The sequence below is a fragment of the Gossypium hirsutum genome, chromosome D05 (genome assembly GCF_007990345.1).
Source record: "Gossypium hirsutum isolate 1008001.06 chromosome D05, Gossypium_hirsutum_v2.1, whole genome shotgun sequence".
In the NCBI taxonomy this organism is placed as follows: domain Eukaryota; kingdom Viridiplantae; phylum Streptophyta; class Magnoliopsida; order Malvales; family Malvaceae; genus Gossypium; species Gossypium hirsutum.
This window is the reverse complement of record NC_053441.1, coordinates 680,333-964,655: the sequence shown is the minus strand read 5'-3', so window position 1 is coordinate 964,655 and position 284,323 is coordinate 680,333. Positions and strand designations below refer to the sequence as shown.

At 32.7% G+C, this 284,323-nt stretch overlaps 29 protein-coding genes and 1 long non-coding RNA gene across 42 annotated transcripts; 20 read left to right on the top strand and 10 right to left on the bottom strand.

The window, feature by feature from the left end:
• The first annotated feature begins 11,518 nt into the window (after positions 1–11,518).
• On the top strand, positions 11,519–36,132 carry LOC107944982 (receptor-like protein 15). Its single transcript, XM_041094805.1, has 5 exons — positions 11,519–11,558; positions 12,203–12,349; positions 12,516–13,629; positions 19,126–19,950; positions 35,997–36,132. Exons 1-5 carry the CDS (start codon positions 11,519–11,521, stop codon positions 36,130–36,132), a joined length of 2,262 nt encoding a protein of 753 aa, XP_040950739.1.
• An 18,883-nt stretch (positions 36,133–55,015) lies between these two features.
• LOC107942875 (zinc finger Ran-binding domain-containing protein 2) lies at positions 55,016–56,371 on the top strand. Of its 3 annotated transcripts, none has more exons than XM_016876604.2 (4): positions 55,016–55,330; positions 55,464–55,853; positions 55,979–56,091; positions 56,168–56,371. In XM_016876604.2, exons 2-3 carry the CDS (start codon positions 55,477–55,479, stop codon positions 56,067–56,069), a joined length of 468 nt encoding a protein of 155 aa, XP_016732093.1. In that variant the 5' UTR covers positions 55,016–55,330; positions 55,464–55,476; the 3' UTR covers positions 56,070–56,091; positions 56,168–56,371. The 3 variants fall into 3 exon arrangements, with proteins under 3 accessions (XP_016732093.1, XP_016732094.1, XP_040948929.1); XM_016876605.2 differs by having other exon boundaries at positions 55,056–55,330; positions 55,467–55,853; XM_041092995.1 differs by having other exon boundaries at positions 55,098–55,330; positions 55,979–56,371.
• An 8,245-nt stretch (positions 56,372–64,616) lies between these two features.
• Positions 64,617–71,209, top strand: LOC107942877 (cellulose synthase A catalytic subunit 1 [UDP-forming]). The gene is given in 16 exon segments (XM_041092994.1): positions 64,617–64,875; positions 65,356–65,551; positions 65,654–65,835; positions 66,319–66,433; positions 66,535–66,721; positions 67,025–67,291; positions 67,428–67,773; positions 68,147–68,284; positions 68,386–68,511; positions 68,798–69,010; positions 69,103–69,367; positions 69,608–69,804; positions 69,896–70,246; positions 70,336–70,705; positions 70,708–70,782; positions 70,785–71,209. Coding segments are annotated over 16 exon segments (3,246 nt in total). The 5' UTR covers positions 64,617–64,794; the 3' UTR covers positions 70,922–71,209.
• Positions 71,210–71,993: 784 nt separating this feature from the next.
• On the top strand, positions 71,994–73,824 carry LOC107942880 (uncharacterized protein At2g34160). Its single transcript, XM_041092993.1, has 5 exons — positions 71,994–72,353; positions 72,652–72,700; positions 73,032–73,094; positions 73,197–73,261; positions 73,557–73,824. The coding sequence occupies exons 1-5, from the start codon at positions 72,243–72,245 to the stop codon at positions 73,635–73,637; spliced, it is 369 nt and encodes a 122-aa protein (XP_040948927.1). The 5' UTR covers positions 71,994–72,242; the 3' UTR covers positions 73,638–73,824.
• Positions 73,825–73,909: 85 nt separating this feature from the next.
• On the bottom strand, positions 73,910–78,024 carry LOC107942879 (adenine nucleotide transporter BT1, chloroplastic/mitochondrial). The gene is made up of 3 exons (XM_016876610.2): positions 76,748–78,024; positions 74,820–74,981; positions 73,910–74,738 (listed from the first exon to the last, which is right to left on the bottom strand). Exons 1-3 carry the CDS (start codon positions 77,282–77,284, stop codon positions 74,262–74,264), a joined length of 1,176 nt encoding a protein of 391 aa, XP_016732099.1. The 5' UTR covers positions 77,285–78,024; the 3' UTR covers positions 73,910–74,261.
• Positions 78,025–79,315: 1,291 nt separating this feature from the next.
• On the bottom strand, positions 79,316–82,508 carry LOC107942881 (protein SUPPRESSOR OF GENE SILENCING 3). The gene is made up of 5 exons (XM_016876612.2): positions 81,359–82,508; positions 80,958–81,252; positions 80,572–80,816; positions 79,873–80,033; positions 79,316–79,725 (listed from the first exon to the last, which is right to left on the bottom strand). Exons 1-5 carry the CDS (start codon positions 82,337–82,339, stop codon positions 79,500–79,502), a joined length of 1,908 nt encoding a protein of 635 aa, XP_016732101.1. The 5' UTR covers positions 82,340–82,508; the 3' UTR covers positions 79,316–79,499.
• A 1,502-nt stretch (positions 82,509–84,010) lies between these two features.
• On the bottom strand, positions 84,011–89,478 carry LOC107942878 (eukaryotic translation initiation factor). 2 transcript variants are annotated; one of them, XM_016876607.2, is made up of 9 exons: positions 88,977–89,478; positions 88,203–88,274; positions 87,827–87,922; positions 87,442–87,666; positions 86,801–86,898; positions 86,458–86,545; positions 85,898–86,248; positions 85,567–85,809; positions 84,011–85,463 (listed from the first exon to the last, which is right to left on the bottom strand). In XM_016876607.2, exons 1-9 carry the CDS (start codon positions 89,154–89,156, stop codon positions 84,447–84,449), a joined length of 2,370 nt encoding a protein of 789 aa, XP_016732096.1. In that variant the 5' UTR covers positions 89,157–89,478; the 3' UTR covers positions 84,011–84,446. The 2 variants fall into 2 exon arrangements, with proteins under 2 accessions (XP_016732096.1, XP_016732098.1); XM_016876609.2 differs by having other exon boundaries at positions 87,442–87,654; positions 88,977–89,467.
• Positions 89,479–104,830: 15,352 nt separating this feature from the next.
• LOC107907451 (cellulose synthase A catalytic subunit 7 [UDP-forming]) lies at positions 104,831–109,287 on the top strand. Of its 2 annotated transcripts, none has more exons than NM_001326993.2 (12): positions 104,831–105,089; positions 105,181–105,376; positions 105,479–105,769; positions 105,867–105,987; positions 106,068–106,334; positions 106,407–106,752; positions 106,841–107,104; positions 107,214–107,426; positions 107,519–107,732; positions 107,812–108,008; positions 108,098–108,451; positions 108,533–109,284. In NM_001326993.2, the coding sequence occupies exons 1-12, from the start codon at positions 105,015–105,017 to the stop codon at positions 109,112–109,114; spliced, it is 3,120 nt and encodes a 1,039-aa protein (NP_001313922.2). In that variant the 5' UTR covers positions 104,831–105,014; the 3' UTR covers positions 109,115–109,284. The 2 variants fall into 2 exon arrangements, with proteins under 2 accessions (NP_001313922.2, XP_016690328.1); XM_016834839.2 differs by having other exon boundaries at positions 104,832–105,089; positions 107,815–108,008; positions 108,533–109,287.
• Positions 109,288–110,430: 1,143 nt separating this feature from the next.
• LOC107907452 (pentatricopeptide repeat-containing protein At4g30700) lies at positions 110,431–113,287 on the top strand. The gene has a single exon (XM_016834841.2). The coding sequence runs from the start codon at positions 110,516–110,518 to the stop codon at positions 112,880–112,882; it is 2,367 nt and encodes a 788-aa protein (XP_016690330.1). The 5' UTR covers positions 110,431–110,515; the 3' UTR covers positions 112,883–113,287.
• Positions 113,288–116,835: 3,548 nt separating this feature from the next.
• Positions 116,836–123,225, top strand: LOC107907453 (cellulose synthase A catalytic subunit 1 [UDP-forming]). Its single transcript, NM_001326994.2, has 14 exons — positions 116,836–116,942; positions 117,340–117,535; positions 117,627–117,808; positions 118,233–118,347; positions 118,440–118,626; positions 118,933–119,199; positions 119,334–119,679; positions 120,066–120,203; positions 120,305–120,430; positions 120,738–120,950; positions 121,043–121,307; positions 121,549–121,745; positions 121,844–122,194; positions 122,310–123,225. Exons 1-14 carry the CDS (start codon positions 116,862–116,864, stop codon positions 122,895–122,897), a joined length of 3,252 nt encoding a protein of 1,083 aa, NP_001313923.1. The 5' UTR covers positions 116,836–116,861; the 3' UTR covers positions 122,898–123,225.
• Positions 123,226–129,930: 6,705 nt separating this feature from the next.
• Positions 129,931–138,937, top strand: LOC107907454 (DNA-directed RNA polymerase 3, chloroplastic). Of its 2 annotated transcripts, XM_016834845.2 has the most exons (20): positions 129,953–130,807; positions 131,183–131,383; positions 131,497–131,630; positions 131,936–132,005; positions 132,309–132,367; positions 132,684–132,801; positions 133,354–133,467; positions 133,753–133,884; positions 134,041–134,457; positions 135,683–135,733; positions 135,995–136,065; positions 136,455–136,539; positions 136,670–136,822; positions 137,211–137,285; positions 137,395–137,484; positions 137,579–137,626; positions 137,722–137,836; positions 138,079–138,182; positions 138,283–138,358; positions 138,431–138,937. In XM_016834845.2, exons 1-20 carry the CDS (start codon positions 130,037–130,039, stop codon positions 138,463–138,465), a joined length of 2,919 nt encoding a protein of 972 aa, XP_016690334.1. In that variant the 5' UTR covers positions 129,953–130,036; the 3' UTR covers positions 138,466–138,937. The 2 variants fall into 2 exon arrangements, with proteins under 2 accessions (XP_016690333.1, XP_016690334.1); XM_016834844.2 differs by having other exon boundaries at positions 129,931–130,807; positions 138,283–138,937.
• Positions 138,938–139,643: 706 nt separating this feature from the next.
• LOC107907455 (uncharacterized) lies at positions 139,644–143,939 on the top strand. 4 transcript variants are annotated; one of them, XM_041092991.1, is made up of 9 exons: positions 139,644–139,854; positions 139,961–140,061; positions 140,149–140,369; positions 141,022–141,653; positions 141,755–141,863; positions 142,080–142,135; positions 142,998–143,104; positions 143,192–143,279; positions 143,449–143,939. In XM_041092991.1, exons 1-9 carry the CDS (start codon positions 139,708–139,710, stop codon positions 143,635–143,637), a joined length of 1,650 nt encoding a protein of 549 aa, XP_040948925.1. In that variant the 5' UTR covers positions 139,644–139,707; the 3' UTR covers positions 143,638–143,939. The 4 variants fall into 4 exon arrangements, with proteins under 4 accessions (XP_040948925.1, XP_040948926.1, XP_016690340.2 ...); XM_041092992.1 differs by having other exon boundaries at positions 142,080–142,139; positions 143,011–143,104; XM_016834851.2 differs by having other exon boundaries at positions 141,755–141,878.
• Positions 143,940–149,663: 5,724 nt separating this feature from the next.
• On the top strand, positions 149,664–156,743 carry LOC107907457 (autophagy-related protein 11). Its single transcript, XM_016834852.2, has 5 exons — positions 149,664–151,524; positions 152,508–154,188; positions 155,096–155,316; positions 155,770–155,983; positions 156,112–156,743. The coding sequence occupies exons 1-5, from the start codon at positions 150,581–150,583 to the stop codon at positions 156,508–156,510; spliced, it is 3,459 nt and encodes a 1,152-aa protein (XP_016690341.2). The 5' UTR covers positions 149,664–150,580; the 3' UTR covers positions 156,511–156,743.
• Positions 156,744–157,763: 1,020 nt separating this feature from the next.
• On the top strand, positions 157,764–158,126 carry LOC107902874 (protein PELPK1). Its single transcript, XM_016828985.1, has one exon. The coding sequence runs from the start codon at positions 157,764–157,766 to the stop codon at positions 158,124–158,126; it is 363 nt and encodes a 120-aa protein (XP_016684474.1).
• A 408-nt stretch (positions 158,127–158,534) lies between these two features.
• LOC107907458 (nuclear pore complex protein NUP43) lies at positions 158,535–162,550 on the bottom strand. Of its 2 annotated transcripts, XM_041092989.1 has the most exons (6): positions 160,768–162,409; positions 160,179–160,248; positions 159,198–159,435; positions 159,014–159,087; positions 158,851–158,925; positions 158,535–158,781 (listed from the first exon to the last, which is right to left on the bottom strand). In XM_041092989.1, exons 1-5 carry the CDS (start codon positions 161,415–161,417, stop codon positions 158,872–158,874), a joined length of 1,086 nt encoding a protein of 361 aa, XP_040948923.1. In that variant the 5' UTR covers positions 161,418–162,409; the 3' UTR covers positions 158,535–158,781; positions 158,851–158,871. The 2 variants fall into 2 exon arrangements, with proteins under 2 accessions (XP_040948923.1, XP_016690343.2); XM_016834854.2 differs by having other exon boundaries at positions 158,535–158,925; positions 160,768–162,550.
• A 1,340-nt stretch (positions 162,551–163,890) lies between these two features.
• LOC107907459 (AP2-like ethylene-responsive transcription factor At1g16060) lies at positions 163,891–166,675 on the top strand. Its single transcript, XM_016834856.2, has 8 exons — positions 163,891–164,274; positions 164,350–164,432; positions 164,576–164,584; positions 164,679–164,767; positions 164,862–164,935; positions 165,033–165,083; positions 165,258–165,334; positions 165,963–166,675. The coding sequence occupies exons 1-8, from the start codon at positions 164,108–164,110 to the stop codon at positions 166,529–166,531; spliced, it is 1,119 nt and encodes a 372-aa protein (XP_016690345.1). The 5' UTR covers positions 163,891–164,107; the 3' UTR covers positions 166,532–166,675.
• A 3,365-nt stretch (positions 166,676–170,040) lies between these two features.
• LOC107907460 (uncharacterized) lies at positions 170,041–171,161 on the top strand. The gene is made up of 2 exons (XR_001686909.2): positions 170,041–170,594; positions 170,689–171,161. It is a non-coding gene; the product is annotated as an uncharacterized lncRNA (long non-coding RNA).
• Positions 171,162–174,603: 3,442 nt separating this feature from the next.
• Positions 174,604–176,103, bottom strand: LOC107907461 (GDP-L-fucose synthase 1). Its single transcript, XM_016834857.2, has 2 exons — positions 175,858–176,103; positions 174,604–175,770 (listed from the first exon to the last, which is right to left on the bottom strand). The coding sequence occupies exons 1-2, from the start codon at positions 175,868–175,870 to the stop codon at positions 174,827–174,829; spliced, it is 957 nt and encodes a 318-aa protein (XP_016690346.2). The 5' UTR covers positions 175,871–176,103; the 3' UTR covers positions 174,604–174,826.
• Positions 176,104–176,972: 869 nt separating this feature from the next.
• Positions 176,973–179,293, bottom strand: LOC107907462 (S-adenosylmethionine decarboxylase proenzyme). Its single transcript, XM_016834858.2, has 3 exons — positions 179,068–179,293; positions 178,759–178,917; positions 176,973–178,669 (listed from the first exon to the last, which is right to left on the bottom strand). The coding sequence occupies exon 3, from the start codon at positions 178,440–178,442 to the stop codon at positions 177,267–177,269; it is 1,176 nt and encodes a 391-aa protein (XP_016690347.2). The 5' UTR covers positions 178,443–178,669; positions 178,759–178,917; positions 179,068–179,293; the 3' UTR covers positions 176,973–177,266.
• A 13,863-nt stretch (positions 179,294–193,156) lies between these two features.
• Positions 193,157–196,378, top strand: LOC107907463 (probable LRR receptor-like serine/threonine-protein kinase At2g23950). Of its 2 annotated transcripts, XM_016834860.2 has the most exons (11): positions 193,157–193,420; positions 193,530–193,662; positions 193,753–193,824; positions 193,910–194,053; positions 194,224–194,295; positions 194,386–194,445; positions 194,535–194,635; positions 194,706–194,837; positions 194,926–195,270; positions 195,351–195,730; positions 195,840–196,378. In XM_016834860.2, exons 1-11 carry the CDS (start codon positions 193,255–193,257, stop codon positions 196,239–196,241), a joined length of 2,007 nt encoding a protein of 668 aa, XP_016690349.2. In that variant the 5' UTR covers positions 193,157–193,254; the 3' UTR covers positions 196,242–196,378. The 2 variants fall into 2 exon arrangements, with proteins under 2 accessions (XP_016690349.2, XP_016690348.2); XM_016834859.2 differs by having other exon boundaries at positions 193,530–193,824.
• Positions 196,379–197,486: 1,108 nt separating this feature from the next.
• On the top strand, positions 197,487–203,929 carry LOC107941408 (5'-nucleotidase domain-containing protein DDB_G0275467). 2 transcript variants are annotated; one of them, XM_041092988.1, is made up of 14 exons: positions 197,487–197,743; positions 197,828–197,861; positions 198,067–198,276; positions 198,362–198,498; positions 198,601–198,750; positions 199,116–199,217; positions 199,795–199,959; positions 200,102–200,212; positions 200,917–201,014; positions 201,789–201,912; positions 202,040–202,129; positions 202,225–202,269; positions 202,532–202,852; positions 203,404–203,929. In XM_041092988.1, exons 1-14 carry the CDS (start codon positions 197,699–197,701, stop codon positions 203,449–203,451), a joined length of 1,680 nt encoding a protein of 559 aa, XP_040948922.1. In that variant the 5' UTR covers positions 197,487–197,698; the 3' UTR covers positions 203,452–203,929. The 2 variants fall into 2 exon arrangements, with proteins under 2 accessions (XP_040948922.1, XP_040948921.1); XM_041092987.1 differs by having other exon boundaries at positions 197,825–197,861.
• Positions 203,930–205,039: 1,110 nt separating this feature from the next.
• LOC107907465 (tetratricopeptide repeat protein 1) lies at positions 205,040–207,526 on the top strand. Its single transcript, XM_016834863.2, has 5 exons — positions 205,040–205,411; positions 205,516–205,695; positions 205,797–205,923; positions 206,027–206,140; positions 207,107–207,526. Exons 1-5 carry the CDS (start codon positions 205,145–205,147, stop codon positions 207,220–207,222), a joined length of 804 nt encoding a protein of 267 aa, XP_016690352.1. The 5' UTR covers positions 205,040–205,144; the 3' UTR covers positions 207,223–207,526.
• A 3,793-nt stretch (positions 207,527–211,319) lies between these two features.
• Positions 211,320–212,853, top strand: LOC107907466 (tetraspanin-8). Its single transcript, XM_016834864.2, has 2 exons — positions 211,320–212,143; positions 212,371–212,853. Exons 1-2 carry the CDS (start codon positions 211,634–211,636, stop codon positions 212,674–212,676), a joined length of 816 nt encoding a protein of 271 aa, XP_016690353.1. The 5' UTR covers positions 211,320–211,633; the 3' UTR covers positions 212,677–212,853.
• Positions 212,854–214,216: 1,363 nt separating this feature from the next.
• LOC107903314 (WAT1-related protein At4g30420) lies at positions 214,217–216,172 on the bottom strand. The gene is made up of 7 exons (XM_016829331.2): positions 215,889–216,172; positions 215,741–215,809; positions 215,548–215,664; positions 215,243–215,474; positions 215,018–215,176; positions 214,784–214,935; positions 214,217–214,693 (listed from the first exon to the last, which is right to left on the bottom strand). The coding sequence occupies exons 1-7, from the start codon at positions 216,065–216,067 to the stop codon at positions 214,588–214,590; spliced, it is 1,014 nt and encodes a 337-aa protein (XP_016684820.2). The 5' UTR covers positions 216,068–216,172; the 3' UTR covers positions 214,217–214,587.
• A 2,930-nt stretch (positions 216,173–219,102) lies between these two features.
• Positions 219,103–221,560, bottom strand: LOC107902875 (cation/H(+) antiporter 4). Its single transcript, XM_041094804.1, has 2 exons — positions 220,301–221,560; positions 219,103–220,218 (listed from the first exon to the last, which is right to left on the bottom strand). Exons 1-2 carry the CDS (start codon positions 221,558–221,560, stop codon positions 219,103–219,105), a joined length of 2,376 nt encoding a protein of 791 aa, XP_040950738.1.
• Positions 221,561–224,949: 3,389 nt separating this feature from the next.
• Positions 224,950–225,870, top strand: LOC107902876 (uncharacterized). Its single transcript, XM_016828987.2, has one exon. It carries the CDS (start codon positions 224,950–224,952, stop codon positions 225,868–225,870), a length of 921 nt encoding a protein of 306 aa, XP_016684476.2.
• Positions 225,871–230,691: 4,821 nt separating this feature from the next.
• LOC107907468 (uncharacterized) lies at positions 230,692–233,043 on the top strand. Of its 2 annotated transcripts, XM_016834866.2 has the most exons (5): positions 230,692–230,928; positions 231,711–231,795; positions 232,221–232,334; positions 232,601–232,702; positions 232,787–233,043. In XM_016834866.2, the coding sequence occupies exons 1-5, from the start codon at positions 230,822–230,824 to the stop codon at positions 232,829–232,831; spliced, it is 453 nt and encodes a 150-aa protein (XP_016690355.1). In that variant the 5' UTR covers positions 230,692–230,821; the 3' UTR covers positions 232,832–233,043. The 2 variants fall into 2 exon arrangements, with proteins under 2 accessions (XP_016690355.1, XP_040948920.1); XM_041092986.1 differs by lacking the exon at positions 232,787–233,043 and having other exon boundaries at positions 230,743–230,928; positions 232,221–232,458.
• A 500-nt stretch (positions 233,044–233,543) lies between these two features.
• LOC107907467 (preprotein translocase subunit SCY1, chloroplastic) lies at positions 233,544–237,193 on the bottom strand. The gene is made up of 8 exons (XM_016834865.2): positions 236,745–237,193; positions 236,366–236,523; positions 235,899–236,284; positions 235,398–235,697; positions 235,219–235,308; positions 234,492–234,615; positions 234,123–234,286; positions 233,544–234,033 (listed from the first exon to the last, which is right to left on the bottom strand). Exons 1-8 carry the CDS (start codon positions 236,918–236,920, stop codon positions 233,803–233,805), a joined length of 1,629 nt encoding a protein of 542 aa, XP_016690354.1. The 5' UTR covers positions 236,921–237,193; the 3' UTR covers positions 233,544–233,802.
• An 8,427-nt stretch (positions 237,194–245,620) lies between these two features.
• LOC107907469 (protein SUPPRESSOR OF MAX2 1) lies at positions 245,621–250,544 on the bottom strand. Its single transcript, XM_016834867.2, has 3 exons — positions 248,362–250,544; positions 247,673–247,973; positions 245,621–247,548 (listed from the first exon to the last, which is right to left on the bottom strand). The coding sequence occupies exons 1-3, from the start codon at positions 249,594–249,596 to the stop codon at positions 245,917–245,919; spliced, it is 3,168 nt and encodes a 1,055-aa protein (XP_016690356.2). The 5' UTR covers positions 249,597–250,544; the 3' UTR covers positions 245,621–245,916.
• Positions 250,545–279,340: 28,796 nt separating this feature from the next.
• Positions 279,341–283,608, top strand: LOC107903315 (diacylglycerol kinase 4). Its single transcript, XM_016829332.2, has 12 exons — positions 279,341–279,825; positions 279,901–280,023; positions 280,336–280,473; positions 280,567–280,652; positions 280,787–280,874; positions 281,201–281,276; positions 281,367–281,449; positions 281,980–282,050; positions 282,266–282,343; positions 282,633–282,720; positions 282,979–283,095; positions 283,256–283,608. Exons 1-12 carry the CDS (start codon positions 279,538–279,540, stop codon positions 283,412–283,414), a joined length of 1,395 nt encoding a protein of 464 aa, XP_016684821.2. The 5' UTR covers positions 279,341–279,537; the 3' UTR covers positions 283,415–283,608.
• Positions 283,609–284,323: the final 715 nt, after the last annotated feature.

Below are 284,323 nucleotides of genomic sequence, written 5' to 3'. Positions count from 1 at the left end.
TTGGTGTTCTTTACTATTTAATGTTCATATTTTGTGAGTGTGATTGTAGTGATTTATTGTGCTATTAAATTACGATAGAGGGATATTCTGGCTAGGAAAGACTTGGTACTTAAGTGATCCTCGTGATTCACCTCTCTTTCCTGGGAATTGAACTTAGTGTGATTTTTTAGTACAATAAATTTACTCTTTCACACGCTTCCGCGCAACAATTGGTATCAGAGCAAGGTTCATACTTGGGGAATACGACCGTTTACGGTACTATTCACGTATACGGCACTATTTACGTATACGATACTATTCACGTATACGGAACTATTCACGTATACGGTACTGTTCACGTATACAGTAGTTGGGATTGAGGAGAAAAATGGCAGCAGCATCGTCATCAGCAAGGACTACTGTGACAAATGCAAAATTTGAAGTAGAGAAATTTGACGGTACCAATAATTTTGGTATGTGGCAATGTGAGATCCTGGATGTCTTATGTCAGCAAGAGCTAGATATAGCCCTTGAAGAAAAACCTGACAAGATGGATGACAAGGAGTGGGCCAAGATCAATAGACAGGCGTGTGGTACAATCCGCCTATGTTTGGCCAAAGAGCAGAAGTACTCTGTCATGAGGGAGACATCAGCGAAGAAGTTATGGGATACACTGGAAGAAAAGTTTCTAACGAAAAGTCTTGAAAATAGGCTTTATATGAAAAAGAAACTTTATCGATTCACGTATGCACCCCGTATGTCGATGAATGACCATGTGAACTCATTCAATAAAATTTTAGCAGACTTGCTAAATTTGGATGAGAAATTTGAAGATGAAGACAAGGCATTATTGTTGTTGAATTCCCTTCCTGATGAATATGATCATCTTACCACCACATTGCTTCATGGGAAGGACACGATCACATTTGATGCAGTCTGTAGTGCGTTGTATAGATCTGAGACTCGAAAGAAAGATAAAAGAGATCACAGAGATACAACCGCAGAAGTCTTAACAGTAAGAGGTCGTTCACACAGCAGCAAATCTGGTAGAAGGGGAAAGTCCAAAGGGAGACCCGCCAAAGATGAATGTGCCTTTTGCCATGAAAAAGGGCATTGGAAAAAGAATTGTTCTAAGCTACAAAAGGGCAAGGCTATTTCTAATGCATGTGTAGCGGAGCATGATGAGGAGTCAGACTTTAGCTTGGTTGGCATGGCAATGGCATGTCAAACGGATGAGTGGATTTTGGATTCAGGATGTACTTACCATATGTATCCTAATAAGGACTGGTTTTCTAGTCTTAAAGAGCTAGAAGGTGGAATTGTTCTTATGGGCAATGATAGTGCTTGTAAGACAATGGGAGTGGGTACAGTCCAATTGAAGAATCACGACGGCTCAATCCAAGTCTTGACAGATGTTCGCTACGTACCTAGCCTGAAGAAAAATCTCATCTCATTAGATGCCCTAGAATCTAAAGGGCTCACAATCACTTTGAGAGATGGATTACTAGAAGTAGTAGCTGGGCAACTGACGGTGATAAAAGGCACAAGAAGAAATAACTTGTATTTTTAAATGGAAGTACAGTTATTGGATCAACATCAACAGTTTCTACAAAAGATGTAGATTCAGAGGCTACCAGATTATGGCATATGCGATTGGGACATGCTGGTGAAAAAGCTTTGCAGACATTGGTGAAGCAAGGCTTATTGAAAGGTAAAAATTCTTGCAAAATGGAATTCTGTGAACATTGTGTTCTGGGCAAGCAGAAGAGGGTAAAATTTGGTCCAGCAATTCACAATACGAAAGGAATTCTGGACTACGTTCACAGTGATGTGTGGGGACCTACCAAAGTGGCTTCTTTGGGAGGTATGCACTATTTTGTCACTTTTCTTGATGATTATTCAAGAAAAGTATGGGTGTATCTAATGAAAAGAAAAAATGAAGTTTTGGATGCATTTCTGAAGTGGAAGAAGATGGTGGAGACTCAGACAGGTCGAAAGGTCAAACGACTTCGATCAGATAATGGTACTGAGTACAAAAATTATCCATTTCTACAAGTATGTCAAGATGAGGGCATTGTGCGACACTTCACTGTTCGAGATACACCACAGCAGAATGGGGTGGCAGAACGCATGAATCGGACTATACTGGAGAAAGTTCGACGTATGTTGTCCAATGCTGGATTGGGCAAGGAATTTTGGGCTGAAGCAGTTACATATGCGTGCCATCTAATTAACCGATTGCCATCAGCTGCAATAAATGGAAAAACTCCTATGGAGATGTGGACTGGTAAACCTGCTACTGATTATGATTCTTTACATGTTTTTGGTTCCACTGCATATTATCATGTAAAGAATCTAAGTTAGACCCAAGAGCAAAGAAAGCATTATTCATGGGTATAACTGGTGGTGTAAAAGGATACCGTCTCTGGTGTCCTGATACAAGGAAGATTGTTTTCAGTAGAGATGTAACTTTTGATGAATCAACCATGATGAAGAACGAGGATTCACAAAAGGATGACAAAACCAGTAGTACTTTGCAGCAGGTGGAGTTTGAAAAGGTTAATGATGATCCAGCTAATATTGAAAGAACAAATGATGAAGAAGTTTCGACCCAAGAACTTCTACAGCAACAAGATTCAATTGCATATAGGAGGCCAAGAAGAGAGATTCGTAAGCCTGCTCGCTTTGACGATATGGTGGCCTATGCACTTCCAATTGCAGATGATGATGTTCCTTCCACTTACACAGAAGCAATAAGTAACTCTGATGGTGTAAAGTGGAAGCAAGCTATGAATGAAGAAATGCAGTCTCTTCATAAAAATAGGACTTGGGAGTTGGTGAGACTGCCCAAGGGAAAGAAGGCAATTGGATGCAAATGGGTATATGCAAAGAAGGAAGGATTTCCTGGTAAAAATGAAATTCGATACAAGGCTAGATTGGTAGCAAAGGGTTACGCTCAGAAAGAAGGAATAGACTACAATGAAGTGTTTTCTCCAGTTGTGAAGCATTCGTCTATTCGGATTTTGCTAGCCTTGGTTGCGCAATATGATCTTGAACTAGTTCAGCTTGATGTGAAGACCGCGTTTTTACACGGTGATTTGGAAGAGGAAATCTATATGACTCAGCCAGATGGATTCAAGGTTGCTGGAAAAGAAAATTGGGTTTGCAAATTGACAAAGTCGCTTTATGGATTGAAGCAATCTCCGAGGCAGTGGTACAAGCGATTTGATCAGTTCATGAAAGGGCAAAGGTACACAAGAAGTAAATTTGATCATTGCGTGTATTTTCAGAAGCTACAAGAAGGAACTTTCATATACTTGCTCTTATATGTTGATGATATGCTAATAGCATCTAAGAGCAAAGTTGAGATTGAAAGATTGAAGACTCAACTCAATCTCGAGTTTGAGATGAAAGATCTAGGAGAAGCTAAAAAGATTCTCGGCATGGAAATATGTAGAGATAGAGCTCATGGCAGAGTTAGCTTGTCTCAGAAGCAGTATTTGAAGAAAGTACTACAGCAGTTTGGCATGAACGAGCAGACCAAACCTGTAAGTACCCCGTTGGCTTCTCATTTCAAGCTTTCTGCACAACTATCTCCTTCAACGAATACGGAACGAGAATACATGTTGCAAGTTCCGTATTCTAATGTAGTGGGTAGCTTGATGTATGCAATGGTGTGTACAAGACCCGACATTTCACAAGCAGTTAGTATAGTGAGCAGGTATATGCATAATCCTGGAAAAGGACATTGGCAAGCTGTGAAATGGATTCTACGGTATATTCAGAAGACCGTGGATGTTGGATTACTGTTCAAGCAGGATAATACACTTGGTAAAGGTGTTATTGGGTACGTTGATTCTGACTATGCCGGTGATTTGGACAAGCGAAGATCAACCACCGGTTATGTGTTTACACTTGCTGGAGGACCAATAAGTTGGAAGTCTACACTACAGTCTACAGTTGCGTTGTCAACCACAGAAGCCGAGTACATGGCTGTAACAGAGGCTGTAAAGGAGGCTATTTGGTTACAAGGTATGGCTAAAACCTTGGGGTTGGTTCAGGAGCATATTAACGTGTATTGTGATAGTCAAAGTGCTATTCATTTAGCAAAGAATCAAGTCTATCATGCACGTACAAAACATATCAACGTACGATTCCATTTTGTGCGGGAAATTATTGAAGAGGGGAAAATTTGTCTTCAGAAGATCAAGACTGCAGATAATCCCGCAGATATGATGACCAAGGTGGTAACAGCAACCAAGTTCGAACATTGTTTGAACTTGATCAATATCCTGCAAGTTTAACAGTCGAAGAAGACACTATCAAGTATTGTTGTCAAAGGCAAAAAGAATTGTGTGAAGATAAGATTATCCTAATCAAATCTTCAAGGTGGAGATTATTAGAATATATCCCATACCTTGCCCATACCTTTCCCATACCTACCCATACCTTGGAAAGGTCAAAGTTATGGGCACCAAATATTTATTTAGTGTTGGGCATGGGATAATAGCAATTTTTGGTCCCTAAGTGAATAGGGACTTTGCAAGGTGGCCCTTGAATCTCAACTATAAATAGGCCAACCATTGCTCATTCTCATCATCCCACATTTGCCATTCTCTACTTAAGGCATTGTTCTCTCTCCCTATTTGTAAAGTTTCACTTGTATTTTGGAGTGAAATATATTTGGTAGTGCCCGAGGACGTAGGCAAGATTTGCCGAACCTCGTTAAATTTTGGTGTTCTTTACTATTTAATGTTCATATTTTGTGAGTGTGATTGTAGTGATTTATTGTGCTATTAAATTACGATAGAGGGATATTCTGGCTAGGAAAGACTTGGTACTTAAGTGATCCTCGTGATTCACCTCTCTTTCCTGGGAATTGAACTTAGTGTGATTTTTTAGTACAATAATTTTACTCTTTCACACGCTTCCGCGCAACACTATGACACCAATGCCAAAACAAAATAAAATGACAACATCTAAAAAGTATAGGGTTAATTGCATTCAACATCCTCAACTATGATTATCATTTTAAATTAGTCTCTAAATTTCAAAATGTTATAATTACATACCTAAACTGTCAATTAGGTTCTTCTATTATTGATACCAGTAAATGAACCATTAAACCGTTAAATGACATGTTGAATATTATGTAACATAATTTAAAACAACAATTTAGAAATGGTAAAATCAATAAATTTAGTGATAAAAGGACCTTAAAAATTTAGAAAAGTAATAGGAATGTTAATTAAATAAAATTCTAAAATTAAAAAAATAAGTGTAATAAATATTGTAAACTATTCTTCAATAACATACCAAAAACTTTTAATTCAACCTTAGTTTAATTGACAACTAGGATGGCACATCTAATGGCTGTGCACCAATGTCAAGGTTTCAACACTTTCATTCTATCAATTCAAATGTCTACATTCTCACTTTCCAAAGGAAACTTCATGGGCAAGCTGCACATCACTTCTATCGAATGGATTTAAAATATTAAATATGAATATATTTATTTTTAAAAAAATTATCATTCTAAATTAGTCTTTAAATTCCAAAATGTTATAATTACATACCATTGATTATAAAGGTGGTTGCTATGTGTTGATTCCACCGAGTATCATTGACTATAAGGGTGGTGCTATGTGCTGATCCACCGTGTATCTGTTATTATTCCGAAATATTCATCGGGAAATTGTCCAAGTGAAAATACATGAGATCATGTAACAACTAAGTATAATTGAATGTGACTATGTGATAAATGAGTGTAGGTATAAGTGTGAAAATTTATGAACAATGTGCTCGATATTTTATCAAACCATCGGTAAGATGAAATGGAATAAGTGAAATTGTGAAAGAGTAAATTTAGCAACAAAACAGTTTTAGATAGCAACAGTTGTATGAATTTAAAAAATCACAAAAAATTGTGGAAATTGAATTAAAGGCTGAATAATATATGAAATTAAAGCTAAATGAGTCTATTTTCACATAAAAGAAATAGAGTATGCAAAAGAGTTATATATTTTGAGATATTTAAATTTTAGTGAGACAGGGTTAGGATGATTTTTAAATCCCCTATTTTGACTTCGGAAAATCATTAAAAATTGTAAAAAAATAATTATGAGTTATATTTTATGAGTCTATTTTCAAGAGAAACAAATAAGAACGTCATCCAAACTCTGTATAATGAGATAATTAATTTTTAGTGAAGGGAGGTTAGAACTGCCAAACAGTGAAATAGGAGATACTTTAAAGAATAAACTGTACTTATTGGCTAAGTCAAAATTGGCTAAGTCAAAAATTCTAAAAATTTTATGGTAAGAAGATATATGAGTCTAGTTTATGGGAAAATTAACGAATTAATTTGGAGCTCCGTAGCTTAAGATATAAATAATTTAGTGACTCTAACTTGGATAGACAACTTTGAATTTAAATATAAGTAAAAAAGTGAAAATATAGTTACTTTTGTTTAAGCATGTTATATACATTAAGGATATGGAATCGAGAGGAGGAGGAGGAAAATTGGATAAATATATGAATGAATTGTGTATAATTGGTCATATGTTCGATTATAATCGACAAACGTTGAAATAGAAATGATGCTTATATTTGTGCATTATTGGTCATGGTTTAAGCTCATGTGGGGAAATAAAGTTTCATAGCATATGTGTGTGTGGTATGTTTGGTATATGATTTGGCATGAAGAAATGTCATTAATGGTTATGAATTAACTCATGTTGATAAGTTGATACATAGTTACAGTATTTCTGCAAATTAGCCTGGCAAGTTCGTATGAACTATATTCTGTACAATTTTGATTAAAGTGAATGTTATTTGGTGATGAATAATATATGTATATATGTTAGTATTGAACTGAATTTTGAAAATGTGAATTGAATATGAAAATGTGAATAGAAAGCATGAACTAATTGTTCATGAGATAAATAAAGGCTTAATGTAATAGTATATGATGTTACCAAACGAAAACGAAATAAAAATTGTAAATATTGAGAAATGAATTATTATTGGTATTGATCTGAAATGAATGATATATGCCTATGAAAAAACGGCAAGAGAATGATATGTGTTGAAACCATTTTTTTGAAAACAAAAATTAGTTGTTGACTTTAAAAACAAAAATTGGAGTCGCCACCGATCCTTTATTGAGGTGTGATCGGCTCACATTAAAAACAATTTTGGTTTGCGAAATTTGAGAAAACAGGTTCGGGAGTCAGTTATGCATGAGGAAGGGTTAGCACCCTCGTAACACCCAAAATTGGTAACGAATTGATTGTTTAATGTCTTGGTGTCAAAGGTTTGAAAAGATCTTAAAAAAAACTCAAGCGATGAAATTTAAAATGATATTCAATTGTTTAAGTCAGACGAAGAAATCGAGACCCAATACGTTAGAGTACAATTTCTCAAAATCCTCAAACTTTGAATATTGCTTTTTCATAGGAAAATCTTCATCTTAAGAAAACAATATGTCATGCCCAATACGTTAGGACACAACATGTTGAATTCTCGAAAATTTTAGGTTTAACAAGGAAAATTGGAACCCAATACGTTAGGGCTCAATCCTCTCGAATATCCCAAATACCGAATATTGCATTATCTTAAAAGCCTTTGAAAAAAAAAACGGTTTTAATGCTTTGATGAATCCAAATATATTTTCCTTAAAAATGTGATAAAATGTTAATATAGAACATGAAACAAATACTTTAATATAAATTATATATGTATATGTATATACAAAATATGTATATATAAGTATACATATATATAAAAAATGAATGAAATATATATATTTATAATAATTTTTTTTTAAAAAAAGTACGCATATATATATAATATAGAAGATGCATGTATACTTGTATTGATTATAAAATATAGAAGATGTATATGTATTATAAAATGTAAATGTATATATATATATACATGCATATAAAAGTTATGAAAATAAAATAATATATATATATACAAAATATGTACATGTATTTACAAAAGTTTTAAAAAAATACACATATATATTATAAAAAAATATGCATGTATTTATGTAATAATAATAATAATAATAATAATAATACTATTGAAATTAACTAATTTAATAGAAAAAATGACAAAAATGACTAATTTAAACTTAAAACAGAAATTTGGGGCAATTTCGCAAATAAATAAAACAAAAATGGGACCAAAATGATTTCGGTTATATTTTAGCCTCAAAGCTGGTGTTATTAATGGATTAATAAAGTAATTTCATTTTTTACACTTAAATTTCTAATTTATTTGTAATTTTTTCAAGGGATATATTCACCCTACTAATTTATTTTAAAAAAAAATTCACTCTATTAGTTTAATCCATTCTATGAGCTACATGATAATAAATTATGCAGGCGAATTTAGGTTCACAAATTATTATCTTAAATAATAATAAAATACTCACTAAATAAAATATTATATATAATCTTTTGCCTCTAATCAATTCTAACATACCCTTAATTAGAGTTACTTAAAAGAGGTAGGTCTCGACTCAAAGTCAAAACAATTTAGCAAAAGTAGGGTTATGTTACATAATTGCATTATGGGGAGTAGATGATCAGCACCACTTTTTTTTCTAACACAATTATTGGCGGATGATTGTGTAAGGGATTAAAAAATAATTTTTGGGGTTTTGAACACTAGATAGCCGACATTTATGTATTTTTTTCCAATTCATGTCATACTAGTATACGTTTATACCAATATTTAAAAAAATTAGAGTGTTGGTACTAATGGTCGACACCAATTTATTAGATAAAATTTTTTTTTTGAGGTGTTGGGACATTGATGGTTGGCACTTCTGCACTAGATTTAAAAAAAATTGAGGTGTTGGGACACTGATGGCCGACACCTCCTTTATTTGGTTAAAAAGATTTTTTTGGGGTGTTGAAACACTGATGGTCAACATCCATTTATCTGATTAAAAAAAATTGGTGTTGTGACCCCCTTTATCTGGCCATCAGAATCCTAGCACCCAATTTTTTTTTAATCAGATAAAGGGGGTGCCGACCATCAGTGTTCTAACGTCCAAAAAAATTTTAATCAGGTAAAAAGGGTATCGACCATCAGTGTATCAACACCCAAAATTTTTTTTTAATCAGATGTAGTGGGTGACGGTTATCAATGTGTCAGCACCATAACTATTTTTTAAAATACTGGTATATATTACCAATATGATACGGATTGGGAAAAATACATGGGTATCATCCATCTAGTGTCTGAAACCTTAGAAATTATTATTTTTAATCTCTGACACAATGTTTGTGTTAGAAAAAAAGTTGGTGCCAGTCATTTACTCTCTATAACTCAATTTTACTGTTCATTTCAATTCATTTAAGTAGTTATTTTTTAACCAATATTATTTACATAAATAGTTATTTTTTAGGTTATTTTACTATTCATTTTAAGTAATTTAAGTATAATTAAATGGGAAGTGAAATAATTAAGAGCATGCTACTTGGTAATAATGAGGCAGGTTTAAGGTTGATGAATTTGACAGTGCTTCGTTTGTATGGCAATCTCTTCAACAATACCATATTGTCATCTCTCGGAACACTCTCAAATCTAAAGACTTTGTCTTTAGGAGGCTCCAATTTGGAAGGAACAATAGATATTAAAGGTAAAATTATCATCCTCTTTCTCCTTATTCAATGACGTCTACATATATTAATAAAGTATTTACTTTTCAATTTTTGATTCTCCTCAGAATTAGATGGCTTGAGCAATTTGGAGGACCTCGATATGAGCTGCGATTCAATTGGTACTACTAAAATAAAATTGTGGCTAATTCCAAATTTAATTTAAATGTACTAATTACTTGTTAGTTTGATTAATTTGATATATTCCAAAGAAATAAAGTAAATATAAGTATACTATTTGATATGTCTAGGTTGCAATCTTCAGCTACAATCATTGGATTTATTCTCATCATTGAAGACTCTTTCCTTGAACGGAGTTAATTTAATTGACTCTCATTCCCAAATCAGTAAGTTATTATTATTTTTTTACTTATCTTAATTCTTAAGATTAATTTACATAAATACTGGTTTCTAATGGCACATATGTTGAATGTGATTTTAGACATTTAATTTTTAGTTAGTTTTTTTAATATTATATTTTTAATTATTGTAAAATTATATTTCTTATATAAAACTGCTGAATATCATCCTCTCTCCTTATTCAATGACCTCTGCATATATTAATAAAGTATTTACTTTTCAATTTTTGATTTTCCTCAGAATTAGACGGCTAGACGGCTTGAGCAATTTAGAGGACCTCCATATGAGCTGCTATTCAATTGGTACTACTAAAATAAAATTGTGGCTAATTCCAAATTTAATTTAAATGTACTAATTACTTGTTAGTTTGATTAATTTGATATATTCTAAAGAAATAAACATAAATATACTATTTGATATGTCCAGGTTGCAATCTTCAGCTACAATCAATGGATTTATTCTCATCATTGAAGACTCTTTTCTTGTACAAAGTTAATTTAATTGACTCTCATTCCCAAATCAGTAAGTTACTATTTTTTTTACGTATCTTAATTCATAAGATTAATTTTTTAGTTAGTTTTTTAATATTATATTTTTAAATATTGTAAAATAATATTTCTTATACAAAACTGTTGAATATAATTAAAATATATTAACTTATTTAAATATTAAATATTATAACAACAATTTTGAAATCATAATTAAAGTTTTTTTAATTTAATCAATACACAATATAATTTTACTCCATGTAATTAATACAAAATAACATTATTCAAAATAATAACTAATTAACATATGTTTATTATTTTGATGATAGTGATAATAAAAAAATTCTAATTGATATTAAAATATTTGTAAAAGAATATAAAAAATAATATGACGTAAATTAATCTATTCACCATTCAATTTTTATTTTTTATTCCCATCATTTAAGACTCTTTTTTTAGGAGGACTTAAATTTAATAACTCTCATTACCACAAATATTTATTTTGTTGACATTATTTTAAAATTTTCTACCTTCACAAAACACACGTGTACATATATTTTTAATATTTTTTATTCAAGGAATAAATTGCATAATTTAAAAACTTGAAAGAGTTGAAGTTGCAATCTTACAATTAATCGATTAGAAAATGAGTCTTTCAATTTCTCTCGTATAAGAATAATTTTATTTTATAATTCATGTTTAAAATTAATACCTCCTATTAAATTATGCATGCTTCATCATTCCATTCACCCAAATTATTAGTTCTCTTCTATTTCCATTGAATTTAGCATTACAATGTTAATTTTAGTATATATGGTATTAAATTTTTAATATTTTTAATGCTAAAAGATGAAAATGATTGATTTTAAAATATGAAATAATAGCATTGTGTGAGGATTTTAACTTGTGGTTACAGAATTGCAAAATTTGACAAATTTAGAAGAGTTGGAATTAAGGCATTCATCTCTCCCTTTTAACTTCATTGGAGCACTACCTTCTTTACAAAGATTGGACATGGAAAAGTGTAACGTCAGTGACAGCCTCTTCATGAATGGTAAGTATCTTTCAATTTATCATTTCTTTTTATACAAAGAATGATTTTCCCCATAAATATATTATTCATGACAAGCCTATTTTTGAAATAGTATTTATTAAACCCAAAAAAAGAGCAAAACTGTTTATAATTATTAATAAAAAATTTGTTGATTCATGCTTCTTCTTTTTTTATTTCATTTCCCAGCATTAAAAAACTTATGATAGGATGTGATGACGAAAATTCAATAAATTATTTAACTTTTTAATAAATACTACAAAAAAAAAGAAAGAAAGAAAGTGATTTTTTTTTTGATAATTTTATAAAATTGTTGTGCTTCCTAAAATTTTCAATAAATATAAAAAAGAAAAATGAGGGTAAAAGAATAATATTTCTCAGTTTCTTTCTCTCTCTTTTTTCATAATTTTATAGTAATATTTTATAAAATTGTTTTCTTTTCTAAAATTTTCAATAATTTGCGACTCACTTTGTCTCCCTAATAATCTTTTCCCAAAACTCCAAATACTAAAGCTAAAATAATAAACTCAACTTAAAGGATCTCTCTCTTTCTTTTTATATATATTGAATTGCATACACTTTCTTCTTTTTTTCCATTTGGAACATATCTACATAAATTTCTGTAACTTTGGTTTTGTTTGAAATAGATCCACTTGAGTTGCAGAATTTGGAATTCATGCACATATATCATACTTCCCTTGAAAACAACTTTCTTCACAAAATTGGTGCAATGCCTCGTATCAAGCAACTAAGCTTAAGGGGTTGTGGACTCAATGGCACCTTACATACCCAAGGTGAATAAACACGAAACATTTTAGTACCCTACTTTCCCATACAATAAGATCCCTTTTCTTAAGGCAAGGAACGAATACAACTAGAATATATTATATTTAATTTGTTTTATTGTTTTTGGTTCCCTTGAATGGCACTCTATTTATTTATTTAATATTATGTTTGCAGGTTTTTGTGGCTTGACAAATCTCAGACTCTTGGGTATGAGAAACAATAATTTGAAGGGTACTTTGCCAGAGTGTTTTTACAATTTCACATCTCTTGAGAGTTTAGATCTCTCTTCCAATCAGTTATCTGGAGATGTATCTGCCCTTAAGTCTTTAACATCCCTCGTAGAATTGAGACTTTTAAACAATTATTTCAAAATCCCAAGCTCATTGGAGCCCTTCTTCAACCTTTCAAAACTCAAGCATTTCAATGCGGACAAGAATGCCATATACATTGAAAGTGAGATGCAACCTTTGGCCCCAAGATTCCAATTGAACCTTATCAGTTTATCTAGTTGTGGAGATGTTGGACAATTTCCTCATTTTTTGTTCCATCAACATGACTTAAGGCAAGTTTATCTCTCTAACAACAACTTTAGAGAGGGATTTCCGAATTGGTTGTTGAATAACAACGCAAATTTGGAAAGGTTAGTTCTTGCTAACAACTCTCTCCAAGGTCATTTTGAGTTACCTTTCCTTCCACATACGGACTTATCGTATTTGGATGTCTCAGAAAATTCATTCGATAGCAATCTTCCAATTGATATTGGGGAAAAACTACCATCATTGTTGTTTCTGGACATGTCAAAAAATCTATTTCGCGGTAGCATTCCCTCTTCGATTGGTGATATGAATTTCTTAGAAGCCTTGGACTTGTCCAATAATCAATTGTCTGGTGGGCTACCTGAGCATTTGACCATGGGCTGCTTTTCATTAACTTCCCTTGCACTGTCCAACAACAAATTGCAAGGGCAGATGTTCTCTTCAAATGTTAACCTTACAAAGTTGCGGGAGTTGCACTTAGATGGGAATCATTTCTCTGGGAAGATCCCAGATTCCTTGTCTAGTTGCTCCTTTTTGTCAACATTGGATTTAAGCAATAACGTGCTTTCTGGGGAGATACCAAGGTGGATGGAGAATATGTCAAGTTTGTCAACATTGGATTTAAGCAATAACGAGCTTTCTGGGGACATACCAAAGGAGTTTTGCCATCTTAATAATCTTAAACTTCTAGACCTTTCAGCGAACAATATTTCTGGGAGTCTTCCATCTTGTTTCAGCCCTTTAGGGATAAGGCAAGTTCATTTATCAAGAAACAAGCTAGAAGGGGCACTCACAAATGTTTTTCATAACAGCACTAGCTTGGTGACATTAGATCTAAGCAATAATCACTTAACTGGGAAAATTCCACGTTGGATTTGTTGTTCCAATAGGGTCGGAAGCGTGTAAATTATTGTACTAAAAAATCACACAAAGTTCAATTCCCAGGGAAGAGAGGTGGATCACATGGATCTCTTAAATACCAAGTCTTTCCTTAGACAGAATATCCCTTCTATAGTAATTTAATAGCACAATTAAATACTACTATTATACCCTCAAATATTGAAAGAAAAATAGGACAAGAAAGAACACAAGAGATTTAACGAGGTTCGGTAAATTATACCTACGTCCTCGGGCACTAACACCAGATGATAACTTTACTATCTCCAAAATATTACAAACAAATAGAATTCCTTAAGAATTCTCAAATGGGAGAAGAGAGAAAACTAAGAGAGAAAGATTGGTTGGGATAGTTGAAATGAGAAATGGTTAGGCCTATTTATAGTTGAAGTTCAGGGACTAACTTGCAAATGGCCTAAAAAATTAGGGACCAAAATTGCAATTATCCCTTTCAACTTTAAACAACTTGCCAACTATTTTTTTTCTTTCGGTGCCAATTGCACCTCCCACCATTTTTGACTTTTCAACCCATTTTTTAATTTAACTTATCAACAATCTCCACCTTGAAGATTTGATTAGGATAATCACATCTTCACACACTTCCTTCAACTCCCCAAATTCGATAAAGCTATCTTTTGTAGTGCCTCCAAATGCGCTCTCGAGCGCCATACACCTAAAGGTGCTCAAATTCTCAGGATGTTAATCAAGTTCAAACAATGATTAAACTTGATTGTTGTTACCACCTTGGTCATCATATCTGCGGGATTATCTGTTGTCGGAATCTTCTCAAGTAGAATTTTTCCTTTTTCAAAGACTTCCCGCACAAAGTGATATCTTACGTCGATATGCTTGGTTCTTGAATGATAGACTTGATTTTTCGCTAAATGAATAGCGCTCTGACTGTCACAATATAGACTAATGTGACTTTGAACAACTCCCAAGTCTTTCAATAATCCATTAAGCCAAATAGCCTCCTTAACAGCTTCTGTAACTGCCATATATTCTGCCTCTGTAGTAGACACAGCTACTGTAGACTGTAAGGTAGACTTCCAACTCACTGGGGCTTTCGCAAGAGTAAACAGATACCCCGTAGTTGAACGACGTTTATCTAAATCACCAGCAAAGTCGGAATCAACATATCCAACTACAAACTGACCAAGTGCTTCATCCTATTCAAAAATTAAACCAACATCTACGGTTTTTCAAAGATACCGTAGAATCCATTTCACAGCTTGCCAATGTCCTTTTCCAGTATCATGCATATACCTGCTCACAACTCCAACAGCTTGTGAAATGTCAGGCCTCGTACACACCATCGCATACATCAAACTCCCAACTGCATTAGCATATGGGACTTTTGCCATATATTCTCTTTCTTCTTCAGTTTTCGGAGATAATTGAGCACTAAGTTTCAAATGAGAAGCAAGTGGGGTACTTACATGTTTTGTGTTTTCATTTACACCAAAACATTGTAATACCTTTTTCAGATATTGCTTCTGATTCAAACAAAGCTTGCCTCTCTGTCTATCTCTACTTATCTCCATGCCGAGAATCTTCTTGGCCTCACCTAGATCTTTCATCTCGAACTCTTGATTCAACTGAGCCTTCAGCTTATCTATCTCATTTTGGCTCTTCGAAGCGATTAACATATCATCAACATACAAGAGTAGATAAATGAAAGATCCGTCATGCAGCTTCTGCAAATATACACAATTGTCATATTTGCTTCTTGTGTACTTTTGCCTTCTCATAAAGCTATCAAATCGCTTGTACCACTGCCTCGGGGATTGCTTCAATCCATATAGCGATTTGTTAAGCTTACAAACCCAATTTCTACCACCAGCATCTGTGTATCCTTTTGGCTGAGTCATATAGATCTCCTCTTCTAACTCACCATGCAAGAAAGCCGTCTTAACATCAAGTTGAGCTAGTTCCAAATTCAACTGTGCTACCAAGGCCAACAAAATTCTAATGGAGGAATGCTTCACAACAGGGGAAAATACATCATTGTAGTCAATTCCCTCCTTCTGAGCGTAGCCTTTAGCTACCAATCTTGCCTTGTAGCGAATATCCTTCTTGCTAGGAGATCCATCTTTCTTTGCGAATACCCACTTGCATCCGATTGCCCTTTTATCTTTCGGTAATTGCGCCAACTCCCAAGTATTGTTCTTCCGGAGAGACTGCATTTCTTCATCCAAGGCGCTTTTTCATTTATCACTTTCTAAGCTTTGCATTGCTTCTTGATAAGTGATAGGAATATCATCAACAACGGGAAGGGCGTAGGCCACCATATCAGTAAATCGAGCAGGTTTACGAATTTCTCTCCGTGGCCTTGCAACTGCAATTGGTTCTGGTGTACTTAGTGGTTCTTGGGTCAGAACCTCTTCAACCTCTAATTCCTCCATTGTGGCTGGAGAATTAGACTTATTAACTGGGCAAATCCCCATCTGCTCAAACTCCACCTGTTTTGGAGTACACTCCACCTGCTGTGGAGTATTGCTCGTCTGAATATCTTTATCTGCTACCTTTTTCAATGTGGCAGATTCATCAAAGGTAACATCTCTGCTACAGATCATTTTCTTTGTGCTTAAGCACCAAAGACGAAATCCCTTCACTCCAGAAGTGATTCCCATAAAGAGAGCTTTCTTTGCCCTCGGATCTAACTTTGACTCCTTCACATGGTAATATGCAGTGGTTCCAAACACATGTAAGGAATCATAATCTGTAGCCGGTTTTCCAGACCATACCTCCATAGGAGTTTTTCTTTCTAATGCAGATGATGGCAAACGATTAACAAGATGGCCAGCGTATGTCATAGCCTCAGCCCAAAATTGCTTGCCCAACCCAGCATTGGACAACATACATCGAACTTTCTCCAGCAATGTTCGATTCATACGCTCTGCCACTCCATTCTGCTGTGGTGTATCCCTAACTGTGAAGTGTCGAACAATACCATACTCTTGGCACACATCGAAGAACGGATCACTTTTATATTCCCCTCCATTGTCTGTCCTAAGCCGCTTGATTTTCTTGCCAGTCTGGTTTTCGATCATAGTTTTCCATTTAAGAAAAACTCTAAGCACTTCATCCTTAGTTCTCATGGTATACACCCAAACTCTTCTGGAAAAGTCATCAACAAAAGTAACAAAGTAGTGTTTTCCTCCCAACGAAGGTGTTTTGGAAGGCCCCCACACATCTGAGTGAATATATTCCAAAATACCTTTTGTATTATGGATAGCAGTGCCGAATTTCACTCTCTTTTGCTTTCCCAGAACACAATGCTCACAAAATTTTAATTTGCAAGCCTTTGCACCTTTCAGCAATCCTTGCTTTGCCAGAATTTGCAAGGATTTTTCGCTGGCATGTCCCAACTTCATATGCCACAACTGCATTGAGTCCAAGTCTTTGTTACCGGAAGCTGCAGCGACTGCTCCAATAACTGTACTACCTTGGTAGTAATACAAGTTATTTTTCCTGATGCCCTTCAATATCACAAGTGCGCCAGATGTCACTTTCAAAATCCCATCTCTCATAGTAACAACTGAACCATTGGATTCCAAGGCTCCCAATGAGATGAGATTTTTCTTCAAACTGGGCACGTACCGAACATCAGTCAGAACTCTGGTTGATCCATCTTGATTCTTTAATTGGATTGAACCTATCCCAACAGTTTTACAGGCATTGTCATTGCCCATATAAACAACTCCTCCATTTAGTTCTACTAAATCAGAGAACCACTCCCGGTTAGGGGACATATGATAGGTACAACCCGAATCCAATATCCACTCATCTGAATGGAGCGACGATGATGATGCAACCAGTGATAGTTCAGAGTCACTAGTATCATGCTTAGCAACACAAGCATCTACAACAGCTTTTCCCTTATTCTTCAGCTTTGGACAATTTTTCTTCCAGTGGCCTTTCTCATGACAAAAAGCACATTCATCTTTCCCGAGTCTGGACTTTGACTTTGATCTCCCCTTTTGAGTTTTCTTCCGAGTGTATGAACGACCTCGGACTACTAAAGCTTCTGTATCTCTGATTGAGTTTTTCTGTTTGTCATTCTTTCTCTGTTCATAACTGTATAAGGCCGCACAGACTTCGCTCAGAGATATATCACTCCTGCCATGAAGTAGAGTAGTTTCTAGGAACTCAAACTCCTCAGGAAGTGACCCCAACAGCATCAAAGCCAAATCTTCATCTTTGAATGTCTCATCCATATTCAGCAAATCAGTGACTAACTGATTAAATTTGGTGATGTGATCATTCATTGTGGTACTTGGGACGTATGTGAAGCGAAACAGTCTTTTCTTCAAGTGGAGCTTATTTTGACTGTTTTTCTTCAAAAAATTTTCTTCAAGTGCCACCCACAACTTATTTGCAGAAGTCTCCTTTGAAAAAGCATACCTCTGCTCTCGAGAAAGGCATGATCGAATTGTGCCACATGCCAACCGATTGATCGCCTTCCAATCTTTCTCCTGTACATCATCTGGTTTCTCTTCATCAATGGCAATGTCTAGACCCTGCTGAAAAAGGGCATCTAGAACCTCACTTTGCCACATACCAAAATGGCCCGTGCCATCAAAGATCTCCACGGCCAATCTTGCATTTGCAATTGTCGGTCTTGTCTACATGGACGATGTTGAAGCTCCTACACCGACCGTTTTCTCCATAATCTTTCAATATACCTAAGGAAATCTTTTCTGATGTGGAAGATCAGTTTAAACTGCAACCACAGAGCATACTACGATTAACCTTCGGCTCTTGATACCACTTGTTGTTCCAATAGGGTCGGAAGCGTGTAAATTATTGTACTAAAAAATCACACAAAGTTCAATTCCCAGGAAAGAGAGGTGGATCACATGGATCTCTTAAATACCAAGTCTTTCCTTAGACAGAATATCCCTTCTATAGTAATTTAATAGCACAATTAAATACTACTATTATACCCTCAAATATTGAAAGAAAAATAGGACAAGAAAGAACACAAGAGATTTAACGAGGTTCGGTAAATTATACCTACGTCCTCGGGCACTAACACCAGATGATAACTTTACTATCTCCAAAATATTACAAACAAATAGAATTCCTTAAGAATTCTCAAATGGGAGAAGAGAGAAAACTAAGAGAGAAAGATTGGTTGGGATAGTTGAAATGAGAAATGGTTAGGCCTATTTATAGTTGAAGTTCAGGGACTAACTTGCAAATGGCCTAAAAAATTAGGGACCAAAATTGCAATTATCCCTTTCAACTTTAAACAACTTGCCAACTATTTTTTTTCTTTCGGTGCCAATTGCACCTCCCACCATTTTTGACTTTTCAACCCATTTTTTAATTTAACTTATCAACAGGATTGGCAACCTTTCTCAATTGAGTTTTGTTTTGCTAAATAACAACCATTTTGATGGTGGGGTTCCAATTCAGTTATGCAATTTGGGCCAGTTAAGCCTGATTGATCTTTCCAATAACAATCTTTCAGGTACAATTCCACATTGCCTGAAGATTACAGCACTGAATGAAATATTCCAAGAATATGTTCGTTCTCTCCGTAATTTTATTCTACGACCTCCCAGTGATTATTCCTCCGTTGATGATGAACCGATAGAGTTCACAGTGAAAAGCATGTCTTACTCTTATAAGGGAATTGTTCTCAGATGCTTATCTGGAATTGATCTCTCTTGCAACAAGTTGACAGGCGAGATTCCCAGCGAATTGAAAAACTTGAGAAATATTTATGCTTTGAATTTGTCTCACAACAATTTGATAGGACCAATCCCACTGGCGTTTTCCAATCTGAAGCAAATTGAGAGTCTCGATCTTTCTCACAACAACTTGAGCGGGAAAATCCCTCCACAACTTGTGAGGTTATATAGGTTGTCTTATTTCAGTGTGGCATACAATAATTTATCTGGAAGTACACCTGCATGGACTGCACAATTTGCAACATTTGACGAAAGCAGATATGTGGGAAATCCTCTTTTATGCGGTAAACCATTGAAGGACTGCTCAACATCAGGACCATCAGCATCTTTATTGCCAAAAGCATCGACTGAAAATGGTTTGATTGATATGATTTCCTTTTATGTGACTTTCGTTGTGTCTTATGTTATGGCAATCCTGAGTATTGCATGTGTGCTTTACATTAATCCATACTGGAGACAAGTATTGAAGCAATGGTTAGCATGTAGCAATCACATGTTTTATTATTATTATTATTATTATTATTATTATTATTATTATTATTATTATTATTATTATTATTATTATTTGGATGTAATGATGAAACTTAGTTGTATTCCAACTAAGTTTGTTAGTGGTAGTAGGTGGTGATTTATTTTAAGTGGATGTAATGATGAAACTTAGTTGTATTACAACTAAGTTTGTTAGTGGTAGTAGGTGGTGATTTATTTTAAGTGGATGTAATGATGAAACTTAGTTGTATTCCAACTAAGTTGTCAAGTTGTAAGCTTGTATAAATAGGCTTTATGCCATTTAAAAAAAATGAATGAATTCAATCAAGATTTCATCCATATACTCTCTATTTTAGCTTTGCTTAAAATTTATTTCATTTTTCTTCTTAGTTTCTGCCGCAAGTCTCGATTCTTGCTCGGCAAGATTTTTGTTGAACCTTGCTATTTGTTGCACTTAGCTCCAACAATTGGTATCTAGAGCCTATTTCTTAAGGGATCTGTTATACAAATTCATGGCTTCATCAAGCTTTTCACCAGCTGCACCTCAAGTCTTCAATAGAGAAGGCTACCACATATGGGTGGTCAAAATGAAGACCTACCTACAGGCTTTCGATCTGTGGGAGGTGGTCAACTCAGATGTTGATCCAGAGCCACTTAGAGGCAATCCAACAGTGGCTCAAATCAGGCAGCATGCTGATGAGAGGACCAAGAGGCACAAAGCCATGTCTTGCATCCAGAACTCAGTGTCAGATGTGATTTTCACAAGGATTATGGCCTGTGAATCACCAAAACAAGCCTGGGACAAGTTGCAAGAGGAGTTTCAAGGGACAGAGAGGACAAGGCAGCAACAGTTGCTGAACTTGAGGAGAGATTTCGAGAATTTGAAGATGAAGGAAGAAGAAACTATCAAGCAGTACTCTGACAGGATTATGGCTGTGGTTAACAGCATTAGGCTCCTTGGAGAGCAGCTCAAGGAAGCTAGGATAGTGGAGAAGGTTATTGCAACTCTGCCCGAGAGGTATGAGGCAAAAATCTCATCTCTCGAGGACTCAAGGGACCTGTCCACCATCTCCCTGACAGAGTTGATCAATGCTTTATATGCTCAAGAGCAAAGAAGAGCAAGCAGACTAGAGGAACATCAAGAAGGTGCCTTTCAGGCAAGAACAAACACTGCCTACAAAGGCAAGAAGGCCTGGAGAAACAAGCCAATGACTGATGCTGCAAGAAAAGAGGGTCAGACTTGCAAGTACTGCAGAAGGGCTGGTCATCTAGAAGAAAAATGCTGGTTCAATCCAGAAGCTGTATGTCAGCATTGTAAAAAGAAGGGTCATGTTGAGAGAGTCTGCAAGAGCAAGGCCAAATCAAGGCAGAGTCAGTTTCAACAGATGAAAGCTGAGGCTCGAGTAGCTAAGGAGGACAGTGACCAAGAGGAGCAAGTCTTTGCTGTGTCATGCTCAGCTTCTCAGGAAAGGTTCTCATCTGGTTGGCTCCTAGACAGTGGATGCACCAACCACATGACACCTGATGCTGTAATCTTCAAGTCTTTAGACAGAAGCTGCAGAACTAAAGTCAAGATAGGAAATGGACATTTTATTCAAGCTGAAGGCAAGGGTGATGTGCTGATATGCACCCCCACAGGTGCCAAAGTGATTTCAAATGTGCTTTTGGTGCCTGAAATTGACAGAAACCTGCTCAGCATAGCTTAGTTGCTGGAGAAAGGTTATTCTGTTGTGTTCAAAGACAACCAATGCCAAATCAGTGATCCAAGTGGATCCAAGCTGATGGCAGTTCCTATGGCTAATAAGAGCTTTGTAGTTGACTGGACCAGGGAGTCAGACATTGCCTACACAGTCACATCAGATGAATCCAAGCTTTGGCATCAAAGGCTGGGACATGCCAACTTCAGATCGATGGCTCGAATGGTCAGAGAGGACTTGGCTGAAAACTTCATCAACTCAGTGGATCATGATGATGTGTGTGAAGTGTGTCAGCTAGGAAAGCAGGCCAGACTCCCATTTCCCTCGAATCAAGCCTGGAGAGCCTCTGAAAAACTCCAACTGGTGCACACTGATGTGTGTGGCCCTATGAGGACTGAGTCATTAAGTGGAAACAGGTACTTCATACTGTTCATTGATGATTTTTCAAGATATTGCTGGCTTTACTTCCTAAAACAGAAATTAGAGGTGGCCTCAGTGTTTTGGAAGTTCAAGACTGCTGCTGAGACTGAAACAGGTTGCAAGCTGAAGACCATAAGGTCTGATAATGGGACTGAGTACACCTCAGCTCAGTTCCAAGCCTTCTGTGATAAGGCAGGCATCAAACATCAACTTACCAACATATATACACCTCAGCAAAATGGTGTAAGTGAAAGGAAGAATAGGAGTTTGATGGATATGGCCAGGTGCTTGATGATTCAGAAGAATCTGCCTAAAGCACTATGGGCAGAGGCAGTTAACACTGCAAACTACATTCAAAATAGGCTTCCAACCAAGGCCTTGGATCAGAAGACTCCATTCGAAGCCTGGTTTGGATTCAAGCCATCACTGGCTCATCTGAAGGTCTTTGGATGCATCTGTTATGCTCATGTACCTGCTGTCAAAAGGGACAAATTGTCTGAAAGGGCTCGACCTGGTATTTTGGTGGGCTACAGCACTGTTAAGAAGGGCTATAGGATCTTGGATCCTTCAACAAAGAAAGTGTCAGTAAGTAGGGATGTGGTATTTGATGAAAAGTCATGTTGGAACTGGGAAAAACATGAACCTGAGGAAGTTTCAGAAGGACTTGCAGCAGATCAAGCTGAGCCAGATCAAAATGTTCCTGAAATGGACATTAATGATGAACCAGTTAGAGGAACAAGACCATTGACTGAGATTTATGAAAGAGCTCATGTAGCCATAGCTGAACCAAGCAATTTTGAGGAGGCTGAAGCTCAGCAAGAGTGGAAGCAGGCAATGGCTGAGGAGATTAGCATGATTGAGAAGAACCAAACCTGGGAATTAGTTGAAAGGCCAGTCAAAAGGAAGATAATTGGGGTGAAATGGGTGTACAAAGCCAAGCAGAATGCTGATGGTACCTTGAACAAACTGAAAGCAAGGCTAGTTGTCAAGGGGTTCAGTCAGAGGTATGGCCTGGACTACCTGGAGACCTTTGCACCAGTGGCCAGGCTAGACACCATCAGATTACTGATTGCCTTAGCAGCACAGCTCGAGTGGAAGATCCATCAACTCGATGTGAAATCAGCCTTTCTGAATGGTTTCTTAGATGAAGAGATCTATGTTGAACAACCACAAGGGTTTGAGATAGCTGGCAGAGAGCATATGGTCTACAAACTGAAGAAGGCCCTATATGGCTTAAAACAGGCTCCAAGGGCCTGGTACAGCAGAATCGATGGCTACTTGACTAATTTGGGATTCGATCGAAGCAAGAGTGAGCCAACACTGTATGTCAAGAAGCAAGGGACACAAACACAGCTCATTGTGTCCCTATATGTTGATGACCTGCTGGTGACAGGAGGAGATCGAGCAGTGCTGGTCAATTTCAAGACCAAGATGCAGGAAGTATTTGAAATGTCTGATCTAGGGGAAATGTCTTATTTCCTTGGAATGGAGGTGACTCAAGCACAAAATGGGATATTTCTAAGTCAGAGAAACTTTGCCACAAAGATTCTGACCAAGTTCTCCATGCAAAACAGTAAAGCAACTAAAACACCTGTTGTTGTTGGAGAAAAACTATCGAGCCAAGGTGATTTTGAGAAGGTTTGTGAAACAACCTACAGAAGTCTAGTTGGTTGTCTGTTATATTTAACTGCCACTAGACCAGACATAATGTATGCTGTAGGATTGCTTTCAAGGTTCTTGCATTGTTGCAATAAGAAGTGTAACACCCCTTACCCGATACCGTTGCCGGAATCGAGCACGAGGCATTACCAGATTTTACCGAATTAATTTTTCTCAAAATTATATTTATACTGGCCATGCCAATAGCTAAGTTACAGACATCCATTTCTATGTAATATTGGTGTTTAGTCTATACATGCCATTATTTCAAAATAAGTCATTTTCCAATACCAAAAGATATGAGTTGATAGTGTGATAACGCTCCGACTAAATTCCAACCCTTGAATTCCCGAGCACTACAAACAGGGAAAAAGAGAACGGAGTAAGCACATTGTGCTTAGTAAGTTCATGCAACAGGAATTATACTTACCGATTTTACACCTATTATTTAATAACACAAGCATACATTTTCACACACATATGTTTATCTGTCACAACGTTTACTTAATGTTCAAGCAATATACCATCTAGAATTCTCTTTACAATTTCATAGTTCCATAATCTTTTTTTTTTCTTTTTACTCTATTTTATTATTAATTTATTCTATACTATAATATAGGTATAAAAAAATATTTAAAATTAATAATAATAAAAATTTTATAGTACTTACCTTAACATATTAATGATTCACTTTTGTTCACAACTTATAATTTTAGCCCAAAGTAGATTTCACAGAACACCCCGGATATACGGAACAAACACAGAGAGCACAAATGTGCTAATATCAGAGAGCACCAACGTGCTAATATCAGAGAGCACCAACGTGCTAATATCAGAGAGCACCAACGTGCTAATATCAGAGAGCGCGCTAAAGTTCCTTAATAAGTTCCTTAATGGCATGCCACTAATATCCTGGTAGTTCTAAATTCCATCTACTTGGGCATTAAATCTGAGTCTCATTCACTTAAATACTTTATAAAATTATTTCGAAAAGGATTTATCATTTCTCTGTCATTACAATTTACTGCTTATTTCACAATTCACATAAACATATACCTATCACATACTTTTGCATTAGTTAAGTAAACATCATATAAATTCATTTCAAAGAAAATGATTGATGAGCTCATCCATTCCATATTTTCCATTCCCTTGTTATTTTTCCTTATTTGTCCCGTTGAATTTCTCGGAATTTCGATGGATTTTCAGAGGTACACCTAAGTGTACAAATCCGGGTTTGTCAATTCACATTCATGTGTGCACATTTCCATTTCAGAGATCCATCGAATTTTCCTTCCATTCAACCGGGATTTATTTTCTCTTTTCATCAAGAATATTAATACTTCATCACTTATCATACAATAACATCCAAATCATATTCACATCAATAACAAACATTTCAAGCATTTAAGAATATAATTCAAGTTACACGAACTTACCTCGATACTTGTTCGTAAATAAAGATCTACTAATCCCGAACTTTTTCTTTTCCTCGATCTTGATTCGTATTTGAATTTTCCGGATCTAAATAAATAAATTTAATCATTAATCTAATACCTTTCATATTCACATGTAACATTTTCTATAATTCCATATTTATTATAGTTCATTCAAAACTGTCTCATTGAGTCATAGTCACTAAATTATTTATATCTTGGGCTACGGAACTCCAAATTAAGATCCGCTAATTTTCCCCGAAACTAGACTCGCATATCTTATTACCATAAAATTTTCAGAATTTTTGGTTTAGCCAATAAGTACAGTTTATTCATTAAATTTTCCCCTGTTTCACTATTTGACAGATCCGACCCCTCTTCACTAAAAATTAATTATCTCATTATACAGAATTTTGATGATGTTTCCATTTGTTTATTTTGAAAATATACTAATTAAGAATTCTAACCATATAAATTACAACTCATAATCATTTTTGTACAATTTTTAATGATTTTCTAAAGTCAGAACAGGGGAACCCGAATGCATTCTGACCTTGTCTCACAAAACCTATTATATCTAATGATTTACAATTTCATTGCTTACACCGTTTCTTTTATATGAAGCTAGACTCAATAAGCTTTAATTCTATTTTTTTTTCATCCTCTAATTCGATTTCTACAATTTATGGTGATTTTTCAAAGTTAACCTACTGCTGCTGTCCAAATCTGTTTTAGTGCATACTGTTAATTACCATTTTTCCCTTAAGCTTTCACTAAATGATAATTTCATCCCTGCTCAATTAACCTCTCAATTAAGCTAATTTTTCTCAATTAACACTTTATCCCATCACTTTAGACTACTTTATAACCTTTGTAAATCAGAATTTCAGCACTAGACTTTGATTCCAAACATTTTCACAATTAGGTCCTACAAAACAATTTCTATTGAAACTACCTAATAAAATCATCTCATAAACAAGTTAAAGTTTCAATTTCACCATAAATCCCTAATTTCGGGATTCTTTCAATTTAATCCCTATCAATTCAAAAACTTACACTTTATTTTACAATTAAATCCTTTACTAATTTCTAACTTGAAATTAAATCATTTTAACCTCTAATTCATCAATTAATTCAACATAACTCATGTCTAAAAATATAATATAACTACCCAAATTCCAAAATGAATCCAATAATACTTTGTTCTAGGATACCAAAAACTCAAAAATTATAAGAAAAGGACTTAATTTGACTTACCAATTGAGCTTGGAACCTTAAAACCTTAAATTTCCCTTTTTCTTTTTCTTTCTTTCTTTCTCCCCTGCTTCTTCTCTGTTTCGTTTGCCTATTCTGTTTCTATTCTCTGTTTCTATTTCTTATGCTTTATATAATATAATAAAATAATAAAATAATAATATAATACTTATCTATTAACAAAAAAAATCTCAGATTTTTCTTTCGTTATGCCGCCTCAACTTTAGAAAAAGATATAATTGCCTATTTGGTCCTTTTAATTTTTCTTTAATCTACAATTAAACTTTTACACTTATTTCAATCTAATCCTTTTTCATGATTAACTATCGAAACGTTAAAATTTCTTAACGAAACTTTAATACTACCCTATTGACACTCCGTAAATATTTATAAAAATATTTACAGCTCAGTTTATAATACCGAGGTCTCGATACCTCATTTTCGACCCAATTTACCTAATAATCTCTTTTAAATCACAAAATTCACTAATTCAAAAATATTTCTAAAATCACACTTAACTTATAATTATTAATTAATAAATTTTTCTAACTTTTTCATCGATTTTAGTGATCTCCAATCACTGTTCTGACATTACTGAAAATTGGGCTGTTACAATAAGCATTTACAAGCTGCTAAGAGAGTGCTTAGATATGTCAAAGGCACTTTGAGCTATGGTTTAAGGTACAGCAAGGAAGGAAATCTGAAGCTGGTTGGCTACACTGATAGTGACTGGGCTGGCTCGATAGATGACATGAAAAGCACCTCAGGGTATGCTTTCAACCTTGGTTCAGCCATGTTTTGCTGGAGCTCGAAGAAGCAAAGTCTGGTGGCTCAATCTACTGCTGAAGCAGAATATGTGGCAGCTGCAAGTGCTGTCAACCAAGCCATTTGGCTAAGGAAAATCTTAGCTGATTTGAAAGTGCATCAAAAGGAAGCTCTTGAGATCTTCTGTGACAACCAATCTGCAGTTGCAATTGCTAAAAATCCAGTGTTCCATGGAAGAACAAAGCATTTCAGCATCAAGTTGCATGTTGTTCGAGAAATGAAGCAAGCTCAGGAAGTGAAGCTGATCCATTGTAATTCTGAGGATCAACTTGCAGACATTTTGACTAAAGCCCTTAATGTCACAAGGTTCGAATGTCTAAGAAGGAAGCTAGGTGTTTGCTCCATGCAAACCAAGGAGGAGTATTGAAGCAATGGTTAGCATGTAGCAATCACATGTTTTATTATTATTATTATTATTATTATTATTTGGATGTAATGATGAAACTTAGTTGTATTCCAACTAAGTTTGTTAGTGGTAGTAGGTGGTGATTTATTTTAAGTGGATGTAATGATGAAACTTAGTTGTATTACAACTAAGTTTGTTAGTGGTAGTAGGTGGTGATTTATTTTAAGTGGATGTAATGATGAAACTTAGTTGTATTCCAACTAAGTTGTCAAGTTGTAAGCTTGTATAAATAGGCTTTATGCCATTTTAAAAAAATGAATGAATTCAATCAAGATTTCATCCATATACTCTCTATTTTAGCTTTGCTTAAAATTTATTTCATTTTTCTTCTTTGTTTTTGCCGCAAGTCTCGATTCTTGCTCGGCAAGATTTTTGTTGAACCTTGCTATTTGTTGCACTTAGCTCCAACAACAAGCATGGTTCTATTATGTTTGGGCAATAAGCAATTGCTGCTACTATTTTTTGGAAGACCATATTCTGCCTAAAAGGCTCCACTGTGGAAATATGTAAGGCAATGTTAAGTTCACATTTTCTCTACTCAGATTTGATATTCTTGTAATTTATTATCCTTCGATAAAAAGGCAGTATACTCTTTTTTGCTTTATAATTGCAAATTATCTTCTTATATTCTGAAAAGATGAAAAATATACACAAACTGGCTAGAAATATATGGATATAATCTTTTTGGTAAATAAAGATAGTCCAACAATTAATTAAGGCTAAGTCAAAACATAGTTCTTACCATACGTTATTCCTAATGAATTACAGAGCTGAAAATTAGCAATGCTTGAAGAAGGATGATGGCAAATATGAATAATTCTGCATTAGTAATGGAACAGCTATCCAAATTTCTGCATATGGGTGGAGGATGACTGAAGAAAGTAGCATTTAATAATATTTGATATGACCTCAAAATCTAATGTCATTGAGCGGGGGATAATAAAGGATTAATCCCCTACAATTCAACCGTCAAATTTTGTGCTTCTTTTTTTACTTTTAAACTTTCATTTTCTAAGGGGATATTGAATTTTGGGTTTAACGATTTCGGTTATAAAAAATTGAATTTTGGGATAATAAAAAATTGAGTGTTGGCACTGATAGAGCTGCTCGTGGGTCGAGCAGCCCGGTCCAGCCTGATGGCCCGCCCGAAATATGGGAGGGTTCGGGTAAAAATATAGGCACGAAATATGGGTTTGGGCAAAAAAATGAGGCCCGTTTAGAAAACGGGCCGGGCCTCGGGCAGCACTTTTTTGGCCCAAGCCCGGCCCAGCCCAAATATAATAAATATTTTTTTATTATTTTTTTATTTTTAAAATAATTTTTTTATTTTTAAATTTTTTTGGTGTTTATTTTAAAAATGGGCCGGGCTCGGGCTTGTGAATTTTTTCTCGGGCCGGGCTTGGACAAAATTTCAAGCCCATATTCCGGGCCCGACCCGGCCCATGAGCACCTTTAGGCACTGATGGTCGACACCGATTTATTAGATAAAAAATTATTTTCGGGGGTGTTGGGACATTGATGGTTGGCACTCCTGCACTAGATTTTTAAAAAAAATTTAGGTGTTGGGACACTGATGGCCGACACCTCTTTTATCTGGTTAAAAAGATTTTTTTTGGGTGTTGGGACACTGATTGTAACACCCGTTACCCGAGACCGTTGCCAGAGTCGAGCACGAGGCATTACCTGACTTAACTTACTAGTTCGGAGCATAAAAAATTGCTTTTAAAATTAATTCACTCACGTTCATTCAATATGTCCCTAAAAAGGAATCTCAAGACCCTAAATCATGCAATAAAAACGGTTCGGGTCCAAACCGGAAACATTAAAAAAATTTTGAATTCTTAATCAAATTAAAACAATTTATTTCACTATTCACAATGAAATTGTCCACCTGCGCAACAGTTACTAATTTAATTATAACTTGAGTTAAAAAACTCGAAATTTAGATCCGTAAATTTTCCCTGAAACTAGACTCATATATCTTCTTACCATAAAATTTTCAGAATTTTTGGATTAGCCAATTAGTACAATTTATTCATTAAAATCTCTGCTGTTTCACTGTCTGATAGTTCTGACCTCTGTTCACTAAAAATCAATTATCTCATTGTATAGACTTAATATGATACTTCCAATTGTTTCTATTGAAAATAGACTCACTAAGAAATCTAGAAATATAAATTATAACTCATAATACTTTATGTACAATTTTTAATGATTTTCTAAATTCAGAACAGGGGACTTCAAAAACCATTCTTACCCTATCTCACTAAAATTCAAATATCTAAAAATATACAACTCTTTTTCTTACTCTATTTCTTTCAAGTGAAAATAGACTCATTTATATTTAATTTCATATCTCATTAAGCTTCTAATTCAATTTCCACTATTTTTGGTGATTTTTCAAAATTGAACTACTGCTGCTGTCCAAAACTGTTTTAGTAAAAAAAATGTTAATAACCAAGTTTACATCTTCACTTCCTTTCAATTAAACCCTATACATGCCATGTAAACCTTATGATGCACAATAAAATTTACTGAAGTAATCTGGATAGTGTGCCCTGATGTGTTGATCCGATCCACCGATTTCACATCAATCTACAAAGAACATTAAACACACAGGAGTAAGCTTACAGAAAGCTTAGTAAGTTCATAGGCCCATATATAATAAAATCTTATCAAGATTTCACTAACAATATTAATAAACAAGTATAATTCAACATTTTCTGCAAACCATAACCTCAAACAATGAATTTACTCAATCGAGCTCAATATCAGATATCAACTTATTTCCAACTTTTAGCTTCAATTGCACTTACAAATACTTGTCAAATTGAGGATCGTCTTACGGATTTGAGTACATCGTTTGCCCGGTGCCACAAATTGCTTGAATCTTTCACAATGCTATAACTCAGTATGGTTTCCTTCACTGAAATACCATACCTACTTTTCACGACTCAGTATGGTTTTCTTCATTGAAACACCATACCTACTTTTCACATCTCAGTATGGTTTTCTTCATTGAAACACCATACCTACTTTTCACAAGTCATTATGGTTTTCTTCATTGAAACACCATACCTACTTTTCACAATTTGTCATGGATTCACCATGGACTTATTCGTCAATTCATCACTGATTACCGAACGTATGTACTCAATCATGCGTATCCCTTAATTTGAACTGACAATCTCATTTTTTTCTCATTTTTACCATAATCATAATTAAAAAACAATACACAAATTAATACATTATATCATTCTCACATTAACAGTTAATCATAAAAGTTTAGCCGTATGAACTTACCTGGGCCAATTTGTAGGAGTTGTAAAAGTTCAGAGACTAGTTTGATATTTTCTTTTTTCCGCGTTTATCTTCGAATTCTCGATCTATAATATAAAATTTTCCATTCATTAGCATCAAATTCAATACCAATTCTCTTTGCAATTTATGCCCTTTAATTTTTGAAATTACACTTTTACCCTAAAATTTACAATTTTTACAATTTAGTCCCTACTCAGTTAACACTTCAATTAAACACAGTTTTCCTCAAATAACACTTTATATAATAAATTTAGACTACTATACAGCCTTTGATATTCATAATTTAAGTAAAAAACCCCAATTCCTAACTTATTCACAATTAGGTCCTAAAAATCATTTTCTACTAAAATCACTTAATAAAATCATAATATAATGAAATTAAAACTTCAAATCTATACTAATTCATCATAAACTTCCAGAACTTATTCATGGTAACTTACAAAATCACCCATGGAATCAAAAACTAATGAATTCAATAGTTGGACCTAGTAGTAAAAGTCACAAAACATAAAAATTTCAAAAAAAAGAAAGAATTGAACTCACAGGGTGTAAAAATATGAGAAACCAGCTTCTTTCAGACCTCCTATGGCGTTTTTGCTGATGAATTATGAATAAATCTCTAGATTTTTCACTTTTGTCTTTGTTTTATATATTTAATTTGTTAAGTTTCCAATTTTGCCCTTGTTTCTCCTTGCTTTCTTGCTGATTTTTCTTGCCCAACCGTCCAGCCCATATAATTTGGGCCTAATTTCCTTTTAAATCCCTCCTTATTAGTCACTTAAGCTATTTAATCACAATTTAACAAATGTTACACTATTTTCAATTTAGTCCTTTTTAGTTAATTGACTATCCAATCGTTAAAATTTTCTAACAAAACTTTTATAATAACTCAATTATACTCCACAAATATTTATAAAAATATTTATGACTCGGCTTATGAATTCGAGGTCTCGATACCTTGTTTTAGACCAATTTACCTATTAAATTCTTTTTAAATCAAAAAATTCACTAATTCAAATTTTTTTCTAAATTCACACTTGACCCATAATTATTAATTTATTAAATTTTAAAACTCACTAGTCGGATTTAGTGATCTCGAATCACTATTTTTGACACCACTGAAAATTAGGTTGTTACACTGATGGTCAACATCCTTTTAAGTTTTATCTGATTAAAAAATTTTTGGTGTTGGGACCCCCTTTATTTGGCCATCAGAGTCCTAGCACCCAAAAAAATTTTTAATCAGATAAAAGGGGTGCCGACCATCAGTGTTCCAACGTCCAAAAAAAATTTAATCAGGTAAAGAGGGTATCGACCATCAGTGTATCAACACCCAAAAATTTTTTTTTAATCAAATGTAGTGGGTGACGGTCATCAATGTGTCAGCACCATAACTATTTTTTAAAATACTGGTATATATTACCAGCATGATACGGATTGAGAAAAATACATGGGTATCAGCTATCTAGTGTCTGAAACCCCAGAAATTATTTTTTTAATCTCTGACACAATGTTTGTGTTAGAAAAAAAGCTGGTGCTAGTCATTTACTCTCTATAACTCAATTTTACTGTTCATTTCAGTTCATTTAAGTAGTTATTTTTAACCAATATCATTTACGTAAATAGTTATTTTTTAAGTTATTTTACTATACATTTTAAGTCATTTAAGTGAATGTTCTAAAAAAGAACAAAAAAAACCCAATAAAAATTAATGTAACTTCTTAATATATTTGTACCCTTTAACGTTACGGATCAATCCTTTAGCATACATGAAAATTTTTAAAATATTAGAAATCCCAACACTTTAAAGGATAAGACATTCAAAGAAAAGCAAGAAAAATAAAAGTCGGCAACAGATAAAAGAAATAACCCTTAATATATTTGCTTATTTGATTTTATTTGTAACACCCCTTACCCATATTCAACTCCGGAATAGGGTATGAGGCATTACCAGAACACTTACACATGTAAACCTATTAAACCGAGTTACAAAATTTCATTCAAATTTAAAACTTTCAAAATTATTAACACGCTTTTATAACTCTTCACAATATATATAATGCAACATTTTCTGCCATCCACACTATCAAATAATGGATTTACTCAATCGAGCTCAATATCAGATGTCAACTTATAATCCAACAACAATATACAAATTGATACATTACATCATTCTCACATTAACAATTAATCATAAAAGTTCAGCTATATGAACTTACTTTTCATTATCTTCCCACACTCATTTTCTATGCACATCACACAAGATATAAACATATCAAAGACAATTGTTCTTGACATTCCCATCACATAAACCGAATTAATCAATGCAACTCAATGATATAGTCACCCGTATATCATTATTATCACACATATATATATACACATCATGACTAAATTTCTTAAATATTTGATCACTTGCTTTTCAATACCGCAATAGTTCCTTCAGTACCAATACGTATTTACCATTCGATTTAACATTTACCGATTATAATCGGACATATGACCATTATACACAATTTTTTTATACATTTTATTGTCCTCCTCCTCCTCTCCATTCCACATCCTTTACGTATAAAACATGCTTAAATAGCATTATACATAATTTCACTATTCACTTATATTAAAATTTAAAGCTGTCTATTTGAGTCAAAGTCACTAAATCATTTTTATCCAGAGCTACAGAGCTCCAAATTAAGATCCGTAAATTTTCCCCGAAACTAGATTCACATATCTTCTTACCATAACAATCTCAGAAATTTTGGTTTAGCCAAATAGTACAGTTTATTCTTTAAAGTTTCCCCTGTTTCTCTACTCGACAATTCTGACCTCTCTTCACTAAAATTTAATTATCTCATTGTACAGAATTCGAATGATGTTTTCATTTGTTTCCTTTGAAAATAGGCTCATTAAGGATTCTAACCATATAAATTATAACTCATAATCATTTTTGTACAATTTTTAATTATTTTCCAAAGTCAGAACAGGGGATTCCGAAATCAATCTGACCTTGCCTCACTAAAATTCGAATATCTCAAAATGTATAACTCTTTTGCTTGCTCTGTTTCTTTTATGTAAAAATATACTTCTTAAGCTTTCATTTCATATCTTATTCACTCTCTAATTCAATTTCCACCATTTTTGGTGATTTTTCAAAGTCTCACTGTTGTTACTATCCAAAACAGTTTTGTTGCTATTTCTAGTTTTTTTTTTCATAATTTCACTTTTTCACTTTTAATCACTATTCAATTACACTTAATCGTTACATGATCTCATGTATTTTCACTTGGTTAATTTCCCGTTGAACATTCGGAATATACACGGATACGTAGAGAATTAGCACTTAAGTGCCACACTGATATGTAGCCGAAGCTACCACTGATATGTAGCCGAAGCTACCACTGAAATGTAGCCGAAGCTACCACTGATATGTAGCCGAAGCTACCACTGATCAATAACACTGGAAATGTCCACGGGCCTGCTCACACAAGCTGTCAGGTGTCTGCAACACATGCTAGATCACCCAGCACCCGGGACTCACTGTAACACTGTAACACTGGTCTCTCACTTGTATCCACTTCTATTCCTATGTTCAACCGGGAATTTACACTTAACACTTTATTTTCAATTCAACCACTTTTCCACCTTTCAATCGATAATTAATCCACAAATTCACACATTTTCACAACTCAATGCATTTCCATTCAATTTATCACTTTATCACTTGAATAATTCATGAATAATTTTCCTTCCACATTGAATATTAATTCACATATCAAACATAATTCACAATTTATAAAAATATAACTATTATTTATACATAACTTACTTTGATGCAACAATATAAAAAATTTAGCAATTTAGTCTTTAATCTTTTCTTTCCTCCGGCCAAGGTCGATTCCACTTCTTTCTTGGTCTATAATAACACATTTGACTTATTTAGCACTCACATTTATCAATACAGTCCTTGACTCAAACTTTGGCAAAATTACAATTTTGCCCCTAAACTTTTGCATATTTCCAATTCCGTCCCTAGGCTCGAAGATTAAATTTCACACCTTATTCTTATGTTTTACAACATGCTAAACACTTTTCCCTTCTATGGCAACATCAAATTCTCACTCTATCATACACTTATGAACAATAAATATTTTTACCGATTATGTCAATTTACCCGTTTTTACTTAAAATCACTTAGTAAAAGTTGTTTATCATAAATTCTAGCTTCATATTCTACCATAAAACAGCAAAATAAACACATTTAACCAATGGGTATTTTTCCAAATATGCACCCTACCGTGAATTAATGGTAGAATAAGCTAAACCGAGCTACGAGGATTTCAAAAATGCGAAGAACATTAAAAACGGGGCTAGGATGCACTTACTATGAGCTTGAGAAAGTAAGAAGCCCTGGCCATGGTGTCTTCCAAGTTTCGGCAGCAACTTTGGGAAGATGATACCATTTTCTCATCTTTTTCCCATCTTATTTCTATTTAATTACTAAATTACCAAAATACCCTTAACTTAAAAATATCTTATTTCACCTATTTCACGTCCATTTTTGTCCATAACATAACCAATGGTATAATTACCATTTAAGGACCTCCAATTTAAAATTTCATAACAATTAGACACTCCTAACATATAGAACTCAACTTTTGCACTTTTTACAATTTAGTCTTTTTGACTAAATTGAGTGCCCAAACGTCGAAATTTTCGAACGAAATTTTTACGAAATTTTTCCGTGAAATTGTAGACCATAAAAATATAATAACAATAATATTTTCCCTCGTCGGATTTGTGGTCCTGAAACCACTATTTCGACTAGGCCCAAAATCGGGTTGTTACATTATTTCCTTTTTTTCAGAAGTAAATTTTATTTTTGTTGAGCTTAATTTCACTAGACCCAATGTTAGGCCTGGTGACTGGTATTGCACCATGGGCAACAGCCTTTGTTTATCATTTCCAGAACTTAATTGAAACCATGTCAACTATTGTTCTGGGACACCTTTTCAGGTTCGATGAAGGGTTAAATGCTTTGAAAAAGATGGAGCAAATGGTTAATTCGATGGTGGATGTAGAACCCAATTCTTGCCAGGGCCAAAAATTTGCCCGGAGCCCAAAACCCAAACACCCAAGACTCAAAACCTAATTGTTACCCCTGCCTAAACAACAACCCAAGCCCAATTAATAACCCTAAGCCCAAATCAACAGCGGCCCACCACATAAGCATTTCAGCAAACCCTAGCCCCCAAGCCTTCAGCGCCGCACCTAGGTCTTCTGACCCCTAGCCACCAGGCTCCCTCCTCACACGCCACTGCCGTCGTTCACCTATCACCGGCCGTCCATGCGTCTGCCACCTGCAAGAGAAAGCCACACGCAACAGCAGAAATAAAAACAACAAAACAAATCGCAAAACGAAAAAAATAATCATTAAAGAGTTTGTAATTCGGCTATAAAGGCCCTTATCTGCGACTTGTATTTTTTTACGCACGTTAGAAATCAAAAAAAGCAAAAAGAAAACAAAGGTTGAGGCTTCATTTCTTTTTTCCTTCCGATCTATTCATTTATTTTTTATTTTATTCATTTATTTTCTACAAATTTGTTCTAAAAGAAAACTATCAAAAAAAGAAAAGAAAAAATAGGTTAGAATGAGACCTGTATTGCTCCGTGGCTCCGTCGACAGAGGTCCCTTCGCCGACATCGGAATCGTGTCTAAAAAAGGGGGTGCAAGGCTCTTCGTTCCCTCCAGTCGAAGCCCGACTTGCATACGCCGCGGAATAAGGGTCAATAACCCCTTTTCTTTAGCCGTTGGCCATTGGCCACGATGGCGGCGCGTCGGGAGGCCGGAGAACCCTAATAGACGAAGGAGGGTAAATTTTTTTGAGAGATTCTGTTTTTTTTTGTTTAAAATGAAAAATGAGATTTTTTTGTGTTATCTTTTATATTTATATGGGGTAAATACGGCGCCGTTTTGGGCCTTAGTATCAATGGCCAAAACGACACCATTTGTCGTTCGACCCGCGACCCGACCCAATGGCGCTAAGGATTCGCGTGTTTTGTTGGGAGGGGCTAATTGCATGTTCAGCCCCTCCACTTCTGCGGTATATTGCAATCTGGCCTTTGTTTATTTTACATTTTGGCCCCCAAATTTTTCTGCACGTTTCATTTTGGTCCGCGCTGAAACGATGCGCATTAAGATGGGGAATATTTCCTAGTTGGTCCCTCATGTCTTAAGCACGCTATATTTCAGCCCCGAACCACCCTTTTTTTACTTATTTACGAATTTGGCCCCAAATTTTTAGTCCAATTTCAATTTGATTCTCGGCCGATTGAACCTCAAAAATTTTTATTTATTTGTTTATTTATTTCTATTTTTAAAAAAAATAAGTTTTATTTAATATTTTATTTAATATTACTTACTTATTTATTTTCAATTTTTGGTCAACTTACATTATTTATTATTTTATTTATTATTCATTTTTTATACATTGGTTTGTGTATTTTAGTCTTGCCATTATTATTACTATCTCATTTCATTATTTATTTATTTGCCATTCTCAATACTTTCAAAATTTAGATTCATTATTATGGTTATTGTTGTTTTTATTATTATTGTAATATTGTCATTGGCATCATTATTTTTATTCATGCATGTAAATATTGGGATTTGTTAGCATCAATGCTACATGTATTTTTATGCATATTATTTCATTATTATTTCAAATGTATATTGCAATATCGTTATTAACCACATATGATGCTTTCAAAATTTTTAAACGATTTCTTTTAAAGCATAATCTAATAAACTACACGTATATTATTCTTAGAAATTCCACCGGCTTTCACCCCCTATTCAAAAGAAAGAAGAGTTTTAAAATAAGGCAATATTTTGCGTTTGGAAATTTGAGAAAACGTGCCCTAACGTGCTGGGTTTCGATTTCTCGTTCGCCCAAATAGCCAAATATCCTTTTAAAATTTCAAAGTAAGGCAATATTTTGCGTTTGGAAATTCGAGGAAACGTGCCCTAACGTGCTGGGTTTCGATTTCTCGTTCGACCAAATAGCCAAATATCCTTTTAAAATTTCAAAGTTAGGCAATATTTTGCGTTTGGAAATTTGAGAAAACGTGCCCTAACGTGCTGGGTTTCGATTTCTCGTTCGACCAAATAGCCAAATATCCTTTTAAAATTTCAAAGTAAGGCAATATTTTGCTTTTAGAAATTCGAGGAAACGTGCCCTAACGTGCTGGGTTTTGAGTTCTCGTTCGACCAAATAGCCGAATATCCTCTTAAATCTCAATCCATGTTATTCGAGTTTTTTAAGAATCGTATTTGTTTTTAAAAAAAAAAAGCTTTTCAAAGTTTCCAATCTTCGACACTAAGACACTAATTAATTAACTAGGTGCCAATTTTTGGGTGTTACGAGGGTGCTAATCCTTCCTCGTGCGTAACCGACTCCCGAACCCATTTTTTTCTGAATTTCGTGGACCAAAATCATTGTTTTAATAAAATCAAATTGTTTATTAAAACAACATTTTTTCAAGGTGACCCGATCACACCTTATGAAAAAGGGATTGGTGGCGACTCCCATTTTCGTTTTCATTTTCAAAATCCAAGTCGACCTCGTTTCATAAAAAAATGGTGTCAACAGTGGAGGTGCTAAAATGGAGGTCATGTTGAGCAAGGAAGGCACAACTAAAATTCTTGTTCGACTGCTCAATGAAAGCGAGGGTTGTCTCGCTAATGCTTTGATCCTCCCCGAGTTCTTATCTGAAAATTAATAACCTGACTCGAAATACCATGAGAAAAAACTACCATCAACAAACAATAAATGAAAAATTGAAGAACCATCATGACACACAGAAGTACCATGAAGGTCACCCCTAGCTTCAGTCTTATAGAGGAAATAACTCAACCATTTAGTACGCAAAATAAAGAGGTACGGCAACAAAAGATCCCCCAATGCAAACCTCTATGGAGAGAAATAAGATTCACCACATGATCATTCAAAGAAATCCAATAATTACCCGTAGTGACACACAAGATGATCCACTTCACCCATTGCATAGAAAAACTCATTTTTCACATGATAAACTGAATAAAATTCCAATCAATACGGTCATAAGTTTTGCTAACATCAAGTCAAAGCAATCTCACCCACCTTACCATGACCTTTATTCTTCAAATGGTGGATAGGCTCAAAAGCAATCAGAATGTTATCAGTGATAAGACATCCAGGAACAAAAGTATATTGCAATGAAGAGATGATCGAAGGCAGAATTTTTTTTGAGACGGTTAGCTAGAGCTTTTGTCGTTATTTTATAGAGAACGTTGCAAAGCGCAATGAGCCGCAAATCTTTTAAGCTATCAGGTTTGTCTTTGTTGGATATCAAAACAACCAAAGTTTCGTTAAGTAAATTGGGATAGGCACCATCATCTAACCGTGAACAACATTGATTAAACACATCAGTACCCAAAATAGACTAACAACACTGAAAAAAAACCCGGGTTCATACCATCAAGACCAGGAGCTTTATCAAGGTGCATACTCATAATCGCTTCAGGAAATTCCACAATACAAAAGACGCAACAAGAGACTCATTTTGACAATCAATAATGCAAGCGGGAAAATCAGAGAAAACGATAAAATCAGAAGTTGAAGAGTGAAAGAACGGACTAGTAAAATACGTCTTGACGATATTACACATCTCATTAAAATTTATACACCGCCTCCCATCTTCATGGTGAAGCAAATGAATATGATTGACTCTCTTTCACTTAGACGTATGTGCATGAAAAATCTTGCAATTTGGTACGTCATGTTTTATCCAAAAGATTTTGGATCGTTGTTTCTAATAAACTTATGCCAAAAACATATTTAAATCAAGCAAAGTTCACCAATACAGTCAAATCAGGATGATGGGTTCGAGTAGCCTCAATTTGGGCTTTCAAGTCATTGATACTGGATTTAAAATTATTCTTTAAATTATTGTTCCAAATCAGAAGTCGTTCACCACACAACCGTAATTTGATCAGAACATCATTTGAAGGACACTCCCACCAACTCGAGTTAATAACTTCTCCAAAATCATCTTTAGATAACCAAGAGTTTTCAAAACGAAGTCTACGAGCACGACGAGTAGGCATCAATTCACTAGCAACAACAGAGTTATGATCAGAAGTAGCACTCACTATATTAAACAACTTAATGAAACAGGAAAAGATTAAGTCGGACGAAATTAGCAAAAGCACAACCAAACCATTTCTGTTGGGAAGAAACCGAACAACCGAAACAAAGCGAAAGCACAACCGGTGTTCTTTCTCTCCTTATAACTCCTGTAAAAATTATGGCAAGCACAATAGCACAAGATATGTTCTCTAGCAACCTTAATCAACCACAAATCAACTAATGCAACCACAACAAAAATAAATAGAGACACCGATATTTTTACGTGGAAAACCCCTCTAAATTAAGGGTAAAAACCACGGGACTTTAGAGTCCGATAAAGAGCTCCACTATCATCAAATGTTCAACTACAAGATCACAATATCAAGCCTACAACAAGCATTCAACTCCGACAAGGCTAACAACATGTAATCTTTAGCAAAAGAGAGAAAAATGAGAGAACATCACCAAAAACGTAGCTGCTGAAAAATGGGTATTTCCGACGCTACAAGTCTCGGATGAAAAATCTGACCGTACAAAGTCAAGAACACCTTATCACCTAGCTGCTGTCCAAAAATCAGCTCAATCGAACCACGGATGGACCTTCGATCGAGAAGTTGATCACTGCTGCACCAAGCTTGAAAAACTGATTTTTTTCTTTCTCTCTTTCTCTCTGTTTTTTCTTTAGCTCTCTGCAGAAAAATTTCTGCCCACTCCCGTTAATAAGCCAAAAAATTGGCCTTTGACAAAACCAAAAGAAAAAGGAAGGCAAAACATTTGTGCCAGAAAATATGGGTTTCCCACATAGTGGGACCCATACCCAACAAATCTCCCCCTCCAACTATGTGGGGAATGCCTCCATACCGGAGGTCAAACAACATGCTTCAAATTTTCCTCTTGGTAAGGCCTTCGTCAACATATCAGCACCATTATCATTAGTGTGTATCTTCTCAAGCTCTAACAGCTTAGCTTCAAGAACATCTCGTATCCAATGGTACCTCACATCAATATGCTTAGATCTAGCATGAAAAGTTGAGTTCTTACCAAGATGAATAGCACTCTGGCTATCACAGTACAGGACATACTTCTCCTGAGTAAAACCAAGCTCATGCACAAACTTCTTCATCCAAAGCATCTCCTTACACGCTTCGGTTGCTGCAATGAACTCTGATTCGGTGGTGGACAATGCAACACACTTTTGCAGTCTCGATTGCCATGCCACAGCTCCCCCTGCATAAGTGATTAAGTAACCTGAAGTAGATCTCCTCGAGTCAATGTCTCCGGCCATGTCTGAATCTGTATACCCAACAAGAACAGGTTTCTCATTGCCGAAACAAAGTTTCATGTTGGAAGTGCCACGAAGATATCTCATAATCCACTTCACTGCATTCCAATGCTCTCTGCCTGGATTAGAAAGAAACCGACTAACTGTACCAACGGCATAAGCCAAGTCTGGTCTCGTGCAAACCATTGCGTACATCAAACTACCCACGGCTGAAGAGTAAGGAATTTTCTGCATCTCTTCCTTCTCCTTTTCTGTGGAAGGACTATGCTTAACACTCAATCTAAAGTGCATAGCAAAGGGAGTATTCACCGCTTTAGCTTTGTCCATACTAAACCTTTGAAGTACTTTCTCAATGTACCTCTCTTGTGATAACCATAATTTCTTGGCCTTTCTATCACGTGTCAGTCTTATGCCAAGAATTTGCTTTGCTGGCCCCAAATCCTTCATTGCAAAGGATTTACTCAACTCTTGTTTCAACTTCTCAATTCTAGAAGCATTCTGACCAACAATAAGCATATCATCAACATAGAGCAAAAGAATAATAAAATCATCACCAGAGAATCTCTTAACAAACACACAATGATCAGAAGTAGTCTTCTTGTAGCCTTGCTCCCCCATAACAGACTCAAACTTCTTGTACCATTGCCTTGGATCTTGCTTCAAACCATACAAGCTCTTCTTCAATCTGCACACATAGTCCTCTTTCCCTTGTACAACAAAACCCTCTGGCTGCTCCATGTAAAGCTCTTCTTCCAAGTCACCATGAAGAAAAGCAGTTTTCACATCCATTTGTTCAACCTCTAGGTCATAACAAGCTGCCAAACTCAGTATAGTTCTGATAGAGGACATTTTCACAACCGGAGAAAATATTTCTTCAAAATCAACCCCCTTTTTCTGAGTATAACCCTTGACGACCAATCTAGCTTTGTATCGTGGAGATGAAGACTTCTCTTCTTGCTTCAACCTGTAAACCCACCGATTCTTCAAAGCTCTTTTGCCCTTAGGCAGTTTCACCAATTCAAAAGTATGGTTCTCATGCAAGGATTGAAGTTCGTCTTTCATCGCTTCAACCCACTGATCTTTGCATTCACTCTCCATAGCCTCTTCATAACATTCAGGTTCTCCCCCGTCAGTCAAAAGAACATATTCATCAGGAGAATACCTGACAGAAGATCGTCGATCTCTGGAAGACCTTCGAAGTGGAACTGCTGGTGGAGCTATAGGTGCTTGTTGTTGATCATTCACAACATCATCCATGGGAGTATCAAAGTCACCTATAGTCTGATGGTCACCACTAACATCACCATGCACATCATCCTGGATAGGATCTGGTGAAGAGTCTAGGGGAACCGGATTCACATCGATCAAGTCACCACTACCTTGTGAATCCACTTTCTCCGTCTTATCAATGTCATCAATGGTCTGATCCTCAATGAAGACAACATCTCTGCTTCTCACGAGTTTCTTCTGAATTGGATCATAGAGTCTATAACCAAACTCACCATCTAGACCATAACCAATAAAAATGCATTGTCGAGCCTTGGCATCCAACTTGGATCTTTCATCCTTTGGAACATGAACAAATGCTTTACAACCGAACACACGTAGGTGATCATATGACACGTCTTTACCAAACCAAACTCTATCTGGCACATCACCTTTCAAAGGAACACTAGGAGACAGATTTATCACATGTGTCACTGTATTCAAAGCTTCAGCCCAAAATGATCTTGGTAACTTTGCATCTGACAACAAACATCTGACTCTCTCAATCAATGTTCGGTTCATTCTTTCAGCTAACCCATTTAACTGTGGAGTCTTTGGTGGTGTTCTCTGATGTCTGATTCCCTGTCGCAGACAATACTCATGAAACGACCCTGTGTACTCGCCACCATTATCAGTACGAATGCACTTCAACTTCTTCCCAGTTTCCCTTTCAACTGATGCTTGAAACTGTTTAAACACCTCAAAGACTTGATTTTTAGACTTCAAAGTGTAAACCCATAGCTTTCTTGAACAATCATCAATGAAAGTCACAAAGTAAAGTGCACCACCATGTGATCTTACTTTTATCGGACCACAAACATCTGAATGGACCAACTCTAGCAACTCTGATTTCCTATGAGGAGGATGGCTTCTAAATGAAACTCTTTTCTGCTTTCCTGCTAGACAATGAGCACAATTCTTCAGTGTAGCATTCTTTAAACCCGAAAGTTGATTCTTCTTCGCTAAACAGCTAAGCCCCTTCTCACTCATGTGACTGAGTCGTTTATGCCACAACTCAGTTGAGTTGTCATTCAGTGTCACATTCACCGTCTCTCGAGAAGTCAAAGCTTGCATCAAGTACAAATTTGAGCTCTTCTTTCCTCGAGCCACAACCAAGGAGCCTTTAGTCAGCTTCCACTGCCCTTCACTGAAGGTGTTACAGAATCCCTCATCATCAAGCTTTCCTGCAGAAATCAAATTCAAACGGACATCCGGTGCATGCCTGACATCCTTGAGAGTTAACTTTGTTCCATTGTTACTTACCAAGCTAACATCTCCCATACCAATAACCGAAACCAAACCATCATTACCCATCTTCAATACCCCAAAATCACCAGGAGTATAAGATGTGAAGAATTCCTTCCTCGACGTGACATGAAGTGATGCACCAGTATCAATCACCCAACTAGTCTCGTCGCATGCTAGGTTGACCAAATTCTCATCACAAATAACTAACAAATCTTCACGAGTAACAGTAGCAACACGCTCAGATTTTTCATCGTCATTCCGGTCGTGTTTATCACCACCACCTTTGTTCTCTTTCTTCCACTTGAAGCAATATTTCTTGATATGACCTTTCTTACCACAATGATGACACTCAAGATTCTTGTATCTCGATCTTGACTTGCTTCGGCTTTTATCTCTACCCTTTCCATCTTTGTCTCTGTTTCTCCCCCTGTTCTCGATAACCAACACCTCGGACTGTGATGTAGAACCCTGAGATCTTCTTCTAACCTCTTCATTCAACACACCACTCTTAGCCAAATCCAAAGTAATAATACCCTGTGGGGCAGAATTAATGAGTGAGACTCGAAAGGTCTCCCAAGAGTCTGGTAGAGTAGCAAGCAACCAAAGTCCTAAAATCTCGTCATCAAATTTGACACCCATACCAAGCAACTGATTCATCATACTCTGAAATTCACTAACATGGTCAGCTATAGACATTCCTTCTTTATATTTCAGCGCCATCATTTTCTTCAGCAAAAATAACTTGTTATTGCCCGACCTCGAAGCATACAAGCTTTCAAGCTTCTCCCACAATGTTCGAGCATGTGTCTCTTGATCAATGTGATTGTAAACATTTTCTTCAACAAATTGCCGAATAAAGCCACACACTTGTTGATGCTCAAATTCCCATTCTTCATCACTTTTCGAATCGGGTTTTTGAGTAGTAAAGACCGGAAGATGCAAAGCCTTCACAAACAACAAGTCCTTCATTTTATTCCGCCAAAGTTGATAATTTGTGCCATTCAACATAATCATCTTGCTCGTATTAATTTCCATAATTATCTGACACAATAACCAAGCTCTGGTACCAGTTTGTTGGGAAGAAACCGAACAACCGAAACAAAGCGAAAGCACAACCGGTGTTCTTTCTCTCCTTATAACTCCTGTAAAAATTATGGCAAGCACAATAGCACAAGATATGTTCTCTAGCAACCTTAATCAACCACAAATCAACTAATGCAACCACAACAAAAATAAATAGAGACACCGATATTTTTACGTGGAAAACCCCTCTAAATTAAGGGTAAAAACCACGGGACTTTAGAGTCCGATAAAGAGCTCCACTATCATCAAATGTTCAACTACAAGATCACAATATCAAGCCTACAACAAGCATTCAACTCCGACAAGGCTAACAACATGTAATCTTTAGCAAAAGAGAGAAAAATGAGAGAACATCACCAAAAACGTAGCTGCTGAAAAATGGGTATTTCCGACGCTACAAGTCTCGGATGAAAAATCCGACCGTACAAAGTCAAGAACACCTTATCACCTAGCTGCTGTCCAAAAATCAGCTCAATCGAACCACGGATGGACCTTCGATCGAGAAGTTGATCACTGCTGCACCAAGCTTGAAAAACTGATTTTTTTCTTTCTCTCTTTCTCTCTGTTTTTTCTTTAGCTCTCTGCAGAAAAATTTCTGCCCACTCCCGTTAATAAGCCAAAAAATTGGCCTTTGACAAAACCAAAAGAAAAAGGAAGGCAAAACATTTGTGCCAGAAAATATGGGTTTCCCACATAGTGGGACCCATACCCAACAATTTCATGACTAAAGTATTTGAGTCGCGCCTTCTTTCTCAAATATAAACAAAACCCATTAACAAAATCTCAACCAACCGACGATCATTAATACTTTTATATTCTATTTCGTAATTAATCCTTTTATATTTATTGTTTTTTCTGTATGTATGGTGGAAAGTGCTTGCTGTTATACTCAAGTTTGCTTGAAGTGCATATTTGTATGTGATATGAAAATAGAGGAACAAGAGATATTTTGATGCATATTTATTTACTGAAGATATTGTCTTGGTGCAAATTAAAGAGATTGTACAGGTTCAATAGAACTGATCCTATTAATGCTTCACTTAGTGCTTCTTGAAGTATCATTGGTTAATTACTACATAAAATTTATTATTTCAATATTTCATTTCTATCGAATAATTACTACATTCTTTTATCTTATCCCATTATATTCAACTAATTGTGCCGTTAACTATTAAATTTTCTCCTCAAAAACCGATTCTAATAGTTAGAGGGTGGACTGTGTTAGCTAAAGCCAATACAAATTATAATTGTGCAATTGTTGATGTAACATGCGGATCACCATTGTTGATCAAGAGGAAAAAAAAAGACGTTATGAGATATTATCATGGTTTAGGTGTTTGGGTGTGTCCATGGAATTTAATCCTCTAAAAGATTAAAAGAGATGTTCATTTTATATTTCTCTAGTAGATGTGTGAAAAATGTATTTTTAGTTAAATTAATTACAAATATTTTTTATGCATATCCATGTAAGTAACATTTGAATAAATAAAAAGTTAATTAAATGCTAGTTTGAGTGATACAAATAAATTAAAAATGTTAATTAATCCATTTTTTTCTTAAATTAAATGTCTTAGATGCAACAAAAAATCAAAATAATAAATAAATACGCCTATAGCTATAGACATTAATTGAATGAAGCGTATTTAAGTATCAACTCTACTTGTTATTTTGGTTTTGTTGAAGTGGTAAATGAGTAAAGTGATGTGAAGAAAGGCATTTGGAAAATTTCTAACTTTGAACTCAAAGCATAATAAAAAATATGTTGGAGGACTAAAAAGTAATAAAAGAAAAAATAAAGCTAACTTTTATCATTATAATCTGACGTCATACGTACCCATCTCAAAGACTGCTCACGTGCATGCAACCATATTTCCACATTTCCTAAATCTTACCCAATTTCATACCAATCCTCATTAATTAATTATCATAATATATATTCATTCTGGATGCCCAAAAATAGTGAATGTTTTAAATTTAAATACAGGCAAAAGTACAATACATGTTAAATTCCTAGCATTTCAATTTTTGTCAATATTATTGATGATTCATTCGATTAAGCAAGTAAAATTTTAAATATAAGTACAATACATGTTTTTCTTTTAAAAGTTCATTTTTGGTATAACTTATGCATCACTAGAAGTAAAATATGATTTTTTATGCACACATTACTAGCACGTTATTCTTGCAACTCAAGTCTACCATATCGGCTTAAAGTGAACATCCTTAAACAAATGACTCAATATTGAAGATTCTTTTTTAGAGTTAAATGTAATATCATACAAACTATATTAATCAGATGCATAATATTGTATTTAATAATTATTATCATATTTATTGAAGTCTAAAATATTAAGTTAGATTAATTAGTAGATAAATAAAATTTATGTTTAATATGATTTGGTTTGAGAGCATAAATTGGTTGTACTCATGCATGGAAGCATTTCCCAAAGTCATTCTTTGTGCTTTGAACAGCTTTTCTTTACTCATTCCCCAATAAAATTGTGGGAATTAATTTGACTCTCTCTTCCTGTATTTTTATTTTTATTTTCCATCACAAAAAAAAATGCTTTGGATGAGAGGGTAGGGGGGAAAAAGAAAATAAAAGCGAAAAAGCCATTAGCAGTGAAGAGAAAAGATGGTCAAAATTTTGAACCTCGAAGACTTCTCTTCCCATCATTCAGCTTCCATCTCTCTTTTTTGAAAACCCTACCATTTTTCTCCCTTTCTTTAATGTTAACCTACATGTATATCATCTTTTAAAATATATAATATTTACTAAAAATTAAATTTCGATGCACCGATATGGTATAATTTTGTGCTCAATAAATTGAATGATGAAAAATCATTGGAGTTAGATGATTTTATTATTATTTCTTAAATTGATCGTACGTCATTATATCAAAATATAAATCCTTAATACATATAGAATTTGAATATCGGAAAGCTTTTCCTTGTCCCAAAACTTAAAAAGAAAGGACTTCTTCGATTTTTTCAAACAAGGATCAGAAGATACAAACAAATTAATTGAAAATAAGATATAACGTACCTTGCGGCCATGCAATAACTTTTGCTTTAACCTCACTTACATCTTTTAGACTAGATCTCCATGGAAATGATCGAAACCTGACAAACACGAGTGACATCAATATTTTTTAATTTCACCTATATATATATAACTGTATAATATCTATGCTTCTTTCAGTTCTACGATGAATATTGAGAATACTTGTTTTTCTAAATCTTTACGTTTGCTTTAAGATACTTGGTTGGTTTATCGAAACACGAATATACATATAGAATTCAAAGGCACAGCCCAAGGTTTGGAACCAAATTTTGCAGTGCAGCGGTTTGTATGTCAAAAATGGCAGTTTAATCCCTAGAATTAGTATCCAATATTCTCATAAACCCATTTGACTTGAAAAGAAAGAAGAAAGAAATTCAAAGTACATCAAGAAAGGAATATTCAAAAAAATCGAAAAGTCACCCACATTTTTTTCGCATATAGTGACCGTTATGGAATGGGTATGTTTCAAAGTATAATATATATATATATTATAGAAAGGAGACATGAACCCCTCCTTGGGTCATTTTAAGATAAGAATAAGTCGGCTCTAAGGTTCTTTCACAGATATGTCGGGATATTCATGTTGTCTGGTAAGAAAGTTCCTCCTTATCCGGTTTTCTCTCATTACTCCAAAAATAAAAATCAGTAAGGCCATATCTCACTGCTTGGATATGATAGACTGAGGATCCTAATAATATGGCTGAGTCAAAACCCAATCTTGGTAAAATCAGATGTCTCTTTATATTTGTCTCTTTAAGGTAAATGAACCATATACATGCTATCGTAGGGATGAAGTCAGTAAAAATTTTGTTTAGGGGTTGATGTAAGAATATCATAATATTTGGGGGTCAAAGTTAAAAATTTTATATTAAAAGTGTTTAAATTAAATTATTAAACTTTAAAAGGGTTAAAATTATAATTTTTCTATTTAATTAAAAGTTAAAAAGGACTAAATTGAAATTTTTTAATGATAGGGAGGGGCTAAAAAGAATTTTCCCATTTGCTTGCCCCTTGGGCTACCCCTATGCATTCGCTATTTGGACATAATTGTTGGGAAGAAACCGAACAACCGAAACAAAGCGAAAGCACAACCGGTGTTCTTTCTCTCCTTATAACTCCTGTAAAAATTATGGCAAGCACAATAGCACAAGATATGTTCTCTAGCAACCTTAATCAACCACAAATCAACTAATGCAACCACAACAAAAATAAATAGAGACACCGATATTTTACGTGGAAAACCCCTTTAAATCAAGGGTAAAAAAAAACCACGGGACTTTAGAGTCCGATAAAAAGCTCTACTATCATCAAATGTTCGACTACAAGATCACAATATCAAGCCTACAACAAGCATTCAACTCCGACAAGGCTAACAATATGTAATCTTTAGCAAAAGAGAGAAAAATGAGAGAACATCACCAAAAACGTAGCTGCTGAAAAATGGGTATTTCCGACGCTACAAGACTCGGATGAAAAATCCGACCGTACAAAGTCAAGAACACCTTATCACCTAGCTGCTGTCCAAAAATCAGCTCAATCGAACCACGGATGGACCTTCGATCGAAGAGTTGATCACTGCTGCACCAAGCTTGAAAAACTGAAATTTTCTTCTCTCTTTCTCTCTGTTTTAATTTGAGATATATATTTTTTTTTTTGCTCTCCTGCTAAAATTTTTGCCCAACAACCGTTAAAAAAACCCCAAAGTGGCTTTTGACAAAACCAAAGAAGGGACAAAACATTATAGCATAAAATATGGGTTTCCCACATAGTGGGACCCATACCCAACAAATCTCCCCTCCAACTATGTGGGGAATGCCTCCATACCGGAGGTCAAACAACATGCTTCAAACTTTCCTCTTGGTAAGGCCTTCGTCAACATATTAGCACCATTATCATTAGTGTGTATCTTCTCAAGCTCTAACAGCTTAGCTTCAAGAACATCTCGTATCCAATGGTACCTCACATCAATATGCTTAGATCTAGCATGAAAAGTTGAGTTCTTACCAATATGAATAGCACTCTGGCTATCACAGTACAGGACATACTTCTCCTGAGTAAAACCAAGCTCATGCACAAACTTCTTCATCCAAAGCATCTCCTTACACGCTTCGGTTGCTGCAATGAACTCTGATTCGGTGGTGGACAATGCAACACACTTTTGCAGTCTCGATTGCCATGCCACAGCTCCCCCTGCATAAGTGATTAAGTAACCTGAAGTAGATCTCCTCGAGTCAATGTCTCCGGCCATGTCTGAATCTGTATACCCAACAAGAACAGGTTTCTCATTGCCGAAACAAAGTTTCATGTTGGAAGTGCCACGAAGATATCTCATAATCCACTTCACTGCATTCCAATGCTCTCTGCCTGGATTAGAAAGAAACCGACTAACTGTACCAACGGCATAAGCCAAGTCTGGTCTCGTGCAAACCATTGCGTACATCAAACTACCCACGGCTGAAGAGTAAGGAATTTTCTGCATCTCTTCCTTCTCCTTTTCTGTGGAAGGACTATGCTTAACACTCAATCTAAAGTGCATAGCAAAGGGAGTATTCACCGCTTTAGCTTTGTCCATACTAAACCTTTGAAGTACTTTCTCAATGTACCTCTCTTGTGATAACCATAATTTCTTGGCCTTTCTATCACGTGTCAGTCTTATGCCAAGAATTTGCTTTGCTGGCCCCAAATCCTTCATTGCAAAGGATTTACTCAACTCTTGTTTCAACTTCTCAATTCTAGAAGCATTCTGACCAACAATAAGCATATCATCAACATAGAGCAAAAGAATAATAAAATCATCACCAGAGAATCTCTTAACAAACACACAATGATCAGAAGTAGTCTTCTTGTAGCCTTGCTCCCCCATAACAGACTCAAACTTCTTGTACCATTGCCTTGGATCTTGCTTCAAACCATACAAGCTCTTCTTCAATCTGCACACATAGTCCTCTTTCCCTTGTACAACAAAACCCTCTGGCTGCTCCATGTAAAGCTCTTCTTCCAAGTCACCATGAAGAAAAGCAGTTTTCACATCCATTTGTTCAACCTCTAGGTCATAACAAGCTGCCAAACTCAGTATAGTTCTGATAGAGGACATTTTCACAACCGGAGAAAATATTTCTTCAAAATCAACCCCCTTTTTCTGAGTATAACCCTTGACGACCAATCTAGCTTTGTATCGTGGAGATGAAGACTTCTCTTCTTGCTTCAACCTGTAAACCCACCGATTCTTCAAAGCTCTTTTGCCCTTAGGCAGTTTCACCAATTCAAAAGTATGGTTCTCATGCAAGGATTGAAGTTCGTCTTTCATCGCTTCAACCCACTGATCTTTGCATTCACTCTCCATAGCCTCTTCATAACATTCAGGTTCTCCCCCGTCAGTCAAAAGAACATATTCATCAGGAGAATACCTGACAGAAGATCGTCGATCTCTGGAAGACCTTCGAAGTGGAACTGCTGGTGGAGCTATAGGTGCTTGTTGTTGATCATTCACAACATCATCCATGGGAGTATCAAAGTCACCTATAGTCTGATGGTCACCACTAACATCACCATGCACATCATCCTGGATAGGATCTGGTGAAGAGTCTAGGGGAACCGGATTCACATCGATCAAGTCACCACTACCTTGTGAATCCACTTTCTCCGTCTTATCAATGTCATCAATGGTCTGATCCTCAATGAAGACAACATCTCTGCTTCTCACGAGTTTCTTCTGAACTGGATCATAGAGTCTATAACCAAACTCACCATCTAGACCATAACCAATAAAAATGCATTGTCGAGCCTTGGCATCCAACTTGGATCTTTCATCCTTTGGAACATGAACAAATGCTTTACAACCGAACACACGTAGGTGATCATATGACACGTCTTTACCAAACCAAACTCTATCTGGCACATCACCTTTCAAAGGAACACTAGGAGACAGATTTATCACATGTGTCACTGTATTCAAAGCTTCAGCCCAAAACGATCTTGGTAACTTTGCATCTGACAACAAACATCTGACTCTCTCAATCAATGTTCGGTTCATTCTTTCAGCTAGCCCATTTAACTGTGGAGTCTTTGGTGGTGTTCTCTGATGTCTGATTCCCTGTCGCAGACAATACTCATGAAACGACCCTGTGTACTCGCCACCATTATCAGTACGAATGCACTTCAACTTCTTCCCAGTTTCCCTTTCAACTGATGCTTGAAACTGTTTAAACACCTCAAAGACTTGATTTTTAGACTTTAAAGTGTAAACCCATAGCTTTCTTGAACAATCATCAATGAAAGTCACAAAGTAAAGTGCACCACCATGTGATCTTACTTTTATCGGACCACAAACATCTGAATGGACCAACTCTAGCAACTCTGATTTCCTATGAGGAGGATGGCTTCTAAATGAAACTCTTTTCTGCTTTCCTGCTAGACAATGAGCACAATTCTTCAGTGTAGCATTCTTTAAACCTGAAAGTTGATTCTTCTTCGCTAAACAGTTAAGCCCCTTCTCACTCATGTGACTGAGTCGTTTATGCCACAACTCAGTTGAGTTGTCATTCAGTGTCACATTCACCGTCTCTCGAGAAGTCAAAGCTTGCATCAAGTACAAATTTGAGCTCTTCTTTCCTCGAGCCACAACCAAGGAGCCTTTAGTCAGCTTCCACTGCCCTTCACTGAAGGTGTTACAGAATCCCTCATCATCAAGCTTTCCTGCAGAAATCAAATTCAAACGGACATCCGGTGCATGTCTGACATCCTTGAGAGTTAACTTTGTTCCATTGTTACTTACCAAGCTAACATCTCCCATACCAATAACCGAAACCAAACCATCATTACCCATCTTCAATACCCCAAAATCACCAGGAGTATAAGATGTGAAGAATTCCTTCCTCGACGTGACATGAAGTGATGCACCAGTATCAATCACCCAACTAGTCTCGTCGCATGCTAGGTTGACCAAATTCTGATCACAAATAACTAACAAATCTTCACGAGTAACAGTAGCAACACGCTCGGATTTTTCATCGTCATTCCGGTCGTGTTTATCACCACCACCTTTGTTCTCTTTCTTCCACTTGAAGCAATATTTCTTGATATGGCCTTTCTTACCACAATGATGACACTCAAGATTCTTGTATCTCGATCTTGACTTGCTTCGGCTTTTATCTCTACCCTTTCCATCTTTGTCTCTGTTTCTCCCCCTGTTCTCGATAACCAACACCTCGGACTGTGATGTAGAACCCTGAGATCTTCTTCTAACATCTTCATTCAACACACCACTCTTAGCCAAATCCAAAGTAATAATACCCTGTGGGGCAGAATTAATGAGTGAGACTCGAAAGGTCTCCCAAGAGTCTGGTAGAGTAGCAAGCAACCAAAGTCCTAAAATCTCGTCATCAAATTTGACACCCATACCAAGCAACTGATTCATCATACTCTGAAATTCACTAACATGGTCAGCTATAGACATTCCTTCTTTATATTTCAGCGCCATCATTTTCTTCAGCAAAAATAACTTGTTATTGCCCGACCTCGAAGCATACAAGCTTTCAAGCTTCTCCCACAATGTTCGAGCATGTGTCTCCTGATCAATGTGATTGTAAACATTTTCTTCAACAAATTGCCGAATAAAGCCACACACTTGTTGATGCTCAAATTCCCATTCTTCATCACTTTTCGAATCGGGTTTTTGAGTAGTAAAGACCGGAAGATGCAAAGCCTTCACAAACAACAAGTCCTTCATTTTATTCCGCCAAAGTTGATAATTTGTGCCATTCAACATAATCATCTTGCTCGTATTAATTTCCATAATTATCTGACACAATAACCAAGCTCTGGTACCAGTTTGTTGGGAAGAAACCGAACAACCGAAACAAAGCGAAAGCACAACCGGTGTTCTTTCTCTCCTTATAACTCCTGTAAAAATTATGGCAAGCACAATAGCACAAGATATGTTCTCTAGCAACCTTAATCAACCACAAATCAACTAATGCAACCACAACAAAAATAAATAGAAACACCGATATTTTTACGTGGAAAACCCCTTTAAATCAAGGGTAAAAAAAAACCACGGGACTTTAGAGTCCGATAAAAAGCTCTACTATCATCAAATGTTCGACTACAAGATCACAATATCAAGCCTACAACAAGCATTCAACTCCGACAAGGCTAACAATATGTAATCTTTAGCAAAAGAGAGAAAAATGAGAGAACATCACCAAAAACGTAGCTGCTGAAAAATGGGTATTTCCGACGCTACAAGACTCGGATGAAAAATCCGACCGTACAAAGTCAAGAACACCTTATCACCTAGCTGCTGTCCAAAAATCAGCTCAATCGAACCACGGATGGACCTTCGATCGAAGAGTTGATCACTGCTGCACCAAGCTTGAAAAACTGAAATTTTCTTCTCTCTTTCTCTCTGTTTTAATTTGAGATATATATTTTTTTTTTGCTCTCCTGCTAAAATTTTTGCCCAACAACCGTTAAAAAAACCCCAAAGTGGCTTTTTGACAAAACCAAAGAAGGGACAAAACATTATAGCATAAAATATGGGTTTCCCACATAGTGGGACCCATACCCAACAATAATCCTTTGGATGTTCGTTACTATTATCCCAACATTGTTGTCTTGATATTGAAATTCGAATTCTCGTTTGATTAGTGCATCCATCGTTGGTTTTGGACTGAAATTAAAAATAGAAAAGAAATTCAATATTAATTTATAAAAAGAAAAAAGAGAGAATTTTTTTTTTATGAAGAGAAAAAAAAGGGGTGAGATTTATAATTATATATGTAGGGAGTATAAAGGGAAAAACATGCAGGAAGAAGGGTATATTAGGAAGTGAATAATATAATGAAATCATTTGCATGTGCTCATGCACTTGCCACTCATTTACATGCAACTAGAAGCCCTAAAAAGGAGTTGAAATTGGAGCTTTTTAAATCTTTTTTCTCCTCCCCTTTGGAATCTAATTTCAAATTTCCTTTATCTCTTTTTCCAATTTTAGTTTATTGGGATTCCATTGTTCAAGGAATTAAAGTGACATTGAAGAATATGAAAAAGAAAACCCTAAGCCGTCCACTGCCCAACCTACTTCTTCAATCCCTCCCCATTCTCAAGGTCTAATCTCTTATATAAATACCCAAACCCCCTTATTAAAATAAACCCACAACTTTGCTTACAACACATTCTTTCTTCTTCACTGTTCCTGTCTTTGCTTACTCACCCCTTATATATCTGCTTTCTCAAGGTCTGCAACTCTCTGCACTTTTTTTAAGCTTTGAGTACCATTTCCTATGTTTCATTATGAAGTTGATGCATGCATGACTGTATATATATAATATATACCTCTCTTCTAAGTTTTGTTTAACTGTATTGTGTAGTAGGGGAGAAAATATGAGCAGGCCAGGAGACTGGAATTGCAGGTCATGCCAACACCTCAACTTCCAAAGAAGGGACTCATGCCAGCGCTGTGGAGAACCAAGACCTGGTGGTGGTGACAGAGGCGGCGACTATGGAAGCTTTGGTGGCAGGGGTGGCTCATCTTTCGGGTTTACTGGACCCGATGTTAGGCCTGGTGACTGGTATTGCACTGTGGGCAACTGCGGTGCTCACAACTTCGCCAGCAGGTCGAGCTGCTTCAAATGTGGTGCAGCCAAAGATGAATCATCTGGAGGATTTGAAAGTGACATCCCACGTATGAGGGGTTATGGTTTTAGCACTGGCAGCTCTAGTCGCTCTAACTGGAAATCTGGAGACTGGATTTGCACCAGGTTTTTTTCCATTAATTAACACTATATATATGGAGTGCATGTTATCATTTTATATATATACGTTGCATGCTTAAACATAAAGTTGGACGTGAAATCTTTTCTAATTTCTGGTATTAATTGACAAGGTCGGGTTGCAATGAACACAACTTTGCCAGCAGGATGGAATGTTTCAGATGCAATGCACCCAGGGACTCCACCCACAAATCTTCATACTAATTAATAAAATTTTCATTTTTGGGTATACCACTTGACAACTTTTTGTCCTAATTTGTGAAATTAAGGCATAGTATGTAAACATATGTCTCTGGTTTCAGGTACTGCAGTCCCAAGAGAGAGATCAGACAAGGCAACCCCAGATCTTGCTTTCTTTTTCTTTTGTTTGTTTCTTTATTTTAGATCTTTAGATGAATCATGTTTGAAAGACTTCAGTTGAAGTACTTAAGCTAATATTAAAGTACATAGGGCATGCATGTAATTGATGTATGGTATCAGCAATGTTATATCAGTGTCTTTGTGCCTTTTTCTTTTTTTATCTTTCTTGATGAGACTACTTTAAAAAAAAAATGGTCCAAGGAACATTTGATTATTATGACTTAAAATTCATCAATTGCTCACTTCTGCAAAGGCAAAGCAAAGTTAAAGAGGGTTATTCTTGGACCACAATGGGGATCTTTTGTCTAAACCAATGCAAGAAAAAAGAATATATGTAGTACTACTAGGTAATATATAGGTATATTTGATTCAAATTATAATTATTATATATATGCTTTTGGAAGATTTAACCTTTTGGTAATTAATTAGGAGATTAAGAGACAATCAATCATGTCTCCAAATCAGCATCGTATCCTTGAAATTAGATGAGACATTATCACTTAACCTACTTTTATAATAAGATTGAGAATCATATGCCCTATATAGCTTTAAAGATATGAAATATTTGCAGCATAAAAATTATATGTTGTGTGCCTAAAGCTCTTCACATATGTATATTATGCATATAAGAATTCTTCAAAACATGGCTGGTGTTAGGACTTTTGTGATCTATATATATAAATTTGTTTTAGTATAAAATGGATGCCCTACCAATGAGTTCAATAATGAATTAATCTTTTTCAAAAAAAAATGAATTAATCAATTAAGAGGTGGTAGTAATTAATATTATCTTATCTTAACTACAAAAGGAAGAGATAATTATCTTCTATGTTTGTTGTACTTTGCAACTTCCAATGTAGTAATTCTAAGGAACAATTGAAAAAGCTATAGCTAATATATAGTATAAATTTCCATCAAATTAATTATCCATGTATCATTATTGGGCAGGGTTAACTTTGATTAATCCAACTTGTATGTGTGAGATTCTTTTAATGACTATTTCACATAGGATTCCAAACCTTTTAAAGGCAAAACTTTCATGGGTTCCCTCATTGACCTCTTGGATTTGGGGCATAAATATAGTGATTTTTAATACCAATTAAGAGATACTAGAAAAAGAGCTTTTTAACGTGTATTGTACTTTAATTTTTATTATTATTATTTTGAGTTACTAGAAATTAACTCCATTAAAAAATTATTAAAAACATATTTTTTTATAAAGCAAAAGATATTGTTTTTTTTTGTATAAAATTAAGATAAAATGATAAATTTAATTTTTAATGTTTACCTCTTTTAACAATTTGGCCCTCAACCTTTTTAAAAATTTGAATTTGACTATCAACCTTCAAAAAGAAATGAACTAATATTTTTAATAAAAATAATATTATTGACTAAAACTTTAAACTTTTAAACATTGCATCACATATGGCTCTCCATGTATACTTCATACTTTTTTTTTTGGAATTTTTATGAACTTTCTATATTTTCTTTTTGAATTTTTATTTAAAAAATATTTTTATAATTTTAAATTATTTGTTGATGTATCATATATGATAAATAGCGTCATGTTAGCATAACGTACATATAGATTATCACAAGGGTTGTCCACCAACATCGTTAAAAAATTTGATATTTTTAGTCCGCATTTTAGTTAAAAAACCGATTTGACTCTTTTTGAAAGTTTGTGGTCAAACTTAACTAAAAAGCAATGGTCAATTTAGAAAAAAAAATGTGAACATTGAGGGTTAAATTTATCATTTTGTCTAAAATCGATAAAAACCCATACATTATGTGATTTAAACTTACGATACAATGAATTTTAGACTTTTTACTTTACCATTTCATCCAAAATTTTATTTTATTATCATATAAACTTTTAACAAATATAATTTATATATATTTTTCACTCATGTCATAATCTAATATTACTTTACGAGAATAATCAGTTAAACTTTGATTAAATTAAAAAGTTCCATATAGAAAATGATTTACATATATGTATAACCAATTATTTAACTTAATAAAAATATTGCTTTTTTTTAAACAATCTTTAGTTGATATGTATAACACGTATTAGAAAAATTCAAAAAATAAAATAGAATGGTCAAAAAGTAAGAATGCAATTCATTAGTGTATGTCTGCTACTACAATCCACGATTTAGCTTTTAGCAAGAATCTTTGTTTCACTTTAAGCTTAGCTTTACGTTCCTTCACCCCTCAATCCTCATTTGCTTTTGTTGATGTAAGTGAAGTGAAAGTACTTCCCATTGCACAACCATCTCATTTTTTTTTTTCGATTTGCGTTTACTCATTTATTGAAGCCTATTTAATTATTCCCTTTTTTTTTCTAAAAAGAACTTTTAAATTTAGTGTATTGTTTTTAGATTATTATATTTATCTATTTTACTAAAAAATTTATACAAATAAAAGAACCTAAACATATATCGGAGTAATCATAAAGTAAAATCAAACTAATAGAAACTATAGTAAACAAAAAATTAGACTAAAATTCAATTAAAGACTCACACATTATAATCGTGCATATTAAAACTCGAAGTTGAGTATTTTATATTGTAAAAATTAAAGCTAATTAATATGTTTAATTATGGTTGAATCGAAACAAAAGCAAAATTTAGAAATTAAATCAATTTTCGATTTTTGGATAGCTATGGTTTTTGCATGCTTATCCATGCTTTTTGCCACCATTTCAGTGCACTTACTGCCATCATTGTTGAACAATACTTTCTCCTTATGATGGGAATATGAGAGATGTTTTGTTGGCTCTATTCATTGCTAGAATCCATGATTGGTGTACCAATGCCCCAACATGGGACCATCATTAATAAAAAATAAACCCAACATATCTAAAACATTGATCAACAAAATTATTTGAACAAAAATTGAAGTCATACGTAAATTACTTCAAATAATATTAAAGAAAACTAAGTAATAAGAGTAAGGACTGAATAGGCAAAAAAGCAAGAAAGAAAAGAGAAATGGATAGGGTAAATTGCTAGATGAAAGAAGAGCAGGAGCATCTTTAATCATGATTTTAAAACATCCTTTAGGGCCCCTCCAAGAGCCCTTGAAACTGAAGAAATTTGGTTTACTTTGAGTTCATGAATGAATTGAATATCAACACTGTGATAGTCAATATTGAAAGCAAAGACAAAAGATCAAATCCCCCTTCTTTTTTAATCCAAAGCATGAAAATATAAATAACTTTTTAAAGTAATGTTTTTCTTTTATTTCTTTGAAGTCTTAACTTTTGAAAACCAAGCATGTTGAAACTGGTTAAAGTTTGTGCCTTTTTAATCCTTTAAAAACCATTTTTACAGTTGGCAACTACACCGTTTTGTAAAAGGTTGAGAAGGGTGGAGGGCGTTTCGTATATTTTTCTCATTAATTTTTAAAATTACAATTTAGGTCACATTAAGCTTTTCAATCTAACTCGCATTTATGCAAATTGCTTGAGATGTAATTCTTACAAATTTTATAAAATATTGTGATTTATAAATAAAATGTTAAAAGTTTGTTCAAGTGATGGGGGAGTTCTCATAATTTACTTTGTTGCAAAATCATAAGAACTTCAACCTAAAACTTATCTTGAATAATGTAAATTATTTGTTACTGAATCAAAGCTACAAAGGCAACCTTAATGATCTAAAGTAAAGAATAATGGTGCTTGGGCTTGAAGTAATTGGTAATCATCAATGCTTAAAACATCTTTAGACAATTTAATGGATTTGGTCCAAAGACTGATCCCTTGGGCTCTACACAACACAAGCGGCCTTTTCTTAGTGGCTGGCATCTTTGTACCCGATACTGCTCTGCTATCAACTGACACATCCTTGTTTTGAGCCACACCACCATTCATTTCCTCAAATAGCAAACTCAGTGCCTCTGTCCTCTCGCCTAATTTTGTTTAAAATGTCGCTTTCAAGTCTTTGGAATTAACATTTGACCGTTACCTCTACTACGATTTCTAGTACCCAAATGCTTTGGCTTTAAACTTATAAGTTTTTGCATGAATTTAAAAATTGAATTCAAATTTAAACAAAAAATTATCTCATTTTATTCTAATTTTAAATAATCTAAAATTAAACTTATTCAAATTTAAGATTACACTAAGATTCTAATTTTCTTAATTTAGGAGGATATGATATGAGTAAGGGCGAGAATTCGATTGAGTCAACAACTTTTAAATTAGTTGATTTGACAAATCTTATTTTAGCAATTAAATTCAATTTGAATTTTTTTCAAATCGAGTCAAATTAACGAATTTTATTATTTATACTCAATGTTGTGTTTATATAGATTGATTACTTAACTAGCAGACGAAGTACAAGATTATTTAACTACATAAATAATATAATGGTTTTATCTTTTAACTTGATAGGTAAACATTTATCAAATGATGTAGTTTTGCATTTTTTTATTCAAATTTTTGGATAACTCGAATTGTGTAATTCATATTCGAGTTAAACCAAAAAACTTATTTTTTTATTCGAGTTGATACGAATAACTTGATTAACTCAAATAACTCGAACTATTTAATTCAAAATTTGAATTTTTTATCAAGTTTTTCGAATCGAATCAAATTTTGCTCACCCTTATATTCGAGCGTACTGAAACACATTTTAAGTATTGTGGAAACTTATAAATTCTCAGGCGCTTTCACAATTGAATTAGATGTTCAAAAAAATAATTTGAAATGAATCAAATCTAAATTTAAAAAAAAAACTTAAAGTAAATCTACCTAGAAATTTGTATTTATTAAAATCCTAAACTATCCAAATCAAAATTATCTAAAATTTTTAAATTTGATTTAACTCAACTTAAATTATCTCAATCTGCTTAGATTCAATAGTAGCTTTTGTAAATTGTGTATTCTACATCTCAAAATTCAGTCCATATTAAGATTTTAAGGATTCACTTAAGTTATATAGACATCATAAAATATAAATATAAAATACAAATTATGATTCATTGATGGAAGGTTAATTTTTTTCATAAATATCTCGAAGTTAAATCATAAAAAAAAATTACATATTATGATGTATGTTGGATTTAGTTAAAAGAAAGAAAGAAAGCAATTTTAAATTTTAAATTTTAATTACATTTTACTTAAAAGAAATTTCATCTGAAAGTATCGAAATGAAAAAGGAAAAGATGTAATGGGTTTGGAGCCAAAATTGAGAAGGAAAGAATTTGAACATGTGATGAATGGTTGAGGGGAATATTTAAAGACATTAATCAATTAGATAGCAGCTCATACTGATGTTGGATAAATTGAAAATCCACATGCGAGGCTGTCAGTTTTATTAATCGGTCCATATATTCCTATGTACATTACTAGTTAAAGTTATGAGACTTGTATGATTCTCAAAGTCTCCCAGCTATGTACTGTTTATTTGACTTCTCGATTAAAATTTTATTTTGCTAAAAAAAAAACATTCATAAAAACAAGGTTTAAGAATGGTTAGAGATTTCTTACCGATGATTAAGGCCCGTTCTTTAATGCTTCTCAGATGGGCTTTTGGAATAAAAAGTGTTTTTCCCTTAAAAGCATTAAAGAACCGATATTATTTCAGAAAAATTTTTAACTTAAAAAAGGCACTTTTTGGCAGATGGAGAAGTTAAAAATTTTAATTTTTTCTTCAGCCAAAAGTGCTTTTGGCTTTTATTTACATTTTTAACCTTTGTTTTCTCCCAAAATTTTTAGTATTTATATTTGGTATATAAATATTATCTCTTTTTAAAACTTTAATCCAAATATATGTAATATTTTAATTTGTTAGGTTTATGTTTTCTATGTTATGTTAATATCTAATAATACAAATGTGTTAAAAGCAATAATTAAAAATAAAAAATAATTTTTAAAATAATACAATTGTGTCAATATCAATTATAAATATTTAATTATTATATTTAAATATTTAAATATAGTTTATATATTCTAAAATATCATAATATTAACTAATTTGAACATTATTTAAATACATATTTGTTGCTTTATAATATCATGTCTAAAATGGACATTTTATTTCTCAAAAGTACTTCTTGACAGCTACCAAACACTTAAAATTTTCAAAAATACTTTTTAAAAGCAATGAAGAACTGACCTTAAATGTGGCTATCGAGGCTGAAAAGTCGTAAATTTAACTGTCCAAAAATTGGTCAATGGCTCAGGGTATATAAGATTTATAATTATAAAAAGGGAGTTGTTGTGGAATTTTATTATAGATTTAGGTAGGACGTCCCTGTCGGCAACAACAACGAATCTGTTGCTAAAACTTTCATATTTTGTATTCAATACCTTGTTTCCATTTTTATTAATAGTAATATATTTTATTTTATTAATTTATAAATTTAAAAGGTAGTAGTTGTGGAATTTTATTATGGATTTAGGTAGGGTGTCGCCAACAATCTGTTGCTAAAACTCCTATAATTGTATTCAAAACCTTGTCTTGGTACCATCACTACTTTGTTTGTTACTCATGTATTTCATTTTTAGTTAACAGTAAAATATTTATATTGTAATTTATGTCTCTTCTTATTAAATTCCCATTTATAATCTAAAAGTTTCACAATAAATTTTCACACTTTAGCTTATTCGCTCGGATATTTTGTTGGTTTAGCTTAGTTTAATTTATATTATTGTTATTAGCAAGTAAGAGGATAAGAGTTTGAATGTATTTATATGTATTGTTTCTCGTATTTAAGAGTTAGAATGCATAGACAACAATCAAAGGGTTGACACTCGTAAAAATAAAAATATTCAACCAAATTCCTTTAGAAGTAATAAAAATCTAAATAATTTATAATAAAATTTTACTTTGATCTCTTAATATGAAAAAATGTTATTTAATCCCTTAAAAAAATTATAATTCAATTTTATCCCCTAAAACAGTTTCTCACTTCCCCCATGTGAGAAGAATTATAAATGGCATAGGTTTTGTAATTATTTTCATGGTTTTATATAAAATAATTAAAAAACACTATTTGAAATAATCAAATCCAAGGATGAAACCATTCGTTTTTCTCCAAACGATCATATAATTCATCACTCTACCTATAATTCATTTAATAAATTGGCTCTATAAATATAATTTTTATATAGATATTTAATGAGAATAGAACAAATATATTTTATTCTATTGTTGTTGTGAATATGATAATAATTACAAAAATAAATAGAAAGGAAAACAATATTCTATTGCCTAAACAACTATACCATATGAAGTAATATCAACTTGTAAGATTTAGTATTTGAAAAATAAATATTATAAGCGATATTCCAACGGGAAAATGTAGAATATTTTTAAAGAATATCAACTTGTAAAATTTAGTGTTAAAATAATTATTATTAGCGATATTCATATTTTTTTTAAAGAAAGAATGTATATGATAGTTTAATTTGGTCCGGTTATTTGAAAATAATTGAGATATATAAAATACTTTTTTTTTTGCTTCATATTTGTATCTTCATATAGTTGAATTTTTTTAAATATATTTTCATTTATGTCCGATATCTACTTTTTGTTAAATAATTATATTTATTTATGAAATTTAAGATATAGTATTAATTTATTGATGTTTTCAAACCTATATTAATTTATAATAAAAATAATTAAAACTTAATTGATTCAATTAATCAAAATATTTTCACCAACTAAAACACATTTTTAATAAAATTTAGAGTAAATTACATCACTAGATTATTAGTAAGTTTACGTTTTAATCACTAAAGTTTAAAATGTTTCTAAATGATCACTGAACTATTCGAAAATCTTTATTTAAGTCACATGGCTATTAATTTTTTTGTTTTTTTTTAAATTTGACCCGCGAGCTTGAAGCAACGATTCGGCGATCGATATGGTGGATCAATACCCTTCGACGAGTAGAACAAACCTTAAATGACGGTCAGTGTTGAAGAGCGGAAATAAAAGTTGTTTAGATTTAGATTTAGATTTTAATTTGCAGATTCATTACGCTCAAAACTGTTTCATAAAAAAAATATTAAATTAGCTTAAACAGTGCCAACGAAAAAAATTATATAACTTAAATTAAAAATATTGAATAATTTAATAACCATTTTATAACTTTTTAAAATTAATTCAATAAAATTTCACCAATTAAAGCACATTTTTAATGGAATTAAATAAACATTTCACTAATCATGATGACGCCATAATGTAATGGTATACTTGTAAATTCATAATTAGTTGAAATCCAAAAAAAAAAAAAACTTAGGAGTATTATTTGAGTCCACCGACAGCCATAGGAGCGGCATATGCGGAGTAACGGTGAAAATTGTTAAAAAGACAAATGAAATAATAAATAATTAAATAAAGGAAAGTAAAAATCAAGTGATAAAAAGCACAAGGCATTGAGCCCAAGATCGAGTGAACCATTTCATAAACATAACATTATAGCTGGAATGAGTAAAGGGAAGATGGAGATGGCGTGTTGAAGGGGAGAAATTGCCGACAGCTTTTTCTCACTTCTCTTAATATCTATAATTTTCATTTAATACTCTTCCCTTTTAATCTGTAAAAACAATATCATGGAAGCAAGTGCTGGAATGGTGGCCGGTTCTCACCGGACTAACCAGTTGGTTCGGATTCGTCATGATTCTGATAGCGGGGTTTGTCTATTAACCTCATTTCTAATTTCATTCTTTAGTTTGATTTTTCTGTTAGCATTTCTTATTGCATTCTTTAGTTTAATTTTTGTTGCAGGAATATCCTTTATTTGGATTGTGATAGATCTGAGTTTGTTATAATAGAAAATGACTATAAAAAGTTTAAGTTATTATAATAGTTGTTACGATCTAAATGTAAGTTGAGTGAATGTTAATTCAGAGTTTGGTTGACTGAGGAACTGAATGACTGGATAGTGAACATAATCGGATCTTGAGATTTGGTTCTGATTTAAGGATTTTTATCGCCGACACTCATCTGTAGAGTCTGGTCATTAGAAGTTCTTATTTAATACTTTGTCTTATTCAATGTCGATGATTTGCTGTGGCTATTTGGTTTTATGTTTAAGACGATGGCTCTGTTTGGTTCAACTGCAAATTTTCAGAAGATTTCTAACAGCGTTTAATTGTCCTTTCTAAATGCAGCCTAAACCGCTAAAGAATTTGAATGGACAGACATGTCAAATCTGTGGTGATAATGTTGGAGTTGGTGCTGCCGGTGATGTGTTCGTTGCTTGCAATGAGTGTGCCTTTCCAGTTTGCCGGCCTTGCTATGAGTATGAACGGAAAGATGGGACTCAGTGTTGTCCCCAGTGCAAGACTAGATACAAGAGGCAGAAAGGTTTGTCTGTTTCTTTTTATGTTTCTGTATCATTTCCATTTTATGATTTGGCTTCTAAGATTTTATATCATGTGCAAAGTAAATAATTTCTGAATATTTCAGGGAGCCCTCGAGTGGAGGGAGACGACGATGAGGAAGATGTTGATGACTTGGAGAATGAGTTTGATTATGCTCAAGGACTCAGTAAGGCTAGGCGGCAGTGGCAGGGTGAAGATGTGGATCTTTCTTCATCCTCGAGACATGAATCTCAACAACCAATCCCTCTTCTAACCAATGGCCATACAGTAGGCATTTTATGTGCTTCTGTCCCTATTCATGTTATGAAGTTTGCAACAATGCGATTATTTGTTTCTTTACTATCTACTTGGTGATCAAGCTGTGTGCTGTTCAATTCCTGAGTTTCAGTTCCATGGTTGGAAAACTCAAGCCGTCCATTATGATTTATCCTAATCAGATTTAATTGACAAAATCATTTCATTCTTGCTTGGTTTTGTAGGATTTATTACCCTCTTGCCAAATTTTGTTTTAAACTTTTCATATGTTCACAGCAGTTATATGCATTGCAATCTTGCTATTTTTTTTTGTTCATTAGCCGTTTAACTCTTATGTATGGCCCAGCATGGTTTGGTTAAATCATAAGAAAAACTTTTTGTATTTGGGAAAGTTACTAGCTTTGCTAATATATTCTCTGATGATTATTACTAAGAGATTCATTATTTCTGCTATTTAAATTGTCATTTTTCTAACTGATAGGCCAACATTTTCAGGTTTCTGGAGAAATTGCTACTCCAGACAATCGATCGGTGCGAACAACATCAGGTCCTTTGGGCCCTTCTGAGAAGAATGGCAGTTCTTCTCCTTATGTTGACCCAAGGCAACCAGGTAATTAAGTTATTGGGTTTGTTTACAAGATTTTTTTCTCTTTCTTTTTTCCTTTTTGAAGGGTTTATCATCTCAATTAATATTGTTATCTGTTCTTGTAGTCCCGGTGAGAATTGTGGACCCAACGAAGGACTTGAATTCTTACGGCCTTGGGAATGTTGATTGGAAGGAAAGGGTTGAAAGTTGGAAACTCAAACAGGAGAAAAATGTGATGCATATGAACAATAGATACCCTGAAGGAAAGGGAGATATAGAAGGAACTGGTTCAAATGGGGAGGAATTGCAAATGTGAGCTAATGTTGTCTGGAATAGAACTTAAATTAGTTTACTATGTTCCATTGAGTGCTTTTTTATATCTTAATGACCTTATAAATCGCGTTAAGTTTATATTTTTCATCTTGAATTTTGTTTTTTCATACTTAATTTTTTGGTTAAATTTTATTTTGGACTATTTTCATTTTTATATTTCTATCTATAGATGCAAGTTGTGTCCATTCCTTTTGACTTTGTAGTCCTAATTGGTATGGTTTTTTGCTCAGTTGATGTCATCTATGCATTTCATTTTGAACTTTGACGGTTCTTGTTCCACAGGGCTGATGATGCTCGTCAACCTTTGAGTCGTGTGGTGCCTATTTCTTCGTCTCACCTGACCCCTTATCGTGTTGTCATCATTCTCCGTCTCATCATTTTGGGCTTTTTCTTGCAATATCGTGCCACACATCCCGTGAAAGATGCATATCCATTGTGGCTAACATCTGTTATCTGTGAGATTTGGTTTGCTTTATCTTGGCTTCTAGATCAGTTTCCAAAATGGTATCCCATTAACCGTGAGACCTACCTTGACAGGCTAGCTTTGAGGTCAGTCCATTACTTCGCTGATGGTTTGTTTCATATGTGGCTGAAAACCTCCTTTGTTCCTTTTGTCTGCCTATGTGTATTTTTGGTGCTGTTGTCTGTTATCATAACATTAATATCGGTTGGCTCTGTTTTCTAGATATGACCGGGATGGGGAACCATCACAGCTATCCCCTGTAGATGTTTTTGTCAGTACAGTGGATCCACTCAAAGAGCCTCCACTTGTCACAGCAAACACTGTCTTGTCAATCCTTGCAGTGGATTACCCAGTGGACAAAGTAGCTTGCTATGTTTCTGATGATGGTTCAGCTATGCTGACTTTTGAAGCCCTCTCTGAAACTGCTGAGTTTGCTAGAAAGTGGGTGCCTTTCTGCAAGAAACACAGTATAGAGCCTAGAGCTCCTGAGTTTTATTTTGCTCAAAAGATTGATTATCTAAAGGACAAGATAAAGCCTTCTTTTGTCAAGGAGCGTCGTGCAATGAAGGTCAGTGTAGAGATGCCTAATTATGCTTATGCACGTGTTATGTTTGTTGGGTATAGACCTTATAATGATTTCGTTAATAAATTTCCTTTTTGTTGTTATTTCTTGGTAAGCTTTGCTTGAAAACAGTCACTACATTCATATATATATATTTATATATTTGCAGTTTGACACTGCATAAATAAGTAAATAAAAAACTGAAGAAAGTATTCCGCAGAAGGCTTAAGTGGATTCCAACCGAAGTACAATGAAAATTTTTAGAACACGAGAAAATAAAATCTAAAGAAATGTTTCTTCCACTCACTACTTCCTATTAAAACAGGAAAAAGATGTCACATTTTCTAACTTTAAAAGAGGTGAAATTTTCTTTCGACAGAGAGAATATGAAGAATTCAAGGTGCGGATCAATGCCCTTGTTGCCAAAGCTCAGAAAATGCCTGAAGAAGGTTGGACAATGCAGGATGGAACGCCATGGCCTGGAAACAACCCGAGAGATCATCCAGGAATGATACAGGTATTATCCTTCAACTGAGTTGCATTCCAGTAAAGTTTGTTCTGTGATTACTTACTATCATGGTTCTTTCTATTTTCTAATGTAATTTTGTGGAACAACAGGTGTTTCTAGGACATAGTGGGGGACTCGATACTGATGGAAATGAGCTACCTCGCCTTATCTATGTTTCTCGTGAGAAGCGACCTGGCTTCCAACACCACAAAAAAGCTGGAGCCATGAATGCTTTGGTATGTGATTCTCTGCCCTTTTTCAATTTCACTATGCATCTCTTAAGCAGCCACTGATGTTCTCTGGTCATTTTCGGGGACTACATGTAACCACAGTGTTTTAGAGCATACCTTGGCAATAATCCTGCCTTGGTTCCTTCGATGGATATTCTTTACTGAGGAATGTGTCATGTAGACATATTGGCCAGTTTTTTGTCAGGAAAATCCTTTTAGACCTTCTGCGGTTGCAACTTTGTAGGGCTATTGTCAGTTTCATTTTCTAATCTGGCCATCTTTTGATTCTCAGATTCGAGTTTCAGCTGTTCTTACCAATGGGGCATATTTGTTGAATGTCGATTGTGATCACTACTTCAATAACAGTAAAGCTCTTAAAGAAGCAATGTGTTTCATGATGGATCCTGCCTATGGAAGGAAGACGTGCTATGTGCAGTTCCCTCAACGTTTTGATGGCATTGACTTGCACGATCGATATGCCAATAGGAATATTGTGTTCTTTGATGTATGACCCGTTAATTTGGCTTCAGGATAGAACTTGTTTCAAATTACTAGTTAATGGGGGACGGTAGTTCATTTTGTGCTTGTATTTTGCAGATTAACTTGAAAGGGTTAGATGGCATCCAAGGTCCTGTCTATGTGGGAACTGGTTGCTGTTTCAACAGGCAAGCTCTATATGGGTATGATCCGGTTCTGACAGAAGCAGATTTGGAACCAAATATTATTGTTAAGAGTTGTTGTGGTTCAAGAAAGAAGGGAAAGAGTGGGAATAAAAAATACATTGACAAGAAGAGGGCAGCTAAGAGAACTGAATCGACCATCCCTATTTTCAATATGGAAGACATTGAGGAGGGTGTAGAAGGTGGGCTTTTGGTCGAAACTACTCTATTACTTTCTGATTTTTATCTCTAATATAGTACTAGATCCTATCATTCTATATTGCATATGATACAGTGTGGGTTCTTCCCTTTCAGCGTGGCTGTCTTAAAATTTTTATTATATCATATTTTTCCAGAATCAACATTATTCAAGATCATGCAGTTTGTATAAAAGTATTGCCCATGGTCTGACTGGTCTCAATTTCATTTATTATTTTCTGCAGGATATGAGGAAGAAAGATCTCTTCTCATGTCTCAGAAGAGACTAGAGAAGCGATTTGGTCAATCCCCGGTATTTATCGCTGCTACCTTCATGGAACAAGGAGGCATTCCACCATCAACCAATCCTGCAACGCTTTTAAAAGAAGCAATCCATGTAATTAGTTGTGGATATGAGGACAAGACTGAATGGGGCAAGGAGGTCAGTTGTGAAGTATCATGGCCTTTAGTAGTGCCTTACCTGGTTTCCCTTTATATATGCATTAACCCTTTTATTTCCCTCCTGTCACCAGATTGGATGGATTTATGGTTCTGTTACAGAAGATATTTTGACTGGTTTTAAGATGCATGCCCGCGGGTGGATATCAATTTATTGCATGCCTCCTCGTCCAGCATTCAAGGGATCTGCTCCTATCAATCTTTCTGATCGTTTGAACCAAGTGCTTCGATGGGCCTTGGGTTCTATTGAGATTTTGCTGAGTAGACATTGCCCCATATGGTATGGTTACAAAGGAAGATTGAGGCTTCTGGAGAGACTGGCATACATTAACACCATTGTTTACCCCCTCACCTCTATTCCTTTGCTTGCTTATTGTATGCTTCCTGCCTTTTGCCTTCTGACAGGAAAATTTATCATTCCTGAGGTAAGTGATTACTAGAGCTTCCCTTTTTCCTTTGAAACTGATTTCTACCCCTGCAATCATCTAATGTTGTTGCTCCAATCTTTACGCAGATAAGCAACTTTGCTAGCATGTGGTTCATTCTCCTTTTCGTCTCCATTTTTGCTACTGGAATTCTTGAGCTTAGGTGGAGTGGTGTCAGTATCGAAGACTGGTGGAGAAACGAACAGTTCTGGGTCATTGGTGGGACATCAGCTCATCTCTTTGCTGTTTTCCAGGGTCTTCTGAAAGTGCTTGCTGGAATAGATACCAACTTCACTGTCACTTCAAAGGCGTCTGATGATGATGGCGATTTTGCCGAACTTTATGTTTTCAAATGGACATCACTTCTCATTCCTCCAACCACAGTACTCATTATCAACCTGGTGGGCATTGTGGCCGGCGTGTCGTATGCTATAAACAGTGGTTACCAATCCTGGGGTCCTCTTTTGGCAAGCTTTTCTTTGCCATCTGGGTGATTGCTCATTTGTATCCTTTCTTGAAAGGTTTGGTGGGTCGTCAAATCGTACCCCAACAATTGTCATCGTGTGGTCTATACTTCTGGCTTCCATCTTCTCATTGCTGTGGGTGCGTATCGACCCCTTCACCTCAGAAGCTACAAAAGCTGCTGCTAATGGTCAATGTGGCATCAACTGTTAGTTTCGTTTCCGGATTATTTTATTCCAGTAAACCCTCTCTCCTTCAAGTTGGATATTGTGTATATAACCAAAGGAAAAAGAGACGTTGCAGCGTTACATGTGCATGATATAAGTTTATGGGGACCTAAGACCAGCCACCCTATTATCTTTTTGTTCACTTCTATTCTTCTACATGGTATTGCTGATGAAGTTTGATGTTGGTGTTGTGTAATTTTATAAGTATATTTTTTTCATTATTATGTAGAGATATTTATTCATCCAATGTCATGAAAGGGACTTGTTACTGTTCTTTTTTGAGTCCATATTTTATTTTTGTTTTAGTTGATCATTCATATGAGACTGGAATAAAGACTATCATCATTAAGTTTGGGTTCCAATTTCCAAAGATATTTCTTAATGATGTTGTGAAATCTAGTCTCTGATTCTGCTTTTATGTTTGATCATTGAATGCACATTTTAAAGAAGATAATGTGCCAACCTAATTTGCCTTGGATTGTCTGAAAACCTTTCTGCCGGTGGATTACTAATAAAGATATGCGTATTTATATTGTATGTGATATATTTTAATGTCATAATTGTGTTTGAAGTGATAACACAGTAATAATTCGGTTTTTTCTTTTCTTTTTAAACAAGAATGTAAATGTTTAATCATAACATTTTGTTTGTCAGTCAAGTATTTTTTAAGTTATCAGATAATAATTTATAGCCACACTTTAGTAAAAAGAAATATGAAAATAGATTTATTTTTAACATTGATAACAAAAACAGGCTTTTTTTTTTGCAGGGTTGATTCTTTTAAGAGGTGATTTAATTTATTTATAAAAAATATTATATAAAAATTATAAAAATTGTATAAAAAATAATTTTTTGATTTTTTTATTTTTCTTTTAAGTATTTTACTAATTGAGTTGATATAAAACTCAATCAGGATACAAAACTCAGTTAAAATTATATATATATATTTGGTTCAAATATAAATATAGACAATAATGCAAATTTATATGTAAATATAAATAATATAATACAATATAAAATTCTATTATTTAATGTTACTTGTAAAGTAAAACCAATTTAATTAAAAAAAGATGATAAAATAAAATAAACGTCATATGATACTGATACGTATCATATTGTTTGAAACCAAACCAAATCATCGATTCTATCGAAAACCATGGAAAACCCCGATAAAAGAGGAGGGGTAGTCGTGAGATGGGGTTGAATTCAAGGGTTTTTGAGCCCTGAAAGATCAAATCTCCCCCCTCCCCTTGTGTTTCGTGGTGATCAACAGTTTAGGGTTTTTGTTCTCTTTCTGAACAACAAAAATGGTGGGGACTACTGAGGGAGTGGATTCATCTGCCTCCAACAACAAGAAGAACCGTATCCAAGTCTCCAATACCCAGAAACCCCTTTTCTTCTACGTTAACCTCGCCAAGGTTCCTTCACCTTTTTTTTTTATCTTTTCTCAATTTTTCTCTCAGTGATCATTTTGACGTGCTCCGAAAGTTGTAGCAGTCTTCTGTTTTTAGTCGTTAATGAATAATAGTAGCTTTAATATTATAAGTTAGGGTTTTCATTTGATTTCCTATTCGGACTTTTTGCGGCTTTCTGTTTGATTTGCTGGATGTTTATGATCATGATTTAACCAAATGGGAATTATAAGAACAAAAAAGAAAATGAACAAAACAGATTCTTATTGGTTGCTTAAACGATTATTTTGCTCCTTTTTCGCAGAGGTATATGCAGCAATACAACGAGGTGGAACTCTCTGCTCTTGGAATGGGTATTCTTTTTTTGCTTTTCTTCACACTTCCATTCTATTTCACCTTGTTTTCTGTTTAGATTTTGAGGGATTTGAATATGTCATTTACATTGATAGCTTCCTTACAAGGAACAAAGTGAACGTTTTGTTTTATAAAACATAGGTTGAAATACAACACATTACCTTGACATACATACATACATGCTATGTGTACGTCATTTATGGCATGTAATTTATGCTACTGTTGCAATGCCAGATTAGTACTCTTAGTTTAGAATGTTGGGAAAAACATGTACCGATTCTTTGCTTTTTCCTGTCTTTCTTTACAACTTGGTTTAAATGCTGCTGACAGCTATTGCTACTGTTGTTACCATTGCTGAGATATTGAAGAACAACGGGCTGGCTGTCGAGAAAAGTAAGATTCTTACCTTAACAAGATTACTTTTAGCTTTCATCTCATGTTGAGAACTCAAAACTAGTATCATGATATATTATATATGTTTGCATTATATGGCAGAAATCATGACTTCTACCATTGACATGAGAGAGGAATCAGGGGGACGACCAGTACAAAAAGCAAAAGTATGTTGCAAATACATATGTAATAATTTACTTCTAAGTTAAGTTTATCCCATGGCTCACACTAAATACATAACACTTCTGTAAATTGGTAGGTTAGAAAATGGGATGAAACATCAATTCATTATTTTGTCATTTTTTTCCCCACAGCTATTGAATGGTGTTAATATATAGTAAAAGTCATCTGTATTCCTTTCATCCATTTTTAATCATTTAGATCTCTTATATTAATTCTCATGAAATGGTTGAACTTATCTTAATATAAGAGGCTGAAAGCCAGCAATTTCTTATATTGTAGATTGAAATACTGCTGGGGAAGTCAGAGAAGTTTGATGAGTTGATGGCAGCTGCTGCAGAGGAAGCCTTAGATGATGAGTAAAGCTATAAGTTAAGAATAAGATGTTTCGTCAGTTTTAGCTGTGTTACTTGATTGTGAGTATCTTTTAATAGCTATTTTCTTGCTTGCTTGTGAGTGAAGCTTAGTCATTGTGATGATGAGATTTTAGGAATTTTTGTAAAATACTATGGTTCTTTGTTATTCAAATATTATTCGAATTTGTTGCTAATTCCTTTCTTCTATGCCCTATATGAACTGGGTTAAGCTTTTGGTTTTTCCATTTCTTTCAAGATACTTCTAAATACGGTAAAAAGTTAAAAGAATAACACTTTTTATACACTCGATAACATGTCAAATGACTTGCACAAAAAGAAAAAGGATCACAAAGAGTAAAATCCCACTTAAACAAGTTATCAAAACAAAACATTGCTCAACAAGTCTTCTCCATTCTTCAAAGAAAACAGTATGCCAACTAATTTTACTTTCATCGTCATTTCTTACCTTGCAAATGCCGCTAGCTGAAACTGATCCCTCAACAAAAAAATAAATAATTTAACAGGAGAAAATTGTTTAAAAATAAAAAATAAAAAGATGAACCTAAAATGTATGCCATCTCATTCTTCAATCCCAAAAAGATGAGTTCTTTTTTCCTTTTAACCAGAGACTCTATGCTTCATCTTCTTCTTTGTCAACCAGTATCCTCTTGCATGCTTCATAGCACATGAAAGATATCCCAGCAGCAGGTACTAACTTCATGCAACTAGGACCCAAACCTTTATATAGACCTTGAATCCCTTCTTGTTCAAGAATGCTTGAAAGTGCATGTATCACATTCTTGTAGACCTGTCTTCCATGCAGAGCTCCAACCTGCATGTGCTTACGTGCCACCTCGAGCGGGAACGTTGCACTACTTGAAATAGCACCAGCTAATGATCCGATTAAAAGAGTTTCAATGTTCCCAATTTTTTCCTCTTTAAAAATTTTGCGGTAAACCTTCCGTAGAGTATCATATGCAAAATAATTAGTGGCAGCATACGGAATAACTCCAATGAGACTAGGAGCAAGACCTCTATAAAGTTCAGCAGGGCCCTCCCTTTGCAGTATTTTCAAGAAAGCATCGAGTATACCATCATACATATTCTTCTGCAAGTAGACACAGGTCCCAGATTTAAGTGAAAACAAAAACTTCTAAACTGTGAATTGCAAATTTTAGACTGTGTTTACCTCAATAGTTAGTCGAGTCTTAACTAACTCGAGAGGATAGGTCACCAAAGTTGAGCTGACTCCAGCACAAGCCCCTGCAACCAACGAGGGAGGAATCGGAATCTTTGATACTTCCCCTGGTTTGAGTGACAAAGTCTTATTCACGGTATCGAAAGCAAATAGCTGCAGTACATGGGAAATTAATATATGAATATGTCAGGAATAATTGCAACTCTCATTTGACTAAAAAAGACAACTATGTTTCAAGATGAATACAGCATAGAAGCATAATATGCAGAAAGATGCAGCTAAGCTGTTTTGCTATCATTTTGCTGCAGAAAAAATCATTAGCAATAGCCAAATCATGTTCATTGTCCGAGGCCTTCCGTTAGTTCTGTATGACATCAGTTCATGTGATGCATACAAGGACAAAGCTTGCAAAACTATTATTGCAAAAAGCCAACAAGAAAACACCCCTGTGGCTAGTAATAAGAAGAAAAATGCAACCATAGATTAACTCTTAGAAAAGCTTGCTTAAAACATTCGTGGGTTCTACTATAAACTGAGTCAAGGAATTAAACTGTAAAGCATAACCAACAATGACAAAGTAGCAGAAGTGATCTACAAAAGAGGCATAAAACTCATGATGGCAATGTTCACTAACAAGTGATAAATGAAGAACGATGCCCGTAATTGTATTCTCCACTTCTTTCATATGTTTAAAATTTCGATCATTGAGAAGATAAGAACCAGAAAGAATATTTCAGAAGAAGGGCATATAAAGGCTTGTTTACAACCTAGTTATGAATCATGTTAGGAGTATTGAACCATGGAAGATTGATGCCAACAGCTCAACACTATTAACCTACATGATAAATATTACATCTTCAATGGTTCTGCCAGGGACAAAACCATTTTACTAATATGTAATTTTACCATTATACTAATATGTTAGGAGGGGACAATGTGCAAATTTACCATTATACTAATATGTAATTTCATAAAATTTAAGGGGCCAAATGACAAATCTAATTTTTTTTGTTGGGGGGAGGCAAGGCCACTGCCAGCTCCTCTTTGTCTTCTTCCCTGGGTTCCACACATCTCCTTGTATAGTTTGTTCATGTTTAGGATGATAAGAACCATAAAAGAAGACTATCCTTAGTCAATTACACATTCAGTTGATGATATTTAACAAGATAGAAACAGTTGACACTTGACAGCAAGTAGATGTTTATCAAAACATCTAATATATACTCAATCTTGCGAGGACAAGAATGAGAAGATCAAGAAGATAACATCACTAAGACATGGAAACATCATTCAGTGAGAATTATTTGGCTTTGAATGGAGCAGAAGGGTGCAACAGTATATACATAAAATTTTTATTATGATGAGAGTTCTTATTCTTCTTTTCTGTTATGCTGCCTTAACATCCATATTGATGACATGTCCAAAAAACAGAGCAGTAAGAAAATGAAACATCAAAGTTACTTCCAGAGGTTGCCACAATTTTCCAATGTAAATTAAGCTTTGTTTCATTATCCAACCAATCAGAAAACAGCCACTTTAATCTAGTTAAGGTGACAATCTACCCTTTTGCTTGAACAGATAGCCTAACAGTTAAAATGAAATTATAAACCAATACAACAAATATACATATGAAAGTAGCGACCGCAGCACTCAGTTTACAACCACAGTAGATAAAAACAAGAAATGCAGTTAGACACATTAACAGACATGAGAAAGGCTCGCATTTAGTTAAATCCGAATCATTCACATTCAAGAATACCTATCGAACCAAAATACTTTATACTGCATATACAACATCACAAAGCTCAAAAACCAAGCAAAGTGATTAACCAACATTGCAATATTCAATACCACAAAAACGATAAACAAACTGGATAATATTCATAAAAATACCATTTGTAATTCAAGGGAGTTTTTACCTCTATGGCCTTGCTAGGTGCAACTCGAATCACATTAATAAGGTTACCCCTAAACAACCCTTTCCACCCATCATTCTGCAATATATTATGAAACACCTCAGTTGTGGAATTCCCACTACTCCCAACCATCAAATGGGTCCTTATTGTTTCCAATGGCGCAACACAAGTCCTTGAAATCGCCCCAGCTATGCCACCGCTTATTAACCTCCTTAATGAAGGATTAGGAATCTTGATTTTCAGTTTCAACTCTAGTTTCTTTTTCTTCTTAGTCGACGCCGCTTCACCTTCGGGTAATTCTATAACCCGAAACGGTAAATACTTGACAAACAAATCGGAAAATGGTGGTTTGGTTCCGTCGTTACGCGGATTTGGGGAGTTAGGTGAAACCCCAAATCCCATTCCCATTTGACCAACGCTAGCAAATAAGCCACCTGGATAAGAAGTATTTGGCTCGAGACTCCATTGAGAACCCAAATCACATATAGAGAAAAGCATATCTCTCTTATCATCAAACAACGCCATTCCTTTATTGCTCATTATTGGGATAAAAAAAAGAAAAAAAATTAAGAGAATTATTATTTGAAAAAAATAGTCTTCCTTTCCAGGGTTATTGAATACGTTTTCTCATTGTTCTAAGATAAAATAACTGTGAAGTAAAGGTTCGACTTTTAGCAAACACGCACATAAAAATTCCAACTTTTTTTCAGAAAATCAAATTTTTCGTAGAACCCAAAGAGAAGAAGCGATAGAAACGAGAAACAAATGCAAATAATAATAATAATAATAATAATAGAACCCTTAAAATGGAAAAGAGAGGGGGGAAAAGAGAAGGAGAGAAAACAAGGAGGGTAGGTCAATGAATCTGATTCTCACAAGCACGGGCTTCCTTCTTTTTCTTTTCCCTTAAATTAGAAAATCAAAACACAAAAAAGGAATATAATTAGTAGGGTTTGCTTTTGTTGTACTTAAAAAATTCCTATCATACAAATGGAGTGATTTTGAAGCTGGGCTCTACTCTCTTTCTCTTCTGTAGCTATGGAGATTTCAGTAATTTGCTGTGTTTTGAATATTGATTTTTACGGGAAACTGCGTAATGGGAATTGCGTTATTTTATTATTATAGTTTTTATAACGTTCTTTGGCTCCATCTCCATGACTGGTTTTGCACCTTATATTTTTTTTGCAGTGATATTAGCACCAATCTTTTAGTGCTACTTTTTATTTTGTTATTAAAATGATAGTGCTGCATGCAGTGCCATTCGATTCAGTCTACAAAACAAGGCGAACAACACATCCTTGAATCACGCTTATATCATTTTTGCCATTTATTTTCTTTTCGGTAGGATATTTTTTTACCATGTTTATAATTAACCTAATATACTTACTTCAATTATATACATAATAATTAAATAAAGATAGTAAATGAATTTTGAATTCACCCGCTCTAAAGTGAATTTTTTCTTTTAAAAAAGAATGTGTACAGGGTTTGGTAGATTTTTTTTTTATAATTGATATAAAATAATTATGATAATTATTTATCTTGCTTCACCCTATTCTATTATATGAAACGATTTTTTTATCTTTATATATATTAAAAAGATAAAATTGTAAATAATATGGTACAAAAATATTTATTTGTTTTAAATTTAATTTCTTTTAAAAATTATATTTAAATATTTTACTTTTCATCAAAAAGATTAAAAATATTAAAGAACCAAAAACTAAATTTAAACGAAGTAAGATGGAGATGGATACATCCAACATGCAAAACGTGATAATAATTTTTAAAGTTAAATATTTATAGTGAAATGGTGCATTTGATTGAACAAAGCAACCGATTATGGAGCAGTGGTAGATTTAGCTACATCAACTCATATTTGGAGGTGTTCATGGGTTGGGCTACCCAACCCGGCCCAACGGCCCGCCTAAAAAATAGAAAGATTCGGATAAAAATATAGGGCCAAAATATGAGATTGAGCAAAAAAATTAGGCCCGTTTTGTGTAAGACTTTTTTGGCCCGAGCTCGGCCCGAATTATATATTAAATATATATTTTTATTTTTAATCAAATATACTTTTTATTAAATATATATATTTTAGACTTTTAATTCGAATTATATATTAAATATATATATTTTTAATCAAACATGGGCCGGGCTAAGCTCGAGCTTAACAATTTTCTTTTGGGCCAGGCTTAGACAAAATTTTAAGCCCATATTTTAGGCCAAGCTAAGCCCAGACCTAAAAAACAGGCCTAAATTTTTATCTAGGCCTGGCCCAGCCAACCCATGATCACCTCTACTCATATCACATTCCATTGCCATCTCTACAACCAAAAGTGTTCATAATCAAGTTCGGTTAAATTCAACTCAATTTTATATATGGTATTGGTACACTTCATATATATAAACACTAATCTCTCAACAAATATTAATGTAATGGTAAGACGCATGGTACTGTCAAAGAAAAAACGTAAATTTAGAGGAACAACTACCAATATATATAATAAAAAAGACTAATCTAAAATCATTCGAAGCTCGTCCACATATTTTTTTACAAAAGACTTATACTATTTTTAATTTAATATGTAATTATTTAATATGTTTTTATTAAAATTCTAAATAGACAACGGATATTTTTAATGTTTATATTTTAGTATTGTATTATTATAATATTAAGTTTTATATGCTATTGAATCGAACTCAGAAGTCTCGCCCATATTTTAATCAAATTTAATCTATGTAGAAAACAATTTTAATATATATATTTGTCCATTCCAGGCATAGTAGGAGTATACTTCTCCATGAGACGGCTCAATTCCGTATCAAACTCCTTTTCGAGCTCAACTTCTTCCTGCCAATGCCTCTGTCTCATTGCAGCCATCTTCTCTTTGTGTACGGTAATCAGCTTGTCCCTCTCAGACACAAAAGCTTCCATCTCTTCGTCCTGGAGCTTTATGAATTTTGCAATTTCATCCGCCCTACAAATGAAACAAGAAAGAAAAATGGGTTATCTCATGATTGATGTAGACAAATTAATAAACAAATAAAAGGAAGGTGTAGCAGCATTTTAGCATGTTTCGATCCGATTACACATGGAAATTCACATTAGCATCAAAATTACATACCTACGCCTGTATTCCTCTGTATTTGAAGTATTAGGAGTAGATTGCTTGACAAACTTCTCACGCTGTTGCTGCTGTAGCTTCTCAAACTTCTCCTCCTCCTCATCCCTTGCTTCATGAATAAATTTGATTTGTTCCTTGAAGAATTGTTCTTGGAAATCCATCTGCGAAGAGCAATATACAAAACAGTTAACATCAAACAGAAACTAGAGAATAGCAAATAGAATGTAATTTATCAAGTACATGGAAAAGTTCAAGGGAAGACACTAACATGCTCTGAAAGAGACGGTTTGGACATGGACGTTTTTTCGAGTTAAAGCATCTCAAAGTTCTAAGGCCACACTAAACTGCTTGGTCCTACTAAATAAAAATGAAATGCTACCTGGAATTTTCCTTGGAGATGCAAAATTTTCATATTCATCTCCACCAAATTTTTATATCCAAAAATAAGATCACAGATGTATAAGCATAGCAAACATATAAAGATACTAGCAAAGTTTTCATATTCATCCCTGGCTAGTTAAGATAAATATGGTTGCAAAGATATGATCAACCAGTAACTTACTAAAATGAAGTTATGTTCTATGGTATAAATTAGTAATTAGTACGCCACAACCATTACATCTAGCAACAAATCTGTGAAGAAAGCCACTAGCTTGCATCTGCATTTAGATGTAAATTATCAGAAACTAAAACAATTACCTCTTCCTTGTTCTGTTCGTGCTGCATTTTGGTTCTCTGTCTCACAATCCTGTTCTCCTCCATTGTCTTCCGGAGCTTTTCGCTCACAACACCAAAAGACTCTTCAAGGGCAGTTTTGAGCCTTTGCTGTATAGCAAACTTGTTTTTGTAAAAAATAAGCTCCTGGTTGGCCTCGCTCATTTGCCTGATTTGATTAACAACCATCTCTTGATAAGATCTCATCTCAAATTTGAGCTTAGATTTTCCTAATCAACATAACATTTACACACAAGTGAATTAAATGCATAAGAATCGGCAGAAAATAATAAAGAAACTTTTCGTGCAATAAAGTTATCTCGCAGTTTATCCCTGCATGCAAATAACCATTGTCTTCAGTAGGAGAGAACCTTGAGAATGTTGGTTGAAGATGTCCAGATCTTCCTTGTTTGCCATGTAACCATAGAGTTGGCGCGTCCCACCTGGATAAAATAAGACCTGACGGTGTTCCCAAGCCTCTCTATCCGTTCCTTGCTCAGCAAAATGCTTATGCAGACGCTCAGCTTCTAAATAACCTCTTGCTGTGCTCTCAAAAATCAGAAGGCTCATCCCACGATGCCCCTGTGGGCCATATGAATGGCGAGCCTTCACGGCAGCATATGAGCTGAAATAGTCAAGCAGCTCTTGGTTTCCCATACCAATCCACTGAAGTACACAACGCCATAAATAGCTCCTCGGTAATTACAAAGATTTAATTAAATTCCATTGAATTATAACTGGAAAACAGAAATAGTACAAGTTCTCGGGGTACCTTATCATTATCATCTTGTTGAAGCCTTGTATTCATTATGATTACCATAGGTGGCCAGACTATTTCATGATCTTTTTCGTCATCTTTTAAACCCCTCCATTTCCCAAAAGCTTCACCTGCAGGGATAACTGAAGTACCCCTTCTACGCAATTCCTCATCCAAGAGCTCAGCAAGTTCACGATGGAGTTTCACCCTTTTTGATCCTTTAGTTTTCGCATGTGTCCCTAATGGCTGAAGGCCTCGATACCAGTCAATGGCACCAGGACCGCCTTGGCAAGCCGGGCAATGCCATTGCCTTGCTGGGTCATTGATCTCTTCCACGCGCAACTTATCTAAACTATCAAAAAACTTCCTAAACCATCTATTTTTCTTTCTTGTCTCGTGGCTCTTTTGACTTGAATCTGAATCAAATTCATCGGTTAGAAGCTCATTGTCAGAATCATCAGCAGCAACATCATCCGAATCATCCTCAATATCATCAACATCGTTGTCTTTTTCAGCCTCAGCGTTGACATTGTCTTTCTCATATCCATCTTGAAAACCCTTGGATGGATTGGAACCAGTTCTTGATTGCCAATTCCAACCATGCTCAAGAGGCGGGCGAATGACAGGATTGGAAGGCACTTGGTGGTTGTCCAAGCTCTTGTTGACTATTTGGGGCCTTGAATTCCCTCGGCCACTTGCTATCCTAGAATCAGCACCATGATTAGCCCAAGCATTGCCGCCGGTGCCTCTTCCAGGTCCAGCATTACCCCGCATGCCTCCATTCCAAGGTTTAGGGTTGGAATTTTGAGAACCCCATGGCTTTGCACCACTGCTTCCACCTGTATTCTTGGGTTTTCTTTGAATAACTTCCCACTCACCATCATCTTGTGAAGAATCCATGTTCATTTCCGCTACACCATGGCTTAGCTGGTCAACCTTGGGACGAGAGACTCCAGATACCTCTTTCCCTTTTGATCCTCCTTTTCTCGAACTCATTCTCCAATCTTTAAAGCACTAATGCTGGAAACCCTCGTACCGGTGTCTGAAACGCCGGGAAACGGAACGAAAGAAATCAAACACGAATCGGACACGGCGCTGACACAATCAATACTCGCGTGATTCATGAGAGATGCATGTAGACAAGGGAAACTAGAAATGAGGTTTCTTTTTAATTATATATATTAAAAAGGGTAAACTTGTAATAATATGTTCACAAAATTTATATGTTTTATGTTTAAATTATTTGAAGAATTATGTTTAAATATTTTATTAAAAAATATTGAAAATATTAAAATAACATAAATTAAATTTAAACGGAGCCTTTCCATTAAAAAGAAAGTTAAAGCAGAAGTGGGGTAGAAATGTATATATCAACACTTTGAAAGTAATAATAATTTTTAAGAATATATATTTATAACGGAGCGGTGTAGTCGGTGGATCAAAGCACACCAACTATGGAGTAGTGGTAAATTTAACTACATTCAGTGGCGGATCTAGAAATATGATTTAGGGGCAGGTGAAGTCCAAAAATTTTGGGATGGGCCGGAATTAATTATACATTTTTATAATAGTAAAAATTTAATTTTGTTATTTTAATAGTTTATATCTTTATAATTTTTAGAGGTCTAAATCAAAGTTTTATCTTTTTGGGGGTCAAAATATAATTTTATCATTACTAATTTAAAATTTTATAAATTATAAAATACTCAAATAGAAAATTTTTCATTTTAAGGGGTTAAGGCTCCTCCCAGCCTCCTAGATCTGTCTCTAACTACATCAACTCCTATCTCGCTCCATTGCCACCCCTACATTAAGAAGTGTTCATGATCAAGTTTTGTCATATTCGACTCAAATTTATATATGATATTAATACACTTCATACTTATAAATATTAATCTTCCAACAAGTATTAAGTGTAATGGTAAGATGTATTATACTCTCAAAAAGAAAACGTAAATTCAAACTTTGAAATCAATTTTGCTGAAAGGAACGATTACTAATTCCAAATATGAATTATAAAACAAACATGAAATACGAAAAAGAAAAAAACTAAAATCATTTGAAGCTGTTCCACGTTTCTTTTACAAAAAGTTGTATTATTTTTAATTTATATATGCTACAAATCATATAATATATAAGACTAATAAGCTCAAGCCAACCTTTTATTTTAATTAATTTAATTTATCTAAATAAATTATTTTAACCTAAACCTTCCAAAGTTGGAAGAATCATCAATACCAATTTTACAAGAATCATCAATTTCATGTGACCATATTTAGTTTAAATTTGTTAGGTTTAGAGGCTAAATAAACGATTTAAACAATTATTTAATTTCATTGAAATTAAACCTAGTTTCACATTTATCTTCATATATTATAAAAATAATAATAATTCCAGTGCAAGGGAGTTACCATTTAAAACTGTTTCATTGTATAATATTAGCTCAAAATTAACAAAAACAAATAATCAATTTCCAATCAGTAAAACTCAATAATTCGTGCTGGTCTTTGAAAAATCATGATACAATCACCAACCAAACCACAATTTCATAGAAAAAAGAAATTCACTTTAGCTGGCAGTCTGGCACACCAAATATGTACATAACATAAAATGCAAGCATTGTGACAAATGCAGCTCCAAACATTCATGCTTATATAGAGATAAATATATGAAATGAAATTTAAATTATGTTGGGTTCAATTAAAGACGGAACAAAACTTGACCAAGTTCAATAAACTAAATAAATAACTGTGTCAAAAAAACAACTGGATCCCTTAAATGAAGGGAGACCAATTTTCCCCGAGAATTTTGGCATGCACTTTTCCTAAAAGGTAATGTACATGACATTTATGTTTGGATTTCTTTTTTCTCAATAAAACACCTCTATCAACCCGGAGAAAAACATACAACTCAATAAAATTTCACCTGTCCTTCGCAGGTAGCTCTAACTTCATCAATCAAAAATACTACAAGCTGCTCGCCTCGAAGACAGGTAAAACCGGCAGGGGACATTATCTTGAAGTGGTGATAAAAAGCTACGGATGGATGGATGGATGGATGGATGGTCGGACAGATATAGTTAACGTGAAGTAGATTGCAAAATTTAGAATAGACTCGTACATGCATCAATGTTGATCGCCTGAGCATCCAAGAGAGCTTTCCCCGAAGGATCTGAGCTAATGATCCTCATTGTTGCATCGAATACAGCTTTCTGATACATGTCATCTTCCATCTTCTTAAGGATTTCCTTCACCACCTTGAAATCTAATCCCCCAGCCAGAACAAGTTTTCCAATTATTTCTCCGAAATTATTTGGTGCTTTCGGCAAGTCAATGCCGATATCATCCAACAAGGCACCATAAAGTAGGCATCCAGTACCAATGTCTCTAGCTGTGAGAACTTCCTTAATAAACAAGTACTCCAGAAGCTTTGAAACGGGTTCAACACAAGGTGGGCTTTTCTCCAAAGCAATGGAGATCGCTTCTTTAACAACCTCAGGGTGGTATGCTGGAGATTTTAGTTCCTCCACGCACTGTAATGCTTCATCTAGTAGCCTAACGCTGAAATATTCCTCTAACAATGCCCGTGTTTTTCTCTGAAGATCATCTGTATTCAGCCTTGCAGCCTGAGTTAGTGGTTTCTCCACCGGAGCAGGTTTAGGGGAAAGAGAAGGTTGTGCAACAGACTCAGCACCTAAAATTGAGTTGGGTGGCTTAGCAGGAGGGGTTGAACTACCCTGCAACAGGGCACTTGTCCTACCACTCATTAGGCCACCACTACCTTGAGGTAATAGCCTTTGATTCATTGAAGTTGACTTATTGACTACTGGTGAGGCACCACGCCCTCCAGACTGGGTACCCAGTCCATCACCCCTTGGCATTGGCCGGCTTCTAGGAACCTCCCAATTATCATTATCCATTCCAGGCATCCTCCTAGTTCCTGGCATTCCAGGCATCATACCCCCAGTACCAGGACGATTGATAGGAAAACCACCAGGACCAGGACTCATTGGACCAACAGAAACAACACGACTATTTCTAATACTTGCAGTAGCGCCTGGACGCAGCCCAAGATTCTTTTCAGCCTCTGAATGGATTTCTGTAATTGTTTTGGCTTTCACCTACAAAAATCAATGCAAAAAAGGGACATCAAAACCCATTAAAATGGACGTCTCAACATTGTATCTAATCTTAACAAAAAATTTGATGGCATTTATGAGTTACCTCCTCACGCCTTGGAACCCAGTTGTTTGCACGCAGATCAAGAACATCACGAACCATAAATCTTAGTCTCGGTGCAAGCTGAGGATTTGTAGTCAATTCCTTCAGTCTGTTGAAGTACACATCATTTATGCGCCGTGATTTTGGGCTCTCATCAAGCTGCTTACCAATAATATTGAAGAACTGACAAATGGCTTCAACATTCTCCTCGGCAGGGCAAGCTTTAGAATCTTGACCCAAAAGTTCCTGTCCAGCAGAATAGGCAAAAAGCTTATTTTAGTAAATTACCAATTATTCAAGTTCGATTGATGAGAAACGTAGTATTGGCAATAACCTGCACAATGTGATGGACTATCTTCTCAGGTACCATTTTCTGCTTCAGAAGCTCACCAATTAAACGAATGTTACCAAGAGTCCGGAGCTTGACCATCCTTTCTTTATCCCTGCGCTCCATCTCTTGCTCGGGAGATGTCATCAACCTCACTTCTTCCCTGAGCTTATCAGCTCCCTCAAATGCCTCCTGGCAGGTATTCAGCAGGACTCGCTTAAAAGTAACTTCTTTTCCACCAGGTTCATCGGATGGGAATGAGGGGAGCTTATCATTAAGATCAAAGCATAAAAGAGCATACATAGGGCAAAATGTGGGTTCCAAAACAGCCTTCTCAAAAATCAAAGAAATAACACCCTGTAAAGATAATAGAGATACCATCAGTGATGTCACTACTAATGTCACTTGCAAATACAGTAACTAGAAGAACACAAATATTAAGTGAAACGTATGAAGCTGGTATGCATATATATACATTAATACAAATAGAATGTACAAACAAGTGCGAATGCACAAAACATTGTGCAGTGAAGTAAAAAAAATAACAAGAAAGCAAAAATAATAACCTTCAAGATGTCAGCTGATGTGATGCCTGAATCAATAAGTTGGCCCTTCAAAAGATCATACTTCTCAGGAGTCAACTTGTTCAATATACTGCACATAAAACAAAACCATTTACAAGAAACAGTAATTAACTATCAATATCATAAAATGATATCAAAACCACTTTACAAGATTTTAAAAAACTGTGAACAATAACTGCATGCACAATAGAAGATAAATTTGGCTATGAAAGAAAAAATATCTTCCCATGTGACCAGCCATTTAAATTAATGGTTTATCAATAAAATCAATAGAATGTGTATGATTCAATGTAAGATGCAAGAAACATATTTTCAATATATTTACCCTTTTACAGTTTTTAGGACACGCTCCTTCTCAGAAAGATTACCCCTTCTGACTGACCATGGCACCTCAGCCTTAATCAAGGCTGGAGTTGGTCCTCCCTGGTCCAACAAAGGAAAGGAATATTAATGCCAAAACCAAATTATAGACATATATTGCTGCAGGAAATAACTGATTCTCCTAAGAGTTACAGGAGTAAATAATATGAACAAAGCAGGTGACAAAGTCCATAGAATGTCATCACTATGTAAAAATTGAGAAAATGCATCGGAAATGAAGCAGATGAGTTAATAAATAATAGAAAAGAAAAATCCTAACTATAAGGTTACCAACACTGTTTAACCATCTATTATCATACATAAAAATTATTAAAAACAAAAAATCAATGGTGTACTCATTCAATTAATTTTCTCTGATTGAACTAAATGCCTAGAGGTCAAGATGTCAAGTGGAGCAGAACAGCAAATGCATCACTAATGCCCAATGTAAATTTACGTACAAAAAGCTCATTGACCAAGTAATATGTCACAAAATGCCTTAAATACCCACCTAACAACCCCAAGAAGTGATATCTCCTGTAACAAAAAGAAAAAAAGGCAAATGATATCTCAAAAACAAAAAGAATCTCGTTTTATGAGAATTACCCCCTGGTTAGAAGAGATTTGTGCCCTTGAGAACTGAGGGTTAGGCTGATCTTGTCGATTAAATTGATTAGCTTCAGGCTGTCTGGAGTCATATCGGTTTCCCGATTCTCTATCCCGAAGTGATTCCCAGGACCTCTCCTCTCCAGTAGAAGGAAACTGTGCTGAGCGGTTGCGCCAATCACGATTGTCAGGCTCAGTATAACGGGTCGGAACCTGATTTGATGACTAGAAAAAGATAATAATAATAAAATAGACAAATGTTAACAAAGAATGACTGCTTGGTAGTAATATTTGGAAATACAGGAATTTTGTCATGGCGGTTTGTTGCTACAAGAATAAGATCGTTAAAAAGTAAAAAAAAAAAAAGCAAGCACTTAGAGCTTACATTGCTTTCTCCACGAGCCCAGTTCTGATCTTCACCAAAGAGTTCCACTTCAATTTCTCGTTTGATTTTAAGAATCTCCTCAGAAACCTCTACAGCCTAAAGTGATGGCAAACATAATCATATATTCTATACGAAAAGTCAAACTGCCCTAACTTTCAATTCAGTAGAACCAAAACCAATTAGGAAAAATGCTGAACAGCTTATTTGCATGACTAACTCATTATAATTGAAGCAGAATGCTAACAACATTGAAGAACTTCCTTGCATGCAAATAAAGGCATACTGGTTTTCTGTTTGGTTTTTAGATGTAAAATGCAACAATAGGCTGCTGACGCACAGATTAAGTGTATTACTAAGCACAAGTTCGTGCAATTACCTCCCTAAGCTGCAAAAGCTGGTCCCTAGTGTACCGCACACATTCACGCCCATCAAATCGTGAGTCTCCTGCCTACAACAGTAAAGCAACTGATAAATTAGTTACTCATTATGGGAAAAAAGGGTCCATACAATTAAAACATCAACTCAATTGTATTAGCTAATTTTCTCCAAGTAAATAGAATTTGAAACTATAGAACTATATATTATTATCTAATATTTCAAAACTCCACAACTGAATTTGATTGATTTCATATGTTCTCCTGCGTGCTAAAAAAACTTGCCCGTGTGCTGAAATAAACTTTGGGACAAGCATTGCTCTTCAAAAAACGGAATATCTATATTTGTTTCAAAAAATATATATAAGATACTTGGGTTTGTAGGTTCTTTAGGCACTCAACTCAAAAAATTCCCAACTAAGGACTACATTTTTTTTCTTTGTCAAGTACACATACTAAGTGCCCCACCAAGAATTAGAACAAAGCTAAACACATTCTTCCTCTTTTAAATGCCCAAAAGATATCTCCCTGCGCATTCCATTTAAAGAAAATACAAGTATGCTACTAAACCAAAAAGGATAAGGTTAGAAACTAAGTCACGAAAAACAAAAGATGTAAATGTTTTATCTCAGATAAAATCAAATCTACTATCAAATATTCAATCTCAAAAGAGTAGTGCGTAATAGCTGCTACACTAGCAGTTTAATTTATTTTAAAAAAAAAGCAACTAAAGTCAACATCAAAAAGGCTAGATCCAAAAAAAACAGGCATATAACCTTGATGGAAAAGGAAGAAGGAGCACCGCCATGAGGAAGGAAAAGTGGAAGATCAGAAGAAAGTGAACCAAAAGATAAAGAAGATGATGACGATGAAGAAGAACCACCACCACCAAGGAATCTACTCCCTCGACCACCACCAGGTCTTAAGCTCAACACTGTCTGATCACCTTGCTGCATACCTCGATTTCTTTTCTCAGGTAAGATCCAATCTCAGCCGTCCGATATATAAAAACCAACAACTCAGCGGTATCTAAAACGCTGAATCTGAATGTTGAATAAGAAGAACCCGAAAAGGAAGGAAGATTTTTTATATCTAAGAGAGAGAGACGTGATGAAAGTGAGTTTCTTTTTTCCTCTCTCTCTTCTGCGGGTGGCGCAAAGAAGAGAAGAGAAAAAGGATGTGAGGACGGTGTTGAGGAAAAACAAACCCTTCTTTGGAAAGGGTTTTTCTTTTCTTCTTTTTTCTCTTTTTTCTTTTTTGAGTCGATATTTTGATTTATATGCATCTGATTCTGAATTATATTTATTATTTTATATGCATAATTACGTCTTTATCCCTTAGATTGCCTTTGGCGTTAATTGATAACTTTACCCTTACCTCTGCTCGAAGTCGGAATTTACGTTGTAATATGAGACATTTAAAAAATAATAATTTAACGTTTTCAATATTATTAAATCCAACATAAATTCAGTCACAAAATTTATAAAAATACTAAAATAAATAATAAAGAATGTATAATTATCAACTTTAAATATAATTTATATTTTATTAAATCACTTGATGACTTTTAAAAAACTCCTAAAATTTTACGGTTCTCTAGTTATTTTACTATCTGTTTCTCCGGGGGGGAAAACTCATTTGTAATTTAAATTTTCTTTTCCACTTGTTTAATAAATTCCAAAGAGAAATAAATGTAATAAAAAAGAAAACTACCATCCCATTGCTAATTAGCGTTAATTACATGATATATGTGGAGTTATTTTACTGGGATAAATATTAAATTTAGATATAATTATAAATAATAAATTTTTATTTTGATTTAATTGTATATATTTATTTGTATATTAAATTAATACAATTGTTTGTATATGTAATATATAAATGTAAAATAGTGTTAACTCGATAATGTTGTTAATGACTTATGAATATTAAATCAAATAAAAATTTTATGTATAAAACCACGTAAAACTAAAATTTATGCATAACATCACACGTTAAATCGAAGTTCATGTATAATTTTAATACTTATTCTTATTTATTTTCAAAATGTATTTTCGTGATACTATCGTTAATTGTAATGAATTTATTCATAAATGTAATTATTTTAAAGAGGCCTTTCGCCATAAACATTATTAACAGTAAAATTATTCGTATTTATTTTTATAAATGTTAAAGATATGATATTACCTGTTGACTGACTGTGTATGAGTTAATGTTTATAAGTATGTTATATAAGATTTAATATTATTTACATGATAATTTCATTGATTTTCCTATCATTATTGCAGCGATATAGTATAATATTACGTTAGATCTAGTATGAAAATATAAATAGTAATGCCGATTGAGTCTTAATTCGGTTAGTATAAATATTATTGTTTATGCAGGAGGATGTGAATTCGAATTTGTTGAAGCTTATTATTCTCCTATTTATGGGTTAGAAATAGATTATGGATAGTTTTAAACATATTGTGTTGAAAAAATAGATATTATCAAAACTTGTTTTGACCCAAAATATTATACGACTTAAAAAAATTAAACATTTGACTTAAGTTATAGTTTATTATCGATTGCTTATTTTTTAAAAATAACTTGATTTCGAACTATAATTATATTAAAAGAATAGAAGATAGTTAATATAAAATTAAGCTTTAAATTAAAGGATGGAAATTCTAAAACAATACCTCTTCAAATAATTTTTTTTATAAATAAATTATGTGAGTGACTAAAAATTAAATAACCAAATTAGCTTATTGCTAACTCATGTGCTAAAATGTGTTTGAAATATTTTTATACTAAAAAAATCAAAGTTAGCTTATTATTAACTCATCTGCTAAAATATGTTTAAAATATTACGTCTAGCAAAGGAAATAATGTTTTTCTTTTTTGGCGAACAAATAATGTATAAATTTACACATTAGGTAGTGTTTAGAAAGCCACCTAGTAATTGAATTTGGGTGTTATTACTTATAATTACATAATGATGACATGTTTGAATAATTATTGTAATTAAAGCACTTCAATTACACTTTTCAATTCTTAGAGTGTGTGCAAGAATCTGAATAATTACGCAGATAATTACACCCAACTCCAATTACCCTATGACTTTTCAAACACTCATGTATAATTTAACTTTAAATTTTTATTTTTTATAAAGTTTAAATTGTGAAAATTATATTATAAGTATGAATATATATGAATGTTTGAGATGGTTATATCTAAAATTTTTAAAGTTATATTATAAATCTTAATAAAGTATATCGTAAAAAATAATTTATGTATTTTATAAAGTTATAACAAAAAATTATATTATTTAAATCCTATAAGTCGTGGTCAAAAAGTATATTATAAAAATGTTATAATGTAAAAGTTGTAGAAAAAAAATGAATGTAACTTATTTCTGTGTCCATTTTATATATCATAAAATAATACATTTTGTTTATTAAAAAAAAGAAGTGTTATAACTTATTTATAAAAAAAATAACTTTTTAAAATTATGGTAAAAAATTATATTATTTATGAGTTATTTGGAACTTTTTAATTTTTTTTATAAAGGTTATATGTTATAAAATTTAATATTAATTTAAGTTTAAAAAAAAAGTTATAATTTAGTATAAAATTTTCTCTAAATTAAGTTTATATGAGTTTTTATAATCAAAACTACATATTGGTTACACTAAGAACCTAAATATTTTGCAGTATATGATAGTTAACTGAATATAAAAAGTTTTATTACACAATATCATGGGTACGATATCATTTGAGAAAATGGAGCTGGACACAAGCATTAGAAACGGCTCACAAAATATTTAATTTGACACATTCTAAGCTTTAAAATGTGGTTGAGATAACAATTGTCGTTCTAAACAAATACTTATTGGCATCATCTTAGTATAACATAAAAATAAAGTTTGGATTGTATTAACATGTTGCATACTTCGTAACTTTATTCATAGATGAAATTGGAATCATCCATACTTTGAAGGCTACATGAAAGGATGAGATATTGATAATTTTAATGATGTAAATTCAAATTTGAATTCGAATGATGAAGAGTTTAGTCAAAGACTAACAAATGATATCAATGAGCATATGTTAAATGCTAAAAAGGGAATAACCCAACAAATATGGAATGCTAAAGTAATTAAATAAAATTGCATATGATGTTTACTTTTTTTATTTCTACTATTAATTGTATTATAGATTACTTTCTTAAATTGATATATTACATGTGCTAATTTGATTTTAATTTTTATTACTCATTCATAATTTCTTTTATCATAGTAGTAATTTTGATAGTAATTAATATTTTTAATAAATTATTTAATTGCGTAATTCCTATTTGTAATTACAGTTTGCACTACTAAATATGATAGAGAATATAATCATATTGTGTCAAACCAAACAAGTCTAAGGAGTTACAATTCTTTACGATTACAGGAGAGTGTAATTGTAACACCCCTAATCCATATCGCCGGATTTGGGTTACGAGGTATTACTGTACAGAACATAGCTCAAAGCAAGCATTCATTACATTTCATGGTTCAAAGTTAAACTACTTTACTTAAAAATATATATTATTCAAAATATACAAGCATTACATGCATGATATTCGAATACCTAATTTATAATCAAACATATTCCGCTTTATAAACCAAGTGCACATATTACAACATTTATTTATAAAATATTATAATGTTCACTTGACATTCATTGACCATTTTCCATGAACTTAATCGAATCAAAACATACCACTTCCATATGCTTTAAATCATTCCAAATTTCATTCACACAACTAAGCTAACTTATCTCATAATCGGTCATTTAATAAATCTTTCATATAACGTTTATTTAACCTACCTTTAATAGATTACCAAACTCAACACCTAGACCGAATTAAAATATTACCTAAATCCTATGTAATAATTCATGTCAAATTTCAAATACTCTATCATATCCAAAACCTCTATATTCGGTTAAAAATTCTACTTTTATACTAAATACATCAAATCCATTCCATCAAATCAACCAAGAACGCTCAGTATTATACACGTCCTATATCATATTTCGTACTTATCAAATTAAATTCAAAATCATAGTCGAATATTTTCATAAACAACTGTTCACCATTTCTAAACCAAATACTCATGCAAACTTATCATTCCAAACCGACACAATTAACTTCTTTTTTTACAATCAATACATGCTTCCATTCATTAATTTCATTACTAAACCAAATTATAAAATCACTCACATATGCAAATCAAACATTTGTCAAGTACGCCACATGCATATATAACATGTCTATTACCTAGCTAATACGTATTATTACTTAACTAACATCTATTACTTAATTTATTGCCGAATACATAATCAAACATCACCTTATATGAATACATAATAGTATTTTCTGAATGAACTTAAACCTTAATCAGTTTCAATAATTAACAATACATATCAATTTCACTCCACCTATATGTGTTGTGCGGAAGCGTGTAAAAGAGTAAAATTATTGTACTAAAAAATCACACTAAGTTCAATTCCCAGGAAAGAGAGGTGGATCGCAAGGATCGCTTAAGTACCAGGTCTTTCCTAGCCAGAATATCCCTCAATCGTAATTTAATAGCACAATAAATCACTACAATCACACACACAATTCATGCAGAATAATACAATAAAGAACACAAGAATTTAACGAGGTTCAGCAAATTTTGTCTACGTCCTCGGGCACTACCAAATATATTTCACTCCAAAATACAAGTGAGAATTTACAAAGAGAGAGAGAGAAAACAATGCCTTAAGTAGAGAATGGCAAGTTTGAGATACAGAATGAGAGATGGTTATGCCTATTTATAGTTGAGGTTCAGGGATCAACTTGCAAAGTCACTTTACAATTTAGGGACCATATATTGCAAATATCTCAGATTTTATTATGCCAATATCTCGATACCCATATCTTTGACTTTCCAATATTTGATACCCATATCTTTGACTTTCCAATATTTGATACCCATATCATTGACTTTCCATTATTTGATACCCATATCTTTGATTTTCCATAAATATGGATAATTCCCAATAATCTCCACCTTGAAGATTTAATTCGAGTAATCTTATCTTCACACAATTCTCTCTGCCTTTGTCAACAACACTTGATAGTGCCTTCTTCAACTGTTAAACATGCAGAATATTGATCAAGTTCAAACAATGTTCGAACTTGATTGTTGTTACCACCTTGGTCATCATATCTGCGGGATTATCTGCAGTCTTAATCTTCTGAAGGTGAATTTTCCCCTCATCAATAATTTCCCGCACAAAGTGGAAACGTACATCGATATGCTTTGTACGTGCATGATAGACTTGATTCTTTGCTAAATGAATAGCACTTTGACTATCACAATACACATTAATATGCTCCTGGACCAATCCCAATGTTTTAACCATACCTTGTAACCAAATAGCTTCATTTACAGCCTCTGTTACAGCCATGTATTCAGCTTCTGTGGTTGACAACGCAACTGTAGACTGCAGTGTAGACTTCCAACTTATTGGTCCTCCAGCGAGAGTAAACACATAACCAGTGGTTGATCTTCGTTTGTCCAAATCACCGGCATAATCAGAATCAACGTACCCAACAACACATTTACCAAGTGTAGTATCCTGCTTGAACAGTAATCCAATATCCATGGTCTTATGAATATACCGTAGAATCCATTTCACAGCTTGCAAATGTCCTTTTCCAGGATTATGCATATACCTGCTCACTATACTAACTGCCTGTGAAATGTCGGGTCTTGTACACACCATTGCATACATCAAGCTACCTACTGCATTAGAATACGGAACTTGCAACATGTATTCTCGTTCCGTATTCGTCGAAGGAGATAGTTGTGCAGAAAGCTTGAAATGAGAAGCCAACGGGGTACTTACAGGTTTTGTCTGCTCGTTCATGCCAAACTGCTGTAGTACCTTTTTTAAATACTGCTTCTGAGACAAGCTAACTCTATCATGAGCTCTATCTCTCCATATTTCCATGCCGAGAATCTTTTTAGCTTCTCCTAGATCTTTCATCTCAAACTCGAGATTGAGTTGAGTCTTCAATCTTTCAATCTCAACTTTACTCTTAGATGCTATTAGCATATCATCAACATATAAGAGCAAGTATATGAAAGTTCCTTCTTGTAGCTTCTGAAAATACACGCAATGATCAAATTTACTTCTTATGTACCTTTGCCCTTTCATGAACTGATCAAATCGCTTGTACCACTGCCTCGGAGATTGCTTCAATCCATAAAGCGACTTTGTCAGTTTGCAAACCCAATTTTCTTTTCCAGCAACCTTGAATCCATCTGGCTGAGTCATATAGATTTCCTCTTCCAAATCACCGTGTAAAAACGCGGTCTTCACATCAAGCTGAACTAGTTCAAGATCATATTGCGCAACCAAGGCTAGCAAAATCCGAATAGACGAATGCTTCACAACTGGAGAAAACACTTCATTGTAGTCTATTCCTTCTTTCTGAGCGTAACCCTTTGCTACTAATCTAGCCTTGTATCGAATTTCATTTTTATCAGGAAATCCTTCATTCTTTGCATATACTCATTTGCATCCAATTGCCTTCTTTCCCTTGGGTAGTGTCACCAACTCCCAGGTCTTATTTTTATGAAGAGACTGCATTTCTTCATTCATTTCTTGCTTCCACTTTACACCATCAGGGTTACTTATTACTTCTGTGTAAGTAGAAGGAACATCATCATCTGTAATTGGAAGTGCATAGGCCACTATATCATCAAAGCGAGCAGGCTTACGAATCTCTCTTCTTGGCCTTCTATATGCAATTGAATCTTGTTGCTGTAGAGATTCTTGGGTAGGAACCTCTTCATCATTTATCCCTTCAATATTAGCTGGAAAATCGTTAACCTTTTCAAGCTCCACCTGCTGCAAAGTACTACTGGTTTTGTCATCCTTTTGTGAATCCTTGTACTTCAACATGGTTGATTCATCAAAAGTTACATCTCTACTGAAAACAATCTTCCTTGTATCAGGACACCAGAGACGATATCCTTTTACTCCATCAGTTATACCCAAGAATAATGCTTTCTTTGCTCTTGGGTCTAACTTAGATTCTTTTACATGATAATATGCAGTGGAACCAAATACATGCAAAGAATCATAATCAGTAGCAGATTTACCAGTCCACATCTCCATAGGAGTTTTTCCATTTATTGTAGCTGATGGCAAACGGTTAATTAGATGGCACGCATATGTAACTGCCTCAGCCCAAAATTCTTTGCCCAATCCAGCATTGGACAACATACATCGAACTTTCTCCAGTATAGTTCGATTCATTCGTTCTGCCACCCAATTTTGCTGTGGTGTATCCCGAACAGTGAAGTGTCGCACAATGCCCTCATCTTGGCATACTTGTAGAAATGGATCATTTTTGTACTCAGTACCATTATCTGATCGAAGTCGTTTGACCTTTCGACCAGTCTGAGTCTCTACCATCTTCTTCCATTTCAGAAATGCATCCAAAACTTCACTTTTTCTTTTCATTAGATACACCCATACTTTTCTTGAATAATCATCAACAAAAGTAACAAAATAGTGCATACCTCCCAAAGAAGCTACTTTGGTAGGTCCCCACACATCACTGTGAACGTAGTCCAGAATTCCTTTCGTATTGTGAATTGCTGGACCAAATTTTACCCTCTTCTGCTTGCCCAGAACACAATGTTCACAGAATTCCATTTTGCAAGAATTTGCACCTTTCAATAAGCCTTGCTTCACCAATGTCTGCAAAGCTTTTTCACCAGCATGTCCCAATCGCATATGCCATAATCTGGTAGCCTCTGAATCTACATCTTTTGTAGAAACTGTTGATGTTGATCCAATAACTGTACTTCCATTTAAAAAATACAAGTTATTTCTTCTTGTGCCTTTCATCACCGTCAGTTGCCCAGCTGCTACTTTTAGTAATCCATCTCTCAAAGTGATTGTGAGCCCTTTAGATTCTAGGGCACCTAATAAGATGAGATTTTTCTTCAGGCTAGGTACGTAGCGAACATCTGTCAATACTTGGATTGAGCCGTCGTGATTCTTCAATTGGACTGTACCCACTCCCATTGTCTTACAAACACTATCATTTCCCATAAGAACAATTCCACCTTCTAGCTCTTTAAGACTAGAAAACCAGTCCTTATTAGGACACATATGGTAAGTACATCCTGAATCCAAAATCCACTCATCCGTTTGACATGCCATTGCCATGCCAACCAAGCTAAAGTCTGACTCCTCATCATGCTCCGCTACACATGCATTAGAAATAGCCTTGCCCTTTTGTAGCTTAGGACAATTCTTTTTCCAATGCCCTTTTTCACGGCAAAAGGCACATTCATCTTTGGCGAGTCTCCCTTTGGACTTTCCCCTTCTACCAGATTTGCTGCTGTGTGAACGACCTCTTACTGTTAAGACTTCTGCGGTTGTATCTCTGTGATCTCTTTTATCTTTCTTTCGAGTCTCAGATCTATACAACGCACTACAGACTGCATCAAATGTGATCGTGTCCTTCCCATGAAGCAATGTGGTGGTAAGATGATCATATTCATCAGGAAGGGAATTCAACAACAATAATGCCTTGTCTTCATCTTCAAATTTCTCATCCAAATTTAGCAAGTCTGCTAAAATTTTATTGAATGAGTTCACATGGTCATTCATCGACATACCGGGTGCATACGTGAATCGATAAAGTTTCTTTTTCATATAAAGCCTATTTTCAAGACTTTTTGTTAGAAACTTTTCTTCCAGTGTATCCCACAACTTCTTCGCTGATGTCTCCCTCATGACAGAGTACTTCTGCTCTTTGGCCAAACATAGGCGAATTGTTCCACAAGCCTGTCTATTGATCTTGGCTCACTCCTTGTCATCCATCTTGTTAGGTTTTTCTTCAAGGGCTATATCCAGCTCTTGCTGACATAAGACATCCAGGATCTCACATTGCCACATACCAAAATTATTGGTACCATCAAATTTCTCTACTTCAAATTTCGCATTGGTCACAGTAGTCTTTGACGATGACTTTTCCATTTTTTTCTCCTCAATCCCAACTACAGTACGTGAACAGTGCCGTGAACGATCGTATTCCCCAAGTACGAATCTAGCTCTGATACCAATTGTTGTGCGAAAGCGTGTAAAAGAGTAAAATTATTGTACTAAAAAATCACACTAAGTTTAATTCCCAGGAAAGAGAGGTGGATCGCAAGGATCGCTTAAGTACCAGGTCTTTCCTAGCCAGAATATCCCTCAATCGTAATTTAATAGCACAATAAATCACTACAATCACACACACAATTCATGCAGAATAATACAATAAAGAACACAAGAATTTAACGAGGTTCAGCAAATTTTGCCTACGTCCTCGGGCACTACCAAATATATTTCACTCCAAAATACAAGTGAGAATTTACAAAGAGAGAGAGAGAAAACAATGCCTTAAGTAGAGAATGGCAAGTTTGAGATACAGAATGAGAGATGGTTATGCCTATTTATAGTTGAGGTTCAGGGATCAACTTGCAAAGTCACTTTACAATTTAGGGACCATATATTGCAAATATCTCAGATTTTATTATGCCAATATCTCGATACCCATATCTTTGACTTTCCAATATTTGATACCCATATCTTTGACTTTCCAATATTTGATACCCATATCTTTGACTTTCCATTATTTGATACCCATATCTTTGATTTTCCATAAATATGGATAATTCCCAATAATATGCTATAACCGAATTTATATATATATCAAAATATTTACCACATTATTAACAAAACATAGCAAACATTTTTCACATGTAAATAAGCCATTTTTCACATAGTAAGTCATAAGCAAATAAACAATTCAATGTTATTAATAGTTCAATATCACATAACCGAATTATTCAATTCATATTCATATATATATAAGCATAAAAAAAAACATAATTGTGATATCACATACACTTACCATTTGGCCAAATATAATCTTTAATACACACACATACTTTCATTTGCATCATCTAATTTGTATCACAATTGAAATAACCAACTTACCTTGATATCATATATTATTTAACTATTACATACTTGTAATATCATGTACTTATATGTCACATTCATCATTCATTGGATCTGCACAATTTGTGCTAAATAATTTGTCGAAGCTATAATGACGTTGCACAATTAGTGCTCTATCTTATTTAACCAAATTGATATTGATATCGCACACTTAGTGCCCGTTATTCGACATCGTCATTTTTGTTTCGCACACTTAGTGCCCGTTATTCAACATTGTCATTTTAGTTTCGCGCACTTAGTGCTGTTCGTATAGCCATAGCTATTCCACACTCGCACACTCAGTGCTAAATATCGGTAAATCACATCCACGTCTATTTCTATTACCCGAACTTAAACACATTCGGCTACATATATATATTTGCATGTTTTCATTTCAGCATATATATAACTAATATTTATTTAGAATTTATATCATCTATTTTCTTATAAACTTACCTCAGACAACGATAAACCCGAACGGAACGATTAATCGACGACTTTCGTTTTCCCCCGATCCAAGTTCGATTTCTTTAATTCTTGATCTAAACATATTCAAATTAAACTCATTCAAACATAATTTCATTCAATTCAGTCAAAAAAACGCATAAATAAGTAAATTTCACTTTTGCCCTGACATTTCACATTTTTCACAATTTAGTCCCTATTTCACAAAATACAAAATATTCCAAATTTGACTACACTATAGCTTGGCCGAATATTCCCTAGAGTAATATAAGTCCATACATGTCATTTATTTCACATATTTAACACCTATTTTATAACCTTTACAAAAAAGGTCCTTTTAGGTGTTTTCACGGTAACACCTTTCACAAAAGTTGTTTATTTAACAACTAAGACTCATTTTCTTCCATAAAATGCAGCAACCAACATAAAGGCTCACATGGCAAAACCCTAGACTTCCAACCATTTGCAAAATAGTCCCCTCATTAGCTAGCTCAAGCTACAAGGGTTCCAAAAGTACAAAAATTATCAAAGAATGATCATCAAAACACTTAATTGTAAGGAGAAAAGCTTGCCGAAATTTTTGAGCTCTCAAACCCCTATTTTGCTAAATTTCGGTGGTGAAGGTGGAGAAGAAAAGATGATATCACTCTTTTCTTTATTTTATGATAAAAATCAATTTAGTCACCAAATTTTTACCTAACCAATTGACCAAACCTTTTCTTTGTCCCTGTGGCCAGCCACCACCCTAAACAAGGCCTAATTCCACATTAGGGACCTCCAATTAATATTCTATAGCTTTTAGACACCTTTAGATTGTAAAATAGAACTTTCACACTTTTTGCGATTTAGTCCTTTTATCAAATTAAACATACAAACAGTAAAATTAAATCACAAAATTTTCACACATATTAATTCACAAATTATAAACACAAAAAATAATATTTAAAATTATTTTTGACTCGGATTTATGGTTTCAAAACTACTATTCCGATTAGGATCGAAATCGGGTTGTTACACGATCAAATCGATCTCGTAAACATAGCTCCCAAGCTTTTAAACATTCGGCCAACACTTATATATATTCATAAAATTTAAATCAGCATATAAAATTCATATTTATTCAAAATTAACAGCATTTATTTGCTTATGAATTGAATTTTGAAACATTCAAATCATTATTTTCCTTATTTATTTGAAGTGAACACCGGATTTTTTTACAGAATTGTTGTATTATTTTTTCTGATTTGACACGTGTATGGAATAGGTCCGATAAATCGTTAGAACGTAAGTAATATAATTAAGATAATAACAGTATATCTATAATATGTCAATTAATTAGTTTAGCTTAGTTGGTTAAGATACTTGCTCTTTTCTCTTAGTACCTTGGTTCAAATTTTGTTGGTAACAATTTTGAATCTTTTTTGTACTTGTTGCTATTGATGTAATATTGAAGAGTTAATTGATTAAAAAAATAAATACAAATACAAAAAGATTCAAAATTTATTTTTTCAAAATACCAAAAAAGCCCTATATTATTAAAATTTATTGAAATGGGCCCGGTATTTTATTTTTTTGACTCTTGGGTACTGTTCACGCACGGGCCGAAATCGCGTCCACGTCAGCGCAAGATGCTAGCGTGGAAGGAAATCGCGTCCTTGATAGCGCGATTTCCTTCCACGTCAGCATCTCGTGCTGACGTGGACGTGATTTCCTGACGCGTACCCTGACATCGCGCTGACGTGGACGTGATTTCTCGGAAAAGGACCATTCCGGTAAATAATTAAAAAATAGGCCCATTTCGGTAATTAAAAAAAAGACTTTTTATTGGTAAATTACCCTTGTTGTTATACTTTTAGTTTTACAAAAAAAAAATCATAGTTTTATTTGATGGAACTTTGTCGATAAAGATTCTCTTTTTCATTGAAATGTTACTGTTCAATTTTTTCTTTTAATTATTTGAAACAAGATTCATTTTAATAACTAAAAATAACAAATCAATATAAAATAATAATAAAACAATTTGTTATTTGTAATTAACAAATCATACATATCATTATTCATTAACATTTTATTGTTTTTTATATTATTTTTAACACAAATTTATATTTTAGATACATAAATTTCACACAATTTAAAAAAAAAACCTTAAATTCAAGCTACGAAAAGCTTAACAAATCAGAGCAAAAGGGTTGGATTTTGCGGAGTAAATGAGATGACAATCAGAATATACGAATTTGACATTATAAGATTTTGATTGCGGTATCGTCAAAAAGAGCCTTCCACTTGTAAGGTGTAAGGCTGCAATCATTATTAAATGGAACTATTTAATTTTCAACCAAAAAAAGCAATGCTAAACGGAGGTGTTTAAGTTTCAAATTTAAAATTTGAACTTTATAAAAAAACAAAAATTTATATATCAAACAAATTAAAAAATAAATAAAACTTTTACATGCTTCACAAAATATTTTACGTATGTTTTATTAAACTTTTATTTTATATATTTAGTACGAGACGATCTTATTGTATATTTTTTAAATAAATTTGTGAATAATTTTGTGGTTTAATGTGTGGGAATTTTTTTTTTAATTTTAAATTTATTAAATGATAAAATTTTATTTTTGAAAATTATTAATGAATTTTTTATATAATCAATTAATATTTTATTTAAATTTATTTAATTTAATTCATTTGATATATTAAATTTTTTTAAAAATTAATAAATTTAAAATGATACATCAAAATAAATTGATATCAATATGTATCAATTTTAATAGAAAAACGATACACTCACCTATACAATACTGATTACCGACAAAATGAAGTTTCTTTTTTTTTTTAATTTGTCAGTTTTTTGTGCATAAAAATACGATACACATGTTTACTTAAATGGAAAAAATAATTCTATTTTGATTCTATATGTTCTTAAAAAAATCATGTTGGGTAATAAAATTAAATACAACGAGAATATAATTATTCATTTTAAAAACTAGTTAATAAATTTTTTTGTTAACATATTAAAATTCTTTTGAAAATGATTAAAAATTAATTATATTCTCATCAAAAAACGCATCTACTTAAACCATTTGAATAATGATTTGTGTCTAATTGAATCATTGAATTCATTTGCTGACAAGACAGTTGACATAGCAAGATGACGAGAAAAAATAATGACATGAAAGACTTAATTATTTTTTCCTTAAATAGGACTAAACAATTAATTAGTCTCACCTAAAACAATAAAAAAATCAATTAAGCCCTCCATGTCGTGTCAACTTGCCATATCAATTACCCCAAAATTATATTTTTATGTTAGTCGTCATGTAAGTTGTCACTTATCACTTAACGATTCATTATGGATTTCTAATGAAAAAATGAATTCAAATAGCTCAATTTAAGTACAAATAATAATTCAAAGGACTTAATTGGGTCAACTTATAACAAATAGTTAATTAATTATTTTAAAATTATTTTCAGAAAACTTATTTGATATTTTTAACCTTAATTTTATTTTAAAGCTGCTTATGTTGATATTGTGTATTTCTTTAGAGAAGTTGGCATGACCCAAACAAAGTATATTAAACATGTTGATTGACACCTATAAAACCAACATTGATATAACAGCTTTAGTCACCACCATGCCCTGCTATTCCTTTCACCCATTTTGAAAAATGCTAGATTCTAGCAATCAAAGCAGTCACCTGATGATAATCTTTGCGAGCTTCATGCATTGCTCATAGACTTAAGGAAATTTTCTTGGTGGATATCAATGCTGAAATTTTTGACTGCATCATCAACGGTTCAATTCAATGAGAAATCATAAAATTTGCAGTCTGAGTTAGTATATAAAACGGTGGGAGGCTTGTCTACAATATTAGATGGAGAGATTTCAACATGTCTTTACCTAACGATTGCTACTTTTGCTTTGCCTTTAAGTTCTTCCATCCTCAAGCATGCTTCTCACGTTCTTCTTCTTCTTCTCTTTATCACCATTTCACCACCAAATAAAGCTATATATATTTATTAAATTTATTGTATTGTATAGTTTCGGGGGGTCTCTTATTCCAATATTGCTTGCATTTGAATTCTCCTTTCAACAACATCAAATGCTTTTAATTGGTCTAACTACGATGTACCTGTATACGAATTCTCTTTTGAAGAAAATTATTTAAGGTTATTTAAAAGATATTTTTAGATATTAAAATTTATTATTAATTATAATACTAATTTTAATACCATGATTATAATTTATGTAATTTAGGTTCGGAACAAATGCAAATATTAATATATATATTGATATAAATATATAAAAAAAACTATTGATACAATATTAATCATGCTAAAAATTTTTATTTTGTGTAATGATATAACTAGTTTTCGTTATTCATGATCTTGACTATTTTATTGAGAAATTTTTATTTAAAAGAAAATACTAATATTTAACATGTATTCACATATAGTTTTATTCAGATTTTTTATTTTTTAAATATTAATATTTACTCCCAAATAGTTATTTTATATATATATACTCATATTTGATGCTAACATCGGATTCAGCATTTAATTGGTGCTTTAGATCAACCCAACTACGCTTCTATTCTTAGAAATGTTCCAAAAAATAAAATAAAATTTCATGTAGCGTAAAAAAAAAGTATATTAAAAAAAGAAGAATGTAGATTAATTCGAGACTAAAATAGAAATTAAAAAAATGTTGTATGCACTTGGAAAATTGTTACACGGTGACCAGAATTTTGATGATATTAAAATATTCTTTCACATCAATTTTGACTGTTTTGCTTCTACACGGATCAAATTTAGTATCACCTTCTCTGAATTGATATTTTAGTTTTACTTTTACATTACCACTAAGTAATTCAGTGAAAATACTTATGATATCGGAAAAGATCAATGAAATATATATTTATTTACAGTATCTGGAAAAGCCTTTGGAAATTCGGCAGGCAACCCAAGCATGATTCAATTACGGGAAAGAAGAAAAAGAAATGATGAAAAATAGACAGCTGGGAGGTCGCTGAAGCTTGAAACTTGTAAAAGCAGGGAAGGCAATGGTAGTTGAAAAAAAGAAGACAGAGGAAAGCTTAACTTCAAGGCAATGTAGACTCTGCAACAAACGAACACAGTCCCTTAAGGCACATGTTCAGCTCCCAACAAAACTCTATTTCATCTCTTCTCTTCATCGTATTGTTCCTCATTCATTCATTCATTCATTCATTCATTCCCTCCTTTCATATCCTCCAATGGAAGCCAGCGCCGGACTCGTTGCGGGCTCTCACAACCGCAATGAACTTGTTGTCATTCATGGCCATGAAGAGGTAAAAGAACGTCAGCTTTATGGAACAGTTCACTTATACCTTTTTTTGAGATGGGTTTTGATTTTGTGTTTGTGTTTGTGGTGCATTTCAGCCTAAACCTCTGAAGAACTTGGATGGTCAAGTTTGTGAGATTTGTGGTGATGAAATTGGGTTGACGGTCGATGGAGATCTTTTCGTGGCCTGCAACGAGTGTGGTTTTCCAGTTTGTAGGCCTTGTTATGAGTATGAAAGGAGAGAAGGGAGTCAACAATGTCCTCAATGCAAAACTAGATACAAGCGTCTCAAAGGTATTGCCATTTACTCATTTACATCCTTTGGTGCAGCCGCCATTGATTCTTCGAAATAAACTCACATTTCATTTCCCCTTTGGTTTTGATTGTACGGTGAAGGGAGTCCTAGGGTGGAGGGAGATGAAGATGAAGAGGATGTGGATGATATCGAACATGAATTCAACATTGATGATGAACAAAACAAGTATAGAAATATCGCTGAATCGATGCTTCATGGAAAGATGAGCTACGGGAGAGGCCCTGAAGACGATGAAGGTTTGCAAATCCCACCCGGTTTAGCTGGTGTTCGATCTCGGCCGGTGAGCGGGGAGTTCCCAATAGGAAGCTCTCTTGCTTATGGGGAACACATGTCAAATAAACGAGTTCATCCATATCCTATGTCTGAACCTGGTATGCTTTTAATCTTGTATTATCTAAAAGTACTTGTATATATATATATTTGTTTTGTATTACATCTATAATGTATTAAATATTTGCCAAACCAAAGGAAGTGCAAGATGGGATGAAAAGAAAGAGGGAGGATGGAGAGAAAGGATGGATGATTGGAAAATGCAGCAAGGGAATTTGGGTCCTGAACCTGATGATGCCTATGATGCTGACATGGCTATGTAAGTAATTATGGCTATTATGTGCTTCCATGTGAAAAAGAACTTGTACGAGTTCTTCTCACGCAGAACCTTCTTTACAGGCTTGATGAAGCTAGGCAGCCATTGTCAAGGAAAGTGCCAATTGCATCGAGCAAAATCAATCCTTATCGTATGGTGATTGTGGCTCGTCTAGTTATCCTTGCTTTCTTTCTTCGCTATCGGATTTTGAACCCGGTACATGATGCAATTGGGCTTTGGCTAACTTCTGTGATCTGTGAAATCTGGTTTGCCTTTTCATGGATCCTTGATCAGTTCCCTAAATGGTTCCCTATTGACCGCGAGACGTATCTCGATCGCCTTTCCCTCAGGTAAACAGATTTCACAATGTTCTAGTGAACAGTGTAGCATTGATTTGAGCTCATAATTAATGTTTGATGCAGGTATGAGAGGGAAGGTGAGCCCAACATGCTTGCTTCTGTTGATATTTTTGTCAGTACAGTGGATCCATTGAAGGAACCTCCTCTAGTAACAGCGAATACAGTTCTATCGATCTTGGCCATGGACTACCCAGTGGATAAAATCTCTTGTTACATTTCTGACGATGGTGCTTCTATGCTCACCTTTGAATCATTGTCTCAAACAGCTGAATTTGCTAGAAAATGGGTGCCGTTCTGTAAGAAATTTGCTATAGAGCCCCGAGCACCGGAGATGTACTTTACTTTAAAGGTAGATTACCTCAAAGACAAAGTCCAGCCGACATTCGTGAAGGAGCGTCGAGCTATGAAGGTCTGTTTATATGCAAAAAGTTCAGAGTTTTAAGTTGCAGTGAGCTGGTTTATGTAAAAATAACCATTTTTTCATGGTGCTTTAACAGAGAGAATATGAAGAATTCAAGGTTAGGATAAATGCACTTGTAGCCAAAGCCCAAAAGGTTCCTCCAGAAGGGTGGATCATGCAAGATGGGACACCATGGCCAGGAAACAATACTAAAGATCACCCTGGTATGATTCAAGTATTTCTCGGTCAAAGTGGAGGCCATGATACCGAAGGAAATGAGCTTCCTCGTCTCGTCTATGTATCTCGAGAGAAAAGGCCAGGTTTCTTGCATCACAAGAAAGCTGGTGCCATGAACGCCCTTGTAAAGATCTTAAGCATTTGCTAACTCCTGTTTCATTCAAGTTCCCCTTCCTTTCTAAGACCCTACTTTATTTGATAATAATTATGTTAATTCTATACAAAAATTTCAGGTTCGTGTCTCGGGGGTGCTTACAAATGCTCCTTTTATGTTGAACTTGGATTGTGACCATTATTTAAATAACAGCAAGGCTGTAAGAGAGGCTATGTGTTTCTTGATGGACCCTCAAATTGGAAGAAAGGTTTGCTATGTCCAATTCCCTCAACGTTTCGATGGTATTGATAGACATGATCGATATGCCAATCGGAACACAGTTTTCTTTGATGTAAGTGCAGCATGTTCTTGTACACTATAAGATGATATAAGGACTAATAAATGAATCAAACTTTTTTAACTCTTGTTCTCTGGTTTCTGCAGATTAACATGAAAGGTCTAGATGGTATACAAGGCCCTGTATATGTCGGCACGGGGTGTGTTTTCAGAAGGCAAGCTCTTTATGGTTATGAACCTCCAAAGGGACCTAAGCGCCCGAAAATGGTAACCTGTGGTTGCTGCCCTTGCTTTGGACGCCGCAGAAAGGACAAAAAGCACTCTAAGGATGGTGGAAATGCAAATGGTCTAAGCCTAGAAGGTTGTTACCAATGGCATTACATTTTTTATATTGTTTATTCGCTTCGCCTAACTTCAAAATCTTTTTTATATACTAACAGCAGCCGAAGATGACAAGGAGTTATTGATGTCCCACATGAACTTTGAAAAGAAATTTGGACAATCAGCCATTTTTGTAACTTCAACACTGATGGAACAAGGTGGTGTCCCTCCTTCTTCAAGCCCTGCAGCTTTGCTCAAAGAAGCCATTCATGTAATTAGTTGTGGTTATGAAGACAAAACCGAATGGGGAAGCGAGGTACTTAAAATGCCATTGCCAACCTCTTGAAACTTTATAATGTTTTTCAAGTTTAAACACCAAGACTTATGTATCTTTTGTACGTGCAGCTTGGCTGGATTTACGGCTCGATTACAGAAGATATCTTAACAGGATTCAAGATGCATTGCCGTGGATGGAGATCAATATACTGCATGCCAAAGTTGCCTGCATTCAAGGGTTCAGCTCCCATCAATCTATCGGATCGACTAAACCAAGTCCTTCGATGGGCACTCGGTTCTGTTGAAATTTTCTTTAGTCATCATTGCCCTGCATGGTATGGTTTCAAGGGAGGAAAGCTAAAATGGCTTGAACGATTCGCATATGTCAACACAACCATCTACCCCTTCACATCTTTACCACTTCTCGCCTATTGTACCCTGCCGGCAATCTGTTTACTTACCGATAAATTTATCATGCCACCGGTAAATAAACAAACTCTCCTTTAACCATTTGAAGTTTAAATAGTTTTACCTGCTAATGTTCTTATTTTCTTGTTCATACAGATAAGCACCTTTGCAAGTCTATTCTTCATTGCCTTGTTTCTTTCAATCTTTGCAACTGGTATTCTCGAGCTAAGGTGGAGTGGAGTAAGCATTGAAGAATGGTGGAGGAATGAGCAATTTTGGGTCATCGGTGGCATTTCAGCACATTTGTTCGCGGTTATCCAAGGCTTGTTGAAAGTTCTAGCTGGTATTGACACTAATTTCACTGTCACATCCAAGGCAACTGATGACGAGGAGTTCGGGGAATTGTATACTTTCAAATGGACAACCCTTCTAATTCCTCCAACTACTGTCTTAATCATCAATTTAGTCGGTGTCGTTGCCGGCATCTCAGATGCCATAAACAATGGATACCAATCATGGGGACCTCTTTTTGGGAAGCTCTTCTTCTCTTTCTGGGTGATTGTCCATCTCTATCCATTCCTTAAAGGTTTAATGGGGAGACAAAACAGGACACCAACCATTGTTGTTATATGGTCAGTGCTATTGGCTTCAATCTTCTCCTTGCTTTGGGTCCGAATTGATCCATTTGTGATGAAAACCAAAGGACCAGACACTACAATGTGTGGCATTAACTGTTGAAAAAAATCATCTTGCGTGGTTCTTTTAGATTATGGTATGTGATGTATGAACAAACAAGAATGGAGATGCACAAGACAGAATAAAATTAGAGTGAAAGTTTTGTGTAGTTATATATTCATTGTACCAACTATAAGTTTTGTCATTCAATTGAAAATAGCTCAACTTTGTGATCACTTCCGTGTAATTGCTAAATTTTTTTGTTCTCTACAGCATTCCAATTTTCTTCTATTTTTCTTTGGTGTTGAGGAACATAAATCCATTGAAAATTTAAGTAATCCCCGTGTTGAAAGAATAGCTTGGTCGGCCCAATGCCAATTCCATTTATGAGTTGCTTAAAACAAGAAATCAGTTACGTCATTCACTGAGTATTTTTTAATCTACAAGAAAAAGTTTAAATGAGAAATAAAACATGTAATAATGTCCCCCAAATCCGGTGATTCCAATTCACCAGGCCGAATTTTTTTTTGATTGTCCGACCATCACCACCATTAGAGATAGTCTCAAGAATCGCTACCATTCAAAAGTACGGTTACTCAAATAAAAGATATTCTCGTATCATACTCTAAACATAAATGTCAATTTATATAATTTTCAATTTTTCTATTGAATTTAATTTTAGTATAATAATAAATTTAACCCTCAATATTACATTTTCTTTGCCAATTTAGCCCTTATTCTTTTATTGTGTTAATTTTGATCATTAACATTTCAAAAAGAGTCAAATAATTTTTTTAAATGAAAATGTTAACTAATACATTATTTTTTAATGATATTGGAATGGCAACCAACATAACACTCCTCATGTACTTCATTCTGACATTAGATTTTTTATTTTATATTACACATCAACAAATAATTTAAAAATTATAAAATATTCATAAGAATTAAAAAAAAACCATAAAATACACACAAATTGACATGCTGGATGAGGTATTTAAAAATTTAATGTTTTAATTGATGTTTATGTTAAAAATATAGTGTGACTATTTTTAAAATATTAATGGCTAAATTTATTTTTTTTAAAAGGTCGTGAGTTAATTTTAATTTAAAAAAAATTTCAAACAGTTAAAATTATAGGTTCTGATTATATCTATACTATAACTTCCCATAACATTGATGAGAATAATACATTTCAATATACTCGAATTCACACATTAATGGATTGATAATAATATTCATTTTAATCGTTAAGACCATTATGCTTTTATTTTTTTTATTAGTTATCTTTTATCTATCATTTTTAATATTAAATATTAGAAATTTTATAAAATTTTATTCACAAAATCAACAGATTCAATAAAATTATCAGGATTTGCCATTGCTCTCTGTTTCCCGCCATTTTACCTCTGGTATGATTCAAAGCGAGAGAGAGTTCGACTCTTGGTTTGCATAGTAAAGCAGATGTTAATGAAGTCCGCAATAACAAGCACTTACTCCCCCACAGGAAGTCGAAACTTTTTCCTCAACCTACTCAAGAAATCCACAACCCTTTCTCATCTCACCCAAACCCACGCTCAGATCATCCTTAATGACTTCCAAAATGATATCTCCACCATTACTAAACTCACTCACAGGCTCTTCGACCTCAAGGCCACCTCCTACGCACGTCACCTATTCCTCTCCATCCCTAACCCCGATCTCTTCCTTTTCAATGTCCTCATCAAAGGCTTCTCTAACGCCCATTCCATTTCGCTCTACACCCATTTGAGGAAATGCACTCATCTCAAGCCTGATAACTTCACTTACGCTTTCGCTATCGCATCTGCTTCAACCCTTTCGGATGAGAAAGTGGGGATTTTGTTACATCAACATGCGGTTGTTGATGGGTATGGATCGGATTTGTTTGTGGGCACTGCCGTTGTTGATTTTTACTTAAAGAATTGGCGGATTGATTTGGCGCGAAAGGTGTTTGATAAAATGCCTGTAAGAGATACAGTGTCGTGGAATTCTATGATTTCTGGGTTGGTTAGAAATTGTTGTTTTGATGATGCGGTTTGGGTGTTTGAGCGTATGCTTAAAGATGGTGGGATTCCTTTGGATTCAACCACTGTGGCAGCTATTTTACCGGCTTTGGCTGAGCTGCAAGAATTGACTTTGGGAATGGAGGTTCAGTGTTTAGCTATAAAACTGGGGTTTCATTCGTATGTTCATGTGCTTACCGGATTTATTTCATTGTATTCAAAATGTGGGGACATTGAGGCAGCTAAGTTATTGTTTGGAGAGATACGCAGACCAGATTTGGTTTCTTATAATGCAATGATTTCGGGGTATACTAGCAATGGTGAGAGTGAGTGTTCAGTAAGGCTCTTTAAACAACTCCTTGGTTCCGGGGAAAAGGTCAATTCAAGCTCAATTGTGGGGTTGATTCCTGTCTTTCATCCTTTTGGTTATTTAAGTCTTACTGACTGTATTCATGGTTTCTGTGTGAAATCTGGTATTCTCTCACAACCTTCTGTTTCAACAGCATTAACTACTGTTTATAGCAGACTAAATGAGATTAAATCTGCACGGCTGCTTTTCGACGAGTCTTTTGAGAAAACACCAGCCTCTTGGAATGCTATGATCTCAGGGTACACCCAAAATGGATTGACCGAAGCAGCAATATCTCTTTTTCAAGAAATGCAGAGATCCAAAGTTAGTCCCAACCCTGTCACGGTTACAAGCATTCTTTCAGCTTGTGCTCAGCTTGGAACTCTTAGTCTGGGGAAATGGGTACATAGCCTAGTTAAAAGCAAGAATTTTGAGTCTAACATATATGTCTCAACTGCTTTAATTGATATGTATGCAAAATGTGGTGGCATTAGCGAGGCTCGAGAATTGTTTGACTTGATGGTGGGGAAGAATGTGGTGACTTGGAATGCAATGATTTCAGGTTATGGTCTTCATGGCCAGGGCCAGGATGCACTAAAGCTCTTCTCTGAGATGTCACATTCTGGGGTTACACCAAATGGTGTGACATTTCTTTCTCTCTTATATGCTTGCAGTCATGCTGGCTTGGTGGAAGAAGGAGAAAAAATATTCCAGTCTATGATCCTTGATTATCACTATAAGCCGTTACCTGAACATTATGCCTGCATGGTTGACATCCTTGGCCGAGCCGGCCAACTAGAAAAGGCCTTAAAGTTTATAAAGGAAATGCCAGTTGAGCCAGGGGCTGCTGAATGGGGTGCATTGCTTGGTGCTTGTGTGATCCACAAGGATAAAAAGATTGCTCGTGTGGCTTCTGAAAAGCTATTTGAATTGGATCCTGAAAGTGTAGGATATTATGTTTTACTGTCAAATTTATACTCAGTTGAGAGGAACTATCGACTGGCTGCTTCGGTCCGGCAAAATGTTAAGAAAAGGAAGTTGGCAAAGACTCCTGGATGCACTTTAATTGAGATCAGTGAAACTCCACATGTCTTTACATCTGGTGATCAGTCCCATCCTCAAGCATCAGCAATCTATGCAATGCTAGAAAAATTAATAAGGAAAATGAAGGAGGCAGGGTTTCAGACTGAGATTGATACCGCATTGCATGATGTAGAAGAGGAAGAGAAGGAACTAATGATAAATGTTCACAGTGAGAAATTAGCCATTGCTTTTGGTCTTATTGCTACAGACCCTGGAACTGAAATTAGAATTTTCAAGAATCTACGAGTTTGTGTAGATTGTCATACTGCCACTAAATTTATATCCAAGATCACTGAGAGAGTCATCGTGGTTAGGGATGCTAATCGGTTCCATCATTTTAAAGATGGTCTTTGTTCTTGTGGAGACTATTGGTGATGAAATAACCATTCAGCTCATTGAATAATATAGTTTGGGCTGTCATCCAATTGTGGCATGTTAAATGTAATTAACAGTATGTTTAACATTCCATGCCTGTGTTCTATAATTGGTTGGTTTTCTAACTATAGAACTGGGAGAATACCTATAATAATCGGATCATTCGAGTTCAAGCTTTTGGTGATCTTTAGATTTTCATTGGTTCATGCTTCCTGTTTCCTTATACCCTTGAAGATACGTTGTGCATGAACAGATTTTGGGGTTACTGTTCATTGAAAGAGGTATGATTCTTGCAATTTTGACTTCTTGAGGATGGTATTTAGACTGGGAATTTTTTTTTTAGAGTAAACTGGGAAATTCTTTGTAACTTACTTTCATTGATGTATTTTGTTGTTAGTAATAATTTTCAATGAGCACCAGTTATGATTGTTGTTAAATACTTGTGTTTTACTTTTATGTGTGTGGTGTTTTGAAAGAAAAAATACCATCAGTTCTCAAATCACAAGAACCAAATGATGAAACATAGTACCGTAGTTATTTATTACTGGCATATTTCTAGTTACTATTTTCACTAATTTGCTTTTGTGAAAGCCCCAACATTGGCTGTCTTGACTTGTATTTTTCTTTATATTATTTTAAATTCTAATGGTTTGTTAGAATTGTTTATGAAAAAATAAAATAAAATATTAATTGATTCAATTAATCAAAATACTTTCATCAATGAAATTTAAAAAAAAATTATTAAATTAGAAAAAAGTTGAAAATAATTCCACTGTGAGTTTAACAGAAAAAAAAAACACTTCTCGCACCATAAGGTAGAGGGTATATTTGTAAATTCGGAATGAGTTGAAATCCTGTAAAATTAAGAACTTGGAGGAGTATAGACTATTGAGTCCACCGACAGGCAAAGGAGTGGCAGATGCGGAGTACCGGCAATAACCGGTACTTTTAAGAACAGGCTATTGCCAGCAAGGAAAAACGTTGTATAATGTGTAAGTTGTCCATTTCCGTGAAGGAAAGTGGTTAAGTGTCAGCTGAACACGTGTAACAATATTACCGGGTTCGTAAGCAAATAGTAAAAAGGGGTGAAGAGCCGTGTGGCTAAGCTAAACGGCTAGTTCTGAGTGTAAATTAATATAGATGAATTATCTCATATATCTTTGGTTTGTAAGCATATAAAAGATAACTAAATATAAATTTTTAAATTACAAATGATAAACTATATAATTGTAAATTACACGAGGGTTTGGAATATCTATAATCCTATTCTTTAATTTGTTCACGACTAATAATAAATCATCTATTAGATTTGCTAATAAAAATACGAGAATAACTGTAGAAAATAAATTCTTTTTCAGAAAAATAAAATTAAAAAAAAAGAAATTACAACATGTAAAATTGTTACCTATGAAATCATACATATTATATTATAGGAATACACTTTTTTTTGGTAACCAAGGAACGCACTTTTTAAGAGGCTTTTTAAATTTTACTTTTAAGGCTAATTTTAAAATTATTATATGATTTATTCAAAATTTAATTCTATTTAGATTAATTTTATTTTTAAGTCCTACGCATTTTTCAGTTATATCAAATTGATCTCTAATTTATGTTTTAATTTCTACAAATTACTTACTACAATTTTTTTACATGATTTACATGTTTATGTTTACTCTTTTTACAACATAAATTTATTCGATTTAGTGTTCAGGTTTAATTTTGATTTTTTATAATTAGTGTTTATAATTTAGGTTTTAATTTTTACAAGTTGAAGCTATCATGTTTGTTATATGGTCTATGAAGATTAATCTTTTTTGGAGTTCATAGTTACTCCTCTTAACAATGTTGTTTCCAAGATTCGAACCCAAGCTCTCTTCACGAGACTGCAATATGCCTTATCGTTATCCAACACTAGTTGGTTAAAAACATCTATGAATATCATATTTTGTACATATTTGAGATTAAGGTAAACTACACCCAAAGTCATTAAACTATTAATAAGTTTATGTTTTGGTCACATAACTTTAAAAAGTTACAAAATGGTCACTGAACTATTTGAAAGTTTTCATTTAAGTCATTGAGTTGTCATAACCTAGTGTTGTATGGCATTTTCTGTTTGCACCGCCTGCACCAATTAAAAGTTCTCATTCCCTTTTTCTTCTATAGTTAAAAAAAATTCATGAAATATCTTTGAATGTCATATATTTGTGAACCAAAATCTAAACAACTTTCTTATTCGGTTTTCAACATTAACTGTCAGATCGATTTAAATCTAAGGTATATTTTTCTACTTGTGATGGGTATAAATTCGTCATACCAATCGTCGATTCACGTTTGGAACTTGCTATCCAGATTTAAAAAAAAAACCCTTAGTGGCTCAGTGACTTAAATTAAAACTTATGAACAGTTTAGTGACTTAAATGAAAATTTTGAAATAGTTTAGTGGATCATTTGTAATTTTTGAAGTTAAATGATTAAAACATAAATTTATTAATAATTTATTGACCTTAGGTGTAATTTATGGGGCAAAATACCAAAAAAGGCCTATTTTTTAAAAATTTACCGAAATGGGCCCGATATTTTATTATTTACTGGAATGGGCCATTTTCCCCGAAATTGCATCCACGTCAGCGCGATGTCAGGGGGCGTGTCAGCAAATCGCGTCCACGTCAGCGTAAATTTTAAAAAAATAGGGCTTTTATGTGTAATTTGCCCCTTTTTTTAGTATTTTGCTCCTAATAATACATATTAATGTATTACTGTAATATGTAGCTCAAATTATATATTGTAGTTAATATTCATAATATTGTAGCTCAAATTGTCAATCCGTGTATACTATTGTACTAATAATATATATTAATATAGTATTGAAGAGTTAATTGATTAAAAAAATAAATGCAACAAGTACAAAAAAGATTCAAATTTATTGACAAGAAGATTTGAACCAAGGTACTAAGGGAAAAAAGCAAGCATATTAACCAACTAAACTAAACTAATTAATTAACATATTATAAAAATACTGTTATTATCTTAATTATATTATTTACGTTCTAACGATTTATCGGACCTATTCCATACACGTGTCAAATCAGAAAAAATAATACAACAATTCTGTAAAAAAAAATCCGGTGTTTACTTCAAATAAATAAGGAAAATAATGATTTGAATGTTTCAAAATTCAATTTTAAACCGAAAAAATCAAAATTTAGAGGTAAAAAAGGATCTTTTTCGACGAAAACTGCGGCAAACCACCTTCGGTTGTTTGTCAGCGCGTAGATCTCGAAAAGTTATTCGAAAAAAAAACCGTCTCAATCAGACAACTGAGCCAAAAGTTATGACCTTTCAAAGTTTTCCAAGCTAAAAAACACAAACTGTTAATGAATTATTACTTCCACGTCAGCAAATCGCGCTTACGTGGACGCGATTTGTTGCCACATAAGTAATCGCGCTGACGTGAACGCGATTTGCTGACACATCCCCTGACATCGCACTGACGTGGACGTAATTTCGGGGAAAATGGCCCATTCCGGTAAATAATAAAATACCGGGCCTATTTCGATAAATTTTAAAAAAAATAGGGCTTTTATGTATAATTTACCCTAATTTATCATTGAAATTAAATGTAATAAAGAAGTTTTTAATTAAAAAGTCAAAGGAGGCTATAAAGCTGAGGCAGCCGAGCCGTAATGACAAAATCAGCAAAGCCGAGCAGTGTTAGGTAGTAGGGGGAGGGAGATAGCAACTGGTTCACCCGGTAAAATTTGTTACCTCATAGAAAATAATAAAATACTAAATAATTAGAAAAAAATAAGTGATAAAAGGGACAACCCATTAAGCCCACACAATAGCTGGAATGAGTATGGGGAAGATGGAGACGGCTTGTTGAAGGGGAGAAATTGCCGACAGCTTTTTCTCACTTCTCTTAATATCTATATTTTTCATTTAATACCCTTCCCTTTTGATCTGTAATAACAATATAATGGAAGCAAGTGCTGGAATGGTGGCCGGTTCTCACCGGACTAACCAGTTGGTTCGGATTCGCCATGATTCTGATAGTGGGGTTTGTCTCATTTCTTATTTCATTATTCTAGTTTGATTTTTCTTTTATCTTTTTTTACTTATTCTAATAGTGTGATGTTAAGATCTGAGTTTTGTTATCATAGAAAAGGACTTAAAAAGTTCATAGTTGTTAAGATCTAACGGTCATTTGAGTGAAAGTAAATTCAATTCTTTACTTTGAAGCTTATTGACTGAGGAATTGAATGATTGGTTAGTGAACATAATCAGATCTTGAGATTTGGTTCTGATTTTTATTCTAGACACTCATCTGTAGAGTCTGGTCATTCGATGATTTGCTGTGGCTATTTGGTTTTATATTTAAGCATATGGTTTTATTTGGTTCAACTGCAAATTTTCAGAAGATTTCTAACTGCGTTAATTGTCCTTTCTGAATGCAGCCCAAACCGCTAAAGAATTTGAATGGGCAGACATGTCAGATCTGTGGTGATAATGTTGGAGTTGGTGCTGCCGGTGATGTGTTCGTTGCTTGCAATGAGTGTGCCTTCCCAGTTTGCCGGCCTTGTTATGAGTATGAACGGAAAGATGGGACTCAGTGTTGTCCCCAGTGCAAGACTAGATACAAGAGGCATAAAGGTTTTTTTGTTTTCTTAGGAATTTCGTTTTATGATTTGGCTTCTAAGATTTTTATATCATGTGTGAAGTAAGTAATTTCTGAATATTTCAGGGAGTCCTAGAGTGGAGGGAGATGATGATGAGGAAGATGTTGATGACTTGGAGAATGAGTTTGATTATGCTCAAGGACTCAGTAAGGCTAGGAGGCAATGGCAGGGTGAAGATGTGGATCTTTCTTCATCCTCGAGACATGAATCTCAACAACCAATCCCTCTTCTAACCAATGGCCATACGGTAGGCGTTTTATGTGCTTCTGTACCTATTCATGTTATGGAGTTTGCAAAGATGCGATTATCTGTTTCATCTTTTAGTACCCTTTCATCTATCTACTTGGTGATCAAGCTGTGCTGTTCAATTCCTGAGTTTCCGTTTCAAAGTTGGAAAACTCAAGTCATACATTATGGTTTCTCCTACTTAGATTTAATTGGCAAAATCATTTCATTCTTGCTTGGTTTTGTAGCATTGCAATCTTGCTATCATCAGCCTTTTAATTCTCATGTATAGCCCAACATGGTTTGGTTAAATCATAAGAAAAGCCTTTTGTATTTGGGGAAGTGACTAGCTTTGCTAATATATTCTCTGCTGATTAATACCATGAGATTTATGATTTCTGCTACTTAAATGGTCATTTTTCTAACTGATAGGCCAACATTTTCAGGTTTCTGGAGAAATTGCTACACCGGACAATCGATCGGTGCGAACGACATCAGGTCCTTTGGGTCCTTCTGAAAAGAATGTTAGTTCTTCTCCTTATGTTGACCCAAGGCAACCAGGTAATTAAGTCATTGGGTTTGTTTACGAGATTTTTCTTTTCCCCCTTTTTGAAGTGTTTATTATCTCAATTATATGTCATCTGTTCTTGTAGTCCCGGTGAGAATTGTGGATCCAACAAAGGACTTGAATTCTTATGGCCTTGGGAATGTTGATTGGAAGGAAAGGGTTGAAAGTTGGAAACTCAAACAGGAGAAAAATGTGATGCATATGAACAATAGATACCCTGAAGGGAAGGGAGATATAGAAGGAACTGGTTCGAATGGGGATGAATTGCAAATGTGAGCTTATCTTGTCTGGAATAGAATTTAAATTAGTTTACCATGTTCCATTGAGTGTTTTTATATATCTAAATGACCATATAAGTTACATTAAGTTTATTTTTTCAATCTTTAATTTTGTTTTTTCATACTTAATTTTTTGGTCAAATTTTAATTTGGAGTATTGTCACTTTTTTTATATTTCTATCTCTAGATGCAAGTTGTGTCCATTCCTTTTGACTTTGTAGTCATAATTGGAATGATTTTTTACTCAGGTGATGTCATCTATGCATTTGATTTTGAAGTTTGATGGTTCTTGTTCCACAGGGCTGATGATGCTCGTCAACCTTTGAGTCGTGTGGTGCCTATTTCTTCGTCTCACCTGACCCCTTATCGTGTTGTCATCATTCTCCGTCTCATCATTTTGGGCTTTTTCTTGCAATATCGTGCAACACATCCAGTGAAAGATGCATATCCATTGTGGCTAACTTCTGTTATCTGTGAGATTTGGTTTGCTTTATCTTGGCTTCTAGATCAGTTTCCAAAATGGTATCCCATTAATCGTGAGACCTACCTTGACAGGCTAGCTTTGAGGTCAGTTCTATTACCTCGCTGATGGTTTGTTTCATATTTGGCTGAAAAAATCCTTTGCTCTTGTCTGCCTATGTGTATTTTTTGTGCTGTTGTCTGTTATCATAACATTAATATTGGTTGGCTCTGTTTTCTAGATATGACCGGGATGGGGAACCATCACAGCTATCCCCTGTAGATGTTTTTGTCAGTACAGTGGATCCACTCAAAGAGCCTCCGCTTATCACAGCGAACACTGTCTTGTCAATCCTTGCAGTGGATTACCCTGTGGACAAAGTAGCTTGCTATGTTTCTGATGATGGTTCAGCTATGCTGACTTTTGAAGCCCTCTCTGAAACTGCAGAGTTTGCAAGGAAGTGGGTGCCTTTCTGCAAGAAGCACAGTATAGAGCCTAGAGCTCCTGAGTTTTATTTTGCTCAAAAGATTGATTATCTAAAGGACAAGATAAAGCCTTCTTTTGTCAAGGAGCGTCGTGCAATGAAGGTCGGTGTAAAGATGCCTAATTATGCTTATGTGTGCCTTCTTAAACATTGATTCCTGGACCTATTAAGATATTTATTAATTTACAATAGACCTTAAAATGATTTCCTGTCCTTTTTGTGGGTATTTCTTGGTAAGCTTTGCTTGAAACTGTCCATACCTTCGTATATTTTTTTGCAGTTAGACACTGCATAAATAAGTAAATAAAAAACTGAAGAAAGAATTCCGCAATAGGCCTAAGTGGGTTCCAACCCAAGTACAATGAAAATTTTTAGAACGTGAGAAAATAAAATCTAAAAAAATGTTTCTTCCACTCACTATTTCCTATTAAATGGGAAAAAGATGTCACATTTTCTAACATTGAGAAAGGTGAAATTTTCTTTTGACAGAGAGAATATGAAGAATTCAAGGTGCGGATCAATGCCCTTGTTGCCAAAGCTCAGAAAATGCCTGAAGAAGGTTGGACAATGCAGGATGGAACACCATGGCCTGGAAATAACCCAAGAGATCATCCAGGAATGATACAGGTATTATCCTTCAACTGAGTTGCATTCCAGTAAAGTTGGTTCTGTGATTACTTACTATCATGGTTCTTTCTATTTTCTAATGTAATTTTGTTGAACAACAGGTGTTTCTAGGTCATAGTGGGGGGCTTGATACTGATGGAAATGAGCTACCTCGCCTTATCTATGTTTCTCGTGAGAAGCGACCTGGCTTCCAACACCACAAGAAAGCTGGAGCCATGAATGCTTTGGTATGCAATTCTCTGCCCTTTTTCAATTTCACTATGTATCTCTTAAGCAGTCACAGATGTCCTCTGGTCTTTTTCCGGGACTGCATCTAACCGAAATGTTTTAGAGCATAATATTTATAGTCAGTTGCATACCTTTGCAATAATCCTTCCTTGGTTCCTTTGCTGGATATTGTTTACTAAGGAATGTGTCGTGTAGACATATGGGCCAGTTTTTTGTCAGGAAAATCGTTTTAGACCTTCTGCCCTTGCAACTTGGTAGGGCGATTGTCTGTTTCATTTTCTAACCTGGGCATCTTTTGATCCTCAGATTCGAGTTTCAGCTGTTCTTACCAATGGGGCATATTTGTTGAATGTCGATTGTGATCACTACTTCAATAACAGTAAAGCTCTTAAAGAAGCAATGTGTTTCATGATGGATCCTGCCTATGGAAGGAAGACGTGCTATGTGCAGTTCCCTCAACGTTTTGATGGCATTGACTTGCACGATCGATATGCCAATAGGAATATTGTGTTCTTTGATGTATGACCCGTTAATTTGGCTTCATTATAGAACTTGTTTCAAATTACTAGTTAACGGGGGATGGTAGTTCATTTTGTGCTTGTATTTTGCAGATTAACTTGAAAGGGTTAGATGGCATCCAAGGTCCTGTCTATGTGGGAACTGGTTGCTGTTTCAACAGGCAAGCTCTATATGGGTATGATCCGGTTCTGACAGAAGCAGATTTGGAACCAAATATTATTGTTAAGAGTTGTTGTGGTTCAAGAAAGAAGGGAAAGAGTGGGAATAAAAAATACATTGACAAGAAGAGGGCAGCTAAGAGAACTGAATCGACCATCCCTATTTTCAATATGGAAGACATTGAGGAGGGTGTAGAAGGTGGGCTTTTGGTCGAAACTACTCTATTACTTTCTGATTTTTATCTCTAATATAGTACTAGATCCTATCATTCTATATTGCATATGATACAGTGTGGGTTCTTCCCTTTTCAGCGTGGCTGTCTTAAAATTTTTATTATATCATATTTTTCCAGAATCAACATTATTCAAGATCATGCAGTTTGTATAAAAGTATTGCCCATGGTCTGACTGGTCTCAATTTCATTTATTATTTTCTGCAGGATATGAGGAAGAAAGATCTCTTCTCATGTCTCAGAAGAGACTAGAGAAGCGATTTGGTCAGTCCCCGGTATTTATTGCTGCTACCTTCATGGAACAAGGAGGCATTCCACCATCAACCAATCCTGCAACACTTTTAAAAGAAGCAATCCATGTTATTAGTTGTGGATACGAGGACAAGACTGAATGGGGCAAGGAGGTCAGTTGTGAAGTATCATGGCCTTTAGTAGTGCCCTTACCTGGTTTCCCTTTTTATATGTGTTAACCCTTTTTATTTTTTTTCCCTCTTGTCACTAGATTGGATGGATTTATGGTTCTGTTACAGAAGATATTTTGACTGGTTTTAAGATGCATGCTCGTGGGTGGATATCAATCTATTGCATGCCTCCTCGTCCAGCATTTAAGGGATCTGCTCCTATCAATCTTTCTGATCGTCTGAACCAAGTGCTTCGATGGGCCTTGGGTTCTATTGAGATTTTGCTGAGTAGACATTGCCCCATATGGTATGGTTACAAAGGAAGATTGAGGCTTCTGGAGAGACTGGCATACATTAACACCATTGTTTACCCCCTCACCTCTATTCCTTTGCTTGCTTATTGTATGCTTCCTGCCTTTTGCCTTCTGACAGGAAAATTTATCATTCCTGAGGTAAGTGATTACTAGAGCTTCCCTTTTTCCTTTGAAACTGATTTCTACCCCTGTAGCCCTCTAAAAACTATTTCCTCTGACACTGATGTATGTTCTTCCTCCAATCTTTTTGCAGATAAGCAACTTTGCTAGCATGTGGTTCATTCTCCTTTTCGTCTCCATTTTTGCCACTGGAATACTTGAGCTTAGGTGGAGTGGTGTCAGTATCGAAGACTGGTGGAGAAATGAACAATTCTGGGTCATTGGTGGGACATCAGCTCATCTCTTTGCTGTTTTCCAGGGTCTTCTGAAAGTGCTTGCTGGAATAGATACCAACTTCACTGTCACTTCAAAGGCGTCTGATGATGATGGCGATTTTGCCGAACTTTATGTTTTCAAATGGACATCACTTCTCATTCCTCCAACCACAGTACTCATTATCAACCTGGTGGGCATTGTGGCCGGCGTGTCGTATGCTATAAACAGTGGTTACCAATCCTGGGGTCCTCTTTTTGGCAAGCTTTTCTTTGCCATCTGGGTGATTGCTCATTTGTATCCTTTCTTGAAAGGTTTGGTGGGTCGTCAAAATCGTACCCCTACAATTGTCATCGTGTGGTCTATACTTCTTGCTTCCATCTTCTCATTGCTGTGGGTGCGTATCGACCCCTTCACCTCAGAAGCTACAAAAGCTGCCGCTAATGGTCAATGTGGCATCAACTGTTAGTTTCATTTTCGGATCTTTTTATTCCGGTAAATGCTGTCTCTCCTTCAAGTTGGCTATTGTGTATATAACCAAAGAGAAAAAAGAGATGTCGGAGGCCATACATGTGCATGATATCAGTTTATGTCTCGAGGAATTTATATGTTTTGTAACACAGATTGGGACCTAAGACCAACAACCCTAGTATCTTTGTGTTCACTTCTATTCGTCTACGTGGTATTGCTGATGAAGTTTGATGTTGATGTTGTGTAATTTTACAAAGTATATTTTTTCATTATTATGTAGTGATATTTATTCACCCAATGTTATGAAGGGGACTTGGTTCTGGGTTTTTTTTTCTTTTTTGAAGTTCATATTTTTTTCTGGGTAAATAAAAAGAAGAGTAAGCCTTACGCACAAAGAACTAAATAGAACAAAGCCGGTTACTAGTGGCACCCCATTTATCTCCAAGTAGCACATGCATGATTCCAGCAAAGACTTTCCCATCCATGGCAATCAAGCAAAGAACCAAGCCATATAGCTTGAAATATAAAATTACTACTATTTTGAATAATTATATTTGATAATATCGAGATGGCCGTAATTACGATAGGTATATGTTATCGTTTCTGCGTCGCATGTCATAATTAAGCTTTAAAAATTATTTTAGCAATTACTTAATAATTCAGTTACTTTTTTAAACAAATATAATTTTTTTATATGATTTCGTGGTATGATTTTAATAGAATATATGCTGATGTGGCATGAATGTTTCGAATAAGATTGCGTAAAAGTTAAAACAACGACACTATGCCAAGTAAGCGCATATCACTTTCATCATTATATGTAATTAAAAACTCAAGAAAAATCAGCTACTAATTATATGCCTACGAGTACGTGATTTGTTGACGTGGATCAACAGTTTATGTTTTTTAGCTTGGAAAACAACTTTTAGCTCGGTTGTCCGATTAAGACGATTTTTTTTTATTTCGAATAACTTTTTGAGATCTACGCGCTGACAAACAGCCGAAGGCGGTTTGCCGCAGTTTTCATCGAAAAAGATCCTTTTTTGCCCCTAAATTTTGATTTTTTTGGTTTAAAATTGAATTTTGAAACATTCAAATCATTATTTTCCTTATTTATTTGAAGTAAACACTGGATTTTTTACATAATTGTTGTATTATTTTTTCTGATTTGACACGTGTATGAAATAGGTCTGATAAATCGTTAGAACGTAATTAATATAATTAAGATAATAACAATATTTCTATAATATGTTAATTAATTAGTTTAGCTTAGTTGGTTAAGATGCTTGCTCTTTTCCCTTAGTATCTTGTTGGTAACAATTTTGAATTTTTTTTGTACTTGTTGCTATTGATGTAATATTGAAGAGTTAATTGATTAAAAAAATAAAAGATTCAAAATTTATTTTTTCAAAATACCAAAAAAGCCCTATATTTTTAAAATTTATCGAAATGGGCCCGGATATTTTATTTTTTTGACCATTGGGTACTGTTCACGCGAGGGCCGAAATCGCGTCCACGTCAGCGCGAGATGCTGATGTGGAAGGAAATCGCTTCCTTGAAAGCGCGATTTCCTTCCACGTCAGCATCTCGCGCTGACTTGGACGCGATTTCCTGACGCGTACCCTGACATCGCGCTGATGTGGACGCGATTTCCCCGAAAAAGGATAATTTCGGTAAATAATTAAAAATAAGCCCATTTCGATAATTTTTGAAAAAAAAAAACTTTTATTGGTAAATTGCCCAAGGACTACATCACTAATTCATATATCTTTTTCCTTTCTTGTTCCGGATTACATTGGTTTGACCAATTTCCACGTTTGCATAGGTTGGTCGAAATCTTTTTTATCTTTAAAGAATGAAACATGCAAATTTAAATTTGCAATAATTAATTTAAATTTGTTTATTAATTTATTTTTTAATTAATGCCATAGGTTGTACTATATAATTAAAATATGATTAATTTATTTTTAAATTCAAATAAAATTTAAATACTTTAAACTTGCATTTAATTCAATTTTAACAAAAAAAAGTTATTGATATCAAATATAAATAAAAACTTAAAAGGAAAATATTAAAAACACGTCAGATGCTTACACTATTAAATAATAAAAAAGCAAAACCAATTAATAGAAGATAATTTTATTTCTTTATTTAAAATATACGTAATCCATATTATCAAAAAAAAATAGGCAATCCATAAATGTTAGGGCTACTTTAGGGTTATTTAAATAATACGCCTATTATTTGCCGCAAAGTCATAATTAAGCCTACTGCTTATTATTCTTCTTGTCACTAAAAATGATGGAAGTTCCAGTTCAAGAACAAGTTCGCGTCTTCGAATTAAGTGCCGAATTACAAGACAATCGCCATATTTTTCCAGGACAATTCGTGTTTTAAATCAAACATCGTTGTTCTTGGGACCCAAATTCCTACATGTTCGGATTTAACCTCGAACGCTTGTCTTCCCCAAACAGCGTCCAGCAACTGGTTTACGAAGCCGTTTTCAGTACCAAACAGATTTTCGAGGAAACCAACGTTAAATCATTGACCAACAGCATATCGAAATACCTCGCTGACAATTACAGTTTTGGGCTTGAAACAATCACTGAACCCGACTCACCTAAAGTGCTCATCGTTGTTGATGTAAACCAAACATGGGTTTTTGGCAAGATGGGTTGTCAAGTTTATAAAAGAGGATGGTTTGATAATGGCGAAGCTGTTGTTGACGAAGAAGGTATTTTGATGAGGTTGACATGCTCGTTGGAGTTAAGGTCTGGGTTTTTGATGATGTTGGTGCCGGTGCCGGGATTGGGTTCGTTTGAAGCATGTGATCGTGGTGGTGAGACATTGGCGGCTGATGGTAGCACGTGTGCTATATGCTTGGAAGGGCTGTCTAATGGAACCTGTGTAAAGACACCTTGTTCGCATGCTTTCCATGGGAGATGCATTGCTCGATGGGTTTGGAGGAAAAAATCTTGCCCTATGTGCAGGTTTGAGTTATTATTGGGAGGAAAATGTGCTATCTGCTCGTGTTTTTAATTAACGGGGGATGATGCATTGCTTAATGGCAAACTACATAATTAAGACAAACTAGGTAATTTTAGTATTTTAGTAATAACATTGAATACATCTTCTTCTTCTTTTTTATCAGTATTATATATGAAAATAACCACAAAAGTTATTTTTATATTTTGTAAATCAATACAAAGGAGATCAGTTTGAATATGTAAGACTCCATTGTTTAGATGAAAAAAATGTAATTTTAATGAGTTTATAAAAATTTACCTTAATAAAGAATTAAGTTCATTAATCGAGTGAATTTACAGTTTTTTTTTAATTTTTTTTAAATTTAATTTTGTTTTATTTTTCAAATAATTTTAATTTTCGTAATATTTTTTAAGTCTTATAAGAATATATATATGTAAATCTATTAATTTTTTATATTTTGGATTATTGCACCTATTTATGGTTAAATAAGTCCTATAAGCCGATTTTGAAATTTATTTAGGTCTTTAGGCCGGTTTTAAAATTATTTAGGGAACCAAGTTGATTTTGAGAGAACTTGTTTCGTTGGGCGAGCTTTTTGGAAAGCGCGTCCATACACGTGTTAAGAGAGCTCGCCCAACTGGACGCACTTTCCCTTTTAAGTTGCAATTTTTTACTTTTTTTAATATAATTAATTTCTTTGGTTGGATGGTTAAATGCTGGTGATTTTGTTCTTGAATCCCAAATTTGATTCCTCTCCCAATCATGTTTATATTTTTTATTTCATGTTGTTTTAGGCTTCTTCTTTTTTTCAACAAATGTTTTTAACATATTAGGTTCCTTAGTTAAATGGTTAAATAATAATGATTTCATCTTTGAGACCCATGCTCAATTCCCTTTTCAAAACATATTTGTAATTTTTATTTCATATTGTTTAAGTTTTTATTAATTTTTAATTAATAAATATATTATTTTCAATTTTTTTTATTTTAATTCATCTTTTTAATTAATAAATCTTTTATTAAAATCGAATAATTATTATAAATATGATTAATTTTAGTAAATTAGTAAATATTTTTGTATGTGTATTTAAAATATTTCACATGTAAACATAATGACATTTCAAATAATTAATTAAAATATTTCACATATAAAAATATTTGAAATATCATACTAATAATGTAGATGAAAAAACAAAATTTGAAATATTTTGCATATAAAAATAATTCTTATATTTGAAATAATTATTTCGTTTTATAATTTTAAAAATCACCATACCCACAATATATGTAGAGAAAATAAATATTTGACATGTAAATATTATATATAAAGAAAAATACATCAAAAAAATTAGTTGATGTTTATATTATATATAAAGGAGTTATTGATTTCAAATATTTTCAACATAATGATGTATGTAAAGTATATATTTTTATTATATAATTACATATTTATTATTTGATTTAATGAATAAAAGATTTATTAATTAAAACGATGAATTAAAATATAAAAATTAAAAACAATATATTTATTAATTAGAAAAACTTGAAACAATATGAAATAAAAATTACAAATATATTTAGAAAAGGGGAATTAAAATTGGGTCTCAATAATGAAATAATTATTATTTAATCAGTTAACTAAGGAAGCTAAAAAGACGAAGCTTAAAACAATATGAAATAAAAAATATAAATGTGAGTAGAAAATGAATCAAACCTGAGACTCAATGACAAAACCACCAATATTTAATCATCCAACTAAAGAAATTAATTGAATTTAAAAAAGTAAAAAATTGCAACTTAAGGGAAAATGTGTTCAGCTAAGCGAGCTTTCTTGACACGTGTATGGAAAGCTCACCCAGCTGGACGAGCTTTTCCTCAAAATCGACCTATTTCCCTAAATAATTTTAAAATTAGCCTAAATGTCTAAATAAATTTTAAAATCGACCTATAAGCCTTATTTAGTCCCTATTTATATATTGGATCTATAATATATTGTTAATAATTTCATTTTGGTTAGATATTATTAACAATTATCTGGCTTTGAATCGAATTAATTGATAAATGAAACTAAAAAAAAACATTTAATAAACTCTAGATCGAATTAGATTCAATGTTTGACCGATTAACCAAACTAATTCAATTCTGTCGATTAATTTGGTTAAAATTAAAAAATGCACACACTTACTCATAATACTCAATTGTGATGTGCGAATTTCTAATGTATGAAATTTGTGTAGTTTAATCTTTATATATATATTTCCATTTTTCATATATTATGCTTTGTAGTATACTTGTTAATGTAGTATAGTTATAATAGTAATTTTTAAATGTAAATATTAATATTTTATCATATATAATATTCTATATATGAATAAAATAATAAAGAATACATTTAAACACATTTGAACCCACATCCTTCTACATTAATAACAATGCTCATGTCAGGTAAGCTAATGATCTATTTATTTCAATGAAAATGATTTTCGGGAAATGATTTCTGGAAAATGACTTACTTTCCTAGATAAGTTAATATTTTCTAATGTTTTGATAAATCTGTGTAAAATATTTTCTATTGCTTGGCAGATTTTTTACAAATATTTTATAAAATTTGTTTTCAATAAAACAAATATAAATTTGATATTTTCTTATATTTTTATTGTTTTATTGAATTTATTTTATATTTATAAATTTATATTTTGAATTGTTTTTTTTGCATATATTAAAAATATTTTGTTAAATTCAAGTTCATTACAATATCATTTTTTAGTTATATGACTACTAAGTTAGTATTTTTTATTTAAAAATATGAAATCAACAAAATTGAAAACAAAAATTAACAATGTCAACAATTGAACTTGATTTCCATATCTGAAAAGTAGAGGGACTAAATTCTTGAAAATAAAAGTATAGAGATTAAATTGCAAATTTGTGAAGTGTACATAGATTTATGACATATTTTAACCTTTATACTACAAAACATTTATTATTAGTATATTTATAATTGTAATAAATATTTATTATTAAAATATTAATATTGAATATTTTTAATAGTATGTGAATAATATTATTTAAAATTATCATTTTAAAATTTATTATTAAAATAAAGTTGAAATATTAAATAAATTATTGAAATAATAAATTATATTATTTATATTAATAATTTATTATATGACTAAATATAAATAATTAAATATGTATGTTTAATAATAATGAAAAATATAATATTTTATATTAATATTTTTAAATATTTTTAAAAGTGAAAATAAAATTTATTATCAACATAATAATATTAATTTTGATTTAAGTTAATTTTTATATAAAAATAAAATTACTGTATGATATTTTTCGTTTACCAAGCTGCTTTCTATTAAACAAACATAGAAAAATGCAAAACAACAATTTTCGTAAAACCTTTTACATGTAAATCAATTAATTTCATACCAATGTTTTTTAATTAACTATACTTTTTAATTTCTACTCAATTAGAGACAAAATAATAATAAAATTCTGATCATGTTTAACTTACACAATTTTTAAATTCTATTTCTCGATAATCTTACTTTCATTCTTTAAAAGAAAAACATTTAGGTTAATTATTGAACTATTTGAAAGTTTTTATTCAAGTTATTGAGTTGTTATTCTTTTAAAAAAAGAAAAAATATTTGACTAACGAACTCTAAGTGACGATTTAACAATTAATATGATAGGTTAACATCCATAGATGAGTAAAAGTGCATACTTAGATACAAGTTGATTTGATAATCGGTATCAATAAATCGAAAAAGAAAGTATTTTAAACTTTGTTATATAAATTAATGATGTTCAAAACTGTTTCATGAAAAGAAAGCTAGATGGTAAGAAAAGAAAATGCAAACAAATAAACCATACACAACGACCCAATTAGCTTAAATAAAATTTTAAAACAGTTTAATCACAATTTTATAATTTTTTTAAAATTTTAATCAACAAAATAAAAAACTTATCAATTATTTATCCTCGTCCAATTTTTTATTTTATTACTATTATCTTTTTGAAATTGACAGCAAAAAAATATCATTCAAAAGGACATATACTCCAGAGGTTTAAGGGAGGTTCCTCTTTCATTCTTCACCGCCCTGAAAACCCCTCCTTATCTCCCCAACCACCAAAAATGGCTGCCACTGGCTCACTTCCCTTAACTCAGTACCCAACTTATTCAAAGCCTCCCACATCCCAAAAACCTCACAAAAAACCTCTATTTTCCCTTCCCAAACAGACCTTTCCTCTTATTTTCTCTTTCCCTATCCATCGGAGTCTCAATTACCCTACAAAGCCACCTCGTTTCCTCCCTTTATGCGACTCTCTCCAAGACAACATCGTACAAAACATCGAAAACCCAAAAAAATTATTGTTACCCAATGCTCACAGCCGCCAAATTCTTTCCCCAGAATCTGCCCCAAGGATATTTATCCAAGACCCACCTTGGATATCAGCTTTATTTTGGAAGGGTCTTTACAAAATGACCAACCAGACTGTTAAAATAGAGCACAAAGAGATCGAGAAGAGGAAGTATAATTTGCTTAGGAGGAGACAAGTAAAGGAAGAGACTGAAGCTTGGGAGAAGATGGTGGAAGAGTACAGGGAATTGGAGAGGGAAATGTGTGAGAAGAAATTGGCTCCCAATTTGCCTTACGTGAAAGGGTTGTTTCTGGGATGGTTTGAGCCGTTGAGGGAGGCAATTGCGAAGGAACAAAAGGTGCAGAAGGGAAAAAACAAGAAACTTAGAGCGGCTTATGCGCCGCATATTGAATTGTTACCGGCGGATAAATTGGCGGTTATAGTTATGCATAAGATGATGGGATTGGTTATGGGAGCTGAGGAAGATGGGTATGTGCAGGTTGTTCAGGCTGCTGTGCATATTGGAGTGGCTATTGAACAGGAGGTTTGCCTATCAAGCTTAGTTTTCGCTTCTTTTTTAAATTATTATTATTTTAGCGTAATGTTTTGTTTTTTATGGATTTGAGAAAGTTAGGGAGGGATTGAAAATTTAGATTGCAAACGAATTAAGAAAGGGTAATAGGCAAAGTTTGGGTTTCTTCAATTTTATGTTGAAGATTCACAAGTTGGAGCTTTGTGGTTCATATAAGTCATTCTTTCAATCTTTACCTTATATGTAAATGCGATTTATTTCTTCACGTTATGCAATTTCATTTATCAGCATCTACTACTTCAGGGTGTTGGCCTTCTCAGTTGACTCTTTCTATTTTTATTGTTGTTATAATGAGGATGACGCTTTGTTATTTCTACTTTGTCTCAGGTTAGAATTCATAGCTTCTTGGAGAAAACTAAGAACTATCAGAGGAAGCAGATTGTAGATGAGGTTCAAGGGGCGAGCAAGGAGAAGGAGATACTTAGGAAACGTGTTAATAGTTTGATTAGGAGGAGAAGACTCACTGAGGTGCAGAAGCTGGTAAAAAATGAAGAAATTAAACCTTGGGGTCGAGATGCTCAAGCCAAGGTTTGCAGCCTTTTGCATACCTTCTTTTTTTTTAATGATTGATTATTTTAAAAGGTTTTTCCTCTATCTTTTAGATTTTGAAAACCCTTTCTTGGCTGAATGTTATCGTGCAGCTTGGAAGTCGTCTTCTAGAACTATTAACTGAAACAGCTTATGTACAACCTCCAATTGACCAGTCAGGAGATAGCCCTCTGGACGTTCGACCTGCTTTTAGACATAAATTTAAAACTATCTCGAGGGGCCCCGGGTGAGACTCCATCTTCTTTTTGCTCAGCAATTTATCTTTGCAGGATGTACCCCATGCCCCTAATTATTTTCTGCTAAATCATTTTCTAGGCAATTAGTCACTAGGCTATTTCTTAGATGTGGAATTGTCTGCATATGTTAGATCTGATTTCTATGTCAGTTGGTACTGCATTTGATGTCGTTCTTTTTCGGAATCTACACACAAAGTGTGTGTGGTACATTTGAGGATGGAGGGGTGCAATCAATGCTATTTTCATTTTGTGTTTTTCCAGTAGCAATAATTTTTCTAAATAATGGGTTTTGTAGGCAAAAGATTAAGAAGAGATATGGTGTTATTGAATGTGATCCTCTGATACGTTCTGGGCTTGACAAATCTGTAAGTTGCCATTTCTTTTCATTTATTCTTTCTATTCTGGAAATCTAACAGTTAATTATCTTGTGAGGTTATAGTTTAATACTTCCTGTTTAATGCTTCCAATGTTTACTTTTTTTAGTCTAGCCACACGCATAAAGCTGTACACTAGTCAACTTATTATCAGACAATGGAATGATAATTACTGATAACTAAGCTCAGAAGGCATTCTAGTCAGCAATATGGGCATTGACTTAATAAATTGTATGTTGACTCTCTTGGATTCCTGAAACTCAAATACATTTTGTTTCTTTTGTTTGTGTGCAGGCTAAGCATATGATGATTCCTTATGTACCAATGTTGGTGCCTCCCAAAAAATGGAAAGGGTATGCTAGAGAGAAAAATTAGAATGGACTGATAGTTGCTCTCCAGAAATTTTATTACATGTAGCTTGCAGGAGTCAAAATGTTTTTCTGCAAAAAGAAAAGAAAAAAAAAGTAGATATGTTTTCTGTAAATTAAAAGGAGTCAACATGTTACATTTCTACATTCCTTTTATTGATTTCCCTGTCTGAAGCCAAATAAACAAACAAAAATATAAATCAGTTATTAGACATTAAGCTGAAGGTATAATGTATTCTGCACTGAGGCACTCAGGGTAGTAACTCTAAGTTACACTTATGTATTTACAAACTCCTTTCAGGTACGACAAGGGTGGCTACTTGTTCTTGCCTTCTTATGTCATGCGAACTCATGGATCAAGGAAACAACAAGAGGCGCTTAAGGGTGTCAATGTAAAAAATATGCGGAAAGTATTTGAGGTAATAACTTGGAGCTTCTTGTTTTCTTATTTTCACGCATTACTTTCTTGTTGTATAACTTAAGGCCAAAGATGTTTGTTGACCTGACTTGCAAAATTCGTCTGGGACATGTCATGTAATAAGTTCTACAGTTCTGTGTTTTCCTGATATTTTTTATTGTTTAATTAAAAGGTTTGCCCTTCTCCCAAATCTTGCAATTTACCTTCCATCTAGTTCTCGTACATATGTGGATGTAAAAACACATGTTCCTTATCTTAAGAAAAGGAAAACGAAAAGGTTCCCCCTAATTTCTTATGATTATTCTAAAATACCTTCTTATGGAAAGGATAATTTGAAAAATTCTCCTGTGCCAATTTCTTATGAGATTTGAGTTGAGTTTCTATATCTAATCGTTTTGAATAATGATATGATTGAAAGCAACGACCTAGAACTGTGAGAATTTGTTATAAATTCTCTTTTGAGCAATTGAAAGCTTGCCTTGAAGGAGTGGTTATTGTCAGTATCTCTCTAATAGCTAATGCTGCTTGACTTGCCGGAATGGCATGTGTGCAGGCCCTGGATACACTTGGAAGCACCAAATGGAGAGTGAATAACAAGGTGCTTGCCGTGGTAGAGAGTATTTGGGCTAGTGGTGGCAACATTGCAGGCTTGGTTGATCGTAATGATGTGAGCACATCTTCAATTTTCGCTTTTGAAATTTACTTTTTGGTTATTATTATTTTTCTGCTAACACTGCTTGAATGGTACTCTTTAAATTGTTTATGATTATTTTACTTTGTGGAACAAACAAAAACTGTGAATCAACATCATAACGAATTCAATATTCTAAGGTGCTTACTGTCTGCTTTTTTCTTCCACTGCATGCCAAATAATATTTAGCCATTTAATTTGGTATGAGAGCATATTTACAGCCTTTCTCTCCCTAAAATATACCTTCATTGTGCTTTGTAGATTCCTATACCAGAGAAACCTTATTCAGAGGATTCAACAGAAATCCAAGAGTGGAAATGGAGCGTGAGAAAGGCAAACAAGGTTAATCGTGAAAGACATTCTCAGCGATGCGACACCGAACTTAAGCTTTCTGTAACATCTCTCCCCCTCCCATGTGTATCAATGTGTGCTTTGCTTAATGGTTTTTACTTTGATGCATCGCCTGTCTGTGCATGTCTTTTCATATGTTTCCCTTCTGGTTTTGTTTCATTTTGTCCTACGCATTCTAAGAAGCTTGCCCTAAAACAGGTGGCTCGGAAAATGGAAAATGAGGAAGGCTTTTATTATCCTCACAATCTTGATTTTCGAGGCCGTGCATACCCCATGCATCCACATTTGAATCATCTAAGTTCTGATCTCTGTCGAGGAGTTCTTGAATTTGCTGAAGGACGACCATTGGGGAGATCAGGATTACATTGGCTGAAAATACATTTAGCAAACCTGTACTCAGGAGGTGTTGAAAAGCTTTCCCATGACGGGCGTCTGGCATTTGTTGATAACCATTTAGATGAAATATTTGATTCAGCAGAAAACCCTATTAATGGAAACCGATGGTGGTTAACCGCTGAGGATCCTTTTCAGTGCTTAGCTGCTTGTATGAACCTGTCAGAAGCCTTAAAGAGCACATCACCACATAGTATGATCTCTTACCTGCCAATTCATCAGGTAAATTTTCATTAGGGTCCTTGAAGCAAAGACAAGGACAATTTCCATATGCCTAAGCTGAAACATATGATAAGTAAATTTCTCTAGGTTGCTTGTTGAGTTACATTTCTGCACAATCAACATTTCAAAGTCGAAATTCAATTGATTTAAATAATATACTTATCTCTTTTGCCATGATCATCCAATTTCAATAGTTTTGCGTTCTGTGAATGACATGATATGTTCGTTGCTTGTAATGACCTTTTACTGCTGCCACATCTTAGGATTGTAACTTATATAAATGATTGGTTAGAAATAGACCTGTTAATGGGTCGGGCCACCCAGCCCGGCCCGAAATGTGAGAGGGTTGGGGCAAAAATATAGGCCTGGAAAATGGGCTTGGACAAAAAATAAGGCCCATTTAAAAAAAAGGCTGGGCCTCAGGTAAGGCATTTTTGGCCTGGGCCCCGGCTTGAATTCACTAAGGGACAAAAAAAAATCTGTTTTTAAAAAATATATATTATTTTCTTATTGTTTTCTCCCTATTTTGCTACCATTTTACTATTATGTTGCTACTATTTTGTTGTTATTGTTTGGATATTGTATAAAACTTATTTTATTGTTAATTTTGTTATTATTTTAGAGTCATTTGCTTGTTAAGTTGCATCTATGTTAGTGTTATTTAAGTATACATATTTTTTAAAATTTATTTTCAATTTGTTGGGAAATATTTATTTTGATGTTTTTAATATTTTTGATGTATTATATATTTTTTAAAATTATATAAAAAATATATAAAAATTAATATGGGCGGGCCGGGTTGGGCCTGAGTTTTAACATTTTTATCCGGGTCGGGCTTGTGAAACATTTTAGGCCCATTTTTTGGGCCGGTCCCAGGCCTAGCAAATGGGCCTAAATTTTTAATTGAACCCAGCCCAAAACTGGCCTGGCCCATGCACACCTCTAACTAGAAATTACCTGCATTATTTTGATTCTATTCTCCCTGGTTAAAGGGTATTGTTTATCAGTTTCCCTTACATGCATTTGAATCTTTTTCCTCTTCAATATACCTTACATGAACATTTTAAAATTATCTTCTCTTAGTTGTTTAATTAGCTTTATTGTTTCTTGTTTCTGTTGTGGATGCTAAGATCGTAACAGTTTTTATTTCATTTTTTCCCCTTAACTACTTCATGTGCCTCACGCTTCTTTTCCTTTCCTTCTCTCCCTTAAAAAATTATTACAGGATGGTTCCTGCAATGGCTTACAGCACTATGCAGCCTTGGGAAGAGACAATGTATGTTTGTGGTTTGTAGATAAGCTTTTTTCCTTGTTCTGAATAATCCACAATTGATATCGTCATGTTTGGGTTACACACAAATACACACACAGATACATGTTTTCTCAATATATTTTAGAACCTGAAGTTGTGTTCCAGTTCAACTTATCTTTGTTACAAAATTATTACCCACTAATTATCAGTTTATGGTTAGCCAGTTTTTCTGGATTAGTTATTAAAAGTGCATCTATGGTCTCACATCTTTTATCTGTTCCCTAGTTGGAAGCTGCAGCTGTTAACTTGGTTGCTGGAGAGAAACCAGCTGATGTTTATTCTGAAATCGCTGTGAGGTATATTAAATCCTTTTAGTTATTATCTAGAAAACTCGTTATAGGGCGTATATAAGCATGCTGCATATAAACTTGTCTTGCTCCATTCAGAAATTTTCTTGTTGATAATGTTGGCTGCATTTAGTTGTTGCTTAAAAATGAGGAAAGGAGAAAAAACAACCGAAGGCGTAAACATACTTCTTCTTTATTGAAGTAACAAAGGAAAATTCAAACCTTTAATGTTTAGTCCCATATATATTTTATGTCAGCCTCATTTCTCTTTGCTGCTGCTTTAGTTTCTGGGGAAAAAAAAATCTATTTCTGTGTATTCTGAAATTTAGTACTAGAAAATGAGAAATAAAGGATGTCCTTATTCTTCGTCACTGTTTATATCTTCTGGGGATTAACAGGGTTCACAATATAATGAAGAGGGACAGTAACAAGGATCCTGCGACGAATCCCAATGCTTTATTGGCAAAGCTCTTAATTGATCAGGTTGGACTTGGTTTTATTTACTCAATTTACTAGATTTCCTTGAACAGTTAACATCTAAACTATTTACACTTGATTTTGAGTTAGGACTTCCCCCCTTTAACTAACAGATTAAAATGTTGGAAACTTTCAGGTGGATCGAAAATTAGTAAAGCAAACGGTAATGACTTCAGTATATGGTGTAACTTTTGTTGGGGCACGTGAGCAAATAAAACGAAGATTAGAGGAGAAGGGTCATATAACTGATGATAGGCTGCTATTTTCTGCAGCTTGTTATACTGCTAAAGTAAGTAATCCATTTAGTATTATATACTCCGCAAGCATTAATTGTGATAACCTCTGCACTATAAATACACGATGCTTGGTTTCTGTGCACATGCATCCAGTTAGATCTCTTTCTCTTCAGTTGTTCTCAGTACCCTTCCTTTTCTCGATTTCTTGACATTGGTATCTTACTGAAAAGTAGTGTTGTTAGATGAAATCAAATGGGTGTTCTAAATTGTTTTTCCTTTTATTTTATGAGGGTATGGTTCCTATACTGTTATATCAGAGGATTTGTAGGATGGAAGAGATGTTCTATTTTATGTGTGCATGCTGTGTATGTGTTTGTTGGTGTTTCTGTTGAATTTAAATAATTAACAATAGAAGATTATGCTAAAGTCAAATTTTAACAGGTGACATTGGCTGCCCTCGGAGAATTATTCCAAGCAGCACGCAACATAATGGGTTGGTTAGGTGACTGTGCAAAGGTATGACTTTTTATATTACAAGAATCATGATGCAAACTACCTTATCGTAATTAAGGAGCAATGAGTTTTAGTACAATCAATTTACTAGTGTTAAATCTATGTATTGTAGGTTATTGCTTCAGAGAATCAACCTGTGCGGTGGACAACACCTCTTGGTCTCCCTGTTGTTCAGCCCTACTATAAAAGTGAACGACATCTCGTAAGTATTATAGTTGAATGAGGATATGCTTTAATAATCTTTCAATTAAATAAATATTGATATCAGAGTAACAAAATTCACTGCTTCTTTTCAGATAAGAACAACTCTCCAAGTATTAGCCTTGCAGCGGGAGGGCAACTCAGTAAGTTCCTTATTCTGGCTCTTATTTTGAGATCCTATTTCTGCTTTTGGTTTGTTCCCAAGCAAGTAGAAACACTCATATTTTGTCAATTCCAGGTAGAAGTTAGGAAACAGAGAACAGCGTTCCCTCCAAATTTTGTGCATTCACTTGATGGTTCTCACATGATGATGACTGCTGTTGCATGCAGAGACGCGGGTCTATATTTTGCAGGTCTGTTTTGCTAACTTTTACTCAGGCAGAGCTTAGACAAATATTAGATTGATTTGCTTGAGAACAGCCAAGATAACTTGCATAGAGCCTTGACATGTTATCTTAATAGGGAAAAGTTCTTTCTTTTAGGAAATCATAAACCTGGTCTATTTGAAGATGATATTGGGGAAAACTGTCTGAAATAACTTTTTTTTTTCTGTAATCTAAATGCTTGTGTCGTTATCATATAAATCTATTTGCAGGGGTCCATGACTCTTTTTGGACACACGCATGTGATGTGGAGAAGATGAACCAGATACTTAGAGAAAAATTTGTGGAGCTTTACAGCATGCCAGTTCTTGAGAATGTAAGTATGGTGATTCCTGTCTTTCAATTATTAGAAAGTACTGAAATTTGTGTCTCGTTCATTTTGTTAATCATATTAATTTTACTTTGATTCTATGCAGTTGCTTGAAAGCTTTGAGACATCATACCCGACGTTGGTTTTTCCTCCTCTCCCAGAGAGAGGCAACTTTGACTTGCGTGAGGTTCTCAAATCGCCGTACTTTTTCAACTGATTCTCCGAGCAAAACAACATTTTTATATCATTTGCAGAAACAGTGCTAGCTTGTACATTCTTTTGCCCTTGAGAATCAACAAAGTTTCATTGAGGACTAAGGAGAAAATCCATGTGGGACTCAACCGAAACTCGGGAAACCAAGGCCACACTGCTTCCTGCTTTTTCCAGTTAGTTCTAATCTAGATTGTGGACATCCCTTGCCACGGCTGAGATTTACAGAAACATGGTTTCTGCTTACATGGAAGTGTGTTAGGACATAGATTGATGCTTGTTGCCTTACTGGGAAGTGAGAGCGATGCGAAATACGAAATACATCGCAGCGAACTTTTTTTCTGCTGCAGAAGCTAATCATCAGGACAACAGAAGACGTCTTCTTTTTTTTTTTTTTGAAATAATGTAAGCAAGGCAATTGTTTTATTTATTTCATGTTTGTATTTGTTGTAGCAATGGAGCACTCGTTGAGTAATAATAATATGTCCTGATGATCAGAGCAACCTATGTAACCTTAAAATCCCCCATCTTAATGAAATTGATCTTCTCTCTTTTTTTTTTTCATTATTTAATGTTTAAAATCATGATTTTTTATTATAAAAAAACTAATAATTCGAATTTGGTGAAGAAACTATCAAGGAGTGGCTTGATCTTTCATTTTGCAATTTGTTTATTAGAGAATATAAATGGTTTATGGAACAAAATATTCTAAGTTTAAACTTATTGGAAGTAATTAAGATATTCACATAAGTTGATTAAATTTGGAACTTTTAAGAATTACATTTTGCATCATAAAGGGGATTTATTTGCAATACTTTGTTAGATATAACTATAGAAGAATTAAATAAAGAACTTTTCAGTCATCTAAATAATTCAAACGGGCACAATGAACCCATACATGGCTAAAAAAAGAAGCTAAACATGGCAAACCAAACAAGCAAAATAAAATAAAATCTTGAAGCTTTTAATTATATTTAAAGTAATTTAAAGATTGTATTATATGCTGTATATATATTACTTTTATGTTAACATTTATTTGTACAATAATCGTAGTATATAGTTATATAATCGAAATCTAAACTATTATTCTCTCTTTGACCGCCAATGTTACGATTCGAGTATGAATTGGAAACAGAAATGAGCGCGTGCTTTTTTTTCTTTTTCTTTTTTTTCAGATTTTGAGAAGGAAAATGTCAAAAAAAGAGAGAGAAGAAAATAAAGTGAAAATGAAGCCCGTGCACACAATGAAACGAATAGCACACTGTCCTTATGTACAACTCTCTCGTAGTCGTTTCTCAAGAAACACTGAAAATAAAGGAAAATGACCAAAGAAAACATCAACCATTTCAAGAAACGAACACCTTTAATAACGGCGTCTAACTCCATTCCCAGATCTTCTGTTTCCAAAAAGCTTCTTCATTTGCTTCGCCGTTTTAATTACACTTCCGATAGCATCCAAGTCCTCACTGTAACTACGTTTCTTTTTATATATATATTATAACTCCCTTTCTTTTCTTTCACCATTGTTTGGCTTCATAGCATTCATTGAAATTTGGTAAATTTTATTGTTTCAGGAATATGTTGTCGTGCTTGTTTCTAACGGTAAGTCTCAGTCTGAAGCAAACTCTGAGTTGGAACCGTTTCTTGGTGATACTACCACTGAGTTTGTATCTTGGTAACTTTATCATGTTTCTTCTCCAGTTTTCTTTTCGTTTCATTGAAATTTGTTGCTTCCAACGATGAATATTTTCTTTTTGTTTAGGCTATGGGATGTTTTATCAGAAGGTTCTAATGATTGTAATGCAAGTAAGAGCTCCTCCGATTTGGAGAACACTACTCGTCCAAGTTCCTCTGATGTTGATGATGCTTCTGCCGATAAGCAGTCACAAAAATCTGGACCAGGATCAGTTCCTCATTGCCGGTTTCCGGTCTTCTCTACCACTTTGGATGAGGAAACGAATGAGTATGCTTCGACATTTTATGGTAAATCTAATGAAAACTTAAGAGCTTTTGAGAATAATCAAGATAGGTCCCTAAATGGTTGTTCATTTAAAACGAAGCCATCTGCTGAAGTCGTGCTTTCATATGAGCAAAATGTGCAATGTAGTAAGCCTTTCTTAATCATTTTTATTTATTTGTTAGCTATTATCTCTGTCTAATTACTGAAACTTGGATCTTTTGGAACGCCACATGTATGTATGTATGTATGTATGTATGTATGCCTTCTCATTGATCCAAAAGCAAACTACTTTCCACGAATATCAAATCTTAAATGTTTGTTAATTATAACTTGTTCAATGCTCTGTCCTGTTGGCGTATGTGTATTTTAAATACGGTGGGGTTTGATCGTTAATGCATATAGTGAATTATTTTATATCAACTATCAAGGGTGTATTTTCCCCTGTTATTGGTCTGCATTGATTTATATATGATATCCACTCCCTGATAGTGGTAATCATAATGATTTAAAATGACTCTCTAAGTTTTACTATTGTATCAGATAAATAAGTATTTTATAAGATTTTCTGTAGAAGATAGTACACTTCACCCAAAAACTTGTTATTGGATTTCGTCTGTATAAATTTAACCTGAAAGCTTGAATCTGAAGGGTTTTGTGTATGTGTTTTCTATGCAGAAAGCCCACTTTTCAAGCGTCCTCAGGTGACCAATGTTGGTGGGAGGAGGCTCTTTTCCAGGGCAGCTGATGCCATCTTTCATCAGAATGGAACCAATCGAAGCACACATGGTAATGTTTGGGATAGATTGGGAAAGCTGGATGAGAATGACACTTCTGTGAATGTTCAAGTGAATGAAAATATAAAGAGGCCCATGTCGGAACAGAAGTCCCTGGGGTTTGGCCAAACTACATTGATTCCTACTGTTCAAGATGGCAAAGTCAACCAAAATCCGTCACGATACTATAACGTGAATACCTATAGAACCAATGGTGGTAGAAAGAGGCAATTAAATGATTTCATTCCTATTTCTCCTACCACTTCAGATACTCAGGACCATGAAGAAGAAATGTCCAGAACATTTACAAGACATCCTGAAAAACACACTTTGATGTTGAAAAAGAGTGATGCTTTGTATGAATCAAAAAGTTGCAATAAAAGCTTGAAATCAGGCTTGGATGCATCATTAAGATATAGACCAGAAAAAACTTCTCAAGAGAAGTTGGGTGTGGAAGCTCGAGAATCTACTCAGACACTGATATCTGTTGGTGCTTTTCCAGCAGAAACTGGAGGAGTTAGGCCTGTCAAAGCTGTAAGGAAATACCTGCTTGGCAAAAACATCAGTTGCTTTCATGAAGTTCAATTTGAGTCGAGTTTGCTTAATTAACATGCTTAAGTTTTTGACTTGTGCAGCAATTGGTTGATATGAAATTAAGATTACAGAAACTTGAAAGAGAAATTTGCATGCTAAAATCAATGCCACGGAACAAGGATAGGTATCATGCCTTATCCTCTAGCTCCGGTAAGATTATTTCAGGTGAGATGCTTTTTGATGAGTACAGTTATCTTTGCTTAAGAAATTTCCCTGAATTTTCTATAAATTCTTTCTGGAGTCTCTTAAATTGGAATCAAGTTGTTTTGTTCATGGCCTGTGGCTTGGCTGAGTTGTTTTTATGTGAAATTTTGTATGTGGGAGACTTTTTCCCAGCCTCAATAATGTCAAATTGGGCTATTTCAGGTTCAGTTGATCCGCTTAAGGAAGGGGTTGAGTCGAGGACAGTATTTGTTACAAATGTGGGTGAGATGAATCACTTCTGAGTCAAACATCTTTTACCTTGAAATGTAGTTTTGTTTGGTTGCTGCTACAATTTCTTTTTCCTTCACTTGTGTGATATTAGTGCTTAGGAAAGCACTGTGGTGGGTTGTTTCTTCTTTTAACATGAATGTGGGCATTATGCTTGAGGATTTCTCATCGTTTACAGTTTGAAGATTTCCCTGTTCTGCCAAGGAAAAAAGAATTTATTATAGATTTACCTTATATGTTCTTTGTGTAATTTATTCCTTTCCAGAATGATTTGACAGGCACCTAAAGGTATTTGAAACTTCAATCATACATTTGGTTTTCGTTTTCATTTAATCTTGGATGAATTTGAATTGGAAGGGAGGATTGGCCGACTGATTCTTCTGTTATGATCATAGTGACTTAGAGGCTTCATACTGTCAAAGTTTATAATAGAATGCCAATTACCATTCCTTATTCTATCCCTTTTAATAAAAACTTGTCAGTATAGCCGATTCCTAGGAGTGATTTGAGTTGTAGTATTACATAAAACAACTGAATACTTGTATTATATGCATTATGTTATTTTATCACATCTTGATTGTCAGCGTCGTCTTTATCAGCTTCTTATATCCATAAAATCGAGAAATATAATAACTCTATTGATATAGTTTTAAGTCAAATCCATGCATTCCTATCATTTGATTGCTCTCATCAAGGTAGCTCTATTAACCAGAGTACAATTAACACTGTAGATTCACCTGCAACAGCAGTGACTCTGTCTCTAATGTCCTATGTGGGAACTATTTTTAAACTTGCTACTGTTAAATCTGAAACATTTATGGGAATAATTCCTTGTGGTTAAAAAAACTTTAGGTTCATGTTGCAGCCACTCAAGATGCTCTGAGATCTTACTTTTCCAAGTGTGGATCCATTAACAGAGTTATTACGTTGACCGACACATCAACCATCGCACAAAAATGGTACGAATGTCACCTGAGATATTGTGTTGCATTCCACACTTTATCATGTATTTTGCGGGCTGATTAAACATGACGTTGGCTCACCAGGTCTGCATACATTACCTTTGCCAACAAGGAGTCAGTGGACAAGGCATTGGCTTTGAATGGGACAAACTTCTTTTCCAGGATCATATGGGTTAGTAAGAAAATTCAGTTTAAATTTGTACAATTATTCTTTATTTCATGTCTAACTATTGTAATACATAATGTAATAAATAAGCTTTTTCCTCCGTACACTAGTAACCAAATGAGGCATTTAGTCTCTCTAGCATTATTACTGCTGCTGTTGCTGCTATTTCATTCAGGTAAGAAAAGCAGGAAAGGTAACAGTGAAGCCAACCCACTCTCAATATGGCAGACAGAGGAATGCTATCTTCAAACAAAAACACTCTCATGACCCGAATGTACCTCAGCAAATGAACTACGTGTATGATGCTCATGATAAAAGCCATAAAAGCACAGAGACAGTAGAACATATTGATGCAGAATTATGAACTTAGCTAGCGTCATAGTTTCAAGCAATTAAAGGACAAGATGTTTGGAGGATTTAGACAAGCACCGATCCTATGCCATCTCTAACCACACTGTAAGAAATCATTTGACTCTTGAATGCATAGGAAAGTGAATACAAATGGGTTTACAGATTTGATTTGTTTCAAGGTTTAGAGGTTATGGTCCTTTGATTTTTTGAAAGACTACAAAATCCATTTGTATTTTTGCACTGAAAGTAGCCTGTAGGCTTGTAAGTACGCAGTATTATCAACTAATGAACAACTAATGCCTTTTTTTGCTGGTACTGTTGTTAGCTTGAAAACAATGCCTTACATCGCGACATATACTATTTTGCAACATAGCATATAACAATAAAGGTAAGTTTAATGTGACGACTCTGTATTAGGAGTTAGATTGTATTTTATCCCATTTATACAAAAAAATAGGCAAATTGATTTTTCTACGTTAGATAAAAAAGTAAATTGATCTTTCAATTAAAAATTTCATACATTTTTGCTATTAAAAATTGGTTTTTGTACCTTAAAATGAGACACATTGCGTGTAACTATCTAGTTATTTTATCTATTATGCCAATTTTTAATAGAAATGATCAATTTGTTTTGAGATCTAACGAAAAAGATAAATTTATTTATTTTTTATAAACGAAAAAAAATACAATTTAACTTTTAGTATAAAGGTCTCTATAATACATTTACTAACAATAAATAAATATAGGATTCGAAATTTTCGTAACATTTAGTAAATAATTATTTAGTCACATTAATAACCTTATTGGTGATATATCTTGTATGGATATTTTCATTTTTTAAAATATTATATAAAATTAAACTATTTCGAAAAATATAGCCACATATTTTATTGGGTTATATGAAGTTAATTATTTTTATCATAAAAAATCCAAAACTATTAAAGGGTAGTAATATGATTTGTTTTTGTTTTGCTTAAAGTTTAAGCCAAAGGTTTGGAGGCATAATTAATATTTTTCATTGCTTTACTTTATAAACTTCCTCCTACAAAAGCACCTATTCCTACAGACCCTATTCCTTTTTGCATAAGAAAAGCAAAGGCTCCGTTTCCTTTTTATGAGAAATTGAGCCAAAACTTGTAAATTATTATGAATTTCTCTCTTTATATTTAAAAATACAAATGGTTCAAACTATTTTAAAAAAAATATGTAATGATGTTTGTATTGAAAGGAATAAAAATTGAGTTCCCCCTCCCTCCATAGATGCTGGATTGATTCTGACTTTAATGCTATTTTAATTCGCCGTCCAAAACCAAACAATCAATACTTGCGATATATCATATTTTAGATTCACATTTTTACGTAACTAATGTAAACTCAACACAGAAATTTCTCTTTTATTTTATTTTATTTTATTTCAAACATCAATTCTTATCCTATTTCTCATAGAAAATGTAAATATGTTAAATACAATCATTCTTGTAGGCTCACACTTGTCAAGTTGCTGTCTTATTCAATCATTTCCTTTGTAATCCTTCGTTTTCGTTTTTGAAGGTTTTAAAGAAATTCAACGATTTTGGTGTACCCAAAAAGCGTTAAAATAACTACAAACTTTATTAAAAATCGTAGAGATTTTATTTATTTGATTTTGGAATCGTAATCTATCACTCCTTTGAAATCTCCACTATTTCTTTCTTTCTTTTAACGAAAATCTCAGTATTGTAATCATACATTTTTTGCTCGATTCTATTAATATACAGAGAGAATATTATGTAGGTTATTCTTATTAAAATATGTTATAGGTGTTTATATTTTTCTTAAATTTAAAATTTAGTTTTTATATTTTTATTTTTAAGAATCTAATCATTTGTTTTTTTTATATTTCAAAATTTAAATCTAACTGATAATAATAATAATTATTTTGTTAAAATCAATTTTATTATAAACTTTGTTTTTTAATTACATTGTTATTAAGTAAGTATTTTTTTATTTCAAACTATCACGTCAATAAATTTAACAAAAAAATTAATAATATTAACAATTAGATTTGAATTTAAATTTTAAAAAAGTAAAATTTTAAAAGTAAAAGACTAAATTCTAAAATTTGAGAAGAGTAGAGGGAGCTATGATAGATTTTAACCATTCTTTATTAAATAGATTATGTGACGTATTTATTTAAAAGCTCTTAAAAATAAATAAATATGGAATTTTTTATTTTATTTTGAGTTTTGTGATATGATCTTATTTACTAGCTATTCATATTTTTACCGTACCAAGTATTCAAAGATTTATATATATATTATAACTATTCATAAAATCTAGAACCATATATTAAAAACTAAAATGTGTAATTAAATATAATTCAACATTTAAAATTAAATTTCAATGCTTGTGATAAAAATAAATAAATAAATATACGTAAATGAAACGAGTTGAATGATTAAGTCAAGTTTTATCCCAGATGGACTCAGTGGCAGAGAGGAAAGCAGGAGGAGAAATGGAGAAATAAGGGCAGCTTGTGATCCAAGGAGATTCTATCTCTAAGCAGGAGAAACACGTGACGCTGCCATTAATAATTGCTGCTCTTTCTATTTAACCCTAATCCCAAGCACACTGTCTGAGTGGTCCTTGGAATCAAACCTTCAAACTGCCTGATGCTGACACATCACCCTCTTATTTTGCAGTTGCTCTTGCAGCTCCCCCCATGTGCTCTGTCTGCCTTTGCCTCTCCTTTTTTTTAATTCACAAGCATCTACGGAAGCCGACCCAATCCAATTTCGTTTCCAAAATAAGTTCTAATAATATCAAATTGAAAATAACCCAACATAAAAGATAATTAAAATTTAATAACGAAATTAATATATATGTGAAAATTTTAAGTTTAAATAATCAATGTGATAAAATTCACAAACACAAGAAAGATGAGATACTATCCACACGTAAATCTAAAGTAGACAAAGTCATTTCTCCAACACAGAGCCCCCCATATGATTGATTAATATAGTAAACTATATGATATGATTTAGTTTAAGTCTTTTTTTTCTATTACTAATTCTTTGTCAATGATTTTACCAAAACAAAAGTTGGTGGAATCATTCTTTCCACCTTTACCACATTGAAATCAATACACGTTATTATTATACTTCACCTTTTACATGATTGTTGCATCTTTACTTTTCTCATAAAATTTTTGCAAATTAAGTCAATGGTAAATATTAATTTTTAATTTTAAGAGTAATTTAATATTTATAAATTTTGATTGCGATTTGAATGAATATGTGAAATAGTGATTGTGATTTGAATTCACATTTTCAAATAAATATATTAATTTATTTTATATTTGATAAATATAATTATTTTATATATATATATTTATATCGAAAATAATATTAATATTTGTATAATTTTAAACTTTATCCCAACAATTAACAAAACAACATTTAAAATTTATTTTTATCCGTAATAAAAAAGATATTTTTCAAATTTAAATAAAATAAATTAAAAAATATTTCACACATCATCAATAGAATTTTTAATCTCGACATATATCTTTAAAAAAATTATACTATCAAATAACAATCGTTAAATTAAATTCAAAATCAAGATTATTAAACTTTAATTTCGAAAAAGAAAGCTCTGGAATATGAGATACATGCATCTACTAATGAAATCGAAACTCAAATAAAATATTAACTTTTCCCCGACCATTAATATTTCTCCACACGAAAACCGCATCCACAGATCTCATTCGTAGCCTGAAAAGTGGACATTATTTTTATTATTTATTGTCATTAATCAAGTGTAAAATGAATTCACATGATTTTTGGATCCCCTGAGAAAATCCCACATGCTTATTTTTTGTTTTTGGGTAGGAATTAATCTTTTCATCAGATATGAAACCAATCAATGAAGGACCACAAAGTCTTGAGTTGGGTAGCTAATACCGGTCCTGCACAATGGTACAATCTCCATTTATATATAATTATGACACACGAAAATTTTTTCTGACATACATGTATTTAAATTTCATCGGTTAGAATGATAATATTGAGTTTTAGGATTTTAGTGTTATATTTTTGGGGATTTTTTTTAAATTTTAAATTGTTTCTTTTAGTTTCATATAAAAATATAAAAAAATAAAAATATTTGTAATTTTTATGTATAAAAGTTTTTTAGTTATTTATCAAGCGAGTGAATATAAAGTTGATTCATGACAGAATTTAATAAGGGACTTAAATATAATGTTTAAGGGTGAGCACTTGATTGAATTAAGTTGAATAAAGTGAAAAAAATTCAAACTGCTATCATTCTAACTCAATTTGAAAGTTTTTTGAATTGGGTTAATTTTTTAAAGAAAGATCAATTTATACATTTTCAAAATGGTTAGGGACACAAAAATTATTTACATCGATTTATTATTCATGTAATTTGAGTTGTAAAAGTTAATTAAATTTACACATGTAAAAGTGATATGATTTAATAAATTAAATGTAGAATTTTCATGGAATTGACTTTGAATAAAATTGAGACACATGCAAAGCATTGCATATCGGAAAATAACAAAAGCAGCCTCTGCCTATAGCTAAGTGGGGTAGATATGGAAGTTGCCAAGAAATAGCTAGCCTAAAATTCAGAAATCACCTTCACTAAAATTGTGGCTTTAATGTTAACAATGTGAAAAGAAATAAAAAACCAGTAAGCATGGTTGAGACGTGGCTCTACTTTGTTTTACCAATTCAAGATAATGTTACTAAAAAGCAAAATCCTTGCCATTTTCATTGTCTACCCCATTTGGAGCTTAAAACAATGACTGCTTCAACATTTTGTCCATCTAAATCCTTCAATTTCTTTTTTATCCCATTTTACTCTCTACTTGCATCTTAATTTCTTTTTCTTATTAATTATAATATTCATCAAAATTCTTCCTTTTTTATTTTTTCTTCTTTTGTAAAATGTTTAGTATTTGAAGTGAATATAAGTTTGTTTAGATAAAGAAAGCAATGATTTTGCAAAGATGGATAAGTAGAAAGTAGTAGCGCTGCTAATGATGAGATATGATTGATTATTGGTGTTGATTGATTATAAATACATCAGTTTGGGGATATAATTTGAGAATTAAAAGTCTATTTTGTTACTATATTTTTATATTAATATTGGAGTTTAGTTCAGATTTAGATTCATTTTTTAAGCATCCATTAATAATATGTGTGACATCAAATTAATTCTCACTAAATTACTATACAAACAAAATATCCTAAACGCTTATTTTTTTAAAAAATATATTAAAACTCCAACTCCAACCCTAAAATCATGAAACTTAAAACTCCAAATTTTACACCTTAAATTCTAAATTATAGTATTAACTCTGAACCTTAAAATTATCAGGAAAATTAAAATAATTAGAGTTAAAATGGTATCAAGAATAATTGATCCGTTAGAGAGTGGTTGATTCTAATTGATTTTTTTTGCCATAAATTAATTGGGTAGTATTTTGCCATCCAAATAAACTTCATTTGTTAATTATATCAATTTATTATAAATATAATTATTATATAATTCTGTTAACGAGTCTTTCATAATCTAGTATAATTCAAATCAAAAATAAAAATAAATTTTTAATTAATTTTTAATTTTTTATATTTTCCTGTTCAACTAAATATTATTTTTGATTATATTAATTTTTATAAATATAATTATCTTGGTATAAATTAAATTTAAATAAATATTATTTTTCCAATTAAAATTAATCATAAAATGAATTTTAAAACTTCCGTGCAAACTCTTTTTTTGTACGGACCAAGTCTATCGGGCCGAGATATTGGAATCGTCAAGAAAAGTTCAAATTGTATTCCGATAATATAAATCCATTCAATGATAGATATCTTGAATATAATCTAAATTTATTTAGATTTTAAAAGGAAATAATACTCATACTAATAATATTTTCCACCAAGTAATTAGTTTTTTTTCAACTAAAAAACGAAAAATAAAAGAAAAATAGTTTTGCTGTTAAATTAGTACTTATCATGCCAAATCCAATTCCAAGTATCCAACTATGAAAAAAAGTTTAGTTCCATTAATGAAAAAATAATTACTCAAAATTAACAAATAAATGCTACAATTTGATTAAATTAAATTATAAAAGTTGATTAGCTTTTTTGATTTTGTGATGCGTTTTTCCAAGTAGAGAGAGATAAAGAAGAAACAAAGAGAGCTCTTCTGCTAACGTCGTTCATTGTCACTTCCCGCTGAAGCTTCTCTGTGATTTTTCCCATTATAAAGGAAAAAAAAAAGCCAAAGAAGAAGACATAAATATTAAAAAAAAATTTTAAAGGGGGTATATCGGAAGGGTTTCGTGGAGAGAATCTTTGTTTTCAACCCTAAAGAAAAACACGATCCCTTCTCTATACGTATTCGCCTTTGATTTCGTTTGCTCGCAGATTCTGGGTTTTTTTATTTTTCTCTTTCTTTCTTATTCCAAGCCTTTTTTTTTTCTGTGATTTTTTCCGGGTCGGAGGTTTTTATTATTATTTTCTGTTAAACAAAAAGGGATATTTGGAGGATTATCTGAAGATTTCGAAGGTTGATATTTTTGGGTCTGTATTAATTTATTGTATTTGGTGGTGGGCTGACGAGAATCAGGGTTTTGGTGGCATTATATTTGCTGGGTCTGTTGAGAATTCGGCGTTTTTAAAGAAATTTTCTGGTGTGTCTGTTTCGATTTAAGGGTTTTGAGAATGATTTAACGTTAAATTTGGGGATTTTATTGGTTTGACATATCCTGAAGGCTTTCGCTGGTTTATTCGTGTATATTTGGTGAAAATTTAAGGATTTTATCATTAAGGGCTGAGATTTTGGTAAATTCTCCCCATTTCTGTGTGGGTTAGTTTGCCAAGACATTGAATTTTGAGCGGTTTGTTTGGGATTTACATTGTAGTTTCTGGGGAGCTGAAGAAAAGATGAGCTCAAGTATTACACATAATCTGATTCCTGATGGGAAGCTTTTGGTTCATATAGCTGAAAACGGACATTCGTTTGAGCTCGATTGCAATGAGACTACATTGGTGGAGACAGTTATGCAATCGATTGAAGTCGAGTCCGGAATTCACTTCAATGATCAGCTCGTTCTATGCGCGGAGTTGAAACTTGAGCCACAAAGGCCACTTTCTTCATATAAGCTTCCTTCCAGCGACCGTGAAGTCTTCATATTTAACAAATCAAGGCTGCAAACCCATTCCCCACCACCACCACCAGAGCAAGTTGATATAGTTGAAGTCCCAGAACCCCGACCGATAGCTTCTTCGACTGACCCTCATCCTTTGGACGATGCTCTTGATCCTGCTTTGAAGGCTTTACCTTCTTATGAGAGGCTGTTTAGGTACCATTATGAGCAAGGACTTGCTATATATAAGCGAACGGTAGCTAAGTTTGATCATTGCGAAAGGCTTTTGGGGGAACAGAAGGTTCAGGAGAGAGCATTGGACGTTGCAAGGGGTAATTTAGATCAATATTATAGGATGATTCAGCAAAATTGCTCGGAATTCATGAAGCGGTATAAGCAACAACATCGTTATCATGCTGATCTGTTGGCGAACTTTGATAAGGATATGCAGAAGTTAAGATCCACCAAGCTTCACCCTGCATTACAGACTGCTACTAGGAAATGTTTATCGGATTTTGTGAAGGAAGATAACCTAAGGAAGTCGGCCGAAAATTGTAACAGCTCCCACAAGCAATTTGAGAACAAAGTTGTACAGCTCAATCAGATGTTCGGTGAAGTGAAGCGAAAAGTAGAGGACTTGTTCACTTTGAAGGCTTCCTTGCCTATTAAGAATTTAGAGCTAACCATTAAAGAGCATCAGCGATACCTGAATGAACAAAAGAGCATTATGCAGTCCTTAAGGTTTGCTCTTTTGGTTTATGCATTCTTTTGTTTTCCCCTCTTTATATTGGATAGTTGTTCTTAAAGGGATAAGTTTGAGATTTTGAATGTTTCCAAGCAATATGGCAAATCATTGGTTTTTTTTTTTTTGTTCTTATGAACTTTGCTTTGTATGATTCTCTAGTAATGTTTAATGAATGTTTAGACATGCAACTTAGGTTAAATTTCTGATCTGCATGTTCTCCTGGAAATTTTTTTTGGAATCCAAAATGGAAATGTGAGCTTGATGTTAGTGATGTCTGGTTTATTAAGTAACTAACCAATATCCATGGGCACTGATGAATTCAAAGCGAATCACTTTACTGAATGAAGAGGATTGATAGAAGTTGCATATAAAGTTAATATAATAAGCCTTTCGTCAAGTCTTAAGTGACTTAACGATTTGGTGGAGGTTTAATAATGGGATTCCTCATGTCTGTATGGCTATGAACTGTCGGAGACCACTTCTGGTGTTTAGATCTTTTGATTGAGCATATAGTAACTCATGTATATCCTTCTAAAATAGTGCCAGCTGAAGAATGTTTCAAGCACAAGATTGGGGGGAGGTGGCTTAATCTCATACTAGTCCAATCTGGTCTTAAATGCTTTTTGGACCTTTAAATAGCAATCAAAATTGCATTTGGACATTAGTGCAAAATATTTCTTCTAGTCCTAGTTATATACACTTTTCCTCCTAGAATGTATTTGAGTTTGAGAAATTGAAATTTAAGTTGTAGACAATTTAATAACCCTTATTTCCTTTCTACTCTACTTTCTGAGATCCGAATGGATCTTAGATTTGCTTGAGCATAAGGTTAATTTTTGTTTAATATGCTGTTTTCTCAAGTGCTTTGTAATTTGCAGTTTTTTTTTTTTTGCAGTTATGTTGCAATGATCTCTAATAATTATCTCCTTAAAATTTCATTATGTTTGAAATTGATGACTTTGCATGTCTTATCCTGCAGCAAAGATGTCAATACAGTAAAGAAGCTTGTAGATGACTGTGTGTGCTCCCAATTGTCTTCCTCCCTTCGTCCTCATGACGCAGTTTCAGCCCTGGGTCCTATGTATGATGTCCATGACAAAAATCATCTGCCAAAGATGCTGGCTTGTGAACATGCAATATCAAAGCTGCTTGACTTTTGCAAGGATAAGAAGAATGAAATGAACATCTTTGTTCACACATACATGCAAAAGACAACTTATGTTACATATCACATCAAGGATGTCAAACTGCAGTTTCCTGTTTTCAAAGAGGCAATGGTGCGCCAGGAAGATCTATTTATGGACCTTAAGTTGGTCCGCGGAATTGGTCCTGCATATAGAGCATGTCTTGCTGAAATAGTTAGAAGAAAGGCTTCTATGAAGCTTTACATGGGCATGGCTGGTCAGCTGGCCGAGAGGCTTGCAACAAAGAGAGAAGTTGAGGTCAGGAGACGAGAGGAGTTTTTAAAGGCACATGGTTTGTATATACCCAAAGATGTACTGGCTTCCATGGGGTTATATGATACCCCTAACCAGTGTGATGTCAATATAGCTCCTTTTGACACTTCATTGCTCGATATTGATATTCCTGACCTGGACCATTACGCACCTGAGTATTTATCAGGACTGCCTACCAAACCTGCTAGCTCAAGAGGTTCAAGTTCCTTGTTGAATGAGAGTTCTCATTCTGCTGATACTGAAGAGATCAATGTAGATACTCTTGGAAAAGATGATTCCGGTGACTTTCTTGAGGGATGTGAATTGGTTGAGATTGCTGGAACTAGCAAGATGGAAGTTGAGAATGCAAAACTGAAGGCTGAACTTGCTTCTGCGATAGCCCTGATTTGTTCTCTTGGTCCTGAATTTGAGTATGAATCACTCGATGATAGTAAAGTCAATACTTTATTGAAAAATGCTGCGGAAAAGACTGCTGAAGCCTTGCATTTAAAAGATGAGTATGGAAAACACCTGCAACAAATGCTCAAGGCAAAACAAATGCAGTGCGATTCATATGAAAAGCGCATTCAGGAACTGGAGCAGAGATTGTCTGATCAGTATTCACAGGGGCAGAAGCTTTCTATGACTAACAATGCCACTGACTATGGCCTTCTAGCTTCAAAGGATGAGGATAATTGCAAGCCACAAATCTCAGGTTGTGAAGTGAATGTGCCTCGTATATCTACATCTGAGCCTATGGATGAGGTTTCTTGCATTTCAAATTCTTTGGATGCAAAGTTGGGACAGTTTGGAAGGCAGTCAAGCAAAGGTCGAGAAGGGATTGATGAGAATATGATGGAGTCATCTGGAATGCTCAACCCTCATTTGGACTCATCAATGCAAGAGCCACAACAAGAAGAACAAGAAGTTGGTGTCAAAGATGGAAAAGATAGGACGGTGGGACAGTCTGGCATGTCTCTCGCTAACAGTTCTACTGCTGAATACATGCCTGAGCCTCTGAATGCTTTACCTTGTGGGACAGCTGCTGAGCTAGGCTTAGATTCGAAAGTTAGGGAGGATCTTGTGTTGGAATTGCAAAATGCACTTGCAGAGAAGTTGAACCAATTAAGTGAAACTGAAACCAAGCTTAAGGATGCTTTGGATGAGGTTTCCATGCTCGGGAGGGAGATGGAAACTAGTCGTAAACTTCTTGATGAGTCTCAGGTAGTTCTAGAAGAAATTTCTTCCCTCTCTTTTCATTTTGGTTTTCCTGAGATTTAAGAGCTTGAACCGACTATATTTGCATTTCAAACTGTTCTTCATTGAACTTGTCAGTTTTTATGTATTCATGTTAGCTACCACATGGAAGTTACTAGAATTCTCCTGGCACATTATAAACTACATCATTTGATGTCATATACCTTCTTTAGCACACTAAGTTAGCTGGACCTTTATGTGAAAGTGGGGATGAAACTTGGTATGGTTGGGCTACCTATCTCCAGCTGGCATCATAGGGCTATACTTGTCTGTTGCTGGAGTATAATATGGATGTGGAAATGAATGCATTATGCTGCTTATTGTTTACTTCAGTACCGTTTACTTCATTTGTTTCTTAGTTCAGGGTGTTCATTTATGATGTTTACTCTTCTGGGTAGATGTACGAGTAAATTGCTTATTTTATCTGTACTAGCCTAGTGGCACCCGCAATGCAGGTGAGTAGAGAGGCAGGATTGGATCATACTATACAAAACAATTTTTCAGTCCTAAATGTAACTTTTTAGAAGTGAGAGAAACCTAATAAATAGGAAGTTGGACTAAGTGGCCATGTGGATGACTGACCAATTTTCTTATAACTTAGGAGGTTACAAGTAAACTCAGGAGATCCTTTATATATTATTATAGAGAAATTTTGAACTTATTTGGTGTTATTATTTGGAATATTGTTTTCTACTCTCCATTCCAAGTGTATGCACATAGCATCCAGATACAGCTCATTGCACTGCCAATGAAATTTGATTTGAGAAAATGTAGAAGGAAAGTCTAACTTGTGTGATTTACCTTTATATTGTAAATTCTGCTATTTGATCAAATATTCTTGTTCTAAACCCTAATTTTCCCTCCCTGGGTACAGATGAACTGTGCTCACTTGGAGAATTGTTTGCATGAAGCAAGAGAGGAAGCCCAAAGCCATCGTTGTGCTGCTGAGCGGAGGGCCTCAGAGTATAGTGCGCTCCGTGCATCAGCTATTAAGATGCGTAGTCTTTTTGAAAGACTTAGAAATTGTGTCTATGCTCCTGGTGGGATGGCTGGTTTTGCTGATTCTTTGTGTGCTTTGGCTCAGTCTTTGGCCAAGTAAGTTACTTGCTACAGTGGTTGTGACAGTAGTTCCTTCCCGTTTTGTTTGCACACTGCCTCTATTTCTTTTCCACTGGTAGGCCATTATTAGGGGCAAAAGAGTTGAAGAAAACCAAGTAGAAACTTTTGTTCTCAATTTTATAAATTTTGTTGTTCTGAGTCCCTGCACAAAAATGAAATGTAAACATAATAAGACTTTTAGGTCCTTAGCATTCTAGGAAGTGGTTTTCATTATAAAAATGTTGGTTGAAATGGGTTTTGCTTTTCCCTTTCAACCTCTTTTTGGGGAAGAAGAGAAACTTCTACTATCTATTCCCATAGAAGTCTAAAGGGTGATATATAGGCATAACATTATATTATCTGAAGTTTTGAACTGCTCTTTTTTCCCCTACTTCCATGATTGAAAGTTTAATGACCATTGTCCAAATATCTGTGCTATGAAATTTTCAGTTCCATTAGTGATAGTGAAGATGATGGCTCTGCTGAGTTCCGCAAATGCATCCGGGTGCTTGCCGAAAAAGTTGGTTTCTTATCAAGGCATCGTGAAGAGCTGCACGAGAAGTACACTAACATTGAAGCTTTAACTGAACAGCTTAAGAAAGAATTGGAAGAGAAAAATGAGCTGGTTAAAACCCTGTACACTAAGCATCAACTTGAGAAGCAGGTAACTCAACTTCATAATTTGGTGGATGAGACTTGTTTATGCCATGTCTTATGTCTAGGTCTGGCAAAGCACTTGTATAATAGATCTTTTTGCTGTTTAACTAAATGGTTCAATATTCGTGCTTTCAGGCAAGCAAGGAAAAGATATCATTTAGCCGCTTGCAAGTCCATGAGATTGCTGCATTTGTACTAAATTCATCTGGGCATTACGAGGCAATCACCCGAAACTGCTCCAACTACTACTTGTCTGCTGAATCTGTGGCTTTGTTTACCGATCGTCTCCCAAGCCAACCAAGCTACATCGTCGGGCAGATTGTGCACATCGAGCGTCAAACTGTGAAGCCACTGCTGTCTTCATCAACTAGACCTGATCGTAGCAGGGTGGATCCTGCAGAGCAACTAACATCTAACACCATGAATTCTGGATCAAGTTTGAACCCCTATGGCCTCCCAACTGGATGTGAATACTTCGTAGTGACAGTAGCCATGTTACCTGATACCGCCATTCATTCACCACCTCCTTCCTGATCCCTGCCCCGAAAAGTGCAGATGCTGAGACATGATGGAAGAAACCAAACTGTACATACATTATAAAATATTCAGAAGATAAATTTCTATCATGGTTGCAGTTGGAACTAGATTTTCCTATTGTACAGGCTACTTTAAATCTCCTTTGTTCATAAAGCTACTCTTTCCAGATATGTAAAAAGAAGGGAAAAAAAATCTGTAAATATTTCTCAGCATTTGCCTTTTATGTTTAACGAGGTCCATCTCATTTCTTTGACTTGTAAAATTATAATCGTCTGAGAATCCCTCTTTTGGGCACACAAATATCGTTCGTGGAATTAAAAGAAAAAAAACACTATGTAAACTTACAATTTAAAATTATTAAGTTGAATAATTTCATTTAATAATTATTAATTTGAAATGTAATTATAGAAAAAAATGGAATGGTTAAAATTAAAAAAAAATAGACTTTGGTTTAAAATATACCAATTGATATAGTTTAGTATAGTTGAAAGATACTAAAACTTTGATCGATACGGTGCTGGCTATTATAGTTACTTTAGTTTATATGCCTAGTCTCGTATTACCAAGATGTTGGATGTGGCTCATGTAACACTCACATCAAGATTCAATATATGAATAGGCTCGAACTATGAGCAATATCTCACAAGTTAGATGTGAGTGTCCGATTAAAATGAACAATATTTTATAAATTTAAATGTAAATTTTCATAGAACTAGCACTTTTTCATCATTTATGAAATAAAAAGTTTGATTTTATTACAAATGCAACATTAAGTTGGTAAAAAAAATTAGTTTTTGGACAGTTTGCTAACCTAAATAAAATTAAGCTTTTACCATTGGTAAATTAGTTTTTAGTCTCTCTTCCATCTTTAAACTTTTAAACACGTTTTATTTTACACTCAATTCTTAAATCACATTTTAGTTCACTTCATTTTTGCCCATCTCATAAGAGTAACCAAATGAAACAATTAAGTTATGGCTGCTATGGTCTACGTACTACTTTGACATGTTGACCACCTCATACAGGTAGATTCTGGCCAACCACAACTACATTTAACATTTTTTTTAACCCCGCGTCAATAAGAAGATGAACTAACAAAACATTTAAAACCACTATATGCTATCTTTTTCCAACCATATACGATCAGTAATCAACAACCCGAGAAACCGTGCCCCCTTCTTCTTGCCCATATAAATCCAGACATGTTATTGTTTTCCTCACTTCAAACATTCACACAACAGTCTCCAGAAATGGCCACTTCAAATTGTTTTGTCTTAGCAATTTTCATGGCTTTATCATTATCAAACATCAATGTCGGGGTAACAGCTCGTCATCTCCTTCAGATGCCACCAACGTTGCCAAGAGTAACGTTACCACCATTGCCATCTATCCCAAATCTCCCACAACCAACAATACCGACATTGCCAACCACTCAGCCATCGTTACCCAAGCCTGGTGCTCTACCTCCACTTCCTACCATGCCAACATTGCCGACCATACCTAATGCCCCAAAACTGAGCATGCCACCTCTGCCGAACATTCCCTCCTTCCCTACAATACCAGCTACTATGCCATCTATTCCATTCTTCTCGCCACCACCGGCCAAAAACTAGCACTTCAAAATAGATGGTTTGGTTGAATCTCTTAGGGAATACATAGATGGTTTTTTAGACATTCGTTTCATTCCACCTTACTTGTGTGAGGTTCCTTTTTGTTTGCTTCTTGTGGTTCTTCCACCATTGTTGGGTGTTTGCAGAATTATTTGTGTCGTGTTCTTGTATGATAAGAAAGAAATCACTTGTGATTTATATATTGTAACAATGATTTATCGGTAATTCTCACTTCGATCTGTTTTATCCTTGCTGTTCGCCACATCTGATGCAGTTTAATGATATGATATGAATTCTATTATAAAAAGAATTAAATATTATAAACAATTATAAAAAAAAATTTAAACGATTCATTAAAGCTTTTAAATTAATTTAAATTCCATTCTAAGCCAAACAAAACCTCATGTTCCAATCAAACAAATTCGAATTAGATTCAATTTAATCAATTTTTTTCAAGCAAGCTTCAAACGTAATGGCTAATGAAGAAGACATGTGATTTTAGGTTTAACCATCAAATGGGTAACTTTCTTTCTTCCTTGCACATCTATTAAGCCAAATGGAAACAATCCATTCCATTTTATGGGTTGATATAATATATTTCCCAGGGCATATCCACTTTGAGAACCCAAATAATTAGTCGTTCTATTTCTACTAAGACCTGCAGAATGGCCTAATGATATTCAATATCCTCAACTTCACTGATCACTGCTTAAGTTGTGTTTCTTACCGACAGGTTTGTTTCTTCATATCAAGACCTTGTCAAGATGGCTAACGATTCCCATTCCAAGCTACATATAACATTCTGCACGGTATTGCAATTTAACTGTTGTAAGGAACTTCCTATTTATGCTTTAGGAGTTAAAGATCAGCAAGATGAAGTTTCTATTTACCGAAGGGTTCTGCTGATCAATGTCAAAGCTGTTAATTGCACAGGGTTCGGCTAACAGCTCCAAGGGTTCTTCACCTACACGGTAGAATATTATACTTGTCAGCAATGAGATCTTTTGATGTAAGTCTCAACTTTAGCTATTGTTCTGTCCAATTCATAATAGTTGTGCTTAAGGAACTGCTTACCTTGTTCGATTACTGCGAGGATTCCATCTTCAGAGCAGATCATAACAGGTAGAATCCGTGTGGAAGAGATGTTGCTAATGTTCGAACGCCTAGTGTAGCGATCATATTGAACTTCCCAAACCTCGCTTTCAGATAACAAAGAATTGGGAGCCTCACCTGTCCCAGCACCAGAAAGAACAATAGGCTGTTGTGCAGCTCTACGATCCCAAGCAAATACAGTGCCTGAAGAGCCCCCTGCCTATGAAATGCTAGAAAAAATGAAAATCAGCAAGATCTCAAGCAAATAGAAATTGTTAAAACCTTCAAGCATGGAAATTGAGTTATCACCAAAGAAGTAAACACAAATTTCAATTTGACAAACACAAACTCTTAAAGCTTTTCCCGATATTGTTTTAATGCTACATCAAGCTTTTCGTATTGCTTAGATGCATAAGAAAGAATTTGTGACATAAATAACTACATAGCCAAAAACTGATTTCAGTAGGAAGCAGAGAATTGGATGAAATAACACTGAAAAGAGACCATTTTACGTTAAATATAGGGTAAGAGCTGTAACTGAAAACTGCTTAAGCCAGCAGCCATCTGCATAGAAATATTCCATGAATTACAAGATTGTCAAGTACATCCTAGCATGGCTACCGTTAACTCTTGCTACCCTTTAAACTCATCGCAGAACGAAGCCAAGAGCCCAAGACTATGTTTATAATTTGTCTTCAACTTCACCCATATAAATTATGCAACTTTTAGAGACAAAATTATTAGCACGGAAAGTAGAGAATCTGGAAAACCACTAGATAGAATTAACAAAACTTTAGAAGTGGAAAAACGATTAATGGTACTTCTCTATCCTTCGTCTTTTCTAGTTTATGATGTTTTCTTGCGGCAGCAAAAAAAAAAACTGTTAGTTGATCTCAAATGATACCAGTACTGGTATCAGAGAAATGGAAAAGCATAACAATGAGAAGGCAGCAGCAACCTTACCAGACAAGTGTGTTTCCGCGATGGATGAATATCAATTGAGTGTACAATTCCAGATGTTTTACCCTGGCACCTGTAAGGTAACCATTAAAAAGGGAATAAGAATAGCATTATTTGATATGATGGCACCGTAAGCATGTTTAAGCAACAAGTTATAATCAGCTTGATTACGGTTAATAAACCATCTACACAGTGTTCTCAAGGAGTATATGGAATCAATAAATTAACTGAAAAGATGCAGCCAAAAGAAAATCTGTTTAATTTACTGGTTTTCAAGTTATCGTCAATAATTGAAGCCGAAGCCAATGGCCAACAGTTAGGAACATGCAAAACCAACCCTACTGAATAAAACACCTTAAAACCGAACTGAATGAACCAAATTTGGTTAGTTTCGGTCTATTTGTTCAGTAAATCGACACCTTGCTTGGACCTAATCATTTTTATCAGCATTCCGATGGAAATTGGCTAATAACATAATAGTTCATAAATGCAAATTAAGGTTTTTTAAAGATCATTATAGTCTATAAGCTCTACAGATTACAGTGAACTACTTGTTTTCTTTTCCATGATAAAATCAAGAAAGTCCACTCACCAGTTCCCCTTAAACTGCAAAACCGGTCCACCGGATGTTCTCTGATCCCACCATTGTATTCCAAATCCATACCCACCAGTCGCAAACTCACTAGGAGATGCCCACTTAACCGCCGTATAACCCACTAGCCCATTCGCGTCGAAAATTCTCCTGTAACTCAGCTTCGAAGAATCCCCAACAAAACTCACTAAATTCACCCTACCATCTTCTCCAACACTGACGCACTCAGTCCCACCTTCCCTTAAATCCACGGCCGACACAGGTCCGGAATGAAACCCCAACTCCGAAACTGTAGCCTCGGATTCCATCACCCCTCCATTGATTAAATCAGAGGCCAAAATGTGAAGTGAACCGGAGAAAGTGGCGGCAGCTAGCAGAGGCTGAGGGGTAGAGTGGGCGGTTTTGAGGGACGAAATGCGAGAAGGTGAGGTCCATGAGGATTGAGGGGTTAAGGTTGGAGACGAGCTTTGAGGGTTTGGGTCAACGTATGCGATTTCGATGGAGGGAGAGTTGGTATCAGCGTCGAAATAGGCGATGGCTGCGAATCTGTCGGAGGGAGAAACCGGTGAAAGCCAGCGGACGGCGTCGATGTACCTGGACTGCGGGATTCTATGAACTCGTAAGGGGTTTTGGGACTCTGCAAAGGCCATGATTTCAAGGGTTTTAAGGGGGGTTTGAAATGGATTGCAATTTTAAGATACTGATGGGAAACGGAGAGCGCCTATTCTTTTGAAGGGTTTTTGGGTGGGGAATGAGGGTTTAGCACATAATAAATTCCAATTATTTCCGCTCAAATTTTTACAGGCTAAACTGTTCATTTTCCTCCCAAATATGATTTTTAGGTTATTTAAAAAAAATTAATTTAATCATTTTAGTTAAAATAGTTGTTGAGACTAATCCCTTCAAACAATATTTTTTTATTAACAAATTACTGATATCGCATATTTATTTTTAACTAAAACTCTGAGATAATCCAAAAATCATTAATTTAAAACATATTTTCATTTTAATTCCCTGGAAAATCCAATGGAAACATAGAACATTATTAAATATTTTGATGTTCCAATAATTCATAAAGCTCGTGTGTTTCTTCTATTTTAGAAGTCTGGATTTTGGTCACCTTCAATTCTTGGATTTGGGTTAAAACCCCATTTATTATGTGCAAGAACTTCCTGTCGTTGTGGCCAACCTTGTGTAAATCTCAGAGAAGCCATGGATGTCGAATAAAGAATGAATGAAGAGATGTATTTTCCAGAGAAGCCTTCCTTTTTAACAATTAGGAGATTTTTTCCATTTTTATTAGGAGAATGACAATGGACAATAGAGGAGAAAGTACATTTTCAAATAAAAAAAAATCCAAAAGCAAATGTTGGGATAAAAAATTAATTGATTTTTTTCTTTTTTTGCTTTGATGGTTCCCAAAGAAAGAAACCCAGAGGAGAAAACTTTCAAAAGCACATCTTCAAATAAAAAATTGATTGAGTTTTTTTGTTCACCTTCCTTCAAGCTTTCGTCAATGTAGAGATTATTTCACTAGGATCTGGATTAGAGTTTTGCAGAGGTCCCGTCTGACTCTTTGAAAAATGAAGATAAGAAAAAAGAAAAAGAAAAGTGGTTAAGCCATTCGGATTTGGGTTCCAGTCAAGGACAAGGAAGAAGAAGAAAACAATGAAAAACCACGGATTTACCCAGAGATAACAATAATTGTCATTTTTGTAGATTTAAAGTTAATTGGTATAAAGGTTTAAGGTTTGATTTTTTTTTTATTTGTAAATCTTTTTTCTCTTCCCTGTTGCAATGGGATTGTTCCAAATATAAGTACACTAATTTATTCATATTTTGTGTAAAAGAAATAAATTATAACATGACTTTATGATACTATTATTAGAGAACTCACGTACAAAATAAATTTAAAATTATAATTTACACAAATTATTAGATATCTAGTCTTCATTTATTGATAATAAAGAGGATGTCCCGAAGAGAGGTGTAGGGTAGTTTAATTTGGCTTAGTATATTTAAACTTAAGTAATAGAGGTAAGGTCACCTATACGAACTTAAAGTATGACCATTATAATTTTATATATATTTAAAGTAATTTTATTATAGGTAAGGATTATATTTATTCTTTTTAAAAATTAATTTTAAAGAAATAAAAATATTTATTATTAAAATTTTAATATTTTAATGATATTTAAAATTTTAGAATAATAATTACTTAAAGTTATATTATTTTTATTACAACATTAATTTATAAGATAAATTACATTATTACTCACTAAACTATGGATAAGTTTTCGTTTTGATCACTTAACTAAAAAAAAGATTACAATATAATCATTGAATTATTCAAAAAAATTATTTAAGTCACCCAATTATATAAATCTTTTAATGTTTTTAAAAACATTTATTTATTTACTATTTATAAATTTTATATGCGTGTCATTAAAATTATAAAATAAACATAATTTTATATTAAATATTTTTTAAAAATTATTATCAATAAAACAGTATTTAACTCAAATCAAATTAAATATAATATAAAAAATAAAAAATTATATTTGACACATTATTTAAAAAAAAAACTCCACTGATAGAATTCAAATGTCACCCCTGTTTTTAAAAAAATTAAAAAAAAACCTTAATTTTTTATTATATTACTCCACCCTATGAGTCTCCCAAAGAATTAACCTTCCTATTTTTCTAAAATTGTATTATTCTTTTAACAATTTATTTTATATGAAATAAGTAGAAGAGAATGTAGAAAATCATTAACCAATTATATATATCTTTGTTATTTATTATATATAAATTTATAATTAAATCATTCAATTTAATTGATCCCATCGATGATGAATAGTCCAAACAAAATAAAAAAAAACTTTAAAATATATTAATATTATTAACATAATGCATCAACAAATGTCAAAATACAGCTAAAAGGAATTGAAATATTGTCTTATTATATGTACAAATTAAAACAAAAAGTTAATGAGCTTCCACACACCTTTTTCTGAAGCTCAATTCATTTAAAATAAGATAAACCAAATCACCATTCATCAGCCTATAATCTGTAGGAGAAAGGGCTAAAATTTATAAATTTTAATTAGTGTTAAATGTGGTTGAAACAGCACACAGTTAGGTAAGACAAGAGAGAAAAGAGAAGTCTAGCCGGTTAAAGTCGGCAATAACACAAATTTTTCTTTGTAGCCGGCTATTTGTAATTTGCCCACCATACAATCTTTCTGATCCGTATAATTTTAGCTCTCGTCATCCCTTTAAAAACCTCTCCATTGAAGAACTCAGTCATCTTTATTCCTTGAAACTTTTGGATGATCAAATGACGAAACTATCACAGGTGAACCAGAAAAACAGTGCACAAAGTGGTAGTGTTAATAACAATATTTCTACAAGTAATGATGTTACTAAGGTGAAGAAGAGAACTAGGAGAAGTTTTCCAAGAGATTCACCACCACAACGTAGCTCTATTTATCGAGGGGTCACTAGGCAAGTCATTTTAGTTATCAGATCACGGATTTTCGTATAGAGTTGCATGTTAATTATATGGATTGTTAATTTCAGGCATAGGTGGACAGGTCGATATGAAGCTCACCTGTGGGACAAGAATTGCTGGAATGAATCACAAAACAAGAAAGGACGCCAAGGTATTCATTCACTAACCCCTTTTTTAGTTTTATGATGATCTTTGAGATTATAAGTTATATTTAGCAGTGAGTTTACTGATTTCTTCTTCTCCATTTCCATGGTTGTTGCTGCTTCTGTTTATGCATTAATGCTCACAATGCAGTCTATCTTGGTAAATACGTTAATTACTACGTTTTCTTTTCAAGGAACTTTAATTTTTAATGGTGGGAAATTTACCTTCTTTTTTTTTTGTTTTTTTTTTTCAGGTGCTTATGATGATGAAGAATCTGCAGCACATGCTTATGATTTAGCAGCACTCAAATACTGGGGTCAAGATACCATTCTTAACTTTCCGGTATTATATAAATATGGCGGCATGGATAAAGTGTTCCTTATAATATTTATAACTTTCTGGTGTTATAAACATTTGTAATATGAACAATATGCAGGTATCAACATACCAGAAGGAATTAAAAGAAATGGAGAATCAATCTAGAGAAGAGTATATTGGATCATTGAGAAGGTAAGATTAATGACTTGACGACCTTCTTCCACCACATATATAAAAGAAGCGATTGATGTGAATTCAGCTAAAATTAATGTCTTTGATAACTCTGCAGGAAATCTAGTGGCTTCTCTCGCGGAGTTTCTAAATATAGAGGTGTTGCTAGGTAATATATATTATCAAGGGATCGATACTACTAACTCTTAATAAATTTATTTTTATTACCTAATTATAAAAAAATAATTATAAAATAATCTCTCAATTATTAACAATTTTTTATTATCCAACTATTCAATTTTATCTTTTTTTAATCACAATAATAACAAATTTAACCCAACAGACATCACCATAATGGAAGATGGGAAGCTCGCATTGGCAGAGTTTTCGGCAACAAATACCTCTATCTTGGGACATACGGTATCAAAACTCTTAACCTGTCTTTTTCTTTTATTTTAATTTTTTAATATTTACAAACCAAACTAGGGTCGCCAAATGTCATGTAAGAATAAATGTAGATCTAATAATATTCGTATAATATACAATTGCATGACACGATTGCGATGTGATTTTTTGCTTTCTTTTAATTTTCCTTTTCATATACACGTATTAATGCCAAATTAGTGCAATTTGTCAAACTTATGGGTTTCAATCAAAAACCAATAACTGTTTATTATGCAAGTCGAATGGCATGTATTAAGAATTGAATTATATTATTAGTTCTTTTTTATTAAAAAATAAGTAAATTAATTCATATATATTAATTTAAATGAAACATCGGTTTTTAATAGTAAAATAAATAAAAATCTTAATAAAATGATCCATTTATTTTTCTATTTAAGATACAATAATTAATTTACTAAATTTTTTAATAGATAAAACAATATGCAATCCAACTCTTATTTCATGTGTCTTATCATACTTTTACCTCAATTATATGTATTGCTTTAAGAGAAGGGTTAAATCAGAATCAATTTAATAGGATGGTCCACTAACCTTAAAACATGAAGACTGTCAATTTATAGAAATATTCATTGACTTTTTGCAGCTACACAAGAAGAAGCTGCCACAGCATATGATATGGCTGCTATAGAGTATCGAGGATTAAACGCTGTGACCAACTTCGATTTAAGTCGTTATATCAAATGGCTAAAGCCAAACCAAACCAACCCTACCACCCCTAACTCTAATATAGACGCCACCACTGCCTCGACACTAGCAAGCCCTAGTCATCATCAACAACATAACCCAAGTTTCTTCACCACCACCGACGACGACAACCGGCAGCCGCAAGGCACCTGCGTCGGCATCCCTAGCGAAACCTTGCTGACTCAGCCAAGGCCGGGGAATGCCACGTCAGCTTTAGGGCTTCTCCTTCAATCTTCAAAGTTCAAAGAGATGATGGAGATGACATCGGCAGTAGTAGTTGATCAATGCCAGTTGACACCACCACCATCGACGACGTCAGAACCAACACGATACAGCTTCCCTGAAAACGTGGAAACGTACTTGGAATGTCAAGATTCGAGCAGTCTCGCCGATGAAGATAGGGATATCATTTTTGGTGAGCTTAACTCATTCATGGCTCCAATGTTTTCATGCGACATCGATGCCTAGAGTAAAAAAAGAAAACCCCACAAGTTTATATTAGACATGCATTGACGATGACAATTGTTTTATTTTTTCTTTTTGGAGTTTTCTTTAATTTATTATTTAATATACAAAAGAACAACCAATAAAGATGTGTAGGTGCTTTGTGTATTTTCAAGTGCAAAATATTATTATGTATGTATGAAGAAGGAGCGTGTTCTCAACAGTCAACACTGAGGGAAAGACAGGGACGCAGGGTAGGGTATGGCAGAGACAGAGGCATTGGTGGGCTCTTTTTTTTTTTTAAAGCTTAAACGTGTCAAACATATGTTTTCCACCATAACAAGAAATGGAGCAATCAAGTAAAAAAGAAAAGTGGAACAACGTGGTCTCATCATCAATAATTATAATCCATTCCCCCCTCTGTTTTTCTTTTTGCTTTTGAGGCATTCTGTTTTACCCTTTTTTCCATATTTGTCTAATAAATAGGGTTGTTTTTCTCCTTTCAAATATTTCAACTCTTAAACTGAAAATAAACTATGCAAGTTGGAGCCTTACCACCACCACCCCAAAAAGAAGAAAGTAGTACCTTTTTGTAAAAATTGTACCCAGATTTGGCTCTCTCTTTTTTCCATTTCTATACCCAATATTGCATTTGCTTTTCTTTCTTTTTAAAATATCATCTCCCCTTTTTTTTTGGATTCAATTTGATTAGCATAATAATTCCCAATTTGATAACATCCCTCATAAATAAAGTTGGTCGCAAACTAACTGATCTCACCAAAAATGATAAAAGCCGAGGACTTGAACGTGATCAGATTATCTATAAAAAATGATATTGGATAAGTTTAAAACCCGATATAGGATAAAGGAGTCAAATTACATTTTACTCCATTTACTTCAAAAATTAGTAAATTAATCTCTATATATTAAATTAAAGAGAAAACTAATCATTACAGTTAAAATTTTCATTCATTTTTACTATTAAAATTTGATGTCATTAATAGAATAACCAAATAATTACACATGATGTGTCATGTATACCTTATGTCGACATACAATAACTAATTTTAACAATAGAAGTGAAAATAATTTTTCACAAAAAAACCAATTTGCTCTTTTTTTTAATAGAGAAAATAAAATATAATCTAATTCTTAATACAAGAAACTTTATGATAGTTGAACCTCTCAACACCTATACTTTTATTTTAATATTTAGAATGTAACCCTAAACAAAAGGGTGGCCACTCCACTGAACTGCTTTCAAGCTTCGGGCCCTTAAGCTACCCAAATTAAAGAAATTTTTTTGTTGTGTTAAGCCATATTAGGGAGCTTTTAGTTGTCCTAAACAAGGCAAGTCGATTTTGCAGTACAGCAAACTCAGGGCCCAGAATAATTAATAGTCAACCAAAATCCTCAAGTGAAAACCAACTTCCTAATAAATGGGCTTCTAAACATCAACTTAACCAAGGAATTTGTAATTCTCTCTCTTTATGACTAATTAACAATAGCATAAGGTGGTGCCATAATTGGCAGTTTCAAGTTTTTTGTAAGGGGTAGGGACTACACAAATAATTTAATTCACACAGTTTCAAGTTTTAAGCAAAGGAAAATGATGCATTGGTTTGTACTTCTGTTAACAAATAAGAGGGATTTTCCATTAATTGGGAATTTATTTTAATAAAAAAATTGCTGCAATTTGGATAGATATTTATTGCTGATAACAGTGATTAATCTCCCTAACACAAATACTCTTCAAAAAAAATTGTTCATGAAATATACTCTAAACTAACTTTTATAGTCACTTGTAAAATGGAAATATTATGCCACTATTGGCTAGATTATAATAGCTAAAATGTTGGGCTTTTAGTAATGATTACTTTTAGAAAATATGAGAAAAAAAGGGATTTATTGTTAAAAATTAAAGTGTCTATTTTAAATATAATATTGTTAAATAAAAATAAATTAACTTAAATGCTATTCAAATTTATAAATATTATAATGTGTTAAATTTAAATACTTTTAAATATTTAATATAAATTATTTACGAAGTAAGCCGCAACCTATTAATATAAGTTTAAGAACATAAAACAAGAGTTAGAAAAAAAAATTATGTTAATTAAATATACAAGTTATATTAGAATTAAAAGAGTATTATTATTAGTAAATGGTAAATGAGCAGCAAAACCCAAAAACTAAAGACCAAAAATCAGACTTTTCCTCAGACATTCTGACTCTTCCCTGTTCTTTTATTGTGATAGTCTACTTCTCGGGCTTTGCTTTGTTTTTTGCCACTTGGAATCCTATATTTTATAAACAAACAAACAAAACCCGATACATAAATTTCTAATAATGCATCACCCTACACGTTGCTCTTCATCTTCATTCATAACCCCATTACCCCCCACGTTAACAGAATAAGCAAACTACATTTACATACTAATAATCAATGAAAAAGCCACAGCACAGACAATAAAGGAGTAACAAAAAAAAAGAGGAAATTCAACAAGTGTTAAACATGGATACGTGAAATCCGGGGTACACTTCTTTTTTTTTGGTTCTTTAATTTGTTTCAACAGTTGCCGCTAGAGCCGAATGACCGAAGAACCCTGTTGTTAGGTATTTGGTCCCACGGTTCCAAGAGGAGGGCCCCCTGGCACAAAAAAGAGATAAATATATGTATGTCTGGGAGTAGGAATTGTTTGACCGGAGGGGACCCCAACTTCCAAACGAACCCTAAAAAACCCATCCTTATTGAAGAAAGACAGAGACTGGAGTGGATGTAGGTTGATATGGGGTTAGCCACTTAGGCTCCCTAGAATCCATAAAAACGAATGTTATTGTTGAGGCCGATATCCACTGTTGGGTGGTGGGGGCGTAGGGTGTGGGGGTGGAAGTCTCGATAAATCTCGCACCTCGGCTTTGCTGCTGCTTTGGTTCAGTACAGTCAGAATTGAAGAAAACAATTGCACATGATTTTGAATGTAAAGGAAAAAGGTTTAATTCTGTTATTAGTCCCTGTATTTTGTGAAAGATGATGATTTAATCTTTATACTTTTTAAATTTAAAATTTTAGTGTTTATTAAACAATAATGGTTAAATTCTGCTATTTTTAAAATTTTATGCGCCAATTATATTATCATATATCATACATGTAGTGTCATGTTAATTCATTATTTCCATATATTACTTACAAAAAATTTTATTAATAGATTAACAATTGTTATTTGTGTCAAGGCTGAAATTTTAAAATTCAAAAAATATAAGGATTTATAATGATCCAATTGGAGAATATCTACAACTTTATGTATAGTACACAACTAATAATTGAATTTAACCAAACATATTTAACTACTATTGTTTGAGATAGGACTAAAATTTTAAATTCAAAAAATATAAAAACTAAATCCATAATTTTTACAAAATACAGTACCAACAATAGAATTTAACCTAACTAGAAAAAAGCACAAAAGAAAGAGAGATACGTATTTGTTTATGGTGTTGGGTTCTTTTAGAAGTATGTTTATATTGTTAAATCAGTTTTTATTATATATTGTGGAATCCAAAACATGGGGAAAAGTGGGGGGATAAAGAAGGGATTTTTGGAAATGATGAAGGGTAAGCAAGGAAACAAGAAGAAGACAAAGGTTGCTTGCGCAAATCTAGCTAATCTGGGGGCTTCTGGGGCAAGTAAAGTGAACAGCTTTGGCGCTGAACTTGAACCTGTAAACTGAGCTGTGTGGTTAAGCCAAAAGCCATCCCCTCCCCCTCCCATCCCTTCCCCTCTCCTCCAACTTCCACTCCAAAACCGTACTAATAAGCACCATCCATCCCCTTTCATTGCCCACATTTTCACTTGGTCTCATTATGTTTTTGAGTGTACATACATTTACAAGCAACCCAAACAAACCCAGTTTCAACTTCTTTTCCTTCTTCTTCTTCTTCTTCTTCTTCTTCTTCTTTATTCAAAATGTTATCTTTCTTTTGATTCACTCTTTGAATATCTCAACTTTTTCTTGTTAAGATAGGACAAGAAAACCTCATCCTAAGGAAAGCTTTGCCAAAGGGAAAGAAAAATAACAATCAAAACGTACTATGTTTTTATTTTTGGGGAGTAGTGTTTGAAAATGAAAAGGTCATTTTTTTAATATCCCTCTCATTGTTTTGTGTTATAATGATGATAGGCTTGTGGTGGTGTGAAAGCTTTCTTCAAGAGTGGTTCAGTATGGTGACTGCAGTGAAAATTGAAGCAAGATTGAGCTTTCCCATGACAATTTATGTGAAGCAAATGGGTTTTGGATGCTCATATGAAGAAGCATGGAGCAATAATAGAAGGGATATTATAAGTTTCCTCAAAGTCCAATCTTTGCAAGCTCTCTTCTTTTTCTTCATCTTCAGCTTCTGGTGATGGAAGATGGTGGATGAGATGGCAGCGGAAGCGGCGGCGGCGGTGGTGATATTGGCGGGATCGGCTCAATCTCTTATATTGTTCATTTATGATACACTAAAAAAATTTTTGTTGCCTTTTTTGCTGCTTAGTGCCTACATTGTTGGTCCATAATGTTGGGTTAAAAGCAATGGGTATGTTGCTCTCTTTGCTCATCTTTTCCCCTTTTTCTTTAAATTTTAGTAACACTAACTTCCTCTTTCAGCTTTAGTTATGTGCTTGTTGCTTGCTTCATGAAGCTTTAAAAAATTGAACCAAAAATAGAGCAGTAAATGAGTAAATTTTGGGGTTCCTTCTAACAATGAAAACTTCAATTCAAAGCTCAATTTGTAGTGGTAATTTATTGTGTATTTTCTGGGGAAATATGTTTGTGTAATAAATTTGCAATCTCCTCGTGCATTTACTCTCATGCATCTCTGTTCACTTTAATGGGGTTTCTGTTGACCTAGAGAGCACCTAGAAATGGCCGTTGTGCAGGGCAGGGGCACCATGAAAATAGAGTCTAAATTGGGGGCTATATTTATTTATTATTTTAAAAAGAGCATTGATAATTTTGAGAAAAACAATAAAAAACAAAGGGGGAGACAAGAAAAGATGAGGGTTAATGAGTGAGGAGGAGGAGGAGGAGGAGGATGGGGTTTGGGGATTCATGGAAGTGTCCTATCATGCTGGCACTGCTCTGCAAATTTTGGGGGGTTTTTTTGTTTTCTTTTTTGGTTTTTGGTCTGCACGTGAAACTGGGTTGTGTTTTGGGGTGTTTATGTTTTAGACTATTGGTTAGGTGTGTGTGTTTATCTCTAAAAAAAAGTTGAGATGTGATTATATTTGTTTTGAATGGTTTGATGGTTGATGGTCTTTGGTGGGTGGGGCCTTTTTCATTGATGGTAATTTCCTGGAAAGTGATTTCTCATTGATAAATTGTTTAGAGATTTCCCATTTTTGTTGCCTAATTTATATTTAGAATCAAAGTAATGTGTGTTTACTAATTTGTCTGTGTCAGATGGGTTCATGTCTTTCAGAAACATTTCTACCCCCTTTAGATAAAGTGTTTTTTGCCATATGTGTATTGCTTTTGGATACTAATTGTTTCCCTTTTCAAATATTTCACACGAAATGCTTGATATCATAGTACTTTCATTTCTCGGGAAATAAGCTACTTGGACATATTTTGTATTGTGGAAAGCAGCAGCTTAAAATCATATTTCTTTTAGTTTATATTCTCTGATTGGAATCTTCTAAGTTTTTATAATTTTTAAAAATTTACAAATAATATTCGTTATTTTATTAATTACACTTCTAATAAGTACCGTATATAAATTTAAAGATCAAAATTTCGAAAACAGAATTTAACCTATTCAAAAATGATAAGTAAAAAGACCTTTTGACTCATTCTGAGTCAGGGGTGGCTGTCCAAATCAAAAAGCCAGAGAGGGTGGCACATATCAGCAGATTTATGATCTTGTCTTGTGGGAGTAGCAGAAGACAGATTTTAGCAATGAAATAATAATTAAAATTGGAAACAGTGATTTTATTTATGACCCAATTTTGCTAATTTGTGCATGCAATGACCAGTTTCGAAAATCAGTACCGAGCTGAGCTCTTAGCTGTAGAGTGTAGGTAAAATGTCTGTCTCAAACCATATAGCCTAATGCCTATGTTTTGTTTGCTAGCCTAAACCAGCTCTGCCATCTTTTATTTATCTATCTACTTTCTACCATTTTTCACTTGATATGGTCATATTTTTCCATTACAGCTCAAGTATTGTGTTTACAACTTCTGCACCAAAACTGAACCAATTCTGGAAACCAAAAGCTACAGCATTCAAGAGAGGGGAGTGGAAATTAATGAAGAGGGACCCCCTTGTATTTATGACTTTTGTACCTTTTTTAACTGGTTAAAATCTATCTCGGTGTCCCTGTCGTTTCTTGCTCCCAATCCAAGCCTTCATTCAATTGGCGTCGTAACGTATGGTACTTTGGGGACCTAAAAATCTAGCTGATCCTGCCCTCTGTTAATTAATTAATTGCATCTGCATCTTACTCATCCAAAATTAATGCTTCAATTGGTACTCTTCTGGCGTATTATAATATTTGGTCTCTTCTCCCCCGTCCCTCAATTGATGTCTCTCAGCACCATAGTTTCTCGAGTAATGGCTATTCCACATATCAAACAATGGCACCACTCTAACGGGCCAAATTGGTCCACAATAGCTTAATAATACAGCCAACCATGCACATAATGCAACTAACAAGAATAAAAACATAAGACGGGAATTTACTGAATCACAAAGTTCATATATAGAGAACTTTTGCCATTAACATCATCAGAGAGAAGTCATCCATCAAGAATGAATACCATCTATCTCGTTCAAACATACGATGAACTACACAAATTTCAAACAGGGTATATAAGCCAAAATTATTGCAGTCTTAACAATTTTTTTAATTCATTGGGAGTAAAGAAATCCAACAAAATAAGGCCTAAATGGAAAAAGCAGAGCACATGACCAAGCTGTATGAGCTACACAACCAGCAATTGCATTAGCTGAAATCAGGTATACTGTTGCACTACAGAGATTCACAAAACAATGACCAAAGGTAACTGTGTAGACTACAAAGACATATTTCATAGTACCCATTTACGATATCAGGGGGTAAGAGCGGTAAACTTAGTCCTCATGTTCATTGACATAAATCAAACAAAATTAGCACATGTTGAAGATGTAAACTGGAAGAGTGGGATGCATAGATTGCCAGAATGAAATCCACTTTGGTTGAATCTAGTAGTAGAAGATTATTTGATGATATAAACTAAATGCTTAACATCTAGTGCTTCAGTCAAAAAAATGAAACTTACACTGCAACAATGAGTGTTTTGACACTATTCCAAAATGGTAAAAGCTAAACCACAGCCATCGAAGTCCTTGGGAGGAGATGGGAGTGGGGAAACACCCTTGCAGTTAGAGCTTCAGACTATAAATCTTTGGATGTTTCAAATTCAAATTCTAGAATGGGTGGGATTTATGGGATGATACGTACAAAAAGTATAATGGTAGAACAATATAATAAAAAAGAACCATAGACATGGTTATGTATGGGTGAAATAAAGTAGCAAGTTCATACATGTCCCTCGCTACTTGACATACTTTTATGTGCAACAACAGAATAACCTTCCTCCTAAAGGTTAAACATAGCTGGACTAACATAATGCATACATAAAAGTCCGTAATAATGAACCAATCATGGAATTTGAAGACATAAAAATGACATTAGACAAGCAATGGCAAGCCTCCTAATAATTACCATTCAAGTCAATATATATCACAGAAAGTATCAAGCATTATTTATCATACATAAGATAGTTTAACTTGAATTTAACACTAATACGAATTCCTAACCACCCTGGCAGCTTACAACTATAACATAATACCATCCCCACATTTCAAAAACTACAAAGATGTTGTCTCTAACTAACAATAGCAAAATCAAGTAATTAGATGACCGTACCAAAATTTAGCAGAAACCTAGTTCATAGCTGTTTCATTTATATCCTTCAAACAAAGATAACTATAAGATGGAATAAACCTCAACCATAATTGAACATAATTTAATCCAGTTCGAAATTAAATAAAAAGAAAAATCTAGTCAGTTCCTCAATAGAAAGTTTGATCCAATATATAGCAAAGGAATTCCTCATGCTCAACTTGGATGCCATATAATTGGTACAAAATTAACCTCAAATTATTCCACGGCGTATCCAAACATAACAATAAACAAACAATAGGCGATGATAATAATGACAACATCACAAAACAACAAATACCCCGATCAAAAAATTCATCAGGGAAGAAACCAACAATATCACCTGCTCTGCCATTATTGCTTGACGTTCTCCAAGTACCATTTATAAGTATCAATAAGCCCATCTTTCAAAGAAATCTTGGCCTTCCACCCCAATGAAGCAAGCTTCGAGCTGTCCATGAGTTTCCTAGGAGTCCCATCAGGCTTCGAAGTATCCCAAACAAGTTCCCCTTCAAACCCAACAACTTCCTTAACCAATTCAGCTAATTCCTTAATAGTAACCTCTTTTCCGCTACCTAAATTCACATGTTCCAACCCACTATAATTTCCCAGCAAGAAAACCACAGCATCAGCTAGATCGTCGACGTGCAAAAATTCCCTTAATGGACTACCGGTTCCCCAAACAACTACTTCTTTTGCTCCTTCCACTTTGGCTTTATGGAACCTCCGCATCAAAGCGGGCAAAACGTGGGAATTTTCAGGATGGAAATTATCGTTGGGGCCGTACAAATTTGTCGGCATAGCGGAAATAGCATCGAAGCCGTGCTGAATTCTGTACGCTTGGCACATTTTGATCCCCGCGATCTTGGCAACGGCATACCATTCGTTGGTGGGTTCCAGGGGACCGGATAAGAGCGCATTTTCAGGGATGGGTTGCGGCGCAAACTTGGGATAAATACAAGAGGAACCGAGGAAGAGGATTTTGTTAACGCCGTGGCGGTAAGAGGAATCGATGACGTTGGTCTGGATTTGGAGGTTGATGGCAATGAAATCGGCAGGGTAAGTGTTGTTGGCGTGGATCCCACCAACTTTAGCGGCAGCTAGTACGACGTAGTGAGGTTTCTCATCGGCGAAGAAGGATTCGACGTCGGATTGGCGAGTAAGGTCCAGATCGGCATGGGTGCGGAGTAGGAGGTTGGTAAAGCCTAGGGACTGAAGTTTACGAACTATGGCAGAACCAACTAGGCCTCGATGGCCTGCTACGAAGATCTTCGCTGATTTGTTCGAGAAGAAAGAATCTGTGGAAAAGAAGAAACGAAACAAAACATAGTTAGATTATTAAGCTGAGATCTGGTCATAAAGAAAAGACAAAGAGAGGGAATTACCGGTTTCTCCCATTGCTGGAGACTGGGAAAGTGAAGAACCGAAGATGCCGAGCGAAAGAGAGCAGATGCTAATATGCTTTGGAAACTGATAATAAGTACTAAATAAGAGATGTGAACTGCTCCCGAATAGCGTCTGTATTGTAATTTGAACCCATGTGAGAAATTTCGTTAGTGGGTATGGGTTTAAGGAAGCTTCATTTGTCGAGTTTGAGTGGCAGAGGAAGAGATAGGGAAAGGGCCATCGGCAATACAAAGTGTTCGGCGTCATTAGCTCCAAAAAAGTCTTAACGCCCAATTTATTGGGCCGGTTTGGAACCCAACAATTTGTTTCGTATTAGAAATGGGCTGCTTCTGAATGGCCTAAACTCCAATCCTTTGATGTTGGACTATAATGAGGAAAAATATAAAGAATCGCAATTTTTTTTTATTTTGTGTTAGTGAAGTTTGTTTAGATGAAAATTTTTTAATGTTTGGATGTGCAATTTTTTTTGTTTAGATAAATAATTGGTTTAGATTAATAGAATTTTTTATTTATATTAAAAATAAATAATATAGAAATATTCAATACAATTTAAAATATATATTATAATTAAATAAAATAAAATTTAAAGTTTAAGTTCTTATATTATAGTGTGACTGTGTATTAGATCAAATAAAATTAGGAAGAGTTTTGAAAAACGGGATTTAGAAAAGAGATTTGAACGATTAAAACTTCTAGAAATTATCCCAAAAAAATTGAAATTCTTCGATATATTTATCCGAACAAATATATTTATTACGCTTTTATTTGAAGAGTTTATGTAAAAGCGCGTATAGGGAATTTGGAATGAAGCCAGGAAAAATAGTAAGTCATTCTTTTTATATAATATTTCAGGTAAAATAGCCAAACGAAGGTATGAAAAGAAAAAAAGGCCTCAAGTTGGCCCATATGTGAAATGAATAATTGAGCAGATAAAAAAAGTTTGGTTCTTGATGTTAGCCACTAGCTTATAACACAATCATTTTGGAGTAGAAAATATTGAAAAATTGAGAATATTTGCATTTGGAGCTAGTGAACACAGCTCACAATCACGCTATGAAACAGAACAAAAAGTAAATGGATTTTTCTCCAACAATGAACGACAAATCACATTTATACTAATATTTCAATTCAGATCAGTCCTTACAATCAAATCATAAAGTTCGACTCTAACGCTACGAAGGCATCCAAGTGACACTGACAATAAGCTTTGCCTAGGGACCCCCCTCGCAAAGATTATGCCATTGCCAGACCTTTTTATTTACCAATCATATTTTAAATCAGTCTACAAATCGACCCTATTAAAACATAGCCTAGTGCCAAATTTTTTTATTTAACTCGAAAATAGAAATAACTCCATGACAGCCTGTGACTGACTGACTGACAACTCTCAGGCTGACGAAATACACTGACAAACCACCGCCCCACCACCAGCCACCTCTTGCTCCTCCTCTTCCTCCGCTGCAGCCTCCCAGCACCGCTGCTGCATGGTTAATTTAGTCGGGATGCGAACCATGCACCTCTCACCCACGGAGGAGTAAGTCCTGTAAACCACACACCCTCCACCTGGCAGCTCTTGCTTCACTGTATACTGAGATGTGTAGCCTTCCACGTCAGCAACTTCCATGAACCAGACAGGGACCCCACCATTGCACGTGATCGCAACAGAGAACTCTTTTGGACCAAAACATGTTAGCACCCTCTTAACCAATGGTTCGAGCTTGATGGTCTCAAGGTCGAGCCCCATGAACTCGTAGCTAGCGTAACTGAACCCATCTTCTGGGGTCACGTGCACCGTAGAGTAAGCCAACCCATCGATCCCATTCATTGAGTACCCACAGGGGTCAAACTCGAAGTCGCATATCACGTGACTCGGAATAATGTCAGCGATTCCGGACAGTTTCGTCATTTCACGTGCGGAGTGGTTCTCGTCTCCCGATTTCTTGTAAAAGACGCCTGCCTTTTCTCTATTCAAACCTGTCATGCACATTTCCAGAGTGATCTCTGCCCTCTGATCTTCCACGAACGGTGGTGAACTTTTTGGTACGGCCGAGTAAATGTGCCTGCTACGGTTTTGAAGCTTTGGATTGCCGATTATATAAGCTTCGGTAATGAAATCAGTGAAATAGCCGTTTAACATTGCAACTTCCTCAGAAAAGTTACGGTGAGGGGAGGGCTGGTGATCAGGAAAAATGAAGGAGCCACGTGAGTAGTTAACTCGTGACACAGTGAGTGAGATTGAGTTACTGAGTTGGAGAATCGGAGGAATTGATAAGAGAAGCTTTGTGGTTCCGCATGTTTTCAGGATAATCTTGTTTGGGTAAATGAAGAGGCTCGACTCTGAGAGAACGTACGAGTCGAAGTTGGAATTTGAGATCTGAGAAACAATGGTGCAGCAAGCTGGCTCGAGGATTGAGTCGATTTGGGCTCTAGATAGGGCTCGAAGACCGTATCCATTTGGGTCATTGAAGGCGGGTGGATCGAAGAAAGTGATTTCCAAGCGTTTTTCAAAGCCCTCGAAGCCTATTGGTGAAGGAGGCAGCGGTGATTCCATGTCCATTCTCATTACAACAAAAGCTCAATGCTAACAATATCACTAGAAATTGTTTTCAATGGTTTTTGTATTTGATCAAGGAAGCTTCAGTCTCTGATTCTTAGAAAATCTTCTTAAATTAGAGAGAGAAAACGAAACAAAAAGAAAAATAAATAAATAAAAGATGCCGAAGAAAATCCTACTCTAAGATCGAGAGTGCCATTTTGTTTGAAGGTATATCAGGATGGCTTCCTAACGCACTGCAACAACAAGAACCATTCAAAGAAAAACAAAATGTTAGACCCAAAAACATAAAACAAAAGTTCAAGGGAAAATGAAGGACACGTACGTTGGAGTAAGCAGCGGATCGGAACTTTTCGATGCCACCGTTTGGACGAATGTCTTCAATGCTGTAACCGAGAGGAGCTTCGTATTGTAAAGAACTACTACTACTACTACTAGACTTCTTTTTACCGCCCTTAGTCTCCATTACAACATTCACGCTTACCTACACCAAAAAAATCTAAATTAAATCTTCCTGAAAAGATTGAATCTGGGTACAAAAAAATTGCATCAGAGATTAAAGGGAAAACAGAGAACAGTATGCTGAGACAAATAAACAGATTACTGGGAACCCGTTGTTGAACAACAAACTTACAGTTCTGATAAAGGATTCTGATCAATGGAAATACAACACTGAATGGGAAAGGCTTGAGACCAAATTTATTTTATTAAGAAACAGTTTAAGAAAAGAAAGAAGATATATGTGGTAGGGAAAAGGAGAGGGTGGTGAAACAAAATACAGGAGCGCTTTTATTAAGGGAGTATTTTAGATCGAGGGGTGTAAAGGAGGTAGAAGGGTTTTCTCTATTGTGCGAGTGAGAGCAGAGTGCGGGGGCATGGTATTTATAGAAGAGAAAATGTATGTGGCAGTTTCTGGAATTTTAGTGTGGATAATCGCGTAATTTTGTGAAGTTAAATAACATGATTATATAAATTTAGTGATTATAGTAAAAAAAACATATTAATTTAATTAAAATAAATCTCAAAATTATATATGAATTTTTATTTAATGTGCAATTGTGTATATAAATTTTAATTTAGTTTAATTATACACGTGAAATTTTAATTGTGATTTAAATGTATATTTAAAATTTTAATTTTGATTTAATATACACATTTAAAGAACTAAACACATCAATTTATTTTTATATTGAATAAATATAATTATTTATGTATACAATATATAAATATAAAATAATGTTATATCAATAATTGTGTTAATAATTTACAGGAAGTGAATCAAATCAAAATTTTATATATATAATAAAATTATACAAAATCAAAATTTATATATACAATTGCACGTTAAATTATAATTTATGCATAATTTTAATAGTTATTCATTTAATTATAAACTTAGTGATTATTGAAAAAACCGTTTAAAAAATTAGATTAGTGGGTTTTTCAGTCCTTTTAGGGAAAAAAAAGGCTTAACTTTAAATTCGGTGATTATTGAGATAAAAACCTATAAAGAATAGTAGATTAGTGGGTTTTTTTTTCACTTTTTTCATTAAAAACGCAGTAATTTATTTTTTTATCAGAAAAGTCATTTGTAATTAAAATAGTGACTAGTTGTTCTATTTATAATTTGATTTTAATTTTTTTATCTCCTAAATGAGCTCTATTAAAAGTTTTGTGTATTAAAATGAGAATATTAATGAAAATATAATTAGCTTTTAACTTTTACTCGGATTTTTTTCATAATTTTTCTCTTCAACTTTTCAAATTTAATAAAATTATTTTATTTTAAATGAAAAAGTTGATAAAACTATTAAAATTTTAATCTAATAAACATATTAGATTGCAGGTGAACTAATATGTACTTTATCAATAACATTTTTTTGAAAAAGAGACTTTTATGAACATAATTACAAATTTATATAAATCTTTTCACCCAATGTCTCAATTTTGTCATTTCAATCCATGCTTAGTTGATTTTTTTTATATTAATCATTTTTTATAAATATAATTTTTAAATAAATCATGTACCAAATCCAACAAGATATTTAATAATAACTAGATAATGTATCATGTACTATGTATGTAAAAGGATAAAACAGGTCAAATATTTATAACTTGACTGAATAATGAACCCAAGTTGTGGGCTAAAAAAATTTGGTCGGCGTTGCTCACCTTCTATCGTCATCGATCTTTATGCTTTTTCATCTATTTATTCCACACACGTTTATTAGTTACCAACAATTCATCTCCTCTTTTCCATTTCACGCACCTTTTCCCTCTTTAGTTTCAATATATGTTTTATGGACATTTTTGTTGCCACTATCAATTGAGACGGAATCCATCACCGTTGAACCTTCACCAGTCACCAACAATTCATTTTAAAAAGTGAGTTGGTCGTAAATGCTTAAATAGTAACTCTTTGTTGGCATATTGATATGTTTTTGTTTTGAAAGTATTCTAAAATAATAAATATTTTCACGCATCAATTTTGACCCATGTTGCTTAAAGCATTGCTTGTTTTGTGTTACTTTTCTCTGTTTAACAAGTCTTTCCTTTTTCTTACGGAAATGGTGGAAGTCTTTGCATTGACACCTATAGGTATCAATCATGCTTGTACAAGTGTATTTAGGGATGTATTTGCGTCTTTGTTAGTTTGGTGGAAGCTCAATGTTTTTGTTTCCATTGCTTTGGGCCTTCCGGAGTTGATTTTCTTATTATGTTAGATGTTTATAGCGGTCACAAATACGTTGTACTTGAATGTTCTGTTATTGTTACGGCTGAAACTTTTATTCATGTTGATGGAGCTTTTATTTCACAATTTACAACGAGTGTTTATTGCATTTATTTTTGTTTCCTTTTAGATTGCATATTTCCATTCATGTAATGAATTAATTTTTCAATAAAAACTAAGTGAAAATACATATTTAAATAGAGGCAAAGAAAATCTTTGCAGATAAAAAATTTACCCCTACGTTCTGTAGCATGGCTGCCAAACTTTTATCTCATCGCTCATTGTCAACGTATCAATAACTCTTTAATTGCTTACCAAAACCATTATGATTCTTTTAATATTTTTTAAAACAATTAAAAGTAATAGAATCAATACTTTTTTCAGCTTTATATTTTTTAATAATCTAATTATAAATTTTAATCATATTTACTCTTTTCGACACAATATCTATAATTACTCATAACTCATTCTCAATCCATAAATAGGAGGATAATGCATTTCAGCACACTCAAATCCACATCTTCCTACATTGACAACAATATTCATGTTAATCGAACTAAAACTATAAATATTTTAGTGTAAGTTTTATCATAAATATTTGTACAATTCTTTTTCCTATTTTTTGTAAAAACACCCACCTATTTTATATTTATTTGTTTACACTAAACAGATCGAAGGGGAAGGTCTAAATTAACGTTAAAAGTTAGGGAAATTACTAGTTCATCATAGACTTGTCATGGCCCAATTTGAAGGACTAACCGAACAGTAGAAGGGTTTGAGTAAAAATATAAGTTTAAAAAATAGGTTTCGATAAAAAAATAAGGCTAATTTTCTAAACGGGTCAAACATTGGGTAAGTTTTTTTTGGCCTGAGTCGAATTTGTAAAAAAAAAATACTACTATTCTTTTATTATTTTGTCACTGTTTTTTCGTTATTTGGTTATCATTTCGCTATTATATTACTACTATATTATTGTTATTATTTTATTATTGCTACTACTATTTTAGAGATATTTGATTGTTAAATTGTAATTATCTTAGTATTATTTAAGTATATTTTTTAAAAACTTTGAGAAATATCTATTTTAATGTTTGTAGTGTATTTAATGTATTATATTTTTTAAATTTATTTTTATATAAAATTTTAATATGGGCGAGTCCAACCGAGTTTGAATTTTAATATTTTTATTTGGGTCAAAATTGAGTAGCATTTTAAACTCATTTTTAAGTCAAATCTAGAAAACAAGCCTAATTTTTTAGTCCCGGAACTCTATTTCATCATTGGAAGTTTGAATTTTCTATAGTTTGGTTAATTTATTATATCGTGCTAAATAGAGTATAAATATAGATTCTTTAGTTGAAGGTGATGCGAAATATTTTTATTAATCACTTGTTTAAATTTCAAGAATAACATTTATTTAATGCAATATTTTTCTTAGATATTTTCGTATTCATTTTTATGTATTCGGAAGTTTTAATTATCTCTTTTATCAATATTATATTGAAGATTTCGGATATATTTTTAATACTTTAAAAATGGTAATAGGGTAAATTCTAGAACATTAGTAAAAACTGGAATATTAATATTAGCTATTTGGCACAATGGGGATTGCTGTTCAATGCCACGTGGCGGCGTCTTGCTCGGATTCTTAGTCACGTGTAATTTTACCTAAACTTGATTCGTTTCCTCACGTGTTTTTAAGAGCGTGTATAACACCTTTTATGGGATCGGTGGGAATTTTCCATTTTAGGGAAAAAAACCCATTTGGATTTTGTGATACAAGAGTTTATAGCCACTAAGGAAAGATGAGGAGGTTCAAATTCAATACAAGCGCGTGAGGGTTTTTATTTATCATATGGTTAGAATCAAGTGTTAAAGTTACATGTGAAGGCATAGATTCGCATGATGGTCATATCATTTGGGGATGAATGTGTGCATCACAGCTTAGATTCTACGTGGTGCGTACACGTAGATATAGTTAGTCACGGGAGATGAGATTTTGAAAAATAAATTTCATTTCTTGCGCAGTCAAGAAAGCATCTTTTTACGGTAAAAAAGAAAAAGAGTAACCTTTTCTTTTCAAATTTGAACACAAAAAATGATTAAAGCAGAGATTCTTGAGCATCCAGATTCGCGCCCTTCTGGATCGGTGATGTGTTTAGACATCCATTTTATTTTATTTTATAATTACATAAGCATATACTTATATTTGTAATATATTTTTTAAGGTGTTATATTTTTAAAGTAAAATTTAAAAATTTTAGATAAGAAACTCGATAAATTTAATTTATTTTTTATATAATATTTAATCCTATTCATATCTCTTTTAAAATTTTTAAATAAGAGAAAAATACGTTCTAGTATGCTTTAACTGACATTTTCATATATTAATAATAACGTCAATGTCAATAGAGTTAATAAATAGTCAATATTTAATTTGTTTTCATTTCAACGTTGATTAGTGTCATATAAAATGGTTTAATATTCAATTGCTTGTGACTTAATTCTAGAGTCCATCCCTCTTTGAACTTTATGAAAATCGAGAATTTAATCTCCTCATTAATAAATATGTGAAATTGAATAATTAATTTGTATTAATTTATTGTATATATTTTGTTTAACTATTTATTGTGTTAATTCGTAAAATACTGAATTATTGGTTTACATATTACTAATTTAATGATTATATTTGATTAAATTGCCCAATTATACTAACTTGGATGAATGAAATTCGAAAATAAAACTAGAATTTTGATATAGTAAAAGGGAGTAGTGCACAAGCTTCAAGCTTCGGATATAAATGGTAGTTGGATAATTGGGTATGGGAAAATGTTCGGTGTTTTGAATAATGTTGATGTATCAATTCATTTGATTTAACCGATTTGGTCGACTAATTTAATTCGATTCTAATAAATTTGCTTGTAACACCTAAAAATTAAGACTTAATTCTTATCGTGTATGTTAAGAGTATTACTATTTGTAATTTTAAGGACATTTTTTACTATATTTTGTTGAGGATTTGAAACTCGATAAACAAATACCATCATTTTTAGAAATAACTTACTAAAATTCAAATTACAAAAATGGTTATGCAAGTGGATAAAATTTAAAATATTTGCGTATTTATATTTATGATTTTTAATATCATATTATAAATATTTTTATGTAATAGTTATACCATATCACTTATAATATATTCTGGTGTAGGTGAGGGAGATGAGTAGAGATTGATTGTCATTCGTTTAAAGTGAGACACAGCTGTGGGATACTGAGATTCAGCCTTGGATTGGAGAACTTGTCTTATGCTAAACTCTTCTTTTTCCTTTTGGTCTCTTTCTGCCGCTGACTGTCGGTTTGAATTAAAGGCCCAAATTTGTCCTCATCTTCAATATCAACTTAGTGAATTTGTTATAATATCATTAAGATGGATAAACTATGTTTAGGCTAGGGGAACTGCTGATTTCATATCTCTAATCCCAATCCACTTTTTACTTTTAACCTGACTTACAGGTAGTGTATCGACAAACTTTTAGGTATTATCCTTTCAAGTCAATGTAAATGTACTTCCAGCCCGAGCCTACGATAATTTGGTATCATTTATTTAAAGATTGTGTGATTTCATAAGGGTTGAAATAAAAATAGTGAATTTAACTTTTAATAAATTTAATAGGTTTTTATAATAAAAAAGAGATAGATACAAATTTTTAAATAAATTTAATGTTTTCGATTTGATGTGGCTTGATTAAACTGGTTATAATATGTTTTTTTCTATTTTTTAATCACAACCGTTTTAAAAAAGATCCCACATGATCTTGCTATACTAAAAACTCACATTAGATATTAAAATAATCAATATTAAAGATCATTTAATAATTATATGTCGTGGGATGAAGTATTTGTATATAAATATGTGTTAATTTATCTATATATTAATATTTATTGTTGACAATGTAAATAATAAGAATATTATACAAATGGTTATATTATGTCGAAAACTTAAGGGTGAGGAGTGAAAGGTAATGCAATACACATAAAAACAAATAAATATATGCAAGTATATAATATTCCCCCATTAAACTTAGCACCACCAATGCTGTTTTAGGGCATTTGCTTCTGTTTTTGCTACATGATCTCACTGATGACACCAATATCACATTTTATGTACATTTCGCCCCTCAGAACTATGTTGTGTACGTTTATTTGTTAGATATTAATATTTTAACTATATAAATAATTTTAATTATAATTAATCATGTCGATTAAATAGTAGTTCGACTATCAAATGCATGTTACCGATATAAGAGTATGTGGATACGAGTGCACTGAAATACGTTATTCTTCTATGATCGAAATTTATAATAAAATTATTTCAAAATATATATCGATAATTTAATGGAAACTATATTCATATTAAAATATTTATTGTGCCGTACCTTGCTGAAATACGATTTTATATCAGTAAGACTCGCATCGCAGACTGTTCTTGTTATATGTGAACAGTGCTCGGATCTTAAAAGGCAAGTGCAAATTATATAAAAAAATTCCCCAGACCCCGTGTAAAACAATAATAAAAAGAATTTGGCGATCCATCAAAGTGTGAAAGAATAAAACTATATATTAAATGTAACCCACCACTGTTATAGACCCCATAGCTTTATCAAAGTCATACATTATCTAACATTGAATATTATGTATTTGTTTTATTAGCTAATCTATATAGGGAGGCTACAAAATTATTTTAGGGGTGAAAAGTAAATAATAAAATTTTGTAAGAAGTTAAAACGTAATTTTATCATTATATTAATTCATAATATAATCGACTTCAAAGAAATTCAATGATAATTAAATATGGTTTTAATTTTTTTTAAAGTGTTGGCTTTTGTCTCGATTAGTGAAACTCTAATTGTGAACCTTGTGTTACAAGAAAGGAAATTAGAGATAAATCAAGTTCAATTTTATATATATATATGTATATATATTATTTTGAAAAAAATTATCGATACAAAGATTAAACTTTAGACCTGTTTCGATTAATTTGAAACTTGCGTAAATTTACTATTGGATCGATAACATTATTGGGTTTAAATTTTATTTTAATTATAACATTTTGTTATTTCGTAGAAAATTTAATCTAAATCAAGTTTATTGGATCAAACAAATAATCTCCCCTTGAATAAAAAAACAAAAACAAAAAAGAAAACATAATATCACAAAAAGTTGAGCATATCCATGAATAATCAAACAAGCAAAGCAAGTAGTCATTGCTCCCCTCATGTATTTTAGTAAGAAATTTGGATTTATGTGAATAAAAAAATATACCTACCATTTTAGCCTATTAGACATTGTTAATGGAAATGTCTCCCAATTGATTAAATTGAGTCAAATGGGGTAGTGAGGTGCTTGAGAATCCCAACTCTTTCAGTGTATATAAAATTATACAAATATAGCTAATCAATGTTTTTTTTTTTAACAATAATAGAGGTAATAATATATGTTTATATTTTATTTTTATTTGTCCAAACATAGTATCATTATGTTTCATGCCATCCTCTTGGGCAAAGACTCAGCCCCCACTACCACTTTACATGCATTAATTATCATAAAAGTTTTTGGGTTTTATTTTTTATTTGAGATTTGGATTTTTTTTTTAATGTCCCTTACAAGCAAAAGCATGCAGAAAGAGAAGGAAAAAAAAATGTTGAATAATGAAGATATTATCCAAAGCCAATTATCAGAAAGTTTCATCTTCAGAGAGAGGATATTATTATTGTACATTCATGAAAATGCACAAATATAATTAAATAAGTTTTAAGATTTAATTGCATTATACATCCCTAAACTATGATCTTTATTTTAAATTGGTCCTCAATTTTTAAAACTTTCTAATTACATTTTTAAACTATCAATGTTATATCAATCAGGTCCTTCAATTATTAAAACCATTAATTTAACTGTTAAATGACATATAAAATCTTATATGACATAATTTAAAATGAAAATTAAAAAAAAATAAAATATTACCGTATAACTTTTAAAAGTAAAAATTTTTTAAAAAAAGTGAGCAATAAAGCTTTCTATAAAAGTTTTGAAAATCTCAAAACTATGCCACATAAGATTTGACATATCATTTAATGGTTAAATTAATTATTTTAGTAATAGAATGACCTTATTGATATAACATCAATAGTTTAAATATATAATTAGAACGTTCTAAAATTTAAAGACTAATTTAGAATAAAAGTTAATATTTAAGGATGTATGACGCAATTAAATAACCTTGTACATATAAATTCGATGGTAGATTCTTGAAAAATCTGGTAAATAAATTAATTTAAAATTGAACCGAAGTCGCATATAGAAAAGACATTAGCAGAGCATGCCGATTGCCACTATCACATTGACTTCACTATCCACTCGATGGAAGTGTTAAAAAATAATGTTGTTGGTGACACTGGTGTGGGCCTAGGCCCAAAATTACACATCTGTAGCTTCCCATGCATGAACCATGATGATTAGCACACCACTGGGAAAGGAAATTGAACTATTCCAACGTAGAGTTTGGACGTATTTCAATTGAGTCCAATCAATATCATTTTCCTTTGCACTGCCCATACATGCATACATACAATTTGTAGTTTAACTTGGGCTTTTCAAGGTTTTACATTTGCACTTTGTGGAGGGGTCGCCTGGCTATAGTATGTTTTGGTTTATTGGTGCATTACTTGTAAGGTCTTCGCCACGCTCTCTCTCTTTTTCCTTTTCTTCGAAACTTGTAGGGTCTTTCTTTTGCTTTCTTTTCAATCTAGACTTTCTCATAAAATTTGATTAATTTTTTAAATTTTATTATGATTGCCAAATTTTAATACGTCCACATATGTTTGATAAGTTATAAATCATAGATGATGGTTCAAATTACTTTATAAATTTATCGCCTTTTCAAGTTCACGAATTAACAAATAATTTCAGTGATTCAAACTCCTAAAGCGAGTATAAGGTGTCGCCTTTTCAAGTTCACGAATTAACAAATAATTTCAGTGATTCAAACTCCTAAAGCGAGTATAAGGTGGGCACTAAGTTAAATGTTGAAGTTCAATCAATCATAAATTTAATAACATTAACTTAAAAGTGTTTATTATAAGATAATAAAATTTAAAGAATATTGGAATTCGATTCATAATTTTCCTATTTATACACTCATATTTATTTTAATTATATTCCTCATTTTCAAATAATTATATAGATATAAAATATGTAAATAATACTATGAAATGAACTTACACAATCAAAACAAAATTTTTAATTAAGAGATACCAAATGAATGATAAAAAAAAATAACATGTCAAATGGACTAATAATAATAATAATAAATTTAAAAAAAATTAACAAACGTATATTACAATCACAACTTCTAAATTTAAATTTTAGTTATGAGTGTAACTCAAAAGAACCAAATATATGCTTAATTAATTACTTTTTGAGAATGATTTATATTAATATAATCTTAAAAATTAAAGTTTGTAAGTACCAATAAAATAGTGTTATATTATCAAATTTTAAAGAAATATAAATATTATTATGCACTCATTTATATTCAATTTTTTAACTCTACTTAATTTTGATTGAATTATTTAAAATTTAAAATAATTTAATTAAACTTAAATTAAGTTTGATACAATATTAAATATGAATGAATGTAGGGTATTTTACAAAAATAATACAAAAAAATAAAAATACCAAAATAGTATAACTTTTTTTTTTATTTACCAAAAAAAAAAGTTAAAAAAAAACTGAAATAAGGGCCTGCCACAGGCGGCACCTGTGGTGCCTGTGGCAGAGGTGACACCAATTGTTCATATTTCGGCCCTTTGTTCGTATTCTTTTCTCGGATTTTATTACTTTTAAAAAATATATTATTTTATAATTTTATTATTTTACATTATTTTAGTACATTATGCTTGAAATGTATTAATTTAGTGTGTTTTTTATTGAAAGTAATAAAATCCGGGAAAAAATACGAACAATGGGCCGAAATAAGGGTTTTTTTAATTTATTTAAAAAAACACTAAATGAATACATTTCAAACATAATGTACTAAAATAATGTAAAATAATAAAATTAGAAAATAGTATATATTTTAAAAGTAATAAAATCCATTAAAAAATACGAACAAATGACCAAAATACCAATAATTTGTGCCGCCTCTGCCACAGGCATCAAAGGTGCCGCTTGTGGCATCCCATTTTCTACTGTTTGGTTTTTTTTTACCATTTTGGTAAATAAAAAAAAAGATATACTATTTTGGTATTTTTTAATTTTTTATATTATTTTTATAAAATACCCATGAATGTATGATATATATTTATGCCTTTAGAAATTAATGAAGCCGTACTTTTTTATTGGTATCTAATAATTAAGATTTTTAGGATGATTCAAATATATAATTTTTTATAAAAAAAAATTTAGAAAATAGAATGAAGGAATTTCAGCATTAGTGAGAACTTCAAACCCTTCCTTTACAAGAAAGAATTTAATCAATTTAGACGCATGGGAAATTATTTTGTACGTGGAAATCTTTTATTCCACATGTCTTATTTATTATTTATTTTTAATTTTTAAATATAACTTAAGGTTAAAACTTTTCACTGTTAATGTACTAAATAATTATTTGATATTTATATGGGAAAATACTTGGTACACTATTAATGAAGTGTTTAGACTCTACAACTAAAGTTAGGAGATCGATGAGTATCTTATAAAGATATAGTAAAATATTAAAATAATATTTTTTAAAAAACTAATGCCAATTTGTTAAGGCGACTTGTAGAATAGAAAAAGTGTATGAAATACTCACATTATGTATATATATATTAAATATTTGATTGATTTGGTCAAAGAAACCACTTATTTAGTAACAGAAGACTTATGTTGTTTTAAATTATTTTTAATTTTAATAATTCAATTCCCTATATAGATTTGTGTTCATACAAAGATGGATAGGTGGTGAAGATAGATGATTCTCCCTGTTTAATATATGGTGAATAGTCATTGGATAGGGTGATCATATTAGTAAAAAGAAAGGTGCCAACAGGGAGGTGGAGAGAATGAGGCCTTAGAAAGGTTGAGGGAAGAGAGAATGTAAATTGCTTGGGTTTCCCTTTTAAGGTATACTTATTAAGTAAATTGTGAGTTTAAGAATTCCCACAAAAATTCTTAAAGAAGACTAATATATATTATTTGAAGGTGATGAATTATTTAATAAAATTTTATTATATTTATATTTTCACAATTATTGTAAAGAAAAAAAAAACGGAACAAACACACACGTTGATAAACTCCATCGTGAATACCAAAAACACAAAGTCAAACTTTGAATTTAAAACATAAAATTCCAAGTCTTCCATAGTCGTTGACAAAACTGCAATGATTTTTTTGCCCCCTCCATAAAGCAAAGAGTTTTATGCTTTGATTAAATGATGATAAGATAGTATATAATAATGTAGAATATGCGCCCACATATAAACATTCTCATCTTATGCCATGAAATAGACACCACTTAGCATGTGTGACACCAATTATTAAACAAGTAGAGAGCTCAATTCCCTAAAGAATCATAATCCCATATTCCCTTTCTTATTATTCTTTCCCCAAATCCACATGCATCCATCATTCTCTCCTTTCCTTCCCCCCCCCCAATCCCCTTTATTCTATTTGCTTTCATACATTGCAAGTATGTTGTGTATGTATACCTATCTACTTAACTTTTTCCTTTTTCTTTTTCAAAATATCAATTAAAAATATAGGTTCATATATTAAAAGTCAGATCACATTTCATTTTTTTTTACTAAAAGATGAATAAATTAATCATTGTACGTTAGATTAAAGAGTAAACTAGTCATTCATGTTAAAAATTGGTGTGGTCAACGAAACGATCAAACAGTTACACGTAGCGTGCCATGTATGAAAACTTTAATAGAATAACCATTTTACTTTTTGATCTAATACATAATGACTAATTTATTCATTTATTAAGTAGAGAAGACAAAATACAATATTATTTTTAATATAAAGATCTCCATAATACTTTTATCTGTATATTTTATAATTGTATTAGATACCATATTTGATAATTTTACCCATGTTTTTCAAAACATTTAATGAAAAAAATTATTATATATAACAACTTTAAACAATGTCTTACAACAGATGTTAGAAAAATCCTAGAATCAAATTCCATGTGTTTTTCGAGTAATTTTTTTAATACTGGTTTTTATTTTATCTACAACCTTATACATATATAATATATGCAGTGCCATAATTATGAACAAAAAGATCAGAAATACAATAAAAGAAAAGTGGTAAATAGGAATATTTCATTGTTTTGTTGAACTGATCATGTCTCAATAGCTTGACAACATAATGATACAAAGGACTGACATTTCCAATTTCCAACTTTTTTATTAGAAAATAAATCTTTTTTTTAGGATATAATTGGGTGGATTATTAAACATCAAACCCAAACTTTAATGTAACATAATGTAATAATTTTTTGTCATTAGATGAAAATGTAATTAGTAAAATCACAATTTACAATTTAAGGATAGGTGATAAAGTTACTAATAACAATTTTTATTTCGAGTTAGCTGATAATAATTTTGTAAATTAATTGATTTAGATTTGAGTCATCATCTTTAAATACTATAAGAGAAAAAAATGGTATGGAGTTTTTTGGATTGTATTTGTCTCATTTATTAAAAAAAATATTAAATTAGTCCATATATGTTAAATCTAAAAGTAAATTAGTCCCTTTGGTGAAAATTTCATTCATTTTCACTGTTAAAAATTGGTCACTGTACGTTGGCATAAAGTACATATAGCGTTAGGGGTGAGTGAAATCCGATTCGAAAAACTCGATAAAAAATTTAAAATTTGAATTAAATAGCTCGAGTTATTTGAGTTAATCAAGTTATTCGGATCAACTCGAATAAAAAATTAAGTTTTTCGGTTTAACTCGAATATGAATTAAACAATTTAAGTTATCTGAAAATTCGAATAAGAAAAGGCAAAACCACGTCGTTTTGATAAATGTTTACATTTTCTAAAGTTAAAAGTCAAAACTATTAACTTAAAAGGCAAAACTAAATCTTTTTGACAAACGTTTACTCGTTAAGGTAAAAGACAAAACCATTATAATGTCTATGTAGTTAAATAATCTTGTACTTTGTCTACTAGTTAAAAAATCGGTCCATGTAAACGCAACATTAAGTATAATTATTAAGATTCATTAACTCGACTCGAAATTTTTTGACTCAATCCGATTCGATTCGAAAAAAATTCAAATTGAGTTCGGTTACTAAAATAGGATTCATCAACTCGACTAACTTGAATTTTTTGACTCAATTTGACTCGACTCGATCGAATACCCATCCCTATGTAGTGTGCCATGCATAATTATTTGGTTATTTTATTAATCATACCAGCTTTAACAGTAAAAATGAAATAAATATTTAACAAAAAAATATCAACTTACTTTTTGGTATTAGGTAAGATAAATGATTTATTATTTTTAAACAAAAGAGATAAAATGAAACTTGACTTTTTAGTACGATGGGACTCCATGATAGTTTTACCAAATATATATGTGTGTGTTTGTTTTTTTATTATTATAATAATATGGAGTTGAAATTATGATGAGATAAACATTGATGGAAACATAGTTTTCAGCATTTGGACAACATAATTTTCCTCCGAAAAGATAGAAACAATGCCTACAATGATGATCTGGTCAGATTAGTATTTAGTACTAAGCTGTTTTTAAAGCTACAATGCAAGGGGGGGCCATGGAAGAAATGCAGTGGGCTACGTTCAAAAGAAAAACAAGCACTCTTTTTCTTTTAGGAAAGGAGAAAAAAAAAATGAAAAATTGAATCTTTTTCTTTTTTAAGTTTTTTGACATTTACTTTATTTATATTATATATATAAAAAAAGAGACTTTGGTCTTTGGTAGTAGTAGATGATTAAAGTGTTGTTTCTTTCAAAAGGTGTGTTTGTGGAGGCTCAGTTTAAGAACCCAAGAATGGAAAAGCCAGGCAGATGCTGAGAGAGAGAGAAGGTTGTTTTTTTTTTTTTCATTTAAAACCTGAAGTCCAAAACCGGAGCAACATAAAAATGGGTCCTTTTTTTCTGTTCTTGTTCTTGTTCTCGTTCTTTCTTGTTTCTGCGACAGTTTCCTTGTCGTATGAGCCTCGTAACCATGAAGGTAAATGCAAAAAAAAAAAAAAAAATCTACAAGGTTTTGAAATTTATTGGCTTTGTGAAGTTTTTTATATATATATATATTGATGTTCTTGTTTCATGGTGGAATATAGTGGTAGCATTGATAAGTATAAAGAGAGAATTGGATGATCCACATGGAGTATTGAACAACTGGGATGAAGACTCTGTTGATCCTTGTAGCTGGGCTATGATCACTTGCTCTCCTGAAAACCTTGTTTTTGCCCTGTCTGTTTCTTTTTTTGTGTGTTTTCAAATGTATGCTTGGTTCCAAAACATTGTACATTTAAGCTGCTGTAATAATGTTTTTTTTTTCAGGGGAGCTCCAAGTCAATCTTTATCAGGAACTTTATCCAGGACGATAGGAAACCTCACCAATCTTCATCAAGTGTAAGAAAACATATATATACTGTATTCCCTTTGTTTTAAGTTTTTCAACATGAATGGTCTGAAAATAACATAATTTTCTTTCAAGGTTATTGCAAAACAATAACATATCTGGTGAAATCCCAACCGAGCTAGGGACACTTCTAAAACTGCAGACATTGGATCTCTCTAACAATCGATTTTCCGGTCCAATTCCAGTATCATTTGGACTGTTAAATAGTTTGCAATACCTGTAAGTAATTTCACTATTTAATTCTTTGTTTCATTGTACACATCATATAAACCATAAGGTTTCCTGTTTTTTGCAAATTCTGTTTGTAATATCTTTGTTTTGTTTGTTTGTTTTTTTTTTTTGAAATGTGTTTATGATACTATGTTATGTTTGTCTTGTAATGAGAGTAGGAGGCTGAACAACAATAGTTTGTCTGGGCCTTTTCCAGCATCTTTGGCAAAAACCCCTCAACTTGCTTTCTTGTGAGTGTGAATTTATTTCCTTTTTCTCTAGTCATGTCCCCCCCCCTCCCCTGTACAGTGTCTCAGTTTTTAAAGTCTGATTTCTTTCAGGGACTTGTCTTTTAACAATCTCACTGGACCTGTACCCCAGTTCCCTACTAAAACTTTCAGGTATGGTATCTTTGCTACATCTGTTTCTTATCAATTACCATAAATCATTTAGGTTTAATGTTACCTTTTTTTGTTCATGGACTATGTAGTATTGTGGGAAACCCATTGATTTGTAGAAGCAGCTCCACTGAAGTTTGCTCTGGATCAGCCAATGCTGCACCCCTGTCATTTTCCCTTGGCTCATCAAATGGTAACTCTCCAAAACCATTTATTGTGTTATATATATGTATATTATATTGCTTTATTGTGCTATGTATTAGGGGAACACAGATCCAAGAAGCTAGCAATAGCACTAGGGATCAGCCTCAGCTTTGCGTTTCTCATACTCCTAGCATTTGCACTACTTTGGCACAGAAAGAAGTGTAAAAGGCTGACAGTTCTAAGCATTATTGGTCAGTGGGAACAACATACAATAATGTTTAAAAGTGATGTTTTATGCATTTTACAAAGTGATTTGATGTTGTTACACTTTTGTTGCAGACAACAAAGAAGAGGGCCTTACAAGCCTAGGTAACCTTAGGAACTTCACTTTCCGAGAACTCCAGCTTGCTACAAACAACTTCAGTTCCAAGAACTTACTAGGCTCTGGAGGTTTTGGCAATGTCTACAAGGGAAAGTTAGTAGAAGGTACGCTTGTGGCGGTGAAACGGCTAAAAGACTTGACAGGAAGTTTCGGAGAGTTGCAATTCAGGACCGAGTTGGAGATGATCAGCTTGGCTGTTCACCGTAATCTGCTTCGTTTGATTGGTTATTGTGCTACTTCTAACGAAAGACTCCTTGTCTACCCTTACATGTCTAATGGCAGTGTTGCATCCAGGCTTAGAGGTTTGCTCAAAGACCCAAACAAGTTCTTTTTTGAATTTGGGAATGGAATTTTTTACTGTAAATGAAATGGGATTTGGCAGGAAAACCAGCGCTAGACTGGAATACGAGGAAGAGGATTGCGATTGGTGCGGCGAGGGCGCTTTTGTATCTACATGAACAATGTGATCCAAAGATAATCCATAGAGATGTTAAGGCAGCTAACATTCTTTTAGATGATTACTGCGAAGCTGTTGTTGGTGACTTCGGCCTTGCAAAGCTCCTTGATCATACTGATTCCCACGTGACCACTGCTGTCCGTGGTACTGTTGGGCATATTGCACCGGAATACCTCTCGACTGGTCAGTCTTCGGAGAAAACCGATGTGTTTGGATTCGGAATTCTCTTGATAGAACTCATTACTGGAATGAGAGCTCTGGAGTTTGGAAAAACTGTTGGTCAAAAAGGAGCAATGCTTGAGTGGGTTAGTTCTCTCGATAGACCATACACACATATATATAAATGTGTTATGCTAACATTCATAGTAGTTTTATGTATGTATGATGGAGACATTTGCAATGTGTTGTGCATAGGTGAAGAAAATTCAACAAGAAAAGAAAGTGGAAGTACTAGTGGACAGAGAACTAGGTAGCAACTATGACAGGATTGACGTAGGAGAGATGCTCCAAGTGGCTTTGTTATGCACTCAAATCCTTCCGGTCCACCGTCCGAAAATGTCTGAAGTTGTTCGGATGCTCGAAGGTGATGGACTTGCTGAAAAATGGGCTGCATCACTTAACCATAGTGATCCCACCATGAACCTCGTCCCTAGCAACTTGAGTAACAAAAGTATCTCACACCCTACCATTGGATCGAAACATGATGGCAAAAGTCACGATCAATCGAGCAGCGTGTTCAGAACAGGAATGGACGAGGACGATGATGATGAATATTCTTTGGATTACTATGCCATGGAGCTATCTGGACCAAGATAAGATGAAAATAAAAAAGATAGAGGATGATGATGATATAAGTTTATATAGTTAATGGGTTTGAAATGTAAATATGTCTCCTTTATTGTTTACTGTTCTTTTAATAGTTAATGGTGCTTTGGTTGATTTGTAAATGAAAATTCTGAAGCACTCAAGAACAATGGCAAATGCATAAAAACAATGACAAGATTCGGAGGGAGTTCCATACCGCCAAACGGAGTTTCCTTGAGATTCCAGAAGCACTCAAGGCAATGCCGAAGACAAATCCTGAACGTTCAATTATGTTCTGTTCCAAACCATAATACTGTAGGTCTAAAAGAAAACTCAAAAGTTGATGAAACGCAAAATTAAGTATAGAGATGAAAGCAGAAGATAATAGTCATATAAAACTCGTTTCCCACGTTTCTGCAACAAATTCAACAACCATTCACATCAAATTAACCTGGGAATAAATGATCGAGGTTTATACGGGGTCTTTTTTCGGGATTTCTTCTCTGCAGCTTCTTCCCTGCCAACTTTGCGATTTCTGCAATGTCCTCTTCGATCTCCTCTCTCGACAGCGTAACAGATACACGTCTTCTCTTCTTATTTGTAAGAGCCGCCGCATTTTTCTTTGTTGGAACGATAATCTCAGGCTGATGGTGATGATCGGTTTTCCTTCTCTGTGTCACATCCGAAGCTTTATGAGGATTAAGTTGATCACTTGCTTTCGGTTCTTCATGGTTAGCGATTTCGCAAATACTGTTCTTCAAACGCACTTTTAAGTTAAGCACAATCTTTTGTTTTCTCTCTGAGACTGATGTTTGAGTTGCATCAGAATTAGGTTGATCGCTTCCTTCGGTTTCCTGAGGATCCTTAATGATTTTCTTTCTGTTCTTCGAACGCTGCTTACAAATCACCAAATTATCGGAGAAAGGCGGCAAAGAAAAGTTGTGGAGAGGCTTAGAAAGGTAAGGATTCGTGGAACCCATTTAGCACTGGGTTGTACAATGAAGGGTTTAAAAGAGATTGTATTTATAAGTATATATTTAAGTAATAAATTAAAGAGTAAATTAGACAGATAGTCACTCTAAAAATACTATATTCTTATTTTGATCACTCTAAAATTTCATTTTGTCAATTTTAACACTATCATTAAGAATTGTTCCTATTTTGAGTATTCCTCAAATAAAAATCAAATCATTAAGAATTAGTTTAGGGGGCAGAAATTATATTATCCCAAAAATATTTCAATCGTTTGTTTAAACCAAAAATAGTGAGACTTGAGATTTTTGTTTTGCATAACACATACAGCAAACCAGTAAAAAAAGGCGGTTTTGAATACAAGTACAACTTCGATTACCGTATTCAATTTTCCGAGTTTTTCCTTTACACGACTGAAATTCAACAGGAAAAAATAATAAATCGCTACTTTCCATTTTCCAATCTTGTTGAACGCTGAGCTGAATTCCTTTCCTTTCATGGCTTCCTTTCGCAGGCTCCTTCCTCTTTGCTCTTCCCTAAGAGTACGCTTCTCTCTCTCTATTTGTTTTCGTATTTATCAAACTAATAGCAAAAATAATCGCACTTTACATTTATCTTTGTAGCAGGGAACGAGGTTTTCTTTTTCTGGAGTATATGAAAGTTTGTTTTCTTTCTCTCTCTCTCTCTCTCTTAAAATTTATGTCCACGGTTTGATTTTTTATTGTTCTAATCTAAATCTGTAAATCTGGACTTCCAAGTCTTATATTTTTATTTTTTGTGTTTCCTTGGTACTGATTAGCGAGTAGTTGAATTATTTAAGATTTACATTACTATTGTATTTTACAATTTTTTAAAAAAAAATTAGGATTTGGAGCAAATGTATGTGGCTACAGCAAGTTTACATCCTCCGTGCATACGGTATCCAAGTTTGAGGAAAAAATAAAGCGTGCAGAAGCAGACGCTTCGGAGGATAATGATGACATTGACAATATTCGGAGGGAGTTCGATGCTGCCAAACGGAGTTTCCTTGAGATTCCAGAAGCACTCAAGGCAATGCCGAAGACAAATCCTGAAGGTTCAATTATGTTCTGTTCCCTTATGTTTAATTTGAATCTATTTTAGCAGGTATGCTAATATTGTATTTTTTGGTTTTAATGTAGGTATATATGTGAATAGGGGTCTCAGATTGGATCTTATTCAAGTATATGGATTTGATTATGATTTTACTTTGGCACATTACTCTGCTAACTTGCAAAGTTTGATATATGATCTCGCAAAGGAGCACATGGTGAAGGAGGTTAGCACATTTATTTGATAGAGTAATGCAGTTAAGTAGTTGATGATTTCTTGGTGACTTATTGTTGGTATTGACAAATTGTGTTATGTGTGATTCTTGCAGTTTAAGTATCCGGAGGTTTGTATGAGTTTTAAATATGATCCATCCTTTCCCATTAGAGGATTGTACTATGATAGAGAGCATGGCTGTCTATTGAAGTTGGATTTTTTTGGTTCCATAGAGGAAGAGGGATGCTTCTATGGTCGTCACCAGGTACTATTAATTATTTCTTATTGTGCATTGCTGGAATTAAGTCTGCCTTGCTGATAAATATGGGTTATTTATTACCAAGATAAACTACTGGTGTATGATTGGCGAGAAAGGGATAGAGAGTGTTGAACCCCCATTGTTTTGCCTACTTGGATATATATATATATATGGCATTGTTCTAGTAGAATGGTTTTGGCACCTGGTAAGATGCAAGTTTTTATTTTCTTAGAACTTGTAATAATACTTTTCATTCTTATTAACCACAAGCAATAACTTGAGGCTCTTTATCAGTTTGTATCATGTGTGTGGATTGGGACATTTTTATATTTATATGAACTGTGCTTCTTATTTTTCAACTTATAATGCAGCTTAGTGAGGAGGAAATAGTAGAGATATATGGCACAAGACATATTGGCCGTGACCAGGCACGCCGTCTGGTGGGCTTGATGGACTTTTTCTGCTTCAGTGAGGTTGGTTTATCAGTAGTTGCATTGTTTGTATGTATGCATGGGAAGGCTGAGTTTCCATTGAGGTTTGATTTCTAGCATTGATATAGGATCTGGTATGGGTATGGGTATGGGTATGGGTATGGGTATGGCTCCTTCATTACATGTGATAATGTAACAATATTTTACATGTACGTCTGAATAAAATGAAAAAGTAGGCTTTCAAATATTTAAGTCGCATGATGTGTGTTTGTCAGAGCATTAGTCAGATGGCGGTGTTTGGGCAAAGAGGCTTCCGACAAAATGCTTACACACATGCTGCCTCTTTTCTTTTTTCCGCTGTGTTTCTTCTTCATGTCAATGTTTTTGATGAAAAGATATAACAACTTCTCTTTTTAATATATATGATGAATGTGAAAAAATCCTCTGTCAATTTGCCTATCCATACTGATATGGATAATACATCTTTTAGGCTTGTTAAATTGCATTATCAGGCTTTATAAGTTAGTTAGCCCTTTCTTGAAATATTTGCCTTTTATGATAAGCACATATTTTGTTCTATTTTTAATTTCCTGATTTTTTTCTTTTATCATTTTTTTAGGCATGTCTCATTGCTGATATGGTGCAATATTTCGTTGATGCTAAACTAGAATTTGATGCCTGCTATATATATGAAGATGTTAATAATGCAATTCAGCATGTTCATCAAAGTGGTTTGATGCATAGAGGAATTCTATCTGATCCTCATCGATATCTTGTAAAAAATGTAAGTTCTAATAGTTATGTTTTGGTTATTTTTATGTTGCTTAGTTACAAAGAAAGGCTTCTCTAAAGTTTGACATGTCATCTATGAAATATTTTCTTTCCTCCTAGGAATACTAACCTACCATTTTTGGTGTATGTTTCAGGGCCAGCTTTTACGGTTTCTTAGGATGTTAAAGGAGAAGGGGAAGAAACTTTTCTTGCTGACAAATTCACCGTATTACTTTGTGGATGGAGGGATGCAGTTTATGTTGGAGGTAATTTACATTGCATTAGTACTGATGCCTTCTTATTTTGTAGTTTTTGGTCCATTTTTGAAGCAAATTGCCATTCATGCCTTTCTGTTTGAAATTAAGATTCAGTGCTTTTTCTGAGAGTAAAGAAGACATAGTTAATGGCAATATTGTTTAAACATATTCAATATCATTTGAGAAAGTCATTCAATGATGATTGTTGATTCTGCCATCATATTTTACATTGGTTTCATTAACTTCTTCTTCTTGTTGATTTAAAAAAAAAATTATTAATAACTTTATGGTGCACAAAAACATGCACACAATTATTTAGCAAATTGTAGAGAGGACCTTTTAAAATATATTATATGTTTAATCAAAATAAATCAAGTCTATGTAACCTCAGTTCTCTCCCTGCCCCAGGGATATCTTCAGATTCTACACAGAGAAAATAATATTGCACATGAAAGGTGTTTAAAGTGAATTGTTTTTTAATATTAAATAATGTATTTGCATGTGCATATGATTTGAATTGGTAAGGTTTGGTAGTGTCTAATTTGGATCTATTATGCACATAATATCTCAAGAATCAACTTTCAAAAATTTTGGTCACTTTAATCACTTCGCTATAATTGTGCACATTTAATGTGTCAGTCTTATTCCATTCTTAGTTTCATGCTTAGGAATTATTTGTACACCTTTTTATCTAAGTATTATGTGTTTTTTAGGATTCAACGGGCAACAGCGGTTCATGGAAGGAGCTTTTTGATGTTGTAATTGCAAAAGCCAATAAGCCGGGTTTCTACACTTCTGAGCATCCTTTCCGGTTTGTATCTTCAGCTTTTTATATTCTCTAACTATTTCTTTAACCTGGCTTGTAAAAGAGGTGGTTTGTTTTTTTAGTAGTTCTTTTCTGCTACAATGATATGCGATAGCAAAATTTAACTAATTCAGCAGCCATTTTAAATATTCTCTTTTAGGAATAACTTATTAATTTAGCAGAAGAAGATGAAAGGAATGCCTATGAGTAGAACAAAGCGATTTCTAGGTTTTATTATGCAGGAAAACACATGGATAAAAATCAGGTTATTGCGCCAAAGATTGGTTTGAATGGAAGAGTTTAATTGCTATCAGGTGAGAAGAGTGTCTAGGGAGGAATGGAGAAACCAAAATAATTCTCAGTTCGTAAGTCAAGGTAAAACATGATTTACAGTTATCAGAATCTGACTCTTAGAATATTTTTTAACCTACCCGACTTAGAATTCCCATTGAAACTAGCTTATAAATAAGAAAATAACCAACATAAACTTGGAGGCAAACCTGACCTCCCACAATCTCATGGAGAAAGTGGACCGGATGATTCTAAAATTTTAGGGTGCAAAGATTCAAAAAATAGTTTTGCCCCTGAAGATGAAAGTTTCACGAATTTCTTAAAAGTAGAAATGTGGAAGCAGGAATAAGAATCTTCAGTTTTCTTAGCTGCATTTTTATTCTTACCCTTTTATTTTAGTTTTATCCCTTCCTCGGCCTTTGTTGTGCACTTGCTCTAACAATTGCATGATCATATCTATTGATCGGTCTCCTGTAACTTAAATTTCAGCTGCTATGACACAGAGAAGGATACTCTAGCTTTTACGAAAGTGGATACATTCCTTAAAAATAAAATATATTACCATGGATCCCTGAAATCTTTTCTCCAAATAACTAAGTGGAAGGGCCCAGAGGTATATCGTACTTTATGCTTTTTAGCATTTTATAAGATCTTTTACAAGTTTATTCAATCATGTGCAACTAGATGATGGTAAGTTATTGCTGATGGGAGTATTTCACTGATCTGGTTTTCTTTATTAGGTGATATACTTTGGTGATCACCTATTTAGTGACTTGAGGGGCCCTTCAAAGGCTGGTTGGCGGACTGCTGCTATCATCCATGAATTAGAAGTATGGCTTCTTTCATTCTTAGCCCTCATCTTTTGTGTGTTTGTGGTGTTCTATTAGACAAACTCTTCATGTCTTTGGATTGTGTTTGATTGCAGGATGAAATACGCATACAGAACGAAGATCGTTATCGATTTGAACAGGTATATATTTCTGCCTCTGGGATGTCTGGAACTTTTTATTATCACTGTCTGGAACTTCGAGGCTAAATTGTAAGTTTCTGCCTCTGGGATAATTTGATATTTGGCAACTTGAAGGTTGGTTGAGTTGAATGGACTACATGTCAAATGCTTACATCTGCTGACCATTTTATTATTTGCAAAGTTTCATCACTTTTGCCTACAATGCAAGAACTCAACAATAGAATTTTGACTTTATCCTTTCAAAATTCTTCCTTCGATGCAGGCAAAATTTCATATACTACAGGAACTGCTTGGGAGATTACATGCAGTTATACCCAGTAGTAAGAGAAGTGAGGCATACAAGTTGCTTATGGGTGAACTAAATGAAGAGAGGCAGAAAGCACGCAGTATGATGAAGAGAATGTTCAATACATCTTTTGGGGCCACCTTCCTCACTGACAAAGGTCAAGAATCTGCTTTTGCTTATCACATCCATCAATATGCTGATGTGTACACTAGTAAACCAGAAAACTTTTTGTTCTTCTCACCTGAGACGTGGCTTCATGCACCCTGTGATATCAAGATCATGCCTCATCATGTGAAGGTATGTCATTAACCTTCTCGATCTACTTAAAATGAACCAAAGAAGTTATTTTTCTATTACAATTTCTTTATTATTATTTTTTTCTCTTTCATTTACAAAAATTAAACATGGTACATTTTCTTGTTTTATGCACTTGCTTTTTGCCGTTGTTCTTATGGGACTAATTAGAAAGATTACATTTATAGATCTACTGATTTCATTTCAACTGTCTACATGTTCTACACCTATCTGTTTTTATTTAAGCGCTTAGAAGTTGTCAACGTCATCATATGGTGGTAGTTTGAACCATGTGCCTGGGTTGTGTGTGTGTGTGTGTGTGTATCGAAAAGGGAAACTACATAGAGATGGAAAAAAGGTTATCTTTTCTAAAGAGGTCAGAGGTTGGCATGTCAAATACATATTATATCTTCTGTTTGCTAGTTGTGAAATGACTTGAACTCTAGAAGAATTTATATTTTGTATTTATCTAGACACATGACGTAGTTGTTCTTGATACCAACGTTTTATGTGTATTGTTGTTTGATATCTTCATCCCCTTCTCTTTCTCTCAGATTCCATCTAGTTTGTTCAAAACCAGTAGATGTTCCTCAATGCCATAAAAAGATTGGAGGACCATTTTGTTCAAGCTCAAAATCTGGTAAGCTTATTGACGTTTCTGTCACTGCGGATGACGTTTCTGTCATTACGGACGACCGTGGTATTATGCTTTATGTTCCATGATGGGGTGGGAATGAGTTCATGTATCTCTTGCACGTGATTCTAAAACATCATCTCACATTGCGCCGCAAAAGGAACTATCTGTTATCTCTATTCCAAATTTTGTGGAATTTTGAACAAAGATGGTGAGTTATTGACTAGTATGGTGATGAACTGCCATCGGATTGACAGTTGATTTTTGCTTACTAGGTGATTGATTAAAGCTTTAACCCAAATTGATATGTTTGAACTTTGATTAGCAGCATGCCTGTCTACTGGTAGATGATTGTTAACCATATCCTAGTTCTTTAACGCTGTCCAGCTATGTCATTGGCAGCTATTTGTATCCTTCTAGTTAGAAAAGCATGTATTGCGCTTGCATATTTGTTTTTAATTTAGTCGTTATCGTTATCAGTTTCTCTTTCTGCAATTACGCCAAAACAAGAGTAAGCAAGTTGTCATACATTTAATTTTGAATTTGTCTGCTGAATCTGTGCATTTAACAAACGGATTGTCTCCATTCAGCTTCATTAATTAACGTTTTGTCCTCACTAGGCCTATTCAAAGATTGGCTTCGGACGAAATTTTTTATGGATTTAGATTCATTTGTTTCATGGTAGTAATATTTTTGGTAAATTACATTAGTAGTTGTCCAATATTGGTAAATTTCTATTTTGGTCATTCAATTGCGAAAAGTTACAAAATGGTCACTCAATTGTTTAATTTTATCTTTTTCTGTCATCAATTTGTTAACTGTGTCCATTTTTAAAATTAGTATAATAATAACTTTAACCCTCAATGTTTAGTCTTGATTTTAAAATTTTCAACTCTCAATCTTTTCATGTTGTGTAATTTGATTTTTTCTTTTGAACTTTCACTTGGAAAGTTAAAAAAACATACTTATTAGTCAAATTTGATTGAAAATATCCAAAAAATTGAAAATACATGTGATAATTTTTATCTTTTCTCATTTTTTTTTAAATCCTCAATGTCACATGGAAATATATTGTAAAAAAAAATCAAATCGCACAATGTGTAAATGTTGAGATTTAAAGTTATTATTATGTTAATTTTAAAAGTTATCACTTTTAATTTACTGAATACCGAAAAAAATAATATTGAATAATTGGGGATATTTTATAACTTCTCGTAATTGTGACCAGCATGTTGTTTAGGCTGTTTTTTTTTTTTATATAAACTTAATTATGAAAATATGTAAATGGTTTTAAATAACTGATCGTGGTATGAATTTAAGATGGGTTTGGACCGGACGTGAGTAGGAGAAAAAAATATCATTTTGTTCCATAATAAGGAAACAAAAACGATCGAATTTTGGACGAGCATAATAGTGGACGATTTGTTCACTTGTTAATCCCAATCTAAAGCCCAATATGGAACTCCGCTTAATCGTTCTTCTGATTTCAAAGCCCAATGCAATTGAAACCCAGTCTGTTTCCTTATTTTTATCAAACAAAATTGATCTTGTGTGTTAGTCATCTTTTTTTTAGCATAATATAAAAATCAACCACTGTCTGTTTGTTTGCTAGCTTGCTTCAAGCCTAAGGGAGTCTAGATTCTTCGATCGTAAACCCCAAAATGGTGCTGATTGAACCCCACTACGCTGATGAACAACAAGAACAAAAAGCTACGAATGCCACGCTAACACCATCTGAAACGACACCCGCTTCCGCCGCCTCATCAAATGTGAACGGAGAAGACGCCGCCTCCGATGGATTCGAAACAGCGAGCGAGCGTGACGTCGATGACGACGAAGAGGAACACCACGTCAATAATCAACAGCCATCTGAACAGAAAGCTTCCGATTCTTATCAAGATGCCTTAAACGACGAGCAATTGAAAGAGGTTCTCTCTTCTTTCTCCCGAACTTTTCCTTTCCTTAATTAATCATTAAAATAAAAACAAATAGCTGACTCTTTTTTCTTTTCAAAAAAAATTTATGTTTCTAGAAAGCTTTGGCACAAGCAAATGATGCGAAAATGGAAGGAAATAAATTGTTTGGAAACGGACAATTCGAGGAGGCATTGTTACAGTATGAGATTGCTTTGCAAATTACAGCGGAGATGCCTACTGCCGTTGAACTTCGTTCCGTTTGTCATTCGAATCGAGCTGCTTGCTTTCTGAAACAGGTAATTTTTTTCTTTTACTTGTTTAAGCTGAATAACAGCTATTTATTGTTGTTCTTTGAACTTCCTTACCTTGTTAATGTTCAAAAATATACATATCTTAGGGGAAATATGAGGATACCATCAAGGAATGTACGAAAGCATTGGATCTTAATCCTTCTTATATAAAAGCTCTTGTTAGACGAGGAGAAGCTCATGAAAAGCTTCAAAATTTTGAAGAAGCTATTGCTGGTGAGTACCATTTGATTTTATTGGATTTATGTGTCAGCATTATATATGCTTGTAATTATTTTAATTGTTGCATTCCAACCCCCCCCCAAAAAAAAAAACGCAGATATGAAGAAGATATTGGAATTTGATCCTTCTAACAACCAAGCTGTAAAGACCATACGGCGCCTTGAACCACTAGCTGCTGAAAAACGAGAAAAGTTGAAAGAGGAGATGATGGGTAAGTTCTTTTTTTTGGGGTTCCGTTCATTTCTTGTTTTCAATTCAGATATCAGTCTCATGAATTTACTTCTTGAACAAGCAAATCATTTTTCTTGATATTTCCCTCGTCGGATCATAATCTCCATATTTCATTGAATTGGCTGTTTTATGGATGCTTTACTGTTCTAGATTATTATTCAGGGGTTTGTGTTAAAATTATGAATTCTAAGGAGTTATCATGCTAATGGATAGATTACTTAGTGTGTCCTAAAATAATAGGTGTCAGTTCCAGTATTTAGATGAGAATGATCACGTTTGCATGTATGGTGTATCAAATACGTATGTAGTTGAATCTTATTGTGTATATTAAGTGGCTGCTTCCTTTAATACAATGTTGTGATAAACCAAATTCAGTATACCATATCAATTACCAACTTTCTGTTCTGAGCATGACATAAACATATTCTTAGATGATCTTACTCTTACTACTGAATGCAAACATTTATAAACATCTGATTTATTGGTTATTGGCCTCCGTCTCCAATTGAATACTATGGACTTTAAATCCCATGTCATATGATCGAATTATCGGCTTTATCTGTGTGTAATCTACATTTGTTGCATACCAATCATTGAATATGTTTGAATCTTGCATATCATCATAGGCTTTGAGAACTATTGTAAAATTGAAACAATTTGCCACGTTGAGGAAGTGATTTTTTATTTTTGTTCTAAGCATTTTTTTTCCTTGCCAAATAGGAATTGTTTTACTTGTAACACATGTTCATTATTTGATCAATTACTGTGGGTATCGTAGCAATGGGAAGAATATTGAGGTTAAATTTAATTTGATGATGCTGCATATTAATGGCATAACATTGTATATCAAACTACCAAATTAGATCCTTGGTAGAATTGTTGAAAGCTATCATTTATCATTCCACATGCATCACTAACTGCATTTAAATATATGTATTTCGAGCAGCAAAACTAAAAGAATTGGGCAACTCTGTTCTGGGTAAATTCGGGATGAGCGTGGACAACTTCAAAGCTGTCAAAGATCCAAACACCGGATCCTATTCTATATCATTCCAACGTTGAAGTGGTCGCTACTGACTACTGATATTTTGTTTGATGGTAAATGCAGTTGAAAAAAGTGCAAGGTAAAGGCTTGAGAAGTTGATTTGCAAGTAAATTTGGAGCACTTAAGGGGAAATATATATTTGTTTATTTATTGAAGAGTTGCATTTGATAGGTCGTTGCAAGCACAATTTGGTTCATTAGGATGCCAATAGTTATAGCAGTGGTTTGCTTCAGTGAAATTGAATGTCTATTGTACTGCCATTCCTTGGTCGGCATGAATTGCAGATGTAATAAAAGAAATATGGAATTTACCTTTCTACCATTTAGTTGTTTTGGGTTTTAAAATGTGGATCACTCTTAATCTAATAATCCAATTAAACAACTTTTCTACATCACTAACTTCTTTTTATTCAGTGAACTATAGTTACTAATCTAAAAAAATAGAATGTCGCAAAGAAAAGGGAAATAAAAATGAAGAATACATAGATTTTACGTGAAAATTTTTTCGGGAAAAAATCACAGGCACAGGGAAAAAAATTCATTATGTCGAATTTGAATAATTATAAGCGGAGTAGATTAGGTCTATTCATAGGCTTGTAAAACCATATTTTAATAAGAGTGTAGTAAGATTGAAACACATTATTCTAATCAATATCAAATAGATGGAGTTTAATAAGATTTAAAAAATCTTATTCTAAAATAAAATAAAAAAGTGTAGTTTTATATGAATTTTACTTTTATTTTTATTTTATCATTGTATTTTATTTAAATAAAAATTTGAGTCACTCAATTCTAAAAAGTTCAAACTCTTTTTTTCTGTGGGGCTGCAAACAATTGCAAATTTATCTCCTCTTACCATAATAATATTGTAGTTAGAATTTTAGAAAAATTATAAATAAATTTTTTTGTTAAAAAATTATTCATAGAAAAAGTAATAAATTTTTTATTAAAATTTATAAAAATATAGAGTTTTTAAATAAAAATTCCTATTCCTTTTATAGATTTTTATGTTTTTTTTTAGATTTTCTAATTTTTGTATAATTCTTAAAAATCAATTAAGTTGTGCTATAGGAAAAAAATCAAATTAAATCTTTCATCTTAGCTTTTTCTAACATCAATTGTGACATCATTATCTTCTCCTTGTCAAACTTTGTATCATCATTTAATGGTGTTACAATAGTTTAAAAACTATACTTTTAAGAACTTAATTTTCAATTTATTGCACTTTCAATTAAATATTTAATTGACTTTTTTATTAATTTACAGAAACTTTTTAGCTTTTAAACTCTAACATTTTAATTATTTATAATAATATAATATTATAACCTAACACCATTTACAATTTATTTCATGTCCAATATATATGTATATATGCTCATTATATAATTTTTAAGTTCGAGTTCTATTATTCGTATTTATAATGTTTATATATATAAATATTATCCAATTTTTAATTTATTATGTATTATGTTAATTGGATTCTATGATTAAATAATATTTATAATATATGTAATGTATTAATTACACTTTAAAAAAAATCATATCAAATGTTATTAAAAGTTTGATGGTTTTGGTAGCGTGTGAGGTGCTTGGTTCTAGGAAGATACAGATCAATCCGATGGCTCACATGTCAGATAAAGTCAGTTTGTTCATTTATATCTTTCAATAGTTGACTTATTAGACAAGGAGACTTTTCTTTTAAGAAAACTTTTTTGCTTTTATATTACATTAAAACAAAATACAGTTGTATTTTTTTTAAAAATCTATTATTATTTTGAATTTTTAATGTCTTTATTTTTACATTAGTTTATTAGTGGTAAAAAATAATTTTAATTAATTGAATGATATTTTATAATTTTTAATAATTAAATAATGAAAAGATAAATTTATTAATAATTGAATCACTATTTTATAATTTAATAAAAAAGAATTGTATTCCGAATTGCAGATTACCCTAAAAATATCAGAAGTGATACAAATATCAAGGTGACGCGTGATTTGGATGAGTATTGGTATCATGAGTTGCGGATCACTTGTGATTAGTATTAGGGAGGGGAGAAAGCCTGCCTTCTGCTGTTTGTGGGAAAATGTTGTCTATTTTCCTTGGAAGTTGAATTCTTGTACGTAATTATTAATTAATAATAGTAGTAATGGTAAACTACGTGGAAGTTCATTTTAAAATAGGATTTATAGTTTAATTTTTTCAATTAAGATCATCATTTAATTGTTAAAAATTTTATTAATCAATTGAATTATGTAGCATATTACCCAAAATAGAGTGACCAGAACGAATTCTATTTTAAAATAAACTTAGAGGTGGATAAGTTTTGACCAAACTCTTGCACCCTGTCCTGTCTTTCCTAGGCTAAATCACACAAACCTATCATGTATTATTTGTTATTTAAGTTCCACACTTTTTTTAATATAGTATTTCCATTGTTGATATATCTTGGTACTCAAACATTATGATTGACTTGATTAAAATTAATTGCTAATATTATTAGGTTTGGATTTTTTTATGATTTTGTTAATAGAATGTATTTAGTGTTGTTTAATTTGTCAATACAATTATGTGATTTAATTTCAGTTTTAGGGTTGATTTGATGAGAGTTAATTGTTAATATTATTAGCTAATTATGAATTTTCATCATTTCAACTCTAAAACCCAAATTGGACACTAAAAAGTTAACAATGTTATTTTCAGAGTATCAAAATATATAACGTTTGTCAAATATAAATATCACATTGGATAAAAACTAATACAGAAACCGCATTAAAAAAAAAGTTTATATTAAGTTTAAACTTGTTATTTTTCCCTAATGTTGTCCAAACAATGAAAAGAGTTAATATAATTTTAGAGGGGTTATAAGCATTAAAATATAATTAACATTTAATTGAACTTGTCATCTCCTAAGACTGTACTAATTCGCGGATAGCCGTGTGGCCGTTGGATATATAACCATTTTATTTGATTGAAGATATATACACGTTTCTTATTGGTTACACATTGGATAAATTACATGACATGAGGTTAGAAAATAAATTATAACTAGCCATATTTGTTATTATTATATGATGACTATTTTATCAATATATTATTACAAAATTAATGTTTTGTAATTAACGTATACTACTTTACCCAACTTACTCGAATCAAATGAAATTAAAATATTATATCTTTCATTTTTGTTTTACCATTTATAATTAAAATTTATGATTATTATTATTTTTAAAATTTCTTTCTCTTTGATAATGTTTCATTTTTAAAATTCAAACGCATGAAATGTACATTATCACTCTAGTCAATATTTATTAAGGTAATAAAATTATTATGTAAAAAATAAAATAAAATATTCACAAATCACAAAATTCAAATTTGAAAAAAGACAAAAAGACCATGACACCATGTATTACTTACGAAGTCCGAAGAATTTGAATGTAAATTAAAATATATATATATGAAAACTACTGATTTTTTGTCACAAGACATAGGTTAAAGTAAATAAATATTAATCCTATACTAGCTAATCATATATATTCTAAAATAATGTACTGGGAATTTTTTAGTTATATTGAAATTGACATTTTAAATATGATTTTCTTGTCAAGTATGTGGAGGGGTTATTTTCAACATAAAACCTTGTCTTTCTGATTTTCTCATTTAACCATCATAATTTAAATATGATCTAATTTTAGAAATCTGTCAATGTTAGTCCTTATATTACTTAGGAAAAGTACCTTTAATTCCTAATATCATGCTTTTAACATCATTATTTTAATCTTTATAATTTTTTTAGAGAATTAATACAAATATTTTTATAATATAATAAAATATTAATAAAGTAAGTGTTTTCACCTACATTATTTAATAAAACTTATTACAAACAATAATGGTTGTATGAATTATTTAAGCAAACATTTAATACTAATTAAATAGTATTATATTTTTTACAATTGTTTTCTAACTTTTATTGTAATTAAAACTATAATCATAAATTTATCCGTGTATAATCATAATATTACAAATATACTATATTCTAAATAATTTATATAAATAGTAAGTTGGTTTGTATTTTATTTTATATTTTAGAATTTAAACTTAAATCAAATAAACTATCCGTTTATCGACGTGGTGTAGAATCAAACCTATCGTCACATCTCCCACGCGCTTGCATGTGTGAAACGTGTCAGCGCGTGTCAATAATGATACAGTATCCTCTTCATTCTCCAACAATAATCCAATAAACCGTATCCAACTTTCCCACTAATTTCTTAATTTCTTCACATTTTCCCAACTCCTCTTTCCATATATAATCACCCACTGTAACCTCTCCCCATTTAATTTTTCTTTTTTCTTTCTTCTGTAATTTTCTCTTTATCCAAACAAAGAAAAAACCCGGAGAAGCGAACCTACCGGAAACCTGAAACGATGGCGTTTCGTTTGAGCAACAACCTAGTCGGAATCCTCAACCTGATTACCTTCCTCCTCTCGATCCCCATCCTTGGCGCCGGTATCTGGCTGAGGCGAGAAGGCGTAACAGAATGCGAACAGTTCTTGGACACGCCCGTTATCATAATCGGAGTCTTCCTCATGTTGGTCTCACTCGCGGGACTAATTGGCGCGTGCTGTCGTGTGACTTGGCTACTCTGGCTCTACCTGGTCGTCATGTTCCTCCTCATCGTCCTCGGCATAGTCTTCACCATCTTCGCTTTCGTAGTGACGAACAAAGGTGCGGGACAAGTATTATCCGGGAAAGGTTATAAAGAATACCGACTTGGAGATTACTCAAACTGGTTGCAGAAAAGAGTTACTGATAACAAGAATTGGAATAAGATTAAAAGCTGTTTGGCTGATAGTAAAGTTTGTACCGATTTCCATGATAAATATCTCAATGCTTCTCTCCCAGAGTTTTACCAGGCTCACTTATCTGCCGTTCAGGTATCTAAATTTCTGAGATCTGGTTTCTTTTTATATGAACTCTACTTAATTATATAAAGAGTTATGATAAAGGGATCTAACATGAATACTCTTTCTTAAACTTTATTCTTTTATAAACTTTTTGGGGTAATCTTTTAACTTTATGTTGAAAAGGTTCTCAACTTTTTTCACAATTTTGATGAATATGATTCTATTTTCATGATCTGTTTTTAAACTGTAAATTGCAGTCGGGTTGCTGTAAACCATCAAACGATTGCCAGTTCAATTACGTTGGGCCAACTAACTGGACAAGGGGGAGTGGCGTGTCGAACAATCCTGATTGTAACCTGTGGGATAATGACCCAAAGACTCTATGCTTTAACTGCGAGGCGTGTAAAGCTGGGTTTATAGACAACCTCAAGAGTTCATGGAAGAAAGTGGCGGTTGTCAACATTGTATTCCTCATCTTCCTCATTGTTGTCTACTCTGTTGGCTGTTGTGCTTTCAGAAACAGTAGGAGAGACAATGATTATCATCAAGGCTGGAAGCCTTGAGAGCTTGTTTTTTCTGATTAAGAAGGGTTTAGTTTGTTCGGATCTGCTATTATTTAGTTTCTATGTTTGCGTTTTAGACCTTTATTTTTATTGTATAGATTTTTATTTCCTTGTCTAGTTAGTAGAACAATTAAGATATCATCTAATGCTCATGTATAAAAGATATTTTCTATGTTACTTGCTCTGCATCATTTGTGAGTAATGTTGAAATTCTGGGTGTTGCATTGAGTTGAATGTTGACAAAAAATGGTTGTTGGGCAATGAAAGCTTAGGTGTGTGGGCCACCTAAATAAGAGCCCTAAATATTGTGGGTTCAAGAGTTGCATTATCCTAGGCATTGAAAACAAGATGGAGTCTTGTCAGGTTGGGTTTTGCAAGTGGCGGGTACCACTTAATGAGCTGGTCCCTTTGTGTTCGAAACAGATATGATGCAAAGGACGAAACACATATGTTGAAGTGGAGATGAAAGATTCAAAATGTAAACGAGTGGATGAATTGCTCCTGAGAATGATACTAATGAACAAAGTTAGTGGAATGGAGCAGTGTTTTACTGGGTTGTAGAATCAGACTTTAGATAAATATGGAACACACACTTGAAAAGTCTTTTTCACATGATTTGCAAGTCTTAACCTAAAGTTTATTTTGATGTTGCCAGCGGCCAATGTAAAATTGACACATCTTTGGTGGAGATTATCATGCTAAAATTTTCGAAGCCGCTAGTTCTGTATTTGTCGGAGGTTATTTTTCCATTTGACAATTCTCCAATTTACTCGCTTTTTATGCACAAATTTGCAATATCATTTTCTCAACAATTGTAGATCCACTCCTCTTTCTCTGCTTCACTTCAAATGGAAGTTGCACGTTTTGTTTCAAACCATCCATCCTGAAAGCAGGTGATGTTAGCTATTTGTTTCACATTTGCAGACACGGTTTAAATAAAACGAAAACATCTTCTGAAAATTCATTCGTAGAGCAGCACATAACATAATCTCAGTTCTTATTGTGAACCCACCCACCCAGAGTGATCCAACACCATTCCAGCCAAACTATTATGGGCCGAAGCAAATCCCACATTTCTTCCGTTGGGCACTCATTATTATTCAATAAATTATAAAATTATATTTGATGCTTAATGAATCAGAGGAATACACATCTTCCACAACAACTTTGATTTGCTTTTAGTAAAACTGAATGATGTATTATCACCTCATTCACTAAGATTGTGGAGATTTGTGACGGTTCATCCAATGGATGGAGAGCCGTAGGAGTATTCAGGTGATTGAAATGTAGGAGTGGCCGAAAAGTTGACCATTTTTCGGGTGTCAATAAGCCCTTTAAGGGGTTGTTTCAGATAGTTCCCAAAACATTATGTGTTGTCCAGAGAATGGAAATGGGTGACGTTTAAAAGGCAAATATCCCACAAGTCGAGTGTGCGGTCCCATTTGCTGGGGTTGCAAGATCTTGTGTTCGCAGATGTCCTAATTCTTGAAGTGCCTTTGATTTGTGGAGTCGTAAATTCACAAAAAGAGTTCGCGAGATATAAGTATAATCATACTCTGCATTAAATATTAAAATAAACAATATTGACCAGCTACATGTGGAAACTCATTGACCACACAAAAATAATTTGATTACAGACGAAACATTACAATAACAGATTCATGAATAAAATCAAATCTAAGATGGTTCAAGTACTTTGTATTTAGTTGATACTCCAAATTAGTTGGTAAAGCTTATTGATCCAATATCTGTCTGTTTGTGTATATATATCCCAGTTTGCATTGAACATTGTGGACCCAAATCTATGGGAGAAAAACAAGATCGTAGCTGAGCTATGTTTATAATATTTATGCATTATTTTCATTGGTACGAGTAGATTTATCAGATAAAAGGGGTTCTTCCAAGTCAAGCTTATAATTGGTCTGCAATGACTGTATCTGTTTCTTTATTCATCACTTGGCAGTCTTTGGCTTTTCCCCATAGAACAGCGTATAACCCACCAACTGCACCTATTAGGCTGAAAACGAACACAAACCAAAAAAAGTGAACTTAAATATAACAACAATATATATATACATGTGTGATTATGTTGTTAAACGTTATTTACCTGCCCACATAAATTTCCTCATGCAAGAGCAAAGCAGCCAATATGGTCGCAATGACTGTACACAAAGGATTAAACATGGCGGAGAAGAGGGGTCCCTTTTGCGCTATACACCAGGCTTGAACGAAGAACGACACCCCGGATCCGAATATTCCCTATACAGATCATGTTTGTGGTTAGTTAGGACATGATTTGCATTGTATCAAAGTAAGTGACCTGAAAGTTTTTTTAACGTACTATAAAGAGACAAGAAATGATCTCAAAACTGGAATGAATGGTCCATGCTGCCAGTTTTGGTTCAAAAAACAGTGCAACTACTGCTGACTGCAATGTTCCAAAGAAACACATCCAGGCCGATAAGGAAACGTGGTCAGGGTAGCTGGCTGAAGCTGGAACCTGTTGGAAAATCTTATTAGTGATTGAAATATTAGACAAGTGAAGACAAGGTAATGATCCGAATACCTGTAAAATCAGCCAAATGGACCACAAACTAGCGCTTCCAAATAGAAACAGACAACCCTGCAACCAGTGCTCACCTTCCGGTCCAATTGTTGATTCTGTTACTGGTAAAGCTTGTGCATTCAATAGCTTTGGGCCCCTCAGCAATGCCATGAAAATGGCTCCGGCGACACAGATCACCGTCCCGGCTATTTTAGCAATACTTCTCAAGCTTCTAATATCTACCTTTTCTAATCTATACAAATTACACAATGAATAAATAGTCTCCCTATGTACAAATATACTGTTTCCAGCAATGAATCACGTACCCGACAACGGATGCCATAACAAAAGTGATGGCGGGGACTAGATTTGCCACTGCAGTTGCTGTTGATGAAGTGGCCAAATATAGGCCCTCATAGTAGATATTCTGATTGATTGTAATCCTGTTCCGGGTCAATTCAAATCATCACATGCATCTAAGATTGGAAAACAATATTCAATATTGGCTTAAAAAGATACCCAATAAGCGTGGCTAAAAATATCAAAGAAAAGCTCCTTAGTCCCAATGAAGGTCCACCTGAATTTCTCCTGTAGACAAAGGTGAACTAATATGAATTAATACGCGCATGATGTTTTGAGAGAGAAAGTGGTGGATAAAGGGAGTCACCTGGAGAGATAAGCAACTGGTGCCACAGCTAAAGTTGCGACGGCTTGCCTGTAAACGACAAGAACTGGAGGACTCATGCCTTGCAACATGGCTGCTCTGGTGACGAGTGCAACGCCTGCATAACCTGATTGTAATACCACCATGGCTATTGGATACTTGTAATCTTCCCACCCACCCATCCCTCTGTTTTTGTATGCCAGCACCAACACTGCTAAGAGGATAGGTGAGCGAGGGAGAGAAGCGACCGACCCAGGTGCTGGAAAGAGTTGTGATTAGAATAGGTATAAAAGGGCACCCAGATAAGATTCAAGTTGAAAATTATATATGAAAAATATATAACATATATGGTAGTATGACATACAGACCTTTCAATACTTATCAGCTTAAGAGGTATTTTAAATTTTAAAAATAGATGAAGTATTTTTTTAGGGGTTTTTTTTTAAAAAAAAATCTCTCATATTTGTTTTTGGTGTTTAATTATGTTTAAACATTGTAATTATACTTAAAAAATTATAAAATAATCCAGCTAACTTTTTATTGTACAAATTAACTAGTGATTACTACAGTTTATTCATGAATCTGCTCATTATATATAAAAAGATACACTAACAATAATGATGAACAACTATATAATTAATTATCTTAAATAAATGATTCAAATATCAATCTAATCGAATCAATAGGTTTTCCCATATAAAAGGAAAAATAATCCAAAAAAGTTACGTATATAATTACCCCATCGAAACTTCCTTTCTTTTGTTTCTTGGAGAGGGAAATTAACAGGATGTAGCTTAGTGTAGCAGTCGAGGTAATTAAGCCCCTATCCTGTGGGAGCAACAATTTCCATCTTCTCCTTGGCCGGGTGGAGTCGGATGGAAGCACAATTTTAAGAAAAAATTCAAGTTAAAAGTCTGTTTTCGGCTATTCAAAAATAATAATATATCAAAAATTATTTTTAATTGATATTTTACGTACTTTTATAATTAAGCTTAAATTATTCAAATTGAATTCAAGTTGATATGCAACTTGTATGTTATATCATAAGACAGACAAACATGAATGGGCAAAACATAGGCAAACCTTCGGATCCTCGTTTCATTGACTATGTGAATCCATCACGTTGATTCGCTGACTCATTTCTCTTATAATAAGTATTTTATTATTCACGCCTACTAAGTATTATTAGTTATGGATCAATGCATGTGTACAAGTTGTAATTTCAAAGTGTTGCTTTATTATTTTATTTTTTCAGTATTGTAATAATTTGATTAGATAAAAACAAAACAAAGATGCTGGATATAGATCAAAACCTGCAGGGAGATGTGGACAAAGCTGAGCTGACAAAGACGAAACGTGGCTTTGCATGTGGCCTTCGTTGGCTGTGAGAGCGGATGTCATCGGCAAATGCTTGTCACCGCCTATCATCGTCATCTTGTTCAGAGGCAGACCCTAATGTACGCCAAAGGAACCTTTTTCATATATTATGTGATATGATCAATAGCTACGTCTTGTGCAATCATAGAAAGGGAAAGAAAAACTCCACACGAAATAATACTATCTTAGATTTGTTATTTTATGACTATGTTTTCCCTCTTTGTTTTATTCTCAATCATTTTGAAATGAGGTCAATTTGCATGATTCCATCATTGCTGACCATCAACCTCAACACTACAAAATCGAATCTCTTTATTAGAGGGAAACTGTTGTTTTCTTTATTTGTGGGACATCCAATTTTATACAACTGAATCTAACAAACGTCGATATATTATGCACCACAATTAAAATATTTTCTTTTGACTTCGTTAATACTGATCTTTTTAGAAGTCTTGTTCAATTAGGTCCAAGGTAACTAAGTAGGACTGTAGGAGGTCAAATCCTATCGCAAAGCCCAATATTATAGGGCTCATTTATGGACCGAAGACTCTAGGTGAAATTGATTACTTAGTAGAGGTGCTCATGGGCCGGGCGGCCCGGCCCGACAGCCTGCCCAAAATATGGGAAGGTTTGGGTAAAAATATAGGCCCAAAATATGGGCTTGGGCAAAAAAATGAGGCCCGTTTAGAAAACGTGCCGGGCCTTGGGCACCACTTTTTGGCTCGGGCCTGCCCCAGCTCGGCCCGATATAATAAATATATTTATTTTTAAAAATACTTTTTTTTATTATTTTTTAATTTTAAAATTTTTTAAAATATTTTTAAAATACTTTTTTTAATTTATAAAATAATTTTTGGTATTTATTAAAAAATGGGTCGGGCCGGGCCCGGGCTTATGATTTTTTTTCCAGGCCGGGCCTGGGCAAAATTTCAGGCCCATATTTCAAGCTGGGCCGAGCCCGGGCCGAAAATTTTTTATGGACCCGGCCCAAACCCGACCCGGCCCGGCCCATGAGCACCTCTATTACTTAGTTCAATTATCAGTTTTTTATTCTCGGAATTGAATTGCTTATTTTTAAGTTATTTAAAATATATAATTTATATAATTATATAAATTCACTCCAATAATTTAAAGTTGGTTAATAAAAAAATACGGATTGAATTAAAGTTGATTTAGTTTGATCAATTTTCTCAATTAAAATCAATGGAGCCGAATTTTTCAGTTAAAAGGAAATCAATTGAACAGGTTTAACTTTTTATTCTCCTGTTCTATAATTTTTCTTTCTATTATTTATATTTGACATCTATATTTAAAAAATCAATATAATAAAACTTTTTTTTTATTCCAGTAACCATGACAAAATCTACTTGGAGTAGGAAGTTTCTGTTTTTTCTTCCCTCTTCAACAAATACAATTAGAAATCCCATGTGACTAACGAACCTTCACAAATTAACATTTTCTTTTCCCTCAACAACTTTGATTGTACAATCGGATCATCAAATATTATAGATAAAAAAAAAAAAAAAGATCGAAATCAAGGTATCTACTTGTAGCAATAATTATCAATTTATTATAAGTGCTTTTCGAAAAGATAAATAATTGATCATAAAATTTGTTTTATTTTCAAGGATGGAGACTGAATCCCGACCTCATAATTAAGCAATGAAATGAGTATCACCACACCAATAAAATATAAAATTAACTTATCACAATAACGATTTAGAAATACAAGCAATCAATACATTAAATCTAAATCTAAATACGTATTTAAAAAGTCCAAAATTCAAAGCGCATAACCAAATGATGATCCTGGTTATGATTAAGCAGTGGTTTGTTGTTGTTATTGGTGTCGCACAATCAACACAGAATGTTTGCCACCAAAATCTGGAGATGAGAGTAATTCCCCAATGATACCAATATCTTGAAATTCACTCCATTCATGGAGACCCACAGTCTGTGGATCTTCACGCTTGTATCGTCTTCCAACAATGAATAGCTTGTAATCATCCACAATGGATCGAAGATACGTTAATGTTTCTGGTCCATCCTTCACCTCCTTCTCAATGTATGTTGTGCTTGTATTCTCCTTAACATTTCTCAACAGTTGCTTATCCATCATTCTGTCACCATCATCATCTTGGAACCCGTCTACAGCTTTAAATTGAATCACCGTTAGTTTAACGCTTTTATCTCGGGACATGCGTTTGGCTAAAGCTAAAGCCTCCCAATCATCTTTCCCCCCCATGAATATCATAGCAATGGTGTAGGTTGAAGAGTTAGCTAATGGGTATTGGTCATGCATATGATCTCTCGAGTTGATGCATTTTACATGGCGTTGACCTTCAACAAGGATCCCTACGGAACAAGGCGGTTTTTGGAGGATATTGAAGTTTAGTCTCCTAACTGTTTGATCTTCCGATTCAATGCTGCCGTCGACATGTCGCCGGCGGTGAAATGGAAGTATTAAGAAAGATGTGAATTGATCCATGACGAGGTTACATATATCTTCGTGCATCAAATTCGGTGGAGAAACCGCAGTGAATGATTTCACTGATACGGCTCCCCAATTGTCTCGCTCCAACCGATTAAACGCGAGGACCACGTTCTCGGAGTATGAGTTGTTTGACGGGGATTTACTCTGTTTTTCATGAGCAATGAAAAGTGGAGTGGCTCGTCCGCTGAGTTTAATAAGGTGAAGAACAGAAAGCGCGATGGGACTTTGTCTGGTCGGACACGAAGCGTTGAGGATGTCGATGATGGAATTAACGTTAGCCGGCACGTGAATACAACCGATTATTCGAAGCTCGTCATTGAGCTTACAGTCCATGATACTCTTTTTCAAGTAACGTACATGCTTGCTGGATGGATCGTAGAGGGTTTTCACAAATATTGGAACAATGCTTGCTATCAAAATGACAATAATTGTCACGAAAGCGAACATATCCTGAGATATAACCTGCATGCATGAATATGGTTATGAATTTTACGTAGAGATAGTAAAAAAGCAAACAAGGCATAATTAATATATACATACGTACCAGGGTATCATTCATGAAGCTATAGGAAGCCATCTCAACTATACCTTTGTTTAACATTATAAAAGCAAATGCCAAAGAATCTCTAATGGGGATGTTCCACAAGAAAGGAAGAAGGAAAGAGACACCGAATTTGACAAAATTGGTGACGACAGCTGATATGACTTGGTCTTTAGCAAAGGAACCATAGTTTTTGAGATAAGAAAAATCAATCCGCATGCCACATGTTGTAACAAACAAAGGCATAAACAAACCCTCAACAATAGGTTCAAGTTTCTCGACCAAAGCAGATCCCAACGGTGGTCCATCCGGGACAGCCAATCCGACAAGAAATGGGGCAAAGACAATGTACACTTTTAATAGTTCGGCAAGCTTATGTGAAACCAAGAAAGCCCCAATCACAATATAAAGGTAAGAATTCTTGATTTGTCCACCCTCGGGGGTTTTTCTCACCATCCATTTCATTACGGGTCGAAACCAAAACACCACGATAACAAAATAGACAGTAAAGAATCCAAAATTGCTCACCACCACTTTCCAACCATTTTCCAACCCATCAACCACCCATTGACAAATGGTTAAAAGAAATAATGCCACGATTTCACCAATAAGCGCCGCCGATAAACCTAGCCTACCGAGTTCCGAGTTAAGAAGTTTCAACTCACTGAGAAGACAATGTATGACCGGGAATGAAGTCGCCGAGTACGTTACCGCAAGAAAAACACGTTTGTTTGTGAAGAATTGACTTTCTTGGTTAAGTGACTTGGCTGTTATCAAACAAGCCATTAGTGGCACCACCACTGTTAAAACCCCAATACATATCACCTTCTTACCAGATCTGAATGTCATGCCAACATCCATTTTCACCCCACTCAGAAACAAAAAGAACATATACCCGATGGCCCCCACCGTACCTAGAACTGCCACACTTTGGTCCGACGACGTAATCAACGACCTTTTGCCCCTGAAAACCATAGGACCCAATATCATCCCTGCAAGAATCTGGGATATGAACATTGGCAGCCTAAGGTGTTTAAGCACACTATGAATGGCTTGAGTGAGTACAAAAGTGACAACCATCTGGATCTGAAGCCTAGGACCAGAATATTCCATTAGCATCCTAAGTTTTCCTTTGTTTTGTCCTTTGGCCGACCACAATGCCATCAAACCTGGAGAACTGACTTTAGGAGGAAATTTAAGACATACTTGTGCTCTGATTTTGTGCTGTTTCGGTCGTGTAAGAGCCTGAATTACTAATGCCATCCTTGATTTTGTTTTCTGTGTTTAAATGAGTTTCTTCTTTTTTTTTTCTTTATTTTTTCCTTACTTTTGTTATTACTGGTTTAACAAGCTCTTGTTGTTTCTAACTTCCTTTTAAACTGAGGTTAATGTTATTACACGGTACCGTACATCTTTATTTGGTCCAACTAACTTTGCATTCTTTTAATCTAGACCATGTGAATGAAACTATACAGTTGTCAGTTAATCCAGACAATGGAGCAAGTAAATCTAACAATATTTAAAGTTATCCTACCCCAGTAACTAAACACTTAACAATTCAATTAATCTAGACAATGTAACAAGTAAATTTATCAACATTTAAAGTTATCTTATACTTTTTTTTATCCAGTGGTAAAAGCATTATGTTGTAGGCATAAGAATTCGGGTTCGATTTTAAGTAGACTTGATTATGGATCGAATCATTTGACCCGAAGACCTGCCCGAAAAGTTGGCTTGACTCAATTTGTCCAAAAAAAAAAGTTTGTTATTTTGTTATTGTTTTGTTGTCATTTCGTTATTATATTACTACTACTTTGTTGTTATTGTTTTATTATTAATTTTGCTATATTCTAGCATTTGCTTGTTAAATTGTAACTATATTAGATTTTTAGTGTTATTTAAGTATAAACATTTTTTTTAGTTTACTTTCAATTTGTGGGAAAACTTTTATTTTAATATTTTTAGTATATTTGATGTATTATGTTTCTTTAATTTATTTTTATATAAAATAATAACATAAAAAAATTCAATACAAGCAGGTTGGGCCGAGTAAGATTTTAGGACTATTTTTCGGGTTTGACCTGGGCCTAAATTTTTCCTCAACTTGACCCATGATCAGCTTTAATCCTAAGCATTTTCATTTCCCTTCATCACAATTAAAAGGTGTGTCCGACACATCTTCAATTTCATAATAGAGTAGCAGATCACATGGCTAAGATTGTTGAGTTTGTTGACATGGAAGATATTTTGATACTATTTTGTCTTAATTTTTTATTGTAATCGCTTTTGCTGTCTTGCAGAGTTTCATCTTGTCGGCCGGATAACCAAAGAACAAATTTAGCTAACAATTCGTTGTGATCCTATGCGATCCTTTGCATGGTTTTTGCTTTTATTGTTACTAATAAAATAAGGATTAATTTTTAGAATTACATTGAAATATAAGATGATAAATACAATATGAATTAACTAATCTAAAATCATTAAATTACACTATATGTAGGAAAAATAAAATAGATATAAAAATAATTAATATAACACTATTATTTAATATATGTCTAACTTTTCAACTATGACACTTAAAATTTGATATTTTTTAGCGGTAAATTATACTATTAATCATTTAATTATTAAAGTATTTTTGTTTTGATTATCATTTCAATATATATTTACAATTTTCAACTATTAATAGGAAGGCTTGGCTATTGTCTTTGTAAATATTAATGTAATTACATCATTATTTTTATTTATGATTCAACGAAAGATGAATGATGATGTTGTAGTGATAATGAAGATGTGGACATATTAATTAATTTGTTGGGGTTAAAGAAGTATGATAACAGAAGAGTTGGCTTCATTATTCCCAAACCCTTTTCTTTACTCGCACTAATAAAACATTAATAGCATCAGGGTTTTGGGTGTAGTTGACTGCGCTAACTTTGAATCTTTGTCTCTCTCGTCTGTGTTTGCCATTCACATGAGAGACGCAACCCTTCTGACAAATATTTTAAATGATCATTTAAGGACAAATTAAATAAAATAACAAAATTCAACTTATAAAATGCTTAAACTGACTCAAACGTCAATCCAATATTTAAACATTAACGGACTTTGCAGACTGTCATTGTCTAGTGTTGGGTTTGACTAGTATTACGTGTACGTGGGTACGTATCTATAACTAAAAATTAATATTAACTACACACCCATTTCCAGACCACGTATTCTTTTTATATTTTTCCAATATGAATTAAATTTTTATATTTTATTCTTTTTCCTAGTTTTATATATATCATATTATTAATGTGAACTCATTTAATTATAAAAAAATTTATCTTAATCACTCAAAATAAAAAATTTACAATTTAAGTATTCATATTATATAGTTAATTCATTTTGGTCATCCCATAAAAAATTCTAACGAAAATCTAACATGGGATATTTTTTACGCGTTGTCCAATCATTGGATGCTACATTATCTTTAGACGACAAAAATATAATTTGTCCAACACTAATTATTAACCAAAAAATATAAAAAGAAAATTTATTTAGTTAAAAGAAAAACAGAAATCTAAATGTCTCTTCTTCTTCAAATTTTAACTTTGTTTTAAAAACCTAAACCCTAGAGCAACTTTGTTTTAAATGTCTGTTTTTCCTCTGCCAATCACGCCTCTCTTTCTTCTCTCATATTTGTGTTTCTAAATCAACTAATCAAGATTGTATCAGGATGTAGCTTTTCTAGAGAGAGGATTCAATTTAAAAGCTGGTTAGATTCTTTTTTGCTTTTGTTGTTGCATGTTTTTTATAAACATAAGGTGATCTTAGCTTCGCGCCAAGATGCAGAACGAACAGAGCCAAAACATGAATCTTTACAAAGTTCAAATTTGAGGAAGAGGAGATTTTTAGATTTTTGGGTTTTTTTTCAACTATTTAATTATTTTAGTTAAGAATTAGTATTGGGTAAATTATATTTTAGTCTTTAAAGTAGTGCAATATTTATGTGGTAAATTGTGCAATGTGGCATCCAGTGATTGATTCACATGTTAGATTTTTGTTAAAATTTTTAACGTAAGTGACCAAATGAATGAGCTATATAACGGAGATGTCCAAATTGTAGATTTTTTTTTATTTTATAACTTTTGTTAAAAGAGATTAATTTGTACATTTTCGAAATTCACAAGGACTAAAAGAGTTTACACCAATTATTATTTGAGCTATTTGGAAAGTAAAATTTAACTCGAATCAAACTTAAAAGAATTAAGTTATTTATTTGAATTAATACAAACAATTAAATAACTCGAATTAATAAACCCAAAATTAAAAAAAAATCAATTTTTCTAATCGCTCGCCATCAACTAAAATTAAAATTACATGAGGTTGGATCTAGTAATAAAGAAAAGGTGAAAAACAGGAAAAAAAGGCGTTACGGTAGTGGGGGAAAGTTAGTAAAGATAATAACAAGCTAACATGTTTTCAGCCTTAAAATTAAATGTATTTACAAAACAATTCCATCCCAAAAAAGACCAGCTTTTTCAGTCTTCCTTCACCATTCCCCCTTCTAAATTCCTTTTTCCCCTTATATTTTTATCATTCCTTGTTTGATTCTTCTTCAACCTAAGTTGAATTCAACCATTAAAATATAAGAAAAAAACATTACAATGTCCGATTCGCCTCACCATAACCAACAACGTAAACCGACACTATCTTCTTCTTCTGTTTTCTTTAAATTATTTTCCGATCCCATCAAAATTTTCTTCCGAAACAAACACGTACTTATCCCAGTCCTCCTTTTCTTCACCCTTCCCCTTTCTTTCCTTGTTTTTTCCCTTTCTCTTACTTCCCGCCCTCTCAAACGCCACATCTTCCACCTCGAATCCGTCGCTTTCACTTCCTCCACGCGCGTCGAAGCGGATCACATCTTGAAAGAATCCCGATACGAATCGTTGTCTCTCTTCCGTCTTAAACTCCTTTATTTCTTGCCTTCTTCCATTCTCTCTCTTCTCTCCTTCGTAGCCACCGTCCACGTCACCTCCCATTCTCACCGTCCTTCCTTTCTCACCACCGCCGACGCTTTTAAGCGCTGTTGGAAGCGCGTCCTTGTCACCTCCGCCTGTTCCTACGCTCTACTCCTCCTTTATGTCCAACTGCCGCAGCTTTTCTACGCCGTGTTTCGGAACCATCCTCGGATAAACTTACCCATTTTGCTAATCGGATCTGGTTTCGAAGTTTACTTAATGGGGGTGTTGGGTTTGGGACTGGTGGTGTCGGCATTAGAGGAAAAATTCGGATGGGATGCCTTTCGGGTCGGGTCAGAGTTAATGGTGGGGAGGAGAGTTTGCTGGTGGTGGGTTACTTGCATGTTGGTGGCAATCTCGGGATGGATTGGAAACCGGTTTGAGAAGATAACGGACGGTGAAGATTCTGTAAAGTGGGTGGTGATGGGGTGGGAAACGGTGGGGTTGTGGTGGTTTTACGGCTTGTTGGTAATTTGGAGTTTGATGGTTACCACAGTTTTTTACTGTGACTGTAAAAGAAATCATGCCCCAAATGGTACGGATTTAACTGAAATTACAGCGTAAAAAATGATGATGGGAATTTCTGTTCAATTAGATTGTTTTGCTGCATACAATAATAGTATTTGTTTTTTTATGATTCAGCTTACAATTCCTTTGCTTTTTGAATATGAAAGTGAAAGTGAAATGTTGATTTCCGGTGGGAAATTTAAAGGAGGGTGTTGTTTGCTTACAATTTCTCATGTTTTGTTTCCAAAACTTCACATATTTACTTTCCAATTCTCTGAAAACATTTATCATCTATTCTTTTGGGGACTGTTTAAGTGAATATGGTTAACTCAAGGTAAAAAGGTTTGAGCCACTAAAGCCTTGAGCGGAAATAATAAGTACAGTTATTTATCCTATATGATAGGGACAAATAAGGATGGCAAAAAAAATAACATTATTTGCTTTAAAATAATATAATTTTATTCGTTTTAAAATAAAAATAATAATTAAATTAAATTTGAGTCGGATTGAGGTCGAGTCTCCTATTAAATTTTAGGTTTAGGAGGTTTTTTTTTCAAGAATCGGGTCAAAATTAATGTCATGTCTCCTATTAAATCTCAAGTTCGGGTGGATTCCTTTTCTTAAGAGTCAGGGCCAGAGCAGGGTGGATGGTCAAGTTTCGAGACAAGTTCGCGGTGGGTAAAAATCCACCTCATCTCATTGCCATCCATAGGTACATATATATGTTCAACCAATACAATGCACAATAGATAAAATGGTGGGACTGAAACTTAGGCTATCAAAATTTAAAATTTATAAATTATATTTATCAAATATTTTAATTTTCAGCCTTTATATTTTCTGTTTATCAACACGACAAACACCACGTATGAGTAGATTAAAAATATGGAATAAAAATTAATGTTTATACAAAAAGTGACAGGAACCAAATTCCGTTTGGGTGGGATAATATATAAAAAATGGAAGGGTACTTTGGATTTGGATCGTTGAAAAACGCTGCGTTGCCACGTCTCCAACAGCCCACCTTCTCCCTGTATCAAGTTGTCTTATACTCTCTGTCTCCGTTTTTCACTTCGTTGTTCTTCTGCAACGAAATTTTTTTTATTAAATCTAATGTCATTAAGATAAAATGTTCCTATTTATTATTGTCTTGTTACAACTATTCATATTTAAGAACCATTTTCTTTTGATAAATTACATTAAAAAGTTTGAACAATCAATATAGTTAGTGTGATTCAAACTTATATCATAAATACCTTTAATTATTAAGCCATCAATATGGTCTCTGACTTTCATATTAGATCTTCAAAGGGTCATTAATTATAATAGGAAATAGTTGGTGCATGGTGGTGGTGGAGCAGTACAGGGTCAGTTGCCGAAATAGAAAAAACGTTTGTTTTGAGAAATTTGCAGATTATGGCCCCATCTCGTTTCGATTTCAATTTTTGGAAAATTTTCAATTAACGTTTGATGTGATTTTAAGGAAGAAGGATATATTAATTTTTGAAAAGCTCAATTCTAATACCAATAAGTGTATAATATTGTTAAAAAATAATTACGAATTACAAAAATATTTTAATTAAAAATAAATATTGAATTTCGAAATTGGGGGTTAATTCTTCAACGCATTTGTGAAGGTTATTCCAACTTGGGGAGACTTTATTGTATAATTAATGATTTCGAAGTTTACCCCTTGACCTCAACAATAAAGGAAATTTTGACATTCAGCTTACCAATTTAAAGGTCATGTTAAAAAGTTTTATATCACATGCGTGATTTAATTGATTTTAAGTCCCACGTGTTTTTACAGTATTATATTTTAAATTAAAACAGAAATAAACTTTAACTAAAAAATCTTTTTTTAAGACCAGAGGTGTTTAGGGATTGGGTCGAGATTCAGCTTCAATAATTTTTTAAGCCTGAGTCCGTTTTTGGGTCTATTTGGCATGTTCCAAAAATTAATTTCACTATTTAAAAATAATAATATTTTTATTTTCATTTTCATTTTATATACTTTTATAATTAAATTTAAATTTAAAAATATTTTAATTAAATTTGAATCAAATCGAACCAGCTTAAAGTATGAAAATTTTTATTCAAATCTAACTTTAATTGAGTCGGATTTATCAGGCAAAGTGAACTGACCTATCTTTGAACAAATTTATTTAAAAAATCTAAGAAATACTATTAAAACCTTAAAATGATATTTTAAGTTTAAAACGGATGATCAAATTTAGGAAGCAAACTCAAATTTGATTATTCTACTGAACCCTACCAAATTTATATCAAAATTTTTAGTTTATATTAATATCAGAATCTCTAAAAAAAATAAAAAATCCTGATCAAAATTTAAAATTTTGATTTACAAATCGAACGTTTCGTAGAGTTTTCATTAATTATGACACCCGACATAAATATGTCAATGTCATCAACTTGATGAAACTCGTAATGAATGACAGCCCTGTTCTTGTCATTTTAGTTATGCTACCTTCTATTCTATATTAAATTTATGTATGTGTTTCACCAATATATATATGTCAAAAAAAATTAATAATAAAAATAATAATTAGGTAAGCTTCTTCATTAATAATTTGTGTTATTTATCATATTGGTTGTTAAAATAAATTGAAGAACTAATTAAATGATAATACGTAACAACTTTTTATTAATGAGAGAGTTTAATTAATAAAAAAAACTTAATTGAGTTTTTGTAATTTCTTAGTTGAGTTTGATTAGCAATTGAGGTTCAATTACATGGTTGTTATTGCAATTACAAAAGAAAACCCATAGATTTAAATGTATTTAAACATATAAGAAGATGGACAAAAATAAACATTGTTAAATATAAATATATATGTGGACCGTATCATAAATAGAGTGATAAAAAAATTTATTTCATTTTTTATATGACATCTATTTTGGATTTAATCTTTAAACAACTCTCACCCCTAACATTTGTGATAAAAGTTTTTGATATATTAGTTAAACTAAACTATTAATAAGGTTTGCAATGGATAGTGCAATTTCGAATAATATTTGCATACAACAAGTACTCTAATTACTGTTTATTAAAAATCATATTACATGTATACGCGCGTGAAAATAAAAAATATAGAAAATAAATGTGCATATAATAAATAGTGAAACGTATGACTTGAAATTAAATAATAATACATGAAATATGTATAATATTAAAATTAAAAAATATTAAATTATTTATCATTGTTTTTTTATCAACTTTAAGTTGGTGTTGAGTTAATTTCTGACATCAATTCAATTAAACACATTCTTAATAGATACAAATGATGAAAGTAATAAAGTGTGTATAATAAAATTAAACTATATGAAAATTACAAAATAAAACATTATTTGAGTGGTAAATTAATGTAATTTATATGGGCTCAAATCTTACCATATAAATATTTTTATTAATTTTTTAAAATTAAAAAAATTAAAATATTCTAATAATTTTAGTCAAAAGCTTAAATGATAGTATAGAGGTTAAGAATGTAAACATTAATCATCGGTATTCATTATCTAAATTTACTTTATTTTGCAAATAACATATCGGATTCCACTTTATTTTTTTTCCCAAATAACATATTAATGCTCGAAATCTTGAATTCACTATCCGCTTTATGTTTTTGAAATTTTTATTTTGAAAAATATTTTATACTTATTAAATGTATATATTTAACGTATTCAGATATTTAATAAATAACTTAATTAACTTAAATTAAAATAGTAATACACAGATTTAACACAAATAATAAATAAATTCAAACTTTAATGAAAAATATTTTCAATTATTTCAATTTCATTTTATAAAAACTTTATGCTTGAAATTTGATTTTGTTATTAAAATAAAGTGAAATATTTAAAAATTAAGAATAAAATATAGAATAAAAATTTTATTCTATAAAATCTTAGGTGTTGTTTGATTAACTAAAAATTTAAATTATAAAATATGTTTGATAAATTACTTAATAATCACATTAATGATTGATGAAAAAACAAAATTATCCTATTATTAATATTTATTATTCTACTTATGTTTGTTATCTTTAATTTTTTATTCAAATATTTTAAAATAAAAGAAAGAATTGGTTATATTTTTTTTAATTAATGTTAAATTAAATTATAAATTGTGCTAGTTCGCATATGTTAACTTAATGTATTTTTCAATTAAATTTTTAAATCATTTTTATAGAAGATAATCACATTTTTTATCTTTTATCTTTTGTTTATTTTTAATATTTATAATACAAATATATGTCAAGTATTTTATAAATTATTTAATTCAATTACATTTTAATTTTAATAGATATTCAAATTTTTTTATTTTTTATTTTAATAAACTTGCATGTTTGCAACTTGTGGCATGCCATAGACGAAAAAACAAAGCAACATATAGGATATACGTGTTTAGCTATGGCTTCTTTTTCTAGGTGGACACATGTTTTACGTTAGTCGGAGATGAGGAAAGGGTTAATTCCATCGCCTACAAATAATGTAGCGGATTGAGTTTTAACTTAATTGATATTAATGTAACAGGATTTAGGTTTTAAGTGCACTCAAGAGAAGCGTATTATATTTTTATTTAAGAGTTATGAGAGACTATAATCAATTCTAAGTATTGTATCAAAAAATAAAAAATAAAAATTATGATGCTAAATTAATATAAAAGGAAGGAAATTAAAATATATAATAAATTTATAAATGGATTAATAAATAACCGACTTGACGAATAATAATGAATAACCGATCTACCTAACTAAATAAAGGGATCTAGCAATCCAAATATTTGGGTTGGGTTTTATATTTGTCCAATATAATTAAATAATTAGCCCAAAAAGTAAATGCTTTGCCGTTGGGTTGGGTTGGGAATATGATCCGCCTATTGATTTCCGAAAATATTGCAGCTTTTGGGCAAATTATCTAGAATGCTCTTAAGGCTCGCAAATTCTGTTAAAACGGGATAAGAAAAAAAGAAATTAGTACGGGAGCTATGATGGCGATGTCTCTGCAACAACGGCCACTGCCTTTCTTCAATGGAAGTCTCCTATTTTCATCTTCTAATCGTCAGTTTCCTCACCGCTCTACCACCATCTTCAGGTCAATTTCGCTCTCCCTTTTTCTCTAATAATCTATTGTTTTGCTCCTTTTTTTCTTTCAGACTTTAGTCAATCATCGTTTAGTAATTCAACTCTCGTGCTACTGGAAATAATCTTAACAAATCATGTTGAACCTTTATTTATTATTTTTTAAATCTGGGTGTTGCATATATTTGATTATAATCCGTAATGGTAGCAGCTTTATTAACTGGAAAGGAAAGTAAGAAAGAATCTTGGGCAGCTTTGATTATGTTGGGGGTTGAAATGTGGTTAAATTCTGCTAAAAGTCCCTAGACTTAAACAAAAAAATTGTGGATCTTATCCTTATACTTTAATTTGGTTTTTTTAGTCCCTGTACTAGTTAAATGATAGTTGTTAAATTCATTGATGTAAGTTCTGCTATGTCCAAAATTTGACGTGGCAAACATATTATTATACCTAATGCCATATTAGCCTGCTATTTTCACATATTACTCACTAAAAATCCAGTTAACAGATCAATGTCTGTTGAGTTAAAACTAAGATTTCGAAATTCAAAAAGTATAGGGCCTTATAATTATTCAGTTGGAGAATATAAACTAAATCTACAATTGTAAGCATAGTACATGGCTAGTAATTGAATTTAATCAGAAAAGAAAGTACAAGAACTTATTTAATTATCCCGAGTTATGTGATAGCTACTAATGATTTTGGGCCAATGTTGATGTTTTGGAGTTGTTATTGGTGTTGTCCAGATTTCTATCCTAGGTCCATGTTAGTTCTAAAATTCCTATCTATTTTCAGGTGGAGCTTTGGAAGGGACCAAGGTTCAAGTCTAGTTACCAGGAGAACCAAGGGACGAGCGTTTCGAATCTTGGCCAATCCTAATGTATGCTTCAACCAAGGCTTCTTCATGTATAGTGCCAGTATATTTGGTTTTTGAATAGGATCAATGGTTTGTAGGTATGTAATTATTGAATTGGTGAATAAGTCCTTCACGGTAGTAAACTTCTCCATGTCTACATGAATGTTGGTTGATCTAGAGGTAATATCTGCAACCGTCTTCATGATGGTACATAATATTCAAACAGAACCTGTCTTTTTGTTGGTTTCTATATATAAATGGTATTTATGCTGTCTTCATGCTTCATGGAAAAGTCTGTGGGTAATTCAATGAGCTTCTTCCACAGTTCTATCTTTGTTAATTCCACGTATTCAAATGCTAGTTCATAAAAGGGAAAAAAAAAATACTACTTTTCATATCGAATTGTATTTGATTATAGTTTTTTTTTCTCTTCGATTTGTATGTAATAGGTATCTTCAGGTAAAGGAAATTCAGGTAAAGAAGTCATCATGGTTGACCCTTTGGAAGCAAAACGATTAGCTGCCAAACAAATGGTACAAATTAAAGCTAAAGAGAAAGCAAAGGTAAAAAAGATCTTTATTTTAATAAAGAATTTAACATTTTTTCTCTTCTTGTATATTCCTTTGGTACCGAGAAGATATCATTGTCTATGGTTTATCCGTGCTGCTACCTATATCTCCTCCCTAGGTTTGATCTTGTTCTATTTTCTAGTTTGGTTTGCTAAAGGTTGTGTCAACAATGTACTTTAGTTTTCATAGTGAACTAGTCAAATATGTTCATGAAAATGCTTTGTTAAGGATGTTTTGGTCGAACTATTGTTGTTATGTAGAGGAGACGCCAAATTGAAGCGATTAATGGGGCGTGGGCAATGATTGGTCTCACAGCAGGCTTAGTTATCGAAGCTCAAACGGGCAAAGGTATTCTGGAACAGGTAGGAAACCGGATAATTCCCCTTTCAGTTGGGTGCATTGGTAATACGTAGCTCATTGATGGTTTTGTTTTTGACTTTACCCAGCTGGCTGGTTATTTGTGGGCGATCGTCCACATTTTTGTGCGATAAGCTTGTGGAATTTGCTCACGATTTGGGAGAAGTAACCTCTTATTGAAACAATGTTTCTTTTCCCTAATGCGAAACTTGTAAGATCATCAAACAGTTCCATCATATTTGGCTTTGTAAGATTTTTATTTCTACGTCCTCAGCTTCTCACGAACTCGATTATAACAACTGTAATCATTCTTTATAGCAAATGGCATCATTATTTCCAGTTTCAATAGAAGGTCCATAAGTTTTGTTTTGGTTAAATTCTGCTGTTAGTAACTATACTTTGCAAAAAAGTTGTAAATTTAATCTTTGTACTTTAATTTGATCAATCTGAGTCCTTGCACTTTTCCATTTGTTCAATTTTAGTACTTATATTTTTCAAATTTTAAAATTTTAGTTCTAATCTAATACTTAAATTCGTTTGGTTAAATTCTATTATGAGTCTTGTACTATAATTACAGTTGTAGCCTTGTAGGTGTAAATCCATATTTTTCAATTGGATTATTGGGAGTTTTTTTTTTTTAATTTGAAATTTCAATATTGATGTCAAAGATAATTTTTAATCTATCAATTGAATAATACGGGAAAATAACAAACTAATATAACATTAAACATATAGTGGTATGTTTGATTTTGGAATCAGATTTTGAAAATAGTAAAGTTTAATTAACAGTTACAGTGATTAAAAATAACCAAATTAAAACACAAAGTAAATCCACAATTTTCGTGATAAAAACACAAATTTCAGCTACCAAATAGACCATTCCTGTCACCTTGAAAGTGGCTGCTCCGAGCAGCATATGTACAAGATAAATCCCGAGTCCCATTTTATGCTTCGTAAAAAAAAAAAAATGGATATTCGGAGTATGATAGTTCATAACAAGAGTCTATGCCTTGCTTGTCAGAAAAACTACGGTATACAGAACTAATCGTTGCTCAGAAAAAAAAGGTCTTCCTATTCTCTTCTGGTCTTAAGCTTGCCGCCTCTTTTACGGGCTATACTTGTCGAAGTCGTAAAACTCTATGTTCTTGTACTTTTGGGATATAATCTCTGCTTGAACTTTTCTTGCAGTATCAGTTGCACATCCCACAAGAATAAGAACTGAAGTGCCCGCAAATCCTCGGAATGCAGTCAAGTGTGTGGTTTGCTCGATCACGGCAGGACCAGCTGCCAAGATTGCTAAAAATACTGAACCCAGAACCGATATCCGACTAAGAACCTATTCCAAACAGCCAATGACATTTTTATTCGAGAAAAGTGAGTATAATAAGCAGCTAATGACATTTTTATTCGAGAAAAGTAAATTACCGTCTTTAAAAATGCTGCTGTACTTTTACCAGGTCGGACCAGTGGAATCGAAGCACCTTGCCGCTTCAGTTGTTCACTAACATCATCAGGGTCCAGTTGTAGGAAAGTGTAGTAGTAATTAAAAAAGGCTATCAACAAGATATTGGTAGGAAGGTAGAAAGAACCTACAAACATTTGTGACTTCCAAATTATTTATGCATAACGAATTCACCGCTCAAGCGTCTATTTTAAGCATCGTGAAATTTATGATTTATCACAATATGTGTCGATGCGATCTATTCGGACACAAAAGATACTGTCAACTAGCAAGCTTTTACTACAGAAAACGTAACGGACTAAACTTCTAACAGTCAAAATCATTGATCTTACCTCCGGGATTCAGAGCAACTGCAGCCTTCTTTAGAACAGATATGCCAGTAAATCGTGCTAAAGTACCGGGAAGAGCTAGGGATGATGTAGAAAATATAATCGGCATCACTCCGGAACTGTTTACCTAGTTGGCAAAACAAGTGAATGAATACAAAGACGAGGCACTAGATTTTGACGATACGGTTAGTTGCACATTCGACACCCAAAAAGAGAGTTTGCTTTGATAAAAAATACCATCACAATGTCAGAAACTTCATTCACAATTAAATAAATCCTCTATCAAACACTACAAAATTAGTGACTAAAATTTCAACAAGTTAAAACTGTCATCAAAAGACCATGGAAAGATTGGCGGGGCAAAATAAGAACACCGCTCTCTTGAGGATAAGCAATTAAAATTAACTGCCAAGTCAAGGCTAAACAACTTGAGAGCACAGTCACAAGAAAGGAACGGTATTGATTATCACATGATCTTTGTATATAAGATGCACCTAGAGAAATGCATTAATTTTCTTCAAGCACTTTGCTATGATCAACCGGATTACCTTAAAACCATTGACTAAGACATGATCAACGTTATATAGTACAAAATTATCATTACGATCACAAGTCAAACGATGACAGAGATACAGGTGTTTTAACAGCCGGAATCAATGCTATCACAACTATTAGCGTCAAGCCCATCATAGTGTTAGAAACTTTTTAAAGAACCATTGGGAACACATACCTTAAAGGGTAGGTAAGCAGATTTTTGAAGTCCTCCGCTTCTGCTGGTGTATCTTGAGGCATAGTTGATTGGAATCTTCCTCTCTGCTTCCTGAAATCCTTTGTTGAGACAATTGTTAAGATTCCTTTTCCGTCAGTATCAGAACTTCATTTAAACAAGAAAAAAGAAAGTAGGGTTACCTGAACATAAACGATGCCAAGTACCAGCAGGAAGAACGAGATAATGATGGCAACAAGTCCAACGTAGTTACCATCCTGATATGCTTGTGCAACTGTCCTTCCAAAAGATGCAGGCAAGTAGGATAGAATATTCGTAAATATTAAAAGAGATGTGCCGTTTCCAAGCTTTAGATCAGAAATCCGTTCCCCAATATATGTTGTCAGTACAGCACCAAGTGTCAATAAAGTAACAGAGGAGAGAACCCACTGCGTGCTGAAATCGTTGACATATGGACGAAGGTAAAGTACTTGGCCAATTGCCTGCCATGTAACACAACATTACAAGAATAAGGTAAAAAGTGATACATCATAGACAAAACGAGTCTTGCTGTTAACAGGCGTTCCTACAAAAAGTTTCGTATTACTATAGCAACTAGCAATGTCAATTTCTTATGGTCACAACATACATGCAACAATGCATCAAGTCGAAACTACACGAAAATTTTATATCTAGTTCCTTACCTGTACTATAGCAAAACCAACCGAGGCATATCTAGTATATTGCAAAATTTTCTTTCTTCCAGCTTCACCTTCTCTTTTCTGAAGATCTTGCAATTTAGGGTAAACTTGGGCGAGGAGTTGAAACACGATTTGAGCGTTAATAAAAGGAACAATACCAAGGGAGCATATACCAAGTCTACCAATGCCTCCTCCGGAGAACGAATCCAAAGTGCTTAGTAGACTGTTCTGATCCAAATTGCCAACGAAAGCCTCTCGGTTAACCCCTCCCAGAGGTATATAAACTCCAAGACGAGATAAAGCCAAAAATGCTAAAAGCTTGAGAAATTTTCCTGGTAATGGGCCTTTGAAGAAATCCCCAAATTCAATGGAACTGTCCTCAATTGCAGCTGCCAAAGTCCAAAGGATCCATGTCAATAGCCAAGACAATAAAATCGATAAACCCGAAGTTAAAAATCTTAGAAACAAACCTGCCACTCCTCTAGCCGAAGAAGATTTCTCCTTTCTAGTACCTGAGGTACTCTCAAATGTAGGTGTTAACAAGGATAGAAAACTATCCCAAACACGATTTAAACCTGAAGACTCGTCTGGGTTGATACCCAAAGGATCAAAAACAGATCCTTTTTGGCTGAAAAGGAATTCCAATCAAAACACCAAAGCATTAATAAGTTAATAAAAACATGGAGTTCTTTGCGTAAGTCTAATATTCATATCGCCTTAGCTTATAATCCTTGTAATTGAAACTAAGAACTTGCTTCTACCCTAAAAAGCTCAATCCAGAAACAAATTCAAGCAAAAAAAAAGCACCATTTTTGAATGGGATGATAAGAAAATGGAAAAAAGAGTTACCTGTTAGAAAGAAGACTAAGGTTCCATGATTGGGAATTGGAGGTGGGTTTTGGATGAACACTTAAACTGGCTCTGCAAACAGAGTTTTTGAGTATTGGAGAAGGCTTAGGAGAAGAGAAAGAGGAGAGGTTGAAGGTGAGAGGCCAAGAAGAAGCTTCCCTGACCGTTATCAACATTATCCTACAATAATTTCAGTTCAAACAATTGGGGTTGCAGTTTTTCTGGGTCTAAATTTTATATTGACAACAACAATGGAAAGTGAAATTCATTAGTGACCACGCCTCTCTCTTGCAAACAAATACAGGACTGTTGATATATTTTGATTCTTGAATGGCTCCGCTCTTATCTCCTCCAGTCTTTAATAATCACCTATCTATTTGATATTACAATTTTTTATTTAAATTTAAATTCAAGAATTAAAAAGGAAATAACTATTAGATTCCGGTATTGAAATAGACAAAAAAATAAAAAGGGGATTATCTTATTTCTCTAATTCAATTTAATTTTAGTTAAAACATTTAAAAACAAGTCAACCAAAATTTTGATCAAAGAGACAAAACCATTTATAAAATCGATCAAGAAACCTAAAATAAAAACAAAGGCTAGTAACGACTTTTTTTCCGTTTTCTATAATTTGGATTAATTATTTTTAAATGTTTTAATTAAAGTTAAATTGGATTAGAGAAAATTTTAAATATGGATGAGTGTATGAGAATAATATTATTGATGCCTGAAAAATATTTTTTTATGATCTTTCTGATATAACTTATTCTTAAATAAAAAATATAAATATTAAAATGAATTTAGTTGGAAAGTTGAAATATGATTTTTACTTATTAAACAAAAGTTGGTACTAATTAAATATTTTATTTGATGATATAAATATTAAATAATTTAAAATGAAGTTTAATTATTACTACAAACGACACTAAAGTTCCGTTTGTTTCACTAAAAATGGTTTTCGGAAAATAATTTTTGAAAAATGACTTACTTTTCTGGAAAAGTTAATATTTTCTGGTGTTTGGATGAATCTGTGTACAATATTTTCTTTTGTTTGGCAGGTTCTTTAAAAATATTTCATAAATGTCGTTTTCAATTAAACAAACATATATTTGAGGTTTTTTTTATTTTTCATTGTTTAATTGAGTTTATTTTATATCTATATTTTTATATTTTACATTGTTTTTACATATATTAAAAATATTTTATTAAATTTAGGTTCATTGCAACGATTATTTTTTGTTATATGACTACCAACTGAATATTTTTTTATTTAAAAATGTGACTTTAACAAAATTGACAAAAAAAATCAACAATGTCAGCAATTTGACTTGATTTTCAAATCTGAAAAGTAGAGAGATTAAATTCTTGAAAATAAAAGTACAGAAACTAAATTGCAAATTTGTGAAGAGTATATAGACTTATGACATATTTTAACATTTATACTACAAAATATTTATTATTAATATATTTATAATTGTAATAAATATTTAGTATTAAAATATTAATATTGATATTTTCAAGTGAATAATATTTTTTAAAATTATTATTTTTAAAATTTACTATTAAAATAAAAATTTAAATATTAAATAATTTATTAAAAATAATAAATTATATTAATTATATTAATAATTTATTATATGACTAAATGTAAATAATTAAATACGTATGTTTAATAATATTAAAAAATATAATATTTTATATTAATATTTTAAATATTTTTAAAAATAAAAAATTTATTATCAATATAATAATTTTATACTTTATTTAAGTTAATTTTTATATAAAAGTAAAATTATTTATTGAGGAGCTCTTTTTCGGAAAATGACTTACGCTTCTCAAAATGGTAAGTTATTTTACAAGGAAAAATGCTTATTTTCCGTTGACTTGTAAGTCACTTTCTGTTGACCAAACTATTTTCTGTGAAACAAATACAGGAAAATACGAAAAATATTTTTCGTAAAACTTTTTACATGTAAACAAACGGGCCCTAAAATTCAAATTATGTTGGCCTAAAATTAATAGACCACAAGCGAAGCGAATTGTAGGTTTGGGGTAGATAGTACAGTTTATCCCTAATTAAGGACGGAACTTGGTACAAGTTAAACGACCCAATTCAAATTTGGGCCAAGCCTCGTCATCTAATTGTATCCACCAAAAAACTAGTCCAACTTCATCATTTGTTTTCGATTGCAGATTTTTCTATTTCTCCTTAAGTTATATTTTAAAAATTAAAAGATAAATAAAATATTTGATAATATTTCTAGAATAAAATTTTGGTACGTCAAAAATGTATTTTCACAATATTATAGATATGTGGTGCAATTGGTTTTGCGTCTTAATACACCAACTTCCAACAGTAACCAACCAATTGATTTCAGTTTTAATTACAAAAAATATTTCTTTGTATTTAAAATATGTTACATTATTCGATGGTACTTTAATTTTTTTTTATTTTAAAATGGCTTATGGTTGGATTTGAACCCACGTCGATTGCATTGGTGAAACCTTAAATTTATTGCTCAAAAGCTTCATTTCAAAATTTTTATACATTTTAATTAACCCGACACCAACTTAGAATTGATGACAACAGCATTATAAATAAATTGTATTCATTTAGCATTCTTAATCTAATGCATTCACATGTTTAAATTTTATTTTACTTACAATTTAATCTACTTTTATTCTAATATTGTACATATTTCATGTATTATTATTAATTGGTCAAATTCTGCTATCAAATCTTATACTTTGTGCAAGTTGTGGATTTAGTACCTGTACTTTAATTCGGTCATTTTTAGCCCTTGTACTTTTAGAATTTGAAAATTCTAGTCCTAACCAAATAATGACTATTAAATTCATCAAGTTAAGTTTTTTTTTTTTTTTAAATTTGATGCATCAAACATATTATTACATATGTAATACTATGTTTGTTTGTTGTTTTCGCATTTGACTCATAAAAAACCAGTTAATAAATTTAATGATTGCCATTTGCATTAAGAATGATCCAATTGGTGAATGTGGATTACATCTATAACCTTATGCATAATACAAGACTAATTATATAATTTAACCAAACATATTTAACTGTTATTATTAGATTAGGACTAAAATTGATCAAATTTAAGTATATAGAGTGAAATTGATCCCTAATTACTTATAACGAAAACGGAGTCATATAGAAAGAATGGGGGAAATTTGTGTGGTTCAATTAGGTATTAATTAATTCTCGACTATCTTTTATTCTTTTTGTTGTTTTTTCCTTTCCTTTTTGGGATCTTTGCCTAATTCGTCAACTAACCATTAGGACAGTGATTGGTTGTTCATTGTTCATTGCCTAACCTTTTTAGTTTTATATCTCTTTTCTTTAAAGCCTTTGTTCAACATTTGACTATATAATACATCTCTCATCTTCAACATATCCATCTATACTACTACTTCAAGCCTTCCTTCTTTCACATTTGGCTTGCCGTCTTTTCTCTTTTACTTTCTATAAATATAGTTCAATTTTAATTTTGATCCTTGTATTATATTAAAATTTAAGATTTGATCTTTATATTTAATTTTTTTTATATAATTTGGCATTTCAATATTTATAATGCCATTAGTTTAAATATTTCATTCTAATTAAAGTATTGACGTAAATTTAAAACTCAGCCATATTATAAGTGAATCTCTTAATCATTATATAAAAACAATAATATTGTGAGTAGACATTGGCCCAGTCCAAAGGCCTATTCGAAAAGTGAGAGGATTTGGGCAAAAATATAGGCCCCAAAAAATGAAGCCCGCTTTCTAAACGGGTTGAGCATTGAGTAAGTTTTTTTGGGCCTAGGCCCGACCCGAATTTGGAAAAAAAATTGTTGTTGTGTTTGCCTGTTATTTTCACTGTTTTGTTTTTGTTTCTACTATTTTGCCGTCATTTCGCTATTATATTGTTACTATTTTTTTGTTGTTGTTTGGATATTGTATAATTCGTGTTTTATTATTATTGCTATTAATGTAGAGGCATTTGTTTGTTCAGTTCACCTATTTTAGTGTTATTTAAGTATAAATATTTTTAAAATTTATTTTCATTTTAGTGGGAAAAATTTATTTTAATGTTTTTAGTGTATTTTATATATTATATTTTTTAAATTTATTTTTATATAAAAATAATATTATAAAAAAACATCAATACAGGCAAGTCGAGCTCGAATTTTATCAATTTTATTTGATCACCCTAATTGTGAAACATTTTTTTAAACCAATTTTCACCATAATTAGTGAAGCCTTAAAACACCGAAATATTCAACATTTTGATTTGAGTTTTATTATTTAAAAATTATATGTGATTGGTTAGTTAATTTATCAGAATTAATTTGACTTTAATTTGTTTAGTCCAATGCTGTGCATGTAATGATTGACTTGATTAAAATTGTTGATATAATTAAATGTAATTATACCTATTTAGGGGTTAGAGTACTCGTCTAATTTTAGGAACTTAGTGAGAGGCTTTAGATAACATGAAGCTCGAAAAATGAGTTTAAGTAAAAAAAATCTGTTAAAATATGGTTTAGACTTGGGCTCTAACATTCAAAATTCAAACTTAGCTCGTCTTATACTTTGTAATATAATTATTTTATTTTTATATATTATATAATTTATATAAAAATAAATATAAAATCTATAATATAAACATTAAAAAATATGTTGAGGTGTTTGTGTTTAAAATTTTAATAAAATATAAAAAAATATAAAAATAACATAATATAATATTTAAAAAATTAAATAATAATATGGATAGGCTTGAGTTAAACATTTATAATTATGGGTATATCAGAGTAAAAGCTGAGATTATATTTCAAGTCGGACCAAATTTAAAGAAATATAAAATTTACTAATATCATATATATCTAATTTAATTGGACTGATAAACACCTCTATTTATAATATATATAAGAGTCATAAAAGCAAAGTTCCTCAAAAAGGACAAAATAACCCAAAATTGCTGGTTTAGAAGCAAACAAGAATAGGGACCAATTAAGGAATGGGTGTCCAATTGGAGTCCTAGAGGATAGGGATTCCCACAAAAAAAAACCCTTTATTTATTTGTGATTCCCGATGCCCCAACCCCTCTTTATTCGTTAATAGGGTGAATAAAAAAGTGAGACCAAAGTTGATAAATAAATAATTAAAAATGTAAAGAGAGGGAACAGGTAAGCATGTTGCTCTAATTCTAAAATTCTGCACTACATATATACATACATAAAGATGAGCAAGAAAAGGGTCATGTTGTGCTTTGTCATCTACTTGTTTTTCCAAACCCTTTTCATTCTAATTATAATAAATAAATATCTCAATTATTTTATTCCAAACCCAAAGTGGATCCACTTTAAGCTTTTAAAACCATTTTAAAATGTAAAAAGGAAAACAAATCATGCAAGTGGGTATTTCAGATTATAAATACACTAACATTAATCTAAAAAGGAACTTCAAAAGAAAAAAATCGTAGGATAAAACTTGAGATGTCAGCCTCTGCTTTTTCATGTTAGGAGAAAAAGTTAATGCATTTGGTATCCTTCTTTAACACTTTCTCTCTCGGGTTTAGGTATATTTTGTATTTCTTTATATTTTATATAAATAATTTTATCCATTTTTACCGTTTTAAATTCAGTTCTTTATATTAACATGAGGTACACGTGGTATGTAATTGTCTAATTATTTTATCAATCACGTTAATTTTTAACCGTAAAAACGAATTAATTTTTAATAGAATAAACCAATTTACTCTTTTATTTAATGTTCATTGACTAATTTACTCAATTTTTTAATAAATAAAACAAAATATAATTTAACTTTTAATATAATGACTTCATAATACTTTTACCATAAATACATAACATGTTGCATTAATCAAACGTATTTACATCATGTTGAGACATGAGTATTTTTTTTGGTATCATGTTAAAATGATCTTCTTTAAATTTATTCATAACCTAGCATTAATCATGGTGATTGTGACATAATTTCATACTACTAATTATAATCTTTTTAAACCCTTAAATTATAGGTTAAAACGTGTTTAAATACATTTAAATTTATATCCTTTTGCTTATTACAACAACAATATCAATTAATTTAAGGCTTATACAAGATTGGAACATTAAACCCACCCAAATAAAACTTGTGGTATTGTTGTGATGTTAGAGTTGGGTTTTTTTTTTTTTCTTAAAGGCATTAATGGAATTGCAAAGGTTGGAAATTTGGTGGGAAAGTAATAAGCACCCACCGGCCTTACGGAAAGGGAAGCCTTTTTAACGGTTGGGGGATTCTACCCAAAGTGGTTGAGGGGTCTATTCAACTAAAGATGTGGGGGTCCCGGTTCAGGTGGACCTGGACCGCTCGCCCCACGCCTTCCCTTCCTTCACCTTTCGGTTTAGCCGCCGACGCACGTGGGTCCAACCCCACTTTTACCATACATGTTATCAACTTCCTCCATCCTTTGTCTAACTTCCAGTTTTCTAGAGAGATTCATATTCAAAGTGTATTTTTAGATAAAATAACACTTTTTCTAATTTGGTCCTTCAATTTTTTTCAATTTAATCTTTGAACTTTTTTATTTATATTAGTCTCGAAACTTGGCACGTTTTCTTAATTTGATCCCAGAACTTGAATTTCATAAGATTGATAATGTGACACTTTAAGATTATGTCATGTCATCACCAAAATATTTAAATATTTTATAATATTAATAATTGAACCAAGATTTTTAAATTATTATAAACAGAAAAACTCAATATCTATTTTTTTAATAAAATAAAGGAACCTTATAACAGAGGGACTAAAATTTTAAAAATTGCAAGAGCTTGGGACTCTTTGGTAGATTTAAACCAAAATTGTAAATGTTTTTGATAAAATACTTACTTCTACCTGAAATTCGTTCTCAGACACATTTAAGACCATTCAAACGTACATCCTATTGATTGCGCTGAGTGAGGTAAGACTAGAACCATACATCTAAACTGCGGGTGTGAACATGTATTAGATATAAGAAAGCTTTGGTGCCTGCCATAAATAAAGGATGGTTTAAGTCATCTCCTACTGTGCATAGGAACATAACAAGGGTAAGTAATCCTAAAACAGGGAATCCAACACATGGAAATGCCAGGTCGTTTATTCGGATCATTCGAGGATTCTGGACGACCATATGTGATATTGATTTATAATTTCATATGCACCACAGCAGCATCTTTATCCAAGCTTTTTTTATATATTAAAAAAAAAACCAAGTATCTGAAACTGGGCTCTTTTTTCTTTTCATTTTCAAACTTTTTATCTGATCTGCGATTCTTAGCCAAGGTAGAGAAAAATAAGAGTTTTAATTGAAACAAAAATTAAAAAGTCAAAAGAAAAGAAATTGCATGCGTAACAGAAAAAGGATTGTTCTTTTCACATATATTATATAGTATGAGGAAAGTCGTGGGTGAATGCATAGACTCAACAATGCATGCTGGTTAACAGTTCAGGTCATCAACCTCTTTTTTTCTTTTTTTTTTTAATTAATAATACTAATGAGTTTTTAGCCATTGCAATTGCATGTCACTGTTTCTCCTTTTTATGTTCCATCATCATGGACACATCGTATCCCATATAATTTCACCATTGTCATTAGTTTTGACAAATATGAGATGCCATTGGACGGTTTCGAGTACACAAAAAGCGTGTTGACAAAACTTATATTGGAGTCGAATACATTATATACATTTAATTAATCATAAAAAAATAAAACTAAATTCATTTTATTTTATTTTTAATGATACCAAATTATCTGATTTACTGAAACTGTATAGAATGAGAATTAGGTGTTAAAATGCAATTCGGCATCAATTAAACTTGAATTTTGGTTCCTTCCACATTCCGATTCAAAATCCGCCAACTCATTTTTAAACCATTTTTCACCCTTTTTATTTTCAAATCAAACTCCGTTTTGGGGCGAACTATCATTATAAAAGCAACCACTCTTTAAGATATATATCAAAATATATTTTAAGAGAGGGTTGGGGTTTCTCCCTAAGTCAAATAGAAGAAAATCTACTTGAAAATTAAAAGGAAATAAAAATAAAATAATTTAATAATGATCATGTCATTTTTGGTAACGGAATGATTCCGCATATATAGAATCAAGGAAAAGAAAAACTCATAGATACCACGTTAAGGAAAAATGTGAAATTCAAGTATTAAGTTACATGTGAATCTATTCGTCGGTGGAGCTCAAACAAACAAAAAAACCAACCAGAAATGTGTTTGAGAAATGAGATTGCAGGGGTTTGTTAATTTTGATTATAGGAGGAAGGCAAAAATGAAATGGCACGCGTGATTCATCATAATTACCAAACATTCCAAATGTTCCACATGCATGGCTCATAAGACAAAGTAGAACTGAAAAAGCATATTAATTAATTAAAGATGAATTGAAGTTTGTAAGAAGAATATGCTTATTGGATGTGGAGTGGTTGGGGGGTGTCTAAAAAAGGCTGACATAATCAAATAGACATTTGCCACAATATAATGTAAAGTTAGGGAAGAAAATAATAACCCCACCGTCCCTTTTGTTTCTTTTGCCTTTTTTGCATGATATGCATCTAGCAGAGCTTTCTTTGTGATCAAGTATGTAAACAGTCATTATAATAATATAATACCTTTTCTGGTTCCTTCAATCTTGCATTTTGCCCTACATTTTTATATGTAGAATCCTATCAGCTATACTAATTTATAACAAATAGAAATTTTAATAGAAAAAACTAATTTTGAAAATGTCATGTTTTCCCATATTTTGATTTTGTAAAATAAATAAAAAAGGATGGTCCAAAAGAAAGTAAAATGTAGTTGAGGAGTAAAAGAAATGAAATAATATAATAATAAAAGAAAATGGGAGACAAAATGTGTGATTACTAAAAATAAGGAGCACCGTTAATCTATCAACATCTCCATCCCCCTTTGCTAATCATCTCCTTTTTTACCCCTCTCAACCGTCAAAATACAGTTGAGCATATTTACATCTCTATCCAACTCAAATACCAACTTTATCCCCCCCTCATTCTTCATTCAATCATTTCTTTTTTGATTTTGAGCTAGCAACCAAGTATAAATATATATATTTTTTATTTAATCATATATATTTCCTTCACTATCAGAACCCATCATCAACATCTACCTTCACACTACCAGGAAGCCAATCTCCATTGTTTCGATTACATGTTTCGGAATCGAGTTCCAGTCGGAACACTAGTGATGACTCCTCCGATGCCGGGAATCGTGTTTTCAGTTGTTGTAAGCTTGGAACCAATGCTTTCTCAGTCCATTCTTCTAATCCAGTTCGACCTATCCATACCCCACTTGTAATCTTTTCCAGAGCTTCATCTACGATCTTGATCGTTACCCTGTCGCCAATGACACTGCAGAACTTTTTGGTTATGAAATCAGAAATGTCGCGCCTAATGGGACCAAAATCGACAGGTTTAAAAATGATGGCATCGTCGACGGAATTGAGTAGCTCATGGGGTACTGATGATGATGTTGAGTTGGATAATTGTCTGTTTGTGAGGCCTTGTCCTTCTTCATGATCCACCGTGAGATCACTGGAATTGTGTGATCCATCGGCTTTGTCGTCTTCCACATCAGCGGCTTCATTAAGATCAAACGATAACGAACCGGTTTCCTTCCTAGGTTTCGTTGCTCTGTCTTCATCATGGAGCCAACTGGCTTGACGCTTTGCGGTTTTCTCACTAAGAGATAACTTTAACTGCCAACCTCCGCTAGCTAAACCGACAAGCTTCTTTTCATCCAGGGTAATAATACCATTTGATGAGAGATTAAGATTCCCTGGTAACCAATTTGCAGTAAGGATGAAGATAACATTTCCTAGACTGATCTCACGACCGTGAGAATCAGCAAGTCGACCTCTCTCCATTGCTCGTTTAATGCTGCCTCTAACCAGCATATCTGCTTCATCGATATCTTCAAGCACTACTACCGAGAACGGGTTTCTCCTAACTGCCTCCGCTATTTTATCCACTACTGTTTTACCACGGAAATGCACATCGGATTCCCCATCACCACGTCTTGACCCGAGACATATCACTACCGGATGAGCTCTACATACTTGATCTGAGAGGGCCAATGCCATCTTCTTCTTGCCAACCTTGTCAGGGCCAGTAAACAATAACCAAATGTCGCCCTTTGAACCAGTACCCCGTCGTTTTCCATTGCCTAATTTACACTGCGTCACTGTTGTGGCCACTGCAGATGCCGCATCTCGCTGCCACCAAACTTTCTCTGTTAAACCTTTAAGTAGTTTCTTGAATGACTCAATATCTAATGTGTTCAACAACTGATTGCTTTGCAAATCTTGGAACTTGTTCTGTGGTTCAGAAGGTATGCAGCCCAAAAAGTCCCTTAAACGCTCTTTATGGGGTTTTTCAGGACTTGTCTCAATGATCTTCGGTCGCCCAAGAACAAGATCCGTCTTTACAGGGCTTCCTGGTGGGCTGCTTGCCTGTTCCATTGGTTGGCTAGCTACTAGACTTGGGTTCAGTTGCAGTGCCTCCCCAGTGTTTTTGTTCAATGGTAATTTCGGTTGGAAAGGTTGGCGTCCTAGCAGACTCGAATTGTACAAGCTCGTCATCGAGAGAGCTGCAGGAGTGAATCTCTCAGAGCCTAGACTCGGCTGATGAAAACTCGGATGGACATGCAAGCACGTATCGTTCCATTTCTTCTGCAACTCTTGGGTCTTCTGCGTCCAGATCATATCTTGATCCTTAGCCTGTATATAACAGGACACCATAAAAACAAAGCTTCAATATAAGAGGAAAAAAACAAAGATTAACCTCTGCAAATATTCAACACAGAGCGCGCACACACAAAAAAGAACCTAATAAGCTTGTTACCTGCGCCTGATCCATAGTTTTGATATCACTATCATGGGCCTTAGCATTCTGCAACCACTGTGGCAATGCCGGCCGAGTTGGCTCTGATTTAAAATCAGAGGAGCGTTGCTCATGTTCCTTGGCCGCTAAAAGTCTAGTAAGATCTTGTTTATAATTCTGCATGCACTGCGGGCAACAGCCTGTTTTCCGAGTAGGGTCAAAATTCTCAGAGGGTTGCCTAGGTTGAGCAGCAGTAGTTGCAAAACCCTTCAATGGAGATAGTGACTCAACAGAGCTGCCAAGTATCCCATTGCTCCCAAGCCTGAAAAATAAGAAGCAGAATACAAGTTAATCAATAATACCCAGCAGCTACAAAGTCAAATTGAAACATGAATGTAAAAAGGTCTTGTCAACGTGAGGGAACCCTTTTTTGCATTACGCTAAGTCTTAAAGCTGAGAGGAAAAGAAATATTAAATTTTTAGATCAGAATCAAGCTTATTTTTCTCAGAATAAAATCTATTAGAGCAAATATACACCATGGCTGATTCTATTAACAGAAATTTCTTGATACCCATTAATATTCCATATTCAATCACATCTACTGGAATATTAGATATTATCCATGTTCAAATGAATTCAACTTTTCCCAGCATAATCTGAAAGAATTAAAAAAAAAAAAGCTTCCCAAAGAAGATAAAAATAAAAATACCTAGAAAACATTCCTGGGGAAGGAGCTCTAGCAGCGATAGGAACAGCTTGCAGATCCCAATCATTCTCCATTGAAGGATGATACACTTGACATCTCAAATATGTTTCACATGTAGCAGTCCCAATCAACCAAACTCTTCCATTTCCTTCTCCGAATCTCCCCAACAATTTACCCATCTCAACCACCGCAGCACGCCCAGCTTCAGATACCACTTGTTGCTGCTGTTGTTGTTGTTGAACTCCGCCGGCAAGACCCACCGGCTGATTGCTCTCCACCAACCATTTTAAGTCACCCAAATCGAGAATCACACCTCCACAATCCAAGTTCCCAATCATTGCTCCAACTTTAGTGGCTAATTCCTTGATTTTAGCAACGGTTTGGGTTTTATCCAATGCGAAATCTTTCTCCAAATGAAGTACCTCAACGTTTCTCAAAACCCCATCAATTTCTTTGCTCTTAATCTTCCTCAATATCTCCTTAACAACCAATTCCGGTTCCGATTCACCGACCAAGACTGGGTTCATCTTTTTACTCCTCATCAGGATATCAATCACTCGTTTCACTTCTTCGTTCCTTTGTTGCCCGGCTGCTCCTTGCTGTAATCTCGGATTCAAATACAAATTCCGATTGGCGGAAGGTGCGGCAACGGCCGGAGTGGGAGCTACGACAGGTCTGAATCCCAATCCAATTGGACCGGTAGTGTTGGCTGAGTTTGAAGACGTTGAGTTCAATGATTGTTCAATCGTTGCTTTAACTGCTGGACTTGAAAAACTAGCTTCACGCATGACTCGACTAACACTTGGATCATCAAGAATCGATATAATTAATTGTTCTAATTCCACTTTAACAGCCAAAAGCGGTTGTTGTTGTTGCTCGGGACATCCACGTCGTTGATGGGCTTGAGCACGTTTAAGAGCAGCCATCAAGGCATTGGAGATTGGTGGGTCTTGCCCCGGGCTACCACTATTAGCGTTTTGGGCGGTGGGGAGACGCTCCAACGCCACGCTGAAACAAAGCTCCAAAGCTCGACACTGCAAGGGATGAGAGGAATTGGGGTGGGATTTGATACATGCTTGACGAAGGAATCCAGTGGGAGATGCAAGGAGCGTCGCCGCCACATGGAGCGGCGTCGTTTGGCCGTGATTCCTCCGGCTAGCTTCAGCTATCGAATGATTCAACACACTGGCGGCCTCCGGCGTCAGAGTCTGTTGGATCGTACTTAATCCAGCTCTCATCTTCTTCTTCTTCTTCTTCTTCTCTGTGTATCTATCTCTATATTTTTAATTTGTTTTTAGGTCTCTACTTTCTATTGTCTAAAAAAGAAAGAAAAAATATATAATAGAAATAGACAGACCCAAATAAATCACCAAATGAAAGCTTTTTACAGACAAAAACAAGAAACTATAAAAGAAACCATAGATAGAGAGCTTATAACCTTCTCAGCTTTTTAAGTGATTATGTGTGATCTTTTTTTTTTTGTTTATATATTTTCTCTCCATCTGTCTTCTCTTCACACACACACAAAAAAATTAATTTTTTCTCAAAAAAAAAAAACAAAAAGTGGGTATTAGAAAGTTAAGATTAGAAAGAAAATTCAACGCGAAAAGGAGAGATCAGATCCCCTCTTTCACAAGAAACTCCCCATTTCTCTTCCCTTTCTTGTTCTTTTTCTCTTTCTATTTTCTATCTCTTTCTATATGATTCATCAAATAACCCCAAAAAAAAATATCCAAGCACAATTTAAGTGCAAGTTTTAGACTCTACCTAGCCTGGCCGCCACAAAATTGGGTAAAAAGTAAAAATTGAAAAGAAAAAAAAAAGGAAGAAGAAGAAGGGAAAGTGATATTAGTTAGGAAAAAAAAACTAAAAAATGGTTTTGTTTTTATTTGAAAAAAAAAAAGAAAAGGAATTTCTAAAAATTAGAGAATTGGAAGTAGTAAGAGTATGCAAGGAATTCTGAAAAATGCTGTCTGGGCAGTGCAAATCTGCTCTCCTTTTTGTGTCATCCCTTCCTTTCTTTTCTATTTTTCAATATTTTTATAATAATAAAGTATTAATTAAATAATAAACTTAAAGCTTACTTTCTCTTGTCTCTATACATCAATACATTAAAGATAATGAGGTGAGACAAACACCTTTTTTAGAGCGAGAAATAGATAAGAGAGAGAAATGAATAAAATAAATAAAATTCATTCATCATCGCCAGAAGATTGCTTTTTACTTTTCATCTCTCTCTCTCATAACTGTGGTGGATTGTACTGGCTGCTCTTCTGCTTCTTTTTCTTAATCTTTTATCTTGTTTAAATAAAAATGAAATTATAGATGAATGAGTTCTCACACGTAATGAAATATAAGAGGGAATGTGGGGCTAAGAGATTGAAAAATAATTTGAATCAGATCGATAATAGGGTTAGTAATTCAACCAATATTTTGTGCTTTTCACACTTGCCGTCGCTGCAAACACATCCCACGATTTTCACCTTTTCTCTCTCTCTCTCTCTTTCTTTTGCTGTCCCTAAACTCTTCTCCATTTTTTAAATTTACACATCTATTTTTATTTTTAGAAATTTACTTTTTTTTACTTTAATTTTTTTATTCAATTGTTATCGCTGTTAACACTTTTTCACTAGTATGGTATTTTAAAATTAAAAAAACCTAATTACTAGCAACGTAACTAAAAAAATAATGTTGTAATAAACTTGAATTTACTGAAATAATTTTAGCAATGTTAACAATAGGACTTAGATTTCAAAATATGAAAATTATAGGGATTAAATTCTTAAAAACAAAAGTACATGTACTAAATTTCAAATTTGAGAAGAGTACAAAGACTTAAAGTATAATTTAACATTTTGTTTTCTTCTTGTAATACCTCCGCGACAAGACATGTGGCAATCCTAGAAAACTCTGAACAGTAGGCCTACCATCAGTAAGGCAGGAGGTCACCTGTGAACTCACCTTCTCAAGGAACTATCCGGGCAACAGATGACCCAATCGTTGTTAGGACCATGAAATCGTTTGGTCATCAATCAACACGTTAACACCATATTACAAATAACCCCTCCCTATAAATACCCATCAAAACAATAAAGAGGGGATGGACTCTTGAGAATACTAAGTCTATATTCTGTCAATACTCTTCAAAGTTCTTATTATCAACATTCTCCACATTTGTTCTCTGTAGCCTCCAGCTCTCCGCCCCAATTTGATGAACTAGCTTCCATAATAACCACTGCTCTCTTCTATGTACTCCCTCCTTGCATCATTGTATCAACACTTCTCAAACATACAATTTTATGCATTTAAATTAAATTAAATAAAATTCTTTATGAACATACCACAATTTGATAATGTTGATAAAGATCTTTAAGCTCACATGCACAATTATTATGCATGAGTTTTGTTGGATTTTATATAAAATCTTCATTCGCTTATGCTTTATATTTATTTGAATATACTTTTATATTTACAATTTTATTACATTTATGCTATATTGCATTTATTACTTACAAACTTAAAAAAATTATTTATGAATATCAAAATTAAATATATATTTCTTCATTTCCAACATTTTCAACTATTTTTACTTTCAAATAATCTTACATTTTTAATATATTTTTTTCAATGTTAAACTAAGTAATAAAGGCAACATGTAGCTTTTAAACTTGATATTTTTTTAATTTAGTCCTTAAATTTTTTTTATTGATCTACATTAGTCTTGAAATTTAACAACTTTTTCAATTTGGACCCTAAACTTGGATTCCATTAAAGTACAATGACACGACATACTGAGAGAGTGACACATCATCCCTTAAAATTTTCAAAAAGTATATACATAATCTAAAAAATACAAAAAAAAAAAAACTTCCAAGTGATGAATTTATTTTATTCCTTTTTATCTTAATTATAAATAATAAAATTTTAATTATATATTGAATTACCATAAACTAAATATATTGAATTATTTCATAAAAAAAATTTTAATGTCATATGTATTGCATGTGATTTTACATATTTAATATTTAATAGGTTTTTTAAATACTATATTTTTATTTGCATTAATTAATGTAAAATAATATTTTTTATTTGAATTATTGAATATAAATTCAAATATTATAATTAAAAAAATTTAAATAATAATTAAAATATTTTTAACATATCTAATACGCAATACATTTTTACTTTATGTAATTAATGCTAAACAATATTATTTAAATTAATAATTAATATTATTTAAGTAATAATTAAGATGTTTAAAATTTTATCTAAGTTACATAAAAAAATAGGATGTAAAAATAATTTAAACTAATAATGTTACAAAAATAAAAACAAAAAATATTGTTAAAAGGATATTTAGTTATAAATTAAACTACGAGTTTAAAATAAATATTAAAATGGAAATGTAATTAAATTAGGAATTAAATGAAAGGACAGATATTTGTATTTTTCATTTTTTTTAAAGAGCATTATTTAATTTCATTTTCTGTTATACAGAGAGCAATAATTATATATCACGTAAAATGATGATAAGAAAATTGACTAATTTAACGAATGGTACACTTGGTGTCATCATGTCTTCTAGTTTTGGTTTTATGATCCTAACCACAATTTCACTTATTTTTAATTTAAAATATTAGTAAGTGGTAATTTTTTTAATAACCTGCTTGTACTCTTCACTGCTCTTAAGCCACTTATTTAAGATGTGTGTAAATAAGTATTTAAAATACAAATGTAATTCGATATTTTCAAAGGGCATCTTGAAAAATCAAAGGTTGTTGAGTGAACTCTAAGGACTAATTATCCTGCTAATTTTAAATAATTAAATTTTACTGCACAATATTTAGCATCAAAAGTTCCACAATACAAATCCTCACTTAATTATGATTTAAAAAAAAATCAAATTAAGCATCAGTGCTTGAAATCATTCTTATTTAAGTCACTCAGCGCTAATTTGATAACAAAAAGTTTTTTTTTTAAACTAGTATAATAACATATTTAGTCCTCAATACTTATTCTATCAATTTGATCATGATTCTAAATATTTGAACATCAAATTCATCCTCAAACTTCCTAACCAAAGCCTTCATCTTTTGATGAGGAAGTTTAAGGATCAAATTGATAGAGTTTTTAAATGTGAAAGGTTAAATTTATTGAATTATTTAGGATTAGGATCAAATTGATAAAATATGTAAGTATTGAGTACTAAATGACGTGTTATTATACTAGATAGAAAAAGACTCTTTATTATTAATTTAGTTGCGGGTGACCAAAACGAGAATTAATTCCTAAGTTAATTTTTTTTTAAAAATTTCTGTAAAATAGTCAATTGAGGCTCTAACTCTTTTGACATCGACATTGTTGTCAGTGTAAGAAGACGTAAATTTAAGTGTGTTGAAGTGAACTATCTTTTTATTTAAAAATTAAGGAAGAATTATAAATAGTTGTAATATACTATACTTCCAGGATAGTAAAAGAAGCACGTGTCAAATTTTAGATAAAGTCCTTAAAATTGAAATTGACTTGGTCTCAGTTTAACTTATAATCATTCTTTTTATTAATGTTCAATTGTAAAAAACATTTAAAAAAAGAAAAAAAAAGGGTTTAAAGACTTATGGTGCGAGAGTCATTGATAATTGCTTGTATTATTATCTAAAATTCGGCCGACCCGATGCACGTCAATTCTATTAAAAAATAACCCAACACTAAAATAATCCTTAAAAGTTCCTTTTTAACTCTTTTCCATTCTTTACTATATATTACTTATCTCATCCTGGGTGTACGATTATTTAGTGCTAAAAACAACCAGAAAATCGATTATTTTTTAGTGTAAATATCATTTTATAAATAAAATAAAATTGGGCTAAAATTTTGTACAAATTGTTGATAGATTTTATCAATTTATCTTCAACCATTTCAATATATGAAATATATATTACCACCTAATAAGGTCCAACTTATTAAAATTTGGCATCAAGTATTTTAAACATTTAATTTTATGAAAATATTAAAAAAAAAACTCTTTTATTATTTAAGAGATTGGTAATCTAAATGGAAAATGGAAAAGAGTGAAAAGAAGCAAAGTTTATATAATTGGGGAGTGAAAAAAAGAAAAAGACCTTTTTGGGATTCCTGACTTTACAAAAAGTGATTTGATACTTCTAATGCCAACAACTACTTTATTATGCAAGAAAAAGAGAGCAAGTCTTAAAGGAACAAAAATCATCATCATCGTCTCCTTTTCCTTCTATATTATACATTTTCATATTATTCGCCTTTTTTGTAACGCACGCCCTCTTCTCTTCCCTTCCCTTTTACGCGTTTTTCGAGCTTCCTTTTTTCTCTCTTCCTACAACTAATCCTTTTTTTAAATATTCCCCTTTCTCACGCGCTTGCCTTCCACGCCCTTTCAATATAGCTGGGCCGTTCATCCGGACCGAATTTTGGGATTTTTTTTTTTATCTCCAGAATATGAAATTTGTCGTGTAGCGAAGCAAACAAAAAATTAAAAATAAAAAGCTGACGCGTGAAACTTAGTCCTTTCCTTTTCCGGCGACCGAGAAAACAAAAATTAAAGGTGTGAGTTTAAATGTAAGAGAAAAGTTTTCAACTTTCTGCATTTATTACCGTTCACGTATCTTTGCCACCTGCTTCTCTGCTTTTTTTCTTCCAGTTTTTTTCAACTTTTTCTCCTTTTCAAATGACCCTAATACCCCTTCCCACCACCTTACTTTTTCACTAATATAATTTTTTCCTCCCTAAATTTCTTCCTATGCTAATTCATCCCTCATTATATATTTTTAATGTAATTACAGGTAAAAATATAAATTAAATTACATTTTTTAGATTAAATAGTAAAGTGATTATTTTTTAAAAATTTCATCTATTTAATTTGTTAAAAATTTGTTTTTATACATTAGCATGAGATGTACGTGACATATAGAGCTAATCATGGGTCGGCTCCGGGTTGAGCCAATACAAAAAATTAGGCCTAGGCCCAAAAATCGATCTAAAATTTAATCCAAGCCTGGCCTAAAAAATTGCTAAAGCCGAGCCTGGTCTGTTCGTATTAATTTTTTGATTATTTTTATATAAAAAATTTTAAAAATATAATACATAAAATAAGCTAAAAATACTAAAATAAATGTTTCTCGACAAATTAAAAATACATATAAAAAGGTCTTTATACTTAAATAACACTAATATAATTGTAACTTAATAAGCAAATGCCTCTGAAATAATAACAAAATTAACAATAAAACAAAAATTATACCATATCTAAACAATAACACCAAAACAGTAACAATATAATAATGAGATGATGGCAAAACAACAACATAACAGCAATAAAGAATAACATACAACAACAAAATTTTTTGTCAAATTTGGGTCAAGCTAAGCCTGGGCCAAAGAAGTCTTGCCTAAGGCTCGACCTATTTTCTAAGTGAGCCTTACTCTTTTTGTCCAAACTCATTTTTTGGACATATATTTTTGCCCAACCCCTCTCATTTTTCTAGCAGACATTCAGACCTAGGCGAGTGTCCCGACCCATAATGAGGTCTACTGACATACCATGTGTCATTATTTAGTTATTTCATTTGTTATGTTAGTTTTTAATAATACTATTGGATGAAAATTTTAACAGAAATAATTAATTTGACAATTATGTAGTAGAATAAGTAAAATGCAATTTAACTTTTAATACAGGAGATCCAACTTTTACCTATAATTGTAATACTAATAATGATTTTTATTATTTATAGTTTAATATAATCTTTTAAGAGTTAAAAATAATTTTTTTCATTGATTGTTATGTACAATTTAAAAAAAATTATTATATATGACCATCTAATTATTTATGTCATGATTTTTTTTGGTGAATTATAAGAGGAAGATAAAATACGCGACTAGTATGACTTAAATCCAGGTCACACGTAGAGTGATGAACATCCTAACCAGTAAGGCAACACGCAATATTCATTAATGCCATGAATTATATCATTAATGATTAGAAATTGATATTATGCCATTAATTCAATTGTTTTCTTTTTTTTTTAGAGTAGCTATTATTTTAAATTTTAAATGAACAGTGTCAATTGATAGTCCATGACTCTTGTCCCAAATTTAAGATGCCACCTCCTCTAAAAAAATAGTCACCTAAGCATTTTTTTTCCTTTCGAAACAAGCTGTTATATTATTTTTAGAGTAAATATGCTTTTATAATATGATATTTATCTATAAAAATCCTTGATTTCAATATTAAAATAAATTTTATTTTGAATTTGAAGTTTTTAGATTTTTATTGATTTTAACATCATAAAATTTAAAAGAGTAATCAGAATTTTCAAAAGAATGATTGTATTATGCACATAAACACTTTAAAGAAAATTTAAAATATTATTTTATTTTCATTTAATAAATAATTCACATAAACATAAAATATAAATGAATTTTAAAATTTAAAATATTTTTAATTTAATATTAAAATCAAAGATTTATTTATATAACTTACTTGTTTGGACAAAGTGTAATAATTTAAGATTTTATTTTTGAAAAATAAGTTTCAATCATGTGCTCGGTTGGATAATTATTAAAAGGAAGTGGTAAATGTATTAATAATACCATATGATCCAATTTGAAATTACCCTCCAAAATGTTGACACGTCGAACACGCATTTGATTTAAGTTAAAAAGTGATATTTATAATTGAGTAACGAAAAATATGAATAATTAAATGATATTTTAATGCTAATTTACTAAAAGCAATACGTTATGTAAGAAATTGTAAAAAAGGATTGAAAAGTTTATGGGCACCAAACCTGTTGTTTAATTATTGTTAATTATGATTGCGAAAGTTGTTAATAATAATATTTTCTTCCCTTCAACCAAAATGTTGCTTACTTCCTTTCCTTTTATCTCTGCGATTACCGCTAAATGACAAAAACAGTATTTTTTTAAAAAAAACTACACTAATAATTAGTTTGAAAAATAAGGCATGGGATTTTTGAGTCTTGAGATCCTAGTTTTATCATAAGTTTTTTAAATTTCAGCACTAATTTGCTAATACGGTTAGAAAAGATTCACTTGGAAATTATGTAATTAATCTAAATTTAACAATTAAAACTGGATTTTAAAATCTAACGAATAAGGAGATTAAATTTTAAAAAATAAAAAATATTAATTTATAAATTTTTGAAAAATACGTATATATATATATTACTTGTAAGAAGGGGTGAATCTAACTTAATAACAAAAATGGCAACTTGTTATGCCAAATTTTCTTTAGCTATCTTAAAATGAAGAAATAAAAGTAATAATGTAAAGTAAGGGGTGACTTATTGGAGGAAGAGTTTGTAGGTGGATGATTAAAATGATGACCCCAATTTGGCTCATTACTTATTGTTCAAAAAGGATGTGCTTTATAGTAGCTTTTGCTTTTGCTTTTGCTTTGACCTTACTATTTGCAAAGAATCTAAAAAGCTGTCAACTTTTTTTAGTTTTGACTTGTGGAGCAGCAGGCAAGGTGCACCATTTCCTCTCATCACACACCTTTTCCCAATATGTATTTCTAAACCAAATTTAAGTAATGCTTTCATTAATCACATTTTGCTGTATTATAAAATATCTCAATTATATATATTAGTAAAAAAGATAATATAATATTTTACCTTTTAACTTATTAATTAAATTCACTTTGATGTCTATATTTTTTATCCATTTTCATTATTGCATTCGAAAATTAGATTCATTTTGATCTATGAACTTAGATTTTATCAAGATTTATTGATATGATGGTCCAAACAAAGGGGGTAAATTGATTGACTGAGAAATTGTTTGAAATTAAAAAAAAAATAAAAAGTGAGACAAAAATTGATAGTTGAACAAGTTTATTTTTTAAAATTTTTTATGATTTTTTAATTATTTATTTAACTATTGTTGGTCCAACGCTTAAACCGATTGAACTAGTTGAATCAATGGTTTGAATTGTTCAACCACTGATTCAGTTATTAAAATGCTAAATGTGATTTTCTAAGATTATACAACATTATCAACCCGCAAATTATATGGATTTTTAAATTTTCAAGTGATGATGCGGCACAATCTCAAAGTATCACATCATCAAAAATTTACTTTTTCGAGTTAAAGGATCAAAATGGATCTAATTGTCGAGATTAAGTGCTAAAAAATATATAAAAAAAATTATAGATACTAAAACAAAACTAATTATCAAATTTAGGGATAAAAAATTATAGTACGTGGTAAAGAAGTTAGGAAAACAGTAGTTAAATTGGGGACCCAACTTTGCCTAAATTTCTAAATCCATCATTGGAGGTTTTGACGAAATGTGAATTAGCTTTCTATTTATGCATGTGTTGTTATTTAAATCCCATTTTTCCCATTTCTTGATTACAATGCTTAATTCATTTTTCCACGAAAATATTCTTTTCTTTTCAATAGGTGCTTTTTGCATGATTAACTTGCTTCGTCACCTTAATAAAACATTTTATTTTTGACTTTTTTTTTATTTTATTTTCTAATAATTGACTTTGTTATATAAAACTTACGACTATTTTTATTTTAAGAAATAGAAAGATAAATACTCTTAATCAATATATTTTTTTGGCTTTTCAAGTATTTGGAAAAATAAATTCTTATGTTTTGATATAAAAAAAATTGTAATGATGATAATTTTTTCTAAAATTTAATATTTATCATTTTAACTTTATTTTTTATTTTCGTGCTCAATTTTTAAATTTTAATTATTAATTTTCTTTAAACGAAAAAGTTTATCAATTTGTTAAAATTTTAACCGTAATAATATATTAGCTTGTGCGATAATTTTTTCACACCTCATAAAAAATTTAAAAAGTATATGTAAAATTAAAAAAAATTTAAAAAAAATAAAAAAAAATCAATATTAATGAAGAAGTACATATAAAGTGTGGTTCAAAATTTAATAGGCTTTTTTTGTTCTCTCATAAAAAAACAAATTGAGTAGATAAAAGAAGTAAACATTATGTGCCTAAAATAATTGAAATCCATATTTACCTTAGAATATTAAAAACGGTTAAATTTTGTTACGAGTCCATGTGCTTCTCCACAAATTGAGATTTAATCCTTATGCTTTAAAAGTTAAAAATTAGTATTATTTGAATTGGACCGGACCAAGAATCTATTGGGGGAATTAGTCCGGAAAGTGGCTTTGAACTGATTAGATTGAGAACTGGTTGAATTGAGATTTTAATTTTTTTTTGAATTTTTATTAATTTTTAATCGAATCGATTAGACGATTAGGCCTGTGAACCGATGATCTGACCAATTTGATCACCGGTTCAGTTTAAAAAATATTTTTAAAAATGCAATTCTTATTTTTTAATTTAACAATCCTAATCCAATCATTATCGTTGCTAGTAATTTTAATCAAAATTTGTCAACTTAATATATCATGACATATGAGGACAATCTAATTAAAATGCTAAATTCATAAATTTTGATAGAAAAATATTAATAATGTTAATGGTTAGACTGAGATTTTTAAATTAAAAAAAAAAGAAAAACTTAAAATTTAACCTTTTAAATACAGAGATTAAATCATAAATTTTTTTTCAAAAATATAAGGATTGACGGCAAATATATAAGAATTAATAACAATACAAAGCACACAAAAGTTCGTGCTATCCCACTTTTGCAAGACGAAGCTTTAAGCTCCCGTGGAAGAAAAGAAAGAGGCTTTCGAACGGGAGGTTTTTCTGAGATTTTATTTTATTTTATGGTTTTATTTTTTGGGGGACTTAAATTTATGATGAAATTTATTTATTTTATGTAAATAAGATAAAAGATAGAGGAGACAGCTCTCAAAATCAGAACTTTAAAAGACATGGAAAGGAAAAAAAAAAAGAAGGAGAAAAAGAACAAATTTGGCAGAGAAAATGAGAGAAGGAAATGACATGTTATCTTAATGACAATATTTTATAATTTAAATATTAATGGGTTAGAATAAGGATGCAGCCAAATTCATGTAAAGAAGGTGGTCCAATTCTTCATGTTTTCCCTTGGCACCATGCTTACACAACATCTTCAACCTCTTGTTTATCACTATAAACCTTGCATCCCAACATATATATATATGACATCAGTATCAGTGAACATACTGTCTGCTCTACCACTTACATTCTTGCTTTGCTTCAATAATGTTTGAAATATATTTTACTGAAATTATATAAAAAAATATACATCCAAAATAAACTAGTTCATGAGTCGAACTAAGCGGGTCCTGAGTAAAAAAAAAAGAAAAAAACAATAATTTTTGTATGTTTTGATAGAACTGTTGTAGTATGTTACGATAGATGAAAAATAATATTGGTCCCATTAAAGTTGGATATTTCAGGGCTATTTTGTATGTTTTTGAATGTATATAATTGAACATATAGTTAATTAAGAAGCATTTCACACAACTCACTGGTTGTACTAAAGAAAATTTTTTTTAACTCGATATATTAGATTGAGTATATTACATCCAATGTCATTAAATTATTAAATAAAATTACATTTTGGTCATTCAATTATTTGAAAGATTTAATTTAAGCCACTAAATTATTAGAAAAAATGGTTTTTTTCTTCAAATTTTGAATAAATTTGACTAATTTTCAGTTCATAATTTTACTTGAAATCTCATGCTAATGAATGAATGGGATTTAAGGTAAGGGAGGTAAAATGATATTTTATGAATGCAATCAATATGGAGTATATTGTATTGTCATGATATGGAGATTGCAATCTTTGTAAACGACAAACTTGGGCTGTTTTAATAATGTCTAAGTGTTTGTATGTTATAATAAAAAGAAAGACACATATTCTTACTGTTACTTATTAGTTCAATGACTGTCTTTCCATCTAATTTGCCTTGTCCCTAACATTATCTGGAAATTTGTATTTAATTAAAAAAAAAAACTTCAATGCATTTCAAAAGCGTGTCTCACGACTTAAATTAAAAATTAATTTCTGAGTACAAATCTTTTAATTTCACCTTTGGTCATTAATTTGTTGAACAACTCCTTCATGCATTCATTATGGAATTAATACTTCTTAGAATAATAAAAAGGAAGTTTCAAATTTCCCATGTTTATAATATTCTCTTTTGCCCCATTGGAAGAAATTAAGCTTTGGTAGCAAGTACATGTAGAATAAAAATAATAATAGTTTGTGGACTGTGGAGGGACCTTAATAAATAATGTTAGGAATAATTTTATTATTTTTGGTTACAAAAATATGTGTATACTACATATCTTAATTGACTTTAGACTTTGTTGTTTTGTTTTCACCGGTAGAGCTAAAAGGGTAGTTTTAGGGGCATGAATGGGTAAGGTCATATTTTTTTCTATTATTTTATCTTTCATATTGAAAAAAGAGGAAATTTCTGGTGGAAGCTCCTTGGGTTTTTGTCTTTTGAATACCCACTCCTTAAGCATATGATACCATACTAATTCCTTTTAATTAATTAAAAAAGAAAAGGTGGTCTCATTAGCCTAAACTTTTTTTCCCCACACTTGAAACCTTGTTAGATCTCTTTTCATCATTCTATCTATCTCCACTCTCTCTCTCTCTCAAGATTAGTATTAGGTATGATGATAAATTCAGCCCTCAATATTTATATATTTGATCAATTTGACCCTTATTTTTTTTAGTTAAATTAAATCATTAGTCTTTTAAAAAGAGTCAAATTGTTTTTCTTTTAAATGGAAATACTGACTAAAAAATTAATTTTTTATCTATGTTGACATGACAACCCACATGGCAGTCCATATATACTTCATGCTGACATAGCACTATTTTGTTGTATACGTTATGTTAACAAATGATTAAAAAATAAAAGCGAATTCAAAATCTAAAAAATATATATATAAAAAGTTCTTAAAATTTTAAAAAATTAGTATGAAATACAAATGGATTGCCATTTGGGTTGTTATGTTTAAAAATTTAACGTTTTAGTTTGTATTTCCATTAAAAAAAAGGCAACATTCAATTATTTTTGAAAGGTTGATAGTCAAATTTAGCTCAAAAAAGAATAAGGATTAAATCGACAGAATATATAAATGTTAAGAGCTTAGTTAGTCATTATGCCTTATTATTATTTTATCTTACCATAATTATCAAAAGGTGTTTGCTTGCTTTGTTGTTGGTTCCTTCACAAGGAAAAATATGATTCTCCCACTATATACCTCAATGATATAAGAACCATCATTTAAAATGCTTTCTCTCTCCATATAATATATAAATATATATTTGCTTCAAGGATTGCTAGATATCAACCAATGACCCCATTTAAAGGGATCTTCAGAAAGAAAAAAACACCCTTAATTGTCTTCTCATCATCTAATTGCTAGAGTCTCGTTTTTATTTGAGTTATTAGAACATCAAAAAAGGCACCCCCAAAGTTCAAAATCACAATTGATCCATCCATGATCATATAGTTGATGTAAATAATAACAATAATTTAAAAAAGAGCCTCTTCCAAGGGATAATTGATGGTATATCATGAGACAAAGGGTCCCATAATTCTTTTCACTAGTGCAAGCCAAACCCCACATTTAACTTTTTTACACACACATGTATACAATCAAGTATGTGATAATCATGTCATGAAAGGTCAAACTTTAAGCAAACATAAAAATAACAAGTCACTCACAGCTTGGGGGGGGGGGGAGATTTTAGGGCTACCACCTTTTTTATTTTTGGTCCATCTAAAAAGTTTTGGTAGCTTCTTGCACTCAAAGCAAGTATACTTTTTTCAAGTCCCTCCCCCCTTTTTTTTCTCTATCTTTATTTGATTAGATGACTTTGGGAGAAGCACCAATCAAGCAAAAGATGACCATTGATTCCCCCTTCACCTTTTTACAATTGAAGAAGGGTACAATCACTTTTCCATAAAAGAAAAACTATAGAGGAAAATAAAAGAGGTTCAAATTTAATGTTAGTTGTTATTCCAACCAAAGGAAAAAGTTTTAAATTATATATATAACACACTAGATGTTGCATTGTTTAGCATATCACTTTCAAGCCTTACCTAAGAGGTTCATTTTCAAGATGGATTTAATTAGCTAGTTTAGGACTTGGTTTACTTAATTGATGTAGATATTTTATCTTACATAATTGCTTATATATATAATCCAATTAGTGATTATGGAAATTGACTTTGTTCATTGAAGATGTATATTTTGAACAAATAAAAACATTATACATATAAGAAGAGAAAAAGAAAGATGAAAAAGAGACAATTAGAAGATGCCAAACCCCCCACCTCAAAAGCTTTGTTTGAAAGTATGTGGCATCTATATTTTTCTTCTTTTTAACTTTTGGGGGGTTTTGGAATCCTTAAAGAGTTAGCAACAAGAGAAAAAAGCCCACTTAGAATAAGCTGAGGGAAAAAGCTACTTTTGCCACCACTAATGGTGTGGGAAATTTTGGGTTTTGTGGCACTAATCTCTTTATGCTTTACACACAAGCATATTCAACTTTTAGGCAAAAAATGAAGCAAAAAGCTTTATAAGATTGACTAACCCTTTTGGATACATATATGTGAAAGGAAGACATGCCTACGTGAGGCACTTAAACCATACATTAAATATATGCATTCAAGGTGTGATAATTGGGGGTTTAGTTAAGCCATAAAGAGATGTTTCCAAAATGTGCTTTTCAAAGTTAAAAAGACAAAAATCTTTAACACACACCCCATCTTTTAGAGGGACCTACCTTAATTAGTAATTAATTGAGTTGGTGATAAATCTTTGGGGGGAGGGACGTAATTTAAATTTCTTTTCCATTCCATCCTCAATTAGAGGAATTAATATCCTTTTACAAACCAACTTGTCATTTTAGAATTAAAAATTGTTCTTTCCTGTAAAATGCAACCAAAGAGGGTAAAAATACCATGACGGTCCCTACATTAGAAGTTAGATTGCATTTTGTTCCCTTTTACTTAAAAAATGAACAAATTAGTTCATCTATGTTAGACCAAATAACAAATTGTTCCTTTCTATTAAAAAATTATGCATTTCTGCGGTTAAAAACTAATGTAGCTGATGGAATAACTAGATAATTACATGTGACATGTAACACCCCAACCCGTATCCCTCGCCGGAACTGGGTTAAGAAGTATTAGCGGAGTTTACAGATCAAACAAACAGAAATTTTAAACATTTCATATCATCAAAACAAGTCATCAAAGCATCATTTTAATCCAAATTATAAACATATCAAATCCAAATCAATTTTGCCTAGTTCATGAGCACTTAAACATAGAATTAAATTCACATACACCTATCTAGATTTAGTTCAATTTACCATGCCATAACATAGCTTCAAAAACAAACACATCTTTATATGTATAAAACCAACCAAAATTAAACTTATAACCTCATTTACAATCAAACCACAAAATAACTATTATTTAGACACCCTAGGTACATGCTGACACAAAGGATAAGCATCACCGTATTTGAGTTCAGGATCGTCGTTGGATGCTGAATCGGCGATCAAAAGTTAAGTACCTAACCTGCGCACAGGAAACAAAACCGTACGTTGAGTATAAACTCAGTGTTATTTCTATAATCCGAATATTTAAAGATAAGAAATTGCAAATATACAATTGAAATATAAACACATATTAATATTTAATTATTACAACAACCATATCATATTTCATTTGTTTCACAAATATCTCAATTCTCATGCTATATAAATAGCTTTTCACAATTTATTTCACATTTCATTATACAATTGCAATATTCATTCCATAGTCATTTCATGAGTATATAACTCATATATTCCATATATTTGCAACATATTTCACATTCTATTTTCAATTCACTATTTCACTTCCATTTCTCATACCTACCATTTCAATATCAATTATAAAACTTTATTATTCATTTACCTCTATTAACACGACTTGGACTCGAATGGATACACGGATCCAACCAAAACACAGCAGTTTGGCACCCAGTGCCTCATCAAATAATTCGAAGTAATAATTTGATACTCAGTGTCTCATCAGTTAAACCAAAGTAAATTGGCACCCAGTGCCTCATCGAATTAATCTGAAGTAGCAAATTGACACCCACTGTCTCATCGACTAAAAGTTGAAGAAATCCCTGAACTCTTCCAATCCTATGGCATGCCATCTATATCCAACTTAACTCGATATAGTTAATAAGGTTCCAATTCACTTTTCAAATACAACCAATATTCATTTCAATTCAAATAATTAATATATTCAATATATATACCAATTCAATCAATATATATTCAATAAATTCATCACATACTAAATCAATCCATTTCAATTGCAAAACACAATAATTCTCACCTCAACACTTACCATATACATTAAATTGAATTATAATAATTAACAACTAAATTCAGATTATAGAAATACAAACCAGAAATTCTGAGCTATTCCTCGTCGATTTTATTTTTTCCCTTTTTAGTTGAGGATTCCGGTACGACGTTAGTAACGGAATTAAAACAATTAAAATTTATCAATAAAATATAATTTAATTTCATATTAAAAATTTTAATTTTTACTCAATATTTGCCTAATTTCCAATTTAGTCCCTAAACCGAGACTAATTTTATTTCATCACAATCAATTCTATATTTTCATTCAATTTACACTTTAAACTAGATTTAACTCTCTAATTTCACTTAAATCCCTAAATTTCAAATTTTTCATAATTTAGTCCCTATTACTCAAAATTTATTATTTGTTCTACATTTTAATCATTTTTCATTTCTAGCTTAAAAATCCATCAATTTAGTCCCTAATACTAAAATTATTCAACATAGACAACACTTAAAAACTCAATAATTTCTAAAATTTTGACATGAGTCGGGTAGTATTTAACACCGAGATTCCAAAAATATAAAAATTACAAGAAAAATGGACTAAATTGACGAATCATTTGAACTTTAAACAATTGAAGCCCCTAAATCCTGGCTTTCTCCTTCCTTTCTTCTCTTTTTCTTTTTCTTTCTGTTTCGTTTCTATCTTTCTTTCTTTTTTATTTATTCTTTATTTTATCATTATAATATAATATAATATATATACTTAAAAATTAAGATATAATATTATAATATATATTTTTACTTTAAATTTTATAAATATCTTTTATTCCGCCTCATTTAATGTCAATGGCATAATTGCTTATTTAGTCCCTTAAAGTTTTCTTTAATCTATAATTCAACTTTCACCCTAGATACAATTTAGTTCTTATACCTAATTACTTTTAATTCAAGCAAATTCACTTAATCGAAACCTAATCAACTATACAACTAGCTTCATAAATATTTATTAAAAAAATTTACGAGTCCGATTTACGGGAACGGAGTCCCGAGAATGCACTTTTTATAAATTTGGTCCTTTTCTCTTAATTAACTACCGAAACGTTAAAATTTCTTAACGAAACTTTAATACCACCTTAATGACACTCGGTAAATATTTATTATAAATATTTACGGCTTAGTTTATAGAAAAAGGTCTCGATACCTCATTTTCTAAAACCACTTGAACTTAATAAATCACTTATATAACATAAACTATCAAATCAAAAACCTTTTTAAAAATCACATTTGACTCTTAATATATAATATTTACGAACTTACTCGTCGAATTTGGTGGCCTCGAAACCACTGTTTTCGACACCACTAAAAAACGAGCTGTTACATGACGTGTCACGTATACCTCTTATTGATGTACACGAACAAGTTTCAAACAGTAGAAATGAATGGAATTTTTGACAAAAGGACCATTTTATTGTTTGATCTAATGTACATGGATCAATTTGTCCATTTGTTGAGTAATTGAGGCAGAATGTAATATCACTTTTAGTGCAAGGACTCGAACGGTACTTTGAGCAACCAAAGAGATGAAATTCGAGAATTGAGTATGCTTAAATGCTCACCAATATTGTCCCATTTCACAAATGAAATTAATTGGGTGGTAACCATGAAATTGCAAATCATAAAACTTTCAAGGACCTACACATTTGGAAAAAAATTTGCATTGAATACAATATTGAGTATAGCCCACTTTCAACTACAATCATAAATGCAATTTGGTTCACGAGTCATCCTTATCTTCACATTCAATAAATTGAAGCATTAGTTTTAGGTGGTGATTAAATGCCCATTGGGAACATTGAGAAAGACAAGGGAATCATCACTTTGATAAATATGGTCATTAATTTGACGGATCTTGAATAATGTAAGGTTTTCCTAATTTATTGCATGCTACCCATTTTTCTGTTTTATTTGATAAATAATTTTGTTGTTTACACACACACATGTATATAATTCTAAAATTTCATGTTTACGACTTGCCTTTATATGATTTCACTTATAATGAATCAAATGCAGTAAAAAACAATATAAATAGTGAAATTTACAGGACCAGACTGCTATTACAAGATTTTGGAACTGTTAACATAATGAAGCAAAATAGGAAAAATACCAACTTTATGAATTAATGAAGGGTGGGTATGGTGCATACTTCATGTAAAAATTGTAAAATAAAATCAGAAAATATTGCACTAAATATATATATTTTCATATGATATATAATTTATGCATTAACTGTGGGTATATTTACTATTTTAGGGCCTCCGAAGTTGGTAACATGTAGACCTCAAATGCGTTAACGGAAGGATGCTGTGTTCATATAAATAGGGAGCTAATTAGCTATAGTATCATGAGATAACATTAGCAAAATTAAAAAGACTTTACATGTTTGGAGACTAAAAGCTACTCTTTGGAGTCCCCTAGCTAGCTTGGCAATAATGTTTACAACCCACTTAATTTCAAATTTTTCAATTTTTCTAACCTAATTTTAGGTTTTAAAAAGTTATCAAATAGTCATTAAATTATTTGAATATTTTCTCTTTCGAGTGGTGCTGGAGGTGAGAATAAAAAAAAATCATACAACAACAATTTTAACAGTCTAATGACTTCAGTAAAATCTTTCAATAATTTAATGATCATTTTATAATTTTTTAAAGTTGATGACCAAAATATGAATTTAAAAATTACATACTTCTAAAAAAAATCAAGCATTTCTATTAGCTACTAATAGCCTATTTTTTCCAAATATATATATATAAGAAGAAACCTCTTTAGCTTGGATTAAGTGCTTAACTAGATTCCATTATTTCTATAGACTGGCAATATACTTTAGTTAAAAGGAAAAACTGGTACAAAGTCAAGCAAATTAATTCAAAGCACATATTTTCTTAACGTGTGAAGAACCCTACCATGGAAGGATGGTATTATCCAGATCTGAAAAAAATGTACTCGAGTTTATATCAAAAGAGAATCATATAAAATCGTAACTCATAAGTCATTAGTTGAAGTGCTCCTATCAAAAGGGTTTAGGATCTAAATCTTTTTTAAGAGTTATAGTGATATAGATCACAAGATATTATTTTACCAAGATCCGTAAAAGAACTATGGAAGTTAATATATTAGAATTTGGATTGCATTTTACTCTTTCTACTAAAAAATAGAAAAATTAGTTCTTATACATTAGATCAAAGAGTAAATTGATCATTCTGTTAAAATTTCCATCTTTTCTATTGTTAAAAACTCTAAGCCTCGATGTAAGAACAATAGCCTAGTTCAAGGATTAAGTTGGACAAAAAAAAAATTAAACCCCAATAAAGAAGAATTGCCTAATTCGGGTCTCAATATAGGAACAACTTTTAAGTTGAAGGACTCATATAAAAAAAATTAAGCCAAAAATTGTTGCGAAGTTGAAGTTGAAGTTGAAAATAGTGATTTAACTTCTTTTTTTTTTATTTTTTTATTAACAACAAAACGAGATAGATGAAGAAGATGGAAGGGAAGTTAAACATAACCGTCAAAGTGATGCGGTCTCGTCTAAACTGTGTAATTACTATAAACGGAACAGTGTTTAGCTGCATATATTTCAGACAACAAACGAAACACACACAAACACACAAATTAAAGCATACAAAACCAGTTGAATTTCAGAGAAAAAAAATGTACTGCGTCGCTTGTTTCACACATGGGAAAGCATGAATCTATCATTGTGTTCAAATTCAACATTAGTTTGTCCAGATCATCGTCGTCCTACATACATATTCATATTTACGTATGTATGCTTGTTAAGTAATTAATTAATAAAGCCAAAATTCAATGAAAAAAGAGGCACCCTTTGTAAATAATAAATTACCCTTGAAAACGGCACCCTCCATTTTTTTCATAGAGTTGGGGTGATGACAAAAAGGCAAAGACAAAATAAAACCCAAAAGACATTAAAACCTTTACAGCATAAAAGCTGTATAATTGTAAACTGTGAAGGGGTACAAATTAGATACATACAGGTCCAAAAAGGTTGGTCACAGCTCAATATATATACAGAGGGAATTTTACGGTTAGAAGAGGGGTTTTGGAATTGGACGAGTGAGAAAAAAAGAAGGGGCAAACTAACCAAAAATCTGAGTACTTGAGATTTTGTGTTTGTTTTTATGAGAGAAAAAGTGAGACAAATGGCATTTCAAACATGCGCCCATACTGTCTTGTGACCCCCCCTCCCCCCTTCTTAAAAAAGCTGAGCCCTTAAACCCAGATATCAGCCATTGAAGTGAAAAAGCATGTCGCACAGCCCCAAGACAAATCACTCTGCTTTTTGAATATAAACTTTTTGTGGCCACTCATAATTTCTTTGATTAATTTGGTTGCTATTTTCAGTATGATTTTGGTTTTTTGATTCAAAGGTTTACTATATATTTTTTTAAAAAGTGAAACAGGGTTGAAGAAATTTCTCCTCCAATTATGAACCCATTAAATTTGGCCCTTAAATTTAACTAAAAGACTGGTGAAAATGAATACAGTGTTTGAATTCATATGACCATAGAAGAGGAGCTGGTCATACATGTAATTAAGGAGTTACTTTGCTAAATTGGAGCATTTTGCCTTGAGAAATACTACACCACAACAAATTATCCATTCACCATCAAATACAACTAATTATTTTAAAGTCACCAATTCTTAAGAAGACACCTGTCTGGATCAAATCCTATAAGCATGTAAGTATCGACTTTACTAAATAATTTTAAAGTCAATCTATTTTTCATAATTATTTTATTTGATGTATGCGAAAAAAATAAGTCATGACCTAACCATTTATATTGTTTCGTCTCTTACAAATAATAAAAATGATTATTATTTCCCATTTTTTATTTTATTCTTAATTCATAATAATATACTTTAAATAAGTTTTAACGAATAACAAATTTATAGAAGTAGATATTTAGAATGATGTTCTTGAAAAAATTCCCTTTCTTCTTATTTTGGGCCCATTAGCTTTATGTGGGTAGGGTAGGGCCTAAATTAGCTGCAATAAATAGAGTCGTTTTCCCCTCACCCACGAGAGAAAGGTGGGAAAGAGGGGCGACGTAATATATACTTTTATTTTTTTTATATTTGTACCCAAAATAAAAACTATATATTTTAATATATGCAAAAGTACCATCGATTAAATGGCTAACTTAATCACAAAATTAACGAATTAACCAATTTGGGTACAAATATTATGGATGATTATATATTAAGAGTTGAATTATATGTTATATATATTTTGCTAAGTGAATCAATTTTGTTAGGTTTAACTGTTTTTTATTAAATCTATCATTTTTCAATCAAATAAAAAAATTTTCTAGAAGATTTAATATTTATTAGTATAATATATTTAGCATTTATTAACATAATTTATTTGACCTACGAATTTAGCTTATAAATAGGCTCTTTTATAACTTTAGAAAATACACCCATTAAATATTAGAACTCATAATACTTTTGGAGAATTTTGTGTTTATGTTTTGAGGGTTCTTTATTTTCAGGTTTCGGGGTATAATTTTATCTCCATCTTTTGTATTCTTCGTTCTTTTGACATTATAGTAAAATTATATTTGCCCGTGATTTTTTTAACCTATTTGGAGGGGTTTTTTCACGTTAAATTTATGTGTTCAATTTCTCAATTTCTTCCGCTATTTTTACTTGTTCGTTATTTAATTGGGTCAATCCTCAACATAAGGAGAGTGGTCCACTAACATTAGTACAAAGCACAATTTTTTTTATAATTGATATTTTAACAATCAAACAGTTAAATTTTAAGTTTCATTCATGTAGATTATATATATTAAGTTTGAAGTAAAAAAATCTTTTTAACTATTTATTTTTTTGTAAAATGACTTTAATAGTTAAACATATATATAAACAATATTTTAAATCAATATTAATAATTTTAATGATTAAATCATTAAAATATCAATCATAAAAGAATTTATGAAGGGTGGAAGGGATCCCCTCCTCTATTTTATTGTTTAGATGAAATTTAATTCATGTAAAACCTGGGTTAATCTCCTCTCTAATATTTGTTATACATTAGTATTCAATTACCAAATTTAATCACTAGCATAATTAATGTTAATTCAGCCTTAAATTTTTTGGGTTAAAATTAAATCTTAATTTAGTTAGCACTATTATTCTTAATGATGTGGATTTAAGTATATTTAAATGTATATTTTTTTTTAATTTAAATGTTTGAGAACAATTATAGGTAATCATAAGAATTTATCAAAAAAATACATAATTAATAAATAAACCCTCAAATATGAAAGATGAGAGTTCATCTATATATATACATTAAACCGATGATTTAGTATATATTATGAGTTAATCATACACCAATTTTATTAGATAATAGAGATAAAATTGTATTTTTTGCAAAGCAAAATATAAAATTGTTTTTATCTTTTAATATAAACAAAAAAGAATTAGATAAATTTAAAAACTTAATATATTATATTTTTAAATCTTTAACTTAAGAAAATTATTTGCTTGTTTTTGGGATTTCTGTTGATTCTTGTTGCTTTTTCAGTATGGATGCGGCAGAGAGATGCTCACATTTTTATTTTTAGTGCAGTTTTTCAAGGAATGTGTGGCAGTCAATTTTGCACTTTTGCTCCATTCATAGGGCTGTGGGAATTTGAAGGTAAGAGTTAGCTCGAGTGATATTGAAACTTAAAGAAAAGTCATTGCTTGTTGCTATATTCAAGTTTTGCTTGGAGTGCATTAGAGGTGTTCATGGGCCGGGCCCAAAAATTTTTTTTGGCCCGGGTCCTAGGCCCGGCCCAGCCCAAAATATGGGCCTAAAATTTTGGCCAGGCCCTTCCCGGGAAAAAATTCATAAGCCCGGGCCCGGCCCGGCCCGACCCATTTTTTAAATAAATACCAAAAAAATATTTTAAAAATTAAAACAAAAATTAAAAAAAGTATTTTAAAAATATTTTAAAATTAAAAAAATTTAAAAAAAATTTAAAAAAAATTTAAAATTTAAAAAATTTAAAAAAAGTATTTTAAAAGTATTTTAAAATTTAAAAAATAAAAAATAAAAATATTTATTATATTCGGGCCGGGCCCGGGCCAAAAAAGTGGTGCCCGAGGCCCGGTCCGTTTTTTTAATCGGGCATCGTTTTTTTACCCAAGCCCATATTTCGGGCCGGGCCAGGCCGCCCGGCCCATGAGCACCTCTAGAGTGCATATGTGTATGTGATATGGAAGAGGCATTTTGGTGTATCTTTCTTGGCTGAAGATGTTGTATTGGTGCAGATTAAAGAGATTGTGCGGGCTCGTTTAGAAGGAAGACCAATTAATAGAACTGATCCTGTTAATGTTTCACTTTGCGGTTAATTTGTTTGCATAGCTTAAAGTTATTGTACAGTGTTTTTTTTTGTTATTTTGTAGCAGTTAATTACATATTTGGACGTTTATCCAAAATTTTTAAAATGTATATTTTAAAAATCTAATTCTTTTACCTAAAAATATTGCATAATGTTGAACTCCTTAGGTGAAATTTAAATAAAATGCACGTGGAAAAATGATGACTTCCCCCATTTTGAACGCAACATGCAACTCCCGGGATCATCGCAGAATTCTAGTTACACCTCGTTTTTAAAAAAACAAAAATCATATTTTCATTTTCAGTTCAATTGAAATAGTGCAGGAGGAAAACATGTTGTGGTATCCAATAAATTCAAAATCAATATTTATTATCTTTAAAAAATAAAGAAAAAGAAACATTGCCAATTTACAAATAAAATTATTGTAAAAGTTTGGAGTTGGAATACCAAATATAAATACAGTGAAGACATCAACTATATTTAACTTCTTTCCACAAAAATAAAACCCCTTTTTCCGACTTTTCCTCCTCTTTTTTTTATGTGTGTGTGATTGTAATGCTTTTTGTGACACATTTATTTATTTTTTAATATAACATGCACTGCATTTAAAGTACTTCAGATGAAGACATGAATCTGCTTTCGGCTCTTTTTCATTTATTCTATGGTGATGGAAGCCTTGCCTATCTCCACCGCTTCACCTATTTTACACCTATTTTAATTATTTAAAATTAATATCCTCTAAATAGTTAAATTACATTTTGTATCTTTTATTTAAAAGATTGATAAATTAGTTTTTATATATTAATTTAGAGTAAACTATAAAAATAATCATTTTTATTTATCTCAGATTATATTTTAGTCACTTATGTTTGAAATGTTATGTTTTGGTCACTTACGTTACCGTTTTGTTACGAAATGGTCACTCTATCGTTGAATTCCGTTGCCTCCCTAACTGAGATCCTAAGTGGCAGTCCAAATGAGTTTTAAATGTCAACTTAGATGTCCTATGTGACAATCCAAATTAAAAACCTATTTTCATCTCAGTAATTGGGCATCCAAGTTGGCATTTAAAACTAATTTGGACTGCCACATAAGATTGTCATTAAGGAGATAATGGAGTTTAACAGTAGAATGATCACTTCGTAACAAAGCGATAACGTAAGTGACTAAAATGTAAACTGAAGTAAACAAAAATGACTATTTTTATACTTTACCCATTAATTTAATACGTATATATATATTCAAAGCTTGATAGCATTTGGCTGTTGACCAAGATTCATATATGATGGCCGCAAATGGATTGGTCATAAATAGAGATGATATATATTATGGGCAGCTCGAAACTTAGTTCTAACATTGTAAAAGGATTAGCCTCAAGTTGTTTTCCTTGAGCAAATCCATATTGTCAATTTGTCAAAAAGCAATAAATGCACATTAATGTGCATTAATATTTTACCAGTTTAACCAATAATGTCAATTCTCTAGGTTCACAATAACAGAAACAATGCTCACTGTAAATATCCATCATCTTAACTCTACTGTCAGCTCATCTCTAAACCCTAAAATAAAAATAAAAATAATTGAGTAAATTATACTCTTAGTGATTAAACTATTAATATTTCTTTTGTTACTTAATTATTTCTTTATCAACCCCTAATTTATTAAAGGGAATATAATATAGCAATTCTTAAAATTGACATAATAGTAATTTTGACCTACAGTATTTATATATTATGTAAATTTAGTCTTTATTTTAAAAATAAAAAAATCTTCAACATTTATTTGTGGCATCAAGAGTTAATTTAACTGATAAATTTATTTTTTTAACTTTTTAAGTGAAATGATCAAGACTAAATGTTGAGGGTTAAACTTGTTATTATGTCAATTTTAAAACTTGCCACGTAATCTTTCCGTTAGCCATTTAACAACTAATGACAAAGAAAAAGAAGACAAAATCGAATAATTGGATGACCAAAAGAGAAACTTACCAATAATTGAGTGACTGCCAATGTAATTTATCATAATTCAAATTTTATGTATATAATTACACCCAATTACTTATTAGAACAATGTTTATATGCAAAATTAACATTCATATTTTATTTATTTAAAATTTATTTCCCAATGAAAACAATTAATAAGGGCACACAATAATAACTTTGACTATTTTTTTCAAAGATGAAAACAAAGGGAGGGGGGCGGTAACATGCTTTTATATCCCCAATTTTAGTCAACTAGGGCTAGTTGTACGAACCAATTAGATGCCCTATTATATTTTGTCCTTTTCACGTTGATTGCAAGGAGTTCATTGGAATAGCCCAAATCATTTAATGTCTAGGTGACTAAGGTAACTCACGACATAATAAATATGAATGTGATTTTTTCATTTTGATGTAAAAGAGGTGTCAACTAGAAGATTCAAGGAAAACTAGAAATCATGATATTCAAACTTTAAATATGTTAAATATAATATTTTTAAGTGCGATTACATGTTTCGAGTTATATGAAATGTTTATTGACATGAAAATTGCATAATTAATTCAATTTTTATTTTTACTTTTTAAGGTATCAACTGGAGCGAGCCCAATAACTAATTTTTCGCATTCTGTAATCCTGTTAATGCAGTAGTGGGTAAAAATCGAAACCTTAACTACTGGTTAAGATAATAGAGATATATAAAATTATCTTAATGGAAGTGATATTATCTAATCTGGACATGCCACGTCCCGGATTGCAATAAATAGAAGACCAATAAAATTACTTAGTATTTGATTTCAAAGTCGTGAAAAATGGTAACCTAAAACATCAAATTTCTTTCTATCGCTGTTGATAGATATATTGGTAAACAGTAGATAAAAAACACTACTAAAAACGTCGAGAACAGCGCACCGACGGTCTTGTCTAGAATCAACGTGACAAAGACAAAATCAAACTGATGTGAAAACAACATTAAAAGTAGTTATTACAATTTACAAGAACAATATACTCACTCACTTTGAATTAGTTAGGTGACGGTTAACGAGTAAACATAAATATAGCCCAAATCATGATATGGTAGTCTTTCTCGTAGCCCTTGGACCCGGCAAACACTATTGTCTCAACATCCAATCTCAAAGAAATGTCATTTTTATTTATATTCAGCCCAAATAAATAGAATTTGGGTATACTTCAATAGTATTAAAAGTCCAAAAAATGGGTACTAGAAGTTCAAATATGCTCAGTTTTGGAGTTTTATCTTATTGGGTAAACTGCACCCGAAGTCACTAACTATTAATAAGTTTACATTTTGGCCATTCAACTTAAAAAAGTTACAAAATATTACTGAATCATTCAAAAATTTTCATTCAAGTCATTGGGCTGTTCATTTTCTTTTTTAAAGTTCGGCTAGCGAGTTCCAATCGACGATTCAATGGTCGCTACAATATCCATCCATGAGTAGAAGAACATATCTTAGATTCAAAATTGACAATCAACGTCGAGGATTAGAGAAGAAAGCTATCTAGATTTTTATTCATAGATTTGTGATGTTCAAAGCTATTTCATGAAAAACAACCTAAATTGTGGAAGAGAAGGGAAATGAGAGCTTTCCATTGATGTAGATAATAAGAATAAAGAAAGCTATACAAAGAGGTACGAATATTAAAAAAGATAAATAAACTGTAGATCTATACTTTAATATTTACAAAATTCATGTAAATAAAATAATAAAATACTTTAAAATAATAAGATAATGCTTATTAATTAAATTAAATAATTTAAATTATAATGAAAGTGTAATTAAGGATGGATTACTTTAACATTTATTGTGAATTTAAGTAAAGGTAAAAAAAACAATTTTATCTTGAAAATTTATATAAATATCTTAAAATATTAAACTTAAAAATATAAGAACCATTTTGAGAACTGGGATTAATTTTTTTATTTAATTTATATGTGCATGCTAATAATAAATAAAACTAATTATGATTTTAAAGTATTAAAATTATCGAATTAATATTAAATTAAATTAATTAATGTTAATATTAAAAATATTTTAGAATTATTAGTTTTCAGTTGCTGTATTATTATTAATTAAAAAGTAAATTGATAACCAATTTAAATTTTATGAATTATAATATAATTTTTATTTTTCTAATAAGTGAAATCATTATTGAGATTAAACAATCTAAGTGTTTTATAAAAAATAACAATAGATTATTAGTAATCATTTACAATTTTGACTTTAATTGTTGTATTACTGTAGCACTAATTAAATGATAATTAAATTAAAACAATCTATATTATTAATAATTACTATACTCAATTGTATAATTCAAACCAATAAAAATTCTATTATACAAAAAATATTCTTATGATTTTATTTATTATTTTTATTTGATATTTTATATATTATTCTTAATTGCATAGTTTTAATATGTAAAAAACTTAATTATTTGGGTGTAATTGTTTTATAATTACACATGAGTGGCATGTTTGAGTAATCATTGTAATTGATGGATCCCACCGAATCGAATGTAATTAGAGCACCACCTAATTACACTTTTCAATTCTTAAAGGGAGAGCGAGAATTGGAGTAATTATTTAGGTAATTACACCCAAATCTAATTTTTTAAAAATAATTTTATGCAAGTTAGAACAATTATATTATAAGCACGAAAACTTATTAGTGTCTGAAACGATTATCGCTAAAAAATTCTTATACATAAAAGAATGTTATAGTTTATAAGAAGTGTACATTATAAAAGTTTTGGGCAATTTAAAAAATCTTGTTTTATAAAGGTTATATATAAATTTTATATTTTTTACTCAATTTATGTATTACAAAAAGGGATATAACCTAACATAAGCTTTTCTCCAAATTAAGTTTATATAAGCTTTTATAATCAAAGCTACTAACTATTTGTATTATGAACTCAAATATTATAAGGTCGATGTTAATTATGCACCATCTCGTAGGGTATGATACCATTTGAAAGAATGATGCCACGCCCAGGCACCGTAGACAGCTCACAAACTCTTTAATTTGAGTCATTTAGGGATTCAAAATGTTGTTGAGAATACATTTATTATTATAAACAAATATTTCTCATATTAATATTATCACCTTAATATAGCATAACTTCAATCTTAGGTGGAATTAAGATGATTCATACTTCAAGTAGTACTTGTAGGAAGGAGATATTGACAATCTTAATCATCAGATTCAAATTCAAATGATGATAAACTTGGTTATGGACCAATAAATGATGATTAGAGCATATGTTAAGTATTAAAGAAGGAATAATCTAAGAACAATTAGATAAAATTACATATGATGTTTATTTTTCTTCCTATTTTTTTAGTAATCATATTATCAACTATTTTTTTAGACTAACCTAACATATATGATGATTTGAGTTTAATTTTTATCACTTATTTAGAAATTATTTTTTATAGTAATTAATATATTTATAAAATTATCAATTATATAATTATGTAATTATAATTTTTACCACCAAATATGAGAATTATAAAGTAATTATACTCTATCAACTAAACACGTTTAAAATTTATAATTGCATTTCCATTCAATTACTTTATTCATAAATAATATATTACAGAAATAATTAGATGGATTAGTTATAATGTACCATAAAAAATTAGACTCGTTGTTCATAAAGTGTTCCGAAAGTGTGTATATTATTTTTATGCTATAATATCATATTTTACTTACTATTTTAAACCACATTGTATAGATTTTAATTAATACTAATACGAGTAGTTTGCCGGAAATGAGTTTAGTTTGCATTTACTTACTACATGCACAAAATTATGTGTATATTTCACAAAAATATTTATTATAAAAATAATTAATAAATTACTATAATAAATATTTCTTATTTAAGAAAATTAAAATGTGTGATAAGTCCTTTACTTTTTAAAATTTAAAATTCAAGTTTTGTTAAATATATTGGTGTAACATTTTGAAATAAAAAAAATTACCTGCTAGCAATGTAATCAAAAGATGATATTACAATGAACTTGAATTTAATAAAATAATATTGACAAGTTTAACAATTGGATCGAAATCTGAAAAACAAATGGATTAAATTCCTAAAAATAAAAGTATGGAAACTAAATTCAAAATTTATAAATAGTACAGGGACTTACCATAGATTTTAACCTTTTGTTCTCCCTCCAAAAGTACCCAACAAACAAAACCAACAATTGAGCGATCTAACGTGTTTTCAAAAAGGAAAAAAAAACGCCCTCTCCCTCGATCTATATGCCTTTGTTGATTCACACACTGTTTTAATAAAAGAAAGAAAAAGGTTTGGAGATCATGGATTCTCCGCCGTCGGAAGGTTAGTCATCGACGTCACAAGGTGAGTCATCGACGTCACAAGGTGAGTTATCGCCGTCACGGACGGTGTCTCGTTCCTCCATGATGGAGTCGATAAGATCTTACGGTTTGTCCCGTTTAGCCGGTATTAAGATAGATACAGATGAGCTTAGACGAAGGCTGTTGATGCCTCAGTATCTACGCTTAGCGATGTTAGATTCCATTACGAAAAAGGACGTTGATGGCGGTGACCAGCATTTCCCTTCAAGTGGTTCCGCTGATGTTCCCTGTCCTGAATCCCCTATGATCGTTTTTATTAACCCCCGTAGTGGCGGACGTAATGGTCCCTTGCTTAAAGAGCGTCTCCAAAAATTAATCAGCGAAGAACAGGTATCACTTTTTTTTTTCGTTTACATTTTTATCGTTTCATACGACTTAAGAAGATTTATTAATATTGAAATGTAGGTATTAGACCTTGAAGATGTGAAGCCACATGAATTTGTAAGGTATGGTTTGGCTTGCATTGAGAAGTGGGCTAACGATGGAGATTTTTGTGCTAAAGAGATACGACAGAACATTAGAATTGTGGTATGTTTCAACCAGCTTTTTACTTGTATACTTGTCTTTCCCTGTGTTGTTCTATTTTTATTAAGAACCCTCTGATTGGAATAACTTTTCATTTTCTGAATAAAGCACACGATTTTACTTTTATACGTAATGGCTGTGTTAAAATTGATTTTGTATACTTGGATTTAATTCACTGGTTAGATGTTGATCAATTACGATTTTGTTTTCCCTTTTAAGAAATTTCCTAGATAGTCAAAAACAAATAGCAAAACGGTTAACAAATCGAACATTCCTAGCTGAACTTTTAAGTTTTAAGACGGTACAAATGAGCAGGTTGCTGGAGGTGATGGAACTGTTGGTTGGGTACTTGGATGTCTTGGAGAACTTAATCAAAATGGTCGGGAGCCAGTTCCTCCTGTAGCTATCATTCCACTTGGTACAGGCAATGACTTGTCTAGAAGTTTTGGTTGGGTACGATATTCCTTTATATAATGAAATTTGATCATGTTGTTGACTATTTGCTTATCTTTCTTTCTTGATTTATGCTTTGAATCTTCATTGTAGGGAGGTTCATATCCTTTCACCTGGAAATCGGGTATTAAAAAAGCTTTGCACAGAGCTAGTGTAGGTCCAGTTTCCAATTTGGATAGGTAAGCATGCATTATTACACGATGACTAGTACTAGGTTTTGCTTCCTTATCATACTGAAGGTTTTAGGTGACTGCCTTCTGTTTGTTAAGTTTCATTATATTCACTATTGACTAAATGTTCTTTGATGATGCAGTTGGCATGTTGTGGTGCAAATGCCTGGCGGTGAAGTTGCTGATCCTCCCCATTCTTTGAAGGCTGCAGAAGAGTGTTCTCTTGATAAGGTAGTGAATCTCTCTGCTTTAAATCCTGTGTTCCATTTAATAAACTGAAAATTGATGCCTAATCTGAGTCTTGTGAAGGTTAATAAAGTTTTATTTGCTTTAACTTATTAATTTGGTATTATCGGAATTTGTCAAATATACTCTGAGGATAACATAGAGGAATGCAATTTTAAAAATATGCATATATCTATCTTTACTTGATAATATAATTATAAAGAGTACATCTTAGATCATAGATCAACATACGCTACACTGATGTCTCCAATATAGCTCATCTGATGTGGAATTTTAAATACAAATGGGAAAAATCTTATCTGTGATTGCAGACTTTGGAGATTGAGGGAGACCTTCCCGACAAAGTGAACTACTATGAAGGAGTATTCTATAATTATTTTAGCATAGGTATGGCATGCCATTAGCTTTAGTTTAATAAATTTAACTCTTCCCATTCATGCTTATGGTGTTTTCATGTTATTATTATTTTACATACAGGAATGGATGCAAAAGTTGCATATGGGTTCCATCATTTTCGTAATGAGAAACCTCACCTTGCACAGGGTCCTCTTGCGAATAAGGTATTTGGATTTCTTTTACGTATTTGACTTCACGTTCAAGAATGTTTTGTTGTGAATGTTAAACATTTATCTTTTAGTCTGAAGCTGCTTTATGTTAATACTGCCATTTAGAGTTTTATTAACAGAACCGTATATTTTAAGCTCATTATATATATATATATATAGATATATTACTCCTTCACTTAGGCAGTATCAAGGTTCTAGCGCCTTGAGTGTGTTTTGTTCCTTTGACAACACCGAGAGCATATCATGTTGATATGGTCCTAACTTTGTGCTTTTGCAGCAAATGGAAGAGGTATGAGGTTACTGTAGAACTAAAGATGTATGCAATATTAGGTACATATGCTTGGATGTTTAGCTTTTATTTTTGTCTTCTGATTGGTCTTATAAAACAGCTTAAATATAATTTTGGTTTATGCTGAACATTTTCTTAATTCTCCCATTATTTCTCTTAAGCACAAAATATTTCAATCACTGATTTGTTTTGCTAAAACTAATATTAAATTGCAATTGGTCTATCTTTATGGTAGATTATCTACTCTGGTTACAGTTGCAGTCAGGGTTGGTTTCTCACAACTTGCACAAGTGATCCAAGTTTAAGGTTAGATATTCTGATAGTAGCTTGCCTCTCATCCTAGAATGGGCATATTCTTTTCTTTTCTTTTTGGAATAATAATGATGTATATATTGTTGTCCATGTTTGTATGTATTTATAACAAGCATTTTGTTAAGGTTTGTTTGTTCCTTAGACAATGTAGCCAGGGCATAGGCCCTGGTAATTGGTAGTGATATTCAAAATAATGTTTGTAAATGCAGGGGACTCAAGAACATTTTAAAGATGCATGTTAAAAAGGTCAATTCAACGGAATGGGAGCAGATTCCAGTACCAAAAAGGTACCTTTCAAAGTAATTAATTTTACATCGTCATAAATACGCATCTTAACTGTTTTAGGCATCCTTTTGGGCAGTTATTGCTCTTACTTATCAGCTGTTCGCCTTTATAGTTCTTATCTAACCATATAATGTTTATTTGATATCTTAATCTTTCTCTTATGGATGCTTCTGCATACCAAGCTATATTGCTAAAGTTACTATGATATCAAATACATAGATGGAGAACATTTCTACGCTTGCTATGGATTATGAGTTAATCATCATCTAATTCTTTACCGTTCCTTTTTAGTGTGAGGGCAGTTGTTGCTTTAAATCTTCATAATTATGGAAGTGGACGAAACCCATGGGGTAACCTAAAACCAAAGTATTTGGAAAAGGTATAGTACATTTCTTCAAGAAAGTTGAACTCTGCTCAGTTTAAAATGAAAGGTCATCAATTAGTTCCACAAAACATTCTGAATGATGCTAATGGTCGACCATCGTTCTTCAATTATGTAAATTTAATTGCTTTCCGACTTTGCAGCATATGCTTATGTCGTAAGACCCATGTCTTAGATGCGATTCTTAGCCTATTGGCAGGTTTGATTGGATTCCAAATTTGAACTTTCTTCAATATTCATTGTTCATTTTTGCAGAGGGGCTTTGTCGAGGCACGCTCTGATGATGGTCTTCTAGAAATTTTTGGTTTAAAGGAAGGATGGCATGCATCATTTGTAATGACTGAACTTATATCTGCAAAACACATAGCGCAGGTACTATAACCTATATAATTTTTTCCTCGTAACAAGTCAAAAGTGGTGAAACATATAAATAAAAAAGTTGTTTACAGATAATCAATGTTGTATTCTCTACTGTGCCATTGTTTCTTGAAATGGTAGTTCCTAGTGATGAGTTTTACGTTTCTTTTTGCAGGCTGCATCGATAAGAATGGAGATAAGAGGTGGAGAGTGGAAAGAAGCATTTATGCAAATGGATGGTGAGCCATGGAAACAACCTATATGCAATGATTATTCGACGTTTGTGGAGATTAACAGGGTTCCTTTTCAATCAGTACTGGTTAATGGAGAGTGACATTTCTTAGGCAACAAGTCAATGTAAGACGTGGGTGTCACTCAAGGGGGCTTGTAAATTATTATAGTATTTGTGTTGATATTTTTTTCCCCTAGTGTCTAGGAACTTGGGCTAAAATGAAAGTATCAAACTAGGAATAGTGAATCTATTGTATCAAAATTCATTTGCAGTGAATTTCATTTATATTTATCTTAGCAATTGTTCCCCTTTTCTTGCTAGTACTTAATTTGAGTTGATTGATGGCTACTTGTAGTCATCTTATTTTATTTATGGGTTTTTAAATTTCGAGTTATGCAACATAATGAATTTAATAATAATTTCTTCGCATTTTTGTAGTTTTTAATTACCTATGGACCGCTTTCAAATATATATGTATATACACACATTAAAGTAATGTATTAGAGAAAAAAAGAAATAAGTTTATGTGATAACTTTAATGTTTGACAAATGGAACTATATTTAATATATACATTAAGTGCAATATTTTAATATAAAAATGAAAAAAAAATTATTTTATGCCTCAAAATATTTGAGTATTTATACACATTATGACAACAATTATAAAAAACCCCTTTGAATATAATTCCTTTAATTTTAATTTTTGTATATTAAAAAATGGTAAAAAAATAATGTAATAAATCTTAAATGTAACAAATTAATTGTTTTTATTTTTTCTCTTAGTAATGAGATTAAACTAGATTTTTTTGACACTTTTGAATTAATTGAAAGGGAATATCAAATATAACTTTACATATTTGATAATTTAAAAATAAAAAATAAAAAATTCGAATAAAAATAATATCAAGCAGTTTGAATAATTTCACATTATTCACCTTATAATTGCATAGAGTTTGGAAACAAATTTATTTTATTTTTCAGCATACAAAATTTTTTTAAGTAAATTAAAAT

Coding starts and splice junctions, on each gene's coding strand:
- LOC107944982 (XM_041094805.1), top strand. CDS start 11,519: ATGGAAAAGTGTAACGTCAGTGACAGCCTCTTCATGAATG. Junction 12,350..12,515: donor TGGCACCTTACATACCCAAG/GTGAATAAACAC, acceptor TTATGTTTGCAG/GTTTTTGTGGCTTGACAAAT. Junction 13,630..19,125: donor TTCAGCCCTTTAGGGATAAG/GCAAGTTCATTT, acceptor ACTTATCAACAG/GATTGGCAACCTTTCTCAAT.
- LOC107942875 (XM_016876604.2), top strand. CDS start 55,477: ATGAGCAGGCCAGGAGACTGGAATTGCAGGTCATGCCAACACCTCAAC. Junction 55,854..55,978: donor GGAGACTGGATTTGCACCAG/GTTTTTTTCCAT, acceptor TTAATTGACAAG/GTCGGGTTGCAATGAACACA.
- LOC107942880 (XM_041092993.1), top strand. CDS start 72,243: ATGGTGGGGACTACTGAGGGAGTGGATTCATCTGCCTCCAACAACAAG. Junction 72,701..73,031: donor ACTCTCTGCTCTTGGAATGG/GTATTCTTTTTT, acceptor TGCTGCTGACAG/CTATTGCTACTGTTGTTACC. Junction 73,095..73,196: donor CGGGCTGGCTGTCGAGAAAA/GTAAGATTCTTA, acceptor ATTATATGGCAG/AAATCATGACTTCTACCATT.
- LOC107942879 (XM_016876610.2), bottom strand. CDS start 77,284: ATGAGCAATAAAGGAATGGCGTTGTTTGATGATAAGAGAGATATGCTT. Junction 74,982..76,747: donor CACCTAGCAAGGCCATAGAG/GTAAAAACTCCC, acceptor CATGTACTGCAG/CTATTTGCTTTCGATACCGT. Junction 74,739..74,819: donor AGACTCGACTAACTATTGAG/GTAAACACAGTC, acceptor GTCTACTTGCAG/AAGAATATGTATGATGGTAT.
- LOC107942881 (XM_016876612.2), bottom strand. CDS start 82,339: ATGAGTTCGAGAAAAGGAGGATCAAAAGGGAAAGAGGTATCTGGAGTC. Junction 81,253..81,358: donor AACAAGATGATAATGATAAG/GTACCCCGAGAA, acceptor TGTGTACTTCAG/TGGATTGGTATGGGAAACCA. Junction 80,817..80,957: donor CTTCAACCAACATTCTCAAG/GTTCTCTCCTAC, acceptor TATGTTGATTAG/GAAAATCTAAGCTCAAATTT.
- LOC107942878 (XM_016876607.2), bottom strand. CDS start 89,156: ATGCAGCAAGGTGATCAGACAGTGTTGAGCTTAAGACCTGGTGGTGGT. Junction 86,249..86,457: donor CATCAGCTGACATCTTGAAG/GTTATTATTTTT, acceptor TTATCTTTACAG/GGTGTTATTTCTTTGATTTT. Junction 85,810..85,897: donor TAGTCCATCACATTGTGCAG/GTTATTGCCAAT, acceptor TCTGCTGGACAG/GAACTTTTGGGTCAAGATTC.
- LOC107907451 (NM_001326993.2), top strand. CDS start 105,015: ATGGAAGCCAGCGCCGGACTCGTTGCGGGCTCTCACAACCGCAATGAA. Junction 107,733..107,811: donor AAATGGTCTAAGCCTAGAAG/GTTGTTACCAAT, acceptor ATATACTAACAG/CAGCCGAAGATGACAAGGAG. Junction 108,452..108,532: donor ATAAATTTATCATGCCACCG/GTAAATAAACAA, acceptor TTGTTCATACAG/ATAAGCACCTTTGCAAGTCT.
- LOC107907452 (XM_016834841.2), top strand. CDS start 110,516: ATGTTAATGAAGTCCGCAATAACAAGCACTTACTCCCCCACAGGAAGT.
- LOC107907453 (NM_001326994.2), top strand. CDS start 116,862: ATGGAAGCAAGTGCTGGAATGGTGGCCGGTTCTCACCGGACTAACCAG. Junction 118,348..118,439: donor TGTTGACCCAAGGCAACCAG/GTAATTAAGTCA, acceptor CTGTTCTTGTAG/TCCCGGTGAGAATTGTGGAT. Junction 122,195..122,309: donor GAAAATTTATCATTCCTGAG/GTAAGTGATTAC, acceptor ATCTTTTTGCAG/ATAAGCAACTTTGCTAGCAT.
- LOC107907454 (XM_016834844.2), top strand. CDS start 130,037: ATGGCTGCCACTGGCTCACTTCCCTTAACTCAGTACCCAACTTATTCA. Junction 133,468..133,752: donor GCTTGGTTGATCGTAATGAT/GTGAGCACATCT, acceptor TGTGCTTTGTAG/ATTCCTATACCAGAGAAACC. Junction 137,286..137,394: donor GGTTAGGTGACTGTGCAAAG/GTATGACTTTTT, acceptor TATGTATTGTAG/GTTATTGCTTCAGAGAATCA.
- LOC107907455 (XM_016834851.2), top strand. CDS start 139,708: ATGACCAAAGAAAACATCAACCATTTCAAGAAACGAACACCTTTAATA. Junction 140,370..141,021: donor GTATGCTTCGACATTTTATG/GTAAATCTAATG, acceptor TTTTCTATGCAG/AAAGCCCACTTTTCAAGCGT. Junction 143,280..143,448: donor TCTTTTCCAGGATCATATGG/GTTAGTAAGAAA, acceptor TATTTCATTCAG/GTAAGAAAAGCAGGAAAGGT.
- LOC107907457 (XM_016834852.2), top strand. CDS start 150,581: ATGAGCTCAAGTATTACACATAATCTGATTCCTGATGGGAAGCTTTTG. Junction 154,189..155,095: donor AACTTCTTGATGAGTCTCAG/GTAGTTCTAGAA, acceptor CCCTGGGTACAG/ATGAACTGTGCTCACTTGGA. Junction 155,984..156,111: donor AGCATCAACTTGAGAAGCAG/GTAACTCAACTT, acceptor TCGTGCTTTCAG/GCAAGCAAGGAAAAGATATC.
- LOC107902874 (XM_016828985.1), top strand. CDS start 157,764: ATGGCCACTTCAAATTGTTTTGTCTTAGCAATTTTCATGGCTTTATCA.
- LOC107907458 (XM_016834854.2), bottom strand. CDS start 161,417: ATGGCCTTTGCAGAGTCCCAAAACCCCTTACGAGTTCATAGAATCCCG. Junction 160,249..160,767: donor TTGCAGTTTAAGGGGAACTG/GTGAGTGGACTT, acceptor GTTACCTTACAG/GTGCCAGGGTAAAACATCTG. Junction 158,926..159,013: donor TTGATCAGCAGAACCCTTCG/GTAAATAGAAAC, acceptor AATACCGTGCAG/AATGTTATATGTAGCTTGGA.
- LOC107907459 (XM_016834856.2), top strand. CDS start 164,108: ATGACGAAACTATCACAGGTGAACCAGAAAAACAGTGCACAAAGTGGT. Junction 164,936..165,032: donor TATATTGGATCATTGAGAAG/GTAAGATTAATG, acceptor ATAACTCTGCAG/GAAATCTAGTGGCTTCTCTC. Junction 165,335..165,962: donor CCTCTATCTTGGGACATACG/GTATCAAAACTC, acceptor GACTTTTTGCAG/CTACACAAGAAGAAGCTGCC.
- LOC107907462 (XM_016834858.2), bottom strand. CDS start 178,442: ATGAGAATGGACATGGAATCACCGCTGCCTCCTTCACCAATAGGCTTC.
- LOC107907463 (XM_016834859.2), top strand. CDS start 193,255: ATGCTGAGAGAGAGAGAAGGTTGTTTTTTTTTTTTTCATTTAAAACCT. Junction 193,421..193,529: donor TGAGCCTCGTAACCATGAAG/GTAAATGCAAAA, acceptor GGTGGAATATAG/TGGTAGCATTGATAAGTATA. Junction 194,838..194,925: donor GACAGTTCTAAGCATTATTG/GTCAGTGGGAAC, acceptor CTTTTGTTGCAG/ACAACAAAGAAGAGGGCCTT.
- LOC107941408 (XM_041092987.1), top strand. CDS start 197,699: ATGGCTTCCTTTCGCAGGCTCCTTCCTCTTTGCTCTTCCCTAAGA. Junction 201,015..201,788: donor ACTTCTGAGCATCCTTTCCG/GTTTGTATCTTC, acceptor CTTAAATTTCAG/CTGCTATGACACAGAGAAGG. Junction 201,913..202,039: donor CTAAGTGGAAGGGCCCAGAG/GTATATCGTACT, acceptor TTTCTTTATTAG/GTGATATACTTTGGTGATCA.
- LOC107907465 (XM_016834863.2), top strand. CDS start 205,145: ATGGTGCTGATTGAACCCCACTACGCTGATGAACAACAAGAACAAAAA. Junction 205,412..205,515: donor ACGACGAGCAATTGAAAGAG/GTTCTCTCTTCT, acceptor TTATGTTTCTAG/AAAGCTTTGGCACAAGCAAA. Junction 205,924..206,026: donor TTTTGAAGAAGCTATTGCTG/GTGAGTACCATT, acceptor AAAAAAACGCAG/ATATGAAGAAGATATTGGAA.
- LOC107907466 (XM_016834864.2), top strand. CDS start 211,634: ATGGCGTTTCGTTTGAGCAACAACCTAGTCGGAATCCTCAACCTGATT. Junction 212,144..212,370: donor CTCACTTATCTGCCGTTCAG/GTATCTAAATTT, acceptor TGTAAATTGCAG/TCGGGTTGCTGTAAACCATC.
- LOC107903314 (XM_016829331.2), bottom strand. CDS start 216,067: ATGGGTGGGTGGGAAGATTACAAGTATCCAATAGCCATGGTGGTATTA. Junction 215,177..215,242: donor CCATTTGGCTGATTTTACAG/GTATTCGGATCA, acceptor ATTTTCCAACAG/GTTCCAGCTTCAGCCAGCTA. Junction 214,936..215,017: donor TCATTTCTTGTCTCTTTATA/GTACGTTAAAAA, acceptor TGATCTGTATAG/GGAATATTCGGATCCGGGGT.
- LOC107902875 (XM_041094804.1), bottom strand. CDS start 221,560: ATGGCATTAGTAATTCAGGCTCTTACACGACCGAAACAGCACAAAATC. Junction 220,219..220,300: donor GCTTCATGAATGATACCCTG/GTACGTATGTAT, acceptor TCATGCATGCAG/GTTATATCTCAGGATATGTT.
- LOC107902876 (XM_016828987.2), top strand. CDS start 224,950: ATGTCCGATTCGCCTCACCATAACCAACAACGTAAACCGACACTATCT.
- LOC107907468 (XM_016834866.2), top strand. CDS start 230,822: ATGATGGCGATGTCTCTGCAACAACGGCCACTGCCTTTCTTCAATGGA. Junction 230,929..231,710: donor CGCTCTACCACCATCTTCAG/GTCAATTTCGCT, acceptor ATCTATTTTCAG/GTGGAGCTTTGGAAGGGACC. Junction 232,703..232,786: donor GCAAAGGTATTCTGGAACAG/GTAGGAAACCGG, acceptor GACTTTACCCAG/CTGGCTGGTTATTTGTGGGC.
- LOC107907467 (XM_016834865.2), bottom strand. CDS start 236,920: ATGTTGATAACGGTCAGGGAAGCTTCTTCTTGGCCTCTCACCTTCAAC. Junction 235,309..235,397: donor TTGGCATCGTTTATGTTCAG/GTAACCCTACTT, acceptor AAAGGATTTCAG/GAAGCAGAGAGGAAGATTCC. Junction 234,287..234,491: donor AGTTGCTCTGAATCCCGGAG/GTAAGATCAATG, acceptor AAATGTTTGTAG/GTTCTTTCTACCTTCCTACC.
- LOC107907469 (XM_016834867.2), bottom strand. CDS start 249,596: ATGAGAGCTGGATTAAGTACGATCCAACAGACTCTGACGCCGGAGGCC. Junction 247,974..248,361: donor TCCCCAGGAATGTTTTCTAG/GTATTTTTATTT, acceptor CTTATTTTTCAG/GCTTGGGAGCAATGGGATAC. Junction 247,549..247,672: donor AAACTATGGATCAGGCGCAG/GTAACAAGCTTA, acceptor TGTTATATACAG/GCTAAGGATCAAGATATGAT.
- LOC107903315 (XM_016829332.2), top strand. CDS start 279,538: ATGATGGAGTCGATAAGATCTTACGGTTTGTCCCGTTTAGCCGGTATT. Junction 282,051..282,265: donor ACAAGTGATCCAAGTTTAAG/GTTAGATATTCT, acceptor TTGTAAATGCAG/GGGACTCAAGAACATTTTAA. Junction 282,721..282,978: donor AACCAAAGTATTTGGAAAAG/GTATAGTACATT, acceptor TCATTTTTGCAG/AGGGGCTTTGTCGAGGCACG.